The sequence below is a fragment of the Hemiscyllium ocellatum genome, chromosome 39, assembly GCF_020745735.1.
Source record: "Hemiscyllium ocellatum isolate sHemOce1 chromosome 39, sHemOce1.pat.X.cur, whole genome shotgun sequence".
In the NCBI taxonomy this organism is placed as follows: domain Eukaryota; kingdom Metazoa; phylum Chordata; class Chondrichthyes; order Orectolobiformes; family Hemiscylliidae; genus Hemiscyllium; species Hemiscyllium ocellatum.
The window spans coordinates 23,097,457-23,305,204 of record NC_083439.1 but is presented as its reverse complement, the minus strand read 5'-3'; the positions used below and the strand labels follow the sequence as shown (position 1 = coordinate 23,305,204).

Below are 207,748 nucleotides of genomic sequence, written 5' to 3'. Positions count from 1 at the left end.
CGAGGGGATTTGCGCATGCCAAGGATTGGAGGGGCTGCAATGCCCAGGAGATATGGGTTCGAGGGCAACAACATTGTGGGCAGCAGTGCATAGAGATGTATGTCTGATAGGGTTTTAGAGGGCAGCAATAATGTGAGCATCAATGCATGAGGTATTCCTATGACAGGAATTGGAAGGCAACAATAATGTGAGCACCAGACATGGAGATGTGTGCATGGCAAGAGTCGGTGAGCAAAAATGTTGAATGCAGCAATGGAGCCTTTTGGACCAGAGGGCATAATCTCAGAATAAGGGGTTGCATATTTAAGACAAAGATTAGGAAGAATTTCTGTTCTCAGAAGATAATGAACCTGTGCATCTCTATACTGGAGAGGTCTGTAGAGGCTGGGTAATTAAGTATATTCAAGGGTCAGATAGACATTGTAATCAGTAAAAGAAGTCAAGGACCATGGGAAAAGACAGGAAAGTAGAGTTAAGAATTATTAAATCAACCATGATCTCATTGAATGACAGAGCAGACTCGAAGGTGCCTAAATGGTCTGTTTCTGTCTTATGGTCTTAATCCATGATGATGTGGGCTTGCATTGGAGGCCAACCATAATGTGAACAGCAGCAATGCATTAGCACGAATGAGAGTACAGAGATTGGAGGACAGGATTTGAATGAATGATTGTGAGTGACAGAGTTTGGAGGGGCACAGTGGCTGGCAATGCATGTGTATGTTTGAGGAGAAAGTGGAGACTGCAGATACTGGAGATCAGAGTCAAGAGTGTGGTTAAAAGCAAATTACTGCAGATGCTGGAATCTGAAACCAAAAGAAAAAATGCTGGAAAATGTCAGCAGGTCTGGCAGCATCTGTAAGGAGAGAAAAGAGCTTTGACAAAAGGTCAGTTAGACTTGAAACATCAGCTGTTTTCTCTCTTTACAGATGCTGCCAGACCTCTTCATTAGATTAGATTACTTCCAGTGTGGAAACAGGCCCTTCGGCCCAACAAGTCCACATCGACCCGCCAAAGTACAACCCACCCATACCCCTACATATACCCCTTACCTAACACTACAGGCAATTTAGCATGGCCAATTCACCTGACCCGCACATCTTTGGACTGTGGGAGGAAACCGGAGCACCCGGAGGAAACCCACACAGACACGGGGAGAATGTGCAAACTCCACACAGTCAGTTGCCTGAGGCGGGAATTGAACCCAGGTCCCTGGCGCTGTGAGGCAGCAGTGCTAACCACTGTGCCACCGTGCCACTGAGATTTTCCAGCATTTTCTCTTTTGGTTCAAGAGTGTGCTGTTGGAAAAGCAGAGCAGTTCTGGCAGCATCTGAGGAGCAGGAGAATCACCATTTTAGACATAAGCCCTGCCTGGCCTGCTGTGCTTTGACCAGTAACACATTTTCAGACATAAGCCCTTATCAGGAAGCATCAGCCTGATGAAGGACTTATGCCCGAAATATCGATTCTTCTGTTCGTTTATTGCTACCTTACCTGCAATGCTTTTCCAGCACCACATTCACCATGCATGTTTGAGTAAGGAATTGGAGGGCAACAGGAGTGGAAGTGACACAACATGCACATAAGTGAATGGCAGTGATTGGAAAGCAACAATAGGGAAGAGTGAGCAAAACTTTGAGACCATGAGCATGGGAATTCCAATGTATTGGAAGGATCCGGTCAGAGATATTAGGTGTAGTATTGGGTAGTGCATAAACTGAATAGGTCATGAGGTAAGCATGACAGCTGCACATAGCAAGATGGAAGCATAGGTACAGCACAGTTTACAGTAAGAGAGTAATAGGACTCCAATCAGGTTTGTGATAAACCTAGCACCAAACAGAAGTTCTCTGTAACTGTCTGTACTGCTCCATTGATGGAGGAGCGATTAACATTAGATTTTTTTGATCTGATACAGAAACACAGCAACCAAGAAGGTCGAGGTTCAATTCTTGTCTTTGGAATCATTGGGTACTGCAGGGCCAAAAATACCTCATAAATACCAGTAATGATATTCTAGTTTAATTGGCAGCATTATCTTTTATTGCTTTTTAAATGATATTAGTTTAATTGAACCACTCACTCATGTATGTTTTAAGTGGTGCTGCAAAAACAGTTTTGCAGCTTGTTCTTGTTCTTGTTTAGTGACACTGGGGAACCTTGGTGCCACCTTCAATGGTCTAGTTAAAAGAGAGTCCAGGTTCAACTCTGTGACTATACTGATTGAACTACTTTCAACCAGCAGTGGGCACTGTCATCCCAGTAGATGCCTTTTCTAAGGAGGGAAAAACAGGTTTGGTACCCAGTGATTACTATAAGAAAGTGCACAGGAATGGTTATCATCCAAGTATAAGTCTGTGATCAGTTGTTATGTCCCTGACTTTTGAATAGCCTCTCAATGTGCCTTACTCTCTTTGTTCTTCGAGTATTGATCACTGTCTTCTATGGGTAACTGTTCCCTGTGACAATGCTGTAACTTTAAATTGGTTATTTTGTCCTGGGGTTTTTTTCAAGAGAGGTCATAAAGGCAGAGGGGCTGAAATGTCTGGAAATGTCTACTTTAAAAATGGCAGGAAAGTGGCCAGTTCTCCCAGTTCAGATTTTCTTCTGGTTTGCTTTAGTGTAGCAGTCACAGAAGCTGTTGCAATCCAAAAAGGTTCCATGCTTCAGCAGATGATCTGTGGCTGATGTCTCTCTCTCTGCAATCTCTCCTCCTGTAAGAACCTGTGTTTGAATTTACCTTTTGCCAAGGGGTGTGTTTATGGGATATTATAGGAATTGGAACAGCTCCTTAGTTAAGTTGCTGTATTGAGGCGGTTTCCAATAGTTATTCTGAATTCCATTTTCTTTTGTTTGTGTTTCAATTGTAGTGTTTAAATAAATTCTGTTTTGCTTAAAGCTGAGTGTTTTGACCAGCTGCATCACACCTGGAATATCCACTTCACATCTGCTTTTAAAATAAGAAAACGTTAGGGCCTGGGCTACCTTCTTGAAGTATTTTGTGGGTGTCTGCCCTGGACCATAGCATCTCTTTACTGTCTCCATCCACATGTTTTCTACCTGGATATTTGACTATTTGGAAAACTGGTGCAATAAAGAGCAATAGCCTATAAAGATGGAGTTAGTGGGGAAACAGTAAACAGAAGTTGATAAACCAAAATATCAGTAGAATGCAGTGGTACTAGACCTTGGAAAATCAGCAGATTGCCAATAAAATTATTGCTCTTTCAAAAAAAAAATAAAATTTAATTTAGTTTTTGTGATTACTAAGTTGAAGGAAATCACTCCTGGAGAATGATTCAATTTTTGGGAAACCCACTCTCAGCATCAGACATTCTCTGTTGAAGAATCCAGACATCATCTGCCTCAACAGCAAATCCAAAAGAGCAGTCCTCAATCCAGAGTGTGAATTCTTTCACTTTTTACAGCAGCTATATTTGTGGCTTCTCTCAGTGGGTGTGACAATTTGTGCCAAATTGACAACAATTGTATTGTGGGTCTACATCCAATAGTAACAAGGTTGAGTTGTTCCATGGTCACACAGAGTTCAAACTAGTTCACACAGAAAGTTCCATCCCAATCAACTAAGCTGGATTCAGACTTAAAGATAGACTTTCAGACCTGAGTGATAACAGAACAACACTCACCAACTGTCACACATTTAATGGATTTTAAACAAGCCATCTGCAAAACAAGTGAAGAGGGCACTCAGCAGAGCGCATATCTCTGCCACCACGTGTTAATTCAACATTATTACAGTTACTCAGTTCTTCCTTGACACTTTCTTCTGTTTGGTTATAGTTACTCTGTAACTATAAACCTGAAAAAGCATGTCTTTTGTTGAAAGCTTTCACCTCACTGACAAGTCTTCAAGCCAATCCACATTTAACATTGTGGTCTGAAACACTTTTGAGAGCTGTGACAAATTCCACCACAGTAGTTAAGATGATGCATAAAATTGATAGCATTATAAATAAAGCAAGTTATAACCTTCACAAAGAAAGGGTCAATTTGCCCTGTCTGCCAGTGTTATTAGATCTTTTAAGAAATTCCCAGGTTTCGCATCCGCATGCAGTCATTAAGCTGTACAGCACAGAACCTGACCCTTCGGTCCATCTCGTCCATCCCGACCAGATATCTGAAATTCATCTAGTACTATTTGCCATAATTTGACCCATATCCCTCTTCACCCTTCCTATTCATATACCCATCCAGATGCCTTATAAATGTTGTAATTCTACCAGCCTCCACCACTTTCTCTGGCAGCTCATTCAATACAGGCACCACTCTCTGTTTGAAAAAGTTGCCCCTTAGGTCCCTTCCTAATCTTTCCCCTCTCACCCTAAACCTATGTCTTCTAGTTTTGGACTCCTCCACCATGGGGAAAGGACCTTGGCTATTTACCCTATCCATGCCCCTCATGACTTTATAAACCTCTAAAAGGTCACCGCTCAGCCTCCAAAGTTCCAGGGAAAATAGTCCCAGCCTTCACAGCTTCTCCCTATAGCTCCAACCCTAGCAATATCCTTGTAAATCTTTTCTGAATCCTTTCAAGTTTCACAGTATTCTTCTTATATCAGGGCCTCCAGAATTGAACACAGTATTCCAAAAGTGGCCTAACCAATGTTCTGTACAGCCACAACATGACCTCCCAACTCCTGTACTCAATGCACTGACCAATAAAGGCAAACACAACAAACGCCTTCTTCACTATCCTGTCTACCTGCAATTATCTTCACCAAAATCTAATTAGTTCTCCTTTGGTCCACACAGTGGATTAGAGTCAAAAAGTGTGGCGCTGGAAAAGCACAGCCGGTCAGGCAACAACCAAGGAGCAGGACAGTTTTATTAAACCCGATCAGTTCTTAAGATACATGCCAGATTTTGAGAATCAAAAGGACATTTTCCCTTTCCCAGTAATCCCAATTTTCATTGGAGCAGGATAAAGATGCAGGTAATAAGTCTGTACTATACAATCATGATCTTTTCAGCTGCATTTTGGTGGGGTAGGCACTTCAAAACTCCCAAAATCTTGACGGAACTGGAATCATCCCGAGTTAACCTGTGGTTCACAGCTCCTCAGAAGAATTGTGGATTTTAGCCTAGATTCACAAAGCATTTGAGGGATAGGTTCACAAGCTCTCACCCCCATGCATCCCATCCAAGCTATGGCCTCCTACCAACTCATGGTTTTTCCAAGCCCATTCACACAATATATTACACACTATGTACAGAACCAATACATCCTGTTGTCAAAATTGTATATATGAAACTGCTTAGAAAAGCAGGAGAAAGGGAGATCTGCAGATGCTGGAGATTAGAGTAAAAAAGTATGGCACTGGAAAAGCACAGCCGGTCAGGCAGCAACCGAGGAGCAGGAGAGTCAATATTTCGAGCATAAGCTATTCATCAGGGAGGTGCCCAAGGGGGCGGAGAGTTAAATGGAAGGAGGTGGGGCTAGCGGGGGAAGGTAGCTAGAAATGCAATAGGTAGATGAAGGTGGGGTGGGGGGGGTGATGGCTACAGGTCGGAGTGGAGGATGTAGCAGATAGGTGGGAAGGAACATGGACTGGTTCAAGAGGGTGGTGCTGAGTTAGAGAGTTGGATCTCAGATAAGGTGGGGGAGGCGAGATGAGAAAACTGGTGAAATTGACATTGATGCTGTGTGGTTGGAGGATCCGAAGGAGGAAGATGAGGCGTTCTTCCTCCAGTCGTTGGGTGGCTAGGATTTGGCGGTGGAGGCGGCCAATGACTTGACTGTCCATAGCAAGTGGGAGGGGGAGTTGATGTGTTTGGCCACAGGATGGTGGGAGTATTTAGTATGTGTGTCCTAGGGATGTCCTCTGAAACATTCTGTAAGTTGTTATCATGTCTGTTGCTCTTGATGTGGTCTCCTCTACATTGGGGAGACAGGACACCAACTTGCAGAATGTTTCAGAGAACATCTCCAGGATACACATCCCAATCAACCCCATAGTCCTCTGGCTGAACACTCAAGCCCCCCTTCCACTCTACCGCCAAATCCTAGCCACCAGACAATTGAAGGAACAATACCTGCCTTAGGACCCTCCAACCACATGGGATCAAAGTCTGTTCATCCATTTCTTCATCTCCCCTCCCTCCACCTTATTCCAGATCCAACCCTCCACTGTCCTAACTGTTCATTTTCCTACTCACCTATCCGCTCCACCCTCCACTCTGACCTATCACCATCACCCCTCACTTGCAGCCACCTATCCCATTCCTAGCTACCTTCCCCCAAGCCCCACCCCTCTCCCATTTATCTCTCAGGCCCAAGGGGCCACCCCCACATTCCTGATGAAGACCTTATGCTCAAAACGTCGACTCTCCTGCTCCTTGGATACTGCCTGATTGGTTGTGCTTTTCCAAACCACACCTTTTGACTCTGCTTAGAAAAGCAATCCATTAATAATTCTTTGAAAATAAGTGTTATGCCTAAAATGCCAGAAAAAGTGTCAGTCAAACAGATCATAAAGCACGTAATAAACTGGAGCAGAAGTAGGCCTTTTAGGACTTCAAGCCTACTCTGCCATTCAATAAAGTCAAGGAGATGTACAGCACAGAAACAGACCCTTCAGTCCAACTCATCCATGCTGACCAGATATCCCAACCCAATCTAGTCCCATCTGCTAGCACATGGCTCATATCCCTACAAACCCTTCCTATTCATATACCCATCCAGAAGCCTTTTAAATGTTGCAATTGTACTAGCCTCCACCATTTCCTCTGGCAGCCCATTCCATACACGTACCACCCACTGTGTGAAAAAGTTGTCCCTTAGGTCTCTTTCATATCTTTCCCCTCTCACCCTAAACCTATGCCCTGTAGTTCTGGACTCCTTCACCCCAGAGAAAACATCTTGTCTATTTATCCTATCCATGCCCCTCATGGTTTTATAAACCTCTATAAGGTCACCCCTCAGCCTCCAATGCTCCAGGGAAAACAGCCCTAGCCTATTCAGCCTCTCCCTATAGCTCAAATCCTCCACTCCTGGCAACACCCTTGTAAATTTGTTTTGAATCCTTTCAAGTTTCACAATATCCATCCTTCCTTCCATTAGGAAGGAGACCAGAATTGCACGCAATATTCCAAAAGTGGCCTAATCAATCTCCTGTACAATCGCAATATGTCTTCCCAACTCCTGTACTCAAAACTCTGACCAATAAAGGAAAGCATATCAAACACCTCCTTCACTATGCTATCTACATGCGACTCCACTTTCAAGGAGCTATGAACCTGCAGTCCAAGGTCTCTTTGTCCAGCAACACTCCCTAGGACCTTCCCATTAAGTGTATAGGTCCTGTTAAGATTTGCTTTCCCAAAATGCAGCACCTCACATTTATCTAAATTAAACTCCATCTGCCACTCCTCAGCCCATTGGCCCATCTGATCAAGATCCCATTGTAATCTGAGGTAACCTTCTTCGCTGTCCACTACAACTCTAATGTTGATGACATCTGCAAACTTACTAACTGTACCTCTTAAGCTCACATCCAAGTCATTTCTATAAAATGATAAAAAGTAGTGGACCCATCACCAATCCTTGTGGCACTCTACTGATCCCAGGACTCCAGTCTGAAAAACAACCTTCCACCACTAACCTTCGTCTTCTACATTTGAGCCAGTTCTGTATCCAAATGATTAGTTCTACCTGTATTCCGTAAGATCTAACCTTGCTAACCAGTCTCCCATGGGGAACCTTGTTGAACTCCTTACGGAAGTCCACATAGATCATGTCTACCGCTCTGCCCTCATCAATTCTCTTTATCACTTCTTCAAAGAACACAATCAAGTTTGTGAGACATGATTTCCCAAACACAAAGCCATGTTGATAATCCCAAATAGGTCCTTGCCTTTCCAAATACATCTGTCCCTCAGGATTCCCTCCAACAATTTTCCCAAATGACGTCAAGCTCACTGTCTATAGTTCCCTGGTTTGTCCTTACCACCTTTCTTAAATAGTGGCACCACGTTAGCCAACCTCCAGGCTTCTGGCAACTCACCAATGATACATATATCTCAGCAAGAGGTTCATCAAATCACTTACCTAGCTTCCCACAGAGTTCTAGGGTACACCTAATATCATCCTGGGGATTTATCCACTTTTATGTGGTTCAGGACATCCTGCACTTCCTCCTCTGTAACTTAGTCATTTTTCAAGATGTCACCATCTATTTCCTTACATTCTATATCTTCCATGTCCTTTTCCACAGTAAACACTGGTGTTAGTATTTCCCCCATCTCCTGCGGCTCCACACAAAGGCCACCTTATTGATATTAGAGGGGCCTTATTCTCTACCAAGTTAACTTTTTGTCCTTAATGTATTTGTAAAAAAACCCTTTGGATTCTCTTTAACTCTATTTGCCAAAGCTATCTCATGTCCCCTTTTTGCCCTCCTGATTTCCCTCTTAAGTATACTCCTACTGCCTTTATACTCTTCTAAGGAGTCACCCAATCTATCCTGTCTATACCTGACATATGATTCCTTCTTTTTCCTAACCAAACCCACAATTTCTCTCGTCATCCAGCATTCTCTATACCTACCAGCCTTTCCTTTCACCCTAACAGGAATACACTTTCTCTCTGGACTCATGTTATCTCATTTCTGAAGGCTTCCCATTTTTCAGCGGTCCCTTTACCTGCGAACATCTGCTTTTGAAAGTTTTTGCCTAATACCATCAAAATTGGTCTTTCTCCAATTTAGGATATCAACTTTTAGATCTGGTCTATCCTTTTCCATCACTATTTTAAAACAAATAGGATTATGGTCACTGGCCCCAAAGTGCTCCCCCACTGACACCTCAGTCACTTGCCCTGCCTTATTTTCCAAGAGTAGGTCAAGTTTTGCACCTTCTCTAATAATAAGATCATGGATGATCTGTCTCAGGCCTCAACTCTTCTTTAAATAACAACTCCTTATAGCCATCAATTTTGAAAATCCACCTTCCTCTTATATACATGGCTTCAATGGTCTATCCTCTACAACTCTAAGGTAGGGAATTCCAAAGATTCACTGCCTCTGACAAAAGAAATTCCTTTGTACTCAATTTTAAATTAGTCTTCCCTTATACTATAACTGTGTCCAAGTTTGAGTTACCCCAATGAGTGGAAACATCTTACCAATATTTATCCTGTCAAGCCCCTTTAGAATCTTATACTTGTCAACTTTAAAGAATAAAGGCCTGACCTGTTTAGCCATTTTTAAAAGGTGAACTCCTTCATCTCAGGAATCCACCTAATGTACCTCTTTTGAACTGCCTTCAATGCCAGTACACCCTTTCTTAAATGTAGGGACCAAAACTGGGCACAGTGCTCCAGACTCACCAACACCCTGTATGGTTGGAATAAAACTTCTAATTTTATAAATCCAAACCCCTAATAATAAAAGCCAAAATTCTACTTTTGTTCTTAATTACTTGCTGCACCTATATCTTAATTCCATGTGTTACATGCACAAGAACACACAGATCTTCTGTGCTGCACATTTTTTGAAGTCACTTTCTATTAAATAGAAGTCACCCCTTGATTTTTCCTATCAAAATGCATGACTTCATACTTTCCTACATTAAACTCCATCTGCCATTTTCTGCCCAATTATTCAACCTATCTATTTCCTCTTGCAGATTTTAATGGTTTCATCACAGCATACCCTCCCACTTATTTGTATGTTTGTTCAAACTGGAAACATTAAATTCTGCCCCCTCCTTCAAGTCATTGCTTTAGATTGTAAATAATTGTGTTCCTCCAATTCTTGTGGCAGTCTGCATTTTTCTAACTTGAAAAAGACCCATTAATCCTGACTGTCTTTTGTGTGTGAACTAATGCTCAATCCATGCTAATAGCAGGAGATTTTCTCCCGTCCAATAATCTTTTATGTGACGTCTGAATGAATGCCTTCTGAAAATCCAAATACACTACATCTACTAACTCCCATTATCACCGCTACGAGTTACACTTTGAGTAACTTTAGCAAATTTGTCAAATATGATTTCCCTTTCACAACCATGTTGACTCTGATGACATTAAGCTATTTTAAATGTGCTGTTTTTATTTTCTAATAGTGCACTCCAGCATTTTCCTAATGGCAGTCATTAGGCTAACCTACATATAGTTTTGTTGCTTTCTGTTTAACTCCTTTCTTGAACAGGAGTTTCACGTCAACGGTTTTCAAATTTGCTGGAATCTTATCAAAATTCAATAACTATTTTAACAAATAGTCTATTTTACACTGCCTCCACCCTTTCTCAGCCACTTCCATTAAGAGTGCTGGCCATCAGGTCCTGGCGATAGAACCGGGACAAATTTCTACAGTGATGTCCTGGGACTTTGTCTCCCCAAGAATCCATGGATCACCGCTGGTCACCCTTACCAAGGTACCTGGGCTTAAGATTAAATATGTGCCCTCAAGAAATAAGTTGCCTCATATATATTGATTGGTGCTATTGCTGAAGAAAATTCAATTATGAGAAGTTGCCACAACGTAATTATTGCCTTGTGTTTACTGCCCATCCCATTTGCCCTTGAGATGGCAATAGTGAGCCAGCTTCTTAAACTAATGAGTCTGTCTTGTTTAGGTACACTGCTGTTAGAAAGGGAATTCCAGGTTTTTGACCCACTGACAGTGAAGGAATGATGATACTGTTCTAAACGAGGATGATGTCTGGTTTGGAGAAGGACTTGTGGTGGCGTTTCCATGTTTCTTCTGCCCTTGTTCTTCTCAGCAATAGAAGCTGCAGGTTTGGGAAGTGCTGTTGAAAGAGACTTTGTAAATGATTCATACTAATCTACACAAATTGGGACCAGGAGCATGGGTATTGTAGGAAAAAGAATGGAAGTAAAAGTTCTACAATGCATAAAATTTGCACTCTTCTGCAACAATAATTAACATTGTAAGGAGGACTCAGATTAAACTAAGATTTTCGCGAAAAAGGCAGATTTTTAAAATTCAAAATTATAATATCAACATTCAAAATTATAATATATCTTAAAAAGTTAGATACATTTGCAGAGCAAAGCAGGTCAGATGATATAGTGAGGAATCAGTCAGGTTGCTCAGACTTATAATACAACCAGTGAGTTTTGTGCAGATCACCAGCAAAATCTGGGCAGCTGCATGCAGCAACTCAGGTATTTGTGCCATTGTTTATAACCTTTCATATGACTAGCAAGACTGCAAGCTGCCAGTGGAGCCTCATACATCAATTAAAGAGTCTGTAATGGGTCAAGAGCCCTGTGGAAGAATGCATTCTGCTTGAGATAGGGGGTTTCTGTCAATTCAATGAACAGGTTTCAGGTTACAGCACTGCAAAATCAGCCTGATAGGTCCTCTTACAAATTCTTATACAAGCTTGACCCTCGAACAGGAAGGCATTGAAACTCTCTTAATGTTTGAGCTTCGATACTGCTCGGAATTCTCAATGCATCAAGTGTTTAAAACAATTCCCTCATGTAGAAGCTTCTAGACAAATTCTCAAACATAGATATCCAATTAACAGTGAGGAAGCTGGCTATAGATGATAATTGTCCAAATGTTCTTGTAATAGATAAGAACAATTCATGCTTCTGGGCTGAACACACAAAACATGTTGCTAATCAAATCAAGGAAACAAACCTATTAACTTTTTTAACCAAAGTTACGAGCTGATCTTTAAGTAGATTAAACAGTTTATTAGACGGACTTTATTAGCTTGTAAAGACAAAGTCATTTCTTTTGACATTCTTAGATAAATAAGTTAGATACAATTCTCAATTTTATGGCACTTCCCTGTAATTAATTTGTCCTAGTTACTTCTTCTATTCATGTAATTTATTTAAGCACAAAGTGAAGCAGACACAAATCACTCAACATCAGTGAACAAACAAGTTACAGACATACAGCCCTTGGTCAGCACTTATCTAGTTGATGCTGATTGACTTCCCATGCAGATTCTGTTTTTATTTTGGATGTCTAACATTTCCAGGTTTCTTTTTGTTTCTTATCAGCACATGATTCTTGTCATCCACCAGTTTCAGATACAGCTACTTGTGGTCTCTCAAACTCAGTAAAAGCACCACAGAAGAGCCATGTTTGTTGATAGAAATTGAAGGTATTTGTTGTTCACAGTAACCAATTGTTGTGTGATGTGTTTTTTCCTTTCACCCCAGTTTCCATCCAATTCTCCCAACCATCTCCCAAAACCAGAGACTACTACTGAGGCAATTTCAAGAACATGGACAGTTCACTGATAAATTTCCAAATTACTATCCTTCATCTGTAACCTTCGATAAAAGTATCAGCGATCTGACCGTAGGAGACATCACAGATAAACCTGATGCTGTCTGCACTCACTATTTAGAGACATGCACTTTGCAATCTTGTAACACTGGAACAATCAAGAAAGGGTTCAGAAAAGAATTACAAGGATGTTGCTAGGGTTGGAGGATTTGAGCTATAGGGAGAGGCTGAACAGGCTGGGGCTGTTTTCCCTAGACCATCGGAGGCTGAGGGGTGACCTTATAGAGGTTTTACAAAATTATGAGGGGCATGGATAGGATAAATAGACAAAGTCTTTTCTCTGGGGTCGGGGAGTCCAGAACTAGAGGGCATAGGTTTAGGGTGAGAGGGGAAAGATATAAAAGAGACCTAAGGGGCAACTTTTTCACACAGAGGGTGGTACATGTACGGAATGAGCTGCCAGAGGAAGTGGTGGAGGCTGGTACAATTGCAACATTTAAAAGGCATTTGGATGGGTATATGAAAAGGAAGGGTTTGGAGGGATATGGGCCGGGTGCTGGCAGGCGGGACTAGATTGGGTTGGGATATCTGGTCAGCATGGACAGGTTGGACCGAAGGGTCTGTTTCCATGCTGTACATCTCTATGACTCTATAACTCTGGCTGTGTTTTTCTTCTCAGCTATAAATAAATTTATAAGATTCACCCTGTTCTGCTAGGTAGAGCTGAAAATGTGTTGCTGGAAAAGCGCAGCAGGTCAGGCAGCATCCAAGGAACAGGAGACTTGATGTTTCGGGCATAGATTCCTGAAGAAAGATTCCTGAAGAAGGGCTTATGCCCGAAACGTCAAATCTCCTGTTTTTTGGATGCTACCTGACCTGCTGCGCTTTTCCAGCAACACATTTTTAGCTCTGATCTCCAGCATCTGCAGTCCTCACTTTCTCCTCTGCTAGATAGAGACCAGGTAACTCCATTATTTTTCTTTTTTTTTGCCATACTCTTAAAAATTTGCATTATATTTGTGAGGTTTTTTCACAATGCAATACACCAAACACATGGTTAACCATTTCATAAAAAGGGACTTCCATTTGAGTTAATATTTTGTCTTTATGGACATAGTAAATGGTGTAGAAACCATCTTCTTTCTCAACCTAGTTCCTTACTTTCAAGGAAGAATTAACTATTTCTCCACACCTTCCTGACAACATAAATCTCAACAGCAGGGATTAGTCATGTGGTTCTTCCCTGGCAGCTCCCAATTTCCCAATGTCTCAGTGACCAGAGTCAAAGCCAATGCTCAAGATGTGGCCTCAGTGATTCACTGTTCACTTAAGACTTATAATAAGCAAAATTTTACATATGTTAGAAATTTGGAATAAAGACAGAAATAACTGGCAAAACTCAGCAGGTCTGGCAGCACGAGAAACAAAGTTAACATTGAGTCCAGTATGACATCTTCAGATCACTTTGCTTTGATTATTTGTTTATGGGATGTAGGTGTCTCTGGCTAGGCCAGTATATTGCTGATCTCCAATTACCTTGGAGAAGGTAATGGTGATGTGGCTCAAGGGGTGAAGAATAACCCTCAGTGTTGTAAGAGTTTACTAATTATGAGGTACAATGCTTCTGAAAGGGGTACCAATAATGAACTGGACCAAAGCAAAATTTTAAAGGGAACTTAAAAAAGCTAGTTAAAGTGGAATCTGAAGGATGATAATGTGTTCCATTCCCCACTGGTCACAGAAAGCTTCAAGCGTTCCCAGGTTCTAGATGTAGCCCTGGAATAGAGGCAAGCAGTTAGGCTGACTGATCCCATAACTTCCGTGTCTTGACTGTGAGTCAGTATTCTGTTTGTTTTGTCGACTGGTTTGATAAAGGGGTTCAAAATCAGAAAGCAGTTCTCCGAGTAGATAAGGAAAAACCGTTTCCATTCGTGGAAGGATCGAGAATGATAGAAAACAGATTAAAGGTAATCAGCAAAAGCGACATGACGAGAATTATTTTCACTGAGTGGTTAACGTCTGGAATGCACCACTTGAAAATATGTGGACAAGGTTCAATCAAGGCTTTCAGAAGGAAATTCAGTAATCTAACAAAAAGGAACAATTTGCAGGGTAATAGAGAGAAGGCAAGAGGGTTGTGATACTAGGTGCTCTGCTCATTTAGAGAGCTGGCACAATCATAATAAGGTAAACGGTCTCTTTTTGTGTTGTTCAATGATTCAGCAAAAATTGGGTATTTTAAGCACAAAACCATTTAAAAGTCATTACTACATTGAAAGGGGAATAATTTAGTAACATTTGTCTCCAGATATAAATTTCTCAATTATCCCAAGTAGTAACTTTCTCTTCAAGATCCAATCTTTGTTCCAGAAGATCATCAATAGTATCTGTCTGTTGGTCTGAATGACCACCTTTTTGATAATATTTCCTTACATGTATTATTGAAAAAAAAACACCTGAAGGAATCATTGCAACCATTGAAGGAACATTGAAGATGTGAGATAAATCCATTGGTAAACTGGATTTTCTGGTCAATACCAGAGATGCACAGTGGTGATGCCATTGTTAAAATTATCTATATAATAATAATCTTTTCCTTTAGTTTGTAAGGCAGCACCATTTTATGTAAAAACAGCAAATGCAGGACAAACACAACAGGTGTATCATTTGAGAAACAGTTAACATTTTGAGTCCAGTGTGACTATTCTTTGGAATTTAGTACTGAGTTCTGAAGAAACAGACTTGAAATATAAAATCTGGTTCTTTCTCCACATTTGCTACTAGACCTGCTGAAACTGTTCAGAATTTGCTGTTTTTATTTCAGCATCTGCATTTTTTTTGCCTTGATTGGTGTCAATTTATAGTTTTTCTGTGAGGTGAAGAAATTTTGAATCGTAACCATAATCAATTGTGGACTAACATATCTGTCACTATCTCTGACACCAACTAAGTTGCTGATTGAGTTGAGGAATTTCTGATTTGCATGCCAGAAATTCCTGATGACATTAACCTCTTTTTTGAAGAAGGTCTCAATTTTGGATCAACTATGTAAAGAATTAAAGGTAGAATTTTCAGGCAGCCATCTCTGCATTCCTCAAATGTTAGCTCATTCTCCCAGCCAGTGTGCTAGTTTTCCAATACATATGTAAACAGTAGTGAGGTATCATCTATGAGGCAGAACTCTTGTAGTGCAGAGGTCATGTCCCTACCTTTGAGTCAGGAAGCCTGGGTTCAAAGCCAATCTGCCCTAGAGGTGTGTCATAACATTTCTGAACAGGTTGATGAAAAAATATCTGACAGATTGGACTGGTTTTGGCTATGGTGATGACAGTGAAATTGGCAGCATTCACTGTCAGTATTGCACTGAAACTGACATAGGTTTGGGACATGAATGGAACATGAACATGAACAGAATAATGCAGAGGCACAGACATTGCTGTCAGTGATCATATGTTTTTCCTGAGGTCTGTAGATTGTAATCAATGGGCAATATTTTATATGGCGAGAACTTCGATTTTTACTCTGTTAGTTCCTCCACAAATGACCTATGAAAAGTTGCACATACTTAAATAAGATGCACCTTTGATTTTTTTTGATAGCACTCCTAGTTTATAATTACAACCAAACACCTTCAATCTATATCGATTTATTGACATTCATTATGGCTATCTGAAATTTTAAACTAATAGTAAAGAAATTCAGAGCTTGCTACATGTGAATACTGGACCTCATTTGCTTACATTGCTTGCTGACATTTCTGCTGCTGCACGGTTGACTATTCCATTGTTTTAGTGCCAGATTTAAAATGCCATAGGGAAGGGTAGCCTGTGTTACAGAGACTGCTACATTCCTGTGGGCAGTATTCTTCAACATTGGGAGGGAGCACCATTGCTTCATAACTGACTGCAAAAATCCAGGCCATTCTGATCTTTGTTAGAGTTAATATAATCATACAGTCACAGAGATATACAGCACAGAAACAGATCCTTCGGTCCAACTCGACCTTGCCAACCTGATATCCCAAATAAATCTAGTCCCATTTGCCAGCAGTTGGCCCATATCCCTCTAAACCCTTCCTATTCATGTACCCATCTGATGCCTTTTATATGTTGCAATTGTACCAGCTTCCACTACTTCCTCTGGCAGCTCATTCCATACATGCACCACCCTCTGCAAGAAAAAGTTGTCCCTTAGGTCCCTTTTATATCTTTCCCTTCTCACCTTAAACCTATGCTTCTAGTTTTGGACTTACCCACCCTGGGGAAAAGGCCTTGTTTATTTACACTATCTATGCCATTCATGATTTTATAAACCTCTATAAGGTCATCCCTCAACCTCCGAACGCCAGGGAAAGCAGCCCCAGTCTATTAAGTCTCTCCTATAGCTCAAGCACTGCAATCCTTGCAACCCTGCTCACAAACCTTTTCTGAACCCTTTCAAGTTTCACAACATCCTTCCTATAGCAGGGAGACCAGAGTTGCATGCAGTAGTGCCACCCTGTTTGAACATGTTATTACACATCTCAAGGGCAGGTGGGACTTGAACCCAAGCCTTCTGGCCTCGGGGTAGGAGCACTGTCCTTATGGGCGAGTCTCGGACCAGAGGGTATAATCTTAGAATGCATGGATTGCTCATTTCAAAGGTAAGGAAGATTTTCTGATCTCAAAGGTTAGTGAATTTGTGGACTTCTTTATTGCAGAGGGCTGTCTTTAAGTACTTTGAAAGCTGAGATAGATTTTTAGTTAGTAAGGAATTATAGGGAAGATTATAGGGAAAAGGCAGGAAAGTGGAGTTGAGGATTATCAGATGAATCATGATCTCATTGAATAATGCAGCAGACTTGATGGGCTGAATGGCATACTTTAGCTCCTACATTTAATGGTCTCCCACTGCACCACAGGACTGTTTGTCCTTTGGTATATGGCAGGCTGATATGCTGTGATTCTCACACCAGTGATGCATCCAGTCTTTCTGAATGAGATTACTAATTTTGTGCTGATTGAAACTTGTTTCATGGGTAACCCGTACAGTTGGCAGAGGGAGAGAACTTTCAGAATTTCAGTCGACTCGATTTGAATCCACTTCATGGAGGTGAAAGTCTAATGTGTTAACCTCGTGCACCACCTATTTATTAATTCTTTGCTACTTTCAGAAACAAGCCGTTGCTTTCTTGCTGGATTGTATGCCAACTTTGGCACAGACCCTAGTGGCACTGCACATAAAAACAGCTAAAGAATTGCCAGAGCAAAATCAAACTCCTTAAATCAAGCTTTTGTTACTGGATGAGTAAAGTAGCGTCCTGGTGACCAGAACTAATTTCCTCATCAGTAAACCCTCACGCCCGCCCACAGGAAAATTCCAATGGAAATGTTTCCACAGACACAGGTTATAATCACTGCCTGCCACACCACTTAATCAACCAAGCATAGCTCCTTCAAAGTTGACTAGGCAATTCAACTGCAAACACAGGAAACCACTTTGCACAAGTTTCAGGATTTTTAATTAACATTTGATAACAATTAACAATCAAAACATACAGCAGCTGGACAACAACCTGCCTTGATTTAAAAGAGAAGCTTTAAAACCTGACGTTTGCCCGTAAGTAACCAAATGCATAACCGTAAACACAGTTTCCTGGCTCCTTAAAGAGGCAGGTGGTTGAAGAGGAATAATTGTTATTCTATCTTGGATAGGTTCTCGCACCCCCACCCCCACCACTTGAGAATTGTACATTTATTGCCTGCATTCAAGTGGAGCAGAATGTCGTTTACTACTGAATTAAAGCAGAAAAAGTCACTGAAGACAACTGTTTTCTGATGCTGTTCTGGGTGAACTGCAATCTTAAAATACAATATTTTCAATTCATTTGCTGAGTATTGCCTTACTTTATGGAAAGATGTTTGAATAAGTTCCCTGATGTGAGTCCATCCAACATCCCACGATATTTTTATGTGCAGTTGGCCATGTTTAGGATTCAAAGTTCTACAGAAAAAGAATAATTATTTTCTTCAACTTAAATTCCATCATATTTGCATTACATATATTACACTTCTACAGTGCCCAGGTGGTGCACAACACCAATATTTTTGAAAATTCTGAGGTGATTTAATTTCTTCATACAAATCTAAAAAATGTTACAGTAAGGTAAACTGTTGAAAGATCTTGTTAAATATGGTGAAGACTGTTTACTACTGGGCTGGAAAGTAAATGTTAATTATTTCACATATTTCAACAACGATAGTTTTCGATTAACATCACATCATCAGTTTTGCTTGCCCTAAAGAGACCTCATAAGTTTCGATCAAAAGTCATCTTAACATTAACATATGACTGAGTAACTTCAATGGCTGCAAAAGGTGCAGTCCTAACAATACTGACAACAGAAATTGCAACTGGACAAGAAGCCCCAGGTCATTGAGTCATAGAGATGTACAGCATGGAAACAGACCCTTTGGTCCAACTTATCCATGCCGACCAGATATCCCAACTCAATCTGGTCCCACCTGCCAACACCCGGCCCATATCCCTCCAAATCCTTCCTATTCATATACCCATCCAAGTACCTTTTAAATGTTGTAATTGTACTAGTCTCTACCACTTCCTCTGGCAGTTCATTCCATACACGTACCACCCTCTGCATGAAAAAGTTGTCCCTTAGGTCTCTTTTATATCTTTCCCCTCTCATCCTAAACCTATGCCCTCTAGTTCTGGACTCCCCGGCCCTAGGGAAAAGACTTTGTCTATTTATCCTATCCATGCCCCTCATGATTTTATAAACTTCTGCAAGGTCACCTCTCAGTCTCCGTTGTTCCAGGGAAAACAGCCCTAGGCTATTTAACCTCTCCCTAACTCATATCTTCCTCCTGCCTTTACAAGGCAGCATCCTTGTAAATCTTTTCTGAACCCTTTCAAGTTACATAACATCCTTCCGATAGGAAGGAGACCAGAATTGCATGCAAAATTCCAACAGTGGCCGAACCAATCTCCTGTACAGCCACATCATGACCTTCAAACCCTTGTACTCAATACTCTGACCAATAAAGGAAAGCATACTGGGTAATTGCAATGTTTTGTCAATTAGTAATAGATTTAAACAATTTAGCATGATTCACATGTGATACAATTGCAAACCAAGAAGTTTGCAAGATAAATTCACTTTATAAAGGATATCTAGTCTAGTATTGACTTTCAAAGTGAAAGGTTTGACCTGTGATATTCTTGGGTTAGACTAATTTAGATGAGTTTTCTCTATCATTGAATGATATGGGCATATGTGAGAAATTTAGGAGAATCATGAGAGATTGGCAGTAAGTAGACTCCTGGAGTCAAGAGCAGAAAGTCTAATTTTTCAATGAATTGTTGAATGATGAGTCGAGATTCTCGCTGGCGAGCAATGAGAGGCCTATTTGTATGCAATGTCCACATTTTGGCATTATCTTACCTCATTGATGCACAGTTCCCCACTCTCCCATCTGCTGGATTAAAATTAGAGGACAATAATTCCCAAAGTGAAAGTCAAAGTGGTTACCTGGTGACTCCAGCTTCCTCCTCTGGCCCTGCACCTTGAACACCAAGCACCAACATCTTAGGACACACCCCACAGGCAGCAACTGCAAGCAACCCTTGTACACCAGGATCTCCAGGTCCCTGTCAACAATCCATGATGCCAATATCTCTCAGTCACATCTGTTATGATTGACAGGAACAATACAGGGCAGCTGCAGACTACCAGCTCTTGACTGAGTGCACAGCTCTAGTTTAGAGATGGTGCCAGTACTGGGATTCCCAGTAAGTCCCAGCAGAGGCTGGTACATCTGACTGTGGCAGGTGGGAGAATATGACAAATGTGGCACCATAGGAGTGTGGCGCATGAGTCATTAGGGCAAGTTTGGGTTGATAGCGTGAGGTAACTCACAGTGAAATTCTCTACAAAACTTGCCAATATTGACACAGTCAATTTCTGGTAAAGTTCAGTCCATCATTTTGTTTCAACAGGAACTGGCTTAAGTTTTGAGAGATTGTACATTGTATTACTCATTGACATTCAATTGCTTCTTTAATTCCCTCTTTAGTTAGTTTTCTGCACTAAAACTATTGTTCACACACTCCAACATTAAAAGTCACGAATGATCTGTCACTTCAAACTGAAACAGAAGCTTGACATTTGTTTGAGTGGGTGAGATTGTTTATGCTGCAACTCTAACTACAGAGATCAGCAAACACACAGCACCCACAAGGGGAAGGTTGGTTCAAATGCCATAGCTTTAAGAGCTAATTTCATCAGAAATTAATCTCATATAATTTAATTACAAGCTCTTTGTGATCACTTTTCACTAGCTTTTTGGCTACAGTTTTAGATTAGATTACTTAGAGTGTGGAAACAGGCACTTCAGCCCAACAAGTCCACACTGACCCTCTGAAGAGCAACCCACCCAGATCCATTCCCCTACATATACCCCTTCGCCTAACACTACGGGCAATTTAGCATGGCCAATTCACCTAACCTGCACATCTTTGGAAACCGAAGCACCCAGAGGAACCCCACGCAGATACAGGGAGAATGTGCAAACTCCACACAAACAGTTGCCCGAGGCAGGAATTGAACCCAGGTCTCTGGTGCTGTGAGGCAGCAGTGCTAACCACTGTGCCACCATGCCACTCCTTTGTGAATCTAAGAACTCAAAAAAGACTACCTAATTAATAATACTATAATAATGTAATAACCAGGCTTGCTAGAGCTCCCAGGTCATGGAAAGATAGTCATATCTCCAAACATCTACTCATCCTCACTTGTAACTTTGGCCCACAGTAGCACACTATTGAATTGAAGACAAGGCTTTCTGAATCCAATTCAGGTAATAAATATGGCTATCATTTTGAAATAGTTATAGTAAATCAGGTCACATCGACTGTAATATAAATCTTTCTGTATACAAAGCCATTTGATACGATTTTAAAAATATATATTACTGCCCACCAGAACAAGTGAAATGGTAGAAATTGGTGCGTTCATTTCCCATTGGGAGATGTTCCTGTCTTCATGAGAGGTATATGACTTGTTGGGCTGTGTAGAAGAGGTGTGAAAAACAGATATTTTACATAGAAAAGCTGGAAAATGAAAATTCATTATATAACCCTAAAAAACAGCAAAATTACAGTTCCTCTGCCTCACTGGTTAATTGTGAGCTAGACCAGAGGAAGTAAAAAGGCAAAGAAGACATTTTAAAATTAGAATGAAAGAACATAATTTTCTCTTTCTCCCTCTACAGAGGCTGAGCATTAACACCGATGTCTTGTGGGTCATTTTCTGAGAATGAAGGTGGTAAAGAATCTCAAAGCAACTCGTTCCAGAAAATAATGCAGAAAATGCTAAAAAAAACAGACATTGCTAGAGAAATTCAGCAGGTGTAGCAGCATCTGTGGTGAGAAAGCACAGTAACCTTTCTTCAGAACTCAGTTCTGAGTCTAGTTCAGAACTCATTCCTGAAGAAACGTTGACTCTGCTTTCTCTCCACAGATGCTGCCACACCTGCAGAGTATTTTCAGCAATTCTGGTTTTCATTTCAGATAGCCAGCATCAGCAGTTCATTGTCATATAATAAAGAAAATGCCACCGTTTCTGGAACCCATTCCCACTGAATAACACTGTCTGCTGCAATAGGCAAGAGTAAGAAGCCCATTTAAAATTATTTATTCATGTCATTATTTTACTTTCCAGGGACCAGTCAAAATTGTTTTCTCCATTGCTTTTGGGCAGTTTGCTTACAAACATCTTTGCAAATGCATTCACTGGAACTAAACACCTTTCTACTAAGGACACATCACATGACAGGGAATTGCCCAGAGAAGACAAAACAAATATATTAGGTGGAGGTCTGGTGGATCATCAAGTAGCACCCCGAATCTGAGCCAGAAGCTCTGGGTTTCTCAGTACAACTTCATGGGCCAAAGGGCCTGTTCGGTGTTGTACTTTTCTATGTTCTAAAGTCCCACTCTGGCTGTGGAAGGAGAGTTCATGTCATGGTTCAAAGTTGACAATTAACTGGCTAAACCTTCCAATATATTCCTGCTTTTCCCTAAAAGGGGAAAAAAAGAAGTGTCATGATCCAAAACAAATACTTTAGATTTTTAAAAGAACTATTAAGCTTCTTAAAATGTTTCCAAGAAGCACAACTCAACCTCATAAATGAATCTTTTCTAAAATCAGAAGCTGGACTGTGATTTTCTGAGACTTTTTTCAGTTTCAGAACCAAGTATAGATGAAAACTAATACGTGGCTGCAATTTCCAGTATTCTGTGGACTGAGCCTATTCAGGCAACATGGAGAATATTCCCAATATATATCTATAAGTTTCTCTCAGAGAATCTTGTGGAGTGCAGCTTGAAACAAGAGGAAAGATTATTGAGAAGCCACTGGATAGCCAGTTGGTGAAAAAGGAATCAAAAACCACTACTCTTGACTTGGGATGGATCGATTCACGAGTGAAATGTGACAGGTATATGTCTCCTTAGTCAAGTAACTATCCAATCAATGCCCTCCAATTGTAGGAACTTAATCTCAATTGATGCAATTAACAATAATGAGCTTACTTTTAATAAGGATTCCAAAACAAGGTCTGAACATTGGCGCATGTTCTAAGGTAGGAGAAAGTGAGGACTGCAGATGCTGGAGATCAGAGTCAAAATGTGTGACGTTGGAAAAGCACAGCAGGTCAGGTAGCATCCAAGGAGGAGGAAAATCGACATAAGCCCTTCATCAGGAATGGGGGGAAGGGGGCTGATAGATAAATAGGAATGTTGGGGCTGGAGGGAAGGTAGCTGGGATGGCGATAGATAAATGATGGTGGGGGATGATGGTGATAGGTCAGAGATGAGGGTAGAGCAGATAGATGGGAAGGAAGTCAGGTAGGGCAGTTCAAGAGGGTGGTGCTAAGTTGGAGGATTGGATCTGGGATGAGGTGGGGGAGGGGAGATGAGGAAATTAGTGAAAGCGCTGTTGATGCTATGTGGTTGGAGGGTCCTAAAGCGAAAGATGATGCAGTCTTCCTCCACGCATCAGGCAACTAGGATTTGGCGGTGGAGGAGGCCCAGGACTTGCATGTCCTTGGCACTCACTCTCCCATTCCGCCAAGGGCATGCAAGTCCTGGGCCTCCTCCACCGCCAAATCCTAGCCGTCTGACGCCTGGAGGAAGACTACATCTAATCCTCCAACTTGGAACCACCCTGTTGAACTGTCCGACCTGTCCATCTTCCTTCCCACTTATCCGCTCCATCTTCCACTCTGACCTATCACCATCACCCCCACAACTATAACTACCTATCGCCTTCCCAACTACCTCCCCCAAGCCCCAACCCCGCCTTCCTATTTATTTCTCAGACATTCCCCCACATTCCTAATGAAGGGCTTATGCCTGAAGCATCAACTCCCCTGCTCCTTGGGTGTTGCCTGACCTGCTCTGCTTTTCCTGCGCCACAATTTTCAACATGTTCTAAAGTAGGACTTGACATCACATCCACCCCATGTACAGAAAGAAGAAAGTGAAATACAGAGAGGCAGAGGGAAAAGGTTAGAGAATGTTTCAGAGAAGAGTGTCTGAGTGAGACAACTAGAGATGCAGAAAATGTATAAAATATATAGGCACAATGAAAGACAAAGATAAAGAGAAAATGTTAAAATTTGTATTGATAGAATATACTCAATTTTACATCGATAATATTTCTGAAAATATTTGGGTTTTCAGATTTTGCAATGAGCTTAACAAAGGAACACATTCCAGCTGGATAATGTAACAATTCATCAAGTGCTCAGCTCACTGGTATTCATTAAACTTCACATTTGGATTTAATTGCTGATTAGTGCAGAAATGACAACTTTGAGAGGCTGCTACAAGAATCACCTGGAAAATTCCATCACTCAAGAACATGAGAGAAGAAGAACCTTTGCACTTTAAACATACCATTAACTAAAATTAAATTTCATTCTACAAGTCATTGTGAAATATGTCATCGTCTGACTTTCACAAGCAGCCCTATGGATAGCAGATTTCAACCTGGTGTTTCTGCTCATCAGGTATCCTATTTCTGTATATGCTCTGCACAGTATTAGCCTCGGTGCTGTGAAACGACATATATGAGCACCCCCTCCTCTTTTCCATTCCATTTACTGCCTTATGGTGACATCATTTACACACAAGGGTCTGTTTTCATATGCATGCACTTACAACACTCAGTTCTACCTCACCATTGTTGCCCATGACCCTTCCAATGCTCTGTTGTTTCCAAATATCAACTCTTCAATTAGCTTGAGTGTCTTGCCAATAGAAATTAAGAAGATCAAAGCCATTGGTCCCACCACAAGCTTTGGATACTTACTATTTGGTGTGCCCCTCTTTCTAGCTAACTCTCAGATGAAATTAGACTTGTCACACCTTTAGTATGGAGAAAGTGAGGACTGCAGATGCTGGAGATCAGAGCTGAAAAATGTGTTGCTGGAAAAGCGCAGCAGGTCAGGCAGCATCCAAGGAGCAGGAGAATCAATGTTTCAAGCATAAGCCATTCTTCAGGAATGAGGAGGGTGTGCCAAGCAGGCTAAGATAAAAGGTAGGGAGGAGGGACTTGGGGGAGGGGGGCGTTGGGAATGCGATAGGTGGAAGGAGGTTAAGGTGAGTGTGATAGGCCGGAGAGAGGATGGGGGCGGAGAGATCGGGAAGAAGATTGCAGGTCAAGAAAGCAGTGCTGAATCCGAGGGTTGGGACTGAGATAAGGTGGGGGGAGGGGAAATGAGGAAGCTGGAGAAATCTGCATTCATCCCTTGTGGTTGGAGGGTTCCTAGGCGGAAGATGAGGCACTTTTCCTCCAGGCATCGTGTTGCCATTGTCTGGTGATGGAGGAGGCCAAGGACCTGCATGTCCTTGGTGGAGTGGGAGGGGGCGTTCAAGTGTTTAGCTACAGGGCGGTTGGGTTGGTTGGTCCGGGTGTCCCAGAGGTGTTCTCTGAAATGTTCCGCAAGTAGGCGGACTGTCTCCCCAATATAGAGGAGGCCACATTGGGTGCAGTGGATGCAGTAAATGATGTGTGTGGAGGGGCAGGTGAATTGTGATGGATATGGAAGGATCCCTTGGGGCTTTGGAGGGAAGTGAGGGGGAAGGTGTGGGTGCAAGTTTTGCATTTCTTGCGGTTGCAGGGGAAGGTGCCAGGAGTGGAGTTTGGGTTGGTGGGGGTGTGGACCTGATGAGGGAGTCGCGGAGAGAGTGGTCTTTCTGGAATGCTGATAGGGGAGGGGAGGGAAATATATCCTTGGTGGTGGGGTCTGTTTGGAGTTGGCAGGAATGACGAAGGATGATACGATGTATCTGGAGGTTGGTGGGGTGGTAGGTGAGGACCAGTGGGGTTCTGTCCTGGTGGCGATTGGAGGTGTGGGGTTCAAGGGCGGACGAACGGGAAGTGGAGGAGATGTGGTGGAGACCATCATCAACCACCTCTGAGGGGAAATTGCGGTCTTTGAAGAAGGAGGCCATCTGGGTTGTTCGGTTTTGGAATTGGTCCTCCTGGGAGCAGATGCAGTGGAGGCGAAGGAATTGGGAATATGGGATGGCGTTTTTACAGGGGGCAGGGTGGGACCCAACCACAAGGGATGTATGCAGATTTCTCCAGCTTCCTCATTTCCCCTCCCCCCACCTTATCTCAGTCCCAACCCTCGGACTCAGCACCGTCTTCTTGACCTGCAATCTTCTTCCCGACCTCTCCGCCCCCACCCCCTGTCCGGCCTATCACCCTCACCTTAACCTCCTTCCACCTATCGCATACCCCTCCCCCAAGTCCCTCCTCCCTACCTTTTATCTTAGCCTGCTTGGCACACCCTCCTCACATCTTTAGTATCCCAATCAACCCACAACTGGACTTCAAACTCCTCATTTTCTCGATGACACAAAGTTTCTACATCCATTACCAAAACATTTGCACCTCCTCAACCCATTTGTTGGTGGAACTGTTATCAATACCTTTTGCCTCCTGATCTTGATGACTCTCATATTCCCTGATCAGTCTCCTACCCACCAATCTCTAGAGTTTAATAAATACAAATTGCTGCTGTATTTATCCTAGCCCACGCAAACACCCCCTTACGCACCTACACTAGCTTCTACTCTTCAAATTTAAAATGTTGAAAATTGCATCATTTCCTCATTCCTCCCTTGAGCTATAATCTCCTCCAGATGCACTAACCTTATTAAAAACTCTGCTCCTCGGACTCTTACCTCTTTTACATCTTTCACTTAAAATTGGCAGCTATGCATTTTGGTCCAACATACTAAAATTCCATCTTTAAACTATTCTGCCCCTCTCCTCATTTAAAAAGCTCCTTGAAGTTCACCTCTTTGACTAAGCTTGTGATCATTCAGTGTAATATATCTTTCCATGGCTCATTGGACATTCTTTGATAATGCAACTTGTGATATGCTCTGGGACATTTTTCTATGACAAAAGTTTCACATAAATGCAAGTTGCTGAGGAAACCATCAGCTGTAAATGGTGATGAAGCTGATTACTCGTGTATTTGGACTCCTGCCAATCCATCTATTTGAGATGCACAAAAAACATTTCAATGCAAATTGTGCCAACACAGCCAGCCTTGAGGATTTGCTGAAAATTTCATTCAGACGAAAATAGGATTGGCAATGATGAGAACGATTTCCTAAAATAGTTTGTCCCACAGAAAGATCAGTGCTACCATGAAGACTACAAAGGTATTTTATTTCACTTAGCTCCTTCTTTCACCAGAAACAAAACATCAGCAGGGTCACTGGACTCAAAATGTTAACTCTGCTTTCTCTCCACAATGCTATCAGACCTGCTGAGTATCTCCAAGCTAAATGTTCAGATTGCTTGCAGATTACTCTTCTCACCTGCTCTCTGAGTGAATTAGAGTCAGAGTCATAGAGATGTGCAGCACAGAAACAAACCCTTTGGTCCAACTCGTCCATGCCGACCAGATATTTTAAATTAATCTAGTCCCATTTGCCAGCATTTAGCCCGTGTCCCTCAAAATTCTTCCTATTCATATACCCATCTACATGCCTTTTAAATGTTGTAACTGTACCAGCCTCCACCACTTCCTCTGGCATCTCATTCCATACACTCTCCATCCTTTGTGTGAAAATGTTGCCCCTTAGGTCCCTTTTAAATCTTTCCCCTCTCACTCTAAATCTCTACCCTCTCGTTCTGGACTTCTCCAACCCAGAAAAAGACTTTGTGATATACCCTATCCATACCCATGAGTGTATAAACCTCTATAGGTTCACCCCTCAGCCTCCGGCACTCCAAAAATTATTTTCACTTATGTAATTGTTGCTATGTACCTATATTGATTGGCATTTATTAAATACAATGAAGATTAAGAAAGCCAGACCTTGAATTTACTTAGCATCAATTTACCTACCTCAGGACTTCCTAAAGTGCTTCATAGTCATTGAAATCCTAATCAAATGTAAAATCACTTGTAAAATAGGGAAACATAGCAACCAAATAGTTTACCGTGCAGTAATGAGATAAGGCTCTACTTTTGATGATGCTGGTTGAGGGAAAAATATTGGTCAGGAAACTGAAAGGTAGTCCTCACTGCGGTTCTTCGAACAGTCCAACAAGATCTTTTATGTCTGCTTAAGAGGGTGGGTGAGATTTCGGTTGAATAACGCAGCCAATAGAATGCACCTCCAACAGACATTTTCCATTATTATTGCACTGAAGTATCAGCCTCTATTTCTACACTCCAGTGTGTGAATTAGGTCTTGAAATTATGACCCACTTAGCAACTGTGCTACAACTGAGCCAATACCAACACCTCTGCTGATTACATTTCTGGTTCTTGCAAGAAATATGAACAAAATTACGGAATTGTGGTTACAATCACCTTCTTCCTATTAACAGCATGTTTCTTCCTTATTTGGAGGAGAGAAAAAACTTGTCATTGTACAGCTTCTTTCTTGACCAAAGCACTTCGGAGATTAACGAAGCATTCTGGGGCATCACTGTCATAGGGCAGACAATTTGCAAATAGCAAGATCCCACAAACAACAAATGGATGATCTACATGAACCCACCAAGTTTCCTCCCTCTATTCAACCAGGGAGGGTGACCGTCAGCCCAACCAAGCCCACTGTCATTTCATTTGCCCTCTACATCACAATTTCAAACAGTTAGCATCAAAGTTATCAGCATCATCAAACAACTTCAGTTTAATCAGCTTCTCTAACATAGTCATCCAGATGGCATGTGGTTCAGTGGCTAGCACCACTGCCTTGCAGCACCAGGGACCTGGGTTCAATTCCAGCATTGGGTAACTGCTCATGTGGAGTTTGCATGTCCCCTTGTGACTGCATGGGCTTCCTTCCCACAGTCCAAAGGTGTGCAGATTTGGTCATGTTAAATCCAAGGCTATTGAGATAAGGTGGGGGCTGGGTGGGATAATCTTGGAGGGCTAGTACAGACTTGATGGGCCAAATGGCTTCTTTCCACACTGTAGATATTCTATGAATACTTACTGTTAATAACAAGCACTTAAGGGTTGGTGCCATGCCAGATTTCCTGCTCTCCAGTCCGTTGTCATAGGACCCGTTGCCTGGGTAACATTATTAAGTGGTAAGATAGGTTCAAATTAGAGGGAGAGAGTTCCACTCCAGAATTTAACTGCCTCTTAGCAACCTGTGTCCTAATTCAGATAATGTGCATTTTTAACAAACAAAAATTTGGGCTGTAGCTTTGGTGCCATTTTGTTTTAGATTCTGGGATACGTAATGTATTTGCAGTTTTTCGCTTTTAGACACATAGTGCATTTTTTTGTGCCTGAGTCCAATCAGAATAACTACCCTAATGCTTGAGACGCAACTTTGGAGGAACGTCACCATATAATCAGCAGATAGTCTCTCTGAGTTTGGGGAACAAAGCATTGAAATAATTGGATCAACCTCAGTGAAGATCTCCTCTCTCCATGTGTCTCCGTGAATCTGGATTTACTGAGATCAACAGGACTGCCTTCCTTTGTAGGTCTCTCTGGGAGGGAATTTGAGAAAGGCATCAAATCACAATGGCTCTAACATTATCAGGATTGCTGAATTGTTCTAAATGGTTTCTAATAGATTGTACACGCCAGTGCACAAGAATGGGAAAAGTAGCTTTCAATTCTACCATCGCTGATAGAATAATTGTACACAGAATGGTTCTGGTAATAGAGAACATGAGCTAATCAACATGACCCTTGATTACCACAGTTTCAGAAGTACAAACCCAGATCTGGGGAATTATGTTGCTTCGGTTTTGCTTTGGTTCTGTTCTTGCAAACCAACTTGATAAAAGAATTAGGCAACATTGACTGGTAATGTGGGCTAAAATGAGAACACATTAAAACATCAAACTCCCAGAGGCAGATATTCACATAATTAACTCAGAATACTGTAGAGGGTGGAAATACAAACAAAAACAGAGAGAATCAAAATTAGCAGGTCTGGCAGTGTCTGTGGAGGGAGGAGCAGAGGCAATGTCTCAAGTTGAATATGATTCCTCTTCAGAATTGAAAGAAGGTTGAAGAGAGGTAGTTATCCAAACTTTCGGTTTTATTTCCTCCCATGTTACTGTTGGATTAACAAGTTATTCATTGTGCTTGGAAAATTAGTTACTCTGGTTAGGCAAAAATCGGACAATTACCGTGGGGATGGTAGCTGTACCCCAGTTCTAATCTTCCAGCTCAGCACCATCCTCATGACCTGTTCTACCTGCCAATCTTCCTTCCCACTTATCCACTCCACCCTCCTCTCTGACCTATCACCTTCATCCCCCCCTCCATCCACCTATTGTACTCTTGGTTACCTTCTCCCCAGCCTCACCCCTCTCCCAGTTATCTGTCCACCTCAAAGGTTCCCTGCCTTCATTCCTGATGAAGGCCTTTGCCCGAAACATCGATTTTCATGCTCCTCGGATGCTGCCTAACCTGCTGTGCTTTTCCAGCACCACTGTAATATAGACTCCTTCTAAACGCAGCCAACACTCAAATGCAGATTTTCCAGGTGCAGGATAATAAGAAAGCAAGAACAACCAGGAATCCTAACTGAGTTTCCCCTCTATCCTGGGAACAGCTAAGCCCATAGCAGCTGTCACTGTCCAGGAAACAGCAACGGCCTCAGAGTAGCCTGACCCTCCTGGTGTTGATATCACACTGAGTGATGGCCCACTAAGACATGGGGAAACTTGATAATTAAACATTGCTTAATGGGATTCTTTCTCCTTCTCAATTAGACTTGCTGAAGGAATTTTTGAATAACATTAAGCCTTCTTGTAAACTTTAGCCCATCTAAATGTATTCAAAATAGGCAACAGGCTGATTTCAAATCTTTTGTGCAATTCATTCAGTCTCATGTTTGGCCTCCGCATTTGTTTAGTTTAACAATCGGCTCTTCTGTACAGACTGGAATTCTTACAAGAAAAGTTTTAGGAAATTTTCTCCACCCTGTTTCCACACTTTATCTAGGAGATTTATTCTAAACCTACATACTTTAGCATTGATTGACATGGGGTCAACAACGGTAAAATCAGCTATTTCGATTCCATTTTAATGTAGAAGCCCATCTGCAAACCTCCAACCAAAGCTTCGTGTAATTTCATTGTTCATTTATAATAACCTATTTCTGCCTTAACCATGTAAAAAGTGAAGGTTTTTCTGTCTGACCTGAATGGGTGCTGGTTTTCACTGAGTATAGAAGTGCCTTTGTTTCTATTTATAGATCGCCACTTCACTTGGCTTCCTCTGGTTTTGAGGGGCTCCTGGTGGCCACTTCTATTTTTGGACTCCAACTAAAAGTCTATTCATTCTTAATAAACGTCCATTTGTTAGCGTCAGATCCATTTTTTCCTCCAGCTGCAGATGCATATCTCCAGTCTAGGGCTTTTCACTAATGCAACACATGAATAACTGAGCACAGGCATTTAACGTGTTGACGTGAAAAAAAACAATAGCAAACAAAATATGCAAATCTGAAGCACGCACTTACTCAAAATAATGCCCCAAATTCTGGCAATTAACCAAACTAACGTCTGTTTGTCCCTGTTATAAAGGGGCTCCCACGCTGATTAAAGACTGCAGCCCAGCAGCGAATCAGGGTGCAGAAACTGCTAGTTAAATAGGGACACTCGAAACAGGAGTTAGCAAAACTAGACTGAGATTTCTTTGTTATTAACTTTGAGACAAAACAAAAGATTTCATTGAAATAAAATGCAGGTGAAACATATTTTCAGGAAGATATTGCATTTTTCAGATTAATTGGGGGATATACAATATTCGTGAAAACAAATGGTCTGATTTATCTTCTGTGTTCCTCTGCTTCAGTAAATCTAATTTGCTAATTACTGTAAATGGTTTGATTATATTCAGGTCAGGTTAGAGCGACACAAATTGAGGATTCTCATGGTGTAGTGATGTTGTCCCTCCTAAGTCAGGACACCTGAACTCAAGTCCCACCTGCTCCAAAGGTGTGTTTTAACATCTCTGGGCAGGTTGGTACACCATCATCATTAGCGTTCCCTCGCAGATGAGGATGACTCTTCCACTCTCAGGGTGAGTCTGTAGGTGGCAGTATAGGTCTATTTAGCTACCATGTGCTCTGTTACAGTTGAGGCAGTAGGTGGTCATGGGAAGGGATGGGTTGGTGTGGCAGAGTGTCCCTTTTGCTGCTTTTGCCCATCTTCCACTTGTTCCTGAGGGCAAGTCTCAAGGCGCTCAACACTTTCCTGATGCTCCTCTTCTACTCTGGACGGCCTTAGTTGATTAGACAACAGCTCGAGCTATACAAACACACATGGAATAAAACAACATTTCTCCACAGATGCTGTCAGACCTGCCCAGTTTCTCCAACATTTTCTGTTTTTGTTTAACAGCTTCCTGAGCAGTTTTACGATTCAAATAACATGAGATGGGGAATTCAAACCTTACACAGACTGAACAAATCTCATGTTCTGAAGGAAAATTAATTTTAAATAAGTTGCATTCTGGCAGCATCTGTGGAGAGAGAAACAGTGTTGTTCTAAAGAAGAGCTTCCTATCGAAAAGATTTTGTGAAACTTGAAAGGATTCAGAAAAGATTTACAAGGATGTTGCCAGGGTTGGAGGATTTGAGCTATAGGGAGAGGCTGAAAAGGCTGGGGCGCCAGAGACCCAGGTTCAATTCCCGACTGTGTGGAGTTTGCACATTTTCCCCATGTCTGCGTGGGTTTCCTCCGGGTGCTACGGTTTCCTCCCACAGTCCAAAGATGTGCAGGTAAGGTGAATTGACCATGCTAAATTGCCCGTAGTGTTAGGTGAAGGGTAAATGTAGGGGTATGGATGGGTTGCGCTTTGGCGGGTCGGTGTGGACTTGTTGGGCCGAAGGGCCTGTTTCCACACTGTAAGTAATCTAATCTAATGTTGCCTGGATGAAGAGAGGCTCAATTGGCTTAGTTTATGAGCAGAGAAGGAAGAGGGGACACCTGACAAAGGTGTATCAGGTTATGAGGGACATGGACAGGATGCAGCTGTTCCCCTTAGATGAAAGGTCAATAATGAGGGGCCACAATTTTAAGGACAGGAGATTTAGAGGGGACTGAGGAAAATGTTTTTCACTCAGAGAGTGAATCTGAGGGGAGTTGAGGTGGGAAACATCACAACCTTTAAAAAATACTTAAAATGGCATAACATTCAAGGCGATGAGTCAAGAGCAGGAAAGTACGACCAGTGTAGATTTACAGTCGTCTTTTTCAGTGCAGATATGACGGGCCAAAGGGCCTTTTCTGTACTGTATGACTTCATGATTCTAGGAGACTGGAGACAGAGAAGAGTAGGGGACAGAATCAGCAATCATCAATCAGTCAGGCAGCGCTGTGTGGAGTGTGGGAAACTAGTCAAAGCATGAGAGCAACGGAGCTGGGAGGATTTAAAACAGTACATACATGATTAAAAAATAATTTGAAATAAAAAGGACATTGGTTACTTGTGTTATACTGTCACAGCTGGTGGAAAATTTGCAACTGCTTGCAAAGCATTTCTACTATTTCTAGCATTGCAAAGAAATGATCAGATTTTAACCTACTTATTCTGTTACAACATGATCTACGGAGACATCACAGAGAAATATTTCAGCTATGAATGGATAGTTTAAAATGAAAATCTCTGCAAGATTCAATGGCATAATATTCAAGAATGTTGACAAGCACAATGTTAAACTAGAGATAAAGAATAAGTGCAATGTGCCACATTTGCAGTTTACAGTACAAATGAGTGGTAGTGGGTAGGGATTATGTTGAATGGGTAGTTGGGGTTCAACAGACAATGGGAGGAGACAATCATATTGTCTGAAATTACCAAATTCCTCACACTGTTGCACTTATTACAATTACTATAGAAAATAACATTGATCAAAAGCAGATAAAAAAAATTCCCAGTGATTGAAAATACATGATTCTAACAATTAAACCTTTCATTGTTCTTATTTCACATTTCCAGTTCTACAGTATTTGCTTATTACTAAAATATGTAATTTTTTTTTAGATTAGATTAGACTTACAGTGTGGAAACAGGCCCTTCGGCCCAACAAGTCCACACCGACCCGCCGAAGCGCAACCCACCCATACCCCCACATTTACCCCTTACCTAACACTACGGGCAATTTAGCTTAGCCAATTCACCTGACCCGCACATCTTTGGACTGTGGGAGGAAACCGGAGCACCCGGAGGAAGCCCACGCAGACACAGGGAGAACATGCAAACTCCACACAGTCAGTCGCCTGAGTCGGGAATTGAACCCGGGTCTACAGGCGCTGTGAGGCAGCAGTGCTAACCACTGTGCCACCGTGCCGCCCACTATGAATATGTAATACTTCATATCCTGTTTATTGAGCAATGCCGTGCTCTCAGCAGACTTGTAGCTTCTTGGATTAATTTGGAAATTTCTTAGATTTTCCAACAGGATCAATTCTCGCTGCTGTGCCATCAAGACAAGCACTGTTGACTCCTTGGTCTTTACATCATAATAAGTCCCAAGCCTTCAGGTAGGAAATTCACTCTTTGCAGCATTCTGCTTTGTGGCTAACACTCATCTGAGCACAATCTCCTTTGAGCAGCAGCAAGTTTCTCTCCCTTTCTAAGTCACTCCGAGAGTCTGGGAATCTGTCGGGAATACCCAGTTAGAACGAAGAACAAAGAAAATTTACAGCCCAGGAAAGCCCTTTGGCCCTCCAAGCCTGAGCTGATCCAAATCTACTGTCTAAACCTGTCGGTCAATTCCTAAACATCTGTATCCCTCTGCTCCCCACCTGCTCATGCATTTATCCAGACGCATTTTAAATGAATCTACCATGTCTGCCTCTACCACCTCTGCTGGCAACCCGTTCCAAACACCCACCACCCTCTGTGTGAAGTACTTGCCGCGAGTATCCCCCTTAAACTTTCCACCTCTCACCTTGAAAGCATGACCTCTCGTTATTGAATCCTTCACCCTGGGAAAAAGCTTGTCTCTATCCATCCTGTCGATACCCTTCATGATTTTGTAAACCTCAATCAGGTCCCCCCTCAATCTCTTTTTTTCTAATGAAAACAAACCTAACCTACTCAACCTCTCTTCAAAGCTAGCACCTTCCATACCAGGCAACATTCTCGTAAACCTTCTCTGTACCCTCTCCAAAATGTCCACATCCTTTTGGTAATGTGGCGACCAGAACTGCACACAGTATTCTAAATGCAGCCGAACCAATGTCTTGTATATTATAACATGACTTGCCAGCTCTTATACTCAATACTCGTCCAATGAAGGCAAGCATACCATGTGCCTTCTTGACCACTCTATCCACCTGTGCAGCAACCTTCAGGGTACAATGGACCTGCACTCCCAGATCTCTCTGCCCATCAACTTTTCCCAAGACTCTTCCGTTCATTGTATAATTCGCTCTAGAATTAGTCTTGCCTAAATGCGTCACCTAACACTTGTCTGGAGTGAAATCCATCTGCCACTTTTCCGCCCTACTCTCCAGTCTATCTATATCCTCCTGTATTCTCTGACAGCCCGTTATGCTTTCTGCTACTCCACCAATCTTGGTGTCATCTGCAAACTTGTTGATCATACCAACACTGCCCTCTTCCAGATCATTTATGTATATCACAAACAACAGTGGCCTCTGCACTGATCCCTGTGGAACACCACTGGTTACCTTTCTCCATTTTGAGAAACTCTGTTCAACTACTACTTTCTGTCTCCTGTTGCTCAACCAGTTCTTTATCTGTCTAGCTAGAACACCCTGCACACCATATGACTTCACTTTCTCCATTAGTTTACCATGGGGAACCTTATCAAATGCCTTATTAAAGTCCATGTATATGACATCAACAGCCCTTCCTTCATCTATCAATTTGGTCACTTCCTTGAAGAACTCTATTAAGTTGGTAAGGCATGACCTCCCCTACACAAAACCATGTTGCCTTTCACTGATAAGCCCATTCTTTTCTAAATATAAATAGATCCTATCCCTCAGTACTTTCTCCAGCAACTTTCCCACCACCGACGTCAGGCTCACTGGTCTGTAGTTACCCGAAATATCCCTACTACCCTTCTTGTACAGGGGGACAACATGAGCAACCCTCCAGTTCTCCAGCACCTCATCTGTGTTTCAGGATGCCACAAAGATATCTGTCAGGGCCCCAGCTATTTCCTCTCTTGCCTTCCTTAGCAATCTGGGATAGATCCCATCTGGTCCTGGGGATTTGTCCACCTTAATAACCTCTAGCCTACCCAACACATCTTCCCTACTTATGTCAATGTGATCCAGACCAATCAAACTTCTATCTCTATTCTCAACATTCATCATGTTCCTCTCCTCAGTGAACACTGATGCAAAGTAATCATTCAGAATCTCACCCATTCTCTCAGGTTCGACACACAGCCTACCTTCGTTATCCTTTAGTGTACCAATCCTTTCTTGAGTTACCCACTTGCTTCTTATATAAGAATAAAATGCTTTGGGATTCTCCTTAATTCTACTCACTAAAGCTATTTCATGACCCCTTCTAGCCCGCTTGATTCCTCGTTTAAGACTTGTCCTACTCTTCCGATATTCTTCCAGGGCCCATTCTGTTCTTAGCTGCCTAGACCTTACATATGCTTCCATTTTCCTCTTGGCTAGTCGTACAATTTCTCCTGCCATCCACGGTTCACAAATCTTGCCCTTCCTATCCTTTGCCTTCAACGGGCATGCCTATCCTGCACTACCTTTGAAAGCCTCCCACATCTCAAATGTGGACTTCCCTTCAAGTAGCTGTGTCCAATCCACATTTCTGAGCTTCTGCCTAATTTTGATATAATTGGCCTCGCTCTGCCTGCCTTGCTCCCTCTCTTTCTGTCTCAGGATTTGTTTCTGAGCAGACACACACTTGTGTGTAAGGGACATACAGCATTGCTGAAGTCTCTCCTGGCCACTGCTTCACTTCAATGGGATTGACAGAGTGAACACTTGCAATGTCCCCTCCCCATTCTGAAGACTAGGCGGCAGCACACTTTGCAACACCACCTCCTGCCCTGCCCCGCCCCCCCCACCCTCGCCCCCGCAATGGTGGCAGCAACCACACTGGACACCTGGACACCCAATAGCAAGATTGCTGCTGCCTTTGGGGGGTGGAGGGGGATGAGTCTCAAAATAGCACACACACACACACACACACACACTCACTCAGACAACATTTTGACAATTTCCCACTGCCCTGTACAGGACAATGTTGGACAGGTTATCTGGGGAAGGGAGGTGGTGGTTAGGGTACACACCTGTGTCGGACTCCAGGGAAAGTGTGGGGAGAGAGGGCTGGAGGTCAATCATTTGGAGACATTACTGGGCTCCCATCAATGTCCAGGACTGTTCTTGGCAGCATTTCAGTAAGCGAAATTCACTTTTAATCATTGTGAACAAAAGACACAATCAGTGTTGTTAACACCTTTTTGGTATAATGTTTCTCTCAGGACCTTGAGATCTTCTTCGGATAATGAGAAATGGATCTGGTTGGGTTATTCTTCGGAGGGTCAGTGTGGACTGGTTGGACCGAAGGGCCTGTTTCCGCAATGTAGGGAATCTAATCTAATCATAATCCAGAATTCGGATAATTGATAGTCAGATAATTGAGGTTCCTCTGTATACAGTGAATCTAGTTGAGTTTATCATCAATGGTAACTGCCAGGATGTTGGTAGCTGGGAAGTTAGTGATGGTAACACCACTGAATGGCAAGAAGTGATGGTTGCATTGTCTTTTACTGGAGATGATCATTAAAACTATGCAAATTCCAGGTAATGTTACTTGAGAATTAACTTGAAAATGGAGAACCTTGAACCAAAAAAAACTCTTTTCCTGTTGTTTCATCTTTCAATCTGATGACAGGATCAAACTAGAGGGTGCCTGGAGTAGCACAATCTGTATGGGGTGGGGTTACCAGAAAACTACTAAATGAAGTATTCATGAAACCACAACGGGCTTGGCTGTGGCAATGAAACATCTTGAACTACCAATAAACATCCGTAAACAACATGGATGTGCCGGTGTTGGACTGGTGAAGGAACAGCGTTCCGAAAGCTTGTACTTCCAAATAAACCTATTGGACTATAAACTGGTGTTGTGTGACTTTTGATTTTGTCCGTATGCAATGACATTTCCAAAGATTTCCACACATTCCCATTGCAAAGCTTTCACCCAGAGCACCGCACTAATATGGATTGCTGTCTCAGACTAAGCTGACTGGTGGTGCGGCCCTCTTTGTCAGTCAATAGGAAAAGCACTACCTTCCTCTCCAGCACCGCCAGGTCTCTGCCAGTGAAAAAGGTGCTAGTTTGCCTTTCTAGGCCTTTCCTTTGGGATGAGATGGCAGGAAGTGAAGAATGAAGTGCAGATTGCAGCTTACGGCAACTGAAGATCTGTGCAGCTGGGGTTTACATATGGCAGTCAAGAGCGTGGCCCAGCAGGTCAGGCAGCATCCAACGAGCAGGAAAATCAACATTTTGGGCAAAAGCCCTTTATCAGGAATTAAATATGGCACCAGAGGCAATGAATTTTTTCCAGCATTTTCACCTCCTTTCATGTGACATCAAGAGACAGACACTATAGAGGTGGTTGTATAATTAACAAGACAAAGAGCAGATGAGAATGTAAGAAAGGTTGCTGTGGACCTTAGTGGACATGGCGCTATGAATTACACTGGGAAAAATACTTTCCTAAAAAATTAGAGAACTATACGATGGAAGGAAGATTAGGAATAATATGCTTTTCCTCCAGTACAGATTCTGTACAAGTGTATAGCAGAGAATGCACAATCAGCATAATTATATTATCCTTTTCCTTGTAAAATAAATCCTATTATAAATGATGAATTGCTATTCATACTAATGTAGAATATTAATTTTTGAAAGACAGTTGTGTGGAGGTGAGTATTGTACGACCAAGGCATCTAACACCATTGTACAGGCCTTGTCCGTGGTGCTTGAAACTCTTTTTTTGAAGGTAACTGTAACTCATGACATTTCTGTCACATGGCTCAGAAAAGAATACAGAATAAAACCCTGTAACTTATGCAGCTTCAGAACATTGTGGCTAACAAGATCACTGAGAGAAGTGTTAGCAACAATGTCTACCTAAGTTTGAAGCAAATGCCTATCCTGAAGGATCAGTTGATTTGAAACATTAACTCGATTTCTCTCTCCAGATGTGCTGAGTTTTTCTAGCATTCTTTGTTTTTGTTTCAGACTTCCAGCAGCTGCAGTATTTTGTTTTTATTCAGTTTTGATTTTGTATGTTAAGAACAGGAAGACATGGCCTTAGTTTAATTTTAGAAAGTTGTTCTGGTGAGCTTGACGCTGAGAGGTCTGGGACATCTTTTAATGAAAAGAGAAAGGCTGGTAGTTCGTGCATTGTGAAGTAGTGAAATAAACACTGCCATTGCTTAGTGATCAGGGTTGAGGGAAATACAGACAGACAAAAAAAATCTACAAGTATGTGTCAGAATGTGCAATCAGGAGTGTAAATCTCTCATATGAAATCAAGAACTTGGAAACTGAATTTAGTAAATTCACATTGCTCTGAAGTTAAAGTAATCATGAGTTTAGTTTTCAGTTTGTTTTAGTGCCTCAAGAAAGGTATACCAGCTGAAGACAAAGCATTTAGTGAATGCAGAGAAGTTCACTAGAAGGAAACTGGTTGCAGCTGTGCCAACCTGAGCAAGAAGCCTTAATAAGGAGATAATGGTGAATCTCAGCTATAGTTTTGGTGTAAGTCATGATATTGATGGGATAAAAAAAACGCTTTTCTGGTGTTTATAATTAAATCTTTCCAATGTGTTTTGTCTGGTGTAATACAGTTCAAACTTTTCTTGTTTATAAAACATTTTATTCCTTATGATAAAAAAACCCAGTAAACTGCTGGAATACTTTCAGTACTTGATCAATGCAGTTTAAAACAAAATTAGTTTTATCAAAACAGGTTTCACACTGGGATCAGATGTGCCCAGTACTAACGTCAGTTGACATCATAACACATCAAAATTTGAATCTTTGATCTTTAGAAAGAAATAGTTTTAATTTTCTTTTCCAACAAAAGGGGCTAGTATAGCTAATAAGACATTTTTGAAAAACAATTGCTGTTGAAATGTAAGGGAATTGTAATTGTGGGAAGAGTAAATTGCTGTCCAAATTGAATAGGTGAACATTGAATATATACAGGACCTGGCAGAAAATTAAAGTTGTCACTTGGTTCCTTATGAGTACACTGGAGATATAAAACGTTTCTGATCACTTCAACTCAGTGATTCCATTTAAACTCTGTTTTTGATGTAACAATTAACTTTAATGTTTATGCCTTTGTTTATTATACATTCAGAAACAATATTTTATTACTCCATTTCATGAAATTGTAAAATGTCATATTAACTATTGCAAGACAAAGTAATAGAGTAACTTAATTCAGAAGGCTGATAGGTTTTCATTCCATTGATGTACATGGAACAGGAGAACATCTGTTGGTGCAAGTAAAGAAGTGAATGCTTAGTATTTGCATTTCAAATGTGGACCTGACATTTTAATGTGTGTTTTTCATTTTAGTACTTTTCTTCCTCAGTCTCTTTTTGATGTTAACTCTACAACATTTTGCAGGAAAATAACTGAAAACATTTTGGTTGGAGTCCAAGTCACAGAACATTCTCTTTCATCCAGAGAAAGGTTCCAAAATGTTACAAGAATTATTTATTGTAGAACGCAACACACCTTCCCCCATATGTCCTCAACTTGCCTCCGATGTGCAAAACCATCCTTACATAAGCTAATGACACATTAATTCTGTTTCTGACTAAACCGACTGAATTTGTTTTATACACACATTCACAGGGAAGAGCTTTCCTAGTCATATAAATCAGGCCATTTGTGAAAAAACAAACAGGTTAGAAAGCAGTGTCAAATTACCTGAAATGAGACTTGAACAGAATCTTTAAAGATACAATCCAGAAGGAGAGTAACATCTAAAAAGGAAGGTAGATTCTATTGAAATAGCATTCTAATTGCAATGAATTGACATATCACTAGACTCAACATCTTTGAATTGTTATCCATTTTTGTGATTTTATCTACTGGTCATTTGCAGTTTGTAAATGTAGCACTTTATTCAGAACCTCACTCCCTCCTGTCATGTGACAAATGGGGAGTTAAGTATTCACAACCTCTGACCCTATGCACAGAATGGAATGTCACAATGGGGAGATGATTCTAAAATCTGTGCACACAGTTTCAGGGGAGGGGAGAGATGGGATTAGTTCCATTCGCTTAGAGAAGCTACACTTCAGAGAACGGTGAACATTAAACCAAAGCCACGCTATATCAGAATCAAAGCCACACAGGAACACCCGAGAAATGAAAGATTATTTTCTGAGACATTGTGGAGAACTACCCACAGCACAAATCATCAGAGCATTAATTGAAATTTTAAAAATATATTTTCAGATATTACAAAAATATTAGTGGAGAGGTTTGTTTGGCTGGACCGAAGTCAGAAACATGATAAAACCACTAGGAATATATCCAGTTACTGTGGGCATGTCTATGGGTTGAATTATTAACTATTGTATTAGTGTTTTTGATACATATACATCATGCAATAAAAGCAGTTCAAAAAAAAAGTTTAGAGAATTTTTGCATTCAAACTGAAGGTTGTTAACACTGAAAATGGAACACTTCCAAATCTTAAATACAAGGCATGAAATAATTACCAGTGATTTAAATAATAGGACATAAAACCCTCTCTATTCAGTGCCAGCATCCCAAGCTCAGAGGCTTCCCTCCACTGTACACGTGTAAAATTTCTGTTTCCACTACAAACCACCCCTGTAGTGTCCCTGAATGGAACAGCTAATTAGTGCTAAATAAGAGACCATTTTGTGCTATTGGCTCATGGCCAACATGCACTAGACTGAGACTACATCATTTATTTTAATGTAAGAAATTGAATTAAAAAAAATTAACCTTCATTCCGAAACTTTGAACGAAACCCTGATGTTAGAGAGTGACATTACCCCTCCTCCATCACAGGTCCATTCTCCCATTGATTAATGCAGTATTGAAAAGATGCTAGCTATGTTACCACCCTAAACTATGGTTAGGAAGAATGTTCGACCATTCTTCTAGAAGTACAAAACTAAACAGCAGACTTAGTTGATTGCACCACATGTAAATATTCAATCCCTCCATCACCAGTGCACAGTAGTGATGGTACCATACCCAAGGTATGTTCCTATGTGTCTCTACACCTAGAGATACATTAGATGGATGGGGCAGGTGAAAAAGAAAATGGAGTTCTGACCATGAATCAGCAATGATTTTATTTAATGTTGAAGGAGAATAGCCTAATCCTGCTCCCGAGTCCAGTGATCCAATGATATACTCCTTTGATAGTACCTTCCAACGCTTCAATCTCTATCACTCAAAAACCTAGAACAAAGGAACCAGACTCATCGGTCCACTACCAGCTGCAAGTCCCATATGTTGGAACTATATTGCCAATTCTTTATTGTTACTGGATCAAAAACTCAGCAGTCCCTGCCGACTAGCACTTCCTGCACCAATAGACTGCAGTGTGGCTCAAGAAGCAAAAGCAACCTGACACACAAACAAAATCAAAATACAAGGGATGCTGGAAATCCAAAATAAAAACAGAACATGTTGGAGAAACTCAGCAGGTCTGGTAGCATCTGTGAAGTCAGAAATAGTAAACATGGAGTTCAAATACTTTTTTTTTTACAGAAAATCTGATACTTAATTCTGAATAAAAATATTTGGACTCAAAACTTTAATGTTGTTTCTCTCTTCACAAATGCTACTAGGCCTTACTGAGTTTCTCCAGCATTTTCCATAATTATTGAAGGACAATGAGAGACAGGCAACAAATGCTGGTCTTGCAGTGACACTCGTGTTCCAGGGTAAAAAATATTCTTACCTTTTAGGTCAATCATATTTCTAAAAATTGTTACATTTAAATGTTTGTGTATAAAACGTGAGTGTATTCCCAAAAAAAAGCACAAATTAAAAGGAGTTAAAATGCAAAAAGCCTGCCCTGACTATTTGACTCACTTCTGTTCTCAGCTGTACCCGTCTCAGATCAATCTCTTTCCTCACTACCCCCCTGGGTCACACACCCCGCCCCCCAACCGTACTAGTTTAAATCCTCCCAAACAGTTCTAGTAAATTTCCCTGCCAGCATAGTAGTCCCCTTCCAATTTAGGTATAATCTGTCCTCCTTGTACAGGTCACTTCTACCCCAAAAGAGATTCCAATGATGGGGTAACTGAGAACAGAAGTGAGTCAAACAGTCAGGGCAGGCAGGGACAAGGTAGGACTAATAAATTAAACTGCATTTATTTCAATGCAAAGAGCCTAACAGGGAAGGCAGATGACCTCAGGGCATGGTTAGGAACATGGGACTGGGATATCATAGCAATTACAGAAACATGGCTCAGGGATGGGCAGGACTGGCAGCCTAATGTTCCAGGATACAAATGCTACAGGAAGGATAGAAAGGGAGGCAAGAGAGGAGGGGGAGTGGCATTTTTGATAAGGGATAGCATTACAGCTGTGCTGAGGGAGGATATTCCCAGAAATACACCCAGGGAAGCTATTTGGGTGGAACTGAGAAATAAGAAAGGGATGATCACCTTATTGGGATGGTATTATAGACCCGCCCAATAGTCAGAGGGAAATTGAGAAACAAACTTGTAAGGAGATCTCAGCTATCTGTAAGAATAATAGGATAGCTATGGTAGGGGATTTTAACTTTCCAAACATCGACTGGGACTGCCATAATGTAAAAGGTTTAGTTGGAGAGGAACTTCTTAAGTGCGTACAAGACAATTTTCTGATTCAGTATGTGAATGTACCTACTAGAGGAGGTGTAAAATTTGACCTACTCTTGGGAAGTAAGGCAGGGCAGATGACTGAGGTGTCAGTGGGGGAGCACTTTGGGGCCAGCGACCATAATTCTATTCATTTTAAAATAGTGATGGAAAAGGATGAACCAGATCTAAAAGTTGAAGTTCTGAACTGGAGAAAGGCCAATTTTGACGGTATTAGGCAAGAACTTCGAAAGCTGATTGGAGGCAGATGTTCGCAGGTAAAGGGACGGCTGGTAGTTATAGGGAATGCTGGATGACTAAAGAAATTGAGAGTTTGGTTAAGAAAAAGAAGGAAGAATATGTCAGGTATAGACAGGATAGATCGAGTGAATCCTGAGAAGAGTATAAAGAAAGTAGGAGTATACTTAAGAGGGAAATCAGGAGGGCAAAATGGGGACATGAGATAGCTTTGGCAAATAGAATTAAAGAGAATCCAAAGGGTTTTTAACAAATATATTAAGGATAAAAGGGTAACTAGGGAGAGAATAGGGCCCCTCAAAGATCAACAAGGCAGCCTTTATGTGGAGCCACAGAAAATGGGGGAGATACTAAATGAATATTTTGCATCAGTATTTGCTGTGGAAAAGGATATTGAAGATATAGACTGTAGGGAAATAGATGGTGACATCTTGCAAAATGTCCAGATTTCAGAGGAGGAAGTGCTGGATGCCTTGAAACGTTTAAAAGTGGATAAATCCCCAGGACGTGATCATGTGAGATCCCGAGAACTCTGTGGGAAGCTAGAGAAGTGATTGCTGGGCCTCTTGCTGAGATATTTGTATCATCGATAGTCACAGGTGAGGTGCCAGAAGACTGGAGGTTGGCAAACGCGATGCCACTGTTAAAGAAGGGCGGTAAAGACAAGCCAGGGAACAATAGACTGGTGAGCCTGACCTCAGTGGTGGGCAAGTTGTTAGAGGGAATCCTGAGGGACAGGATGTAGATGTATTTGGAAAGGCAAGGACTGATTAGGGATAGTCAACATGGCTTTGTGCGTGGGAAATCATGTCTCTCAAACCTGATTAAGTTTTTTTGATGAAGGAACAAAGAAGATTGCTGAGGGCAGAGCAGTAGATGGGATGCATAGGGGCTTCAGTAAGGCATTCGACAAGATTCCCATGGGAGACTGATCAGCAAGGTTAGATCTCATGGAATACAGGGAGAATTAGTCATTTAGATATACAGAACGGGCTCAAAGATAGAAGACAGAGGATGGTGGTGGAGGGTTGTTTTTCAGACTGGAAACCGTGACCAGTGGAATGCCACAAGGATCGATGCTGGGCCCTCTACCTTATGTCATTTACATAAATGATTTGGATGCGAGCAAAAGATGTACAGTCAGTAAGTTTGCAGATGACACCAAAATTGGGGATGTAGTGGACAGCGTAGAGGGTTACCTCAGATTACAACAGAATCTGGATCAGATGGGCCAATGGGCTGAGAAGTGGCAGATGGAGTTTAATTCAGATAAATGTGAGGTGCTGCATTTTGGGAAAGCAAATCTTAGCAGGACTTATATACTTAATGGTAAGGTCCTAGGGAGTGTTGCTGAACAAAGAGACCTTGGAGTGCAAGTTCATAGGTCCTTGAAAATGGAGTTGCAGGTAGGTAGGATCGTGAAGAAGGCGTTTGGTATTCTTTCCTTTATTGGTCAGAGTATTGAGTACAGGAGTTGGGAGGTTATGTTGTGGCTGTAGGACATTGGTTAAGCACTTTTGGAATATCGTATGCAATTCTAGTCTCCTTCCTATCAGAAAGATGTTATAAACTTGAAAGAGTTCAGAAAAGATTTACAAGGATTTTACCAGGGTTGGAGGATCTGAGCTACAGGGAGAGGCTGAACAGGCTGGGGCTGTTTTCACTGGAGCATCGGAGGTTGAGGGGTGACCTTATAGAGGTTTACAAAATTATGAGGGGCATGGGTAAATAGGCAAAGTCTTTTCCCTGGGGTCGGGAGGGCAACTTTTTCATGGAGAGGGTAGTACATGTATGGAATGAGCTGCCAGAGTATGTGGTAGAGGCTGGTACAATTGCAACATTTAAGAGGCATTTGGATGGGTATATGCATAGGAAGAGTTTGGAGGGATATGGGCTGGGTGCTGGCAGATGGGATATCTGGTCGGCATGGACAGGTTGGACCAAAGGGTCTGTTTCCATGCTGTACATCTCTATGACTCTAAAATAATTTCCCCCAAGGCAGAATACAATTTGTTAACTTTTCTGAAGTAATCAATAAACAGTAATTGTGTTGGAAGTCCCTGAGCCTCAATGATTGGACATAGGTCCTACCTATTAGTTGTGAACAAAGAGGTGAAAACAAATAGAAGTGCACAATTGCCAGTCGGGTGTTACACTGATTTACTTGGGTTGGCTTTTGTCTAAAACCTATTGGTTAAGATGCAGAACAGAATACTTAGCAGTTATTGTGTTCAAGTCAAGCAAGAGAATCCACTGGCAAAGGGAAGCAAAATCTGTTCAGTATTTGGAAATACTGCACAAAGATAAGTTGTTCTGTTTGGATTAAATTATACTTGTTCCTCTGTGCACATGCAACTTGCGCCATCTGCAAAATAAAGCTGCATTATATTTAGCTTCATTTTACAGTTTTCTAAGTCAATATCCAGGGAGAGGGGCACGTGTGTGGGCATATGGGAAAGCTAAAATTTCCAGTTTCCACCACAGTGTCACAACTATTGTAAAACCCTTGGTTTGTGTCAGTATAAAGTTATTGTGCTGTATAGGTGCACCTCTAAACATACAATGCTCAAACTGCTCTTAGAGTGACTCGCACCACTGTGTCTAAGAGAATATTCACAGTGACAGCTGAAATGGTTACAAGGATCTTGCACACCTGTGTGACAAGAGGAACTACATATAACAAATGTTATAGCTTGCTGTAAAGATATTTGAGATATCATTAAGACAAAATACTGTAGCATTATCTAAATACAAGTTCTTTCTTTAATACCTTGGCTACCAGACTCCAACCTTCAGGTCATAAATCAGTTGCAAACTGGATGCCTTTTAAAAGTTGAAAAATTAGCCAGACTGTTAAATCAGTCAATTGCAAAATTTATGTAAAGGTTTAATGTACGAAAATGACCTACAAGTAATCAGTCAAGACAATCCACATCACAAGTTTATTTAAAAATGTACTCTTGATACAATTACAAAAGTATAGGTACTAATCCTGGTAATTATCATATAATGTTTCAAAGGAGAATTCTACTGAAACAATACATCTTGATAATGTTGCAACAAATTCACTTTCAACGGATCTGAATGTGTTGCAATGCTAAGAACAGCCATTCTCAAATTCAAAGGACTGTGGAGATGGTAAAGCATTATAAATTCTTCCTCGAGTACATTTCACATCGTATTGTGCTGCCTGACATGGCTCTGCAGCTTTACAATTCAACTTGCTTAAAAAAGACACTGTAGAAATTACCATGGCAAAATTGCAGAGCACAGGATGAACACTGCAGGGGCTACAGGAAGGAGCAGTTTTTCCAAGCAGTCATACAGCAGTACACTCTGCTGTGAATGTAGGATGTTTCATGTAGAAGTCACTATACTGAAGTGCAGCACAGAGGAGGAGGGAGATCTGGATAATGTGCTGCACAAAATCCTGTCCCTCATTTCACACTGGCAATACTTCTGTATTAAAACTTAGGGAAGAAATTAAGTGATAGGAAGAATTTAAAATAAGTGTGAACTTTAAAAACCTGAACATGTTATCTGAGGAAAATTTATCCACCAGATAACAACTCAAAATAGAACTTTAGGGTAGGAGCACTACAAAGGACTGCAAATAAATATTTGGATCACATATTTAAACCATGGCAGCACTTCCCTTGAATACTGTAGATTTAAACCAGTTATGTTGTCTTATCACAGGTTATTTGATTGTTTAAAGTTTAAAAAGGTTAAAGGATATATGAACATATAATTTTTTAAAAAATCAATCCTAAGTCAGTCTAATTGCTAAATGGGGAATTAGAGCATAGTAATCTCAACCACAGCAGTGTTCGGCCCAGTGGGACAATTGTCGGGGAGGCAATTGCTAAGTGATATTGCTGGACTGGCAATCCAAGACCCAGGTATCAGGTTGTAGGGACCTGGGTTTGAATCACACGATAGCAGATAGTGGAATTTGAATTCAATTTTAAAAAGATGGAATTAAAAGTCTAACGATGACCATGAACCTTTTGTCAGAAAAAAAACATCTGGTTCACTAATGTCCTTTAGGGAAGGAAATCTGCTGTACTTGGCTGGCCTGGCTTTTGCGACTCCAAACCCAAAGCAACATGGTTGACTCCTAACTGCCCCCTGGGCAATTTAGGATGAGCAATAAATGTGGCGTAGCCCTCAATTCCATGAATGAATAATAAAAAAATTATTTGTTTTGGTGAGTATGGTGCTTCACCAGCTGTTGACTTCAGGAGAGCAATGTGAGTGACGGCAGGGCCAAATGCCCTTTAGATCCCTTCACACATGGCTCACGGATCTTCATTATCACAGCTAGCTTGGATTTTTGATGTAAGTTGATCCAGTGTTTGCTTGCACAGCATCTCAGTCTATTGCACAGCTATTGTGGCTGCTTTCAGATCTTGCAGTGCTTTAACTGTTGAATATCAGGTAGGCTTTGTCTTTGTATTAATCACAGATATTATTTCAGCTGATTAGGTCTCATTCTGTCTTTAGCAAGTTATGCTTTAGTTATCTTGTTGATGATTGAGCTTGGTGACTTTGCAATAGTTAATTATGTAACGAGCAAAGTTGTTATCTCAAGCACATTTTAATGGAAAGTTTATAAATGGCAATGGCAGAACCCTGACTGCAGATCACCCATCCACTGTGTTCGCACTAGAATTTCTATTTGGTGGAGATGTGCAGTGGAGTTTATCAGATTGTATTAACATGAAGTTAACAATGATGATATAGGCTATATCAGAGGTGCAATAACTTCAAATGCTCCAAAATCAATTAATGCAGAGACAGAAAATTCAACTATGTTGTTGATTTTGCACTTACATATAACACTTTCCAAAAAATTAACTTCAAATACCTTTTCTACATGAACCAAACCACAACTTGCACCAAAAAAGGCTATTTTATTACAAATAGGCTTTGTCCACCAACTTCCCAGTGTTTCTCACGAAATTCCTCCTTCAGCTGAATTTCATTCATTTAATTATAAGTGCATTGTATGTATTTACAGAATTGTTTCCACCCAGTCTGCTTTCTTGTTGCAAATTCAATTCTAAATTATAACCTTAAAGATGAAAGATAACATTGCATGCATCATCTTTTATAATATAGCAACTATAAAAGTTAGTGGATTATTTTCAGAAGTTATTTACAAATCTGAGGTGAATATATATTGTGCAGAACACAAATATAATTTAAAGAATATGTACAATTTGGAATTACTATAGTTTGTAATATTTACACACATTCTCTAATAACTGACATACATTCCAAGCTACGGTTGAAGAGAGGCAATTTTATCATTCTCAGAGAAAAAGAAATGAAGATTAATTGTAACAATATTCAAGTCCATTCTTGGTATCAACAGGATTAACATCTTTCAATGTAATACTCTTGTTAAAACCACCATTTTTCAAAAATTCCAATTTAACTGCATGGGTATTCCTCCTTATAACCACCTTGATAATGGACACTTAAGAAAATTTAAGTTTAGCTATTGGATTCAGCTGACCGTAAATCTTTCTTTCCTAAAGTGTAAATGTTTGTATTTTCACAGATAAGGTCCAATAACTGCTGCCACTTTATAAAGATTAATTTTTGTTTTAGGATTTTCAAAAAAATGCCAAGTATATTTCACTGTTTCACCACAGATATACGTTGCCGTTTTCAAAAAATCCAACTTACAGGTTCCACCTTTCACTATGAAAAATACTGCCTGTCAGAACATAGACTTTCCATTCACTGGTACAAGTTAGCTTTTCTGATTTCTTTACGGTCTTTAAGATGCTGTCTTCCACAATGTGGACAAAGCAGACCGAGCGAATCTTCAGCAGCCTCCTTTCATTCTCTGTGTATCAATTTGGACAAAGCTTTGTAATTGGGTAAGCTTTCAAGCATAAATTCAAAAGCCAAGATCTGTGAAGTATTAAGTACAGCTTTTGGAATCTTTGAAATGAAAGATTAATGGTCAAGTAAAGAATAGAAATGGTTTCTGAAAATATTAATAATTAAACTCTTATTATTCATGATCACATTTTGAGTGATGCTATTATAGCAATGAAAAAAGTTTCACAAATAAACACACAGTTCAATGCGAATTTTATAGCGTGTGATAAAATTAAATTTCAAAGCTTGAATTTGGCACTAGAGCTTCATCTACCCAGACTGACTTCCATGCATTTAAGTTTACCCTCTTCTAAATTCACATTTGAGTAATCTTCCAAGTTATTTTACAGAATTAACTTTTCAGTTGTTTCTTAGAGTTCTTTGAGCTATCAATTTTAACTCTCATATGAAATCACTATTGGTTAAATTTAACATTATGCTACATATTAGTTTATCCAGGCGGTTACCAATGTAAGAACGACACAGTGATAAAACTGCAGTGATTCAATACAGCAAACCAGCCTGACTTGGCACACAGACTGGGAAAAATGCACAATTGAGTGACAGTGACAAGGGAGCTAGATTGTTAGATCTTACATGCACATTCCTAATTAAGGATGTGATAATTGGTGCTGTACAGAATAGATACTTAACAATATTAAACATCAGAAGCCTGCATTGTGAGGTCACTGAATTAAAAGGGATTTTTGATTCATTGCCTGCATTTAAACCATATTTTATTAGTTGGTACAACAAGCACGTCCAGGCAAATTAGCCATATTCAACCAGTCTATAAAGAAAAATACTTCTCATCTCAGCTCTGAAAATGCGAGTTCAGGGAACTGATGGTAGTGTTACTGCATACTTAGTCTGTTTGTGCTTCATTAGCTTAATAAAAAGAGACATTTCCCTACAAGTAAGACTTAATCTCAAAACTCCATTTCTAGATACTTTGCTTCACATTTCAGCACACTCGCTGGATGATGTGATTACACTAAATCAGCCAGCTTTGGTCACTCAATCGACTCCATCAAAACCTTCAGTGTTCTCAATTGCTAGGTTAAGCTTCTCCCGCAATTCTTCAAATGATTCATAAGGCGGCAAATCGAGACGATTGAAACTGAAAAATGAACAATTTTCTTTATAAGTTGTGCTAAACAAGTTGAAGCTCATTTCTATGTAATTAATGTGGGCATTTACATTCCAGAGTTAGCAACATAGAATCACAGAGTCTACAGCATGGAAACAGGCCCTTCAGCCCAACTTGCCCATGCTGTCCAGTTTTCACCATTTAAACTAGTCCCAGTTCCTTGCATTTGGTCTATATTCCTCCATACCTATCCAATCTGTGTACCTGACTCAATGCTTCTTAAATAACAAAACTATACTTGCCTCTACTGATACCTTTGGCAGCCCATTCCATAAACTCACCACCCTGAGTGAAAAAAAATTACCCCTTTGGACTATTTTGTATCTCTCCTCTCTCATCTTAATGCTATGCTCTCTAGTTTTAGACTACTCTACCATGGGAAAAATATGTAGGCTGTCTACCTTATCAATGCCTCTCATGGTTTTATAGGCCTCCATTACGTTACCCCTTAGTCTCCTATACTCCAGGGAAAAAAGTCCCAGCCTATCCAACCTCTCCTTATAACTCAAACCTCCCAGGCCAGGTAGCATCCTAGTAAATCTTTTCCATACTCTTTCTAGATTAATAATATAGCTTCTATTGTAGGGCAACCAGAACTGCATACAGTACTCCAAATGGCCTCACCAATGTCTTGTCCAGCGGCACAAGCCATCCCAACTCTTATACTCAATGCTCTGACCAATGAAAGCTAGCACACCGAAAGCCTTCTTCACTACCCTATCTACCTGTGACTCCGTTTTCAAGGAGCTATGAACCTGTACCGCTAGACCTCTTTGTTCCATAACACCCCAGGGCCCTATCATTGAGTGTGTAAGTCCTGCCCTGGTTAGCCTATCAGAATGTAATACTTTGCATTTATCTAAATTAAACTCCATCTGCACACTGGCCCAGTTGATCAAGATCTCATTGCATTTCCAGATAATCATCTTCCCTGTCCACTTTAACACCAATTTTGGTGTTATTCGCAAACTTACTAACCATACTTCCTAAATTCTCGTCCAAATCATTGATATAAATGATGAATAACAGTGGCACACCACTGCTCACAGGTTCCCCAGTTGGAAAAACAACCCTCTACCACCACCTTCTGTCTCCTACCATCGAGTCAATTTTGTATCCAACTGGCTAGCTCTCCCTGAATACAGTGAGATTTAACTTTACTCAATTACCTATCATGTGATGCCCTGTCAAAGGCCTTGCTAAAGTTCATGTAGACAATATCTACCACACTGTCCTCATTTACTTTCTTGGTCACCCCTTCAAAAAGCACAATCAAATTCATAAGACTTGATTTCCCACTCATAAAGCTATGCTGACTGTCCCAAACAAATCCTTGCCTCTCAAATGCCTGGAAACCCTGTCTGTCTGAATCCACTCCCACTGTGGTCGTTTGGTTCACCAGTCTGTAGTTCCTAGGCATTTCCCTGCAACCTTTGTTAATGGCACAACATTAGCCACCCTCCAGTCTTCAGGCACTTCACCTAAACATGAGCTCATCTGCTTTCCCCCCAAAATTGTCAGAACAGTCAAAAGATCAAAGTTACCATGTGTGAGCTCTTGGTAATTTCTCTGGAGTTCCCCACTGTTCAATAGTAAATAACTGTGGTCCATTTGATCCTAAGAATAACAAATACAAGAATACAGCTTAAGAAAAACAGAAAACAAAAACAATTAGTTGATTTTCATAGAAGTAGTCCCTTGAGCTAATTCCAACATTCAATCTAATTATGCTGATCCATAACCCTCCTCCACATACACACCCTTACTTTCACATTGTTTGATATCTATTCGTGGATGCATAATTTAACTTGCAAAGAAAATCATCCAAATTTTGGAAGAGCAGGAAGATAATTTCACTATTTAAAAGAAAGCAAACTTTAATATATTCTTAATTCTGCTTACCATACAGTTCAGCAAATCCATTCATAGGTACCCGTGAAGTACCAGTCACAAACTGCAGGAATCGAATACGCTTTTCTGAATCCATTAACAGCACTGTCTATAGATAAGAATAAAGAATTTTGTTTTTTTTTAAACAATTGGGCATTTCTTCTGTGAAATTTTGACAGATGTAAGCTATGGGATTTATGCATAATTTTGTATGTTATTTATTGTAAGGTTAAATTTCTGGTTTTGAGTTAGCATAAGTTTTTCTGTGTCTGAAGTTAATAATTGCAAGTATTTATAGAGTCATAGAGATGTACAGCATGGAAACAGACCCTTTGGTCCAACCTGTCCATGACGACCAGATATCCCAACCCAATCTAGTCCCACCTGCCAGCACCCGGCCCATATCCCTCCAAACCCTTTCTATTCATGTACCCATCCAAATGCCTCTAAAATGTTGCAATTGTACCAGTCTCCACCACATTCTCTGGCAGCTCATTTCTGTAACAATGGCAATTTTTTAAAAATAAGTTTTTGAAGCCTGGTTGGAGAACATGGGTTTATGTATGAAAAGGCCTTTGTTGATTACAGGTTGCTTGTGACTCAGCACGGTAAATAATGGCACCTCAAAAGGTTTCTGAGTGTGTTATGGAAATTACTTTTAAGCTTAAATGAAACACAAGAGAAGAGAGAAGGAGAAAGGGATAACTTGGGTTAATGTTAGTCCTGTGAAGATTTTGGAACAGGATATTTGAATACAGCAGTGCTCCTAAGACAAAGATAGAGATAGTGGATTAAATTACCTTGGAGTGAGAAATTAGTGTTCACCCGAGACCAGAAGTGTTGGGATTAAAAACCCCGAAGTGGTCTCTTAAGATAAGTGGTCACCCAAGTCTATGAACTCTATGAAGAACCCATCTGCACTTTCAGCTTAAAAGTTGAAATTGCAAGTGTCTTAAACCTATTGAGGTATTATAGAGACTGATGTGAAAATGACAAGTGGTGTATGAGAAGAATACCAGGAGTGGGGTTTTGGGTACTACACAAAAGCTGTTTTGTTTCTTTTGAAATTATACAGGAATGTTTTGCGATTGACTTTGTATTATAAATACATAGTTTAGTATTACAAAGACATACATATTTTATCTTCATTCCTTCTGTAATAAATTTATATTTTGTGCTTAAAGCAAAATCTGCAGCATTGCACGCTTGCATTTTAGCAAGATAACATTTTGTTAAAATCAAAACATACATAATTATTAGCTACCAAGCCAGGTTTCTGACTGGAATCAGGCTTGTCTGATCCACTGGGACAATGACTATTGTAAACATACTCCTGCTTTTGTTCAAACAGGAACAGAAAACAATTATTAACCTAAATAATCCCTTTCTTGGTGTCTACTCATTTATGCACCCCCTTTTATTCCATACAAGAGTTTCTAATCCTTTAGAAGGAAAGGCCAGCAGATATAGCTTCTTGCTTCACTTTGTTTGGATAGTTCAAGGGAGAATTTTTAATGATGTCTGTTACTGATAAGAATTTTCTTTTTTAAAATGCCTGCAATAAAATCAGCACATTTATATCTGAAAACTGAAATGCAAGGAAAATGGAAATCCAAAGTTTCAACAGTCCCACTGCAGTGACAAGCTGTAAATCCTGCTTAAACAACAACCACCAAATATATGTCGTCATGTCAGACTTTCCAGTCTTGCATTACCTTCCAAAACCATTGTATGACCGGATGGTTTGCATTGTATCCATTTTTGTACTTTGTGTTCTCCCTCCAATCGTTGACATCTACATCCCCTAGTCCACACATTAATAGCTAGAAACAAATGTATAAACATCATCAAAACACATAAAAAAAATATTCAATATATATTGCAGTTAAAATGAAAAAAAGTTACCTCCAATTCATTCTCATCAAATATTTTTATGAGATCTTGTGGGATCAGTTCAAAAAAGCCCTGAAAATAGAAAGAAGTGTGGTGTAAATGGTATCAGCTAGGTTTACTACAGCAACAGTCAAGTCATGCAGACAACAAACTTTGTTGACCTAATTTTCTAATGACGTTCATGTGCCTTGGATGTCAAGAACCCAGAAGACCTGCATCAGGCCCCGAAGGCCCAAAGCAATTATTTTAATGAGTACAAAACAATGAAAAGTTAAAATAATTCAGTGCACTTTCTGCAGTGACTCAATGCTGATTTCAAAACAAAGTTCAGGCATTAATTTAAAAAGCATTTATTTCATTCAGTGGACAGCTTGTGGTATTTTCTTAATTAATACTTTGACCATACAAAAATATAAATGCCGATAAGCATTTAAAAAAATACATGGACCTTTTTTGTTACACAGAGTGGTAAGTACCTGGAATGTGATGCCAGAGGTGGTGGTGGGGGCGGATACAATAGCAACATTTAAGAGGCATCTTGACATATAAATGAATAAGCAGGGAAGAGAGAGATATGGACCGTGTACAGGCAAAAAAGGTGTTTAGTTTAGAAAGTGCAACCTCGATGGGATGAAGGGCCTGTTTCTGTGTTTTCTTTGTTCTTTTGACACACGTCCCAAGTGTTTGATACCAATACGTCTGTCAATGAAGCATTATCCAAGAAAAGAAAGTAGTGCACAGATCAATGCATTGACCAGTGCTTTTTTAAGGAAAACCATGGATGATATGATAGAATGATGGCCTTGTACAGCATGGAAACAGACTCTTTGGTCCAACTAACCATGCCAAGCAGATATCCCAAATAAATCCAGTCCCATTTGCCTGCATTTGGCCCATATCTCTCTTAATCCTTCCTGTTCATATAAGCATCAAGATGCCTTTTAAATGTTGTAATTGTATCAGCCTCCACCACTTCCTCTGACAGCTCATTCCATATACGTACCACTGTCTGTGTGAAAAAAAGTTGCCTCTTAGGTTTCTTTGAACTCTATTCCCTCTCACCTTAAACGTATGCCCTCTCCTTTTGGACTCCGCCACCCCAGGGGGAAGACTTTGTCTATTCACCCTATTCATGCCCCTCATGATTTTATAAAGCTCTATAAGGTCACCCCTCAACCTCCAACTCTCCAGGCAAAAGAGTCCCAACCTATTCAGCCTCTCCCTCTAACTCTGGCAATATTTTTGTAAACCTTTTCTGAACCCTTTCAAGTTTCACAACATCCTTCCTATAGCATGACCATTGTCAAGCTATTAAGACAGCAATGACTGGACTGTACATACACAGTTAAAGGTAAAAATCAAAAGGTGCTGTTCAACTTGCTCTGCTCATACAAAACATCCACTGAATTGGTACTTCATTAAGAGACAAAAGATTGAAACACATGAAAAATACAAAATTGAAGTGCTTAACTAAGGGATACCCACTGGAAAAACAAATACCGTTTGCCCATTCAAAGACAAGTAAACTACAAGGCTTCCTCCAAGGTCAGCACATCCTTCTTTAGAGATAAGGCCCAAAACTGTCACAATACTTCAAATGCAGTCTGACCAGAGCTTTATACAGCCTCAACAATACATCCCAGTTCCTGTGTCCTACGCCTCTCAAAATGCATTGCATTTACCTTCCTAACAGTCAACTGAACCTGCATGTTAACCTTTTGAGAATCCCAAACTATGACTCCTAAATCTCTTTGTGCTTCAGATTTCCAAAGCCTTTCCCTGTTTAAAAAATAATCTTTGCCTGTATTCTTCCTACCAAAGTACATAACCTCACACTTTTCTGCATTGTTTCCAACTGACCCATTCTTAGAATGTTCAAATCCTTCTGCAGCCTCCCTGCTTCCTCAACACGATCGGTCCCTCCATTTATCTTTGTATCACCCGCAAACTTAGCAATAATGCCCTCATTTTGTTCATCCAGATGATTAATTTTGAATGTGAATAGTTGTGGTCCCAATACGGACCCCTGCAATACTCCATTATTCTCCAGTTGGCATCCTGCAAAAGACTCCTTTATCCCCATGCTCTGCCTTCTGATAGTCAGCCAATCCTCTAACCATGGCAGTACCTTGCTCCTAACACCATGAGATCTTAACATATTTAGCAGCCTCCTATGAAGCACCAGGTAAAAGGCCTTCTGAAAATCCAAACACATCACACATACTGGTTCACCTTTGTTTAACTTGCTCGTTACCTCCTTAAAGAATCCTAACAGATTTTTCAGGCACGACCTCCCCTTGATGAAGCTGTGCTGACTCAGCCCTATTTCACCATGGCACTTCCAAATGTTCCACAATCTCATCCTTAATATTACTCTAAAACCTATCAATGACTGACATCAGACTAACTGGTCTATAATCTCTTGTCTACTGCCTCCTTCCGTCCTTAAATACATTAGCCATTTTCCAGTCTTCTGGGACTCTGTTGGACTCCAGCGATTCCTGAACTATCACTACCAATGTCTCCACAATCTCGTCAGCTAGCTCCTTCAGAACTCTGGGGTATGGGCCATCCGGTCCAGGTGATTTATCCACCTGAAGATCTTACAGCTTCCCTAATATCATCTTCCTTAGTGATGGCCACTATACTCACTTCTGCCCCAATTCTCTTGAAGTTCTGGTGTCTTCCGCTATGAAACTCATGCAAAGTATCTATTCAGTTCCTTTGCCATTTCTTGGCTTCCCATTATTACTTCTCCAGTCTCCTTTTCCAGCGGTCTAATATCCACTCATGCTTCTCTCTTAACTTTTGTATATTCTAAAAAAAGACTTTCAATCTTCTTTCATATTATGAGCTAGCTTACCCTAATATTTCATTGTCTCTCCTCTCTTTGCTTTTTTTAAAAATAGTTACCCACTGCTGGTTTTTAAAAGGATTCCCAATTCTCTGGCTTCCCACTAATCTCCACCACATTGTACGTTTGCTCTTTTGCTTTTATACTGACTTGGTCTTCCTTCAATTACCATGGTTGCCTCATCTTCCGATTAGAATATTTCTCTTCCTTCGTATGAATTTCTGACGCGCCTCCCGAATTACCTTCGGAAACTCCTGCCATTGCTGCTCCAACATGTTTCCTGCTAGGCCCCCCCCCTTCCATTAAACTCTGGACAGATCCTTTCTCATGTGTTTGTTGTTACCTTTACTTAATTGTAATACCCTTACATCAGATTCTGGTTTCTCACACTCAAACTGCAGGGTACATTCTACCATACTGTGGTCACTGCCCCCTGGGGGTTTCTTCACCTAAGGCTGCCTAATCAAGTTTGCCTCCTTACACCTCACCAAATCCCAGAACTGCCTGTTCCCTAGTGGGCCGTGCCACAAGCTGCTCCAAAATAAACCATTTTGTCAGCAATCTGCAAATTTCTTTTCTTGGAATCTGCTCCCAACCTGATTATTCCAGTCCAGCTGCACATTAAAGACCCTAATGATTATTTTAATAGCACCTTTCTTACATGCCAACTCTATCTCCTGACACACTTTCTGCCCCACATCCTGACTACTGCTAGAAGGCCTATACATAACTCCCATCAGGGTCCTTTCTCCTTTGCAGTTCCTCAACTCTACCTATACAGATTATATGCCTTCAGAGCCTATATCAGTTCTTGCTAGTGATTTAATTTTATTTCTTACTAGCAAGGCAACCCACCTGCCTGTCCTTTGCAGAGGACACATATCCTTGGATATTTACTTCCTGGCCCTGATTCCCTTGCGGCCACATTTCTGCAATGCCCACAACATCGTGCCTGCCAATTTCTCCTTCATCTCTCTAAATACCATCTTTCTCCAGTTAATTTCACTTCCTGTACATATTTTAGCTTTTGACTTTTGGAGTATAATGTACATTTTCTACTTCAGATTCTATGTGCCTCATTCAGAATACTTCAGATTGATTGGCTGAGGACAGACATTGGTTTCTGCCCTACTCAGACAGGTCCGAGATACCCTGAGGAAAACATTGTGCCAATATCTATTTCTAGTTTCTGCAAGTTCTAGTGCAAACTCCAATAGAAAGTCAAGTGGACAAGTGAAAGTACAATGAATGGCTGGCACCACTTGTTTTATCTACAAAAATCTGGACTATTAGGACTACCTGGGAAAGGAATGCCCACATAATTTAACACAAATAGCATCGTGCTAAAGTGGGATGTTAGCCTTAGGTCAATGAATGCACTTTGCCTTTCTTTTTCTTTTCTCTTTGCCATGTTGAAACGATTTGAGTCTTAAGGAATCTCAGCACTAAAGTTAAACTCATTAAACATCTTAGATTATGTATTGATGTGTCTTTAATCTAAGGAGTTAGATCAAGTAAAAACTAAACATTCTTGTTACCTCCTTAAAAGAATTCATTTGCTCCTGGATGCGATTGACAAACCTCCACTGCATCACAAGGCTAAAATAGAATAAGAACAAAATAGCGGTGAAATATCACTTTACTGAACATCACTCGTTTCTAAATTCAGAACATAATATTTTAGTGAGAGGAGCATTTACAAACTGTATGCAAGCTATGTTATATATATTTTCCTCTCATTCTTGGGAATGGAACTTGAGGTCATCCTAAACTGATAAAAATCGATTTCTCTGCAATCTCGAAGTCTCATGTTAAGAAAACCTGCAAAACCTTGAGTAATAATCTGACACCAGTCACCAGCACAAAGCTAGCTCCACTGGTTATCTCATTCAGATAACTTTCAAAGACAATTCACATTGAGAATTGACCAAACTTCAGTAGCTGCACTTGGAAGCAGGCAGTTTATTGCTGGATTGGAGAATTGACTGCTGGGAAAATAACAATTTACCATGTAACAATTTCACAGACTTTTTTGGGATTGCTTAGGACTGAAATCAGGAGTTTCAAAGCAGGGAAATTCCCCAAAAGGATATCTTTTATCTTCACAAATGGATAAATATTGCACAAAAAATAAATTGCACATGCACATTTCAAATTGAGTTAAACATATCTATCTTCAACACAAACAATTCTCAAGTTCAAAACCACTTACTGAATGTATTCTTTCTTATTTTTGTTGGTAACCAATATTTCTGATCCATCAGGTTTTAGTTCATGTTGCTGAGTCTGGTGAAAAGAAAAAATAAATCCATAATATTTCACTTAAACCACAAAGCCACTAGAGGGCACATATACTGTTTTACAAAATGGCATTTAAGATCTTTCTTCAGCAACATGACATTTGTAGAACAGTACAACACAAGAATAGTCCTTTCAGTCCACCATGTCTGTGCCAACCATGATGCCATTCTAAGTTAATCTCATCTGCCTGCACATTGTCCATATTCCCTATCCGTTCATGTAAGTCTTAAGTACAGAGAGACAAGTGGTCACCAAAATAGAGCTTAATTTGAAGCCTCATTTTATTCGATTTTAATTATTTTTGGAGATTTTAAATAAGTTAATTAATCTATTTGTCTCTTAATTCCACTTATTTTCTCCTCTTTTTGTTTTATTTGCTGTACATTATCTTATATTGGAATAACTTTCTAATTTGCACTTTCTAGTTTAAGCTCTACCTCAGTAAAAGTCATTCAATCTGACTGTTCAGATCCCCTATGGAGGGCATTGTTCCTACAAATAGTTTAACCCTTAAATCTGATACATCCAAAGCAATCGGTACAGTTAACTTCTAGTAGCTATTCTGCAAAATTACTGTTATCACTTATAAAAGTATTGAAACATCAGTGTAATAATCTTTATTTGGAATGAATAGACAAGAAAGCTGAGTTTGAATGACTTTATGGGGACACATATGCAACCAAAATCCAAATTTTAGAAGGTTGTAAAATTAAATCACAAACGTAATGGCAAAAGTCTGTTTTATTTTTGGACCAATCCAGAAAAAGCCTGCCGACAAAGTACATTATCCCGTTACTCTGCAACGCCTCAAAGAATCACATTTAAAATTTTTTGAAATAATAAGTTAATGTTGTGACTGTATCCAATTATGTTATTGGTAGGAATTTGTTGTTGCATAATGACTTGAAATGCTACTCCTTATCATTCAAGTTCAAGATGTCAAAAATCCACAAATGTACTCCGACATAGAGTCACAGAGACATACAGCATGGAAACAGACCCTTCGGTCTAACCTGTCCATGCCGACCACATATCCCAACCCAATCTAGTCCCACCTGCCAGCACCCGGCCCATATCCCTCCAAACCCTTCCTATTCATATACCCATCCGAGGAAAGAAAAAACTATGTTGAAAAATAAACGTCTTCTTCAACTCATGAAAATGAGACCATTCAGCAATTTAAAGCTCAATCTTTCATTTCTACATTTAACAGATCACAAAGTACAATCCAAATATTGGGATTGATTATGGCTCCATTCTGCACAGGCACCAAACACTATAAACTGTCACCTCAATTAATGAGCAGTTTAAGTTGCCAATTTCATTGTGATTTGTGTGTGGGACAATTCTTTGCTCATCTTGCTGCATTGGTGAGCAACAAAAGTCCCATGTATCACACAAAAAAATGACACTTGAGATCTTTAGTCTGGAATATCTGTTCAGTGAAAGTGCAACTGCACTAGTCCATTACTATACTACATGCACAAAACAACATTTAAATACTGTAGTTCAAAAACTGATACTAATACCATGTAAACAACTGTTCTATCGATACTTCCAGAATACTTGTGGTGCTAAACAAGGCACTCTTCTTGAAATTAAGGTTTCTAACATTAATATAACTCAAAGTACATTAATATTACATCATGTCCTGTACTAACAGGATGTCATATACACTTTTTGGCACATATATAAATAGATCCCATAAAGATCATTACAGAGAGTAATATAACAAATAGAACTAACTACATGTTGCTGTTCTGTACTTAAAATGAACTCTTGCAGCAATTTTGGTCTAACTACAAATTATGAATGTGATTTACATTACAAGGTAGACATCTGTACTCAAACACTCACCAATCTAATGCAATAGTTTAATTGCAAGTGAATTTAATTGTAATCAATGCACAAATGCATACTAACCTGACCAAACAGCTCTTCATCAACCACAAATCGAAGATCCAAATCAGTTGGATCATTTTCAAGAATCCACATTAACGAGTTGTAATACTCGCTGTCCTGTAACATTAGAGATTACTTGTTAGTGGTTCACAAGGTTGAATTAGACACTCTCAGTTGGAAGCATGTTCCTCAAGGAATTGCATCATAATGTGCAAATGCTGTACCATTCATATTTTATAGATGCTCAGAGTGTGATTGTCTCTTTTCCAGGCTAAGTATATAGGTGGGCAAGCTGGGTATGGACTAAGTTGCCATCCCTACCACTTAGAAAATGTGACCCATCATGTCTCAGTAAAAGAGCTAACATTTGACCACATCAACCTATCAGAAGCCTTGATAGTGATGCCTAGGTCACCAGAGGCTGCTGGCTGTAATTTTCAATTTAAGGGCCTTTGCTGATGGTGGGTCAAGAGGGTCCAGTGGAGCTTCCCACTCCATGCATTTGGGTGAACTGGAGAGAGAAACCTGCCATGGCACATTTACCCAACCATTTCCTTCAGGAAGGAAGCATTCTGCTCTCAATTCAGAAAAATAGGACCTATCTTCTTTTCCCAGATTATGTCCAAGATTGTTTTGAAAATAAACTAATACTTTGAAATGAATGTTTAATTCCAACTCCTATACCATTATCCAAGAAGCTAACATTGAGTTCAAATTATTTTGATTTAGGTTTTTGCTGAAGACTTTGAAAGTTCTTTGGAAACTCTGATTGTTTAATGGATTCGTCTAACTGAGCTGTTACCAGGCTAAAAGAAAAATGCTTGGCACTTGATTAAGGCAAAAATATGAGCCAAGGACAAAAGCTGGAGAGAAGATTAGCTCCATGTGAATGTCAAATAACAGAATTTACAACAAAAAATTACTTTAGATAATGTAATAATTGCGAAAGCAATGCATAGGAAGATAGATTTTCTTCTCTTGCAATGTAGCAATAGATTATTGAAAAAATTTTTGTTTGGTAGAAAGTTTACAGTACAAGGGCCTGAATATGAAGTTATTACAAATTAGCTGGGGAAGGGAAAGACTCAACAGCACAGCTTTTGTAACAGAATAAATATTTATGGGAATTTGATCCTGGAACAGGGAAATGTTCATTGTGGAAAAAAGACAATAATTAGTCATGCATTTATCAGTAATATATTTCCCAGTACTGATACAAAACAGTTGTATTACACAGTCAAGTTGCTGTTAGAAACATAATTAATTGCTGCTGGACGGCTGGTTTGAATTGATGTGTGGTTTCAATTCCTGCACTAACATGGAGAGTTCTCCTTCTCAACCTCTCCCCTCACCTGAAGCGTGAGGTCTGTCAGGTTAAACCACCACAAGAGACTAGCCCTATGCTCCGGTAGAGAGAGGGGTGCTGGAAAAGCACAGCAGGTCAGGCAGCATCCGAGGAGCAGGAGAATCGACGTTTCAGGCAAAAGCCCTTCATCAGTCCTCACTTTCTCCATGCTCCAATTGGTCTATGGGGTCTTTACTTTTTTTAATTGCTACTGTACTCATTGGTTAAATGCCTCTAAGTAACCATTTAACACATTTATGATCTGAAACTCATTCCAAACAGTTCTTTGGAAGGGTGAGTTCCTCTTCCACTACCTAATTGCTCGTGCAGTGTGGGGGAATATTTGACATATTTTGCTATTCTCTCATTCAGATATTATTGGGCAGCCCCAATCTCTGACTACTGGTCCATCACTCCCTTCCTTCAGCTTTATAAAGCTTACTTTGTGCAAACATTTCTGTTGTTCTACTTTGGCCCATTATTTATATGCCCTGTTGCAACTGGGTTTACTTGCTCCCGCTCCCTTGTAAACTAGAATGTGACTCAAAGTTTCAGAGAAACTCTTTCCTTTCTAGGAAATTTTAACTGCACAAAGTAAAATGTTTTCTCTTAGCTAAGTGCAATATGACACTCAATTCATCACCTCTAATCCCTCAATTAGCACCTAAACAAATTATTTGATCATTAATTGTTGTTTGTGGCAAATTATTGTTTGCAAATTGGCAACCACAGTTCTTTAATGACAACATGATTGTGGTTGATCTGAATGTGACCTCAAATCCACATTACCACCTGCCCTGATAACCTTTTAACCCCTTGCTCAACAAGAATCTCTCCATCTCTGCTTGAAAAATATTCAAGAACTCTGCTTCAACTAGCTTTTCAGGATGACAATTCCAAAGATTCATGGCCCTCTAACAGAAAAAGGTTTGGCTCATTTTTATGTTTAAAATTGGTGACCCGGCATTTTTAAAATCCCGGATTCTAGATTTTCCCATAAGGGAACATGCTCTCTGTCAGCCCTTTTAAAATCCTTCAGAATTGTGTGTGTTTTAATCAAGTTACCAGTAACTCTTTTGAAGTCTAGTATACAGCCCACCTTGTCCATCCTACAATGACCTGTCTGTTCTTAGTCGAGTAAACCTTCTTTGAACTGCCTTCTCCAAAGCATTTATATTTTTCCTTAATTACTGTACACATTACTCCATATGAGGTCTGCTGAGTGCTCTATTTAACTGAAGCATAAACTCTCTGCTTTTGTATTCAATTCCTCTCAAAGTATATGACAGCATTCTGCTAGTTTTACTGATTAGTTGCTGTACTTGAGCAAGTTAAATTGTTTTCCACTGTTTCTATTCTCTTGAACATTGCCTGAAAACTCTCTGTGATGATAACTGCTGGTCAATGACCATTATCACTGACTAACCTCCCAATTTCTCATATCATTTAAAAGCTACAGTAACACATACAAATAGCCAGCATAATTGCAAGGACACGCTGAAAATGTGTTGCTGGAAAAGCGCAGGTCAGGCAGCATCCAAGGAGCAGGGGAATCGATGTTTCGGGCAAAAGCCCTTCTTCAGATATGAGCGCCCGAAACGTTGATTCTTCTGCTCCTTGGATGCTGCCTGACCTGCTGTGCTTTTCCAGCAACATATTTTCAGCTCTGATCTCCAGCATCTGCAGTCCTCACTTTCTCCTAATTGCAAGGACATCCAACCTGCTGCAATCTTTCATGATAACCAATTAACATTTCAATGTTTTATGGCTGTTCCTCAGGCTTAATCTATGTGGTCATTGTACATCACAATGAAACCTGATGTTGCCCTATTTAACTTTGATGCAGAACTATTTCTGGGTAGTTATCAAAAGCAGAAGCCTGACAACCTCTTCCAGACCAGTGTAGACTAGACCATAATCATGAGGCCAAGCAGAGCACTTCAACTATTGTTCTGACAGAGAGGAGTTAACTTCTTTTTCCATGTCTCACTCCTGCACATACAGAGCAGTTACAAAAGGAAATATTATTCCCCATATCTATAGCATGAAACACTTACCACTGACTCCATATCTTGCAGTGTAATTGGCTTCTGAAGCATCATCTTATACAATGGTCTGATGAAAAACCCTGCATTAATAAGAAACAAAAAGCCAATCAATTTCTGCAAGCATACATAATTGCCTAATAAGGAAGACAGATGAACTCGGGGCATGGTTAGGAACATGGGACTGGGATATCATAGCAATTTCAGAAACGTGGCTCAGGGATGGACAGGACTGGCAGCTTAACGTTCCAGGATACAAATGTCACAGGAAGGAATGAAAGGGAGGCAAGAGAGGACAGGGAGTAGCGATTTTGAAAAGGGATAGCATTACAGCTGTACTGATGGAAGATATTCCCGGAAATACATCCAGGGAAATTATTTTGATTGAACTGAGAAATCAGAAAGGGACGATCACCTTATTATTATAGACCCCCAAATGGAGGAAAATTGAGAAACAAATTTGTAAGGAGATCTCAATTATCTGTAAGAATCTGAATGTAGGTTTGCTCGCTGAGCTGGAAGGTTCATTTTCAGACGTTTTGGCATCATACTAGGTAACAGTTTCAGTGAGCCTCTGGATAAAGCACTACTGATGATTCCTGCTTTCTATTTAAATGTTTGGGTTTCTTTGGATTGGTGATGTCATTTCCTATTCCTTTTTTCAGGGGGTGGTAAATGGGGTCCAAGTCAATGTGTTTGTTGATAGAGTTCAGGTTGGAATGCCATGCTTCTAGGAATTCTCGTGTGGGTCTCTGTTTGGCTGGTCCTAGGATGGACGTGTTGTCCCAGTCGAAGTGGTGTCCTTCCTTATCTATATGTAAGGATACTAGTGAGAGGAGGTCATGTCTTTTTGTGGCTAGTTGGTGTTCATGTACCCTGGTGGCTAGTTTTCTGCCTGTTTGTCTAACATTGTGTTTGTTACAGTTCTTGCATGGTATTTTGTATCAGCTGCATCAGAACATTATTTCAATGAACCACCACACACTGCAGCACAGAGCACCTACACAGAACAGAGGAAAATCACCTATATAGTGTATTCAAAAAGAATAGGTACCAAATGAACTCAGTTTGCTGATTTCACAACAACAAACAAGCAGACAAAATGCACCCAGAAACCCTAGCCACTCTCCCCTACATCAAAGACATCTCAGAAATGACTGCTAGACTCAGACCCTTTGGCATCATGGTAGCCCACAAACCCACCAACACTCAAACAGCAGCTAATGAACTTGAAAGACCCTATACAGGCAACAAGCAAAACTAATGTCATTTACAAAATACCTTGCAAGGACTGTAACAAACACTACATTAGACAAACAGGCAGAAAATTCGCCATCAGGATACATGAACATCAACTAGCCACAAAATAACATGACCCATTCTCACTAGTATCCCTCCATAGAGATAAGGAACGACACCACTTTGACTGGGACAACACAGCCATCCGAGGACCAGCCAGACAAAGACACACACGACAATTCCTAGAAGCGTGGCATTCCAACCTGAACTCTATCAACAAACACATTGACTTGGACCCTATTTACCACCCACTGAGTTAAAGAATAGGAAATGACATCACCACAGGAAATGACATCACCAACCCAAAGAAACCCAAACATATAAATAGAAAGCAGGGATCATCAGCACTGTTTCGTCTGGAGGCCCACTGAAGAGGTTACCTGGTATGGTGACGAAACGTCTGAAAACAAACCTTGCAGTTCAGCGAGCAAAGCTACATCCAGAACCTCAACCTGAGCTACACATCTTCTCAAAACTCACTATCTGTAAGAATAATAGGGTGGTTATGGTAGGGGATTTTAACTTTCCAAACATAGACTGGGACTGCCACAGTGCTAAGGGTTTAGATGGAGGGGAATTTGTTAAGTGTTTACAAGAAAGTTTTCTGATTCAATATGTGGATGTACCTGCTAGAAAAGGTGCAAACTTTGACCAACTCTTGGGTATTGAGGCAAGGCAGAGGTCAGTGGGGCAGCACTTTAGGGCCAGTGACCATAATTCTATTAGTTTTAAAATAGTGATGGAAAAGGATAGACCAGATCTAAAAGTTGACATTCTAAATCGGAGGAAGGCTAATTTTGATGGTATTAGGCAAGAACTTTCAAAGGCTGACTGGGGGCAGGTGTTTGCAGGTAAAGGGACAGTTGGAAAATGGGAAGCCTTCAGAAATGAGATAATGTGAGTTCAGAGACAGTATACTTTGTTAGGGCGAAAGGAAAGACTGGTAGGTATAGGGAATGCTGGATGACTAAAGAAATTGAGGGTCTGGTTAAGAACAAGAAGGAAGTATCTTGTCTGTACCTGACATATAGATTGAATGAATTCTTAGAAGATTATAAAGGTAGGAGTATGTGGGAAATCAGGAGGGCAAAAAGGGGTCATGAGATAGCTTTGGCAAACAGCGATAAGGAAAATCCAAAAGGGTTTTTACAAATACATTAAGGACTAAAAGGTAACTTGGGAGAGAATAGGGCCCCTGAAAGATCAGCAAAGCGGCCTTTGTGTGGAGCCACAGGAAATGGGAGAGATTACACAAGTGTTTTGTATCAGTGTTTACTGTGGAAAAGGACATGGAAGATATAGAATGTAGGGAAATATATGGACACTTTTCAAGATGTCACCATCTTACAAAGGAGGAATGCTGGATGTCTTGAAACGCATGAAAGTGGATAAATCCCCAGCACCTGATCAGGTGTACCATAGGACTCTGGGCCTCTTGCTGAGATATTTGTATCATTGATAGTCACAGGCGAGATGCTGGAAGAATGGAGATTGGCTAACGTTTAAGAAGGGTGGTAAGTACAAGCCAAGGAACTATAGACAAAGGAGCCTGACATCAGTGGTGGGCAAGTTGTAGGAGGGAATCCTGAGGGACAGGATATTTGGAAAGGCAAGGACTGATTAGGGATCGTCAACATAACTTTGTGCGTGGGAAATCATGTCTCACAAACGTGACTGAGTATTTTGAAGTAACAAAGAGCATTGATGAGGACAGAGTGGTGGACGTGGTCTAGAAGGATTTCAGTAAGGTGTTCGACAAGGTTTCCCATGGTTAGCAAGGTTAGATCTCATGGAATACAGGGAGAACTCGCCATTTGGATACAGAACTAGCTCAAAGGTGGAAGACAGAGAGTGGTGATGGAAAGTTGTTTATCAGACTGGAGGCATGTGACCAGTGGAGTGGTCACAAGATTCAGTGCTAGGTCCACTACTTTTAGTCATTTATATAAATGCTTTGGATGTGAGCATAACAGGTATAATTAGTAAGTTTGCAGATGACACCAAAATTGGAGGTATAGTGGGCAGTGAAGGTTACCTCAAATTACAACGGGATTTTGCTCAGATGAGCCAATGGGTGGCAGGTGGAGTTTAATTGAGGTAAATGTGAGGTGCTGCATTTTGGGAAAGCAAACCTTAGCAGAACTTATACACTTAATGGTAATACACTTAATGATAAGGTCTTAGGGAGTGTTGCTGAACAAAGAGACCTTGGAGTGCAGGTTCATAGCTCCTTGAAAGTGAGTCACAGGTAGATAGGATGGTGAAGGTGGCATTTGGTATGCTTCCCTTTATTGGTCAGAGTATTGAGTACATGAGTTGGGAGGTCATGTTATGGCTGTACAGGATATTGGTTAGGCCACTATTGGATATTGCATGCAATTCTGGTCTCCATATTGGAAGAAAGGATGTTGTGAAACTTGAACGGGTTCAAAAAAGATTTACAAAGATGTCATCAGAGTTGGAGGATTGGAGCTTTAGGGAGAGGTTGAATAGGCTGGGGGCTGTTTTCCCTGGAGCGTCGGAGGCTGAGGGGTGACCTCAGAGGTTTATAAAATCATGAGGGGCATGAATGGGATAAATAGTCAAGGAGTTTCCCGGGGTGGTGGAGTCCAGAACTAGAGGACACAGATTTAGGGTGAGAGGGGAAAGATACAAGAGACCTAAGGGATAACTTTTTCACGCAGAGGGTGGTACGTGTATGGAATGTGCTGCCAGAGGACGTGGTGGAGGCTGGTACAATTACAACATTTAAAAAGCTTCTGGATGGGTATATGAATAGGAAGGATGAGGAGGGATATGGGCCGGGTGCTGGCAGGTAGGACTAGATTGGATCTGGATATCCAATTGGCATGGACGAGTTGGACCAAAGGGTCTGTTTCTGTGCTGTACATCTGAGACCCTATGGACGCCAGCACCAGCAAACCACGCTGACTAAAATAATTAGAATAAGTTTTCTGTCTTGTTTATAAAGCACACGATTTCTAAAAGAACATTCCCCAGGCACCAATAATTGCACAAATCTGCACTATCAAAGCAATCTATGTACCTACCATCTAATAATTTTCCATGGTAAACGGCCATTCCAGCTACACGGCCTATGAACTTGAAGTAAGATAAATGCTCCTCATTGCAGAGTCCAGAGTTTGGATTTATCTGTAAGGTGTAATTGTCCCTAAAGAAAAGAGGACATTGGATTGGGTTAGACGATTAGAGTACTGTAACCTCGAGGTTATAATAATAGTGGAAAAACATAGAATCTAATCAAAAATCGCATTGAAGGAAGATTTGCATTAACACTGAACCTTCATAAATAGCATTGGTTTCTGCAACCATCTTCGTTAGCTCTACATTAACTGTTTCATTGTGAGACCACAAATCTCGTTATATACTGAAGAGACAATGCAATTATGCAACGAGATATTCATAAGGAAGTGCTCAAAATTCCAGTACTTTAAAGTTAAGGGTTTCTGACAAATACTTACGTGGCAGAATATTCAAACAATCCATAATAAGGATTGAACATCTCCTTAGAGAGGAGGAAAAACCATTCCCTGGCAACACCACCATAATCCAATCCTTTTTCAGAATCAAACTCAATCCACAGTCTGGCTTTTAGGAATTCCACTCTCTTCACAGACATTATTTTTCTGTAGGAATCTTCTAAGATTGCATTACGACGTAGCTTCATTTCAAATCGATTTGGACCATCTGACTGCAAAAGAAACACCATTCAGGGTGAGGGGCTTATTAACTGATTCAATGACGGCCTGATTTTGTAGATACACGTACTGCCAGAAAATTGAATTTCTGTAATATATGAAACTTTAAATTTAAAAATGTGCACCCTACATTCAAATAATGCCATTTATGCCACTCCGTTTATTTTTTTTTAGATTAGACTTACAGTGTGGAAACAGGCCCTTCGGCCCAACAAGTCCACACCGACCCGCCGAAGCGCAACCCACCCATACCCCTACATTTATCCCTTACCTAACACTACGGGCAATTTAGCATGGCCAATTCACCTGACCCGCACATCTTTGGACTGTGGGAGGAAACCGGAGCACCCGGAGGAAACCCACGCAGACACGGGGAGAACGTGCAAACTCCACACAGTCAGTCGCCTGAGTTGGGAATTGAACCCGGGTCTCAGGCGCTGTGAGGCAGCAATGCTAACCACTGTGCCACCGTGCCGCCCACAATCTCATAACAATTTGTACCAAAGTTTAATTATTGAAATACAGGCACCAATATTTGCAGTTAATTTGTGAGCAGCAACAACCCACAAACAAGTAACTAGGTATTTTCTTTCAACGATCTTGTTTTAATAAGAAGTATTGATTAGAACACACTAATGGATTTACAGGTTGCTCAAACAGGTAAATAGGGACTCGCTTTAAAGTCTCACCCAACAAAGGCATGTGGAGCCATTCTATAGTGCAACTCTATCTACTGTCTGTTACACATGTATACTATGAACAGCAGAAGAAGAATACCTGGACAGCGTATTCAAGATGAACGGGTACCCAATAAACACAGTCTGCCTATTATAGAGTCAGAGATGTACAGCATGGAAACAGACCCTCCAGTCCAACCCGTCCATGCCAACAAACCCAAACAAGTAGACACAACACACCCAGAAACTCTAGCCACACGACTGTACATCAAAGGCATCTCAGAGATGACTACCAGACTACTCCAACCCCCTTGGCATTATGGTAGCTTACAAGCCTACCAACACACTGAAACAGCTACTGATGAACCTTAAGGACCCTATACCAACAACCAATAAAACAAATGTCATTTACAAAATACCATGCAAGGACTGTAACAAATACTAGATCGGTTAGACAGGCAGAAAACTAGCCACCAGGATACACAAACAACAACTAGCCACCAAAAGACATGACCCATTATCACTAGAATCCTTACACACAGACGAAGGAGGACATCACTTCGATTGGAACAACACATCCATCCTAGGACAGGCTAAACAGAGACATGCATGGGAATTCCTAGAGGCCTGACATTCAAACTGGAACTCCATCAATAAACACCTTAGTTTGGAACCCATTTATCAACCTCTGAGAAAAAGAACCAGAAATGATATCACCCACCTTAAGAGAGCAAGACATATAAATAGAAAGCAGGACAGAACGCCAGGCTTTACCGGAGGCTTACTGATGGTGTTATCTAGCGTAGTGACAAAACGTCTGAGAATAAATCTACCAGCTCAGCGAGCTAACTTAAAATTTAGACTTGTATCAGGTTGTAAGTCAAAAAGCAAGTGGGGGTGGTGGTCGACTTTTATACCAGCACCATTGTGCGGAGATCAAAACTCACTCTCTACCATTGCCTCCTTGTTACCATGTCAGATATTTCTGCCAATCCTGCCCTCATAAGTAGTCATAGAATAAACTAGGAGAAAGTGAGGACTGCAGATGCTGGAGACCAGAGTTGAAGAAGGGCTTATGCCCAAAACGTCGTTTCTCCGCTCCTCAGATACTGCCTGGCCTGCTGTCCTTTTCCAGCATCACATAGAATAAACTACTCTTCTTTATCCAGAGGTAATATTAAACATGCAAAAAACATTTTAAAAATCAAATGTATAAATCTTAAATAAAATCAACCATTGAACTGAACAACAAAATTAGAAAAAAAGACTCCTGCTCAAATGGTCCAGCAGACAGCTTTCAATCTTCTAATAAAATAAATCTCACTCCAGAGCCATCCAAGTGTAGACCTCTCCAAAAGCTTTGTAAACACAACTCAGTGTAAAATAAAACTCTCCTCTATGATTTTTAAAAACAATCTCTTCAGTGGTTATAAATAATCTCTTTTCTACGTGTATAATTTTATACAAAAAAAAAGTGTCACCCATGGCACGGTGGCTCAGTAGTTAGCACTGCTGCCTCACAGCACCAAGGTTCCCAGGTTCAATTCTAGCCTCAGGCGACTGTCTGTGTGGAGTTTACACATCCTACTTGTGTCTGCATGGGTTTCCTCCGGGTGCTCTGGTTTCCTCCCACAGTCCAAAGATGTGCAGGTTAGGTGAATTGGCCATGCTAAATGCCCATAGTGTTAGGTGCATTAGTCAGAGGGAAATGGGTCTGGGTGGGTTACTCTTCAGAGAGTCAGTATGGACTTGTTGGGCCAAAGGGCCTGTTTCCACACTGTAGGGAATCTAATCTCATCTAATCTAATGTATAGGCCTCTCAAAAAGGTCTGTTAACGGAATTCCGTTTGAAAAAAAAACGATTTGTTTTGTTTTCCCTTTTTCTCTATAAAAGAACTAAACATGAATCAAAATAAAAATGTTATATTACCGAAATGTAACAATCATAAGAAATATAGAGGTAAATCTAGAAATAAGCCAGAATCTAAGAAGCAACTACAAGATCCACGCTACTTTCAGTCCACCATTTTTTCTTTTGTAGCGCATGAGTGAATCAAAAGAATGTCTACATCAATTGTTGGTGATCACATGGTTGCCATAAGATTAGTGTTCCATTCCAAACCTCTTCTTTTTACTCAATTCAAATTTCACCATGTATCATGAACACAGTCAGAAGCTCTGGAAATTTAGTTTAAAGACATTACGACTAAGCTACTGGCTTTTAATAAAAATAATAAACCTCTTGATAGTGACTCCCTAACATTCCAGCCTTCATGGGTATGAGCAGGAAAGCACAGATATTTCTAAAGTATTTCTGTATTCTTTGCTAGCATCAAGGAAAATGAAATCTCTGAAGCTACACAGAAAATACTCACAGGCTTCCTCAGCTTTTTCCGGAAATAATCATACTTCTGTTTGTAATCTCTTGAGTAAGGCACAGCCTAGAAAACAGGATCAAATCCAGCATGTTACAGACTTGTGGATAAACATTTACATCAGTGTCAGCTGAATTTAACTGTCTATTGATTTATATGAACGAAAAATAGGCTACCTCTATTCAAGAAAGGAAGGAGATAGAAAGTAGGTAACTACAGAACTGTCAGGCCAACTGCAGTCACTGAAAAAAGGCTAGCATCTATTATTAAGGAGATTATAGCATGGCACCTAATACCTTAATAAAACTGGGCAGAGCTGAAAATGTGTTGCTGGTTAAAGCACAGCAGGTTAGGCAGCATCCAGGGAACAGGAAATTTGACGTTTCGGGCCAGAGCCCTTCATTAGGAAACTGGGCAGAGTCAACATGTTTTTTTTTGTAAGGGAAATCATGTTTGACTAATTTATTAGAGTTCTTTAATGAATAAAACAAAGTTTGTGGATGTGATGTGCATTGATTCCAAAAAGCATTTGATAATATTGCACGTTCAAGATTACTCCACAAGACCTCATGGTTTAGAGTGCAACATTTTGTCATACGTTGAGGATTGATTGGCAACAGCGGATGATAGGAATAAGTGGGTAATTTTCAGGTTGTATATATAAATAAAATGACTTAGATGAATGTACAGTTGCTAAATTTAATGATTCAGTCTACTTTCCAAGGATGAGAGGATGTAAAGAGTCTACTGTGGGATGTAGATAGCTTAAGGGAAAGTGGGAGAAAAATTGTCAGATTGGTATGTAATATTGAAAAATGTGAAATAGTCCACCTTAGCAGGAAGAATAGAAAAGCAGTATATTATTTAAATGTACAAAGACTGCATAACTCTGATGTACAGAGGGATCTGACATCCTGGTACATATACGACAAAATGTTAGTCCACAGATGTCGCATATGGTTAGCGAGACAAATGGAATGTTGTTTAAGCAGTGTCTGCTGACAACCGTAACTGTGCACGTAGCTAATCTGAAAGTGCGCAGATACATGATTCCAAACCCACTACATCATTGTAGAAAATCACACTGACATTAAACACAAACACTACCCTGCATATGCACAGTGAAGAAAACAATTTTGAAACAAGGTTCAACAGGGGGACTGAGGACATGGGACTAGGGGAAGGCACATGTTGGGGAGTGAAGACTTGGCAGGGGCATCTCCCATTTCTGCGCAAATTAGAGTGATGCATAGTGCACATGCGATGGTGCCAGCAAATGCAGCCTATTGGTCATTGAAAGGGGAATAGAATAAAAATGTTGGTCGGTTTTTCTACAACTGTAGTGTGCTCATGGGATTGCATCTTCTCTTCTACATGCAGATTTGGTCTTCCTTCACTTGAGAAAGAGTGTTACTGCAATTGAAGTTCAGGGAGGATTCCTGCAATGTTGGGATGGTGGGGGGAGGGGGGTTATCTTGGCTCAGGAAATGTTGGACCTGTAACCATTGAAGTTTAAAAGAATGAATAGTGAACTTAATGGAACATAAAAGATCACCAGGTGATTTGGCAGGGTGAGAGGATGTAGGGAAAACTAGAACTCAGGGACACAGTTTAAAAATGAGTCCACTTAAAGTCAAGTTTCAGGATTTTTCTTCTCTCTGAGGCCATTAGTTTGCAAAATTCTTTGCCTAGAGATCTGTGGAGGCAAGGTCATCAAGAAGGGGAGTAGGGATAACTCTAGTAACTATAGGCCGGTGAGTCTTACCTCTGTTGTGGGCAAAGTCTTAAAGAGAATTGTAAGGGATAGGATTTATGAACATCTGGATAGGAATAACGTGATCAAGGATAGTCAGCATGGTTTTGTGAAGGGCAGGTCGTGCCTCACAAACCTTATTGAATTCTTTGAGAAGGTGACTAAGGAGGTGGACGAGGGTAAAGCGGTAGATGTGGTGTATATGGATTTTAGTAAGGCGTTTGATAAGGTTCTCCATGGTAGGCTACTGCAAAAAATACGGAGGTATGGCATTGAGGGCGAGTTGGAGGTTTGGATTAGGAATTGGCTGGCTGGAAGAAGACAGAGGGTAGTAGTTGATGGTAAAGGTTCATCTTGGAGTGCAGTTACCAGCGGTGTTCCGCAAGAATCTGTTTTGGGACCATTGCTGTTTGTCATTTTTATAAATAACCTGGAGGAGGGGCTAGAAGGTTGGATGAGCAAGTTTGCGGATGATACGAAAGTTGGTGGAGTTGTTGACAGTGAGGAAGGATGTGGCTGTTTACAGCGGGATATAGATAAGCTGCAGAGCTGGGCAGAAAGGTGGCAAATGGAGTTCAATGTAGCTAAGTGTGAAGTGATTCACTTTGGTAAGAGTAACAAGATGGTGGAGTACTGGGCTAATGGTAGGATACTTAGTAGTGTGGATGAGCAGAGGGATCTTGGTGTCCACGTACACAGATCTCTGAAAGTTGCCACCCAGGTAAATAGTGCTGTGAAGAAGGCATATGGCGTACTGGCTTTTATTGCTAGAGGAATTGAGTTCCGGAGTCCTGAGGTCATGTTGCAGTTGTATAAGACTCTGGTGTGGCCGCATCTGGAGTATTGTGTGCAGTTTTGGTCGCCATACTATAGGAAGGAGTGGAGGCACTGGAACGGGTACAGAGGCGGTTTACCAGGATGTTGCCTGGTATGGTAGGAAGATTGTATGAGAAAAGGCTGAGGCACTTGAAGCTGTTTTCATTGGAGAAAAGAAGGTTTAGGGGTGACTTGATAGTACAAGATGATTAGGGGTTTAGATAGGGTTGACCATGAGAACCTTTTTCCCCGTATGGAGTCAGCTATTACGAGGGGGCATAGCTTTAAATTAAGGGGTGGTAGGTATAGGACTGATGTTAGGGGTAGGTTCTTTACTCAGCGAGTCGTGAGTTCATGAAATGCCCTGCCAGTATCAGTAGTGGACTTTCCCTCTTTATGGACATTTAAACGGGCATTGGATAGGCATATGGAGGAAAGTGGGCTAGTGTAGGTTAGGTGGGCTTGGATCGGCGCAACATCGAGGGCCGAAGGGCCTGTACTGCGCTGTATTTTTCTATGTTCTATGTTATTTAGGCTCAGTTACGTATTTATTGATTTACAAATCAGTTAAAGAACAAAAGGATTGGACAGGAAGATGAAGCTGAGGTCACAATCAGATCATTCTTGATCTTATCAAATGGCAGAGCAGGTTCAAGAGGCCAAATAGCTCCTCCCACTCCTAATTTGCATGTTCATAATTAGGTGGCCAAGAAATACAGGTACCTGCAAATTCCAATGCAGATGAGTTTACATACTGAAATATAATATAAAATTCTAAATTCATATATTTTGTTTTACATACAGGTCCAGTGATGGCTACATTCTGTAAACGAGGATCCTCCCACTGGGTAACTTTAGAATCTGTAAGAAACAATTTTAAATTTAATTTCCCTTCACTCATGCGACTAAAACGTCATAGATCGAAAACAACGGTCAGTTTAAAATGTTCAGATTTAAAACTGGCACTACTTTAAGAACAATAATATTTCAGAACCGTAAGAAATGTCATACTCACTATGGTCGATGTAGAAAATTCTACCATCTGAGTGAATTCTCTCCTCCCAGCCAGGCTGCAGTAAAACATAATTTTTAAAAAGTGAATTACTGGAAAAGTTCATCAAATGAAACAGAATATTAATAGTGATAATTATCCTTTATATATCTGAAATTATTTGATCTTTCTAAAAAGAAATAAAGATGAATGTGTAAATTAGGGGAGAATGAAGGACAGCAATAGAATAAAAGGACGAGTTGACTTACAGGAAGTGGCCCAAGGTCTGAAGGATCTAAAGATGGCCGATGCCTCATATGAACTGGAATTTTTAATCTTGGGTCCTCCTGGTTACAAATGTAAAGCAGAAAAATTAAATAACAAGAAATTTAAAGAATCATTTAAACATGGACTGCTTCAGTATCTGAGAAGTAGCAAATGGTGCTGAACATTGTGTAATCGTTAGCAAACATTCTGACTCTGATCTTGTGTTGGAGAGGAGGTCATTGATGAAGCAGCTGAAGATGGTTGGGCTTAGTACACCACCCTGAGGAACTCCTACAGAGATATCCTGGAGCTAACATGAGTGACCTCAAATAATCTAGACCAACATTCTATGTGTCAGGTACAACACCAACCAGTAGAGAGTTTGTCCCGATTCCTTGTTTGTTAGCACTCCTTGATGCCACACTGGGTTGAATGCAACCTTGACGTCAAGGACGGCCTTTCTCACATTCATCTCTGGAATTCAGTTCCTTTGTCCATGCTTGAACAAAGGCTGTAATGAGGTCAGGAGCTGAGTGGCCTTGGTGGATCCCAAACTGGGAGTCAATGAGCAGGCTATTGCTGAGCAGGTGCTGCTTGACAGCATTGTTGATAACACCTTCCCTCGTCTTACTGATGATCAAGAATAGATTGAAGGGGCAGTAATTAGCCGGGTCAGATTTACCCTCTTATTTGTGTACAGGGTGTACCTGGGCAATTTTCCACATGGTCGAGTGGATGTGTTGTAACTGTCAGCTGATCTCAGCCAACGCAGTGGTTGGGAAGCTATAAATTTATCTCAGTCACCTCAACTTGTCCATCTACTCAAGTTGTAGAAACTAGAATTGAAGTTTGTGATAACACCTATCCTGACTTGGAACACATTAATAAAATACCACATCTTTATTGAATTCAATACAATTGAAAATTATTCAAAACAATTGATTTCAATGGACTAGAATATGCACATTAATACTCATTACCAATAATGCTCATCTCCTTAGCAGAAAAGAATTACTAATCGGCCTTTACCCAAAGCAACCAGCATGGAGTTAGGGATGGGTTGAACTTACCCATGTTGTCGTTTTGGTGTTGTGATCAATGAAGAAATGTCTACCATTGTTTGCATGTCGGACTTCCCAGCCTGGGGGGAGAAAGCCCAAATCATATTTCCTTTGTTGGCCTGGGGAATTTTGTGGAGAATCTTGAGGAGATGCTGAAGGAGGAAGATACGCTGTGGGACTCCGACATGGTTTTGGTTGTACTGCCTCACTAGTGGTCTGTGCCCAAAAATAAAATAGCCACATATAAATAATTTCCATTCATAAAATATTAATATGGAATGGTTAAAAACTTATTTCAATATAAACCACTGAATCATTTTGTAATATAGAAAAGTAAAATGCACAAAGGAAAGGGTTACTCAGGCACTGTGTTGTCCGAAACTCATTAATATTTTGGGATAGATACCTGTAAAGGAGGTTCTTCAATTTCTCTCAGATATGGTGGACTTTATGCAAAAGAAGTGGATTGATGGAAGTGAAATGTCTCAAAGCTCTGTAACCCTTATATCTGTATTGATCATTTTCAACACTTGCCTGGACGACATTTACCAGGTCTTAAGTAAAAATCCAGAATATAAGACAGGAAAACAATACTCAGGCACAACAGTAACCATAACTAAGGAGGAATAGATCACAGACACAATGCGCTACTATACAAGGTTAATGCGATTGTTGTGTTTTGGGACTGTGCCTTTATTTTCGGTAAGATGGTGGAATGAAGGAAATCATTGGTTGTTAAGATCAAAAGGGGCCCAGGTTGTTTTGCTGGATATTCAGACCTGTAAACAAAGACCACGTAGCTGTGTTGATGGCAGGTCGACTACTGGTCCTCAGGTCAGATTTTGTAAAGGGTTATACTTTATAATGTTTATTCAATTCCAAGATAGGATGGAATTGGAGGTGGTCAAGAGGATATCTAATTAGCAGCTCTACCGGATGCAACCCCATTTGATTCACATAATAATGGAGATATGTTTTTAGATTGTAGCATTATGCTGTACGTTTTTCTAACGATTTCCCTGATGGTTATTTTTCACCACGGAAAATCCTATTCGAAACTCGCGCTCTGATTGAGATGGCCAAGATCATGGAGTTTTAAATGAAGCTGCAAGGTTCACCTAGCGTTGCCTACAGGGAAGGGTTCCCAGCACAACATACAAAGTGGAAATCTTGCCATGGAATAGAGTTAACTCTTTTCCATTTTCAGTGAGGTAAGAACCACTTTGGACTCACTCCTGGAGAACAAAGTGCTCATACTAAGAGATGTACAGCCGTGGCGCAGGGATAATCTTTCCATCTTTCAGAATGTTACATGAGGTGATCTTTTCTGCAGATTAAGTAACCACTGCCGATTGAAACAACATTTAGTCAAGGTTTCCATTAGATTGCTTGTTACCCAGAAGTCTTAAAACTTGAAATCTTGTTCTGCAATTCATTTAAAGTGGTCCCTGGGAATTTGAATTTCAGGAAGTGTTGTTGATCTCTTTAAAGATTATAACAAACCTCAGAAGTGATGAAAGAAAATAAAGTAATTCAGATAAAAATGGAATGGATTGAGAAACAAACAAGATTAGCGAGGCCAAGGTGGGTAGGGAAAGGAGTGCAAAATTCAGCATGCGTATAATGTTCTACCATGGTCTGACATTTGGTGCACATACAGTTGCAGTACACAACTACATAAATGAAAGTGGAATGAAAGAGAAGTGGTCCATTAGAACTGGCATTTTAGAATAATTTATTAGACAAGTTTTTATAATAATTGAAACCTTAAAGGAGACCTCGATAAAATGCACCATGTTTACAGTCAATGTAAACGTACCAAAATACTTTTACAAGTCTTGTCTGATCAGTAGGTCAAGTCCTTGTTGGCAATCATTTGCATGGAACGGCATAGTAGCTCTTTCTTTGGACCACTGACCCAAAGGTTACAAGTTCAATTTTTTTCCCTCCAGGTTGTGAATTTGAATTCAATAAATCTACAGCATTGCATTAGAGAAACAAACCTGGTCTGCATGGGATTCAAGTCTGCATACCTAGTTGTCTCATGCTGTCCCTGAAGTGGCTTAGTAAGTTTTTACAGTCATTTTCAAACATCAGTCCACCACTGTGTGTTCAAGACAATGGGCAAGAAATGTGGCCTTTTCAAAATCAGCCTCTTCCTAGGAATGAATATTTAGACCCATTTCCTGATTATTAAAACCACGTACTTTGTGGTGATATGACCAAAACCTAATGTATCATTTAAAAACAATACCTTTTGTCTCTTATTCAATAAAACAGTTCCATATTCTTTATAGCCTCTTCTCCAAAACTGTGAGCAATGCACGTGCTTGAATATATGATAGGGGTTTGAAGAACAGACAGTTCTAACTGAGCTCTCTTCCAATTGATTACATGACAACATCACTCAGGATGCAATGAAAAATAGTCCACATCACGAGCCCAGTAATTCTGACAGGAGAACAGCAAATCTGAACCTCAGTTTCACAAATTCTTGGCTGGATCATTTTCACAGAGAAAAAAATAAAATGGCAAAACAATCAATCTATTATTTCTGGTTGCATTAGGGGAAAGGGACAGCAATAGAGAAAGAGGAGATGGCTGGAGGGAGGCAAGGAATTTTGGAAGCTAAACCCTGAAACCAGGATACAGCATCTGATTAAAGGACTGTACTGACAGCAATAATAATAAAGATTGTGAGTCAGATTGGGATACTTGCTGATGGGATGTGCAAACATTAAATGTCAAAATAGCTGCTACTGTTCCAAATTTACTAACAGAAAGCCAATATTTTATTCAACTAACAACTGATCTATCATTTAGCAAACAGAATATGTAATCATCATGACTTCCAAGCTTTCTTAATTGCATCATCTCAATAAAATGATAACTATGTTGGCCCCTCAGGAGTATAAAATATTCACGTAAGGGCTGTTAAGGTATAATGGTCTTGCCCCTATCTGAGCCAGGAGACCTCCGGTTTCAAGTCCACCCGCTCTAGTGGTGTGTAATGATGTTCCTGAATCGGTTGACTATAAAATACCTAAAACATTCACATACACTAAATATCCATCATACAACTTGCCTGCATAACAGGTCGCGTCCAACTGGTGGTTCGGTTATTGTGGTTGACATAATAAGCTCTTCCCTTGTCATCCTTCTTTACTTCCCAGCCAGGAGGCAATCCTGTTGAAGTGGGTAAAATCTAATGCGGGCAAAAGACAAAGTTACCATTGTAAACAAAGCCCAACAACAGAAAGGAATCACCAAGTGGTAAGTAGTTTGATATGCTTTTACGCTTTAATAGATCAGGACTTCACCTGATGAAGGAGCTCTGAAACCTTGTGCTTCCAAATAAACCCTGTTGGACAATAACCTGGTGTTATCTGACTTCTTCTGATTTTAAAAGATTAAGATTCTGTTTGTGAACAGGATTCATTTTACAAAGAATTCAATAGGGTTTCTAAATGTGAACATCAACAATAAAGCTTCATAAGGGAGCTATGTCATAGCTTCTACATGGTACAACGTTGACTTCTTATATGTGAAGAACCCCATGATGTACCTTGGAAAGTTTTACAATGTTATGGCACCAGATAAAATCAAGTTGCTTTAAACCAGCTTTATATGTGATTTTTGAGGAGATTTGTAGCTGAAGTTGAAGTTCTAGATGTAGGCTTGCCCACTGAGCTGGAAGGTTTCTTTTCAGATGTTTCATCACCATACTGGGTAACATCTTCATTGAGCCTCTGGATGAAGCACTGGTGGTGTAACCGATTTTCAATTCATATGGTTGGGTTTCTTTGGGTTGGTGAATGGCCACAAAAAGACATGACCCACTCTCATTAGTATCCTTACATACAGATGAGGAAGGATAGCACTTCGACCAGGACAACACATCCATCCTAGGACAAGCCAAACAGAGACATGCACGAGAATTTCTAGAAGCATAGCATTTCAACCGGAACTCTGTCAACAAACATGTTGACTTGGATCCCATTTACCACCCTCTGAGAAAAAGAACAGGAGATGACCTCACAATAGGAAATGATGTCACCACAGGAAATGACACCACCAGCCCAAGAATACCCAAACACAGATAGAAAGTGGGCTACATCACCAGTGCTTCATCTGGAGGCTCAGTGAAGATGTTACCTAGTATGGTGACAAAACATCTGAAAGTGAACCTTCCAGCTCAGCGAGCAAATCTACATTCACTGCTTTATTTTTTATACTGTCAAATTCACTGCAGTGTTCATGAGGTAGTCAATGTTTGACTGGAACTTGGCTTGTTCTTTGAAAGCCACTCCTCTACAGCTTCTGTTTAAGCTTTTGAGAAAGTTATGTGCATAGATTACGAAAATGTTTTCATTTAAAATGGAGTGTTTTTAAAGTGGACACAGTGTAACAAATAGGAAACAAAGGTCTACTATCTATAAATTGCTTTATGGCCAGGAAACAGAATCAAAATTTATATTTCAAGACACCTCTGGACTTCTGACTTGTACCAAGTTCAGCTGTTAATAAGAGTTCAACAAACTTTACAGTGCTGGAAATTATCCAATGCCAATAGCTAATTTAAGTGCTCTGAACATCAGTCTTCTGTCTGGATGTATCACTACCTGTTATGGCAACTGTACCATTCAAGATCGGAGACGGTTACAGAGAGTGGTGAACTCGGCCCGGACAATCACAAAGGCCTACAGAATCCATCTACCAGGCCTTATGTCAAGGAAAGACCGCCAGCATTATTAAAGATCCATCCCACCCTGACAATGTTTTTCGACAACCTTGACCATTGGGAAGGAGGTACAGAAGCCTGAATACATGCACCAGCCAGTTTCAAACAAACAGTCTCTATCCTACGGTTGTTAGAATACTGGATGGACTCTCAAACTCTTAACATTCGCCTGTACATGTGTTTTTGTTTTTGCTGCTGTTTACTTATTATTTAATTATCTATGCTAATTAACTATGTGATTGCTCACAAGACAAAGCTTTTCACTGTGCCTTGGTACATATGACATTAAATTCAATTCAATTCATTGAGAATGGTAACTAGTGCTTACCACAAATCTGACCATTTTTCTGCTAATACTGAAGGAAATTAAAGAGAAGATGGAATCATGGGTAAATCTTGTCCAAATAATATTGAAAATGCTAATCAGTGGCATGTGTCTACATTACTGCAACTTTAGTGACTAGAATTTAATTTGAAACATAGTTTTGTTAGAGCAAAAGACAGGAAAAGAAAATGTGGGCAGCATGGGTCTTGAATTCACCAAGAATGATGGCGAGAAACTGAGGAGGATGACTCCAGGCAGCACAGTATGCTGAAGGAATCGCGCTTTGTTTCTCTTTTCAAGAAAGAGAATATTCAAGTAAATGCTAAGTAGCTGCACATAAGAGATATGCTTAAATAAGAGAAAGGACAAAACTCACAACCGGCAGCACTGGCTGTTCTTCCATAGTAGTTTGTGAACTTCCCCGTCTACTGGAATGACCCTTAAAGTAAAAGAGACCAGGTAAATTATCAAAATAATTTGCACAGAGATAGAATATTTTCCAAACAACATTAGTCAATGCAACTGAATACTGGAAAGAGAAATAGGTGGCAATGTACCACGCTGAAATGATTTTCCATAGTAAGAAGCCAAAATAATACATTAATACCAAATCATTTTGATTCAATCTACAGTCAGTTCAATATGGAACAATGTTGGAGTATGCTACATATTTACTTCAAAGTTTTAAATATTTTGTTTCCATATACAAACCATACATTAAGACTGGCCTGGCTGAGGACTGCTCAAAGTAGACATGCAGCATTCATTTAATGTGAACTCTAGCTTTGTACAGGAAGACCCTGGGAAGTTTCACACAAGGGATCCAAGCACAGAAAGTTTTTAAATTATGGAAAGACTGAAGCCAAACATACAGTTAGCTGACATTCTACTCACTGAGCAGGAGCTGCGACGATCTGTAACTGTGCACCCAGATGCCTGGAAACGCCGACTAAGTTCCTCTGCGAGCTGATTTTGCAAGTCAAAACCTGCATTCTGTCCCGTAGGTGTGTGGGGAGGTGGGGGTGACTGAGGGTTGCAGTTCCCAAACACAGTTTCATCGTCAGTTATAATTTCCCAGCTCTGCTAAAGCGAAGAATTTATTTAGAGATTTTTGCATTTTTTAAAAATAACACCAATTTTTCATTTCAGTTCACTTTTAAACCCACCGCTCATCTGCGGATTTTCTTTGAAGTGAAAAGCATTGAAACTCACATCTGGAGAATCTCTGTTGCTTTCAGAAGTTTCTGTTTCTTCTGATATCTGTCTCCGTGTACTATATACACGCTGTGCCTCCAGCTGGATGTTATTTCGACAACGATTTATGTCTGATGCAGTGTCCCTGTAACGAAATTAGAGATAACTTTTCAAACATCATGATCATATTTCTCTAACAAGTATTGCAAGGACACATCTCATTGATCAGCAAATCTTTCACAGATTTGCGATTTAATCACTCCCAACAAAATCATAAAATGTGACCTTTCAATTAGAAGTGATACTCGAGTTGCTTGAATCACTGGACAGAGATTCAATATTAGGCTGAAAGGTGTCAGTCTGTTGGTTGTAAAGGGTCACAGTAAATGAGTTAAAACATATTGCAAAATACTCCCTTCAGTGGACAGTTTTGCCAGTTCAGCTGCTTTTATATTGTTGTTTGCGTTGCCAGGTAACTGCAAGCAGCAAATAGCTGTGTTTATTGAGGCCAGCCACTAGGTGGACCCGGCAAAAGACAGCTCTTGGAGAATCTGACAACATCATGTCAGGGCAATAATCGATGAAGTAAACATTGCTCATTAGGCACTACTAGAGCCATCAAAGCATTATAACCTCACAGCAACATGGGACCCCTGATGGTTCATGTTGCAAATGAAATCTCCACTCCAAATCCCACATCTATTATAGACTACAGAATTTATTTTTAAAAATCCAGAGCAACAGAATAAAAAAAGGCAAACTCAAATAATTCTACAATACACGGTAGCTCACGAAGATTTTACAACTCAGTCACCAATATTTTAAAATACTCAATTGACCACCTTCCCTATTCTAATCAATAGTCTATTGCATCATGAAAGATGCCATTTTGTTAGTATGTAGCATAAATAAATAAAATTTCAATGCATCACCAAGCTTATTCATGCACCAGTGGAGATTCTCCCTCTTGTGAATGTGGCTTCACTAAATCAGTATCTTCCCTCTGGCACGCATTCTAAAAATAGTTCATTCACAGCAATGCAAACTTTTACTATTTTTCCTTCTTATTTCCACTTCATTTGTAAAACTGAGTCATGAGTGGGAGTCAAATGAAAAGCTTATCATGAATTATTGGATGCTATTAGCATTAAACAATAAATACATTTTGCACTTTTGATTTCAAGGTCAACAGAAATCAAGTGTTACCTTTTCCAAGTAACATTCTTTTAATCATCTCTAAGCTGACCCAGTTTCCATGACAGCACAATGTGCAGGGCAGTTGTCTCACTGTACATGTTCAGTTCTACACCATAGAGGCCAATCTAGCAGCTATTTTTGGAAACCGTTAACTTCCTGTAAGTGAAGACAGTGCAATGTCGAAGGGCTTGAAAGCAGGATTACTTCTCAGACTACACTGAGGTTTGTTCCTTCATTATGGCACTATCAGAGTACCTTGAAGGTCTGAGGTTACCATGAAAAACCGTCCTTCTCAACCTCTACCCTCACCTGAGGTGTGGTGACCCTCAGGTTAAACCACCACAGTTGTCTCTCTCTAATGAGAGCGCAGCCCCATAATCCTCTGTTCTCAAGGCACCCTCCTTCATAAACACAGAAAAATCCTGTAGACTTACTGAGCACTTGGTCGAATCCACTGCGTTGTTCTGGTTTCGTGGTTGACAAAGTAAGTTCTTCCCAGATTATCCTGCTTCTCTTCCCACCCACTGGGTAATGCTGGGGGAGGTTGGCTGTGGACAGTCACACTCTGTTGGTCCAGAAGTTCCCAGCCAGGCTGTAGAAAAGATAAATTTAAATGTGGAAAATGAAGCCTATTGTAACATTTCCAAGTTTTCAAAAAGAAATTCAGTAATTTTTCATTGAGTACAAATTAAAATTAGTTAAAATCCTGAGAAATTTAGGATCTATTTGTCTTGTCATGCAAGAATGTACAGTTTACAAGATGTAAGTAACATGATCGTAGAATCCCAACAGTGTGGAAGCAGGCCTTTTAGCTCATTGAATCCACACCAACCCATCCAAGAGCATCTCAGCCAGACACATTCCCTGTCCTACCCCTGTATTCCCCATGGCTAATCCATCTAACCTGCACATCCCTGGGCACTTTGGGCAATTTTAGCATTAGCAATCCACCTAATCTATACATCCTTTGGATCATAGAAAGAATCCGGTGTACCTAGAGCAAACCCACACCGACATAGGGAGAACATGCAAACTTCACACAGACCATTACCAGAGGTTGGAACTGAACCTGTGCCCCAGGCACCATGAGGCAGCAGTGCTAACCACTGACCTACCATGCCATTCCATCTATAAATAAGAAACCACTGTTGATTATAATCCTAAAAATTGAACTATGAAAGAACATGAAGCTTATTTAATTTGTTTGCTTAAGACCAAAGTACATTTAGTCTATTCCTTTGAATACATTCTCCATTTTTACAAGTTAGTGTTTTTTGTGTCCATTTAATGCCCAGTAGAAGGTAGTAAAATATGTTTCTCTGTACAGCAAGGGTGTTGAGTCATATTGCAATTGAACTTCAAAAGAATCTCAAATATCAAGAGTCACTCGGGTTTGTTTCTGTATATTTTCCTTGAAGCTATCCTAAGCTTGCAAATATATGAAATGCCTGTTGGTTGAACTAGAAAATCTCGCCTTGTCTTTAGAAAGAAACCAAGACAGAAAATTTTAAATTAATGGGATGACAGGGATTTGGGAAGAAGAGAAGCAAAAGAGAACTTGCAATAAGAACCTTCAATTGTTCTGCTATTCATGTGAGACTTTCACTGCAAAACTTCATTCACAAACAGAAATGCAAAGAGCAACTCTTGAGCCAGTGCATACAGCCGGACGGAAAACGCATTTATTAGAGACAGATGGTTTGCAGTGAGGCACAAGCATAACAAATGAAACCGCGGCATTCAACAAAATAAACTGGCGACTCCTCCCACCCCAGCAGCACTTGCTCACGTTTGTGGGTGTATATGTGTGTTGAAAACACAAAATAGAAATTAAAAACAACAATTTTAAAACACGGGCAGAAACTTAAATTGCCAGGCAATGCTTCTTTCACAATTCCATCAAAGTTGGCCGTCGGACAGAAATGATCAGCAAAATTCAGTTAGTTACATTTACCTCCAATTCATCAGTTTGTTCTGCACTATCTTCTTCAGAAGCATTACTTTTTGGCAAGTAGGTCATCTTTAATCGAAGGTGTCCTTTAACCCTAGACTTATGACTGCAGGAATTACAGAAAAAGCAGAAATTGATGATAATCAAGCAGCTTTGGTCCAAAAACAGACAATTTTCAAATAGAAAGAACACAACAAATCCTGTTGTTCATTATTGTGTTTGTCTTCCAAAAAAAGCAATAGTTTATATAAGATTACCACTACCACCATGCAGTCACAATAGTAATTCACACATGAAATTAGCTATGGGAGGCTTCCTGACACCTAAGGGACCAGAACTCAACTGGAAGCTAGCAATCAAGAAAGTAAATCAGATAAATGTCAACTTTCAAGTTTCGCATTCCAGGTTGTTTAATTCAAGTCAGCTGCCAATTCTTTTAATGGCTTCAGCTGAAGGCTTCTCCTGACCCAGTGACGAGGTGGTTTCCGGCGGTCTGGAGTGGCAGTCTTTTCCCGCCTTGATGGTTCTTGGCCTAGTGGGGCAGTCTCCTGGCGTGGCAGTATCTACCCCATTTGGAGGTCTTCGCCATGAGCTCCCGTGTGTTCTGGCAGCCCAGTGGCGGTCTCGTCCAGGAGTGGCAGTCTTAGCCTGGCATGGCAGTTTTCTTTGGTGGAGGCTTTAGCCCAGTTTTTCAGTGGCCTGGTGTGGTGCTTTCGTTCCGGTGGAGTGTTCTCGTCAGGGAATGACGGTCTCACCCCGGCTGCATGTTCCGATTATCCCGTCATTTCTTAATTGGCTTCCTCCTAGGAGCTGTTAACTGAACTGTGATGACCTTTTGTCTGAATTTTATTTTTTTATTATTACTACTTCTGTCATTAATATAGGTGCTCTGGGTGGGAAAACGATTAAAACTTTTCACTGTATTTTTCATGTAAAAGTACACATGACAATAAATTTCTATTTAGTTCAAACACGAAACTTTGCTTCTTTATCAAACTTCCTGATTTTAAATAATTAGATAATTCACTTTTTTTTGCAAAGATAGGGCTTTGAGTCAAGGTCAGGATTAGATCCTGTCTGTGTCTCAATGGATATGTTGCAATGCATTCTTCCGGTAAACTGTGGACAGGGATCATTTTCTCCCTTGCACTGATGAACAGTTATTTATTGGTTAAGCATCAAGTCTACAGACTATGGACCTGTTATACTGCATCTGTGGTAGCAATAGCGAGTGAATTTGTGCCACTGAATATGTTTTACGTAGGATTAACTTCAGGTAAGCCAGTATTTCTTTAGATCAGCTTTCAGTTCATTTGATGACACTGCTAGCAATACATCCGAAATATGAGCATGCTGAAAAATATACCAGCACCAACAGCAACAGCAACTTTTCAACGTCTTTATTAACCTTACTGAATGATTACTAATTCTGTATGACAGCTTGAAATGTGACAACTGAATCTTAGGCCAGCAGTGTCATCAGGTACAGTGCTATTGTGTTCACATTTTTTCCAGCAACTCGAACAAATCCAAATTAAGGTTTCAAAGGTCGATCAACATTCATGCAATACTAATTATTTCCTGGAGAGAGGTTGGGCTGTGGTCTGCTATTTATCAATGTTGAGCTGATTATTTTCAGTTACCTTCTAGGATGAAGGATGAAATCCTTGAATGTATATGGTCTCTCCTGGTTTGGATTTTCAGTCTGCAATTAAAAGGACACATATTAATTCTGATATATTTGCTTATATTTCAATTACATGTTTTACTCCAGTTCTTTTATCTTCTTTCCATCCACTCACTGGTTTGGACATATTTTGTTTTGACCATATATACAACTTTCTCCAAGCAAATCTGTCAAAGTACACTGCAATGGACCAATTGAATGTAAGTAAACCATGAAATGAAGCAGCCAATGGGCTGTGTCTAATTGCGCGGTGCAGTAACTTAGACTTAATGAAGTCTAACAGGGCAAGGCACAGTCTAACTATATGGGAATCCTCAGGCACCTGCAATGTGTATACTTCCTGCCATTTTGGGAAAGCAGAACATAACAGAACTCTCCAACAGCACCAGGACATTGCGTGGCTGGTGGTGAGAAGGGCTCTGCCTGTGAGATCCTTTCCACATTTCCGGATTCTCTGAGCCACCACACGCTGCCTGCAAAACGGCTGTAGAGGGGACGAAACTATCACACACCTCCTTCTGGAATGTGCCTATGCAAACCAAGTCTGGAGAGAGATGCAGTAGTTTGTGTTGAGGTTCAGCCTGAGCAGCTCTGAGACGCAGGACTCTGTGCTCTATGATCTGTTTCCTGGGACGCACATCAAGACAAACATTGACCAAACCTGGAGGACCAACAATTTGGTGAAAGATGCTCTTTGGTCTGCCCAAAACATGTTGGTTTTCCAGTTGAAAGAGTTTACCCTGACTGAGTGTTGAAGACTGGTACATTCCAAGGTCCAGGGCTACGTGCTGAGGAACGCACTAAAGCTTGGGGCAGCTGCCGCCAAGGCGCAGTGGTGGTGGTGGTGGTGGTGGGGGGGGGGGGGGGGGGGGGGGGGGGGGTGGGGGATCTGTGTAAGGTTTTTCTACCAAAACATAACAGGGTCACATTCAGTAATTGGCCCTTCCCGATGCCTCAGATAAATGCCAAGAGTTTAATTGTAAATATAGAGAAAGCTGAACCCCAATGTTTGTTTTCTTCTCTAAGTAAAGACAGTATAGATCAGAACAGTTTCATTAATTGTGTATCTACATAATGATCTCGATGAATAAAGTGAATCTTTGCAATAAAAATGTGCAGCCAACATAATCAAAGACCCATCTCACTCAGTTATACTCTCCTCCATTCTCATCTGACAGACAGAATATGCAAAAGTTTGAAAACACACAAAGTCATTCAGCACAGAAACAGATCCTTCAGTCCAACCAGTCTATGCTAACCATAATCCCAAACTAAACTAGTCCCACATCCCTCCAAAACATTTATGTACTTATCCAAATGCCTTTTAAATGTTGTGGCTGTTGCCGCATCCACCAGTTGCCCGTGGAAGTTCTGGGCTGCTGACCTCAATCAAAGGTTTTCTCCCCATTCAGCAGAAAACCCTCTTAACTTCACTTTGGAAAAAAGAATACAAGCATAGACTACTTTCTAAACGGTGAGAAAATTCTTAAAGCCAAAGTACAAAGGGATCTGGGAGTGCTAGTCGAGGATTCTCTAAAGGTAAACATGCAGGTTGAGTCCGTGATTAAAAAAGCGAATGCAATGTTGTCACTTATCTCAAGAGGGTTGGAATATAAAAGCACCGTTGTGCCACTGAGACTTTATAAAGCTCTGGTTAGGCCCCATTTGGAGTACTGTGTCCAGTTTTGGTCCCCACACCTCAGGAAGGACATACTGGCACTGGAGCGTGTCCAGCGGAGATTCACACAGATGATCCCTGAAATGGTTGGTCTAACATACGAGGAACGGCTGAGGATCCTGGGATTGTATTCATTGGAGTTTAGAAGATTGAGGGGAGACTTAATAGAAACTTACAAGATAATACGTGGCTTGGAAAGGGTGGACGCTAGGAAATTTTTTCCGTTAGGCAAGGAGACTAGGACCCGTGAACACAGCCTTAAAATTAGAGGGGGTCAATTCAGAACAGAAATGCGGAGACATTTCTTCAGCCAGAGTGTGGTGGGCCTGTGGAATTCATTGCCACGGAGTGCAGTGAAGGCCGGGACGCTAAATGTCTTCAAGGCAGAGATTGATAAGTTCTTGACGTCTCGAGGAATTAAGGGCTACGAGGAGAATGCGTCTAAGTGGAGTTGAAATGCCCATCAGCCATGATTGAATGGCGGAGTGGACTCGATGGGCCGAATGGCCTTACTTCCACTCCTATGTCTTATGGTCTTAAGCAATTGAGATACAACTTGAGTTTGACTGGATATGGAGTGTAAATGAAAAACCCACATGTGCTTGAGCTGCCTCCCCTCCCTCTGCTGGGATCCAGGAGGTTAAAAACTGGACAGTCTCCAGAAAAATTTGAGAAGGGAGAAATAACAGGAGAAATGGGAGTGTGAAATGAAAATAATAGGAGGGTGAGAAGAAAGGAGGGAAATAAAGGTCACTGCAAGAACAAAATATGAAAACCTCGATATACTTCAAAATGTAAATGTATCAATGAGATTTAATGACAAAATCTGTAAATTTATAGATTCACATCATACTTCCAAATGAATGCAGGATCCTTGGAGTGAAAAATATTCTCAAATTACAATATTTCACCACATCTGTCTGCTAGAATTAAAACTCACCGGGATATGTTGAAGGGGAATATCCACCAAGCCCAGAAAATCATCCCTGGTCTATGAAAACAAAATCAAAAGAAAAGGGGAGAAGGAAAAAAGAGAAATGAATCATTTGTTTTAAAATTATGAAAACTACTGTAACTTGCTACACTTGATTGCTTTTACTGTGTTATGGACTAGGCCAGAGCACAAAAACATTATACAGGTCACTTCTAAAACATGATCACTTTGGCCTGAAGTCTCATCTGTTTACATATCAGCAAAAAGGCTTCTCAATACTGTAATCTCTGGACCAAACCAGTCTAATTGGAACAGGGAGTGGTTTACAACCCCTCTGAATAAAACCAAGGACACAGTCTCCTTGAGAAAAGGAACAGCTTTTAGTAAAAAGGGACCAGCTTTGAGACAACTACCACCCCCCCACCTTAAAAAAATCCATCCATATCAAAAGATGGCTTCCTTTTTAAAACACTTCAAAAACAAACTGATTAGTAGTCTAAAACACAGATATACATTATACTATTAACATGCAAACATAGACAACCACATGTGAATTCAGGCTGTGGCACACCCGGCACCAAATGCCCCTGTATCTCATTCAAGCCTCGATAACGCATCGTCAATCACATTTTCACGACCTGCCACGTGTACAATTATTAAATTGAATGACTGCAACAATGAGCTCCATCTAAACACTCTGGCACTTTTGTCCTTAAATATTTCCACAAATGTCAATGGATTATGATCGGTGTATTTGATTGTCTCAGATGCATTGCTAGTAATATAAACACTAAAATGTTGTAATGCTAAGACCAAGTTTAAAGTATCTTCGTCCACCATTGTTGTTGGTGAACATGCAACTTCCTGAAAAAATACCCGATGCAGGAGAACCACACTGACACCCACATCACTGGCATCGATAGCCACCTCAAAGGCTTTGCGTAATCCAATGTGGCTAATATTGGAGCAGTGGTTGACACAATTTTTAGGTTGTCAAATGCCTTTTGACAGTCTGCTGTCCACAAACTTCTTGCCCTTTCTTTTTCAGGGGATTCGGTGAGTGGAGCAGCCACACTTCTAAAGTTTGGTAGAAACTATTGATGAAATTCATTCAACCCCAGGAACTGTAGTAATGTTTTTTTTGGTCGATTGTGGGGGAAATTCCCCAATTACTTTCATTTGTGCATCTTGTGGGGCCATTTGTCCATGTTCAATAACAAGGTCCAGGAAGATGACTTGGGCTTTGGCAAATTCGCTTTTAGCTAGGTCTACCACCAAGCCTGCATTCCGAAGTCGATCGAACAAGTCCAACAAATGCTGTAAATGTCCCTTCCAAGAGTAACTAAAAATTACCAGGTCATCAATATCCATGACACAGTTGGGTAACCCGGCAATAAACTTATCAGTCATGTTTTTATTCCTGATGAAGGGCTTTTGCCTTCGATTTCGCTGCTCGTTGGATGCTGCCTGAACTGCTGTGCTCTTCCAGCACCACTGATCCAGAATCTGGTTTCCAGCATCTGCAGTCATTATTTTTACCTAGTCTCTGAAATGTGGCTGGAGCATTTTTCATACCAAATGGCATGACTTTGAACTGATATAGTCCATTTGGCATTACAAAAGCCAAAATTGCCTTTGGTCTCTCTGACAGAGGTACGTGTCAGTACCCTCTGAACAAGTCCAACTTTGAAATGTAAGTTGCTTGTCCCACTTTTTCGACACAGTGGAACCATGGAATGGGGTATGCATCAGTCTTTGTAATGGCATTGACTTTGTGATAGTCCACACATGACTGTAGAGTACCATCTGGCTTTGGCACCACAACTATGGGTGAGCTCTAGTCACTAACACACTTCGATTAGGCCATCTCTGAGCATGTGCTCTATCTCCTTCTAACTTTAGAGGATTATGCCTAGAAGGACGTTGCTTAATCGGAACAGCATCTCCTATATCTATAGTTAGTACTTCCAGTTTATTTCCACATATTTTCCCATGTGATAGCAATAACTCTTTCAGGTCATTTCAATTTTCTTGTGGAAGGTAACTCAATAATTTATGCTGAAAATGTGTTGCTGGAAAAGTGCAGCAGGTCAGGCAGCATCCAAGGAGCAGGAGAATCGATGTTTCGGGCATGAGCCTGAGCCTTTCTTCAGGAACTCAATAATTTATTCCAATTTTTGACAACTTCCTCATTGTCCAATTTGATTTGAGGAATGTCCAATTCAGAATCCTCCGAACTTTATTAACCCCTTCTCCTCTTGCTTTCATTCCCTGTCAAAATACCTTTTGAACATATTCACATGATACACTCTGAGATTTCTTCCTGTCTGGAGTCCTTATGTACTTCACCTCACTCAGTTTCCTCTCAATTTGATAAGGTCCACTAAACCTTGCTTTTAAAGGCTCACCTGTCACTGGAAGTAACACCAATACTTTGTCCCCAATTACAAAATTGCAAATTTGTGATTTCTTATCTGCTTCCTGTTTCATTGTGTACAGAGATAATTTTAAATGCTGTCTAGCCAACTCTCCAGCTGTATTTAATTGTTCTCCAAAATTTGACACATAATCCAAATGGGTGGTCTTTAAATTCTGACTTATTAATTTCTCCTTAACCATTTTTAACAGTCCTCTTACTTCATGCCCAAAAATTAATTCACATGGACTGAATTTGGTCAATTCGTTCAGTGTATCTCTGATTGCAAAAAGTACAAATGGAATTCCCTTATCCCATTCATCTGGATAATCCTGACCATAAGCCCTCAACATGGTCTCTCTAGCACTTCCTGTAGTTCTGGATGGTCCACAGTAGATTTGAATTGCTTTATTCCCAAGTTATCCATAACTTCCTTGAATAGTTTGGATATGAAGTTTGATCCTTGATCTGACTGGATCTTTCTTGGTAGTACATATCTAGTGAAATATTTAAGTAATTCTTCTACAACCCTTTTAGCTATGATGTTGCATAGTGGGATTGCTTCTGGAAATCTAGTCAACACTTCCATTATTGTTAATAAATGCTTATTTCTACTTTTTGTTTGAAGTAGGGGACCTATGCAATCAATCAAGACTCTTGTGAAAGGTTCCACAAATGCTGGAATAGGTATTAAAAGGTGCAAGTTTTATTACTGCCTGTGGTTTTCCGATTAGCTGATGTGTGACATATCTGGCAAAATTCAATTACATCCTTGTGTAGTCCAGGCCAGTAAAAATGTCTTTGTATCTTAGCCTGTGTTTTCCTCACCCCTAAATGACCTCCAAGTGGTAGCTCATGTGCCAATTGCAGCACTTCCTTTTTATACCCTACTGGCAAAACAATTTGATGAATCTCTGCCCATTTCTCGTTTGCTTGAAGTGTGATGGTCTCCATTTCCTCATTAAGACATCATTTGTTAAGTCATAACACACAGGAATGCATTCACACTCCTTCTCTATAAATGCCTTTTGATATAACTGTTTTAAGCTCTCATCTTTCTGCTGTAACTCAATAAGCATAGCAGAGCTAAAGATATTTGCATGTTTATCTAGTTGCTCCTGCTCTGTCCAACTTATCTGATCAAAAAGGTTTCTGATAAAGCTATCAGCCTTTTGATCTCTCCTGCTTCAGCTCGTGCCTCTGCGAACTTGTGACCACACAATCAGGGAAAGTTCCTGAATAAAGATCCTTCATTTCTTAAGTTGCCTGCGCTGCCACTGGCTTTTCAACTACAGTAGGCAGCATGCTTACCAATAAATCAGCTATATCATTTGCAAGGACAAATTGTATTCCTAGAGCTGAGAGTTTATCCAATACTCCTACCACAAATTCTCCACTCTTCTCTGAACTTTCTAGTTGCACTTTTATATAATTGAGCGCTTTTGTCTCACCATGAATTCCTATTGCCAGTACCTTCTCTGGCAATAGTCCCTCAGAAATACATACCTCCTCATCTTTCAGCATCACAGACTGTGTTGCTTTATATTGTAACCTCTTTACCTGCTACTCCTGGCCTTGTGAATAAACTTTACTCTTGTATATATATTTTTTCAAAGCCGATCTGGCACTTCCTCCTTAATCAACCTCTGATCATCTTGTACACCGAAGCAGTTGTCAAACCTCCCTTGTGCTTTTTGTTACTAGTCCAACAAAACTCACAGGCTTGTCTGGTTTTCTTAGATCGGACTTTCTCCTAGCCCACCAACACTGCGATTTGTGTGGCCCATTTTATTACAGTTAAAACACTGCAGCTTTTTAACTTCTTTGTCCCCTTCAATGGTTTATTTTTAATCCTGTAGTAAGTGATCTTAATTTCTTCACTGAGATCTACCTTTCCCTTTCCACTTGAGGATTTCTCTTTGCCCTGATTTCTATCCCTCATGGACTGAAATTGATTCTGGAAGCCAAACCATGTTTTATGGACCAGCTCATAGTCATCATCCACTACTCTTGTTGTTTTAACTCTCTGCTCTTCCTCATGAGTTTGCACTACTTCAGGCAGTGAATTTTTGAATTCCTCCAAAATAATTACCTCTCTAAGGGCATCATAGGTTTGCTCGATTCTTAAGCTCTTATCTGTCTATCGGAATTACTCTGTTTGAGCCTTTTAAACTCAATGTAGATTTGACCTGGGTCTCTCCTTGGATTCCTGAAACATTGTCTATAGGCTTCTGGTACAAGCTCATATGCACTTAACATGGCTTTTTTAACCTCCTCATACTCCCTAGATATCTCCTCGGATTGGGATGTGAATACCTCACTAGCCCGACCTACGAATTTCATTTGGTTCAACAAAACCCATGTTGCCACTGGCCACTGTATTTGTTGAGCCACCTGTTCAAATGAGATGAAAAAGGCTTCCATATCCTTCTCACCAAATTTAGGCAATGCTTGAACATACTTAAGGAGTTTCTCATGAGGCTTCTGATTACCAGGGGATTGCTCCTCCTCATTCTCTTCCTCACTAAAGTTACCTTCAGCCTTTTAAGCTGACTTTCCTTTCTCAGTGTCAGTTTTTGAAGTTCAAAAGCTCTCTCTTCTGCTTTTAATTGTAACTCAAATGGTTTCATTTCTGCTGCCTTTCCTTGCCTCTAACTCAAACTACTTCATTTGTAATTGAATTCTTGCCATCTCTATAGATTCTGAACGTTTCTCCAGCAAGTTTAAATGCTGAGCTACTGCTGTAATTATCGGTTTTCCTCACAGAAGCAGGCAGTTCCAATTCCAGATTCTTTGCTAATTCCTGCAGCTTGGTCTTACTCATCTTTTGCACATCTTCCAAAGTCACCGCATCCACTTCCAGAAAACTCTTGGCGACTGAAAGAGCCATTACCATCCCAAGCTTTGTCTACCCAACCAAACCAACACCTGAAATAAAGACACTAGCACCTACTACTCGCTGTTTAAAATCCCGCAAGAGCTCCCAGTCTGTAATGGACTAGGCCAGACCATTCAAAACATGAAACAGGTGACTTCTAAAACATGACCACTTTGGCCAGAAGTCTCATCTGTTTACATATAAACAAAAAAGGCCTCTCAGTACCCTTTAATCTCTGGACCAAACCAGTCTGATCGGAACCGGGAGCGGTTTAAGACACCTCTGAAAGAAAACCAAGGACACAGTCTCCTTGAGAAAAGGAGCAGCTTTTAGAAAAAAGGGACTAGCTTTGTGACACCTGTATGTCATAAACACTGATCCCATGAAACTCAAATACTGTGAACACTTATTCTACACTGAAATATACACGGAAGTGAATTGTGTGAGATAAACATTTTAGAGCAAACAACTCTTAAAGATTCAAAATTACATAACAGCAGCATTATTCCATCCAAGATGCTGAACTCTGAGCTTTATCAGAAAGTATCTTAACTCTGAAATGAAAACATCACCTCATTAGGAAACCTAACCTTACTGGGCAGGATACCCTGGGATCAGAAAGAATTCAAATCTTTCACTCGAGCACGTAATCTCAAAATAAGGCACTGTCCTTTTAAAACACCGAGATAAGAAGAAACTTCTTCTCCCAGAAGATAGTGAATTTGTGGAATGCCTAACCACAGAAGGCTATTGAGGTGGTGTCAATAAGCATACGTGAGGTTCGGGGAGGGGGTGGTGGTGGTTTACTTCAGTTGACTGGATGGTTGGTTTTTGAAGCAGTGCAACACCAAGTGTGGGCTCAATCCCTGCACCGACTGAGGTTACCACGAAGGACTCTTCCTCTCAACTTCTTCTCTCGCCTAAGGCATGGTGGCCCTCAGGTTACATCACCACCAGTTATCTCTCCCTAATGAGAGAGCACCCATATGGTCTGGTAAGAATATGGTGACCTGAAACTTGAGGCTGACTTAGATAGATTTTTAAACAGTAAGGGGAATCAAAGGTTACACAAAAAGGGCAAGGAAGTATGTTTGAGAACTACTTTCTCAGCCATGATCTCTCAATGGGATGAATGGCCTGTTTTTGTTCCTATGTCTTATGGTTGTAAACTTCAGTCAATAAAGTTAATTGATGGTACAGTAAAATCGTAAGGTTATAAAAGCAGCTCAACCCATTGCAGGATGGGTAAAGGTTTTCCCCTTTGGACGTGCACAACCATATTCTCAGTTACTGTCCTTCAACAGAACAAGTACAATTATCTAACAAGGTTTAGAATTTCAATTGAAAAGTATCATCAGTTCGATAAAAACACAAATATTCTTTTATTCACATATGAGGAAATGTCTATCAGAGTCAGTCAGTCAGTCAGTCAGTCAATCAGAAAATATATTCCAACATGTTAATTTTTTTAGATTAGACTTACAGTGTGGAAACAGGCCCTTCGGCCCAACAAGTCCACACCGACCCGCCGAAGCGAAACCCACCCATACCCCTACATTACCCCTTACCTAACACTACGGGCAATTTAGCATGGCCAATTCACCTGACCCGCACATCTTTGGACTGTGGGAGGAAACCGGAGCACCCGGGGGAAACCCACGCAGACACGGGGAGAACATGCAAACTCCACACAGTCAGTCGCCTGAGTCGGGAATTGAACCCGGGTCTTCAGGCGCTGTGAGGCAGCAGTGCTAACCACTGTGCCACCGTGCCGCCCATTAATGTTTGCTCACTTGCTCAAATGTCTAAAAGAAAATTGACAGTGGCTTTGATACTTTGGTTGTCAATGTAGCAGGATGGACCTCGTCAATTTTATAACTGCCTCAAGTGACAGCATTTGCTGCAAAATGAGTAGCAACGTTAAAATTAAAATCAAACTCGTTGCAACAGGATAACAAGACAGAAGTCACAGTGGAGATATTTTCTAGACTTGACATTTTGAAATTGATCATTTTACAATCAACATTTAAAGAAATTGACTACCTTTTAATGTAAATCACTGAAAGTTTAACAAAATGATCCTGCTTTTCATGCCTGGTCAACATTACAATAAACCAATAACAAAAACACATTATTTTATCAACCTTTGCCTTTTAACCTAAAGGGTAGTGATTTTAGTGCTGCACACAGTTGATCCATTTCATTAAGTTGATTAAGAAATAAAATTGCACAGCCTGCACATGACCTCCAGTTGGTAGTCAGTCCATGAGGCTACCTACATAATAAATAATTAATGCAAAGAACAGTCCACATTACTAAATCACTATGATGCTTCACAGTCAGAGAACTAAATTAGTGCATCGGAGATCAAGTGATAGCAAATGTTAACAACTTATTAAGTGGATAGAACTGTTGCTTCCTATTGCACAAAACGAACCAGAAATTGAGCAAAGTTGGCTTGGTGATGAAATCATGAATCAAAGTGAAATGGCTTCAATCAAGACAGATTGTCCATTGCAACAACCCACCACAAGATGGCACCATGTGCAGGAGATGGTGAATTACTGGAATAGCTGAACATTTGCAGTTGACACAATCCTCCCACTTCCTCCAGGCGAAAGGGGTAGCCATGGGCACCCGCATGGGCCCCTCTTTGTTGGCTATGTAGAACAGTCCATCTTCCGTAGTTACACCGAAACCACTCCCATCTCTTCCTTCGCTACATCAATGACTGCATCGGTGCCACCTCGTGCTCCCGCCAAGAGGTTGAGCAGTTCATCAACTTCAACACATTCCATCCCGACCTTAAAATTTACCTGGACCATCTCTGACACCTTCCTCCCCTTCCTGGACCTCTTCATCTCCATCAATGACGACCGACTCAACACTGACATTTTTTTTTACAAACCCACTAACTCCCACAGCTACCGTGATTACATGTCTTCCCACCCTACCTCATGCAAAAATGCTAGCCTGTATTCCCAATCCCTCCAACTCCGCCATATCTGCTTCTAGAGGACCTGTTCCACCACAGAACACACTAGATGGCCTCCTTCTTCAAAGACTGTAATTTCCTTTTCCACCTGGTTGAAGATGCCCTCCAATGCATCTCATCCATACCCTGCACCTCCGTCCTCAAACCCCACCCCTCCAACCGCAACAAGGACAGAACCCCCCCCCGCCCCTCACCTTCCAACCCACCCCCCCACAACCTCTGCATAAACCGCATCATCTGCCGACATTTGCGCCACTTACAAATGGACCCCACGACCAGGGGATAGATTTCCTTCTGCAAATGTGTTGCTGGTCAAAGCACAGCAGGCCAGGCAGCATCTCAGGAATAGAGAATTCGACGTTTCGAGCATAAGCCCTTCAAGATTTCCTTCCCCACCCTTATCTGCAAAGACCCTTCCCTCCAAGACTACCTGGTCAGGTACACGCCCCCTGCCCCCCAAAACAACCCACCCTCCCCTCCCGGCTCCTTCCCCGGTCACTGCAAGAATTGCAAAACCTGATCCCACACCTCCTCCCTCACCACCATCCAAGGCCCCAAAGGAGCCTTCCACATCCAAAGTTTTACCTACACATCCAGAAATATCATTTATTGTATCCGTTGCTCCCGATGCAGTCTCCTTTACATTGGGGAGACTGGATGCCTTCTCGCAGAGCGCTTCAGGGAACACCTCTGGGACACCCACACTAATCAACCCCACTGCCCCATGGCCAAACATTTAAATCCCCCTCCCACTCTGCAGAGGACACGTAGGTCCTGGGCCTCCTCCACCCATCATTCAACACCTGGAGGAAGAACATCTCATCTTCCGTCTCGGAATGCTTCAACCCTAGGGCATGTGGACTTCACCAGTTTCCTCATTTCCCCTCCCCCCGCCTTATTCCAATTCCAATCTGCCAACTCAGCACCACCCTCATGACTTGTCCTACCTGCTAATCTTCCTTCCCACCTGTCCACTCCACCCTCCTCTCTGACCTATCACCTTCATCCCCAACTCCATCCACTTATTGCACACTTTGCTACCTTCCCCCCAGCCCCACCTCTCTCTGATTTCTCTCTCCACTCCGGAGGCTCCCTGCCTCATTCCTGATGAAGGGTTTTTGCTCAAAACATCAATTTTCCTGCTCCTCGGATGCTGCTTGACCTGCTGTGCGTTTCCAGCACCACTCTGATCTTCAGCATCTGCAGTCCCCATTTTCGACATGGCAGTGTTGAAAGGTGTGGTGCTGGGAAAGCACAGCCAGAAGGGCAACAACCAAGGAGCAGGAGAGTCGGACATTTTGGGTGTAAGCCCTTCATCAGAAATGAGGCTTGTGGGACTCTGATCTTCAGGGTGGCTGTCCTCACTTTCTCCAAGTTGACACATGGCAGTAGAAATCAGATCATTTAGTCCAATGGCATCAGATACCATTGCTGAAGGACATGCACTTAGTTGAAAAGAAAGACAAACGAAGAGCATAAAAGTATTTGCCTGTAAACGTATGCTTCCCTGTTACAGCAGCAGCCGCAGGAACTGTAGTGTGTTCATTTGTTCTCTTATTTGCAAGGGCATGTTAACCAGAGTGTCTCTGAGGGAACTGTCACTTATTCCATTATATTAGTAATGGATCACATTGGTCAGATTATATTAGTAACCAACTTAATTGAGAACAGAGGGATAAGGATTTACTGGCTGGGATGAAATACAGGATGTACCAGCTACAATTTGTGTGCTCTCCATGCTCTTGCTAGGTGCATGATAAATCCTTGCTCCCACAGCCTGTGGTTTTAATCATTCCTGTGTCCCACTCTTGCTTATTGTTCCAGACTCTGAATTTGTGGCTTCACACAAGCTTCATTTCTTCACATAATCAACAGATTAGAAGTCATTCTGACATCAAGACACTCTTGGGTGATGTGGATGAAAACTGTGCTCCCAGTTCCAGTGGCCTAGTGATGCTAACACATTGTAATGCTGAACTTAATACATGCATGGATCTGACCACAGTAACCTTTCCCACCAACAGAGGATGCCAGTGCACTGTGTGTACATTAAATCATAACAGCAGCACCCATTGACTATACAAAGAACACTACTGCCATACTTCCAAATCTTGGTTAAATAACACTGGAGCAAATTATTGATCCAATTTAATGAGGTAAAAGCTTGTAGCTTATTCATAAAGGTTAAGACCCCAAATTCTGAGATGCTAAAGTAAATTGATGCATCCACTTTGATTTAAACATAAACATGGTGACTGGTGTTTAGAAAGCAGCTTTAATCCCCTCTCACAAAAACTTGCATTTATGCAGCACCTTGCATATCCAAAGGCATTTCTACAGGAGCATTACAAAACAAAGTTTGACCCTGAAGTCACATGTGGGAGTGTTGCAATTAGTGTAACGATCAAACGTTTGATCAAAGTAGTAGGTTTGAGCACCTTAAAAAGGATGAAAACGTAGTTAGCAAGAACAAGATTTCTGTGTCAGGAGGAGATTCCAGTGTTCAGGGTTTGGGCAACTGAAAATATAGCCATAAAGGGGTGCAGTGACTAAACCCAAGTTACTTGAGAGGTCAGAGCTGGAGAAATACAGGGATGGGTTTTGGGTCTGGGCAAGATTACAGGGATACAGAGGAGCGCGGCCACAAAAGGAAATGAAAACAAAGGATGAGAATTTTAAAACTGACTCACAGCTTCATCTGACATTAAGTATAGGTCAGTAACCACAGCAGTGATGACCCAACAGGATACTGAATGAATTAAGACACAGGAGGCAAAGGTTTGCACAAACTCCTGTTTATGGAGTATAGATGCATTTGCATAGTCAATTCTAGAGCTAACAGAGACTGTTACATACAGTAAATGCAAATTTGCAGAGCCAAGTGATCACCTCCTTATCTGTTGAGTGGAAAGTAATTAGTTTGTCATTTATCTGTAAAAGAGGCAGTCCTCAGGAAGGTGCCGTCCTCAGGGAGGCGTCATATTGTTTGTGCCTCTCCATAAGTGTGTGAGGGATTTCTGTTGAGTCTCCAGTGATGGAAGCTGATGGCACAGAGCCCTGCTTTGTCCTGAATCAGTTTACTAAATAAGTGAGTGTCTCTCTTATTTCTTGAATTGACTGTTCAAATGGAGATAGGCTACATAAACATTAGGCTGTGCAAAACTTTACCTCTTGTGTCACACATTGGCAATTCAAACCCTGGCATTCAACAGATGGGGTCCATAACTAGTTGGTGACTTGTGGGGTTTTCCAATCCTTTCATCAAAGGACATCTACTGGTGGATCATGCTCATGAAGTCTGTTGCCTACCCGAAAGGGAAGTGGCTGGAGTTGGGGGGTGGTCAATTATGTGAACTGAACATCACTGAGTGATTGAGAAGCAACTTGTGGGTTTCTGCCAGTGTGGGTAATTGATGTTTGCATGAGCAAGATGCCTGGAGAAGGCGATCAAGCAGAGAATTTCAGCTATGATGCATATTTTACCATTTAATTCAGTGTCAACAAGATAAGTGTGAGATGATCCATGTCAGATAGGCGCACTGTACTCTGTCATTGAGTATGATGGGCCAAGCGTTGAGGTCCAGTGTTGGAGCAGCAGCGTCTCACATAGTTTAGTTAATGCATTGTTTCTTTTTTTGACTTTTGCTGCTTTTTGAGAGAAGTGTTAATGAAAGGAGGAAATCCAATCTAGAATCACTCCTCAGTGGCAGATCACACTGTAGTTTCTGACCATCCATACACATACACAACTAGGTTTTAGCAATTGGATTGTGGTGACATGCACAAAGACAAGAATTCCAGCAGCAGATGAATTGAGGCAGAGGCAGAATCAGGAATATTATTAAGTTGGAAATGACAATTGTTAATGATGATTAGATTACTTACAGTGTGGAAACAGGCCCTTCGGCCCAACAAGTCCACACCGACCCGCCGAAGTGCAACCCACCCATACCCCTACATTACCCCCTTTACCTAACACTATGGGCAATTTGGAATGGCCATTTCACCTGACCTGCACATCTTTGGACTGTGGGAGGAAACCGGAGCACCCGGAGGAAACCCACGCAGACACGGGGAGAATGTGCAAACTCCACACAGTCAGTCGCCTGATATGGAAACATGGTCAGAAGGTCATCCAAGGATTACGTAGGACACTGAGGTTCAGCCTCAGGGAGCAGATGAGGTCAGCAGTTTGCAATCACAGACTATGGTTTCTGTCTTCCTAATACTTCTGTGGAAGAGATTTCTGCTTATTCATCAGATAAGCAAGCTAACAATTTGGACACAGTGGCAGGGTCCAGACAAGTGATCATGAGCTTGTTTTGAGTGCCACAATACATGTGGAAACGGAAGTCAGACTTTTAATGATGTCCTGGGAGCTGTATGTAGATGAGAACCAGGAAGGGGTAAGGCAGGAATAGATTCCACAGGGAACACCTTGGATAATGGCACAGAAGTAGGGAGGAAGTCTAATAGCAGATTACTCTGGTTATTAATGCATAGAAAAGAATGAACTAGGGCTTTCCAACTGAAAACTTATATCTTATCCCATATTTGTACACTCCAAAGTTTTTCAAAGTCAATTCAACAAAAGACTTGCCTGTGTTGAAGTATTTCAAAGTACAAACATGCACTCTGAATACAAAACAATACTTTCAATCTGTAGGGAAAAGGATATAGTTTTACAATCGTTATTACCCTGACAAGCACTGGGTCATGCCAGGATTTTAATACCATGCAAGAAACTCTTTGTGAATGGCACACTGAGGCATCAGCATTAAATTAAAAAATGCAGTGCAGCATTCACACACAACTTCTTACATGTTATTATAACCCTGGCACGATGCAACAAAGCCAAGTCTCTTAAAAATAAGCAAACAATTTGGCTCTTGTTACCAATTTAAACATCTTAAACTTAGCAGAACAACGTGGACCTGTCTTGTTATATTTTATTTATTCCAAATTCTGTGTGGAATTCCCACCATTATCAAGCCTGGCACACGCCCTACGTAAACTTGCAATGTTAGTTAACATGGCCACCATCCCATACTTACGGCCCAGTTTCAACAGAATCTCATTGTATCCTAAAATGCACCTGCCAATCTCCAGAACTTGGCAATGCTGACAAATTCAGCAGAGTGAACAAAGCATCCAAAAAGCTGACAAGAATCAACAAAAAAAATAACACTGAAAAGTGCTGAAGGAAGATCCATGACCATCACCATTGTTACAAAATGACAGAAACATGCTACCTTTACTCCATACTGGATTACAATATTACCTTTTACCATTTCACACTCCAAAAAAACAAATTCAACATGTTTCAATGGGAGTACAATGGGATGAACATGTCCAAATATAGTCTTCTATTTGGACAGGAGGAAACACTAAAGAGCAGCACACAGTTCAATCTTTGAAGAAATTACCACTGTTTTCCCCAAACTATCTCGTTCACTATCAGCCTTTAGGGAAAGAAATTTGTCATCCTTCCTGGGCCTGGCCTACATGCGACTCCAGACACACTGCAAACTAATTGACTGCTAATTGCCCTCTGACTTGGCTGAGCAAGTCATTCAGTTCAAGGGCAACAAATCCTGACTGTGCCAGCAATGCCCACAATTTGTGAAAGAACAGAAGAACATTTGTGGGGCTGCACTTGGTATTCTTGACCCTTTGAATTTCCTAGGAGAAAGTGAGGACTGCAGATGCTGGAGATCAGAGCTGAAAATGTGTTGCTGGAAAAGCGCAGGCAGGTCAGGCATTCCTGAAGGGCTCATGCCCGAAACATTGATTCTCCTGCTCCTTGGATGCTGCCTGACCTGCTGCGCTTTTCCAGCAACACATTTTCACCTTTGAATTTCCTGTCTTCACACTGGGCAAAGTGCCATTCATTACATCAAAAGTCACCCAAATGTCACTTTGAAAGATCCTGGTGTCATCGAACGATACTGTATGCTTGTTTGAGAAGGGAAGATTCAAATGGGATGAGGATCATGTGTTACATATAGTGCAGGTTCTATGTTTTGTTTAAAGAGAGTAAATTAAGACCAGTAAATGGCTTTTAAATCATGGTTATCAAGCCTGGAAACGATATTGAGTTTGGTGAAACAACATTGTCTTCAGATGCCACATGTGGAGTCCAAAACCAAATCAGCTTTCTGCTTCCATTAATGCCAAGTCAATCAGCTGACATTCTTTTTATGATCAGAGAACAAGTTATTTTATAGAGAGGTGTTGGCACACAGTTATACACTGCAGGCCCTAATAGTTGCACTTTGAATGGTGGGCTCTAAGTTGCAATTTCAATGAGGTCACCAGAGAAAATGTTGAAAAGATCCCAACCACTTCATGTACACAGGAGTAAATGACCTCATGATGCATTCTCAGGGATGTGGAGTTTTGTTGGGAGACTTCACCTCTGCTTGAAACCACTGCAAAGCCTCATTTTAAAAAAAGGCAAAATAAATGTTGTTACCCTGAACTTCACTGAAGTGTCGTCCCCTTCAGATACCATTTCCTTGTGGTTACCAAACTGTGATTGATTTCTATGCTGTGTAGTTGCCAAAAGTCAACAAATTCAGCCAGTACATTCAGGTTGTGCAGTGTACTTTCTACATCATGGGAGCACCAACACAACATTATTTTTTAAAAGAACCCTAAACAGGTTTGCTTGACCCATTAAATCTTGCTGCTCTGCACCAAGTGGTGGCTCTACACGGTAGAGGAGTATCCTTTGCCTTGACTGTGGATGGAATGAATCAGCTCCAAGTGCAAACATTTTCCGGTCTGTTTAATTGAACACTTTCTGCCTGCTGAATTAGCAGGGCTCATAGCCAACAGCGGACTCCCCTGGCCCCAAGTGGACACCATGAACAAGTTCCAGAAAACTGCGTGTCCATTCAGTAAAGGCAAGGTCAGCAATTATGTACAACTCCTGGTATAAGGGTGTGTTAGGGGCTTGTGATCTCTGGATGAACTTGATGGTACTGATTACAAAAATGCATACTGTTCTCCTCTTCTCCCCACCACCCCCCCAACCTTGCCTCCTCCCCTAAATCTTTATTCAACTCAATGGGAAACACTGCAAGAGGTGTGGCCCATTGGACAATCTGAACAGTTAGAGACACAGACAGATTCCAATGATAACTATATTTTACTTCCAACTGCTACAATTCATTCTTCACAGACGAAATTACAATTCTAATGGACTGGTTTCAATAACAAAACAGAAAAATTCCAACTGCTCGGCTCCAAAAGCAGAAATAGCTATAATATTTTGAAAACACATACTCTTCAGTTAAATCAAGATAGCCACGTCCTCTCTATAGTTTCATCTCAGGATAAAGGGTGTATTGTCTTTGAGAGAGCGCTTGGCATATTCAGTACCAAATGTTGGAAATCGTTCTACTTTCAGAAATGTTGTTGTTGCAGAAGTTATATGTACAGATCTTGCCTTTGCACTTTGTATGGCATGATCTGCCTGTATAGCAGGCAAAACAACACTTTTCATTGTACCTCTGTGCATGTGACGTCAATCAAATCAAATCTCACTTACCGAATAAATAGATTTGCATCTCACAATTTCAAAACATCCTGGAATCAATACCTTGAGGCAGGAAACACAGCCACCATTTTCCCCATAGACAGTGATGTAATAGCCTCACCCTCGGAATGTGCAGCCCTCTACTCCCTCCGCTCCAACCCCAACCTCACTATCAAACCGGCAGACAAGGGAGGCGCGGTAGTAGTTTGGCGCACCAACCTTTACACCGCTGAGGCTAAACGCCAGCTCACGGGCACCTCCTCCTACTGCCCCCTTGGCCATGACCCCACCTCCCACCACCAAACCATCATCTCCCAGACCATCCATAACCTCATCACCTCAGGGGATCTCCCATCCACCGCCTCCAACCTCATAGTCACACAACTCCGCACCGCCCGTTTCTACCTCCTGCCCAAAATCCATAAACCTGACTGCTCCGGCCGACCCATTGTCTCAGCCTGCTCCTGCCCCACCGAACTCATCTCTGCATACCTCGACACGGTCCTGTCCCCCTTAGTCCAAGAACTCCCCACCTACGTTCGGGACACCACCCACACCCTCCACCTCCTCCATGATTTTCGCTTCCCCGGTCCCCAACGTCTTATCTTCACCATGGACATCCAGTCCCTGTACAACTCCATCCCCCATCACGAAGGACTCAAAGCCCTCCGCTTCTTCCTTTCCCGCCGTACCAACCAGTACCCTTCCACCGACACCCTCCTTCGACTGACTGAACTGGTCCTCACTCTGAACAACTTCTCTTTCCAATCCTCCCACTTCCTCCAAACCAAAGGAGTAGCCATGGGCACCCACATGGGCCCCAGCTATACCTGCCTCTTCATAGGATATGTGGAACAGTCTATCTTCCGCAACTACATTGGCACCACCCCCCACCTTTTCCTCCGCTACATCGATGACTGTATCGGTGCTGCCTCGTGCTCCCATGAGGAGGTTGAACAGTTCATCCACTTTACCAACACCTTCCACCCCGACCTCAAATTTAACTGACTGTCTCAGACTCCTCCCTCCCCTTCCTAGGCCTCTCCATTTCTATCTCGGATGACCGAATCAACACAGACATTTACTACATAGACTGCACCTCCTCCCACCCTGCCCCCTGTAAAAACACTGTCCCATACTCCCAATTCCTTCTTCTCCGCCGTATCTGCTCTCAGGAGGACCAGTTCCAATACCGAACAACCCAAATGGCCTCCTTCTTCAAAGACCGCAATTTCCCCTCAGACGTGATCGACGATGCCCTCCACCGCATCTCCTCCACTTCTCGCTCCTCCGCCCTTGAGCCCCGCCCCTCCGATCGCCACCAGGACAGAACCCCACTGGTCCTCACCTACCACCCCACCAACCTCCATATACATCATATCATCCTTCGTCATTTCCGCCACCTCCAAACGGACCCCACCACCAGGGATGTATTTCCCTCCCCTCCCCTTTCAGCGTTCCGAAAAGACGACACCCTCCGTGACTCCCTCGTCAGGTCCACACCCCCCACCAACCCAACCTCCACTCCCGGTACCTTCCTCTGCAACCACAAGAAATGCAAAACTTGCGCCCACACTTACCCCCTTACTTCCCTCCAAGGCCCCAAGGGATCCTTCCATATCCGCCACAAATTCACCTGCACCTCCACACACATCATTTACTGCATCCGCTGCACCCGACGTGGCCTCCTCTATATTGGGGAGACAGGCTGCCTACTTGCGGAACGTTTCAGAGAACACCTCTGGGACACCCCGACCAACCAATCCAACCACCCCGTGGCTCAATACTTTAACTCCCCCTCTCACTCCACCAAAGACTTGCAGGTCATTGGACTCCTCCATCATCAGACCATAGCAACACGACAGCTGGAGGAAGAGCGCCTCATCTTCCGCCTAGGAACCCTCCAACCACAAGGGATGGACTCAGATTTCTCCAGTTTCCTCATTTCCCTCCCCCCACCTTGTCTCAGTCCCAACCCTCAAACTCAGCACCACCTTCCTAACCTGCAATCTTCTTCCTGACCTCTCCGCCCCCACCCCCACTCCGGCCTATCACCCTCACCTTGACCTCCTTCCACCTATCGCACTTCCAACTCCCCTCCCCCAAGTCCCTCCTCCCTACCTTTTATCTTAGCCTGCTTGGCACACTTTCCTCATTCCTGAAGAAGGGCTCATGCCCGAAACGTCGATTCTCCTGCTCCTTGGATGCTGCCTGACCTGCTGCGCTTTTCCAGCAACACATTTTCAGCAGTGATGTAATAGTAACTTGATCATCTATTTTTAATGATGTTGGTCGAAGGAGAGAACTTCCTTACCCTACCTAGAAAGAGCAGCGTGAAATCTTCTGCATCAACCGGAGGGGATAAATGGGTTCTTGGTTTAACATCTCAGTTTAAAAGCAGCCCTTCAGACAGTGCAGCAATCCCTCAGTACTGCACTGATTGATCAACTTTGCTTTTGTGCTGAGGTCTCTGAAGTACAATTTGAACCTGCTACAATAAAGTTTGCTCAATACATTAAAAGGAGGAAGCAACTAAAAAGTGCAATTCATTTGCAAGGCAATATCAATCCTGATAGAAACAGATGTGAGCAAATGGAAGGAGAGGTGAGTAGAATACTACTGCAAACCAAATCTGTCAGACTGTATAGCACTCAGATATCAAAGAGGGAGCTAATAAAATGGGCTGCTCATTTTTGATGAGTTCAAGCTTCCAAAGCGTCCAAGCAAATGGAGATTTTCTACCACACAACTGACTTGTGGCATTTGGTGGACAGCCCTTTAGAGACTCAGCTGATGAATTATCTACTACAGAATTCCAGTTCAGAAAAGGAGAATCAATTGATTCTAATTTTTGTTTTTATTTTTTGATCAGAAGGGCTGATTACTGAAGACGGGCACATTCACTGGATAAGAATAAAACCATGGTTACATGACTATGGCAAATTATCTGAATTATAATTTCAAAAAATTAGCTGTACAGCTTTAAGGACTTAACTTATCAAATTTATATAGCACCTTTAACTATGGAAAACACTGCAACATATTCCCAAGAAGCGCAAACGTTTGACAGCTGGCCAAATTGATATTAGGATAAGCACATGGTTAGGTTTTTAAAAAGGCAACTTACAAAATGGGGGGAGGAGGGAGGAGGGAGAAGGGAGGAGGGAGGAAAGTGGGGACTGTTTATGGTATAGTCTAAGTATCTATCAATGAGTGAATTGACATGAGCCCAGGATTTTGAACTACTCAAATTCCACATTATCCTCAACTATATGCCAAGGTAAAGACCAGACACACGAATTAAAAAGCCACTTTGAGGTGAAGTTTTATTTTCCCTGTGGAGTCGTTGCTCCGTGTGTGGGCAGCATTTATTTTTATTGTGCAGGGGAGGTTTTAGTGGGATAAGAGTTTGCCAGACCAAGCATCACAATTTTCTAACAAGAATTTCACAAGAAGATTTTCACATAAAATAAAATTACTTACAGTAATCTTATAATCCAAATGAAACCAAACAAAAGATGGTTAGGTGTCACTTGACTAAAAATTATGCTACTGTTAACGACAAAATCCCAGTGAACAATCTTGTCCAACTAATCTCTCTTCGAAAGTCAAACTGCAAAACAGGGGTCTGGGGACCAGTCATTATTTCAGTGATCCATCAAGTAACCTGAAGCACATTCAGTCATCCTCCCCTCTACTACACACTGCTATTACACATCCGAAACAAAAACAGAAATTCCTGGAAAAACTCAGCAGGTCTGGCAGAATCTATGTAGAGAAAGCAGAGTTAACATTTCGAGCCCAGTGACCCTTCTTCAGAACCTTCCGGTCTGACGGGGAGTCACTGGATTCGAAGCATTAATTCTTGTTTTCTCTCCACAGATGCTGCCAGACCTGCTGAGTTTCTCCAAACAACTGCTGTTTTTGTTTCACTGTGCTTTATAAATTGAACAAGCTAAAAGTACAAACATGCTGTTTTTGCAAAGTTTGCTGACATTGAAAAGCTGCAAACTACCGACAGGTACAATATAAACTACAAACTGGTTATGGTTCTCTTCCAAGTCTCAGTTTGTGGCTACGATTCACAGAATTGTAAAGAAATATTAACCCTTTCACAGAACCCTGGGCTCAATTTGTGAAACTCAAAAGGAAAAATGTTCACTATTTCAGAAACTACTTTGTAGTACTGTATATCTACAGCAAAATTATTGTGCGAGTAAATTATAGAAATACAGAAATATCCTCTTAAAAACACCTCATCGCCTAATTTGAATATCAGTTTCCGACAGGGACATTGGTAGGGAATGAGAAACTACCTGAGCCCCGATACGTTGAGTCTTGTTCGAGATCCCAGACCACCAGCCACCTGAGATCAACAAAGAGCCAGAGCCTTCTAAGTTTATGCAGTCTCATGATTCAGCATTACATTCACTCTCTAAATTTCCATAAGGACTTAAGATAAAGACTATTTTGTTCACAAACTCTAACAAACTGCAAAGATATGTTGTGCATTGCGCCTTTCCATCATCATATTATTAGTCCAATTTTCAAAACATGCATTGGGTGGACTGTGAACAAGTTCCAGTTTTAACACTATTACCCAATTTGTCTCAAATAAAAATCTATTTAAACACTAAGTCTCCTTATAGCTTACACAGGCTGCACTCAGGTTTATGTGGGTTTTATGAAAAGAACCTTCATACTGTAAGGCGCTTAAAAAAAACTTGTGATTACTGCAATCAGTCATATTCCCAGAAACATGCATAAGCAATGATCCAGCTCAAGTTGCAGGCTGGTATTTCTATCATGACAGCAGCACAATATTATTGAACAAGAACTGGCCAGCAATCTACTCCAACACACTGAAAAATTCAGCATTTAATCAATTTAACAGGCCTCCTATCCACAAAACCTTTCACAGTATTTTACCATATGAAAAACATTTTTGTACTCCAATACTAAGATTCGAGCTTGCTTGGTGGAATGGGGAAGGAGTGGGGGTAGGGGTTGAGAGGGTAGATGGACAGAAAAGGGGGTTTAGAAACAAAACAAACAATAAAAAAAAGAGTAAATTGGAAAGCCATATTGGGCTCAAGGAACAAGGTATCGAAATACAACTCTACAAACACAAATGTTAAAGCCTCAAAACAATTGGCTTTACTTTTCAATGATCTTCTCAATTAATTATTACTCTTAAACTAAAACCTGGGCTGTTTAAAAGGCTGACTTAAGGCTTTCAGAGAAGTCAGAGTTTGAAAATTCTCTGTTTTTTCACTAGATTTTCTGTTTTTTTCCATCACCACACGTCCACCTTCAGCCAGGAGCGTGTACAGTCACAGGCAGCCATCTGCATTGATATTATTAGCACGCAGGAGATAACAGGCAATGTCAGCATTCCTTCATCCCCTCCTCAAAATGAGCAAACAGTACATACGGGAAGATATATTGTTGACAGGTTTGAGGAACAGGCATCCCTGGAACTCGAGTCTGCATCCATGGGCTGTTGAGTTCACTCTAGTAATTAAAATACTGGATTGTGTGGTTGCTCTCAATGTTAATGTTAATCAAGCAAGTTGCTGATATAAAACACTATTGCAAAATAATTCAGATTTTTTTCTCCAGACCTTGCTCGACTTCTGTCTATGTATTTACTACTCTGTCTGGATTTCATATTTTAACAAAATGTTAGCACACATTCATAGAAACACTGCCAAGTTAAAAAATGCAAGAGTTAATTGCAAAAAGTACTGTATGTAGAATCAAAGACAGAATCGGTCTCTGCTAATCTGGACCAATGAAGGCATTTTAGAAATCAGAATAGTCAAGTATATTTTATTGACTGAATTCTTTTACGTGGTTAGTAAGCAGTAGCATCCTTTTTTTTGAAAGTTATTACGCAGAACACAAATATCACACACCCTTATTCATTTAGGCCAAACATTAAAGCACCTGCCAACAAAAATAGAAACTGCTGGGAAGAACTCAGCAGGGGTGGCAGCATCTATGGAGAGAAAGCAGAACTAGTTCTTAAGTTGGGTCACTGGACACAAAACATTAACTCTGCTTACTCTGCACAGACACTGCCAGACTTGTTGCGTTTCTTCAGCAATTTCTGTTTTTGTTTCAGACTTCCAGCACCCAGAGTTCTTTTGTTTTATTTTTTGTGCTAAGAGACAGCCTGCAAACATTCAGAAAACATAGTGATCATTGTATTTCTAAAACTGTATTACAGAAGCCACACTGAAAATGCATTTGCAGAAATAAGTGTAATTTTAAAGATCAATTTTATTACTGTACTCATGGAGCAGTTCATCCTGGGACAGAACTGGATCTATGCAGCAACCTGTTCTCGCACTTGTAAAGGTTCAACAAGCTTTGACAGACCATTCTAGCTACAATCACTTGGATCCACAAAAGTATGAATCTAAAATCGTATTAAATTTCAAAGTCACCACTTAGAGGATCCTAGCAAAATAGAAAACAAACTTCCCTCTGTTCAATGCAACAATGGTCCACGTTATGGATTCAACATCCGTTTGTAGAAATGACATGAGTACATTTGACAGAGAAGTTCACTCATTTGCTTCTTGGCTCATCAACATTTTATGAGAAAGGCATTTTCTTGAAATGTCAAAAATTGCCTTGGGCAATGGCTGAAGCTGATAGAGTAGTTGAACCAATCCAATAATACAATAAAATGTACAACAGCCTTATCCATTACAGGATACTTGTTCTGTATTAGACCCTTTCATTTGGAGCAATGGCACATTTAGAAAATGAAAATCACGGGAAATCTCAAGGTAGAATCATTGATTCCCTACAGTGTGGAAACAGACCTTTTGGCCCAACAAGTCCACATCGACCCTCTGAAGAGTAACCCACTCAAACACATTTCCCTCCCCTATTACTCTACACTTACCCCTGACTAACGCACTTAACCTACACATCCCTGAGCACTGTGGGCAATTTAGTATGGCTAATTCACCTAACCTGCACATCTTTGGATTGTGGGAGGAAACAGGAGCACCCAGCAGAAAGCCACACAGACACTGGGAGAATGTGCAAACTCCACACAGACAGTAGCCCAATGTTGGAAGCAAACCTGGATCCCTGGCACTTTAAGGCTGCAATGGAAACCTCCCAGCTATCATGCTGCCCACAAGATTTTCACTGTGGGTTTTTATTGCACTACATTATCTGCTAAGTGACACTGGCACTTTTATATTGATGTCAACAAGCAGGAGAACACAGCACTCCAGGCAGCATCAGGAGGTGGAGAAGTCAAAGTTTCAGGAATAACCCTTCTTCAGGGCTAGGGGTGGGTGTAGGGGGAGCTGCAGATAACGTGGGAGGCAGGGGCAGGGTAGTGAAGTGGGGATAGGTGAAGACAGGTAGAGGGTATAACCTGGATAGTCAATAGGAGGAATGAATCTGGTTGGTGGAAGGGAGGGGTGGGAAGGGCATCAACATGACCATCTTTGGCATCCTCCATTTCTAAAACAAGCCACACCTTCTACTGGAGGAACAACACCTTATCTTCCCTCTGGGCAGCCTACAGCCTGGAGGACTTAGCACAGTTCTCCAATTTCAAATAGCCTTCCTCTTCATCCCCCAACTCCCAGCCCCTCCCCTCCCTTCAACCAACCAGATTCATTCCTCCCATTGACCAACCAGATCGTACCCTCTGCTTGTCTTCACCACCCTGCCCCCGCCACCCCTTTTATCTGCTGTTTCCCTCCACACCCATCCGCAGTCCTGAAGTAGGGTTATACCTGAAAGATCAACTTTTCCACCTCCTGATGTTGCCTCCTGCCTACGTACTTTGGATTCCAGCATCTGCAGCTTTTTTTTGTCTCTAACCAACTTTTATATTGATGAGCACCTAGCCACTAGTAAAAGTGAGAAGTTCTAGTTGTGCGTTGTCCTATCCTTAACTGACAATCAAGATTTACTGCCATGATACCAGACACGAAGTAGTACGTTCAGATTGTTCCGGTAGAATGCACGAATCATCAACACTAATTGCTGATTTGGAGATGCTGGTGTTGGACTGGGGTGTACAAAGTTAAAAATCACACAACACCAGGTTATAGTCCAACAGGTTTAATTGGAAGCATTAGCTTTTGGAGCGCCGCTCCTTCAACCACCTGGTAGACGATAATCTGGTGTTGTGTGATTTTTAACTCGGTTGTAACATGATTGACCGATTGGGGGCACTGTTTGGATAATGCAAACTTTCTACTGAACGGTTACAGGGTCTTTCTATGGCCACCTTCTACATCACGATTTCCTATAGTGGTATTCCACAGCATGATTTTTTTTAATAGTACGATGTTGCAGAGGAACAAACTGTTGTGTTATATCAGAATGCCCTGAACCACGAAAAATTGAACAAGTCAGCATGATATAGGGCAGCACAGTGGCTCAGTGGTCAGCACTGCTGCCTCATAGGGGCCTGGGTTCAGTTCCAGTCTTGGATAGAGTTTGCAGATTTTCCCTGTGACTGTGTGGGTTTCCTCTGGGTTTTATGGTTTCCTCCAAAGATGGGCAGGTTATGAATTGGCCACACTAAACATTACCCCGTAGTGTCCAGGGATGTGCAAGCTGGGTGAATTAGCCATGAGCAATGTGGGCATTACAGGGATAGATGTGAGGTGGCTTGGTCTGGATGGGATGCTCATCGGAGAGTTAGTGCAGTCCTGATGGCCAAATCGCCTCTTTCAGCATTGTGGGAATTCTATGAATCTAAGCCAAATCTCTCTTGTCTAAAAGCAAGACTGAGGAGTTGTCTGATAGAGGTCTCTAAGATTATGAAAATGTTGATATGGTTGATAGGAGATGTTTCTATTTGCTGGCAAGACCTGTGTAAGGGATCACAAAGGTAAGATGCTTATGAATAAATCAGAGGAAAATCTTTATCAGACACCACTGAATGTAGAACTGGTTACAAAGGAATCATTGTGATAAATAGCACTCATTTTCAGAGGAAGGTAGCTAGTTGTAGTACTTAAGCTGATTGTTAAATAGTATGAGGTGCTGATTGTGGCATTTTTGCTGGTATGTGGCTCACATTCAGGGTTGTTTGAGGTAGGTTGCTGCCACCAATCTGTTTCTGCTTGTACTTTGTCTAGGGTCTGTCAAAAGGTCAGTGATACAGGATACATTGCGGTACAGTAATTAAAGTGTTGCTGTTTCAAATTAACAAAATGGTCTATTACATGACAGCAATAAGACAACTACATGACAAGTCAGGCATAATTACTAGAACTCTCAGAAGCTATACAGAATACATCTGCTCCACATGAAAAGTAGTGTACAATTTCAAGCCTCCACTCACTGACATGAACAGAACAGAATGGTGTTTCAAAAAGTCATGTTAGACTCGAAACACTAACTTTTACCACAAATGTTGCCAGTCCTGCTGAGTTTCTCCAGCACTTTGTTTTTATTATTTGTGAACATTAACTTTTTCAGAACTACAACCTTATACAAACAGGAAACAGAAGGAAGAAATATATGTTGATATGCCAGATTAAAAATGGGGTGGGGAGAGAGGTAGGGTGAAATGGCACAAAGTGATGTGGACTTGCTGGGTTGAATGGGTATTTTGCATAGTTTGCAACTGGATGTAACAGAATGGAAATTATTATCCTCCCAACAATACTGTATGCAAACCCAAGTCTTGACAACAAATATATCAAATCAACTGCTATAAATCAGCCATGAAGTAAAAGAAAATGCAAAATTGTGAATTTTGTTGGAATTCCTGGCTATGTGGATGATGTGCTATTTAATTATTCAAGCTGACTTGGTTGAAGCTGTGTAAGAACCATACCATGGGCGGCACGGTGGCAGTGGTTAGCACTGCTGCCTCACAGCGCCCGAGACCCGGGTTCAATTCCCGACTCAGGCGACTGACTGTGTGGAGTTTGCACGTTCTCCCCATGTCTGCGTGGGTTTCCTCTGGGTGCTCTGGTTTCCTCCCACAGTCCAAAGATGTGCGGGTCAGGTGAATTGGCCATGCTAAATTGCCCGTAGTGTTAGGTAAGGGGTAAATGCAAGGGTATGGGTGGGTTGCGCTTCGGCGGGTCGGTGTGGACTTGTTGGCCTGTTTCCACACTAAGTAATCTAATCTAATCTAATCTGAAGCAGTTTAAAAACACTCCAGCCGCAGCTCTCCCTAGAATTAAAACCATCATTTCATACAGAACCGAACAAGTTGATTTAAAAAGCTCCGAGAGGCATTCTGGTACATATGTGGAATAGCAGTAGCATCCAATCTGCTAAGCAAGGAGGCCTGGGTTTTCAAGTCCCAATGGCTCTGGAGGTGTGTCATAACAGTCCTGACCAGGTTGATTTCAAATATCTAAGAGGAATGTAGTTCCTGTAAATGACTGACCTGTGAAATGGTACATACTGCTCCTCACTCCCACCTCAATACATTAGCACCGAGACATTGCACAGAGCTTCAGCATTTACAAAGCTCCTAATATCAAATATTGTCAAGTTAAATTAGCTCACAAATCTCTGCCTGCTTGAAACAGTTGGCTCATCCTTACCCTCAAATGTACTTTGACTGGATGCCTTCGAGGTCTTAACTAGTCTACTGATAAGATGTAATTATATATTCTGTTTCAAATAATAACTAATCTAGGGGACCTTGTTCAGTGTGCTGTTTTCTGAAACAGCTCAATAGTATAGATTTAGAAATTCAATGCACCAGAGCGTAGGTAAAATTTCTTTGCTGTTATTTCTGTTTATCAGTTCTTAATCTTTATTTTCATCTGGTATGTGCATGAGAATATTTAAAACTGCACTGGAGCAGCTTTGGGTGTTAGTTCATAGTGTCCCCTTCCTTACAACGTTTCTTATTCCATTGAACTATCTATTTTATTTCATGATCAGGTGCTTAATTTTCTAGAGCTGAAAATGTGTTGCTGGAAAAGCGCAGCAGGTCAGGCAGCATCCATGGAACAGGAGATTCAACGTTTCGGGCGTAAGCCCTTCATCATTCCTGAAGAAGGGCTTATGCCTGAAACATCGAATCTCCTGTTCCTTGGATGCTGCCTGACCTGCTGCGCTTTTCCAGCAACACATTTTCAGCTCTGATCTCCAGCATCTGCAGTCCTCACTTTCTCCTCGTGCTTAATTTTCTACTTAAGATCTTGTGATGACTGCATAGGAAACGGGTCACTTTCTATTCTAAAAACTCTTCAAGTGTCTAATCTTATCTGCTTCATAAAGAAAGATGTTGCATTTTTACAGTGCACTTCACAATCTAAGGACATTCTGTGGAGGTGCCAGTGTTTGACTGGGGTTGACAAGATCGCAGTCACATGACACCAGGTTATAGTCTCACAGGTTTATTTGAAATTACAAGCTTTTGGAGTGCCACTACTTCAGCACTTCACCTGATTAAGGAGCAGTGCTCTGAAAGTTTGAGATTTCAAATAAACCTGTTGGACTATGACCTGGTGTCGTGTGACTTCTGATCTTATCCACAATGTTTCAGAGCCAGAATTAAATATTCTTGAAGTTGTAATGTGGTGAACGTAAACAATCTCAGATGACAACAGATTGATTACTCTGCAGAATCAGAGGCACCACAATTGCTCCAAGCCGATCAGAGAATTGTCCTTTTATAAAATATGCTCCTTTATTCTCTGGTGCGTTGACATTTATTTTGATCCATTCATAGCTTTGTCACGATCTGTGTTTTATTTCTGGACTTGGATTTGTCTGAAAGCCTAAAAGTCTTTCACCTGATTGATGGCGATCAGGTTTGTACTTAAAACAGTGGAAATTATTAAACAGCAATTTCTACTCTCAGTACTGACTTATGTAGCTATTTTTAAAAAAAGTTATTGCTTCTCTTTACAACAAACAACAGCATTTGTTTCTCTTTCATGTACAATAGTTATAGTCAATAAAGAAACTTTAGAGGTAAAACAAAAATCAAGCTGTAGTGAAAGTTCTCTTTTAACGAGAACACCCCTACTCTGTAGGCCAAACTGAAGCCAACATATAACCAGAGTGCTGTACTCAGTGTACTTGTTTTCAAAAGGCTGAGGCTGCCTGGAATGCCTTAAGCAACTCCAATTTGGCAGGATGCCTTCATAATACAGACAACCCTTCCTGAATACTGGGAAGCGCACACAAGTAGAAAATGCTGCAACCCAGAGGATTTCACAGATGCCATTTAAGTGGACTCAAGCCGTAAGGGGCATGGCAGCTTCACTATGTGAAGGGCACAGTGGTTTCATACATGCAGCATGCATAATGAAGATAGGATTATAATCAAATTCTTGAAACTTGGCAGTGTGTAATACATATGGTAATTTGAGTACAGCTCAATTTTAGTTTTAGTGTAAAGTAGCTGTAAAGAGAGGCGACAAGGCTCATCCAGAATCATCGTATGTGCCAATAGGCAGCATTTCAGGGCCTTGGTCAGCAGCTGCTGACACAAATTACTGCAGAAAGGACAAGCCTTCCCCCATTTCAGTTCTTCCCTGTCTGTTGGCTAAAGCATTAGAACAATTCCCTCTTGCCTGTCAGTGCCATGCCCAGCGCTAATGGACTTATAATGTGAGATGGACTCTTTTAACTCTGACTTATTTATTTCATCCCTGTGTCAGACAACCACTTTGATTTAAATAGTGCCTGCTAGGCAGAAAAATGCCCTGAGGCACTTAGCAGTTTCTCAAATCCTGTCAGCAAATAAATGCAGCTCCGAATAACCTAACCGCTTTGCACAAACTGCATCCCGAAACCATGCATTCCACAAAATACTTTTAAATTTAATTGTGTTTGGTCTTGGGAAGTTTAAAAGGAAAATCTAAAAGTAATTGCCAATTCAAACACTGATGCACATTCTTGAATTAATGGATTATGATTTTGAGAGAAAGAATTTTGGAAATTTTAGTCACTCTTTACTGCCCAGAATTACAACTTCTAGAAAATAAAGCACACAAAAATGCCTTGCAAGCTGCCTTCGAATTAATCCCCTGAACATATCACAGTATTATATAATGGAGTAATGTAAGGAAAGAGATACATGTTGCAATTGTAGCAAAATCTTGATGCAAGCTGGCTCCAGTAATTAATCATAAAATGGGCAAACTGAGCAGATGTAAACTGGGAAATACAGAATAAATAAATTGATTTCATTCTCAATGGAATCTTCTCTTTTAATCTGGAACATAGCAATTAAAAATGTTGCTGCTGTTTCATTTAAAAAAAACTATGAACATGTTAGCATTTCAACGTGCAAGGTGGGCTAAGATTTGTTTAAATTGCTGTGTGGCTCTGTAGGAGAGACACAGAATTATCCAGGCACGCGGTCACTGGGCTCATTCTGATGCAGACCCTGATTGTCCAACTATTGATTTTAATGAGCGGAATATTGTGAGCACATAATGCAGAACTCACCAATAGCTGGAAGATGATGTTGAGAATTATAGAATCTAGCTGTTTCAAGTAACACTTTGCTCTTTTTAACAGTCAAAACTTTCCATTTTGCCCAGAGAAACATTTAGCCTCGGTGTTTATCATTGGTGACTTGCTCTCTAAACTTATTACTGTTGTGATTGGAAGCCACAAGGATTTTTTCAACAATAATAGCCAAGTAAAAGAGACCTGGTGAAAGTATAAAAGATTCGGCAAGATAGTGTCATAGAGTCATGGAAATGTACAGCATAGAAACAGACTCTTTGGTCCAACCAGTCTATGCTGACCAGGTATCCCAGCCCAATCTCGGCCCATCTGCCAGCACTCGGCCCATATCCCTCCAAACCCTTCCTATTCATATACCCATCCAAATGCCTCTTAAATGTTGCAATTGCACCAGCCTCCATCACATCCTCTGGCAGCTCATTCCATACACATATCACCCCTCTGCATGAAAACGTTGCCCCTTAGGTCTCTTTTATATCTTTCCCCTCTCACCCTAAACCTATGCCCTCTAGTTCTGGACTCCCCCACCCCGGGGAAAAGACTGTCTATTTACCCTATCTATGCCCCTCAATTTTGTAAACCTCTGTAAGGTCACCCCTCAACCTCCAACGCTCCAGGAAAACAGCCCCAGCCTGTTCAGTCTCTCCCTGCAGCTCAGATCCTCCAACCCTGGCAACATTCTTGTAAATCTTTTCTGAACCCTTTCAAGTTTCACAACATCTTTCCGATAGGAAGGAGACCAGAACTGCACGCAATATTCCAACAGTGGCCTAACCAATGTCCTGTACAGCCGCAACATGACCTCCCAACTCCTGTACTCAATACTCTGACCAATAAAAGAAAGCATACCAAACGTCTTCTTCACTATCCTATCTACCTGCGACTCCACTTTCAAGGAGCTACGAGCCTGCAGTCCAAAGTCTCTTTGTTCAGCAACACTCCCTAGGACGTTAGCATTAAGAGCATAAGTCCCGCTAAGATTTGCTTTCCCAAAATGCAGCACCTCCCATTTATCTGAATTCAACTCCATCTGCCACTTCTCAGCCCATTGGCCCATCTGGTCCAGATCCTGTTGTAAGCGGAGGTAACCATCTTCGCTGTCCACTACACCTCCAATTTTGGTGTCATCTGCAAACTTACCAACTATACCTCTTACGCTTGCATCCAAATCATTTATGTAAATAACAGAAAGTAGAGGGCCCAGCACTGATCCTTGTGGCACTCTACTGGTCACAGGCCTCCAGTCTGAAAAACAACTCTCCACCACCACCCTCCGTCTTCTACCTTTGAGCCAGTTCTGTATCCAAATGGCTAGTTCTCCCTGTATTCCATGAGATCTAACCTTGCTAATCAGTCTCCCGTGGGGAACCTTGTCGAACGCCTTACTGAAGTCCATATAGATCACATCTACCACTCTGCCCTCATCAATCTTCTTTGTTCCTTCATCAAAAAAACTCAATCAAGTTTGAGAGACATGATTTCCCACGCACGAAGCCATGTTGACTATCCCTAATCAGTCCGTTCCTTTCCAAATACATGTACATCCTTCCCTCAGGATTCCTTCCAACAACATGCCCAACACCGAGGTCAGGCTCACCAGTCTATTGTTCCCTGACTTGTCTTTACCGCCCTTCTTAAACAGTGGCACCACGTTTGCCAACCTCCAGTCTTCTGGCACCTCACCTGTGACTATCAATGATACAAATATCTCAGCAAGAGGCCCAGCAATCACTTCTCTAGCTTCCCATAGAGTTCTCGGGTACACTTGATCAGATCCTCGGAATTTATCCACTTTTATCCATTTCAAGACATCCAGCACTTCCTCCTCTGTAATCGGGACATTCTGCAAGAGGTCACCGTCTATTTCCCTACAGTCTGTATCTTCCATATCCTTTTCCACAGTAAATACTGATGCAAAATATTCATTTAGGATCTCCCCTTTTTTCTCCACCTTGCTGATCTTTGAGGGGTCCTATTCTCTCCCTAGTTACCCTTTTGTCCTTAATATATTTGTAAAACCCCTTTGGATTCTCCTTAATTCTATTTGCCAAAGCTATCTCATGTCCCCGTTGTGCCCTTCTGATTTCCCTCTTAAGTATACTCCTACTTTCTTTATACTCTAAGGATTCACTCGATCTATCCTGTCTATACCTAACATATGCTTCCTTCTTTTTCTTAACCAAACCCTCAATTTCTTTAGTCATCCAGCATTCTCTATAACTACCAGCCTTCCCTTTTACCCTGACAGGTATATACTTTCTCTGGATTCTTGTTATCTCATTTCTGAAGGCTTGCCATTTTCCAGCCGTCCCTTTACCTGCGAACATCTGCCTTCAATCAGCTTTCGAAAGTTCTTGCCTCATACCGTCAAAATTGGCCTTTCTCCAATTTAGAGCTTCAACTTTTAGATCTGGTCTATCCTTTTCCATCACTATTTTAAAATTAATAGAATATGGTCGCTGGCCCCAAAGTGCTCCCCCACTGACACCTCAGTCACCTGCCCTGCCTTATTTCCCAAGAGTAGGTCAGGTTTTGCACCTTCTCTAGTAGGTACATACACATACTGAATCAGAAAATTGTCTTATACACACTTAAGAAATTCATCTCTATCTAAACCTTTAACACTATGGCAAGCCTCAGTCGATGTTTGGAAAGTTAAAATCCCCTAAAACTACCCTATTATTCTTACAGATAACGGAGATCTCCTTACAAGTTTGTTTCTCAATTTCCCTCTGACTATTGGGAGGGTCTATAATACAATCCCAGTAAGGTGATCAACCCTTTCTTATTTCTCAGTTCCACCCAAATAACTTCCCTCGATGTATTTCCAGGAATATCCTCCATCAGCACAGCTGTAATGCTATCCCTTATAAAAAATGCCACTCCCCCTTCTCTCTTGCCTCCCTGTAGCATTTGTATCCTGGAACATTAAGCTGCCAGTCTTGCCCATCCCTGAGCCATGCTTCCATAATTGCTATGATATCCCAGTCCCATGTTCCTAACCATGCCCTGAGTTCATCTGCCTTCCCTGTTAGGCCCCATGCATTGAAATAAATGCAGTTCAATTTATTAATCCTATCTTGTCCCTGCCTGCCCTGACTGTTTGACTCACTTCTGTTCTCAGCTGTACCCATCTCAGATCGATCTCTTTCCTCACTATCCCCCTGGGTCCCAACCACCCCCACCCCCCAACCTTACTAGTTTAAATCCTCCCAAGCAGTTCTAGCAAATTTCCCTGCCAGTATATTAGTCCCCTTCCAATTTAGGTGCAATCCGTCCTTCTTGTACAGGTCACTTTCTACCTCAGGAGATTCCAATGATCCAAAAATGTGAATCCTTCTCCCATACACCAGCTCGTCAGCCAAGCATTCATCTGCTCTATCCTCCTATTCCTGCCCTCACTAGCTCGTAGCACCTCCTTTTTAAATTTCTGCCTAACTCTCTCTAATCTCCCTTCAGAGTCTCAACCTTTTCCCTTCCAATGTCATTGGTTCCAATGTGGACAATGACCTCCTGCTGGCCCCTCTCCCAGGTGAGAACATTCTGCACCCTCTCTGAGACATCCTTGATCCTGGCACCAGGGAAACAACACACCATTCTGCTTTTTCTCTGCTGGCCACGGAAACGTCTGGCTGTACCTCGGATTACAGAATCCCCTAACATAATTGATCTCTTGGAAGCCGACGTACCCCTGGTTGCATTAGAGCCAGTCTCAACACCAGAAACTTGGCTGTTTGTGCTACGTTCCCCTGAGAATCCATCACCCCCTACATTTTCCAAAACAGCACACCTGTTTGAAATGGGTATATCCACAAAAGACTCCTGCACTAGCTGCCTACATTTCTTACCCTTCCTGGAGTTAACCCATCTATGTGACTGTATCTGAGACTTCCCCCACTTCCTATAACTGCCATCCATCACATACTATTGCTGTTGCAAATCCCTCATCGCTTCTGTCTCTCAACCGATCCACTTGATCTGATAAGATTTCCATCCAACAGCTTTTATGGCAGATAAAATCCGCAGTAACCCTTAAACTCTCTTTAAACTCCCACATCTGACAAGAAGTACATATCACTGCAAAGGCCTTTTTTTCTCCTTCACAATCTACAGACCCAGAAAATAACATCGTCATATTCCTCTACAAACACTGTTCCAGGTTGAAATATAATCCATAGCTATTAATTTAAGTTTAATCAAGAGACTTATCTCCAAAAACATATAATCAAGAAAGAATCCACTATACTCACTACTGCAGCCTCTCTCTTGGACAGACTTAAAACTACAATTAACTTATCTGATTCTGTGCTGTGCCCAACAGCTCCTCCAAGATTAGTTGTGAAAGTAATGTCAGTTTGGATTAAATATAGCATTTGCACTCAAGAGTCAAGTTGAGAGTTTAAGCCCACATACAGACCTTGAGGGTGTAATCTCAGCTCAAACATGCTTGGAAGTACTGCTCTGTCAAAAGTGTTGTTATTTTGATCAACACGGAGGCTCCCATCTACCTATTCAGGTGGACATAAAAGATATCCTTGCATCATTTGAATATTAAGGAATTTACTGCCCAATTGTCCGTCAACAAGCATATCCACCAAACTACCGGTCAGACTCAGCTTTGCGTTTTCGTAGGAACTTTCTTTTCAAAACAAATGGCTGCTGCACAACCACTTGCCGGCATAACACTGGAAAATCAAAGTAATTAATTAGCTGCAAAGTAATTTGGAGCAGAAAGGATGTAAGTGGTGTGCCATAAACACACATTTGTATACTTTTTATATGAAACAAATGTTTCAGTTTGAGACAAAATAGAAATTAAAAACACTACAGATTGTTTGTTCAAAACTTTTAAGAACAAAGTTTTAAGAATATAAATTTATTAGGAGTTAAGTTTAACTTGTCATGGGCCTAATTCTTAAATCAACATGTAACAAACAATTGTACCTTTCTCTATTTTGCTGACAGTTAATGGAAATTATGGTTTTTATGGCCTTTAACTCACAAGTATGAGCCTTAAGAGATTGTGGGTTCAAGCAAATCCAAACATAAACCTAAATGAACAGTCAGTGCATCAATATTTTTTTTGAAGGGGGAGAAGGGGGCTCTCATTTTGATGTTCAATTTAGACCCATTTGACAGCTCAGGTTGTCTTGCAAGATCACACAGCACAGTCCTAAAGATGAGAAGACTTTTCCCAGTCTTCTGGGCAAATTAGTTTCACTCAAACAACTCTAAAACCAATTATGCAATTAATCCTCTCATTCCTGTTTGTGCGACTTCAGTGCAGAGTATTTGCCCACATTACAACAACAATTACTTTTCAAAAGCAGTTCATTGGTTTTAATGCCCTTTTGGGAGTCCTGAAAAACTGGAAGTATTTCATAAATTAGATTTGTAAAAATTTGACTAAGTGTCAACTCTAACCTACATCATGCAAATCTTCCATCTATGATCAGAGAGCTCAGATTTGATTACTTAAGTATTTTAACTCAAGTTACACTTTTGAGACCTTTACAAACAATTATCAATTTACTGTCATTTCTTTTTTTTAAAAACTCTATACGCATCTGAAAGGCAACAATTATATCTTGCTGTGTAAAACTATTTACACATTTTTTTTGGTTTTCTGTCTAAACTATGGACATATAGTTCCATCCGATATAGTGTGAAAGGGACAGCACAAGTAAGCAGGTTATCAGCATGTAGGAAAATTCTAGAAGGTCTAGAAAGATATGTTTTTATCTTAGTCAATCAGTAATGGCATCAATCAAGGCTGCTAACTACCTTCCCTCTCCTGCCAATCTCCATCACAGCTGCCTGCCCCCAGCTTTGTGTTATCACAATTTTCTGTTTATATTACAGAAAGTGGAGATCATGTGGTGCACTGGTCTGAGTCAGAAGCTTTGGGTTTCACTCCAGCTCTTGGTGCCCATGGAAACTGCACACATACTATGGCAAACAGGTTGATGATAAATCTGTAAATGCTTCTGATACTCCAATGTCAAGCAATTAGAGGAGCTTCCCCTGGTCAGACATATTTATTATGGGGTGTTATCCCTCAGGATACCGCCCCTGATGATAAACTAATGACCTTCTTCAGAAAAATCTGGCAATGGAAACAGAAAGAAGCATAATTTATATCACATGTAGAGAGGGTAATTCCCTGAATGCATCCCTGAACAGCCAGGGAAGTCCTAGAGGCATGGCACTCATCCCCAGATTCAATCAATAAGCAAATCGACCTGCACCCAATTGCCACTTCCAGTTGTCAGTTCCAGCTGAGACAAACCATTATAAATGCCGGAGGAAATATCACAGAAGCGCTTCACAGGAGGCTCCCAAGCACTGAGGATGTCACCTAGACGGGACGAAACGTCTGCAACACAAATTCCCAGCTCGGCGAACAGAACCACAACAACGAGCACTCGAGCGACAAATCTTTTCACAAACGTTGACGACTTGTATCATGGATGTGTCTTTCTCTGATCAGTGGAAGATGCTAATCAGTAAAACACACTAATAGGGGAGATGCGTGGTAACTGCCACTGGACTAAGAATGCAAAACCCAGTCTAATACTTTGAGGAATTAGATTGAATCACACCATGCTGAAATTTGAATTCAATAAGCAGTTTGGAAAAAATAATAAAAAAAGAGTCTAGTCTAATGGCAACCACGTTACGATGGCTGATTGTTGTAAAGTCAATCTGGTTCACTAAAGTCCTTCAGGGAAGCAAATCTGTCATTCTAACTTGGTCTGGCATACATGGAACTCCAGACCCATAGTAAAGTCATCGATTTTTAACTGCCCTCTGACAATTAGGGGTGGGCAATAAATGTTAGGCCAGTCAACAATGCCCATATCCTATGAGTGAATAGAGATGCCATGATCAGGGCTTAGGGCTGATTGAAATCTGCATCACAGATTAAAAAGTCAACATCATCCCAAAGGACCATAGGGCCATTCTCTCAGAGAGAGAGATGATTGGTGGTAGTTTGACTTGAGGATAACTATGCCTTGAGGATAACTATGCCTCAAGTGATGGTCAAGGTTGAGCAGGAGAGTGGTAACATTAGACAGTGTGGGGATTGAATTCACACTGTTGGCATCACGTTGCATTAAAAATGAGCTATCCAGCTAACCAAGCTCATCAACCCTTCGCAGGTATACAGTAATTATCACATATATTCCATTGTTCAATACGTTGGTTAATTAAACTTGGATACTGGAGCAATAACAGGTTTCTAGTCCAGCTAGTTAAAACTCCACCATCAAGTTGACCCAGGTAGAGTGGGCGGCACGGTGGCACAGTGGTGTGGGCGGCACGGTGGCACAGTGGTTAGCACTGCTGCCTCACAGCGCCTGTAGACCCGGGTTCAATTCCCGACTCAGGCAACTGACTGTGTGGAGTTTGCACGTTCTCCCCGTGTCTGCGTGGGTTTCCTCCGGGTGCTCCGGTTTCCTCCCACAGTCACAAAGATGTGCGGGTCAGGTGAATTGGCCATGCTAAATTGCCCGTAGTGTTAGGTAAGGGGTAAATGTGGGGGTATGGGTGGGTTGCGCTTCGGCGGGTCGGTGTGGACTTGTTGGGCCGAAGGGCCTGTTTCCACACTGTAAGTCTAATCTAATCTAAAGAGTGAAGGCACTAGCATAATTTACTCACTTTCTGAGAAGTTGAATAAAGCTTCGAATGTTGTCAGAAAACCCTGCTCAGAAAAGTTTAGGTTTTATTTCTCCATGAGAAATAGATGAATTCTAAATGGTCAAACTATTCATTGTCCATTTATGATCCATCCATTATGAGTTTAGTAAATCATACCTGATGAGTAATCTAATCTCTGTCCAAGCCGAAACCTTAAATCTCCTCAGAAATGTCTTACTCCACATGGGTTTTACGTAACATGCTAAAACCTTCAGAGAAGTGTTCGACAGAAATTTTCTCAAACAACTGTTTTTGCTTCATAAGGAGGTACAAAGGCAGGTTGCTAAAAGCTTAATTAAAAGAGAGAGAGTTTGTTAGTTGAAAGAGCAATTGAAGTCATCACTGATGAAGTTTTGAACATCAGGAATGCACGAGAAATTTAAAATTAAAGGAATGGACAGATTTTAGAGGAATGTGGAGCTGAAAAGGTTAGGCATGGTTGAACTTAAAAGCAGGAATGCATATTTTTAAAATCAAGGCATTGCCTGCCAGAAATCAATGTTGATCAGTAAACATGGAGAAATAAGGGCATGGTATTATTTTGGTTGAACTGAAACTTAAAAAGAGTGCAAAGGGTGGGACAGCCTGGAAAGTATTGGAATAGGTGAAATTAGAGGGCAACAAAGGCACAGATGATGGTCTTGAGTTGGAATCTCATTTCAGGGTCAAGTTATGAACAGTCTGTCTCAGTATCAGGCAGTGGCCATGAAGCAGAACAATATAAGTGGCAGTGTAACGTAACATACTGAATTGGAAACATTTTCCACAAGAAATTCCATCCTCCAAGTTTGTACAAATCACTCATGCACAATGAACACTTAAGACACTTGCTCATGAATAGTTTACCCCAACATTTTGTGACTGGAGTTTGTATTGTCAATAAAAGCAATGGAACAAGGATTAAACTCTCAGGGAGCAGTAGTGTGGTCGATCTGGTTACTAATCACAATTACGACATCTTTTAGCCAATAAAGACAGATCCAATTCAAGGATCCACTGTTTCAGTCATTCAAATGTTTACTCCAATTTTATGAAATACAATGAATGACTTTCAGAATATATATTGGAAATTTTGTCAAATATGAAAACATAATTTAAAATTACGCAACATTCTTTAATAGAGCTGTATGGGCACATTTACACAAGTTATTCAAATCAGAATTTTAAGTCATTGCTTCTTTTATCAGAGACATCGCAGACAAGAGCAAACCTGAAATTTTAGGTTGATACCTCAAGGGGTTCAAAGTCGTCATATTATGTCGTTTCCGAAATAACATGCTTTGCCTGTGGTGCTTCATTAACGCTCAGATGTTTTGCTTTAGGGAAATAAAAGCTACATCCATTCTCAATAGACAACTGCAAATAGTAGTAGCAACTTTAGCGTTGGACCACATTAAATGTGTTGTCTCTGAGCTAAACAATACAAACTCTCATGTTTTACAACAAAATATTCCACAGAATCCAGTCATTATATCTATCCAATGCACTAAGTTAACACAAAATTAGTCTTGAATGGATATGGGCATTTGACAAATATAAAATGATCTGCAACAAAAATCTGCAATTACTTGGCTAGTTTCAAATATCTACACTCCAAACACCTGATATTTAGCATTTTGAACCTTCGACTTACATGTACGCAAGTGTTTCTCATGATAAATGCCTTATCACTTACATTTACACCAAAATACTGTGACAACAGCTGTCAAGAGAATATGTAGTAAGTGAAGCGCACAAGCTTTAACAAAATTCCCCTTCAGTCATCAATCAGGGAACATGGTTTTGTGGATTCAAATTCTATTTAAGTTGACTCTCCGCTTATCTCTAGTATTGCTTCGGTGCTGAAATTTTTCTTCCTTGTTCCAATTATCCTGCAGTCACATTCCACCAACACTATCCAACTACAACAACAATCAGTTTTGCCACCTGGCCAAAACAGAATACATGTTAATTTAGTCAGATTGTCAAAAGGTTATTTTAAAATGCAATACATTTATAACTCATTTTATTTCAAGTCTGAACAGTAGCTTACAGGATCACACCGTTTCACTTCGAGCTACACAAATTAATGAAGGCACCCAGTTGTTCACAAATAGCGGTGTGTAGTCAGAGGTTATCTTGCAATGTCACTAAGAACAGCCTTGACAGTATTATGCAGATCGTGTGGACTGACATCCTTCATTGCTTTCTCTGACAAGATGTTGGCACTATCTGGATCGACATTAGGCTGACTTAAAAGGATCAGGGAATCCTGGGGGAAAGGAAAGGAAAAGGAGCAAAGAAAGAAAAAGGAAGGATGGAAAGGACAAATATTTCAGACGTGCCTTATTCAATCCTCAAGACATTACAGAGTGCTTTATGAACAACTGAAAAGCTGTTTGCCTTCATAACAACAACAAAGTACCAAGTTTGCACAAAACAAAGAAACGAATGGCTAGATCACATATTTTCGGTGTTGTTGGCTTCAGGAAGAATGTTGGCCAGGTCACTGGAAAGTTTGAGCAATGTCAATGCACAAAATACTCTACATGCATTTCAGAATGCAAGTTTAACACATATCCCAGAGACAGCACTATCTGGCAATCTGGTACTGCAATTAAGTGCTCAGATTATATGCTCAAATCTAGGACTGGACTGGAAATCCACAACCTTTGACTCAAGTTATGTAGGAAAAGTGGCAGTGAATAATCAGGGGTGGTAAAAACAGCTTAGGTTCCCTCTTTATCTGTGAATGCCACAATCTGATTACACTCAATGGGAATATAACCAAGTTGCAAATCTCTGCTAATTTTTAAAATTATTTACTCAGGGAATGAATGTGCTGATGGCTGGGCCAGCATTTATTGCCCATCCCTAGTTGCCCTTGAGAAGGTGGTGGTGAGCTGTAACTCCGTTTGATGCAGATACACCCACAATGCCATTAGGGAGGGAGTTCCAAGATTTTGAGCTAGTGATACTGATGGAACGGCAATATACTTCCTAGTCAGGAAGGGGAGAGGCTTGGAATGGAACTTGCAGGTGATGGAGTTCCCATATATCTGCTGCCCTTGTCCTTCTAGATTGTAACAGGCTGTGGATTTCGAAGATGCTGTCTCAACAGCCCTGGTGTATTTCTGCAATGCATCATGCAAATGGTACATGCTACTGCTACTGAGTATCAGTGGTGGAGGGGGTGGATGACATGCCAGGAAAGTGGGCTGCTTTGTCCTGTATGAGGTCAAACTTCTTGAGTGTTGTTGGAGCTGCACCCATCAAGGCAACTGGGAGTATTCCATCACATTCCCAACTTGTGCCTTGTAGATAGTGAACAGGCTCTGTGAGGTCAAGATGCAAACTACATGCTGTAAGGTTCCTAAACTTTGACTTGCTGTTGCAGCCACAGTATGTATATAACTGGTACAGTTCAGATGGAATTAGATTCCCTACAGTATGGAAACAGGCCCTTAAGCCCAACAAGTCCACACAGACCCATTCCCCTACGCAATATTCACCCCGACACTACGGGCAATTTGCCATGGCCAATTCACCTGACCTGCACATCTTTGGACTGTGGGAGGAAACCGGAGCACCCAGAGGAAACCCATGTAGACACGGGGAGAATGTGCAAACTCCACACAGTTACCCAAGGCCGGAAACGAACCTGGGACCCTGGTGCTGTGAGGCAGCAGTGCTAACCACTGAATGGTAACTCTCAGGAAGTTGATCGTTGAGAATCCAGTGATGATAATGCCACTGAATATCAAGGAGTGACAGTTAAGATTCTCTTGTTGGAGGTGATTATTGCTTGGCACTTAAATAGCCCAAATATTACTTGCCATTTGTTAGTCCAAATCTGAGACTGACCAGGTCTTGCTGCATTTGGATATAACCGCCTCAGTGATATTGTGATCTTCCAGTCCTTTTACACATTATTATTACACACATTAGGATGACATTTATTGGATGCTTGGCAGAGAAACAGACCTCTTGACCCAACCAGTCCATTTATGTTACTCTTGAGCCTCTTTGCATCTTTCCTTATCAAAAGCTCTCAGTGGAACCCTCAATTCCAGTCCCATCATGTGCGTGGCCAGATTCTCCTAAAATACATCTCTGTTAGTGAGTTTCATATGGTCTCCACTTTTTGGCAAATAAACATCTTTTGAAATCTCTACTTGATTTCTTGCCAACATATATGTATATACACAAAAGCCTCTAGTTATGCTCTTGGCCCGAAGAGGAACCATCAATCAACAATCAACTCAATTAAAGCCTTCCTTAATTTTAAAGTCCTCTATTAGGTCAGTCCTCTTCCTGTTTTCCAAAGGAAAGGCAGCCAGCCTGTCAAGTCTTTCCTGACGTATATCTGCTATCATCCATTTAAATCTTTTCTGCATCTTCTCCAATACCCCTATATCCTCTTCATAATACGGAATCAGAACTACATGCAAATACTCTAAGATTAACTTTGTACCTGACCCATTTTTCATCTAGTCACTAATTAAAAATAATTTATACTGAAACTACATAAATCATTTCACAGACAACCCCAAGAGGTCAGAAAGTCATGGAGATCTACAGCTAACAAAATAAAAGGGGCTTCAGCCGATCTCACCTGCGCCAGTCAAATACAATCACCTAACAATTCCAATCCCATTTTTCAGCACTTGGCCCATAGCCTTGTATGCCGTTAGCACTGCACATGCATATTACTTCTTAAACGTTATGAGGGTTTCTGCCTCTACCGTCCTTACAGGCAGTGAGCTCCAGATTCCCACCATCCTCTGGATGAAAATGGTTTTCCTCACCAAGTCGTAGTGCACTACATAACACATGGAAATATCCTGAAACACATCATTTAGAAAAGTCGTCTCACACAGAACAATAGTTGTGAAATAAAATAGATTCCACTGATTCTCCTTTACAATGAAGAGACAAGTGAATAAAATGCAACTCTTCAAGAGGTATTTTGAGTGGAGACAGCGAACAGCACTTGTTTGCATTGAAAACAATTATTTGTTTGATCAGATGTGAGTTCAGCTGTTACCAAACATGAGACTGCAACTCCATGAAAGTTACAACACAACTTTTACTGGGGAAAATAAAATCACAATCTCAACTAACATAACCAAAAAGAAAAAGCAAATAGACTTTTACAAATAAGCCCAGATATCTAAGAAATCTATATTCCTTAAATGCCTGAAAAGCCGCAAGAGGAGAGGATCTGGCCAGTTTTTAGATTTAAGCTGCAAAGACTCCTTTGCATATTTGACATGGACCCAGGGCTGCACGGACTTAACTCACTCCCCTATGATAGCAAAGGTACCTCAACAATAAACAATTTTTTTTTAAGTAAAAGGTTTTGGTGAGCTGTTTATAGTAATGTGCAATATTAGCAACAAAAATAATTCCCTACTTAGTCACGTTTCAAGCTCCATAAAAACATTTGTTTCTTTTACAGACAAACATCAACTGCTGAAGTAACAAATAAGTCAGAAGAGTCGAACATGGAGAATCAAAATTAAGGTGCACACTTTCCCTTTATTCAAGATACCAAACTATTAATATACCTGATATTTTTAAAACGAAAAAAAATGTCAACTTGATAGGATTAAAAAAAGCAGCTCAAAGAAACAGCATTCAAAAATAATCCCAATTAACTTGGATTCAAATAAATTCCAATTGCTATTGGAAGAGAAGAAAATATTCTCTGGTCTCAAAATGTTTTCTGTTGGCTGGGTTTGTAATGTTTTCATTACAAATTTTTCCTCAAATTAACTAATTGCCCATCTATTTCAGCCTTGTGCGATTTTCCAATAAATCAGTTAATTTGAAATGGCAGTTTTACCACAAATTTAATGTGCAATTTCAGTAATGACTAGATGATCTTGCACATAAATAAATCAGAAAGAGAAGGAAAATCCACATAATGAGCAGCTTTAAATTGGAATAGCATAACTTTTCTTCGTGAAAACTTCCAAACAGTTGTGGCACCAAACAATTTAATAGGTGACCACTTAATTATGTTATAACTGGTGTCACTGCATTACTGTTTGAGTACTAAATATTCTTAGTAGACCATTAATTCCTTTTAAATTAATAAACTACTAGCTCAGTAACAATTTAATAATACTCATTTAAATATTCATTAACAGAAAGTGCGAATAAATCAAGCAATATATAGACTATATTGAACCCTTTGCAATGGTAATTCAGTAAAATTAAATTATTCCTGTTACTGGAAAATGCAGGCACTTGTGTTGATGCTTGAAGTGCATCTCAATGCAACCAGCCTGAGTTAACATGGTTAATATTGCCTGAATGACACTTGTAGAATTTATGCTTTTGACCAGTGATCGTCAAAAGTTAACCTTGCATTTATTTTGTTAAAATATTTCCATGGTCTTCTTTATTTCTATTCTACCTGGTGAACCACAACGGTCCTCACAGCACTTCATAACCAATAGAAAATCTCACATATCTTATACAGCCAGCATTGTTCCTTGCCTAAATTGCAGTCTACTCAGTTGCTACATCGGCAGCAGTGACAGACAGCCCATCATCAGTATTCTTGTCGGACATAGCAGAAAGTGAGGACTACAAATGCTGGAGATCAGAGTTGTGAATGTGTTGCTGGAAAAGCACAACAGGTCAGGTAACATCCGAGCAGCAGGAGAATTGACGTTTTGGGCATAAGTCCTTCATTAGGAATCCTGATGAAGGGCTTATGCCCGAAACATCAAATCTGCTCCTCAGTTGCTGCCTCACCTGCTGTGCTTTTCCAGCAACACACTCAACTCCCTGTAGGACTTGTGCCCTAGAAAATGGGGTTCAAAACACAGATGGGCTGGAGGTGCATAGCTGGTATCCTCAGTTAGAGATTTGGGAAAGATTTAATGTCACCCTAAAATAAATATTACATCTCTCACAAGTCTTAAAGTGTTGCTCAGTTATATAGTCAGAAGGAATGATGTATTTCCGACTAGAAGAAAGATAGTAGCATGTCATCTGCAAAAATGCAGAAGTGAATGAGGTGTCTACCAAGTGGACTGTTTAGTACTGGATACTGCCTATTGTATTCAATTGCTTGGTGTAAGATTGAGAGTGCATGTCAATTACTCACCGAGTGCTTCAGTCTGTCAAGTGATTGCTCAAAATCAAAATCATGCAGCAATCTATAAGGTTGCATTTTTTTTTAAAGCTCCTTATTAAAGGCTCAGTCCCACACATGCAAATGGGTGAGTATAATGTCAGAAGCAGAAATTAATCCAGTGTTGCGTTTGGGTAACGTTGGAGCTCAACTCATCCAGAACAGTGGGGGGAATTCCATCGCACTGCTGACTTGTGCCGTGCAGATGGTGGATAGGCTTTATGAGTTACTCATCACAGAATTCCTAGCTTCTAAGTAACTCTTGCTGTCACCATATTTTTTATGACTGGTCCAGTAAAGTTTCTGATCAATGGTAATCTCCAGGATGTCGATGGGAGATTCAATGATGGTAATGCCATTGAATGTCAAGGAGTGATGATTACATTCTTCTTTGTTGGAAATGCTCTGTCTGGTACTTGTGGTTCAATTGTTACTTATTACACATGTTTTTAAGTTGTCTAGGTCTTGCTCCATAGGGACACAGAATGGTTCAGTGTCTAAGGAGTCACAAAAGACGTTGAGCATTGCGAATCATTTCCACTTCTGACCTTCTACTGGACAGATGGTCATTTACGATGAGCTGAAGGCAGCACGATTTTGCAGAATGAATTGTTTAGATAGAATGAAAGAGTTTTGTCAATCTGCATAGAAAGCTTAGCTCACTAATGTTTTGTGTTGCGTTGCCATAGTCTTACCAGACCATTGGGGCTGCTCTCTCGTTAGAGAGAAGTGACTGGCGGTGATTTAACCTGAGGGCCAGCAGACCTTAGGTGAGGGAAGAGATTGAGAAGGAGAGTCCTTCATGGTAACCTCAAACCGGTGAAGGACCGCTGTTGGCATCACACTGCTCTATAAACCAACAATCCAGCCAACCGAGCTAAACCAATTCCCAATCAAATGATACAGTTCAATTGAACAAAAAATAAGTTGGTGGATAAAGCGTCAGAAATTGAATGTATTACAATTAGAAGCCAAGGATTGGTTCGACTTAGAAATTAGGTTCCCTTATATGGAAATGAAATGGAAAACAGCATCTGTGCATGAAGTGTTTGTTCATTCTCACACGTTGCCATGGTGTTGCTAAGAGTCATCAGCAACAAAAAAGTGCAGTCAGAAATCCATTGAATTCAAAAGGTTACCAAAACAAGGTTTTCCCCCACACAGTGAAACAACTGGAACAAAAAGCCATCATAATGATATAAAGCATGGGGACAGACCATTCAGCCCAACCAGTCCGTGCTGACCAGTCTCATCTGTCTGAGCTTGGCCCATATCCCTCCAAACATGATATTCATGTATTTACCCAAATGCCTTTAAAATATTGTAACCATACCCATATCCACCACTTCCTCAGGCAGTTCATTCCACACTTGAATAACCTGTAAAAAAATGGCCCTTCACTTTTTAAAATATTTCTCCCCTCATCTTAAAGATAGTCTTGAAATCTCCTCTTCGTCTTGAAATCCCCCAACCGAGGGAAATGGCACCTGAGTTCATCTTAACTAAACCTCTCATTATTTTAGAACATCAGGTCACTTCTCAATCTCCTACACTCCAAAGAAAAAAAGTCCCATCCTCTCCTTATAAATCAAACATCTCAGAAAGTTGACTGGGTAATGGAGTATGTTCTTAATGATTAAAATCAGGATTAAATATAATCATGAAGGAAATCCTGTAAATGGTTCTTTGCTCTGTCTCTTCACAAAGGAATGCTAGTGTCAGTGGGTCAAGTTGTGTCATTTCAATCATATTCTTTGGAGCTCAGGGACAGAAATGACATGGACTGACACCAGACAGAGAGTAATGCTTTAATAGTAGGGTTGATGATGCATGAGCATTAAGGGATTTATCATCATTCCCCCAAGATAGACATTGAACAGTCATATCCAATGTTGAGGGACATTGCCGAGGGGCTCAGACATCTCACATGATTTCTAGCTGTGCTGGCATGGAACATAACTTGACAGGTGCATCTTTATGGATAACGCCCCCAGAATATTCCCTACCCATATCAGAATTTATGCCTGACCCCAGCATGGCTTATGTCCTGACTGGACCTAAATGTGTGCCAGGAAAAAGCAGAAGCGAAACTAAAGAAACTATCACCCTGAAACCTTGGGCTGAAGTAGAAGCAGACTTCAAACTCCAATATCATGGCACTGCTGAACCACACAAAGGTAGTATGATTTATTAAGCATATTCTGTGGCAAGTTAACAGGTTTTAAAATCAAAAACTAGCATTGGCCAATGTCTAGCCAAAAGTAGTCTGGCTGATGCAGTTAATTTGCACAGGGATGCCATTCAAAACGACTTCAAATATAGCAATTAATCTTCTTACAAAAAAAGGAGGAAATACTCAAAATAAATAAAACCATAGCATGGTGGGAGTAAATGTAAAAAGGTACCATTTGATTACTTTGGACAGGAATTGTCGCAAGGTGATTGGATAGTATCGTTGCTCCCTGTAAGGTAATGATAACAGTCAATTTATCTACAAGGGTTAAACCCAGAAACTTGCTGACAATCCTTAAATACTCCATTTCTGAAATGACAACTGCTAGCCTTGCTGTGGATGAGTCCTTATTGTTCCTCCAGTTTAGTATTGTTGTTCCTCCAGTTTAGTATTATTGTTATAGAAATGATAATTAGGATTCAGACAATTATAGGATCCAAGAGCGACAGATTTGTCACAAAAAAGGAGGAAAGTGGGCTAGTGTAGGTTAAGTGGGCTTGGATCGGTGCAACATCGAGGGCCGAAGGGCCTGTACTGCGCTGTATTTTTCTATGTTCTATGTTCTAAATCTTTTTGCATGGATTTCAAAAGTTCCCTTTAACAAGATGTTAATTATAGACAGTGGGATATCTGATACCTTGTTGCTGAAGTGCAGCACCCAAGTGAAAGAGGAACATGTGGACCTTTCACGTCTGCAAGCACAACAAAACTCAACCATGGTCTGATCCAATTTCATGTCTGCTGTGTACAGATGGCTGCAGTGACCACCACTACTCTAATATCAGGTTGTTATATTTGAACTCAGACCTTCCATAACAGTATTCCAGGCCAGACTATCTGGAGTCTGATGAAATATTCTGGGCGCAATATATTTAAATCAGGTTTACACTCTGCTATGTTTAGGCAACCAAGCTTTAATTAAGTACGTGAAACAAATGGACAACCTAGCTGTCTGTGTATTTCAACAATCCAAATAATTCCATACAAATCAAAGTCAACATACATGCACTCAGTGCATCAATGTGGAGAATTAAAGTGGAGAATTAAAATAAATCAAAACAGATTCAACTAGCTCTGACACAGCTACCATCTGGAATTACAGACTTGCTTTTCCTCCAAACATGATCATGTGTAACTGACTTTTACTTCTACTCCAATTCTAACAGTTTTGAGTATGGTAAGTAACATGCATTTTAAATGGAACAGAGCTTAATGAGGTTAGAGAAGACAACTGAGGCACTGAAAGGGAAATCATTAGTTAGTCCTACACCTATTTATGAAACAACTAACATTTTAAACAGCAGGAAACAAATTTGCATGTCTAAAGGTAAATTGCAAAGGATACCCCTTTCTGCTACCTTGAAAGCCAAGATAAATTTACCAGAGTAAAGGGGATATGCAGTTTCAAGTGCAACTGTGGTCTAAATAAAAAAAATCGAAACGTGATGTTCTTACCTAAAGTATGTTATTAATGTTACGATGTTGTGTTAAGACAACATGGTTACAGTTCTCTCATTATAAGTTGGATTTAGCTAATCTGCTTTCAAAATATACTATCCTGCAAAGTGGCAAAATCTAAACATTTTAAATTCACATGTGTCTTACTGAATAAATAACTTTTCATCCAAAAATGTAATTTATTAGCAGTAAAACATGTGATATTTGATTTAGATTATATCAATATTAACATTTGATAGATTGTGCAGATCAAATGAGCAAAAATCTTTTGTACCTAAGTGCTTGCCCAGAACACTAAGTTTTGTAGAGTCACCTACCTAAACTGAATCACTTTCCTTACAGAAGGCTAGTGAAAACATCCAAAAGAGAAGTTAAAAGACAAGAAAATTTGTTCTGCATTAACAACCACCTGTAAAAGATATTCTTCAGCCAGAAAACAACTTTATATTATGGATATCTATAGAATATACAACATGCTTCAAATATTCTTTAGACTCGCAGACATACCGTCCATACCTTCAGATCTGAGCAGTATCACTAAATAGATTAATAAATCATTAAATTGTCCTTAATTAGAAACTAAAGTGTAAATCAACACTGGGACACAACTGTCTGCAATCATCGCTAATAAATTTTAAAACAATTAAAAACTCTAGGAAATTTAATTTTTGGACTTCTGCCATTTTGTAGTACAATAATCACCCTGTTTAACAAAACTGTTACTAAATTCTAAAGAAACAACCCACAATTTGTACTAAAAGTAGAAGGAAAATAAGATAAATTGATGTTATTTTAATTCAAAGTCTTTGAGACAGGGAGAGATCTACAAAATAAGTTTAATTTTTACAATTCAATGTTGCAACCTGTCTGACCAACTCATTGAATTAGCTTACCTTGCACTTTTGTCCCCAAACAGTTCCAGTCACTTCCTCCACAGAATTAAAGCTCTTTTGCTCTGATCTGGGAGCTACATGGATTTGTAAATGAGGGATCCCAACCTTTGACTGCTTAGGTTTCGAGTGATAACTGGAAACCAACTGACAGGGAACTTCAAGCGAATGGCTCCTTTGAAAGATCGGACGTTTATTTTGACCATTTATAATTTCCCTTTCTATCACACCATTGAATGAAGGTAAACATACAGAGGTGCTCCTTATTAACTTGTTAGGGTGATGTGTATGTCCAGCATTTAAAGAACTCTGCTTAAATTCCTTTATGAACGACTCAGGCTGAATTTGTCCTTCCTTGGTCTCTGTTCCAAATACACGAGTTCTTTGGTAATTTAAGTGCAGAATGTGATTCGAAGGTCTTTGCAGTTTCTTCACCTTCCCCCAAGACTCTGCTTCGTCCTCACCATAATCTATTGCTCGATTTTTGCCAGGTTGCTGTCCATTACAATGAAGTGACTTAATATCTCTAATTTCAGTAGAAGCACAAATTGGGTTAGACAAACGCAGTCCATTAACTGCTGTTGCAACAAAACATGCGCTTGCTTCTTTGAATTTAGACACAGCCTGATCTTCATCTTGATTTGGTTCATGGGGGCAAGGCAGGAATCTATTTAGTGTGGGATTGTTACTTGCACTTGTAAAAGGATCTGGGCTTGTTGGTGTAGCTGGCGGAGTGCTACATGGACTCTGAGGAAATATCACCAGTGATGAACAACGTCTCAATGGCACCTTCGATTTCCGCAACTTTACCAATGCTTTGGTGGACCCCGCCGCACATTCTAAAAGCTCTTGGTCAAAAGAAATATCAGCATTGCATGAACCACCCTCACTGCCATTGTTGCTGGTACGAGTACTAGGTTCACACTGTCCTCTGGATTGTTTGGACTGCAGTGATATTTGCAACGTGGAGCTTTTTTTGCGGTGATGATCACTGTTACTAACCTGTGGTATAAACAATGAAGAACTGCGCTGTAGGATACGTTCACCCTGTGATGCTGTCTGCACCACCACAGGTTCATTTGTAGTCACTTGGTGAACATTCTTTCTCACGTTTACTGGTACAGTCTCAACTGTCATACAAATGTTACTCTCCAAGCCCTCTCCCGAAGTTTCAGACAGTGGGTCAGTGTTGCTCCTCCTGGTTGCAAAATGCAATCGCAAACGACGGGCCATTCTTCCTTTTTGAAATACAATAAAGTGGTCCTAGGCTGGAATGAATCTGAGCTGGTTAAGAACTCACATTCTGCAGAGAAAGCTTAAGGCAATCATAGCAAGCACTGCCACATGCGATACGGTCACCATCAGGAGCTGTAGATAAGCAGAAATAGCTGAAGTGACAAGCAGCATTCCAGTCATTAGTGCACCAAGGCTATTAAGCCTAGGAAGTTAGAAATGTCCAGCAGCATAAACTATGATCGCAGGAATACCTCCCGCAAGTCTGAATAGCCATGAATGTCTCTAACGGTTAGAAATAAAGGCAGACGCTCTTCCACAGCACTGAAAACTCAGCAACCTTTACAAGAAGCTCAGCTGCTGCACACTGTTTGAATTCTAGCCAACCTTGCTTCAATTAAATCTCCTTTACTTGCATGAATGACTGAATCCAACCCAAAGTCAACATCTTCTTGCATTTCGGTTTCATATATTACATCTCGTCCCCGGCACCAAGCTAAATATGTGGCACTGCTTTAGGCAGTGGAGTTTCAAACATTTCTCCTACACTGAACCAACATCGTATTTTTACCCCATAGTATTGCATTACAGGAAATTTTAAAGAGCGACATCCAGCATAATTCAGAATCAAAAGGCTTTCTGAGTATTACCCACAATGTTAAAACCTCAGGGATATGAGAAATAGACAGGAAGCGACTGTTAATAACTACGAGAGCACTCCATAGTTTTGCATTTACAGTCAAATACAATTTGCCTTCATCAGTTCCTCAATGTGATAAGAACATTTTGTTTTGGCAGACAGTAATTCTGAACTCACATTTTCAGTCCTGCTTTAACCAAACACATTGAAATCCAAAAGAAGAAACCGTTTAAAAGAAGTAAATCCTTGTTTAAAAAAAATAAAAATAAAACTATTATTAGACTCCCACTGGACTGAAATCCTGCTAGTACTGGGCTGCTAGTGCTTGTCAAGACTGTTCAGTGCAACTAACCGGGAAAAACCTTTCTCTGCATACACAGAAATGCCACATTCTGACATTTGAAACTCGTGGCTGTGCCAAAGGAGTTACATTCTTTTCTTCCTGTGGCTTTCCGATCAGCTGCACAGATTCAAAAGCACTGAATAAGTAATTTATTTTTAAGTGGAAACATTTTTCAAATACTTTCCTCTTCATCTTGTAATCATGTAATAAAAGGTACAATCGTAACACATCAGAAATTGTTCCGCCATGATGACAGCTTTGCACCAACATCTCAGGCTATGATATTGCATACACTTTACAAGCGAGAGAAAATGTCCTTTGAGTGAAGTCACACAGATTTTACATCTTGCAAGGCCTGGAACGTAAAGTTACTTGACATTTTAAATGTGTGGAACCATGACATAAGATGACTAGCCACTTCACACATTCCAGTTAAAACCTTAACATAATACTTTATTAACCCAACACTCAACAGTTTGCAAGTTGCTACGCAGGAATAGTAGACCATTCAGCTGGCTTGATGAAATAAAACGTGCAATATTTTTCCACGGTCAAACAGCAAGTGTTTGGGTAACTGTATAATGGCCATCTTAATGCCCTTAGGGGCTAAAAGTGGCTGCACAATGGAAAAATGTACTGCTTATAATCAAAAGCTGTAACAACTACACCATTTTCTGCTGGCATTTTAACAGATGCCTTTTACGAAAATTTTCTACCACTGCACAGAAGTGAGAAAGTTATTCTGAACTGCAAATAAAACTAAAAATGGCCCTTTGAGCATTTCAATTTGCACTTAGTCAAAAAGCAAACAAAATAGCTAACCTAACTAAACAGCGTGCACCAGAGCCACAGGTAGTTTCTTTGTACAGAAATAAATGCTTGGTCAAACTCCTTTTTTTATTGCAAAAACATTTCCATAAAAAAATGCATCTGGATAGAACAATGCCCTCTTTGTAGAAAAAAAAATTAGCATCATGCTTCTCGATTCCAGGACTTTTTTTTCCTAAATAAAGTTCCAGACAGCCAAAGGCATAGGAATTTTTGTTACACACCAGCTCAGCTTTTTCAACATTGCATTGAACTGGAATATTTACAGCCATTCCAGTTTCTCAGTCTCACTCTTCATTCTAGATTCAGTATTACTAATGACAAAATACACTGTTCCAAACACTAGAATGTCTGATTTGAAGAAAAGCACCAAGCTTCTCAAATGGAAACAAAATCTTAATATACCAAATTAAATCCCAAACTTTTGGGAGCACACACATGGGGGGGTGGGGGGGATCTGCAACGTTAATGAGGGCACCCTGAAAAAGTGAGGCTGTTTGAGGAGTGCTGACATGAGCATTGGAATTGGGAACTAGTCTGAGGATTGACATTGACATTCTTGCAATTGAGGGAGTAGAGGGAAGGTTCACCTGACTGATTCCCAGGATGGCAGGACTGATATATGAGGAAGAATTGGATAGACTGGGCTTGTATTTTCTGGAATTTAGAAGAATGAAGGGGGATCTCATGGAAGTATATAAAATCTTGTTGGGACTGGACAAGCTAGATGCGGGAAGAATGTTCCCGATGTTGGGGAAGTCCAGAACTGGAGGTCACTCTCCAAAAATAAGGGGGAAGCCATTCAGGACTAAAAAGAAGAAGAATTCCTTCACTCAGAAGAATTCTCTCCAACAGGAAGCTGTTGGGGCTAGTTCATTAGATATATTCAAGAAGGAGCTGGGTGTGGCCCTTGTGGGAAAGGACAGGAATGGGATGCTGAGATTGCATGATCAGCCATGATTGTATTGAATGATGGTGCAGGCTCGAAGGGCTGAATGGCCTACACTTGCACCTATTTTCTTTGTTTCTACGTCTCTATGTAACTGGAGTTTATGGCACTCTAATTGTTAATAGATAATCAGTAACTTCAGAAATGTGACAGGGTGGTGGAAACAAATTCAATAGTGGTTCTCAAAAATGAACTGGATAAATATTTAACAAGAAATGATTACAGGGATTTAAATGGAAATACTGGGAAGTGAGATAAACTGGATTACTTCTCAAAAGAACTGGCAGAAAAATGACGGGTCAAATGGCCTCCTCCTTTGTTACATTATTCTATAACTACTCAGAGCATCACACAGAATGAGTTGGAGTTAAAACTTGCAAAAATGTTACAGCAGTTCATTTGAAAATCAGCTCTGTTGCCATGCATTGCTGTGCTTGACAATGTCAATTTGTGGATTTGCAGTGTTTCCCATCATGAGGAAACAAAGTGGATGCTGAATGCATCCTCACAGAAAATCAAGCAAAACTGGAGGGTCAGTCAAATCCTGCATTCTACTTACCTGTAGACTGTCACAGGCCTGTAGAACTTTAACATCCTTGTTATCATAGGAAATGAACAGCCAATGGACATTCTCAGGAAAGGCATCAACATAATTAACAAATTTTCATTGTTTACTAAAAAATAAACTATGCTAAGCCATACACTGCTATGGCATGCCTTTTTTTAGACCAAGTGCCATTATGACTCAAGCTTGGAGTAAAATAACTGGGAAGCATGATGGTAGTGTCACTCCGATTGTAATCCATGCTCAGGCTTATCGGTCCAAATCCTGCCATAGCAAATAATGAAATCTGAATTCAACAAAATAGTGAATTAAAAATTAATCCAATGGTAACTATGTAATCATTCTTGGTTGTTGTAAAAAAAACTATCTGGATCACCAATGTCCATTAGGGAAGGAAATCAGCAGTCTTCACCCAGTCTGGCCTACATCTGATTCCAGACCTCAAAAGACCTAAACTCCCAGAGGTGAGGTCAGTTGACTGACCTTGATGTCAAGGTAGCATTTGACTGAATGTGGCATCAAAGAATCCTCATAAAACTGAAGTCATTGGGAATCGGGAAAATAATCGCCACTCTTAGAGTCATACCTAGCACAAAGAAAAATGGCTGTGATTGATGGTGGTCAATCACCTCAGTTCAAGTATATCACTGCAAGAGTTCTGCAAGGAACTAAGCATCTTCAACTTCCTCATCAATAAGTATCCATCATAAGATTAGAGGTGGGAACTTGTGATTCCTCAGATACTGAAACATTCTGAATAAAAATAAAAATAAAAAGTACTGAGGATGCTGTAAAGGGTCACTCAATCCGAAACTTTAACTTTGGTTTCTCTCCACAGATGCTGCCAGACCTGCTGAGCTTTTTCTGCAATATCTGTTTTTGTTTCTGAAAGATTCTGTGCCCATACCGAGCCACATCCAGGCTTGGGCTGATACATGGCGACTAATATTTATGCATCAGAAGTGTCAGTCAATAATTATCTCTAACAAGAGAGAATCTAATCATTGCCCCATGACATTCAATGGCTTTACCATTGCTGAATCCTCCACAATCAACATCCTGTTGATTACCAATGACCAGAAACTGAACTGGAGTAGCCATATAATTAGAGTGGCTACAAAAGCTGGTTAGAGGTCATATAAACATTGTGACTACAAAAGAAGGTGAAAGGCTAGTTAATAGTGAGTAACAGACAACCTTTATCCACCATCCACAAGGCACATGTTTAATGGATTGCTCTTTACTTGCTTGGATCGGTGCAGCTTCAACACTACTCAAGAATCCAGCCACCATCTTCACTCCCTCTACGACTCTCACACAGTGACAACAGTATCGCAAATTACAGTAACTTACTGAGGATTCTTCAATAGCAGTTTATAAACCCACAACCTCGACCACCAAGAAGGAGAAGGACAGCAAAAATATGGGAACATCAGCACCTGCAAAGTCCCCATCAAGGAAAATGCTATCTTGATTTGTAAACATATTGCCTTTATTTCACTATCATTGGGTCAAAATCCTAAAATTCTCATCCCAACACCATGTGGATGGACCACTAGCTTACCAGCAGCTTCTCCAGGACAATGAGCAATGGGCAATCAACACTGGCATAACCAATGATGCCCACATCCCATGAACAAATCAAAACACTATGGTAATTAGAGATGTAAATTAATCTGAAACATTGAGTCAGAAATACTGTATGGCTACAGAACTTGCGACACAATTATCATCTTAATCAGAATTATTACCTTAATCAGAACATACAATGCAAAAGTGAGACAATGACATCCTTCCTTTGTATTCAGAAGACAAATAAAAATAAGAGTTGGGTTTGTCCACTTCAGTGGCAATTTCATTATACTCACCAAACGGTTTTCATCAAACACTTCAAAAAGAATTCGATGCTGCATTGGTTGAACCTAGGAAAAGATAAATATAAAAGTATGCTCATTAGAAAGGTCACAGGAGATTTTCATACAACACCTACCCAAGTTGTAATTTAGCAGAACGTAAATGTGCCTTTAACCTTGCCATGCAAGTAATCAATGGTGAAACTTCTCGAAGTAGTTTTAACTATTTCTCAGAAAATACACAAACACCAGATTATAGTCCAACAGGTTTAGTTGAAAACACTAGCTTTCAAAGCGCTGATCCTTCATCAGGTGGTTGTGGCGAAGATGATAAGATGACACAGAATTTATAGCCAAATGAGTACAGTGTAAAGGAGATGTGATGATACATTAAACAATTTTTAGATCAAGTCTTTCATCTTTTAGAATGGGATGTGTTGGTTTCTGTTCTTTGACATTAAAGAACCTGGTGTTGTGTGATTTTTAACTTTGTCCACCCCAGTTCAACACTGGCACTGCCAAGTCTCAGGAAGTGGACCAAACGAGTTAGAAAATGCCATGCAACATTTTAACTCTTAATCTGAAGCAAATAAGAACCAAAGTCCCAAAACAAAAACTGACAAATCCACTGGGACTCATATCATGCCTGTCTACTAGGTAGCAGATTACAAAAATATAAATCACTCCATAAATACCAAAAATCTAAGAAGAGTTATAATATGAGAAAATGAAAATCCTAATCGGCTATTGTAGCATATAAAAAAACATACTGTCTGTTCTCATAGTCAACGTTTAATCTAATTTTTAAATTTATAGTTTCATTCTCAGTATTGAAGCTTATGTGGACTCAGTTTCCTACTCACTGCTTTGATTAATCTGTCCAACATCTCACATGGCCAGCATAAAAAATATGCTGACCAAGATTTGAAGCACAAAACAGATGCAATGAAGATCGTGTCAAGAACTATTTTAGCTCACACATCTTCCATTATCTCATGACAATTTCCAAATGTTTCTAATTATTCCACTGCTTTTCTTCCATTATCAAATCCCCAAATTCATTCTAAATGTTGGTCACCTTAGGTTTGGAAACTTTTTGATATTCATCTCAAATGCATTTTTGATTGTCCTTTTGAATTGCTTTATTTCAATTTCAAGTAGCCTTCTGAGGTGCTTTGCTCCACTTTGAAAAATTCAAATCGTTACCTGCAAAGTGACCATAATTGGACCTGAAAACTTCAGTGTATTTGACATTTCAGAAATTGAGCAAGGCAAAGGAGGTGAGGTGACTTTAGTAATAAAAGCCAAAATTAAAAACAAGAAATGATATTGATTCAGAGAATCAAATTGTTAAATCAGTTTGGGTACAAATAAGTAAAAGCAAAGTACATAAGTCACTGTTTGAAATAGTTTATGCACTGTCACTTTAAGTCAAAGTGTAAGTCAACAAATAATGAGGACTTGTATTAAAGGAAGTTTCGGTCCAGCGATTGGACAAATCAAATTAGCCTGAAGCATAACTTCTCAGAGTGTAATCCATACCTAGAACTAACTTTCTGGAACTGTCGCAGTTAAGAAAGAAAGTTATTTTAGACCCAGTAATGTCTAACCAGCTGGGTGTTATGGTGCATTAAGTGGCATTCTTGTCTCTGAGCCAGAAGCTGTAGATTTGAAACCCAGTTCAGGACTTAATGGCCATAAGGTTGACAAAACAGGTTGATTTCCTCTGCCATAAGTTTAACGGCAAAAAGCAACAAATTGTTCTGGTCAACCATGCTTGATGCAACATGATGCTCTTCAAGCTACAGCCTCTAAAGACAGGTCACCAAACTGTTCCAGAAAAAGAAAAGCTGTAGAAACAGACAAACACATACTTTGCTTCAAAAGTATCCAATGAGACATAATTAATGATCCCATAGTAAAAGATCAACTAAACAAGAGAGTGTTCTTAACAACATATTTTTCATCCTCATATTGAATGTGAAATTCTGTATTTCTTAAACTAGTGCCTTAAACTTAAATAAAGGTAATTACAAGAGTAAGAAGACAGAGTTGACTGAAACAAAATGGGAAAATAGATTAAAAAGAAAGATAAGCAACAGCAGATGCTTAAGGAGCTATTTCACACCTCTCCAAGATATAATACCTTACTTTCTCAGTGGAATATGAGTAGGATGCACTATCCTTGGTTAAATTATGTAAGGATGGCATCAAATTGAAAAAAAATCTGTACACTGCTACAAATTAGTCATGATTTGGAGGTGCCAGTGTTGGACTGGGGTGTACAAAGTAAAAAAACAAAATCACTACACCAGGGTATAGTCCAATATGTATATTTGGAAGCACTAGCTTTTGGAGCACTGCTCCTTCGTCAGGTGGTTGTGGAGCATAAAACGCAGAATATGCTCCACAGCAATCTGATGAAGGAGCAGCACTCTGAAAGCTAGTGCTTCCAAATAAACCTGTAGGACAATAACTTGGTGTTGTGACTTTTAACAAATATTAGTGGTAGCCAAGGCGATGGACAAATGCTTCATTACCAGAAAAGGGTGACTCAAAAATAATGAAGGAGAAGAGAAAGACTGAAAATGGGTGCAGAGATATTGGTTTCAATTTTTTTTAAAAATGCCGACATTCAGGAAAGGTCCAAGGGATTGGAAAGCCACAAATTTAACACCATTATTCAAAAGAGGAAGGAGAAAGAAGCACAAAACTATATTCCAGTTTGCCCTATGGCTGTCAGTCATTCAGAGAATGCTACAATCCATTATAAGGTATTTCACAAATTTATTTTCAATCTCTTTAGGATGTATCAAGCAGGGTGAATAAAGGGGAGCCAACAGGTGTAATCTCTGTGAATTTCCAAAGGGCATTCAAAAATATCACATAAAGGGTACTGCACAAGATTCATTATGTTGGGGGATTATATATTGGCATGGTTAGAATATTGCTTAACTAACAGGAAAGACACATGTTGAACAAAAAGATTTGAGATGGCTCGATAGACAGTGCTCCTTCCTGGCAGGTAATATAGAACTAGAGGAGCACATTATAAAAATTAAGGGGTTTGCCTTAAGAAAGAGATGAGGAAGAAACTGTCTTTGGAATTCTCTATCCCAGACAGCAGTGGAGAATGTCACGGAACATATTCATGACTGAGTTGCACAGATTTTTCATCAACAAGATGGGAATTATGAAGGACAGACAAGACAGTGGTGTTGAGCCCACAGTCAAATCAGCTATGATATTATCTAATGTCACAGCTAGCTCAATGGGTCAGATGTGTTGGGCCCTCTACAGAATGAAAATGCACAACAAAATAGTAGAGAATAAGCAAATGAAATAAATATTCTGCTTTTTTTTCCCATTATCATTCATTCACAGGATGTGGGAGTCTTTGGCTCGGCCAGCATTTATTGCCCATCTCTAATTGCCCGGGGGCAGTTAAGGGTCAACCACATTGCTGTGAGTCTGGAGTCACATATACGCCATACCAGCTAAGGATGGCAGTTTCCTTCCCTCCAATTTCCTGGGTTTCTGGATTAACAGAACAGATTTAATACCACTAGGCTATCTCATCCCCTTCTGTCTTCTGGGCAGAGGAGAGAGAAGAATGAGCATAAATCAAGAAATAGAAGGGAGACAGGAGCAAAACTACAAGGGTGACGGAAATGATACTCAGCAAATTAATGCAGCTGCAGGCTGATAAGTCTCCAAGTCCAGACAGACATTATGCTAGAGTCTTCAAAGAGGCGGTGGATGTGTTGGTGTTAATTTTCCAAATTTCCCTAGATTCATGAAAAGGTTCTATCACACTGGAAAGTATCCAAAATAACCCATTTATTCAGTAAGGGAGGGAGATAGAAAATAGGAAACTATAGAGCATCTGGCTTTGCATCCATCAAAGAAAGGTGTTAGAAATGATGATAGCCATGCACATTGGAAATCTCAAGGTAATCAGGGAAGAGTTGGCAAGGCTTTGTCAAAGGAATATCATGTTTAAACAACTTATTCATATTCCTTAAAGTAGTAAAATGCAGTGTGGATAAAGGAAAGCCTGCTAAATATATTATACTTGGATACACAGAAGGCATTTCATAAAGTGCCACACCAAAAGTTATTGCAGAAATAAAAGCTCACAGTACAGGTGGTAACATTAGCATGGTTAGAAAATTGCCTGGCTGGAAAAAAACAAAGTACGCACAGATTGGCACCCTGATTAACAGAATGTGACAAGTAGAGTCCTGTAGGAGCTTCAACTTACAATTTAGGTCACAACTTAAATGAGAGAAGCCAATACATCGTAACTAAATTTGCTTGACGACACCAAGAAAAGTAGGAAATTATGTTGCAAAGAAATAGAAGGAATTGCAGATAAATGTAGATAGGTCAAGTGAGTGGGCAAAATGTAGCAGATGTATAACCTGGGAAAATGTGAAGTCTTCACTTTTTGCAGGAAGAATGAAAAAGACTTGAACGAAGAATGACTGCAAAACTCCAGGTGTGAAGGGATTTAGGTATTCTCGTTCACGAGTAACAAAAGGATAGTATGCAAGAACGGCACACAATCACGGTGGCTAATGGGATGCTATCTTTTATTATGAGAAGAATTGAATATAAAATGAGAATGTTACGCTTCAATTATATAGGACATTGGTGAGATCACATCTCAAATATCGTGCACAGTTTTGGTTTCCTTGTTTAAAGAAGGATGTTAACATGGAGGCAGTTCAAAGGAGCTTTGCTACATTGATATCTGGAACGAGTAGGTTGTTTTACGAGTCTGAATTTGTTTCATTTGGAGTTTAGAAGACGGAGGGGTGGCTTAAATGTGTAAGATCCTCAAAAGGTCTTGACAAGGTGGACATGAAAAGGATGTTTCCTCTTGTGTGTAAGTTCAGCAGGAGGGAGCACTGCTTTAAAATTAGGGGTCATACTCGGAGGGCTGTGTGACTTTGGTACAGAATGCTTCAGAAGACCATGGAGAGAGATTATGGAATACATTGAAGGCAGAGGCGAATAGCTTCTTATAAGGCAGGGGAATGGAGGGTCATTGGGGCAGACAGATTCGGAATTTGTAACACAAACAGATCAGCGACCCATCTTAATCAATGGTGGAATAAGCTTGAGGTGCCAAACGGCTCATTTCTGAATTACCTTTGCTCACTGAGCTGGAAGGTTTGCTTTCAGACGTTTCATTACCTGCTAGGTAACATCATCAGTGAGCCTTCGGTGAATCACTGGTAGTACGGTTCGCTTTGTGGGTGTTTAGGTTTCCTTGAGTTGGTGATGCCATTTCCTGTAGTGGTGTAATCTTCTGCTTTTTCTCAGGGGGTGGTAAATGGGATCCAAGTCAACATGCTTGATAATTGAGTTCCAGTGGTATGATATGCTTCTAGGAAGTTTTGTGCGTGTCTCTGTTTGGTTTGTCCTTGGATGGATGTATTGTCCCAGGTGAAGTATTGTCCCTCCTCTTCTTTTGTAAAGATACTAGAGAGAGTGGGTGATATCTTTTTGCGGCTAGTTGATGTTCATGTTCTCTGGTGGCTAGTTTTCTGCCTGTTTGTCCAATGTAATGTTTGTTACAGTTCTTGCAAGGTATTTTGTAAATGTCATTAGTTTTGCTTGTTTACTGTGTAGGGTCCTTCAAGTTCATTAGCTGCTGTTTTAGTGTGTTGGTGGGTTTGTGGGCTACCATGATGCCTAGGGGTATGAGTAAACTGGCAGTCATTTGAGATGTCTTTGGTGTAGGAGAGAGAGTGGCTAGGGTTTCTTGATGAGTTTTGTCTGCTTGTTTAGGTTTGTTGCTGAGAAATCGGTGGACCGTGTTCATTGGGTACGCATTCATTTTGAATACACTGTATAGGTGATTTTCCTCTGCTCTGCATCGCTCCTCTGAGCTTTAGTGTGTGTTAGCTTGTTGAAGTGATGTTCTAATGCAACTTGATTTGTGGATGTTGGGATGATTGCTTCTGTAGTTCAGTATTTGGTCAGTGTGTGTTGTTTTCCTATAGATGCTGGCTTTAAGTTCCCCATTAACTGTTCGCTCTACTGTGACATCTAGGAATGGCAGTTTGTTGTTGATTTCCTCCTCTATAGTGCATTTTATGCCAGTAAGGCTATTATTGATGGACTTGAAGGTTTCCTCTAATTTGGTTTTGTTTAGTGATGACAAAAGGTATCATCCATTTAGTGGATCTAAAGTTTGGGTTGGATGGTTGGCAGAGCTGTTTGTTCGAGTCTCTGCATTACTGCCTCCTCTAAGAGCCCCGATATCGGAGCTCCCATGGGTGTTCCATTAGTTTGTCTGTAGGTTTTGTTGTTGGAAGGTGAAGTGGGTGATAAGGCGTAAGTTCACGAGCTTGATGATATTGTCCTTGCTGATGAAGTTGATGGTGTTTGATGTATGTGTCTTTGATTCTTCTAACAGGCTGAAACTGGGCCGAAAATACCAAACCAATGCTACCTGTGAACAGCTGTACTTCCTCACGAGTGCCGAAGGAAACATGTACTACCTAAATGGCTTAAATGCAAACCTCTCCTTAAAACCCCACTAGCCAAAAGAATAGCAGAGCAAAATGGCTGCAGAATGCTTAGAGAAAGGACTAATGATGCCCACAATAGACTCTAAATAAAATCAGGAAATTTTGCGCCAAAATACTTTACTCACTAATGCAATTGAATATGAAAGAACAGACATTGGACAACGAGCCCTAGACAGCGACAAACACAGAAAATGAAAAAACTAGACTTGCAGAAAAAAAAATTTGACAAACTTACACAAAATAACAACACTGACAACACAGAAGCATGGATAAAAATAAAATTTATTTGACCGAACTCTTAACAGACACTGAAAAAACCATCTTAGTAAGAGTATTAAATTATGACTTCCAGGATGTGGACAAGAAAGATGTCTTAGCAGCATTAGTAACAACACTGAAAGACAACGAACTCATAGAAGAAACCCAGCAAACCAGACAGACAAGTTGCACCAACATTAAGTAGGAAAAAAGGAAAGAAACATTCTCAATACACAAGAAAAGAACGCACTAGAAGAACTAAAAGATAAAAATATTGTTATCCTACCTGCAAACAAATGATGCTTGACAGTCATTCTAAATCAAAGAGACTACATTGAGAAAGTGAACGCACTGCTTGCAGATGCCAACACTTACTAACAAGTGGCGATAGACCCGACTGCACAACTAGAGAACCAAATCACAACCCTATGCAAAAAACTTCAGAAATTGGGAGAAATAAATAAGACCGACTTCCAAAAAATGAAACCAGACAGATCCAACGCACCATGCTTCTATGGGTTACCCAAAATTCACAAATGAGGAGCCCCCTCCTCAGACCCATAGTGTCACTGTCTGGAACACAAACTTACAGATTAGCCAAGGCGCTACACCTAAGACCAAAACAATTCTTATAAGACTCATGCCACTTCATCCACTCCACCCAAGAATTCATGAAGACCGAAGACACCAAGATCGAAAAGGATGAGATAATGGTCTCTTTTGACGTGACATCACAATTCACATCCATCAACATCAACTTGGCCAAGGAAACACTGACTACACCATTAGAAGAATTGACATGCTAAATTGCCCACAGTGTTAGGTGCATTACTCAGGGGTAAATATAGGGGAATGGGTCTGGCAGGTTACTCCTTGGAGGGTCAGTGAAGACTTGTTGGGCCAAAGGGCCCATTTCTACACCGTGGGAATCTAAATCACTTTAAAAAAGTAATCAAAGTTATTTAAGATTTAGAATATATTTTTTCCTCAAGATTACATGTTTTGGTGGAAACAGAATAAATGTTTGTTTGCACATAAGCTGGAATTCGGAAAACAGATATAATATTTTCATAGTTTTTAATCAATGTTAGCATATTTACAATTACCAAATGAAATGCCATTACTCTGAAAAATATTTTCAAATACAAATGGAGACCTGTTGGGTTTTAGTACCATTAAGAAATCAAATCCCAACCCCCTAACACCATGGGTCATAGCATAAAACATCTCACTTACGAAATATATAAAAATAAAATGACTTCATTGTGTCAGGGTATGGTACTTTCTTGTTACTGTTTCTACAAGTCACTTTAATTTATTCCCCACTCCAGAGCCAAGAGACCCACTGTGATAGTTATAGACTTTGATTTCTTATGGGCACTTTAGTTTGAATATATTTCCCTCTTTCACACAGCCTTTTCAATCAGAATTAAGAATACAGAGTTTCTGAATATTAACTGCAGCCCTTTATAAATGAACATACCACAGGGCGTTTTTGGAACATGCTCGGTCAGAGAATTCCTTCCTCTCAGCACTTACGAGTTTTTGGGACTGTCTTGGCAGAGGAATAAATATTAAATTGTGAAGCAGATCATTTAATAGACTCTGAAGTACACAATAAATCTATACTGGAGGCAAAAAAATGCGGTCTTAGTACATACTGTTTTATTATTTATTTGGATTTTATTTCAATGCTGCCAGGACCTACTTAATTTCCTGCACTTTTACATAAAATGATTGTGACAATGTAGCTCACATTGCTGTACTTGTCACAAATCTCACCATTGAGCACTTACATATATACTTATGAATAATTTCTCTCATCTCAATTTTCACTCTTTAGCTTATCTCCAAATGAAATGCAAAGTGGTCTAACCAGATCACTAAGCTGAAAACATGCACCATGTTAAATTCAATATCCATCTGCTTTGACCTGCTATACAAGTTGCAATTATACATTGTGCCAACCCATATCATTCCAGTCTGGTGCAGATTTTCTAGGCCAAAGTTTCCACTGGTTCAAATTCATACTCGTACCATGGAAAGTGTGCGCATACAGAAGGAAAACAGAAGGGCAGCTAATCAGGGGATCCACATCAGAAAAGTGTTTAACCTCACGAACCAGAGTTAAAAACAGCAGAGCAGCACCTACGTACTTGCAGATAAAGACTGCTGACAGAATAAAAACATGTAGTAATTTTATGGAGTTTTGCAATATTTTATTTATGAATAAAATGAAACTATTAAGGTTTTTGATTTAGAAAGGAGTCAAAGATTTTGAGGGGGTGAGCGTAGACAAGATGAGGCTATAATTGGAGCAGCCACGATGTTATCAAACGGCAGAGATTACCTGAGGGGCTGAATGGCATAATCCTGTCCTAATTGTTATTCCTATAAACGGATGGATTTGTGTTGTGGATGTGTATACAGAATCTGTACACTTGTGTATTCTTTTTCCCAGGAATCTTCTATTCCTTGTTCTGCACTATGGGAAATGATTCATTCCAATCAATCCTGTCATAATTTTAAATGGGGAGCAAGTAACAAAAAAAAATAGACAGTAAGAGCTTTTTAAAAAATGCGAAAAAAAAGTGAGGCAATAATGAACAGACACCTTAGAGAATGGGCTTGGGGAAATAACAATGGGGAGCAAAGAAATAGCAGAAGAGTTGAAAAAAATACTTTGCATCACTCTTCACAGTAGAGAATACTAATGACATCACAAAAATACTAAATAATAAAGGAGAGGATAGTTAAATGCAATAACTTTTATTAGAGAAAACATATCATGGAAAGTAATGGCACTGAAAACCAAAATGTCACCTGGACTTGATGGGCTGCATACTAAGGAAGTTGCTAGAGTTAGTGGATGAACTTTAATTAATCTTCCAAGAATCCTTAGATTCTGGGAAAGTCCCGGAAGGTTAGAAACCGTCAATATAACATCTTTGTTCAAAAGGCTAGTGTGACATAAAAAACTGATTAAGCTAAGTCATCTATAGTTGTATCTGTCATTTGGAAAATGTTAGAGTTTATTGCAAAAGATGTACAACTACGGCATTTAAAAGACACCTGGATAGGTAGGTGAATAGAAAGGGTTGAGCGAGATATGGGTTAAGTGCTGGCAAACGGGACTAGATTAGGTTAGGATATCTGGTCGGCATGGACAAGTTGGACTGAAGGGTCTGCTTCCATGCTGTACATGTATGATTCTACACAATAACAGAGCATTTAGAAATATACAATATAATTGAACACAGTCAGCATGACTTCATGAAGTGGAGGTCGTTCATCCAAAAATCATTAACAATTAAACAGAAAATAAATTTATGAATATTTTATTCAAGTCTAGATTGTACTATTTATCATGTCAGTGGTAAAAACGGATCATCAAACTTTGACTTCTATGGTCTGATTTTCATGGACTAAAGAGGCTTTAAAAATGGAAGGACCCAGATATCAGATGACTAAATGGTCACCTGATCTAGTTGTGCCAAACTCATGAAACCATCAATAAACAAGAGCCACTCTGTACTGGAATTAACCTGTCACCAAAACGACTGAAACCAGCATCTCAGATCTATGTTACTTGTTTGATGTACATCCTCTGGAAGTTTTACACATCAGAATGATGCAAATCATCCAGTCTGGAACAAATAATGAAGCCAGACTTGAGGATGCACAATTAACTATTTCAGCCAAGTAGTATAGGGAGAAAAATGATGGATTCTCAACAGCATAACAGAAGGTGTGCTTTCTCTTTTCGTTTCTCAGCCTCTTGGAAGACAGTGAAAAGAAAATTGGAGAAATATTAATTCACAAAGAACTCAAACATATTTATGAACTTCACTATGGAGGATACAGGATATAAATTAAACAATCAAGAAAAATTTAACTTAACATTAATCCTAGCACTTCTAAGACACTCAGGATTTCTTCAACTGCATATTCTTGCCTTTCCTTTGTACCAGATGCTCGCTCTCAGTTTTTAAATTTCATACCTGCCTGTGCGTTTGACATCAGGTGCCATTGGTTTTCCTCTGCATTAGGAAGCAATAAATTCTTCTTCCTTTCACTTAAGGCACCCTTGTAATTGGCTCCTTAATTTTTGAATTAATTGAAGTATGATATAGGAGCATGCTGAAAATAATGCAAAATCACTGATGTGGCAAAATAAAGCCATTATAAAGAGGGGAGCTGATTTATCCTTTCTCAGCTGGTCATAACACCATTTCACAGAAAATCTATTGAGGACTAACTATCAACTAATAATAAACACATCATATCAAAAATCTACCGTTCAGAGTAATAAAGCATTCCAATCTCTTCAGCACACATTTTTATAAATATTTTCAACTTCACTCCATCAAAAAATATACCAACACTTGTGAATGGCTTTAAAAATCATAATGTGTATAACCTCTGGTTATTAGTAGCTTGCTTGGTCTGAATAATACAATAGTTATTCTTTAATGGTCGACAGCTTACATTTACCAGCTCTCTAATCTTATCAAGTGGGTTCATTTATGGAATTAACAGCCATTAATTTTTAATTTGCTTTTTACATTTTATTTCTGTTTCTCTAACATGTTTCTGATTAGTTTTATGCAGGACATTGGATAAGGCCTCTTCTGGAATACTATGTCAGTTCTGGTCACCCTGTTGTAGGAAGGATATTATTAAGCTGGAGAAGACATTTACCAGGACAATGCCAAGTATGGAAGGCTCGAGTTATAAAGAAAGGCTGGATTGGTGGCAGTTTTTTTTTACTGGAGCGTAGGAGATTGAGAGGCAACTTTATTAAAGTTTATAAAATAATGAGGTATAGATAGAGTTAACAGTAGTTGCCTTTTCCTGAGAACAGGGGATTTCAAGACTGGGGGCCATATTTTTAAGGTGAGAGGAGAGAGATTTAGAAAAGACATGAGGGTTAAATCCTTTACACAGAGAGGGTTTGGCACATGGAATGAACTTCCTGAGGCACTGGTGCATGTGGGTACAACTACAATGTTTAAGACATTTGGATAAGTACATGAATAGGAAATGTTTGGAGAGATATTGGTCAAGAGCAGGCAGGTGGGACTAGTTTAGTTGGTCATAGACTGGTTGGACTGAAGGGTGGGTTTCCGTCCTGTATGACTCTAAATATTTTACCCAACAAAATGACACCCAGAAAACCAGCTGCATATCGTTTTCAAAGTGGATGAATATTCAACAAATTAGGGAAGCCACTTTCGTGGTGCAATGGCAGTGTCCCTATCTCTGGGCCAGGGGTCAGGGTTCAAATCTCACTTGCTACAGAAGTGTGTAAGAATTTCTCTGAACAGGTTGATTAGATAAGATTGATTTTAATTTTAATTTAATCTATTAATTAGTTGTTCCCCTAGCTATTCTTGCATATCATTTAGTCTACTACATTATTAGTGCAGAAACCAACCACCTTCTCCATCCAAAAGCCTGCAAGAGCCAAGTGTCAGTAATACTCATCATTGATGCAAAACCATATTTTGCATACAGCATTATAGACATATGACAGAATTTTAAAAATCAGCTTGCGCAACAGAGAAAATGAAAGAAACGAGCATTTATTTAATGGCTTAAAAGCACTTTTAAATTTAATCAAACACTTTTGAAGTGTATTCATTAATGTAAAATATAATAAATACAGTTCTTCTGAAAATAAATGGGTTAAGCAATAAAGAGGCCAAAGTATTTACAAGCAGTAAGAGATACTGGTTTTCTCTTAATGATATGACATGCAATTTGACTGCAAAATAGTGGCCTTAATTGGCTTATTAAGGAACATATTTGCCTCTCGTGGGCAAGATGACATTTACCCCATCTTAACCAGCACCAAAGTAATCCACAGACAAGAACCTGTTCAGAAACCAGAACAATGACTAGTAACAGGAAAGTGCAGGATTGTCTTCCCACAGACTTTTCAACTTCATGGTGGAGGGAGTAACGGGGGAAGGAAAAGGCACCATTACGAATCTTAGATCTGTTGTTGTTCTCTTACTTCAGTATCCTTGATCACTCCTGCAAATGGGCCCCAAATTTTATATCAGGATTCACCCTTACTGGCCAATATCTAATTATACAATAAAGTAATCTCGAGATGTAATAGTAGGAGCCCCTTGTGATCTGAGCTAAATATGCCCTTGGCACACGCACTTCAATATGCAGATTGACCAACACTTTGGTAAGCTGAAGCAAGGCAAACATTACTAATTTGTTTAATTTAAAACACTAACAAGTGAACATACAAAATATGATTTTGTTAGAACACTTGTTGTGTATCTCTTTATAAAGTAATAAATGGGCCAATCTGCCCTAGTTAGGGGACCAATTTTGACTTTTTATCCATCACCACAATAAAATCTGTCCACATCATTTTTGGGCCAGGAAGATTTTTTTTTCAAGTAAATCTGTGAAAATAGACTTGTCTTCTCTCATAGACCTCACAAAGTGGGTTGCAACACACACAACCTCAATCCAGTTCCATTGGAGGCTGGTTGTTTCATTTCCATGTCCATAACCTTACTTGAAACCTGGGCAGAGTGGGTTCAGATTCAATCTACCTTAGCCCTTTCTTTCAACTGGAACTTCATACAAAGCTCAACAGGAGGCAATATTTCAATCACTTAGAATGCAAAGGTTTGCAGGGATTATCTTGGATGAGATAACTCATCCCCAACTATCCCCAATCATCAATCATTTTCAGTGCTTGGGTCTTTAACATATCAAACCCTTCTTTGCCCAAGTGTCTGCATCATGAAGGAGACTGAGAAGTTACCTTGAACACCGTTGTATAAATGACTTGTGGATTCTAAAGGCCTGGTGCATTAATTAAATTTTGTGAATTTTAGCTCATCATATTCTCTGGGAATATATACAAGCAAGTAGGGAATGGCAACAGTGGAACTTTAGAAAAAACCTCAGACTATCTACCATGCTAGTGGATAACTTTCCCAAAAAGAATTCCTCCTTTCAGAGTCCACTACCTGAAGCAGAATAATTATTTTTATAAAGGATGTAACTCAAGGCAGAAAGGTTGTTAGATCTCCTGCCATCTGCTTACTTGCTTGTTGTACTACTTTAGATTAGATTAGATTAAGATTAGATTAGATTTACAGTGTGGAAACAGGCCCTTCGGCCCAACAAGTCCACACCGACCCGCCGAAGCGCAACCCACCCATACCCCTACATTTACCCCTTACCTAACACTACGGGCAATTTAGCATGGCCAATTCACCTGACCCGCACATCTTTGTGACTGTGGGAGGAAACCGGAGCACCCGGAGGAAACCCACGCAGACACGGGGAGAACGTGCAAACTCCACACAGTCAGTTGCCTGAGTCAGGAATTGAACCCGGATCTACAGGCGCTGTGAGGCAGCAGTGCTAACCACTGTGCCACCGTACTTTGTTTTTAAAAACCAGCAAAGTTATATGTGGCCATAAACTGAAGCTTGACTATGATTCTGCAGCCTATATTTTAACTCGTATCAAGTCCTGTTCACCGACGTATTTCAGTTTCCAGTGAAACAACACTGAACTTTCAGTCCCTCGATATGTTCCACCTCTGCCAGCCCTTGAACATTTACCGGGTCCAATTTTAGTCACTTCACTAACAGATGCACCTTCTGCTATTGAGACCTTTCACTAATCTGTATCTCACTATCCTCTTTCGCCTGATGCCCTATCTCCTTAGATAACTTCACATCAAATTTGTATGAAATACTGTGAACCACCTGGGAGGGATGTCTGACCACATTAAAGGGACAATATGAGTATTGTACTGAAGTAGATGTAAGATTTTTAATTTCAACTAACTCCCTGTTCAAGATTAACACATATTCAATTCCTTTCTATGGAAAAAGAAACTGATATTTTTTTCCAGATTTTCCTGCTTTTTATTGAAGATTTCCAGCATCTGCCACATTTCTTTTTTCAAAATCAACGTGAGTAAGATATTCACTGGAACAAGTTGGAAAGCTCAACAATCTATTTCAGATTTGCACACTCAATCAAGGCAAATTGGAATACAAGTGTTTTAAACATGTTTAAAAAATTATTCATGTAGGTATTGCTAGCAGGACCAGCAATTACTGGGTGTCTCTAATTACTCTCGAGGATGCACCAGTGCCGCCTACATAATGAAAATGCTCCCAGCAATACTGTTTAAGGGGGATTTCAAGATTTTTGGCTCAGCAAGTGAAGGAACAGAGATTATAGTTTCAAGTGAGTGACTTGGGGGGAAACTTCCAGGGGCTGGTGTTTCCATCTGCTAGACAGTAAGAATCACACACTTGGAAGGCGCTGTTGAAAAAGTCTTGGTGAATTTCTGCAATGCATCTCATGGATGGTACACACTGCAGATGTGATGCAGTGATGGTGAATGATTAAAGTGGCAACTGGAACTCCAGTCAAGTGAGCTTTTTTACCTTGGATGGTATGGTGTTCCTTTAACACAAGATGGCACAGTGGCTCAATGGTTAACACTACTACCTCACAGTGCCAGGGACCCAGGCTCAATTCCACCCTCAGGTGACTGTTTGTGTGGAGTTTGCACATTCCCCCCATGATTATGTAAGCTTTCTCCCACAGTCCAAAGAAGTGCAGGTTAGATGGATTGGCCATGCTAATTTCCCATAAAGTCCAGGGACATGTAAATTTGATTAATTAGCAATGGGGATTGCACGGTTACAGGGGTTGGATGAAATGGCCTTCAGAGGGTCAGTGTGGACTCGATGGGCCGAATGGCCTGTTGAGTGACACAGTGGCTCAGTGATTAGCACTGCTGCCTCACAGTGCCAGGGACCCAGGTTCGATTCCAGCCTCTGGTAACTGGCCATTTGGAGTTTGCACATTCTCCCAGTGTTTGCATGGGTTTTCTCTGAGTGCTCTAGTTTCCTCCCACAGTCCAAAAGATGTGCAGGTCAGGTGAATTGGCCATGCTAAATTGCCCATAGTGTTAGGTGTGTTAGTCAGAGGGTAATGGGTCTGAGTGAGTTACTCTTTGGAGGGTCAGTGTGGCATAGTTGGGCCAAAGGGCCTGTTTCCACACTGTAGGGAATCTAATCTAAACACTGTTGGAACTGAAGTCACCCAAATAAAGTGACCTCTGGCTTGCATGTGGGTGGATGGCCTTTGGAGAGTTGGGAAGTTGGTCGTTCACACGTTGACCTCCAAGCTTCTGATCTGCTCTTGGAGACATGGCATTTACATGGTGGTGCCATTCAGCTCACTTCTTGATCCAAGTATGAAAGCTTATTCAAGTCTTTATACAATCAAGCCTTCATCTTGCTGCTCCAGCAGCTTGATCTGCATATTTTGCTCTGCCATGGGCCAGCTGAAAGGTTCTGTTCTGGAAAATGATTACCTTTCCATATCATGAACATTCAGTAGGGCTTGAGCAAAGGAACATTTGCAATACATGATTAATTTTTACATTGCTTAAATCAACAATTGTATGGTGAATGAAGGGGAAAAAAAAAACAAACTGTCAGTGAGGGGGCAGCTGATCACAATTGGGTGCACAAGGGATCCATTAACACAAGGCTGTGTATGTGGACAGGTCTACAACATTGAAATGGAAGACTTACTTATATACAGCATCTTTCACTGGGGCATCAATTCAAAAACAGTCAATGTGGTACTTTTTGAATTGTAGCCACTTTTGTAAAAAGTTAATCTAAGAAACCTATCAGTCAATTCAAAATCCCACAAATTTCATTACAGTAAAGTCTAGGACGTCAGTTTAGCATCTTGCCAGACAGATGCAAGGATTAAAGTCCAGGGCCAGGTAGCAGGAATTCAGTTCAGGAGCTAATGGGGCCAAAGGTTTGATTCAAGCATGCAAAAACCTATTGTAATAAAAAGGTAATTTACCCCAGTGCAGGAAACAAAATCACTTGAGTCACTGCAAAATTCAAACAATACAGCAGGAATTCAGAGGCAGTTGACCAATGAATAAGATAGTAATTGATGAGAAGCTCAAACTTCTAATGCCCAATTGGGTTATCACATTGAATTGCATGAATTTATCTTATTATTCAACTTGAAAGCAAATAGTATGATGAAAAACAAGACCTCAATTATGAAAGAAACAAGAACAAATTATTTTTCACAGTTCAAAAATATCTTGGATAGTGGCTTTTAAAAGCCATGGACGATTCAAGAAAGTAAGCTTTCCTGCAAAGAAATCTAATAATATTGTACATTCTATTCCCATAATCCAAATTCTCAAAAGTGGATGACACAGATTGATGCTTTCCTGTCATACGATTAGTGATCAATTAAAGCAAATAGGCCAACATTGGTATTGAGTCTGAAAACCTAGCTCACTGGATTTATCATACTATATCTATATTGCAATACTTTGTCTGCTTTTCACTAGTGATCAAGCTATTTAAGAACCATTAACTGGCTATGAATTGTCTTTGGGGCTCCCAAAGGATATGAATTTTATTTTTTCCTCGTTCTTTCACTGTAGATAAAAGTGCATGATGCAGCAGTGATCTGAAATTTGCATGAAGTCAGTGTCTATATTATAAACACAGAGGAATAAGATGATCATTTGGATCATCGTTGACTCAGGGATTGCAGCTTGACAGGGCCTTTGAGAGAACAATTTGGGGTTCACTTGAAGTTGACTCAGTCCTGGTATAAGGAGCTTACTTTAGAAGGAGAGATTGAATAGGTTAGGCTTATATTTATTGATGTTTAGAAGATTAAGAGGTGATCTTACTGAAACACAAAAGATCGAGAGGGGACTGGATAGGGTTGATACCCAAAAGGATATTTCCTCTTGTAGAGTTGACTAAAACATGGAGACACAGGTAAAGAAGAAAAGATTACCCTCTTAAATATTCCCCCTCTGCTCCATTTTAAATGTATTAGAATGTAGGATTCCCTTCCCCGCGTAGTAATGGAGGCTGGATCTTTAAATTTATTCAGGATCGAATTGGATAGAATATTGATAGACAAGGGAATCAAGGGTTATACAGGGTGTTGCCCGGTTAGTGTAGTGAGACCACAACCAGGTAATCATGATATTACTGATTGATAGAACAGACTGAAAGGGCCAAATGGTCTACTCCTGCTTCAAAGTCCCAAATCAAATGTTTCTTATTAAGGATGAAATGAACTGAATCTTGTGACATGCAACAAGTTCAAAGGACTGTACCCCAGCTTCTCCAGAATTTCACTTTATCAGTTCCAATCTATCATTCTGGAAAGACTTTTTCTCCCACTGTCAAAAGTAGCAGATTTGTATTTTAGCTTTAATCAATCTTTTGCAATCACAATGTGCCTTTCCAGAAAGCAAACATAACAGATCAAGTACACTTTCAATTGTCAATCCATCCATTTCCCCTTTAGCTATTTGTTCCAGAAGTTGAAAAATGTTGTGAAAATGTACAATTGTAAGGACAAAACCAAATGCAACCTAAAAGGCACAAGATCTGTCCTGATGGAGTTCCAAAGATTACAAAGAGCATTTAAAGTGTGTTTCTCTGAGAAGATAATTCAAATATCCTTTAGTGACACCCTGTCATGACTCAGTAATATCAGTCTATTACCAATAATAGCCAAAACTATTTCCAAATTCATTAACAGATAACCTTCATTGTACACCAGATTCAATTGTATTCAAATTTTCAACTCTTTACAATTACTTACATTGAAACCCACCCACCAGTCTTTTGTCTATATACTGCATTTTTGAATTTTTTTGGAGTAGCAGTATCCAGGTTTCACAGCATCAACATGTACAAGTACACCCACTGTTTTTCTGCTTAATGTTGCAAATAGGCCACAAAGATGCAAGCCGAGTTCCACTCATAATCACGCCCACGCAGAGAACATTTGTTAACTGCTTCATAATACTAGTCCATCTGTCATTCATTTTACGAGCAGCAACCTTTAAAACCTTCACATGCAGGACATAACCAATTGCCTTTTGAAAGGGCACTATTAATCCAAGTAAATTACTGTTCCTGAAGTGCTGTAGATTTGTGAATCCACAGAAACCATGTCAACACAATGTCGGAATTGCATTGCACTAAATTTTCAATTTTTCTAGATATTATTTTCCCTTCACTTCTGTTCACCTGTATTGACTTCTTCCCACTCTAAATGAATACAATTCCCCAATTATCATTCGCAAATGCTATGGACCAGACCAAATACCCTTCAAAATATATGAAGGAGCTGAAATCCTAACATTTTCTTATTTAAAGACAAGTGTAAGTTGCTGTGTTCCAGATGCAATTCAATTCGTGTCACTACTCAGCTTTAAGAAAAACACACTTTATTCTTACTCTGCACTTAAAATATAAACAAAAGAAAGAAGAATTAGTCTAACTAAGTCTATTGGAAACCTTTCAAAATAATAGACTATTTAACTACTGAACAGTAATTATTTCAAGATAGTAACATCCCATAAACACAAACTTGGCAAAGGAAAATTCATAAGATATAGGAGCAGAAATTAGGCTATTCAGCCGGTCGAGCCTGCTCTGCCATTCAATCATGGCTAATAAGTTTCACAATCACATTCTCCCCATTACCCTTGATCCTCTTGACAATCAAGAACCTATCTCAGTCTTAAATGTCCTCCATGATCTGGCCTCCAAAGCCTCTGTGGCAATGAATGCCATAGATTCCCCACTCTCTGGTTGAAAAAAGTCTCTCCTTACCTCATTCTAAAAAGGTCTTCCCTTTACTCTAATGCTGTACCCTCCGGTTCGAATCTCTCCTATCAATGGAAACATCTTCCCAACATTCACTCTGTCCAGGCCATTCAGTATTCTTATGTCTCATGTATGTCTCCCTCATCCTTCTCCATAGAGTATAAACCCAGAGTCCTCAAACATTCCTCAAGTGTTAAGCTTTTAATTTCTGGGTCCATTCTTGTCAACCTCCTCTGAACACGCTCCAGGGCCAGGACATCCTTCCTGAGATATGGGGCCCAAAACTGTGCACAATACTCCAAATGTGGACTGACTACAGTCTTATAGAGCCTCAGAAGTACATCCTTGATTTTATATTCAAGTTGTCTCAACATAAATGCCATCATTGCATTTGCCTTCCTAACTACTAACTCAACCTGTGAGTTCACCTTGGGAGAATCCTGGATTAGAACTCCCACATCTCTGCACTTCAGACTTCTGAATCTTCTCCTCATTTAGAAAATAGTCCATGCCTCTATTCTTCCTATCAAAATGCATGACCTCACACTTCCACACATTGTACTCCATCTGCCACTTCTTTGCCCACAGTTCTAACTTGTCCAAATGCTTCTGCAGTCTTCCCATCTTCTCAAAGCTACCTGTCCCTCTACCAGTCTTTGTATCATCTGCAAACTTAGCCAGAATATCCTCAGTTCCTTCATCTAGATCGTTAAATGTATAACGTGAAAAGTTGTGGTCCCAACTCTGAGCCTTGTGGAACACCACTGGTCACCAGCTGCCATCCTGAGAAAGACCCTTTTATCCCCACTCTCAGCCAATCTTTTTCCATGCTAGCACCTTGCCTCTAACACTATGGGCCCTTATCTTACTCAGTAGCCTCCCTGCGCCACCTTGTCAAAGGCCGTCTGAAGTCCAGGTAGATAACATCCATTGGCTCTCTTTGGTCTAACCTGGTCATTACTTCCTCAAAAGAATTTTAGCAGATTTGTCAGGCATGACTTTCCCTTGATGAAACCATGCTGACTTTGCCCTATTTTACCATACACTTCTAAGTATATAGTATAATAGACCATCTCACATGCAATGTTTTTCCAGTCCAGGAGGAAAGACCCTGAAGAGAAAATTCTAGCAGAGAGAGAGAAAACTCTAGTGTTTTGCTGCAACAGGGATGTATGCAGCTTCAAAATCCCCAACAAATACTCAAAGCTAAACTGAAACCCTGGTTCTTTGGGAGTCTGACTCCACCCATTCATGCTGCTTCTATTGTTCCAGCTTTAAAAAAAAACTCCAAAGCCTCACAAGCGGTTTATTTTATCGTCTTGGGATAGAAAGCTCGGCACCTGTTGCTCAAAACCTCTCTCCAAACACAAAAGGCAAGACAAAATACACCACTTAAAACCATAGTATCATCGCACAAATTTCTTGAAAACACAATGTTTTAGCCTCGACCACTTTCCATGGTCGTGAATTCCACAGGCTCACCACTCTCTGGGTGAAAAAGATTCTCCTCACTTTGATCCTAAAAGGTTTAACTCTCATCCTTAAACTATGGCCACTAGTTCTGAAACAATTCTACAATGGAATTAAACAACTTAGTTTTTAAACTTCTATATTCTTAAAACATGCTGATGGCGTGAAAGAAAGTGTGCACGTGTTGATTAAACACATGCACAAATTACATGATTGTCTGCCAGTTTGTCAGATGGAGGCTGGGTGTGAAACACCTCATGCTTGGGGATTTTAGGCTTCAGCAGGTAATTTACATGACAGGACCGTCTACAATAAATGCTGTTTCAATCAATATTAAAGGGAACATTAACACTACCCCAGACATTCTCTGCTAACCAACCAGCTGAACACTCTTAATTTTAAAACTTTAACCTATTTTTTCTAATCAACCTGCTCAGAGATGTTATTACACACCTCTGGAGCAGGTGGGACTTGAACTCATGCCACCTGGTCGGGAGATAGATACACTTAACTGCAGACTCCCTGTTAATTGCATATTGTATTTCATTGTAAGCATGTGGTGTTTATTAACTGGACATTCACAAGTGCCCTGTCTGAACAGGATGATCAACATGAGCACAAGTGCTCTATAATGAGAGACAGACTAAAAAACTTTGTTGGCTTAGAAGTGTTCACTTCTAAATGTGTAACTTATTTACAAAATTACAAAACTGTAAAGATTCACTCCAATTCTAGCCTTCACAAGCTGATTTCCTGGAATAGAATACACCTGTGAACAGTGCCACAGGTTTCCATGCTACACAGTTCTACTTGCTCTTTGGTTAAAATACTTCCTGATTGTAAATTACAAAATTCAATGGCTGTTATTAATTAAGTTAAAATTGCTCACAGTTTAGACAGATGATTATAAATGATGAAAGAAAAATTAAAATTTATAGAATGCTTTGCCCCTGGGAACCCACAGTTGAGATGCACTTGACAGAAGCAAGTATTCTATCAGTCACTACTGTCTGAGTGATGAGATTAGCAGTATTTGAAACTGCAGCCAAATTTTAAAGTAGCCTGCGGAAATCAATGTAAACAATCTGATTCAGAAGGACTAAATTAGGTGAACCAAACTTTTTTGATTTCTGGCATTACCATTAAGCATATGGAACATTTGGTAGTGCAAAAATATGCAAAGTCTGCAAAGATTGGAGTTCCTGTGTGGGTTATAGCTCATGAGCAGGTTGATGTCAGTCTAACTGAAGGGTTAAAGAAGTCTTGCATACAATAATCTTACTTTTGTTCAAAATACAGCAAATAGAACATATCACTTTAAAAATATTTAATGCAAAATATTAATGAACTACAAAAGCCCAAAGCAAAGTATGTATACTTACTCTGAAGAAAAATTCTTCATTCCATTTTGGATCTAAGGTCTGAAAAAAAAAGCTGCTGTAAATTACTTTATAAACTTAAATTTCATAATTAAACAAAATGACATAATTATACATAATGAGCAATTGTTATATTCCAGTTGGATACCATGCTTACATTTAACAGAAGTCCATTCCGGTGAAATTATGTATAAAGTCATTATTCAGGGTGGGCTGAATTTTTATATACTTTCATTTTATATTAAACAAACAGAATCACAGATGTTCAGAAAACAAAGAAGTTGGGTTAATTGAAGCAGCAAAGTCTTTTAGTCATTTTAAGAGACAAGATCTGACAATGTTATCACAGACGAAAGATTGACCCTGACAGTTACTGTAAATGTGGACTTGGGAATGTTTAATGGGGTGAGAAAGAAGCTGTCAGTGATATAGTGCACACAGATGCAAAATAGCAAATATGTTTGTGTTTCAAAGAATAAAAGTACACAGACATACTTATTGACAAAGATCAAATCAGTTTCAGTAAAAACGGCCTCAGTTTCATTTAAAAATTGGTAATAATGGTTTCTTGTACACCTCTGGTAAACAAGGGTGTCAGTTTGACTACTTTTCAGAAATAACAGGCTGGCTGCTGGCCTCAAAAATGTCCAAGGCTTGTCCTCAACATTTCAGTAATTGGTTGAGCTGCATATTCCTTACGGTTGTCATACAGTGACCTCTGGGACTTTTAGATTTTTCCACAGGAGATAGATTCCTGCCTCTGTATATTTTGTTCATTTATGCAGTTACAAACTCAGCTGATGATAATGCTGGACAAGTCAGATCCCAAAGTGAAACTTGACTTTATAGACCATCAGTTTTGCTTTTACAATTTGGTTACCATAGTCATCATTCAGCAAAGGTGGACCAAGATGTGAATAACAAAAAAGAAAAAAAAAAGAAAGAGAAGACTAGAAAGAGACAAAGATAGGTTGTAAACATTTCCAAAAGGTAGGTAAAGAAGACAAGCTTGGTGAAAATAAATATGGACGCATTAGAGGCAGATACCAATGAAATTTATAATGAGGGATTGCCAGTTACATTAATCTGTCTTCACTGTGGAAGAAACCAAGAACCATTCCGAAATAACTGGGGACCAATAAATTCAGTGAGAGAAATTTCAAAAATCAAAAGAGGAGAAAACATAGGAGAAATGAACGGAACCAAGTGGTGCCAGATTCCCTAGTCTTGGTTGCCTTCGTCCTAAAGTTTTAAGAGTTAGATACAGAGATGGCAGATTTCTTTAGTTTCTAGATTAATTCCCAAGCATTGGAAACACATGAGCATAACGTCATTATTTAAGAAAGGCGGTCGAGAGAAAATAGGAAACTAGAAATTAGTAGAGCATCGATAATGGGGAAAATGCTAGACTCTATTAGGCATTTTTAAAAGGGCCCCTACCTAGATGGTCAACTAAAGAGAACAAAAGAGATTTATGAAAAGGAAACTACACAGAAAATTTTCTTAAGAGTTTTTTTTTGAGGATATAAGCAGGAAGATGGATAATGGGAAACCAATCTACGTACTGCACTGAATTTTCAAAAAGCATTCGATAAAGTGCTGCACAAGATGTTAACATACAAAACAAGTACTAAAGGACGTGGATTACATATTAGTCTGGATTGCAAAATAGTTAATGGATTAAAAAAAAAGTAGGAATAAGAGGATACATCTCAGTTGTATAAATTGGAGTGCCTCATTTTTTCTTTAGTTCCCAAAGATCTCACTTAGACATAAGTATCTACAGGCCTCTGATTTACAGAATTCTTCAGAGATCCCCTTGTTCAGTGCAATACTGTTATAAGACTTTCTTTTTAGCGCTTCAGTCAACTGCGTATAGTCATATTAAAATTGCAATCTCATGGCGGTTTATACAATAATTTCTGTACAGAAATTCATTCCTATACTTATCTTGGAAATTTTGAAATTAAAAAAAGGTGAAGAATGTCAGGGTAATAAATTACTGACCTTCTTGATTGTCTTGGTTTGAACACTGGTCAGCTCTTCATTTATTGGATCATACAAAGTCACTTTAGCATATGGATCACTATGCAAAAAAGAAAGAAAAAATGAGCTACAATCTCTGTTGACAGTTTAGATAAGAACAGTCATAACTAGTGAAATTATATCACCTGTCCAGACAGCCTCAGATGTACCTGCAACCAGTGACAGCCACAGATGGCAGATCAGCTTTTTGAGAATGAACTACAGAAAGTAACAGGCCCAGATGGAGTCCCTGGCTGTGCACTCAGATGCTGCGTGGACCAGTTTGCGGGAGTATTTGCAGACATCTTTGACCTCGTGTTGACGTGAGATTCTCACCTGATTCAATAAGACCTCCATCATCCCAGCACCAAAAAAACAAATCAGGCAACGGACAAGACGACAGAGGGTGGAGGTGGATGGTTGTTTTTCAGACCGGAGGCCTGTGACCAGCGGTGTGCCACAAGGATCAGTGCTGGGTCCACTGCTTTTCATCATTTATATAAATGATTTGCATGCGAATATAGGAGGTATAGTTGATAAGCTTGCAGATGACACCAAAATTGGAGGTATAATGGACAGCGAAGGTTACCTCAGAATACAATGGGATCTTGATCAGATGGGCTGAGGAATGGCAGATGGACTTTAATTTAGATAAATGTGAGGTGTTGCGTTTTGGAAAAGCAAATCAGAGCAGGATTTATACACCTAATGGTAAGTGGGGAATGTTGCTGTACAAAAACATCTTAGAATACAGGTCCATAGTTCCTTAAAAATGGAGTGCCAGGCATATAGGATAGTGAAGATGGCATTTGGTATGCTTTCCCTTATCGGTCAGAGCATTGAGTATAAGAATTGGGAGGTCATGTTGCGGATCTACAAGACATTGGTTAGGCCACTTCTTAAATATTGTGTGCAATTCTGGTCTCCTTTCTATTGGAAGGATGTTGTGACACTTGAAAGGGTTCGGACAAGATTTACAAGGATGTTGCCAGGGTTGGAGTGTTTGAACTCTAGGGAGAGGCTGAATAGACTGGGGCTGTTTTCCCTGGATGTCGGAGGCTGAGGGGTGACCTTATACAGGCTTATAAATCATAGATAGGGTGAATAGCCAAGGTCTTTTTCCCAGAATAGGGGTGTCCAAAACTAGAGGGCATAGATAAAGAGTGCAGTGGAACGGGGAATGGAGGTGGTGCAGAGAGCTGTCTGGATGACAGACGCAGTGAAAGCACATTGTGAGAGGGGTGTCCGAGGTGGATCAAGTGAATTTGAGGGCAGGGTAGAATTGGGAATGAAGTCGATGAACTGCTCCAGTTTAGCCTGGTGCAGGACGCAGCATCAATGTAGTCATTGATGTAATGACGGAACAGTTGGGCAAGTGCCTGTGTAGGTACTGGAGAGGGACTGTTTGACATAGTGGCCAAAGAAGCAGGTGTAGCTGGGGTCCCTCTGAGAGGAAGTGGCAGTGGCAGGTACAATTACAATTACAACTACAACATTTAAAAGGCATCTGGATCGGTACATGAATAGCAAGGGTTTAGAGGGATATGGGCTAAGTGCTGGCAAATGGGACTAGATTAACTTAGGATATCTGGTCAGCACGAATGAGTTGGACTGAAGGGTCTGTTTCCATGCTGTACTCTATGACCTTAATGACTGCTGCTCACTGGCTCCGACATCCATTATGAAGTGCTTCGAGAGGTTAGTAACGACACACATCAACTCCAGCCTTCCAGATTGCATTGATTCACTATGATTTGCTTATCACCACAATAGGTCCATAGCTGACACCATCTCACAGACCATACACTCAATTATACAGCACTGAAACAGATCCTTCAGTCTAACTCATCCATATCGACCAGATAGCTTAAACTGACCTCATGCCATTTGTCAGCATTTGGCTCATATCCCTTCCTATTCATGTATCCATCTAGATGCCTTTTACATGTTGCAATTGCAATTTTACCTGCCTCCACTACTTCCTCTGGCAGCTTGTTACATACACGCACCACCCTCTGAAGATGTTGTCCCTCATATCCCTTTTAAATCTTTCCCCTCTCAATCTTATATCTATGCCTTCTAGTTTTGGACTCTCTACCCTCGGGAAAAGATCTTGGCTATTCATCTGATCTACATCCTTCATGATTTTAGAAATCTCTATGAGGTCACCCCTCAGCCTCCGATGCTTCAGGGAAAACAGGCCCAGCCTGTTCACCCTCTCCCTATAGCTCAAACCCTCCAACCTTGGCAGTATCCTAGTAAATCTTTTCTGAACACTTTCAAGTTTCACAACATCCTTCCTAGAGGAGGGAGACCAGAATTGCACACAATATTCAAAAAGTGGCCTAACCAATGTCCTGTACAACGGCTTCATGACAACCCAATTCCAATACTCAATGCACTGACCAATGATACCTGGAACAATCTGATACTCATCTCTGGAACATCTGGATAACAAGGACACCTACATCAAACTCCTATTTATTGACTTTAGCTTCACCTTCAACACCATAATTCCAACAAAACTCATTTCCAAACACCAGGATCTAGGACTCTGCTCTCCCCTCTGGAGCTGTTTTAACTCTATTTACAAATTTGCTGATAATACCAGAATATTGGTTAGGAAATCAAAAAACAATGAGACAGAGTATGGGAAAGAGAGAGACAACTTAATAGCATGGAGTAAAGACAACAACACCCTCAATGTCAGCAAAACAAAGCAGCTGGTCATCAACTTCAGGAAGAGGAATGGGGGGCACACACCTCTCTGTAAGAATGGTGCTAAGGTGGAGATGGTTGAAAACATCAAGCTCTCTGGGAGTGATGATCACCAATCTGTTCTAGTCCATCCACATTGACATGACCGTCAAGAAAGCACAACAATGTCTCTACTTCCTATTCAGCATGTCTACAATGACTCTTACCAATTTTTAGACTTGCACTATAGGAGGCATCCTAACCAAATGCATCACACTTGGGATGGCAATTGCTCTGCCCAAGATTGCAAGAGATTATAGAACATAGCCCAATCCATCATGAAACCAAGCCTTTCTTCCATTGACTTTACCTAGACTTCCGCTGTCTCGGGAAAGCAGCCAACATAATCAAAGATCCCTCCCAGCCTATCTATATTCACTTCCCCCCTCTTCCATCGGGCAGAAAATACTAAAGATTTAAAACACGTACCACCAAATTTAAGAACAGCTTCTTACCCACTGTTTTCAGACTTATGAACAAACTCTCATAATAGAGTAATCTCCCTGCATCTTTTCTGGAACTGTAACACTATATTCTGCATTCTGTTCCAGAACCCTGATACGCTTATGATTTGTCTGATTAGCATGCAATACAATACTTTTCACTGTATCTTGGTACACTTAACAATAATAAATCACATCAAATTTCTGCCAGATTTTCAAAGGTCATTTCTGTTAAATTTTCAGGAGACAGACATACTGTTGGACCATTGGTACAGATAAGGATGTTTTCTCCTCCCAGTTCAGATTCTTCCTTTTCAATAAAGGCAGCACACATTGGGATAGAGCAGAGAATAAAGTCACTTACACTGTTAATGATTATACATGAAACAAGAAGAGAACTTCATAAAACAACCCCTGAAAATGTCTGTTCTCTAATAACAAAAAACTGTTGCATTGGATTGAACAGGTTACATAATCTCTAACAGATGGATATTACTATTAAGTGGAAGAAGTAAATCCATATCTCGACTGAAGGCAGCATTTGGCACGTTTGCCTTCATTGGCCAGAGTATTGAGTGTAGGCTTTGGGATGCCGTGTGGTGACTGCACCATACATTAATGAGGCCACTTTATAATACTGTATACAATTCCAGTGCCCTGCCACAGGAAGGATGTCGTTAAACTTGAAAGAATTCAGAAAAGATTTACCAGAATGTTGCTGGGACTGGAGGGTTTGAGCTGTAGGGAAGAAATTGGATTGGTTGGGACCATTACCCCTAGAGAGTCAGAAGCTGAGGGGTGATCTTCTAAAATCACGAGGGGCATAGATAATGCAAATAGCCACGGTCTTTTTCCAAGGGTGGGTGAGTCCAGAACCAGACGGCACAAGTTTAAGTTGAGAGGGGAAAGATTTGAAAAGGACCTGAGGGTCAACTTTTCACAAAAGGTGGTGCGTGCATGGAGCAAGCTGCCAATGGAAGTGGTAGAGACAGGTATAATTAAAACATCTAAAAGACATTTGGACAGGTACATGAATAGGAAAGGTTTAGAGGAATTTAGGGCAAACGCAGGCGATTTAGGATCAGCAACAACAAGGTAGACCAGAGGGTCTGTATCTGTGCTGTAGGACTCTTGTGACAATACTGCTCCTTTAATAAGGTTATGTTGTCCTTGGATTTTTTTCCCCAGAAGTGACATAAAGGCAGAGGTTCTGACATGTCTAGGTTTATCTACTTGAAGAATCTTTTAAGTGTTTTTAAAGAAACAGTTGTACAATGAGAAGGTGAGTGGCCAGTTCTCCCAACTCAGCTTTTGTCTGGTTTGTGTTGGTTTTAGCAGTCTAGCTGTTCAAAGCTGTGGCCAAAGAAACAGCTCCATGCTGATTTCCACCCTCCCCCAACACCCCCTCGCTGCATTTGATTTTTTACCTTTTTTTGCCAAGTGTTGTTTTTGGGATGCTGCAACAGCATTATTTAATTGCATTTTGTGTTGATTGGGTTTTCAAATAGTTATGTTAGTCTAAACATGGTTTTCTTTTGTTCACGTATAAATAAATTCTGTTTTGTTTAAAACAAGTGATTAGGCCAGTTGCATCACTCCTGGAATATCCACTCTATATCTGCTTAAGACAACTAGAAAAAAAAAGTTAGGGTCTGGGCTATCTTCTTGAAATGCTTTCAGCGTGTCCAGCCTGGTCTATAATACTGTATAATTCCAGAATGGACATCTGTCCAGTTAGTAAATCTTACTTAACTACAACAAGCACTTAACTATACTCATACTGTTTTTTTAAAAAAATGTATGATAAATTTGACCTGTCCTAAAATGCCTCACATTCAGGATCAAGCACCATCAAGTACAGGAGCATAAGTCTCTTGTATTTTTCTTTTTTTCTCTCTTTTTCTTCAGAAAACCAGAATGCAAGGGCTCAGCCTTGCCACAAGATCAGCACTGCTTTACTTAAAGTAAAAAGAGAAAAGAGTAACACACAGGTTGTAACCAGCCAGTGAAACAACAGTTCCCTAACGGAGGACTGAATTACACCCGAAACACATTGACTATGTAAATCAGGTAGTTTAGAAATCCATCCTCAATAAAAAAAGGAATACCAGTTAACAAAACTGGCTTTCTGAACCAGCCAGTTTATGAATCAGGTTCTCCCAAAAAACACAGTAGAAACAGCAGCAGTAACACATTGACTATAGCCCAGCCAGCACAGAGTCCATCCCTTAAACCAAAGAGAATACAAATCTCCCATAAGCCTCTTGTATTCTGCAATGTAGTAAATTACCATTAATTGAAGAACTACTTCTCATGGATCAGCATGATTTCTTTCTCCTCAGATAAGCCAATCTGATAATTTCTTGTATAAGACCTGTATTGAGCCAAATAGCTAAAATCAAGATTTTGTTGAGTAGTTTAGCATTGTGGGTCCAAACACACATGTGGGACAAACCCAGGCTGCCAACCTCCAATGCCAGTTAAGAGGAATCCTTTGTCTCTCTAGTTTGGCTGAGGTTAGATTCCCACTCATAGAAGAGAAAAGGTGTGTGCAACCTACACCATATAAATTTAACAAAGTCACATTCATAAAGATCTTAATAGTAATAGTAGGTAGTATATCAAATCCAATGATAACTGCAGCAATCTAACAGCATCATCCTCTCTGAAGGCAACATCAAGATCCTAATCATTCAAAACTAGCTCTAAGTTGTTACTTTTCTGTCTGACACCATCTTCTTGAAACAACTGCTCCAGTTGGAACTCTGTCATGGCTGGGGATGCCCAGAAAATGCATTACAGATGTCCTCAAGGAATTCCTGAAATAGTCAAACATATCTTCTGGCTCAGGAGTGTCTCTGGCATACAACTAACCAACTTGGAGAAAGTCCAAATCAGAAACCGTATCGAGTCACTTAACTGGGACCAGGTAGAATCAACGCTAAGGACTCAAATCTGTAAAACATCAAATCCACTCACTCCACCAAGCATCACCTGCCTTGCATACATTGGTTTTATCAGACATCTCATGACCCATCAAAGTGGACGTTTCTCAATTCCAAGGACTGCCTAAAGCCTAGTAATCTCATAACAATCCTACAGGATTTCAAAAGTTGTTTAATTTAACAGCTCTGCACCCCATAATCTGGTTTAGGCTTACATTCTTGCCATAAGACAGTAGCTTAAATTAGCAAACAGAATATTTCCCCAACAGTGATTAACTTATTACAGCTATTTCAACTGAACACAAGTAAAACTTTTTTTTGAAAAGCACAAATACAATCAACTTGACCCATAATCAGGAAGTTGTGACAAAGCAGTAATGTCACTAGACTATCATTTGAGAGGCCCAGTCTAATGCTATTGGCACATGGGTTTAAACACCACCATAACAGTTGCTGGAATCTGGAAATGAAAACAAGCCTCAATGAATGGTGACCAGAAATCCATTAATTGTAAAGACCTATCTGATTCACTAATGTTGTAATTCTGACATGCCCTACCTATTCACTTTTAAAATCAAGGACAGGCAACAAAGGTTGGTTTTCCCAGGAACAACCATATCCCATGAAATAATAATAAAAAAGCTAATCATCTGACTGACTAGAAATTTGGATACAATTCTCACAATTGTAACATGTTTTACAGTTTGGGAGGTGCTGGTGTTGGACTATAACCTGGTGTTGTGAGATTTTAAACATGTTACAAGGTAAATTGGAAATCTGATGAATGGTCAAAGAAACCACACAGCGCCATCTGCAGGTCACAGATCAAGCCATCTTCACCAAACAACACACGTCCCTCTCTATACCATGGACTTAATGATCCATCTGGCAGCAAATTACAATTGATTATAAGTGATGATTGCTTTAAAGTTATCCTGGTGAAAGCAAAGTTGTACTTTTCAAAGTTACTTGAAACGCACCCTAAATGCATTGAATTGGAGAAGGAAATTTGATTTTCATAATAGTATAATTGGGTGTAACCTAACTAAGCAGTCCCTCATAACAGAAATTGCTGAAGAAACTCAGCAGGTCTGGCAGCATCAATGGAGAGAAAACAGAATTAACACTTTGGGTCCAGTGATCCTTCTTCAGAGGTAGACAGTTGCGAAGAAAAGGTGGTATTTATGCTGAAGACAGAGGCTGGGATGTAAAGGAATTAATGATAGGTAGAGATGAAGCCTAGACGGAGAGACAGACAGTTAGGCAGACAAAGGGATGGATAGTGGTAAGGCAGGCAGACGGAAAAGCTGCTAATTGTGACTATAATTATGGGAAAGGGGGCTGGCTGTGCTGAAAGTAGCCCATGTCATCTCAGGGACTTGGTGTGGGGATGTGTACAGGACATGGAAGGTGGTGGTCAGATTCTAAAATTATTGAACTTGCAATTGAGATCCTGAACACTGCAGGGGCCCCAAACAGAAATGAGGTGCTGTTCTTCCAGTTTAAATTCAGCCTCGCTGGAGCACTGCACCAGGCCTTAAACAGAGATGTTAGCAAGGGAACACAGTGGTGTGTTGAAGTGGCAGGCAACTGGAAGCACAGGGTTTTTTTTGCCGATGGAATACATGTGCTCTCTAAAGCATTTACCCAGTCTGCATTTCACCTTCCCAATGTAGAGAAGACCGCATTCTGAGTAGCGAATACAGTAGACTAGATTGAATCAAGTACAGGTATACTGCTGTTTCACCAGGAAAGTGTGTCTGGGACCTTGAATAGTGAGGAGAGAGGAAGTAAATGAGCAGGTGATTCTGCGATTGCACTGGGAGGTGGTGTGGTTGTGGGAAAGTATTCAATGTGGAACAGGGTGCCCAGAGTGAACAATCCCTCTGGAAGGCTGACAGGAAAGGGAATGTGTGTCTACTGGCAGCTAATGATCCCAAATCATAGACCTGAAACATTGACTGAAACATTCCACAGAGTCTCCAGCAAATTCTGTTTTTCTTGCAGCATTCTCAATCCTTTGTTTACTTTCGACAGTCCCTCAGTTCTGCAATTATCATGTTGCAAGTTTGATGGAACATCAAGCATAAAAGGAATGAATCATCACAAATGCAGCCCACTTGAAGGGCCTAAAACAAGAACCACTGCATGAAGGGCTAAACAAAAATGCCAAAGTATTACACGGCAACTGGAGATCCAACACAGACACCATTCAGCAGCACTTAAGACTAGCCTCTTGCACCTTAAGTGTCTTTAGTCTCTGTAATCTTCAGAAATCATGATTTCTCAAAGACTCTGAGAATGTGCAACATGGTGCACATATAACAAGTTGCTTAAAATACACCATGAAGTTGTGCCCTGAAAGCATCTGAATAAATCAGAAATATCTTGGATATCACTAAGACAATCAAATAGATTGTACCGAAATGTATTTTGATACAAATACATCACAATGCCATACAATGTACTGGAATGATACATGGGTTTCATGACTTTGTATAAATGACTACTCCCTATACCCTGCATAGAGAGACAGTGGCATATTGGTAATGGGACTGGAGAGTAATCCAGAAACGCAAGGCCTGGAAACATAGGTTCAAATCCAATCACAGCAACTAATGAAACTGGAATTCAATTAATTCATTAATAAATCCAGAATTGAAAACTAACCCCAGTAAATATGAAGTTGAAGCTCACATTGATTATTATAAAAGCCGACCTGGTTCACTAGTGTCCCGTCTGCTTGTCATGTGATTCCAGACCTACAGCAATGTGTCAAATCAATTGCAAGCCTCTATTCAAGAACAATAAAAGGAACCCACATCAAATGCTGATTTTGCCAGTGACACTCTCAGCCCTTAAAGATACATAGACTCTGTAGCAAGATTGTCATAATATGTTGGTGCTACTGGTTGGAGACAGAATCATTTCATTTGTTGCAAGTGTAATAAGTCAATAGGAATGGTAACATAATAATTAGCCTGCTGGAACAGTAATTCATGGACTAAGTTTAATGCGACAGACGTGATTTCAAATCCCATTACGGCAGCTATGAAATTGACATTCCGTTACTTAGAACACCTAGCCCAGGTGACCGAAGGCACAGGCCAAGATGAAGTAAAGAAAATTAGGAAAAAGGAGACTAAAAACTGGAGAAGTCATAGCAGTTTTCCTTAAAGAGAGAGGAAATTTGATGGGTGAATTCAGAATCCAGGAACAGTCTGGATAGACCAGGAGCAGAGAAACTATTCCCTTCGACAGGAGGGTAGAGAACCAGAGGACATTGATTTAAGAGTGAGTGGATCAAACTTGACATGAAGAAAAATTGTCCTTTCCTTTGAAAAAATGCAGTGCATTATTCGAGTCTGTAATGCATTGCCTAAATGTGGCAGAGGCTGACTCAATACTGGTATTCAAAAGAGAATTGGATAGATGTCTGAAGAGGAATAAAAAAAAGTTGCATGGCTACAAGGAGAAAGGGGACTAGTGGAGTTGCTTTTGTAAATAGCCCACAATGATCAGCTGGTTATCTGGTCTCTTTCCACGTGTAATCATTCTTTATCCTATAAATAGGAATAGATCATACTGCATCTAGAGTCTGATCTACCATTCAGTAAGGTTATAGCTGACCTTCTATCTCTACTCCATCCCCTACTCAAACCCTTGATTCTTAGTCAGCAAGGAGAAAAAGTGAGGACTGCAGATCCTGGAGATCAGAATCAAAGAATGCAGTGCCGGAAAAATGCAGCCAGTCAGGCGGCATCCGTGGAGCAGGAGAGTCAACATTTCAAGCATAAGTTCTTTATCAGAGAAGGGGAAGCAGCCCAAGGGGACGGAGAGATAAATGAAGAGGGTGGGGCTGGGGAAAAGGTAGCTGGCAATGCAATAGATAGATGGAGGCTGGGTGAAGGTGATAGGTCAGAAAGGAGGGTAGAGTGGATAGGTGGGAAGGAAGATGGATAGCTAGGACAGTTCAAGATGGTGGTGCCGAGTTGGAAGGTTGGATCTGGGATAAAGTTGTGTGTGTGTGTGTGTGTGTGTGTGTGTGTGTGGGGGGGGGGGGGGGGGGGGGGGGAAGATGGTGAAATCTAACATTGATCCCACATTGTTGGAGGGTCCCAAGGTTGAAGATGAGGCATTCTTCCTCCAGGCATCGGGTGGCTACAGTTTGGGAGAAGAGGCAGCCCAGGACTTGAGTGTCTTTGGCACAATGGGAGAGGGAGTTAAAGTATTCAGCCACAGGGTGGTGGGGTTGTTTAGTGCATGATGTGTCCCAGAGATGTTCTCTGAAACATTCCACAAGTTGGCGTCCTGTCTTCCCAATGTCAAGGAAACCACATCGAGTGCAACAGACACAGTAGCTGAGGTGTGTAAATACAGGTAAATCTCTGTTGGATGTGGAAGGATCCTTTGGGGACTCGGATGGAGGTGTGGGCAGGGGAAGGTGCCAGGAGTGGAGGGGGGGCGTGGATCTAACAATGAATTCGCAGAGGGAATGGTCACTATGGAAGAGAGGGGGAGGGGTCAGGAGGGAAATATACCCCTGGTGGTGGGATCTGTTTGGGAGTGGCAGAAATGGCAGTGGATGATGCATTGTAACCGGAGGTTGATGGAGTGAAAGGTTCTGTCCTTGTTGTGATTGGAGAGGTGGGATTCAAGAGTGGAGGTGCGGGAAGTGGAGGAGATGTGCTGGAGGGCATCGTCGACCACGTGAGAGGGGAAATTGCAGTCCTTGAAAGTGGTCATCTGGAATGTTCAATGGTCCTCCTGGGAGCAGATGAGGTGGTGGCAAAGTAATTGGGAATAAGGGATATCGTTTTTACAGAAGGTAGAGTGGGAGGAGGTCTAGTACAGGCAGCTGTGGGAGTCAGTAGGTTTGAAGTAGATGCCCATGTTGAGTCAGTCCCTGGAAACGGAGATGGAGAGATCCAGGAAGGAGAAGGACATGTCCAAGATGGTCCAGGTGAACTGGAGGTTGGGGTGGAAGATGTCCGTGAAATTGATGAACTGTTCAACCTCCTCGTGGGAGTACAAAGTGGTACCAATACAGCAAATGATGTAGCAGAGGAAAAGGTGGGGAACGGTGCCAGTGCAGCTGAGGAAGATGGACAGTTCCATGTACCCAAAAAGAGGCCGGCATAGCTGGGACCCATGCAGGTGCCCATGGCGACCCCTCTGGTCTGGAGGAATTGGGAGGATTCGAACGAGAAGACTCTAGACACCCGATGCCTGGAGGAAGAATGTCTCATATTCCACCTTGGGACCTCCAACCATATGAGATCATTGTGGGTTTCACCAGTTTTCCCATTTCCCACCCCCCGCCCCCACAGTCCTTATCCCAGATCCAACCTTCCAATGCGGCAATGCCCACTTGAATTGTCCTACCTGCCTATCTCTCTTCCCATCTATCCACTCCACCCTCCTCTCTGATCTATCACCGTCAATGACCTATTGCATTCCCAGGTACCCCCTCCCATTTATCTCTCGGCGCATTCCTGAAAGGCTTATACTCGAAGCTTCCACTCTCCTGCTCCTCAGATGCTGTGATTTTCCAACACCACACTCTTGGACTTCTTAGTCAGCTGGCTTATTTATGCCTGCTGGAAGTGACATAACTTCAATGCAAGGACCCATTCTCTGCAAACAAAATAATATGTTCAAGCTTTGCACTTTTATCTACTTATGGGGAAACTTGGGGCATTGGATTTTCCTTACAAGGCATTAACCAATCAGCATCAACTTCCCAATCAATCAGCACCCCTCTTCTCCGGAGGTAAAACTCAGTTGGAATTCACTACTCTGGCATTTGTCCCAATGAGAACAAAAGGACAAACTTCAGCAACAGCTCTGTCTGTCCAGCAAGATTCGAACAGTGTTCAAACCAGTAAAAAAAACGGAACTGAAAGAGTCCAGAAATCGGAGATAACTCTGTCAGAGGAAGTGGAAAACCACACAGTGATTGGAAAACAAGGTTGTAAATTATAAAAGTCGAGGGGTTGACAGATCAGGAAGCGATGTTGACCAAAGATAGTGATGCTTAACATTTACTGTTTTCCTTCCTCCAACTTACAAGCAAAGAACAAAGTAAAGCTTTAGAGAAACTCAATGGTCTGACAGCTTGAGAAGAGAGAATTGGTATGGTAAGACATAGGAAGAGAAATAGGCTATTCAACCCTAACAAGTCTGCTTTGTCAGACTGATCTGATATTCAGAGAAAGTGAGGACATAGCAAGTTTTGAGAAGATTTGTAGCTCAGCTTGAGGTTCTGGATGTAGGTTTGCTCACTGTGCTGGAAAGTCGATTTCCAGACGTTTCGTCACCATACTAGGTAACATCTTCAGTGAGCCTCCGGATGAACCATGACTGATGATTCCTGCTTTCTATTTATATGTTTGGGTTTCTCTGGGTTGGTGATGTCATTTCCTGTTCTTTTTCTCAGGAGGTGGTAAATCGGGTCCAAGTCAATGTGTTTGCTGATAAGAGTTCTGGTTGGAATGCCATGCTTCTAGGAATTCTAGTCTCTGTTTGACTTGTCCTAGGATGGATGTGTTGTCCAAGTCGAAGTAGTGTCCTTCCTCATCTGTATGTAAGGATATTAATGAGAGAGGGTCATGTCGTTTTGTGGCTATTTGATGTTCATGTATCCTTTTGGCTAGCTTTCTGCCTATTTGTCCAATGTAGTGTTTGTTACAGTCCTTGCATGGCAATTTGTAAATGACATATTTTTTGAAGTGATACTTTTATTGAAGGAAATGTTTGAACATTTTGTACAAACTTACAAAATAACACAAATGTAAACACTAATATACCATTAAATATTCAACAGATAATAACAACACAACAGACACGAGGATACAAACACTTAACTAAGTGGTTAGTACTGCTGCCTCACAGTGCCCGAGACCCGGGTTCAATTCCCGACTCAGGCGACAGACTGTGTGGAGCTTGCACGTTCTCCCCATGTCTGCGTGGGTTTCCTCCGGGTGCTCCGGTTTCCTCCCACAGTCCAAAAGATGTGCGGGTCAGGTGAATTGGCCATGCTAAATTGCCCGTAGTGTTAGGTAATGGGGTAAATGTAGGGGTATGGGTGGGTTGCGCTTCGGCGGGTCGGTGTGGACTTGTTGGGCCGAAGGGCCTGTTTCCACACTGTAAGTCTAATCTAAAAAAAACTAATCTAACTTACAAATAACCAAAGCATATAATAGAATATGTTACTTATTAAAAGAGATAACATAGTAAGTAAATAATGAAGTACATGCTCAGAGTGAATTAATATAAAGACATAATAACATCCGTACACATATGGGATTCCTACCTCCGGGGGCTCACGGACCAGCCAGAACCGCTACCGCAACTAGATAAAAGCACTTGACATTATGGCAGAAATATCTGTATCTATATAGTTCAGGAAGGGCTGCCATATTCAGAATAATTCAGTTTTTTGGTGCACCATATTTGTAAGGAAGTCAAGGGGAATACATTCCATGATTAACCTGTGCTAATTCAAAAGTCCTGGAGGGCCCTCAGCTAGCTAATTTACTAAGATATTTTTCATTGCACAAAACGAGAGAGTGGAAAATAATTTCCTCCCGTGCACATCCAGGAAAGGCAGGTCTGGAAAGCCCAGGAGAAGAGGTACTGAATCTATGCCAATTTCCGCTCCCAAGATTTCTGCCAGCGCATTTGCTACTCTGGTCCAGTATTTACGGATCTTATGACATTCCCATCAGCAATGAGAGAGAGTGGCCACTTCTATTTTACATTTAGGACAGATTGGAGACGTTCCTGCCCTAAATTTTGCCAATCGTTCCGGTGCTATATGGAGTATCTTTAGTTGGCTTGTGTTCTTTTACAAATGGAGATCTTTCTGGCATTTTCCCAGATGTCATCCCACATTTCTAAAGAGATTTCCAACCCCAATTCCTGATTCCATGTTTTAAACAATTGTTCCATGTCTTTCAATACTTTGTTCTGTAATGAGTGATAAAGAATGCTGATCGAGAGTGGACTCATTGGCCATAATACTCTCTTTCCCTATCCAATTTATAACAGCAATCCAATAATGTGGTCTTCTTCTGTATATAATCTCGAATTTGGAAATATCGAAAGAGGTCTCCATTAGGTAGTCCAAATTTCTGGGCAGCTGTTCAAAAGAAATCATCACCTCCCTATCAAACAGATCCCCTAAGCAAGAAATATCCCTGGACCTCCAGGTTTTAAATGTGGCGTCTCTGTGCCCTGGTTGAAAATCCCATGCTCCCATTACCCTCGTCTTGCCACATTATCTTCCAAACTTTAGTTCTATTTAATACAGTAGAGTTTTTCCAATGGTCTATAATGACTTCCATCTTATCTGAAAATAAGAGATTAATGAGGGGACACTGTGCTTGAGAAGCCTCGATGTCCAGCCAGATTGATTGCGAGTCACAGGAGACACAGTCGGCTGCGTAGCTTAATAGAGAACTCAGCTGATACTTCCTAAAGTCTGGAAAATCCAATCCTCCCCTTGCTTGTGGGAGCTGCAGCTTCTTTAATTTAATAAGGGGCCACCTATGATTCCAATTAAGACACTAGTTTTGCTTGTTGTCTGTATAGGGTCTTTCAAGTTCATTAGCTGTTGTTTTAGTGTGTTGGTGGGTTTGTGGGCTATGATGTCAAGAGGTCAGAGTAGTCTGGCAGTCATTTCTGAGATGTCTTTGACGTAAGGGAGACTGGCTAAGGTTTCTGATCGTGTTGTGTCTGCTTGTTTGGGTTTGTTGCTGAGAAATCTGCTGACTGTTCATTCGGTACCCATTCTTTTTGAATACGCTGTACAGGTGATTTTCCTCTGCTCTGTGTAGTTCCTCTGTGCTGCAGTGTGTGGTGGCTCCTTGAAATAATGTTCTGAAGCAGCTTCGTTTGTGGGTGTTGGGGTGATTGCTTCTGTAGTTCAATATTTAGTCTGTATGTGTTGTTTTGCTGTAGATGCTGGTTTGACGTTCCCCATTGGATGTTTGTTCTACTGTGACATCTAGAAATGGCAGTTTGTTGTTGTTTTCTGATTGCTTCTGTAGTTCAATATTTGGTCCATATATGTTGTTTTCCTGTAGACACTCGTCTGCAGATATTCAAAAAGCACAGCAGTTCAGGCAGAATCTGAGCCGGAAAAAAAAAATCGAGGTTTCGGGCAAAAGTCCTTCATCAAGAATGGAGCATTCCTGCTCCTCAGATGCTGCCTGACCTGCTGTGCTTTTCCAGCACCACTCTAATCTAAAACTCTGGTTTCCAGCATCTGCAGTCCTCACTTTTGCCTAGACTTGCAGATATTCCTCAATTCCATGTTCCTATCTTTTCTCCATAATCCTTGATCCGTTTACTGCTTAAAAATGTCTACCTCAGCCTTGAATATATTTAGCAAGCCAGCCACAATAGCCATCTGCAGTGAAGAATTCTACAGAATCACTACCCTCAGAAGAAATTTCTCATCATGTTTTAATGGGCGATCCATTATTCTGATATTATGATCCTCTGATCCTAGACACTCCCAAAATGGGGAAACAATCTTTCTGCATCTACCCGCCAAGCCTTCTAAGAATCCTGCATGTTTCAGAAGGTCTTCTCTCATTCTCTGAACTCCAGTGAATCAAGGCCCAAATTACTCAACCTCTCCTCATACGTAAAATCCTTTTGTATCTATGATCAACCGAATGAATCCTCACCGGACTGCCTCCAATGCCAGGATACATTTCCTTAGAATACTGTTAACAATTCTGGACCTTTATCGATGTGTTGTGTAACCAATCCCTCATATTTTATGAAGACTTGGCTAGTGTTATACTCCATTCCCATTGAAAGGCCATCAGACCATGTGCCTGCCCTATTATCCACTGAATTTGTAGGCTAACCTATTGTGATTCATGCACAAGAACTCCCATGTCCCTCTGAGTTGTACCTTTCTATAGTCTCTCTCTCTCTCATTCGAATAATATTCAGGTCTTATATTCTTCCTACCAAAGTGTATAACCACACATTTTCACACATTATATTCCATCTGCCAAGTCTTTTGTCCACTCTGGCTGAGCATTCACAACAGTCCATGTAATATCAAGAAATGGCTTAAGGCGCTAGAAACTGCAATTTTGTGGCTCCCAAAAACATTCCAGCAATAGTACTGAAGACCTGGCCTCCATGTAATGTTAAAAGATTAAACTGGAATCTCTCTCTGGACATTAATGTAATATTAAAGGGTTAAAATCGGACTGACTGAACATTCTTGATGTGGGTAGGAATGACATTCATGCAGGAATGCAAACGACTCTGACCCCATTTAGACAGTCATTTGCTACTACTCCCCTACTATTATCAAATTAAACTATCATTCAATCTCTTCCATCCAAAAATGCTTTCATGGCCATCCCCTGAAGCTAGGACAGATCACACCTACATTGTCTTGGGGAATCACTGAGTCAGGAAATCATCTACGTAATGATTCCCCAGGATTAGGGCATCAGCATTTACATTATCTCAGAGGATGATCGCATCCCACCATTGTACCAGGAGTAACATGTGACTGAGAGTGTGGCTGGGGGTTGTCTTGAGTGGCATGTGACTGTGGGGAAGTGGCCAGACCATTGTCCCTTGACATTCAATGGTGTTACCATCACGGAATCCCTCCCCTCACCTCTGAGAGAGGGAGATTCAGAGGGAGTTGCAACTGACCAGAAGCTGAACTGGACTGGCCACAGAGATTCAGAGGCTACAAGAGCAGGTCAGAGGAATCCTGCAATAAAATCACTCATCTTCTGATTCCCCAAAGCATGTTCACCACCTACAAGGCACAAGCCAGGAGTGTGCTGAAATAGCCCCCACCTGTCTGGGTCGGTATAGCTCTAACAACACCCAACAAGTGTGACACCACTGCACACACTCTCCCTCTACCAAGCTCATTTGATAGCAGCAATGTGTACCATCTACGAGATGCAATGCAGATATTCACTAAGGTTTCTTAAACAGCATATTCCAAATCAATGATCACTTTCATCTTGAAGGATGAGGGCAGCACATACACGGGAAAATCACCACCAAGTTCACCTCCAAGCCAGTTACTATCCTGACTTGGAAATGTGTCACAGAATCCCTACAGTGTGGAAGCAGACTATTCAGCCCATCAAGCCAACACCAAACCTCTGAAGAGCACCTCACCTAGACCAACACCCTACCCTATCCCTGTAAGCCTGCATACCCATCCTAATCCACATAGCCTCCACATTTATAGAAAAACATAGAACATAGAAAAATACAGCGCAGTACAGGCCCTTCGGCCCTCGATGTTGCGCCGATCCAAGCCCACCTAACCTACACTAGCCCACTTTCCTCCATATGCCTATCCAATGCCCGTTTAAATGTCCATAAAGAGGGAGAGTCCACCACTGTCACTGGCAGGGCATTCCATGAACTCACGACTCGCTGAGTAAAGAACCTACCCCTAACATCAGTCCTATGCCTACCACCCCTTAATTTAAAGCTATGCCCCCTCGTAATAGCTGACTCCATACGGGGAAAAAGGTTCTCATGGTCAACTCTATCTAAACCCCTAATCATCTTGTACACCTCTATCAAATCTCCCCTAAACCTTCTTTTCTCCAATGAAAACCGCCCCAAGTGCCTCAGCCTTTCCTCATACAATCTTCCTACCATACCAGGCAACATCCTGGTAAACCGCCTCTGTACCCGTTCCAGTGCCTCCACATCCTTCCTATAGTATGGCGACCAAAACTGCACACAATACTCCAGATGCGGCCACACCAGAGTCTTATACAACTGCAACATGACCTCAGGACTCCAGAACTCAATTCCTCTAGCAATAAAAGCCAGTACGCCATATGCCTTCTTCACAGCACTATTTCCCTGGGTGGTAACTTTCAGAGATCTGTGTACATGGACACCAAGATCCCTCTGCTCATCCACACTACCAAGTATCCGACCATTAGCCCAGTACTCCACCATCTTGTTACTCTTACCAAAGTGAATCACTTCACACTTACCTACATTGAACTCCATTTGCCACCTTTCTGCCCAGCTCTGCAGCTTATCTATATCCCGCTGTAACCTGCCACATCCTTCCTCACTGTCAACAACTCCACCGACTTTCGTATCATCCGCAAACTTGCTCACCCAGCCTTCTAGCCCCTCCTCCAGGTCATTTATAAAAATGAAACAGCAATGGTCCCAAAACAGATCCTTGCGGAACACCGCTGGTAACTGCACTCCAAGATGAACCTTTACCATCAACTACTACCCTCTGTCTTCTTCCAGCCAGCCAATTCCTAATCCAAACCTCCAACTCACCCTCAATGCCATACCTCCGTATTTTTTGCAGTAGCCTATCATGGGGAACCTTATCAAACGCCTTACTAAAATCCATACACACCACATCTACCACTTTACCCTCGTCTACCTCCTTAGTCACCTTCTCAAAGAATTCAATAAGGTTTGTGAGGCACGACCTGCCCTTCACAAAACCATGCTGACTATCCTTGATCACGTTATTCCTATCCAGATGTTCATAAATCCTATCCCTTACAATTCTCTCTAAGACTTTGCCCACAACAGAGGTAAGACTCACCGGCCTATAGTTACTAGAGTTATCCCTACTACCCTTCTTGAACAAATTTCTAGATACAAGGGCAATTTCGCATGACAAATTCACCTAACCTGCTCCTCTTTGGACTGTGGGAAAAAACGGAGCACCCGGAGGAAACTACGCAGACACAGGGAGAATGTACAGACTCCACACAGACAGCTGGCTGAGATAGGAATCGATCCAGTGTCCCTGGCGCTGTGGTGCTAACCACTGAGCCATAGTGCCACTTTTTCAACATTGGTCAGAATCCTGGAACTCCTTTGCTGACAGCATTGTGGGTCCATGCATAGCATGGGGAATGCAACAGAGTGGGTAATAAGTGCTGGCCCAGCCAGCAATGCTCACATCCCATGAATAAATAAAATAGTCACCTACCCATTTATATCTCCCTGAAAACTGTCATCCCCATTACTTATCCTTACACTGATTTTGGGTCATCTGCAAACTTGGTGATAATACACTTATTTCCATTATCCAAATCATTTTTATATTGCAAAACATTATCACCGCAGCACTGATCCCTGCGGCACTCTGCTAGTTACAGATTAGCATCCTGAGAATATCTCCTTTATTCCAACTAGGTCTTCTATGAGTTTTCCAATCCTCTAATCTAAAGCTTTTGCTGCAGGTACACATTCAAAGGCCACTGATGCTGGTACTCAATGGATGAGAATGCCAAAATCTATGCCTGCACACCTCACCTTCTCCTACTCCCTCCTTTGGCAGTCCCTCAGAATTGTAACTTACTTGCTTCCACTCTGTTGATCATTTCAAAAAGTATCCAATGTGCAATCTGCAGACTCTACCATACGTGGAGCAGCTCGTGCCTGAAGGTTTGGGGAGATGGGCTGTTTGGAGGTTTGTGGATTGCCTCAGAGACTGTGTCTCTGTGTGCTCCCAATATTTCCCAATGTTGTCGGTGCTTTCCTGAATCAGCGTTCTCCATTCCAGTGGTCGCAAGACAGGGTCTTGCATGAACCTATGGGTACATTTGACCTCTTTAGGGATGCTTTGGGAACAATTACTACAGTGTCTCAACTCTCCTCAAGAGACTTCTACTCAATTAGTTCAGAGGAAAGCAATTGCTTTGGTAGTCTGATGTCAGGCATTCAAGAAACATTGCAACTTCTAACAGCCATTATCAAAATAAGTTAATGAAATGTAAGGAGGAACAGTATCCTGAAGTTAAATTGCTGGAATTAAAATCATCATTGCCTGACATGACAACTGCAGAATTAAATCATCTCGTTTATATCAAATAAATGTATGTTATTAAGCGTAACATAAGCACAAGTAACTTTTAGCCCCTTAACACAATGTAGGATTCCAAAAATGACACACTATAAAGAAATGATATTTCAGAACACATGTTATTGTGCAACTGTGTAATAAAGTGAAAATGTGGAAAATAGATGGTGGCCTGTGCCTCCACAGGAAGATTGGTCAGAAGCACGACACTGCTTTTCAATCTGACCAGCAATAAGCAAGATCTTGGATATCTGACCTTTCATAATAAACTAGCTAGATTCTTTTATCATTATATTTGGGGTGTTTTGTTTCGGGGGAGGAACAGAATTGAGCAAAGGAAACGGTTTCATTTTGTACCGCATCATTTTGACAGTATTGCCCATACAGATGATCAGTGTTGAATGTGCTCCAGGCAACTGAGGTGTCATCTTCCTGTGGGAGGGATTGCACAACAATCCAGACCCTGACGCTAATGGGTGCATGCAAAAGGGAAGGGAAGGGAAAAGGCTTTATATCGAAAACTGCCTGCAGCTGAAAAGGATGATCCCAACATATGATCATTCCTTTTAAATATGTTCAAGGCCAAATCTTTTTATACATTTGAAATTCTAGGATTTAAAACAAAGGTTCAATTCGTAATGTACTAAAGGCAGTAGGAGTACAGTATCTGATTAAACAAGATTTTGTACACTGGGTGGGAGAGGTGGTAAACAAATGAACAGGATTGTAGGGAGTGCCATTCTGCAAATTTCCAAACAGTGAAGAAGTTTTTTGGATTAACCTCCTTCTGCTATTCTTATGACTATTTCAAACCAGAATGACAGAAATACAATGGGTAGGAAGAAACCAGCAAAAAAAAAGCTATGATTTCTGCACCACTCTCCCGTTCCATCAAATAGCCTGCCTTTCCTGCAGACACCTGCATTCCCTGAACATGTCCCAACTTGCTCTGTTACAAATGCAGCAGTGGTCTTTTTCAGTATCCAGACACTGTACTGCCAGTGTCAACTGCTATCTCTCCAGCTCCTGGTCAAAATTCTCAACAGTCACTAAGAGACAACATCAGAACTGTAAGGCTGAGTTCTATGCTGCTCAACATATTGTATTTGAAAAGAACAAATTTGACTTTATGAAGGTATTATTCAAGTCCTTTTTAACTGGGTGAACAGAATGCAAAATATCTGTCCTGAACTCCACACCCTCACAAGGTGAGGTGTGTCCAACATCTAAACCAGTTAGGTCGTCAATATTTGGCTCTACAGGCGCAAATAGCAAACCTAGACAGATTAAAAGAGCAGATTAATGGTACAAGACAATTTAAGATTAACAATACTGGTCCAGGCACAGTTTAAGGAACAACAAAGTTACTTTGATACAGCAAATCTCTTGTGGAACTACTCATGAGTGGATCCAAGACCTGTAGTGCAGTTATGTGCTCGCACATGCTGTGATACATCTCTGGGGCATGTGGGTCCTGCACCCAGATTTTCTAGCTCAGAGGTAAGGCACTACCATTGCACCCCAACATTTGCAGTGTAGGTATTTTACAATCAACCTGTTCAAAGATGTCATTACACACCTCTAGAGCAGGTGGGACTTGAACTCAGGCCTTCTGTCCCAGAAGGCTGAGACACTACCACTGTGCCACAAGAACCCTTAAGGTGTGTAATGTTTGCTTGTTACATTTAATTGAAGTATTGCCGACCTGCTCCTGTAAAGCTACCGCTTAGCTACTCCCTGCAAGGATTGAACAGATACCACTCGAGATCAATTGAAGTTTAATTGACATTGCTCAAGAAACTTCCCAAATTGGCAAATACTTGTAAATTTCCATCTCCTCCCTTTGGGAAGAGGCCAAGTTATCAAAACCAGTTGGCAGTTACAACCTTTCTTGGTATTTTTGTTTGGACTGTTTAATTGTGGCATTCCTGTTCTGTGACTCAACATGCATGTCCACATGATTGTATAATAAATACAAGAATAATAGCCAACACATTTTCACACTAGGGTCAAGAAACATTCCAAAGCTTTGAATATCAACGGTCAAAATCAATACTTTTCAGCTAAATGCTTAATCCTGAATTCTGAAAATAAAGAGGCTTAACTTCCTGCTGTTAGTGTTTCTAAATGAGTGATTTGGGTTGCAATTTAATTTAAGAAAAACAAACACAATGCTGAACTAAGTGGAAGGGAAACCAAAACTGGCAGAACAAAGCAATTCGATTTAGCAAGTGTCTGGAAAAATAGGGGGATGACGAGTTAGAAGTAAAGCTGAAGAAACACTTTGTATAAGGTTAACAAGTAACGACATGACTAAACTAAAAGGCAGGTGCAAAAAGACTGGGTTAAAAATTCAAAAGGGGTTGATGTTTTTAATTGAATGGCTCCCAATAGATTTGAAGATCAATTAAGACATTAAATACTGGGGGATTGGGAGGAATAACTGCGCAGTGCTGTATATTAAATATGGATTAGAATATGTATTTTCTAGTTGTCAGAAAAATTGGAGGCAAGGTTGGAGCTTACTGATGGAAAAGATAGAGTGAGAATGAAACCCAGAGGAAGGTTAGAATCAAAATTTTGGTTCAGTGAATATAATCTGCTTCACAAACCATGATGACCTAATCACACATAGCTGTCACAGGATAGAAGGAAACAACATGGCCTCATCAATTTCCTTGTGCTACTCCCGGACCTTCTTCCTACAGCACTACACATTCTTCCCAAGATCCAACAAACCCACATTCACACTTCTCAGGCATGCTCTCCATCAGAGAAATATTAACTAAACTTATAACTATTAATCAATCATCACCTTGCCATTTTACATTCAAACAGCTCCTCACTTCTCCCATAAACCACTGACTTACTGCTTCTGTTTTAGCACTTGAACTAATTTGCTTATTGAGTCCCCTATCTCTGCCAATCTTGCCTCCTGATAGATTGACAGGGAAAATACTCCCAATTTCTTTCTCCATTCCAAATAAAAATAGTGTGATTAAACTGGGTGAGCACATCACCAAATGACAAGTTCATTTGTTCTGCACGTAGAGTCAGATTCCAAACATCTCTGCAAACGATTAGCAAGGCTGCAGCTCCCCATTCTGGGGCACCATGGAATCAAGGCAGTTTTTCTTTATTTTAACTCATAATAGAGAGAAAATCTTTAGAACTGTTGCTGTTTTTTATTAAGATTTTGAGAAAATAAACCTTTCAATTGGTTTAGGTAGGTTTAAAGCACACGAAATTAATGAAACTACTGAATAAATATTTGTCCACATTTTAGTGACTAAAGTGCAAAGTTAAAAATCACACAACACCAGGTCAAAGTGCAACAGGTTTATTTGGAAGTATGAGCTTTCGGAGCATTGTCCCTTCAACAAGTAGCTAGTGGGGCAGGATCACAGGACACAGAATTTCTGTCCCATGATCTTGCCAATCTTGCTACCTGATGGAGAAACAGCGCTCCAAAAGCTTGTACTTCCAAACAAACCTGTTGGGCTATAACTTGGTGTTGTGCGATTTTTAAAACTTTGTCCACCCCAGTCCAACACCAGCACCTTCACATCATGACTGAAATGTAGAACAATTCTAAACAAAAATCTTCACTTTTATTGATGTTTTGAGCAGAATGATTTTTAGAAGGAAATTAGGTTTGCTTCCAATTAATCAATGTTCCTGCAAAAGCAAAAAGTGCTTTTCCCCACCCTGAGTGATCATCATTCTCAGTCAAATGCTATGCCCTCCTACTCACATTGTGATATTTTGACTAATTACGTTTGGTCTGTGAACAATACAACAAAACAGGGCTGAAATGTTACATCCGCACACCTTCAGTGGTAGAAGTAATGTTTTTGCCCCTGTTATTTGCAAATTAACAGATTCTCCCAAAAGCTAATATACAAATTTCAATGAAAATTTGGTATGTAGACAAGGTATGGCCCAAGGAAGAACTGATTAGTTTTTAAGAACAAAAAATGGTAGATGTGAGTGATGTAAATTATGAAAGCATCCACTAACACTGAGAAACAAACCAAGCTGACCTTTCCCAATGGCGCAGATGGTTCTAAAATGTTGTGAATTGTCTCAGCTGCTTTGGTGGAATTTGTCACTGCTGTCAAAATGTAATCAGTTTTCAGAGCAGGTAGTTGGATGTGATTTGGCCAGTGAAATTAAAGCTCTCAAAAGAATTATTTTTTTCAGCTTTGTAGTTACAGGGCATTAACCAAAGAAGGGTGAGAGTGGCAGAAGGTATGTACTCTATTGAGTGCTCCATTCACTTCACTTGCAAATACATTGAGTGGAAAACTCAATTTTACTGTGGTTTGCAAAATATGAATTTTCTTGTCTTCTCTCAAGTAAGCAGAGAAGGGAGAGGGTTTCATCTCACCTGAACAGCAATAAGCTTTGATGCGTAGCTAAATAAGGAGACCATGAATCAATATGAACATAAGCCCTTTGCACAAATTTCATCTGCATGTAATTGCACTCAATGAGGCAGCTTTGGTTGACACAGACAATAAGAAATATGGATAATAGAACAAATTTACATTTATCAACAATGCAATTAAATAAATAACCATCTTCATAAATACTAGCATCAACATGTTGTTTGCAACCAAAAAAGAACTGAGAATGGACTATATTTAGAATTTTATCAAAAGGGGATTTTATTGCATCACCATAATCTACCCACTTAACTGATAAAAGATACTTAATCTTCCAAACTTGGTTTTATACCCAACCGTGGCACATTCTCAAAATTGTGTAATAGATAGTTTAAAGACAATAGATATTCTCCATTAAAAAAATGTCGACTTTTCTCATAAGACAGCAGAGCAACTTATAACAAAACATAACATTTGACCACTGATCAGGAAGCAGGCAAACAATCACTGATATAAATGTAATCAAAGTACCTGGACCAGAGAATCAGCTTTGGTTCTTCAATCCAAAGACTGAAGTCTAGGGACGATGACCTACGTGGTTGAGGATAATTTGACATATCACACTTTTTATTCTGTCGGCCCTGGTTTGTCACCATTTTCAGCTGACATCAGTCTGAAGACAATTACAATGTTTTGTTTGTCGTTTATATAAATGATTTATATGAGATTATAGAAGGCATGGTTCATAAATTTGTGGATGATACCAAAATTGGTGGCAAAGCAAATTGTGAGGAAGGTTTTCTAAGGTTGCGTAGGGATCTTGATCAAATGGGTCAATGGGCTGAAAAATGGCAGATGGAGTTCAATCTGGATAAATGCAAGGGCATCGCATTTTGGTACAACAGGGGTAGGGCATATAATTAATGGTAGGACCTTGGGTAGTGTTGCAGAAAGAGTGACCCAGGGGTTCAGGCACATAATCCTTTGCGGTTTGAGTCACATATAAACAGGGTGTTTAAAAAAAAAAGCATTTAGCACACTTGCCTCTTCATTGCTCAGACCTCTGAAATGTAAGAGTTGGGAAGTCATGGGGTTGGGTTTACAGGACATTGGTGAGGCCTCTTCTAGAGTAAAGTCCAGTTCGAGGAATGATATTAAGATAAAGATGGTTCAGAGGATTTATCATGATTTTGCTGGGAACGGAGGGTGGAAAAGCTGGGATTTTTTTCCACTGGAGGGTAGGAGGTTGAGAGATGACCTTATAAAGGTTTATAAAATCACGAGGGGTATAGACAGGTTTAATGTTAGGTGTCTTTTCCTTAGAATGTGGGATTAAGATTGGGGAGCATTTTATTTTTCAGGTGAGGGTAGAGAGATTTTAAAAAAGGGCAATTTTTTTTAAACACAAGTTCATGTGTGGAATGAACTTCCTGACCAAGTGGTGGATGTGGGCACAGTGAATATTTAAAAGGCACTTAAGTTCATATATGAATAGGAAAGGTTTGGAGAGAGATGGTCAGGCACAGGCAGGTGGGACTAGCTGAGTTCAGGATTATGGTTGGCATGGACTGATTGGACCAAGGGCTCTATTTCCATGCTGTATGACTCTATGACAGGCACCTATCTAACACTCAAACTGTCTTTTTTTCATTCTAGGCTAAAAGTATGGAGTTAGTTTCTTCTACAGACCAGTTGTAAATCTGTTCAGTCACAGATGCTGCACTACCCATTTATCTCCTGAATAAAGACCCTCCAATGATGAGTGTATTGTGCTCCAAAAACACACTTATCCATGTACATTTGAGGCAATGCCTTCCTTAGCATCTTCCAGTTTGCTCAGTAACTCAAAAACAAAGCTGTTTCAGGGGATGAAAGCTCACGGAATGCCTCAGGACTAACTCAGGTTTACTAGCTCCTTAAGATCAAACATAGACTTTGTGTGAACCTCAGCATCTACCAATCAGCCATTACGGAAGTATGTTTTGAGTATTTAAGAACTCAAACAATGGATTTTCAAACTACAATACAATATAACGTTGCATTGTTGAATAGCAATACTCAGGGACTCTAAGAATATCTCAAAAGTCAGGTGAGAGGGCAGACTTGCTAAACAGGTTTCAGGGACACAAGGAACTGCTGTCAATAATTGAGCAGAGAAAGACTAGTCATCTTGCATTGGATAAACAAGGGTTCATGCAATAAAATAAAGCTGGAGGAGATTTTGGAAACAAGGAAAAGTTTAGTCAAAGAAGGAATTTGAAATCAAGACTGAAAATCTTAAGGTTCATCATCAAGAGAAGAGATGATTCTCTTGTTAGACTACTTCACAACTGGAGCCAGAACTGTTTATTGGTAAAGTTGAAAATCACACAACACCAGGTTTTGTCCAACAGGTTTATTTGAAACTATAAGGTTTCAGAGCGCTGCTCCTTCACCAGGTAGCTAGTGGAGCAGGATACATAGGACACAGAATTTCTAAGTAAAAGATCAAAGTGTCATACAACTGATATGAAATATTAGACAAACCTAGATGGCTGTTAAGTCTTTAATCACTTATAATGTGGATTATGAGTTGATTAAAGACTTCACAGCCATCTAGGTTTGTCTGGTACATCGGAACAATTGTATGACACTTTGATCTTTTACTCAGAAATTCTGTGTCCTTTATATCCTATCCCACTAACTACGTGATGAAATAGCAGCACTCCAAAAGCTTGTACTTTCAAATAACCCTGTTGGACTATAACCTGATGTTGTGCGATTTTCAACTTTGTCCACCCCAGTCTAACACCAACTCCTCCACCACATATTTATTGATCGACAGACTCTCTCAGGAAACTGAACACCATAATTTATCACAAAACTCCCTCATTCATTCATGCTGCAGTTCAACATTTGACCACAAATTCAAACATTTGTATCCTCTGTACTGGCAGATGGAATTTAATTTTGATAAATGCGAGGTGCTGCATTTTGAAAAAGCAAATCAGAGCAGGACTTATACACTTAATGGTAAGGTCCTGGGGAGTGTTGCTGAATAAAGAGACCTTGGAGTGCAGGTTCATAGCTCCTTGAGAGTCACAGGTAGACAGGATAGTGAAGAAGGCATTTAATATGCTTTTCTTTATTGATCAGAGCAATGAGTATAGGAGTTGGGAAGTGATGTTGCAGCTGTACAGGACATTGGTTAGGCCACTTTTGGAATATTGTGCACATTTCTGGTCTCCTTCCTATCAGAAGAAAGGATGTTGTGAAGCTTATTGCCAGGGTTGGAGGATTTGAGCTATAGGGATAGGCTGAATAGGCTGGGGCTATTTTTCCTGGAATGTCTGAGGCTGAGGGGTGAGGACTTTTATAGAGGTTTATAAAAGTCATGAGAGGCATGGATATGAGAAATAGATAAGGTCTTTACCATAGGGTGGGGGAGTCCAGAACTAGAGAGTATAGGTTTAGATATAAAAGGGACGTAAGGGGCAACTTTTTCACACAGAGGGTGGTGCATGTATGGAATGAGCTACCAGAGGAAGTGGTGGAGGCTGGTACAATTACAGCATTTAAAAGGCAACTGGATGGGTATATGAATAGGAAGGGTTAAGATGGATACGGGCCAAGTGTTGGCAAATAGGACTAGATTAGGTTGGGATATCTGGTTTGCATGGACGAGTTGGACCAAAAGGTCTGTTTCCATGCTGTATATCTCTGTGACTCTATGGTTAATATTCTTGAGGATAAGTCTAATGTGTATAATGATATTGGTCAACGATTTGCACGAATAGAGTGAAAACCATTTCCAAATTTTGATGGATTAGATGAGGGAACAGTTTGTAAATGCTGTAATTTTGTGGCAAATTCAAGTTTTGCCATGTGAACTATTAATTGCTTCCCTTTCTTTATTTACCTTAAGTGCAATTCTAAAATGTCCTGCTTTTAGGACTTGAGCCATGAGGATCCAGATATTGTGATCAATATATTATGACAGTACATAATGATCAGTCTGTTTGGCTATCATTACTTTTGTTTTGAATTTATGCATGGGGTTGTCAGACAATAACATCATCTGATAATATTATTGGCAACAGACGTTTTAACAAAAGAACACAAAACATTGAACATGTTCCTCCTTTCTTCCTATAGCTTGCATTTCATTATCAATTTTTGGAAGTACAATTATGAGTTTCCCATCATATTTTAAATTTGCACTGGTCAGTTTCACAAATGAAACTGTAATATGAATGATGGGAAGCGACGCCACATTAGAATCTGGGAAGGAGGTTCTGCACATTGCTACGTTGTTACTGCTTCACTGCTAAGTACTGCTATTACCATCCATATTCCTCTGTCTCAACAGGTGTTGATCTGCAAGCAATTCAAATATCACTCAATCTATTCTTCGTGATAAGGTTACATTCACTAAATTACTAGGCAACCTCCTATACCTGGGGAGATAGGAGCTGCATGGTGTTGAAAGCTTTTGGCAAAAACTGTAGGCAACCAAAATTCAGTCTTAATCTTTGGATTAAATTAATAAACAGCAGAAATTAGATTAGATTAGATTACTTACAGTGTGGAAAGAGGCCCTTCGGCCCAACAAGTCCACAGCAGCCTGCCGAAGCACAACCTACCCAGACCCATTCCCCTCCATTTACCCCTACACCTAACACTACGGGCAATTTAGCACGGCCAATTCACCTAACCTGCACATTTTTGGATTGTGGGAGGAAACCGGAGCAAACCCACGCAGACACGGGGAGAATATGCAAATTCCACACAGAGTCGCCCGAGGCGGGAATTGAACCCGGGTCTCTGGCACTGTGAGGCAGCAGTGCTAACCACTGTGCCGCCCATAATTGTGAAGAAAACATGCATTAATACAATCATAATAGGAAGTCACAAGCCCTAGAATAAAATGAAAACAATGTGTCATCACTCCTACAAAACACTGATAACAAAAGATTACTGAGGCACAGTGCAGCACAATTGACTGAACACCAGGAACATAAAGCACGAGCCACAGTTAGATTGATACATCCCCACAGCAGGTTGCACCAGGAATTAAATGAAGACAGCAGTTGCCACAATGATAATTTTTGTGTAAAACAGAACTGTGTTTTTTCCACTTTATTGATTTCCAATGGTGTATAAATAAATCTATACACCAGCAAGGTCACTCTCAAATCTACAGCTGGATCAGCAGGTACCAGTGAATTAAAAAAGATGTTCATGGGCATTATCTCCTATCCCTGCAGCCACAGATTGATTTTTCCTGCTTTCATTCAAAATTTACTTTTGAAGCACTTGTTATTTTCCCCATCTCGGTAGACCTACAAACCTACAAGCTCTAGCCTCTTGCACATCCTCAAATTTTCAGCACTCTGGTGGCCATTCCTATTGTGCCTAAGCCTTCAAATCCGGAATTCTTTCCTTAATCCTCCCCCGATTTCTACATCTCATTCGCTAGGTCACTCCTTAAAGCCTACATCATTGACCAAGATTATGGAGAGCTGTCCCCTATTATCCCCTTGAACGGCGCTAAATTTCGTTAATAACATTCACGTGAAGTGTATCGAGATGCTTTATGACAGTCAAGGCATAATATGAATCATATCTGTCATCATCTTTAAAAGACAGTAGTAAAATAAATGCTAAATTTGAGCTAAAAAGAGGCAAGAGCAAAAGAGCAAGCATGAGTTTGTGTATTTATGACTGGACCAGGGATCATCTTATGCAAGAGAGGTATCCTGTAATATAAAATCAGGATCATTAAAACATCTCCTGAATGAGCTCCCATCACGTAAGGGAGCTGTGAATCAATTTTCCTCTTTTTAATTGGTCTGTTTTCATAATCTGGCTTTCCCCTTTTACATGTCAAGACTTTTCAAGTGGATAGTATTCCTGTATGAGTACGTATGGAGTACAGAGACATTTGCACGTTAGATGTGACAGTTGGTCCTTATCAATCTGTTACTTATCCATTGTAAATCCATGTAAATATACATATGCTGATGGTTTCAGGTAGAACAGACAATACACTCACCACAAGGGCCAATAATGCCAAAAAGTTTTGATAACTCTTGGAAATGTTTGCAGGCTCATGGGTTATCAACAGCAAACTGTAAAGACACCCAACAGTACAGAAAAGACATAACTTTCTGATTGTCTAGACAACATTAAAAAGATTAATTTTTCAAAAGCAATGGTAGATAAATTAGTGAAGTTATGTCAGATGGGATTCAGGGTGAACTTGCCAATTGGACACATAATTGGTTTAATGGCAGGAGAAAGAGTGGTAGTGGAGGGCTGTTTTTCTGACTGGACGTGTGTCACCAGCAGTATTCCACAGGAATCAGTTCTTGATCCTCTTTTGTTTGTCATTTATATAAAGATTTGGGTAAGAATATAAAAGGCATGGTTAGTAAGTTTGGGGACAACACTAAAATTGGTGGCATAGTAGACAGTGAAGAAGGTTTTCAATGATAACAAAGAGATCTTGATCAAGTGAATCAATGAGCTGAAAAATGGCAGATGGAGTTCAATCTGGATAGATGTAAGGTATTGCATTTTGGTACAATAAATGGGTAGAGCTTATACAATTAGTGGCCTGGCCCTGAATAGTGCTGTAGAACAGAGGAACCTAGAGGTTCAGGTACATAATGCTTTGAAGTTTGCATCACATATAGACAGGGAGATTAAAAAGGCCTTTAGCATGCTTGCCTTCATTGCTCAGTCCTTTGAGTATAAGATTTGAAACACCACATTGAGGCTGTACTAGACATTAATGAGGCCTCTCTGGAATACTGTGTCTAGTTCTGTTTGCCTAGTTATAGGAAGGATATTAAGCTAGAGATGGTTCTAGATGTTGCTAGATATGGAAGATTTGAGTTATAAAGTCAGGCTGGATAGGCTGGGATTTATTTCACTGGAGTGTAGGAGACTGAGAGATGGCCTTATAGAAGTTTATAAAATCATGAGGAGTATGGATAGGATAGTTGTCTTTTTCCTAGGATTAAGAATTTCAAGACTACAGGCCACATTTTTAAGGTGCGAGGAGAGAGATTTAAAAATCGGGGGGGGGGGGGGCATATGTTTTACACAGAGTGGTTTGTGGTGGTATGACCTTCCAAGGAAGTAGCAGAGGTGGGTATAATTACAATGTTCAAAGTACATTTGGATAAGTACATATATAGGAAAAAGTTGAAAGGATATGGGCCAGGAGCAGCAGTTTAGTTTGGGATTATATTTGGCATAATATGTTGGACCAAAGGGTCTGTTTCTGTGCTGTATGACTCAAAAAGATCAGTAGGACAAATGGGGAAAAATAGGAAGCTAGGACCAAGATAAATTGAATATTTTGTTAAAATAATGAAAATTTAAGATGGAGTTCTTGAAAGGTCAGAGTCACTGAAGGTTCTACCACTAGATACAATATAAAGCCATACCAGGCTAAAGAATGAAATTTATGGGAAAAGCAGATGCAAATGTAAAATGGGATGAGCATGAAAGCACCGGTACAGGGGAAACTCATATTTAAATACAACATAAGGGAGTGCAAGAATGCAATGTTGGTTAGTGAGGATGAGAGCTGAGCGTGAACATATCAAGGATGACAATTTCAGATCCTGCAGACCAGAAAGTCAAAGGAAAAAGAATTGGTGTATTTGAATATAAAGACAATGAACTAATTTTTTTGCAATTAACATGCTGAGGCAAGTGCAGATGCAGGTAAGTAACCAAGGTAGAAACAAATTGTTTTGGAGGTGTCCCTGTGGCACAATAATAAAGTATAAGCTGTGTTGGTGATGAGCTGTGAATCAAATGTTTAGCTCAAGGTTCAACAGAATGTCAAGGCTGCATGTTGAGTTCCAGGAAGGACAATTATGTGTGACTATGGGCTTACTGAAAGAAGTTGTTATTCATTCTTCACTCACTACTTAACATCAGATAAGCAGATTAACAGTATGCTGACAATCAAGGAACTAAGAGAAGTGATGAGCACATGACCTGCACTTAAATAGGGATAAATAAAAATGTAATACTGAAGCAGGTTACCTGAGTGAACAAGTGGCAAAAAAAATTGAATAATATTCCCTAGGGAGTGGATGTAAGCATTGAAAGACAAAATGAGGTAGGATTTTTTTTCAGAACATGCTATTGTACAAGTACAGCCATTTAGCCATAACATATGTCAAGTGCAGCTTTCCTTGGAGGAAGAAGTGACTTTAGCCCAATGCTTTCCTCATCCTTCAAGTATTTTACAAGGTAATTGAGAGAATAATTGTTATAATAATACAACTCCATTATCATTGTACCTTAACACCATCATAATGGTAGGTGAATTAAATTGTCTTTATTTTTTGGCAATGCTTATGGAGGGAGACACAGCTAGATCGTGAACGATCAGAACTGGTAGAATGACAAGCGCCTCTCGAAGAAGTTAACTCAGGTTCACTTCTTGTACTAAAGGCACAACACCTGTTAAATGGTTGTTCATACTGATAACCAATTGGGAAAAAAACATCAGATATCTGACAACTAGGCCACATTTCAAAACTCAGTCACTAAAGGGGACACACAAACCAGTAAAGATTTTGAAGCTTGATTAAGAATGCGACAGAGCTGAAAATGTGTTGCTGGAAAAGCGCAACAGGTCAGAAGCAGGAGATTCGACATTTCGGGCATAAGCCCTTCTTCAGGAATCTGAAGAATGCGACATCCAAGATGACAAAATTCAATGACAGAGCATCATGATTAGGCAAACAATCTCTTCAGTCCATGGGCAGGGGTTAGAGGTAAGGGCAAGATATCCTGAAGATAGCCTTTACATGTTAAAGGCAACAGGAACAGTCAAAATATTACCTTCTGACATGTCACCAAGAATTCTCAAGAGTATTTGATACTTCCTGATTCAATGTTAGATAGCTGGTATCTGAGGATGACATACAGAACATACCTGGCAGTATTTACTTGCCCACCCACATTATTTAAATTTTCAAATGCCTCAGATTCACATGACATAAATTAGTCATCCAGTATCAGTGCAGTGACGTTAATGAAGTTTACTGTAACACAATTGTGAAATAAGTCAATAAAAGAGAAAGCATAGGTAATTACAACATTGAATTATGCATTTCCAAAAAAAATTTCAGCGTTGCCCAGTGGGGGGAGGGGTGCTGAGTAAATTCAAACCTCGGGATTTTTTTTTAATTTTAAAGCTCCTGTTAACTTGTTCTACTCCTTGGTGAACTGCTGTCTGTCCGCCCGTCCCCGAACACCACTGTTGCGATTCTCCAGTCAGAAACACGGGGCCGCAGGGAGTTTTGACCCGGTCACTAAGAGGATTAGGCTCCAGTCCCGTTCCCACAGGCAATCCCCGAACCTACCTGGCTCCCAAGATATCTTTCTTCGCGAGGCCGATTCCAGCGATAATTTTCACTCGCAGAATCCGGCAACCTTCCTGCAAAATCACGAACATACAGGGTGAAAACACGGAGCTCCTAGCGAGGTCCGACTGGACAAATAAATATCTGCAAGGGGCTCAGCTGCCTCGGATCCTGAAGTGTCAGGAATCTGGGAAGCGGTTGCCCATGTTAAGGCCTAAGTTCTGGAAGGAGACGAGAGTGCTCTCTCTCCCCACGGGAGTCATCATGCAGCAAGGGGCACGGGTCGCGAATGTCCCCTCCCCTGATTCGGCCCCCCCTTTAAGCATCAGTGATTTTCCCCCCCAAACATCCGCAAGCAGGGCAGGGGGGAAAGCTCCTGAATTTGAGGGAGGGGACAGGACGGTGGAGGGCAGTTTTCCGAGCGTGGTCGCCACGTCCAGAAACCAATTGCAGAGATTATCATCTGTTCCTCCATGTTAGCAAAAAAAAATACACACACGGTAGCGACGAACTTACCTCGTCCGTGGGCAGTCCACGCACTTCAGGGAGCGATGCCATCGCCATGAGTGAGGGGAGTGTTTCTGGGCGTTGAGAAACACTCGATGGCTTTTAAAAGGGTTAGCTCGTCTGCAGATGCGTCCCGCTGCTAGAATGGTGATTGCGCAAAACTCGCTGTTTCCTCCCACTCAGAGAGAGAGCGAGAGAGATAAAGGGGATGGGGGAATAAATCTGGAATTTCACTTGTGCATCCACGCCACAGGCTTCAGTTCCGTTCTGAGGAAAACTTCCTGAGTGGAGCTCACCCGGAGAGGGGGGAGACCTGGCGCTGAGAGGAAACACAGTGACATCAGTGTCAAAAAGCAGCCACTCAAACAGGCTCGTGCACATCACATGGCGCACACATTTGGTTACTTCAGTGATAGCAACATCAAAGGAACAAAGTTACTTTTTGGTACTTTGATGGAAAATTACAGTAGCCTCTGCTCTTTCAGGATACATTGTAACCCCCTCAGAGGATACATTGTAACCCCCTCAGAGGATACATTGTAACCCCTCAGAGGATACATTGTAACCCCCTCAGAGGATACATTGTAACTCTTACCAATTGAATATTCAGTTTTTAACACTGGGGAACTCCAGATCGTCTTAGACAGACATTTATAGAGGGTCTTTAACATAATGAAATGCTTCAGTTGGCGCTCTTCCCGTGGGCGTAATGATGCAGGGGCATATAGTAGGCCAGAGGAGTCAAAAGCTTCGTCAAAGATGTAAGTTTTAAGTCTTTTAAATGAGGAAGGCAGAGGCACCAAACACAAACAAACTTTGATGGGAACCTGTTCATACACCAACTGGTGGGCACAGCACTATAGTTCTCCCCCGCCCCAAAAAAAACAATGTTAAAGATTCACTATGCTCCGCATTAAAAAAAACTAATTTCAGTCGGAAATGCTGTACAACAACACGACGGTTGGAGGAAGAGCGCCTCATCTTCCGCCTGGGAACCCTCCAACCACAAGGGATGAACTCAGATTTCTCCAGTTTCCTCATTTCCCCTCTCCCCACCTTGTCTCAGTCGGTTCCCTCAACTCAGCACCGCCCTCCTAACCTGCAATCTTCTTCCTAACCTCTCCGCCCCCACCCCACTCCGGCCTATCACCCTCACCTTGACCTCCTTCTACCTATCACATCTCCATCACCCCTCCCCCAAGTCCCTCCTCCCTACCTTTTATCTTAGCCTGCCTGGCACCCTCTCCTCATTCCTGATGAAGGGCTTGTGCCCGAAACGTCGAATTTCCTATTCCTTGGATGCTGCCTGACCTGCTGTGCTTTAACCAGCAACACATTTTCAACTGTGATCTCCAGCATCTGCAGACCTCATTTTTTACCCACATATTCTGAGCCTATGTTTCTGGTTCTATAACCCATGCCAGTATATCGCACCTCTTCCCCACGCTTTGTTTAGCAACTTCTTCAGTGGGGACCTTGTTTCAGACCTTCTGAAAATCTAAATACTGCCACATCTGCTGGTTTTCCTTTATCTATTCTGCAAGTTACATCCTCAAAACCTGAAGTTTTGTTAGACGTGATCTCCCTTTCTTAAATCAATATTGACTCTGCCCAATTATTTGTGAAGTCTCTTGTTATCATATCATTTATATATAGTTTCTAGCATTTACCCTGTGACTAACGTTAGGCTAACAGTCCTATATTTTTCAGTTTTCTCTCTATCTTCAATCTTAAATGATGGGATTTATATTTGTCATTTGCCAATCTGCAGCGAACATTCTGGATTCGATTAATTTTTGAAAGATATTCATCTACTTATCTACAACAATCCCTTTCATCTCAAGTGCAGATCATCATGTCTCGGGCATACATTTACTTGAAGTATCATTTAGTTTTTTTTAAAACTAATATTAGTATTTTGTAGTTCCTCATTTAACCTATTTATGCTAGTCCAAAGATTCTTCACTCTTTTGAGGATATTTTTAACACTTGCTCCCATGAAAACAAAGTATTTCAGTTTCTCCCCATTTTCCATATTCTAAAATCTCATAGCTCAGTTTACTGATCTTTATCATTTTGCATACATATTGAACTTTTGTCAGTTTGTTTTGTGTTTCTCACCACTTTACTATATTTC

General features: G+C 40.6%; 1 protein-coding gene across 2 annotated transcripts; it reads right to left on the bottom strand.

Annotated features, from left to right (window-relative positions):
- Nucleotides 1-46,856: 46,856 nt before the first annotated feature.
- Nucleotides 46,857-205,914, bottom strand: LOC132834428 (E3 ubiquitin-protein ligase NEDD4-like). 2 transcript variants are annotated; one of them, XM_060853363.1, is made up of 29 exons: nt 205,621-205,914; nt 205,105-205,178; nt 171,307-171,385; nt 169,303-169,341; nt 146,965-147,018; nt 91,850-91,900; nt 89,188-89,249; nt 87,548-87,650; nt 86,028-86,185; nt 84,415-84,541; nt 84,097-84,285; nt 83,579-83,641; nt 81,222-81,341; nt 78,146-78,352; nt 77,078-77,155; nt 76,833-76,887; nt 76,620-76,678; nt 73,249-73,314; nt 69,960-70,189; nt 69,528-69,649; nt 65,191-65,261; nt 61,810-61,905; nt 59,798-59,871; nt 59,124-59,184; nt 54,744-54,803; nt 54,554-54,661; nt 52,851-52,947; nt 52,493-52,565; nt 46,857-50,918 (listed from the first exon to the last, which is right to left on the bottom strand). In XM_060853363.1, the coding sequence occupies exons 1-29, from the start codon at nt 205,666-205,668 to the stop codon at nt 50,816-50,818; spliced, it is 2,727 nt and encodes a 908-aa protein (XP_060709346.1). In that variant the 5' UTR covers nt 205,669-205,914; the 3' UTR covers nt 46,857-50,815. The 2 variants fall into 2 exon arrangements, with proteins under 2 accessions (XP_060709346.1, XP_060709347.1); XM_060853364.1 differs by having other exon boundaries at nt 46,858-50,918; nt 84,097-84,282.
- Between the last annotated feature and the right edge of the window lie 1,834 nt (nt 205,915-207,748).

Excerpts from the sequence above, each read along its gene's own strand:
- LOC132834428 (XM_060853363.1), bottom strand. The coding sequence starts at position 205,668 with ATGGCGATGGCATCGCTCCCTGAAGTGCGTGGACTGCCCACGGACGAG. Across the intron at positions 205,179-205,620 it reads GTGGACTGCCCACGGACGAG|GAAGGTTGCCGGATTCTGCG; the intron begins GTAAGTTCGTCG and ends GTGATTTTGCAG. Across the intron at positions 50,919-52,492 it reads TTACCAAGAGCTCACACATG|TTTCAATCGTCTCGATTTGC; the intron begins GTAACTTTGATC and ends TTCATTTTTCAG.